Source organism: Neolamprologus brichardi, chromosome 7, assembly GCF_056152115.1.
Source record: "Neolamprologus brichardi isolate AB-2024 chromosome 7, ASM5615211v1, whole genome shotgun sequence".
Lineage (NCBI taxonomy): Eukaryota > Metazoa > Chordata > Actinopteri > Cichliformes > Cichlidae > Neolamprologus > Neolamprologus brichardi.
The window spans coordinates 27,338,124-27,619,079 of record NC_142110.1 but is presented as its reverse complement, the minus strand read 5'-3'; the positions used below and the strand labels follow the sequence as shown (position 1 = coordinate 27,619,079).

At 43.3% G+C, this 280,956-nt stretch overlaps 18 protein-coding genes, 1 long non-coding RNA gene and 1 pseudogene across 41 annotated transcripts in view; 9 read left to right on the top strand and 11 right to left on the bottom strand.

Moving 5' to 3' along the window:
• Positions 1 to 7,268: 7,268 nt before the first annotated feature.
• fgfr1b (fibroblast growth factor receptor 1b) lies at positions 7,269 to 25,728 on the top strand. Of its 2 annotated transcripts, none has more exons than XM_087843410.1 (17): positions 7,269 to 7,450; positions 11,402 to 11,530; positions 13,741 to 13,845; positions 13,924 to 14,096; positions 14,177 to 14,300; positions 14,443 to 14,633; positions 14,780 to 14,924; positions 15,006 to 15,196; positions 16,547 to 16,692; positions 17,022 to 17,143; positions 17,427 to 17,537; positions 17,639 to 17,829; positions 18,346 to 18,468; positions 18,552 to 18,622; positions 24,128 to 24,265; positions 24,677 to 24,782; positions 25,285 to 25,728. In XM_087843410.1, the coding sequence occupies exons 2-17, from the start codon at positions 11,434 to 11,436 to the stop codon at positions 25,378 to 25,380; spliced, it is 2,130 nt and encodes a 709-aa protein (XP_087699536.1). In that variant the 5' UTR covers positions 7,269 to 7,450; positions 11,402 to 11,433; the 3' UTR covers positions 25,381 to 25,728. The 2 variants fall into 2 exon arrangements, with proteins under 2 accessions (XP_087699536.1, XP_087699535.1); XM_087843409.1 differs by having other exon boundaries at positions 15,006 to 15,208.
• Positions 25,729 to 28,686: 2,958 nt separating this feature from the next.
• LOC148102037 (fibroblast growth factor receptor 1-A-like) lies at positions 28,687 to 46,925 on the bottom strand. 2 transcript variants are annotated; one of them, XM_087843408.1, is made up of 10 exons: positions 46,796 to 46,925; positions 46,250 to 46,351; positions 45,575 to 45,699; positions 37,161 to 37,348; positions 35,210 to 35,354; positions 32,516 to 32,652; positions 32,298 to 32,421; positions 31,420 to 31,610; positions 29,807 to 29,954; positions 28,687 to 29,042 (listed from the first exon to the last, which is right to left on the bottom strand). In XM_087843408.1, exons 3-10 carry the CDS (start codon positions 45,654 to 45,656, stop codon positions 28,966 to 28,968), a joined length of 1,092 nt encoding a protein of 363 aa, XP_087699534.1. In that variant the 5' UTR covers positions 45,657 to 45,699; positions 46,250 to 46,351; positions 46,796 to 46,925; the 3' UTR covers positions 28,687 to 28,965. The 2 variants fall into 2 exon arrangements, with proteins under 2 accessions (XP_087699534.1, XP_087699533.1); XM_087843407.1 differs by lacking the exon at positions 46,250 to 46,351.
• Positions 46,926 to 48,517: 1,592 nt separating this feature from the next.
• On the bottom strand, positions 48,518 to 53,146 carry stc1l (stanniocalcin 1, like). The gene is made up of 5 exons (XM_006782197.3): positions 53,009 to 53,146; positions 50,810 to 50,952; positions 50,629 to 50,736; positions 50,156 to 50,259; positions 48,518 to 49,057 (listed from the first exon to the last, which is right to left on the bottom strand). Exons 1-5 carry the CDS (start codon positions 53,121 to 53,123, stop codon positions 48,760 to 48,762), a joined length of 768 nt encoding a protein of 255 aa, XP_006782260.1. The 5' UTR covers positions 53,124 to 53,146; the 3' UTR covers positions 48,518 to 48,759.
• Positions 53,147 to 58,047: 4,901 nt separating this feature from the next.
• LOC102778661 (excitatory amino acid transporter 1-like) lies at positions 58,048 to 69,920 on the top strand. The gene is made up of 11 exons (XM_006782200.2): positions 58,048 to 58,095; positions 58,291 to 58,407; positions 59,962 to 60,104; positions 60,180 to 60,317; positions 61,200 to 61,404; positions 61,486 to 61,528; positions 63,541 to 63,821; positions 63,927 to 64,160; positions 65,503 to 65,697; positions 65,769 to 65,903; positions 68,908 to 69,920. Exons 3-11 carry the CDS (start codon positions 59,966 to 59,968, stop codon positions 69,116 to 69,118), a joined length of 1,581 nt encoding a protein of 526 aa, XP_006782263.1. The 5' UTR covers positions 58,048 to 58,095; positions 58,291 to 58,407; positions 59,962 to 59,965; the 3' UTR covers positions 69,119 to 69,920.
• Positions 69,921 to 71,612: 1,692 nt separating this feature from the next.
• Positions 71,613 to 74,231, top strand: LOC102778181 (sepiapterin reductase-like). 2 transcript variants are annotated; one of them, XM_006782198.3, is made up of 4 exons: positions 71,613 to 71,964; positions 72,617 to 72,907; positions 73,346 to 73,556; positions 73,830 to 74,231. In XM_006782198.3, the coding sequence occupies exons 1-3, from the start codon at positions 71,643 to 71,645 to the stop codon at positions 73,534 to 73,536; spliced, it is 804 nt and encodes a 267-aa protein (XP_006782261.1). In that variant the 5' UTR covers positions 71,613 to 71,642; the 3' UTR covers positions 73,537 to 73,556; positions 73,830 to 74,231. The 2 variants fall into 2 exon arrangements, with proteins under 2 accessions (XP_006782261.1, XP_006782262.1); XM_006782199.3 differs by lacking the exon at positions 73,830 to 74,231 and having other exon boundaries at positions 73,346 to 73,766.
• A 1,368-nt stretch (positions 74,232 to 75,599) lies between these two features.
• LOC148102036 (uncharacterized) lies at positions 75,600 to 81,325 on the bottom strand. The gene is made up of 3 exons (XR_015719346.1): positions 81,253 to 81,325; positions 77,741 to 77,811; positions 75,600 to 75,829 (listed from the first exon to the last, which is right to left on the bottom strand). It is a non-coding gene; the product is annotated as an uncharacterized LOC148102036 (long non-coding RNA).
• A 2,999-nt stretch (positions 81,326 to 84,324) lies between these two features.
• On the bottom strand, positions 84,325 to 92,834 carry slc31a1 (solute carrier family 31 member 1). 4 transcript variants are annotated; one of them, XM_035913557.2, is made up of 7 exons: positions 92,649 to 92,834; positions 89,963 to 90,001; positions 87,147 to 87,271; positions 86,986 to 87,058; positions 86,416 to 86,584; positions 86,234 to 86,299; positions 84,325 to 85,544 (listed from the first exon to the last, which is right to left on the bottom strand). In XM_035913557.2, exons 3-7 carry the CDS (start codon positions 87,264 to 87,266, stop codon positions 85,343 to 85,345), a joined length of 630 nt encoding a protein of 209 aa, XP_035769450.2. In that variant the 5' UTR covers positions 87,267 to 87,271; positions 89,963 to 90,001; positions 92,649 to 92,834; the 3' UTR covers positions 84,325 to 85,342. The 4 variants fall into 4 exon arrangements, with proteins under 4 accessions (XP_035769450.2, XP_035769444.2, XP_035769452.2 ...); XM_035913551.2 differs by lacking the exon at positions 89,963 to 90,001; XM_035913559.2 differs by lacking the exon at positions 89,963 to 90,001 and having other exon boundaries at positions 87,147 to 87,268.
• An 8,730-nt stretch (positions 92,835 to 101,564) lies between these two features.
• Positions 101,565 to 103,605, bottom strand: atp6v1g1 (ATPase H+ transporting V1 subunit G1). The gene is made up of 3 exons (XM_006782204.3): positions 103,406 to 103,605; positions 102,677 to 102,777; positions 101,565 to 101,831 (listed from the first exon to the last, which is right to left on the bottom strand). The coding sequence occupies exons 1-3, from the start codon at positions 103,485 to 103,487 to the stop codon at positions 101,658 to 101,660; spliced, it is 357 nt and encodes a 118-aa protein (XP_006782267.1). The 5' UTR covers positions 103,488 to 103,605; the 3' UTR covers positions 101,565 to 101,657.
• Positions 103,606 to 103,704: 99 nt separating this feature from the next.
• On the bottom strand, positions 103,705 to 114,799 carry epb41l4a (erythrocyte membrane protein band 4.1 like 4A). The gene is made up of 23 exons (XM_035913457.2): positions 114,754 to 114,799; positions 114,499 to 114,598; positions 113,337 to 113,441; positions 113,220 to 113,265; positions 113,051 to 113,129; positions 112,718 to 112,815; positions 112,084 to 112,165; positions 111,790 to 111,877; positions 111,620 to 111,708; positions 111,294 to 111,357; positions 111,085 to 111,176; positions 110,630 to 110,674; positions 110,441 to 110,538; positions 110,288 to 110,354; positions 110,141 to 110,209; positions 109,960 to 110,028; positions 109,672 to 109,722; positions 108,847 to 108,936; positions 108,687 to 108,749; positions 108,580 to 108,615; positions 108,419 to 108,487; positions 106,312 to 106,392; positions 103,705 to 104,630 (listed from the first exon to the last, which is right to left on the bottom strand). The coding sequence occupies exons 2-23, from the start codon at positions 114,592 to 114,594 to the stop codon at positions 104,549 to 104,551; spliced, it is 1,659 nt and encodes a 552-aa protein (XP_035769350.2). The 5' UTR covers positions 114,595 to 114,598; positions 114,754 to 114,799; the 3' UTR covers positions 103,705 to 104,548.
• A 1,766-nt stretch (positions 114,800 to 116,565) lies between these two features.
• Positions 116,566 to 121,909, bottom strand: fsd1l (fibronectin type III and SPRY domain containing 1-like). 3 transcript variants are annotated; one of them, XM_006782206.3, is made up of 13 exons: positions 121,801 to 121,909; positions 120,768 to 120,863; positions 120,534 to 120,665; positions 120,168 to 120,269; positions 120,062 to 120,084; positions 119,660 to 119,781; positions 119,355 to 119,588; positions 119,187 to 119,285; positions 118,967 to 119,096; positions 117,972 to 118,060; positions 117,486 to 117,740; positions 117,285 to 117,373; positions 116,566 to 117,137 (listed from the first exon to the last, which is right to left on the bottom strand). In XM_006782206.3, exons 1-13 carry the CDS (start codon positions 121,813 to 121,815, stop codon positions 117,036 to 117,038), a joined length of 1,488 nt encoding a protein of 495 aa, XP_006782269.2. In that variant the 5' UTR covers positions 121,816 to 121,909; the 3' UTR covers positions 116,566 to 117,035. The 3 variants fall into 3 exon arrangements, with proteins under 3 accessions (XP_006782269.2, XP_087699531.1, XP_087699532.1); XM_087843405.1 differs by having other exon boundaries at positions 120,768 to 120,884; positions 121,801 to 121,896; XM_087843406.1 differs by lacking the exon at positions 121,801 to 121,909 and adding an exon at positions 120,961 to 121,728.
• Positions 121,910 to 123,276: 1,367 nt separating this feature from the next.
• apc (APC regulator of WNT signaling pathway) lies at positions 123,277 to 152,820 on the bottom strand. 6 transcript variants are annotated; one of them, XM_087843401.1, is made up of 18 exons: positions 152,589 to 152,820; positions 134,586 to 134,738; positions 132,197 to 132,284; positions 131,914 to 132,124; positions 131,465 to 131,573; positions 131,269 to 131,382; positions 131,125 to 131,199; positions 130,992 to 131,042; positions 130,823 to 130,909; positions 130,557 to 130,734; positions 130,280 to 130,480; positions 130,083 to 130,178; positions 129,826 to 129,965; positions 129,661 to 129,738; positions 129,442 to 129,558; positions 129,146 to 129,360; positions 126,108 to 129,063; positions 123,277 to 125,877 (listed from the first exon to the last, which is right to left on the bottom strand). In XM_087843401.1, exons 2-18 carry the CDS (start codon positions 134,718 to 134,720, stop codon positions 123,952 to 123,954), a joined length of 6,777 nt encoding a protein of 2,258 aa, XP_087699527.1. In that variant the 5' UTR covers positions 134,721 to 134,738; positions 152,589 to 152,820; the 3' UTR covers positions 123,277 to 123,951. The 6 variants fall into 6 exon arrangements, with proteins under 6 accessions (XP_087699527.1, XP_087699528.1, XP_087699529.1 ...); XM_087843402.1 differs by having other exon boundaries at positions 131,137 to 131,199; XM_087843403.1 differs by having other exon boundaries at positions 131,269 to 131,370.
• LOC148102035 (uncharacterized) lies at positions 146,035 to 149,040 on the top strand (annotated as a pseudogene).
• A 3,725-nt stretch (positions 152,821 to 156,545) lies between the features above and the next one.
• Positions 156,546 to 167,982, top strand: fktn (fukutin). Its single transcript, XM_006782212.2, has 10 exons — positions 156,546 to 156,787; positions 157,640 to 157,714; positions 158,117 to 158,317; positions 158,414 to 158,560; positions 158,637 to 158,767; positions 158,857 to 158,989; positions 159,109 to 159,238; positions 160,931 to 161,064; positions 167,395 to 167,519; positions 167,669 to 167,982. Exons 1-10 carry the CDS (start codon positions 156,686 to 156,688, stop codon positions 167,880 to 167,882), a joined length of 1,392 nt encoding a protein of 463 aa, XP_006782275.2. The 5' UTR covers positions 156,546 to 156,685; the 3' UTR covers positions 167,883 to 167,982.
• A 489-nt stretch (positions 167,983 to 168,471) lies between these two features.
• Positions 168,472 to 169,562, bottom strand: ufc1 (ubiquitin-fold modifier conjugating enzyme 1). Its single transcript, XM_006782213.3, has one exon. The coding sequence runs from the start codon at positions 169,463 to 169,465 to the stop codon at positions 168,950 to 168,952; it is 516 nt and encodes a 171-aa protein (XP_006782276.2). The 5' UTR covers positions 169,466 to 169,562; the 3' UTR covers positions 168,472 to 168,949.
• A 4,115-nt stretch (positions 169,563 to 173,677) lies between these two features.
• On the top strand, positions 173,678 to 184,298 carry ythdc1 (YTH N6-methyladenosine RNA binding protein C1). 2 transcript variants are annotated; one of them, XM_087843400.1, is made up of 16 exons: positions 173,678 to 173,865; positions 175,870 to 175,971; positions 176,182 to 176,471; positions 176,546 to 176,939; positions 177,032 to 177,094; positions 177,193 to 177,287; positions 177,629 to 177,737; positions 177,841 to 177,958; positions 178,754 to 178,838; positions 178,911 to 179,065; positions 181,235 to 181,314; positions 181,445 to 181,481; positions 182,793 to 182,832; positions 183,080 to 183,145; positions 183,336 to 183,527; positions 183,623 to 184,298. In XM_087843400.1, exons 1-16 carry the CDS (start codon positions 173,838 to 173,840, stop codon positions 183,809 to 183,811), a joined length of 2,043 nt encoding a protein of 680 aa, XP_087699526.1. In that variant the 5' UTR covers positions 173,678 to 173,837; the 3' UTR covers positions 183,812 to 184,298. The 2 variants fall into 2 exon arrangements, with proteins under 2 accessions (XP_087699526.1, XP_087699525.1); XM_087843399.1 differs by having other exon boundaries at positions 176,543 to 176,939.
• Positions 184,299 to 185,661: 1,363 nt separating this feature from the next.
• Positions 185,662 to 205,350, bottom strand: LOC102782775 (UDP-glucuronosyltransferase 2A2-like). 2 transcript variants are annotated; one of them, XM_035913448.2, is made up of 8 exons: positions 205,231 to 205,350; positions 204,178 to 204,426; positions 191,116 to 191,605; positions 187,451 to 187,599; positions 187,238 to 187,369; positions 186,979 to 187,066; positions 186,620 to 186,839; positions 185,662 to 186,435 (listed from the first exon to the last, which is right to left on the bottom strand). In XM_035913448.2, the coding sequence occupies exons 2-8, from the start codon at positions 204,304 to 204,306 to the stop codon at positions 186,156 to 186,158; spliced, it is 1,488 nt and encodes a 495-aa protein (XP_035769341.1). In that variant the 5' UTR covers positions 204,307 to 204,426; positions 205,231 to 205,350; the 3' UTR covers positions 185,662 to 186,155. The 2 variants fall into 2 exon arrangements, with proteins under 2 accessions (XP_035769341.1, XP_006782280.2); XM_006782217.3 differs by lacking the exon at positions 205,231 to 205,350 and having other exon boundaries at positions 204,178 to 204,522.
• wu:fi75a02 (uncharacterized) lies at positions 204,932 to 224,177 on the top strand. Of its 5 annotated transcripts, none has more exons than XM_006782215.3 (12): positions 204,932 to 205,085; positions 215,720 to 215,856; positions 216,076 to 217,471; positions 217,603 to 217,986; positions 218,596 to 219,064; positions 219,167 to 219,484; positions 219,577 to 219,600; positions 219,799 to 219,976; positions 222,860 to 222,951; positions 223,034 to 223,105; positions 223,233 to 223,363; positions 223,486 to 224,177. In XM_006782215.3, the coding sequence occupies exons 3-12, from the start codon at positions 217,357 to 217,359 to the stop codon at positions 223,641 to 223,643; spliced, it is 1,941 nt and encodes a 646-aa protein (XP_006782278.1). In that variant the 5' UTR covers positions 204,932 to 205,085; positions 215,720 to 215,856; positions 216,076 to 217,356; the 3' UTR covers positions 223,644 to 224,177. The 5 variants fall into 5 exon arrangements, 4 of the variants coding, with proteins under 4 accessions (XP_006782278.1, XP_035769330.1, XP_006782277.1 ...); XM_035913430.2 differs by lacking the exon at positions 204,932 to 205,085 and adding an exon at positions 211,138 to 215,154; XR_015719270.1 differs by lacking the exon at positions 215,720 to 215,856 and having other exon boundaries at positions 217,349 to 217,471; positions 223,211 to 223,363; positions 223,486 to 223,621.
• A 2,527-nt stretch (positions 224,178 to 226,704) lies between these two features.
• On the top strand, positions 226,705 to 238,697 carry pisd (phosphatidylserine decarboxylase). 3 transcript variants are annotated; one of them, XM_006782219.3, is made up of 10 exons: positions 226,705 to 226,934; positions 227,094 to 227,199; positions 227,534 to 227,568; positions 227,674 to 227,810; positions 233,062 to 233,196; positions 233,283 to 233,384; positions 236,563 to 236,686; positions 237,444 to 237,593; positions 237,672 to 237,832; positions 238,014 to 238,697. In XM_006782219.3, the coding sequence occupies exons 1-10, from the start codon at positions 226,868 to 226,870 to the stop codon at positions 238,251 to 238,253; spliced, it is 1,257 nt and encodes a 418-aa protein (XP_006782282.3). In that variant the 5' UTR covers positions 226,705 to 226,867; the 3' UTR covers positions 238,254 to 238,697. The 3 variants fall into 3 exon arrangements, with proteins under 3 accessions (XP_006782282.3, XP_035769391.1, XP_006782281.1); XM_035913498.2 differs by lacking the exons at positions 226,705 to 226,934; positions 227,094 to 227,199 and adding an exon at positions 232,468 to 232,612 and having other exon boundaries at positions 227,536 to 227,568; XM_006782218.3 differs by lacking the exons at positions 226,705 to 226,934; positions 227,094 to 227,199; positions 227,534 to 227,568; positions 227,674 to 227,810 and adding exons at positions 227,846 to 230,979; positions 232,468 to 232,612.
• A 5,698-nt stretch (positions 238,698 to 244,395) lies between these two features.
• rnf224 (ring finger protein 224) lies at positions 244,396 to 245,402 on the bottom strand. Its single transcript, XM_006782220.2, has 2 exons — positions 245,022 to 245,402; positions 244,396 to 244,719 (listed from the first exon to the last, which is right to left on the bottom strand). Exons 1-2 carry the CDS (start codon positions 245,400 to 245,402, stop codon positions 244,396 to 244,398), a joined length of 705 nt encoding a protein of 234 aa, XP_006782283.2.
• Positions 245,403 to 275,272: 29,870 nt separating this feature from the next.
• Positions 275,273 to 280,956, top strand: part of fer (fer (fps/fes related) tyrosine kinase) — a 9,714-nt gene continuing 4,030 nt past the window's right edge. Inside the window, exons 1-12 of one of the 2 annotated variants that reach the window (XM_035913411.2) lie at positions 275,273 to 275,549; positions 276,329 to 276,457; positions 277,172 to 277,303; positions 277,383 to 277,556; positions 277,820 to 277,919; positions 277,994 to 278,177; positions 278,287 to 278,424; positions 278,499 to 278,618; positions 278,876 to 278,998; positions 279,088 to 279,289; positions 279,452 to 279,550; positions 280,737 to 280,940. In XM_035913411.2, coding sequence (XP_035769304.1) covers positions 276,389 to 276,457; positions 277,172 to 277,303; positions 277,383 to 277,556; positions 277,820 to 277,919; positions 277,994 to 278,177; positions 278,287 to 278,424; positions 278,499 to 278,618; positions 278,876 to 278,998; positions 279,088 to 279,289; positions 279,452 to 279,550; positions 280,737 to 280,940 — 1,545 coding nt within the window. In that variant the 5' untranslated portion in view covers positions 275,273 to 275,549; positions 276,329 to 276,388. Of the gene's footprint in view, positions 275,550 to 276,328; positions 276,458 to 277,171; positions 277,304 to 277,382; positions 277,557 to 277,819; positions 277,920 to 277,993; positions 278,178 to 278,286; positions 278,425 to 278,498; positions 278,619 to 278,875; positions 278,999 to 279,087; positions 279,290 to 279,451; positions 279,551 to 280,733; positions 280,941 to 280,956 lie in introns of both variants that reach the window. The other variant, XM_006782221.3, reaches the window with a different exon arrangement.

Here is a 280,956-nt window from a genome sequence, read left to right as displayed (position 1 = left end):
CACTCTAAATGAGTATGAATTTAACTGCATCAGATTCATTGTAAGGTGTTTACAGTGTTTTTGTTTGAACATTTTTAGCTTCAGTGAAGTTATTCTGTATTATATGGAGGATGCAGAGGGCAGGGCAGATTTAGCAAGTTCAGAACAAATATTTAAATGCAAACAGTCATGCAAACACTAACCGTCAGAAAATCCAAAGAAGCTGTCTTGCTCTGTTTGTTTTTGTTTTTTTGTTTTTCATTTTTATGGGCGCTCTCAGGATTTTATTTTTATTGCATAAATAAACTGAACTCTGAGCTGCTTTGAGTTTAGGGACTGGTTCTTATACAGCGCTTTTCTACTCTGAGCACTCAAAGCAATTTGCACAACTTTGGCCTCTTTCACACATTCAGACTCTGATGGATGCACTGCAAGCAGCTTTGGGTTTTGGTCTTGTCCGAGGATATATGTCATGCAGATGGGAGCAGACGGGGATGGAACCTAAATTTTCTGTTTAATGTTTGCAGTTTTTTACTTCAGCTCTTTTATCCTTGTGTTGTTTCCTGTGATGTGCACTCTGTCTACTTTGTCACTTTGAGGCTGTAAATCTAATAAAAAATTATCTTTGTGTTTTGTTTGCCTGTTTTTAGGTCCTCTAAATCACTGTGGTCGTGCTGTACAGACTATGCATTCATGTACCTGTGTTAAAAATACTAAGTATAGTCTGCTGACTGCTTCAGCATGAAAAGCAGTGATGGATGTTCCAACAAGATCATCTTCTGTGTTTTTGTTCCTCCTGCGAGTCATTTACAATGTTTGGAGGGGAAAATAAAAACTCCCCTTCGGTGTCTTAAAGCTAAAGTAATGAGCCTGGTTGGAAAAATGAGACGAGAGGACATTGAGATGTTTGCGTTTAATGCTGGGACTAAAATAAATACTCGAGTAAATACCAGAAAATACAGCTGAAGTACAGTAATCAGGTAAGTGTACTTTGCTTCCACCTCAGACTGCTTTACTGTAAGTGTGGAAACGTACTGTTTCATAAGGTTTAGTTTTTTGGATCATGAACTTGGGTGTTGCCGAGTTTTCCTGATCATCCACAAACACTTTCCTGCTCAGAAAAGTGTTGCAGACCTGCAGCAGAGTGCACGCTCATCCTGTGCTTAGCTTTGGTGCCTTTTTCGTTTTCCTCTTGGCCTGGTGCGTCCTGGCTCTGGTGTGCTCTGGTTTGGCTCTGGGTTTGGGTGGGTCTGACTGTGTGGTTTGACAGGCTCGGTAGTTAGTGCCGGGCTGGGCCTGGGGCTGCTCTGGCTCCCAAGGCAAAGTCCAGAATAATGACTGGATCTAATTGGCCAGGCTGCGGGACTGACTGCTGACTCAGAGAGGCTGGCAGAGCATTTCAGTGATGTTATCCATGAAAGGAACACAGCTGGGATACATAAACACGACCGGATTGAGTTTAAAGGAGGCATATTTACACATTGTTCTTTAGGGCTCCACTGCAGACTTTCTTTCTTTTTTTAACTCAAGTTGGGCTAAAAGCTCAGTTTATCCAGATTCTTCAGGTAAAAAAACATAAGTAATGCTGAGAAAACAAGTTGGCTCAGGCAAGAAGAGAGTAATGCACAGAGAAAGGATATGAACCTTGCATATTGTGACTGCAGAGCTTTTTATTAACCAGCAGTCAGACATTAATCAGTGCTGTGAAGTCCAAAGTCCGTCCTATGTTTGTAAAGCAGGTGCAGAGAAAGCACTGAGAGCCCCGTGACCACACTTTACCAGGAATCAAACCCACATCCTCCTCAGGATGCCTCAACCCTGCAGGGCATTAATGCCTGGACACCATCCAGGGAAAACTTTCCTCGTCTCCTGTGTGGCTTCTATTATAAATACAGGAATTTTCTCACTGCTGGCTTTGATCCAAGGTCAGCAGCTTTTAGCACTTTCAGAGCTTTTTGTGGTTATTCAGAGGATTTTTCTGAACGAGCACAGCAAAGTTATTCAGTTAGGACAGGAAAAATCAAACATCTGTCTCTCAGTACAGTGCTGACCATACTGTCTCAGCTGACAGGCAGTGGCCATATCACACTTTTAGTGCCTTCACTGAGAGACTAGCACATGCTGTGTTGTAGGTCAGTAAAGCTCTGGTCAGAGATGCTCTTCTTCATTGGTCCACATGTTTAACCTAAATCCTTCTGAAGTGAACTTTATGTCCAAAACGTCTCTGTGTTGATCTGAAAAGACACAACCTTAAGTCAGACTGGAGCTGCAAGGTTGTATGGTTTCCATGGGCCCTGAATGCAACACAACAGAAAATACCGCACAACAACAGCAGGGGGTAACTCCTGTGGTTTGACTGATGTCTGAGCTCAGTAACTGTTTAAAATTACAGTAATTTTAAACATTTACATCTATTACTTTGTTGTTTTGGTGTATTTGACCATGATGGAGGTTACTGTCAGGAGAAAAGCTGTAAAACTTGTGAAAAAAGTTCAAAGACCAAAATTTCTGGCCACCTTCACATTTCTGAAAGCCATACATTGGGACGGACTAAATTCTTTGGCGGGGCGATTCTGGCCCCAGGCCTTATGTTTGTAGCTAAAAGCATGCACGGTTAGCCAATCTGTCTGCAATCAAGTCCGTCCCACATGAAGCACATGTGCGTCCTTTATATACAGTCTGTGGAGAGTACTGAGAGGTGGAGGAGATGCCGTTTCTAACATATAAGGACAGGAATCAGTGAGTGGGACTACAAACAGTGGCTGAAGCACCTGGAAAGCACCTAATATCAGCACCTGTGCTGGCTCCTGCAAATGAACCAAAGATAAGAGAAGCTTTCGTTCTTGTCCAAGATCCTGGAGAGACTAGTTCTCTCCCAGCTCCAGGCATACTTGGACACGAACAATATTGCTGAGAAATTTCAATCTGCCTTTAAGCCATTGCATAGCACTGAAACAGCGTTGGTTAGAGTTCTTAATGATATTCTTGTAATCACTGATACTGGACGCTCTATGGTCCTAGTTTTACTGGACCTCTCTTCGGCCTTTGATATGGTGGACCATAACATTTTATTACTAAGGCTTGAGCACACTGTGGGTATTAGAGGCACTGCCCTCGACTGGTTTAAATCATATCTCGCTGATAGATCCTTGTCAGTTAACTTAGGCACCTTCTCCTCTTCCTCTGCTCCGGTCTGTTGTGGTGTGCCTCAAGGATCAGTTTTAGGCCCTATTCTCTTCTCATTGTATTTGCTCCCTCTAGGCGCAATCTTTGAAAAATACAATATCGCCTTCCACTGTTACGCCGATGACATACAGATCTATTTTGAACTTACTGACGACCTTGTTGTGTCCCTACACTACTTTCAAGAATGCATGCAGGAGGTCAAAGAATCGTTCCTGAGTAATTCTCTTGTTTTAAATGATAAGAAGACTGAGATTGTGGTGTTCAACAGTAAAATCCCTCATGCCCAACTCTGTGCTGCCCTGGGTTCCTTTGCTAGCTTTTCTTGTGACTATGTCAGTAACTTGGGTGTACTGCTGTGTCATGGTCCGTGGTCCTGTGTGTGTGTGTGGAATGTGTGATGCGCGGGTAACCACACCCCCAGGCTGGGCCATCACCGGCACACCTGCTCTCCATCGGGGTGATTACCTGAAGAGCTACTTAACCTGGCACTGACGGATGCTCCACGCCAGTCCGTTAATCACCTCTCTGTGGTTTTGATCCGGCGTTCAGCGTCTGCCACCTGCCTGTCCTCCTGCTCAATTGGCTCACCCGGTGCATCATGTGGCCCATTCACTACCTCCAAGGATTTCCTTCTCACGGACTTCCCTCCCGAGCTCCCACGGTCCCACTCTAATCGTAAGCAAACTAGTCTAACTCAGTTTTGATGTGTTTCCTCCGCTTCCCAGCTCCCTAGTAATCTTCTCCCCTTTCTGTTGCAGCCTCCCACGGTCCCGATTCCGGCATTGTTTCCCCGGGTTTTTTAGTTCCTCGTTTTGCTCCTCTGGTTTTCCCGGGTCACCTTTTGTTGTTATAATAAAGTGTCATTTTCTGCTAGCGCTTGAGTCTGCGTTTGGACCCTTTTGTGCACGCGCGCCGCGGCGCATTGCACTGCTGGATAGCTTGCTCAAACTCGATAAGCAAGTGTCTGCTGTAGTGAGATCTAGCTTCCACCAACTGCGCCTTATCTCTAAGGCTAGGCATTATGTTCCGCATGAGGACCTGGAGAAGCTTAGTCACGCTTTTGTGACCTCCAGGTTGGATTATTGTAACTCCTTGTACTACGGTCTTCCCTCTTCTCTTCTTCTTAGACTGCAAACAGTCCAAAATGCAGCAGCACGCCTCTTGACTGGTACCAGGAAATGCAGCAGCACGCCTCTTGACTGGTACCAGGAAATTTTGCCCTATTACTGTTCTAGCTAGCTTGCATCGGTTGCCCATAAAGTACCGTATTCAATTTAAAATATTACTCCTTACATTCAAAACTATTAATAAATTAGCGCCAAGTTATCTTAGTGAACTTCTCAAATCACATACTCCTGCTAGAACACTCAGATCTGCCACTCAGCTACTTCTGACCCAACCCAGATCTCGGCTGAAGTCCCGGAGTGACCGTGCGCTTGCTCTGGCTGCCCCGGTACTGTGGAATACCCTTCTTCTCGACCTCCGCGCATCTAATTCCATTGCACTGTTCAAATCACATCTAAAAACCCACTTATTCAATCTTGCCTTTCCCTCTAGTTAATATTTCTTTTATGATTTTATATTATGCACTTTTATGCTCATTTAACTTCTTGTTTGCTCTGTACCTGTTGCTTTCCTATGTATCAGTGACAGCTACCTGCTTGCATACTTAGTATTTGCTTTGGTCCTATTTCTATTTCTATTCTATTCTATCTAACTTCTATTCTCTATGTTACTTGTTAAGCACCTTGGCATACCCTTGGTTTTTAAGTGTGCTTTATAAATAAAGTTTATTATTATTATTATTATAAGATAAAAACAACAAGAGGAAATACTCAAGTAGTTTTCCATCTCTGGAGGCAGGCCTGCAGCCCTCAGAGAGGAAAGAATAGATCATTTAAAATATGTAAATATGTAATATATGCTAATGGTAATGTAAGTCTTTATCTTTAACTTTGGGTTGGAGACTTTCTGGTAAAATGCTTATAGCCACACTAGAACAGGAGTACTTTCACAAAGTAGGTTTTATTAACGGCTTTTTATCTAAAAAGACGTAAGTGCATTGTTATGGTGAATACTCTGATTTATGAGCTATTCCCAAATGTTTATGACAGTGGAGCGTCCATCCTGCCCACTCCTCTAATAACTCTGACCTTACTTTGTGTGACTGGATGGACTCACAATACTGCCTCTGTCCCCCCCCTCCCACACACACACACACAGTCAGAGTCATTGTTCACAGCCTGACACTCTCAAACACACATTATACCAATCTGCCAATGAATTCACAATGGAAACCATCTGTGTGAGTGTGTGTAGTGTAGGTGTTTATCAGTGTTATGGGGACAGTCAGTTTGCAGTGACTTTGCAGGGACAAAAAGTAACTATCCACAGTGTTGGGAAGGTTACTTTTAAAACTTATTCAACTACTGATTACAGAATACATGCCCCAAAATGTATTTTGTAACGTATTCCGTTATGTTACTCAATGAGAGTAACGTATTCTGAATACTTTGGATTACTTAATATATTATCATGCTGTTTACAACTACATGAATGTGATTTATTACTGTTACTGAAAGTCCGCGGCTCTGAACCATAGTAAAGGGACCTCTGGCTTATATGTCGGGTTTGTGTCGTTCTCGTAGCCAAAAAATAGCTTTACTTTGTTGTCTGGGTCAAGTTTGCTAGCGAGAGACAGAGAGAGGCGTTGAAAGGCTGCTCCAACTGAACTTATTGTTTCGGAGGAAAACACGAACACGATGTACAGTTGAGTTTTAATAGCTTACTTACAACTGGGCTTGTCAGGCGCTCTTCTTGGCTGCAGTGGTTATTATTATATTTACATGCTTCCAGCTCCCGTTTCTGCTCGATGACAGCCCATAGTTTTCCTTTTTCTCCCTCCTTGCGCTCTAAATACCACCTTTTTAAATGGTAACTGTAACGGAATACAGTTACTCATATTTTGTATTTTAAATACGTAAATGCGGTACATGTATTCCGTTACTCCCCAACACTGCCTATCGAGCAGATAATAAAATCAAAAAGTGAAGACTTGGGTCAACTTTAAGGTAATTTAGGCTTCCAGGAGAGAATTTAAATCAGTGTGAAGGGCTCTGAAGTGACTGAAGCTTGGCTGTGTGAGAGCTTATGGTGATGTAACTGAGGCAAGACTAAACAGCTGATTATGATCACAGGAAAGTGATCCAAAGAGGTAACATGACATAAACATGGATTTAAACTGCACTTGTTTTTTAACACTCACTTCATAAATAACAGTTTAATGCTGTGAGACAGATCTCCTAAATTATGGAATAACTTGCCATTGCACAATAGAGAGCCCCCTTTCAGAACACATCTTAAAACTAGTGCTGTCAGCACTACTTAAAACCCATTTTTATTCCTTGGCTTTTGACTGCAGTGAGACTTAGCTTATCTTTTAATTAAATTATTTATTAACTAATGAATTATTTATTATTATTTTTAATTGGCTTTTATTTATATCTTATGAAATTGTGATTATTTAGTTCTAATGTACAGCATTTTGTGTCATCTGTGGTTGTTTTTAAAGTGCTTTATAAATAAAGATAATGATGATGATGATGATGATGAAGATCTGACACTTTCGTAAAAACATGTCCCCACACTGAAGTCAAAACTGAAGCCACAAAACTTTGCAGAATTTCCAGAAACTGTAAATGGTCATGTAAAACTGTACAGCCCAACCACAACAACACTGACATATCAGTCTTTCAGATGAAGTTTCTTGATCCAATGACGTAAAGGTTTTGTTTTCTTTCTGTGTGTCTAAGAGGGGGCCAAAAGTGTTTGCCCTGGGCCACTTAGAAGATTAGTCTGGCTATGTTTAAACCAAACTTAAACCTAGCTATAAACACACCCAATAGCCCGATGTCCCATGCTGGAAGTTACAAGTGTGGGGACCTTTCTGTCCCCACACGGGTCCCCACAGCACCGGTAAAACCAGCCCTGCCACGGTGCGCTGGGGAGGAGGGTAAGAAACGCCCCCTGTGGGCGGGCCTTCCCGCTGACCGTGCGCCGACAAACACCGTGAGGGACTGTGCTCTGCACGCGCGGCTCTCGGGGCGAAGAGCAATAGGAGTTTGGATCACTCCGCCGGGGCTTTAACGTGAACTAGAGCCGCAGACGGAGTAGCGGGCAGGCTGCTGTTGGTGCCCAGTCCCGGGACTAACTAACGCTTTTTCCTCCGCAGACCCTGGAGCTCCACAGGTACTCTGATCTGAGGTTTACCGGGATCTGTGTGTCTGTAAGTACTGCGAAAAACAGAGGTACTACTGCTCTGAGGAGGGACGGGGCTCACTATTCTGAGGTCAGCTCAGATATGTTTGTACCCGCAGGGCTCTGAAGCTTCACAGCTTCACCTGCTCACAGGTACAGGTGTACTCTCTCTCTCTGACACGCACACCGGACCAGATGCTCCGACCAGGGGTTTACTGTATGTGTGTCTCAGGCTTTATTACATGAAGAAAAATGAACAGTTTAATGTAAAATGATTAGTTTGAAAGCAGGAGGCTGGCACCAGAGTTGTGATGTGTGGGTGGTGTAGGTGGAGTAGATCAGTGTAAAGAAGAAGCCACACACTTTTTCTTGTGCTGAGAGCGGAGCAGAGACTGATGCTGAACTGGGAGAGGTCTGAATTGCAGTACTCTGACTCACAGTACACAGGACTCGAAGTATTTGAGTATCTGCTGCTAGCGTCCTGTGTTAGATACCACAGGGACCCTCACAGGTTGGGCTTTGCTGCAGTGTGAGGACCAAAAGCTTATTAGGCACAGGTGTTCCTAATATTTTGTCTGTGTTAGTGGGTCAGTGACAGCTGCAGGCTGTGTGTGAGTCCTCTGTGCCAGCACACACACGATCATCATCGTCATCAGTGAGGTCAGAACAGAACACCTGAGCCTGTGAAGGTGTAGTTGGAGCTTGTTACAGTTTCCTGTTCCTGTTTGTGTCTGTAAACAGTAAGTCTGTAAATCATCATCATCACTCTGCTTTAATCTTGAAATGTGCGAGCAGTAGGCGTGACTTCAGGTGTCTGATGGGGTTTGAAGCATGTTTTGGCGTTTGTGTCAGAGACTGAAGCGCACTGCTTTGCGACTGGCTGTTTGCTCGCTCTCCTGCTTACTCGAGCGTGTCAGATTCACACGAAGTCTCCTCCACCAACCAGATTAGTCTCAGAAATCCCAGATTGGTAAAAGCCTGGTGCTCAGCGTGGCTCAGTGATGATAAATCGGGTTCCTGGCAGTGCCGGTGCGTCAGCCTCGCTTTGGCCAGGGTCAGATTGACACTCGGGTGGGTTTCTCTGAGGTCATAGCGTTACCGTGACGCCAGGGAGACACGTTAGTCATGCTCAGTCATTGCAGGAAGCCAAAATAGTTTTTCAAGTTAAAACTGGATTCATTGCACAGGACAGGAGCTACACAGGGTGGTTCTGCATCGTGCCAGTAGCTGAAAGCTCCAAATGGTTCCTTCCATCCTCAGATCCCTGCAGGAGAACCGCAGCTTCCTCTCCTGTGAGCAGCTGGAAGTTTCTAGACACACGCCGTATTTTTATTATAGCATGAAGAATATTTCTGAACTAGACTAACCCTAATAGTCATGAGTAACCACGAGCTCAGGCACTGATTCAAGCTTTAAGGTTATTTACCTCCGACCACATTAAAATGATCATTCTGTCTGTGAGTCTGTGATGGTGTGGATGGTGATGCAGGTGGTGTAGGTGTCTGTGAGTCGGTTCCTTCTGTAAACACTCATAAATAAGAATATGTGATGTTCAGACTGTAAAAATGGAGTGGAGAGGGTTAGGGTGGTGTTTGAGCTGAAGCTGTAGATCAGGGTGGTGTTAGGGTGAAGCTGTTTTGGGAGTGGATGTGTCAGATAGACAGGTGTACACAGTCTAGTGCAGGTAAGGTTTCATTCAGAGGGTCTGCTCTGATGTTAGTGACGTGGAGGCAGCTTACAAAATGACTCTTAATGAAAGCATCAGGCTGGTTTAAGAAACCACCCTCATCATCCATCAGCACTGCCCCGACTGAGCTGACCGATCACACCCGAGTTCAAATCACACTTGGGCTGAGGAAAAAGTTATCATCCGGGCTCAGAAATGAGGACAGGAAGTCGTAGAGATTTATCTGGATCCAGTTTTCATGTTTAAAGATTTTTTAGTTAAAGAAAATAAAGAAAGCACCAAAACTGAAGAGAGCTGCACCACAGATATTACAGACAGTCAACAATAATCAATAAAAATCAACAATAATCAGTTCAGCGATACTTTGGATGGAGCTGAGGCTCACACAGGACCACATCTCAGCTCTGAAACTCAGAGAGGATGGGCCATGAAGTCCTCAGTGACAGGATGCTTCACTGTTTGACTTCCAGTGCAACAATGCTGGTGTGAGTGTGTATGTGTGTTGTATGAATGGTGTCTTCACACGGGGGGTCTCATCCCGGTTGGTTGGGGCTGAAACAAATGAGCCTGGAGGCGTCCTGTCAGATGCTGCTTGTCTTGGTCAGTCAGGAGGAGCTGTTCATTCCTGCTGCTTCAGCTTCTTCAGTCTCGTCTACTCACCTCAGGCATGAATGTCAGGGTCATCCTTTGAACTGTTCTTTCTCCAGTGGAATAGCTGTGCAGCATGCATCTTTAACGACTCTAAAGAAAAAGTTTGGGTTTTCTCTGATCCACACAGGTACATACGCTATATTGCCAAGAGTATTCAGTCACCCATCCAGATCATTGGTGTTCCATCACTTCCATGCCCATAGGTGTACAAAATCAAACACCTAGGCATGCAGACTGCTTCTACAAAGATCTGTGGAAGAATGGGTTGCTCTCAGGAGCTCAGTGAACTCCACCATGGTACTGTGATAGGATGTTACCCTTGCAACAAGTCTAGCGTGACGTTTCCTCTACTAAATATTCCATAGTTAGCTGTTAGTGGGATTATAACAGAGTGGAAGTGATTAGGAATGGCAGCAGCTCAGCCACTGAGTGATTGGCCACGTAAACTCACAGAGCGGGGTCAGTGGATGCTGAGGATCAAAGTGCACAAAGGAACTTTCTGTCGAGTTAGTCGCTACAGACCTCCAAACTGTTTGGCACAGGGAATAGTTTGGGGATAGAGCTTCCTGTTTCAGTATGACTGCACATCAGTGCAAAAGCCATAAAGACATGGATGAGCGAGTTCGGTGTGGAAGAACTTGAGTCCTGACCTCAACCCGACAGAACACCTTTGGAATAAATTAGAGTGGACACTGAGAGCCAAGCATTCTCTTCCAACATCAGTGTCTGACCTCACAATGTGCCTTTGGAAGAATGGTCAGAAATTCCCATAAACACTCCTAAACCTGTGGAAACCCTTCAGCTGTTATATTAAACCCTATGGACAGGTGGATGTCACTTAAGCTGTGTGTGTGTGTGTGTGTGTGTGTGTGTGTGTGTGTGTGTGTGTGTGTGTGTGTGTGTGTGTGTGTGTGTGTGTGTGTGTGTGTGTGTGTGTGTGTGTGTGTGTGTGTGTGTGTGTGTGTCTATTCACACTCATTGATATTTGGTTAAATATCTCTTAGCAGCTGCACATCAACCAAACTCTTCTGGTATCCATCAAAAGCTCTGGCTGATATCAGACCGCGCTCCTTGTCAAAATTGGTGAAGTTAATTTTAATTGGTTGGTTTCTTGGCACAGACCCGGAATTTAAACAAAGTTCCTAAATGTTGCGGAGCGTTGAGGTTGGAGCTTTAGAAAGTTTATTCATGACAACAATCATTGTATGCAGTTTGTGCTGCTGGAGTCACCTCGGAGGGGTCAAAGGTCATCAGCAGCCGTAGACAAAACATGAATGATGCTGTAGTGCATGTGAGTGAGCTTCACTCATCTTCTTTTCACATTTCATCACAGCTCGTTTGTTTTATTGACATTTAAACAAACTAAATGATAATAATGATAAAAACTGTGTTAAGTTTAAGTTGAAGCACTGTTTTCTGTATTTTTAAACTTTTATAAGGTAGAAAAAAGCTTTTAAATCTGGAACAAACCCTCCCTGTGGCAGCGTTTTGCACAATCATTCACATCATACAGTACGCATCCTTTTAATTTCAAACTGACAGATATCTGAAGCTGGCAGATTTCCATCCTCGGTGACCTGCACTAGTCTGACTCTCAGAGAAAGCAGGAAGTCTGACATTGTGTGTCTGTTGTCGCTGCAGTGTGTTCGGAGCACGTCGCTGTGTTGGACACGATGTCCTGCCCTCACCGCCTCCTGCTGGTTCTGCTAGTTCTGCTGGTTCACGACCCTCCGGCTCAGTCCAGGCCAGCCACAGAGGACACGCGCACAGGTAAGGAGCATCTGAGGTCTGAGGGTGGACACCATGACTGAAAGACGTATCTAAAGTCACTTTTCAGACTCAGTTTAACCTGAGTTTGCTTCATTTAAACTAGAATTAAAGCCGTGTTTTATGTCCCAAACTCAGACACGTCAGTATAACTGACACCAGCGAGCAGCAGCAAATCCTCACAGTTAGACAGCTGGTCTTTAGCATTTCAGTTTAACTGGATCCAGGATCCCAGCATGGAACGAGACGATGTAGCCTCCTGATGGAGGCTTGAAGCAGTTAGAGCCATTCATACATGTAAACACTGAGGCTGAGCTGTGAGCTGTGACAGCCCTGCTGTAAGACCCTGGTGTTTAAGGAAGATATTACTAAACTAACTAATCCAAACTCCTAAAATTCAGTTGAAGATTTGTCAGAGAAGTGCATCTCTCTTCTTGAAGACTCTGAAGCAGGTGGATATTTGGTTTTTATGCATTTTATTAATTTATGAAACCAAATTGAAGCATGTGCAGGTGAATTTCTGCAGTGAAGTAAAGTGGGGTGTCGTCGGCGTGGCTGCAGCTTCAGACGCTGTTAAATGTGGGAGTTATGATAAACATAAACACTTTTCTGAAAAACTGAAATGAAAACGAAACGCTATAAACTCACAAATATTCCTTAACAGAGAATCTGAGACACAATAACTTGTTTCTTTTAATTGGCTTTTTTTACTGTCACTGGCTTTTATTACTATTTTTAGCCTGAAGCAGAGAGCTGTGGTTATCTGAATAACCACAGTTCATGGTTAAAGCCTGGTGCTCAGCGTGGCGCTGTGATGATAAATCGGGTTCCTGGCAGCGCCGGTACGTTAGCCTCTTTTTAAGTGCTGCAGCGCTTGTTTGGGCCTCGCCCTCCTTTGTTTGAGGCTCGTTCACATCTGATCTTGACTGTGGTCGCGGTGTTTCTGTCTCCACGTTATATAAAAGCTCCTAAAAGTTTCCAGTGAGAGAAGTTCTGTAACAGGAAAGTGACTTCAAGGTTTGGTTGTTTGTGGCTGCAAGGCATCTGAAAACGTTTAGAGTGATTTTTCCTGGTGAGAGTGAGGACAGCGCTCAGACTGGTCCTGTGAGAACACATGAAGCGCTGTGCAGCACAGACACAACAAACACGCTTGCCTCGGGTGGTGTGTGTGTGTGGGTGTGTGTTTGTGTATATGTGGGTGGGTATATGCCGGTCCAACCATCTGGACTCCAGCTGAGTGTTTGAATCTGTAGTTTCTTGTTATGCTCGGCTCAGGTTGAAGCCACGCCTCCTTGTGGCAGACGCAGTAACAGAAAACGATCCTGAGCTGGTTTCTCGTAAACAGCGTCCCTCGAGCCCGGCCCTGTCTCACTGTTCTTCTCTGATGTGTTTACCATGAGCTGTACTTTCAGAGCCACAGAGCCTCTTACACCATCAGACTACAGCAGAAGCCCTTCCAGGCTCCTGATGCTGGTTTGGTTTTCTGTTTGTGACCGCTGGTCAGAGAATATGAAACAGCTGAGGATATTTCTTTGAAGCGTTTAAGCTGAAACTGTTCTGCTCACTTCCTGCTCCAGGTTTCATTCTCAGACTCTCCCAGAGCTGCTCTGCATGATTCACAGTTCATAATAATCCCTCTTTATCTGACCCTGGGCCTCGGTCCTCTGCCTGAAACTAGCTGCTGTAGGTTTGTCTTGTTGAAAACCAACCTCCTGATCTGGAACGAAAGTCTTCTAAAGCTGTTGCCCTGTTTACAGTTAGCAGTTTATTTCAGCCACATGTTAAATGTGCACATTTCACAAGCTGATGTTTCCCATCAGGTCTTACATATTCATTTTGGCATTACACTTCTTCTGGTATGAGCTTTTCCACAGAATCAAAGCATCAAGAGGGCACCTCAGTGTCAACCATATATTTGATTTGTGTAACATGCTGGGATATTTAAAATTAGAATGCTTTTATATAGTATATAGGTTCTGTCTTGGAGCGTTGTGACATCACTGCTTCTGGGATTACTAAAGTTTTTTGATTTCGATTCATGTCTAAAAAGTGCCAGATGTTAGTTTATTCTTCTGAATGTGGAATCAGACCGTCTGATGTCCTCTGAGATGCTCTCAGTCATCTTCCTGTGATACACATCATGTGTGGTCATTGAAGTTAATGCAGAACTGTAAAAGCTGCATGCTTTAAACATACTGCCTTTTATTTTAAAGCAGACACAGTGAAATCCTCCGAAGACGAAGAAGATGACGAGTCTTCGTCAGAGGAAAACAAGCTGTCCGATGAGCTGTCGACGAGCAGCGAGAAGCAGCAGCAGCGTAAGCTTCAAACTGCTCTCTCTCTCTCAGACAGGTGTTTGTAATCAGGATGCTTACGTGGCTGTGTCTCCTCGTTAGCACTGGAGCCGCAGTGGGTGATGCCAGACAAGATGGAGAAGCTGCTTCACGCCGTTCCTGCAAGCACAACGGTGAAGTTTCGATGCCAAGCAATGGGAAACCCGCTTCCCTCCCTGCGCTGGTACAAGAATGGGAACGAGCTGAGGAAGGACCAACGAATCGGAGGCTACAAGGTGAGTTTGTGACATCAGAGCAAGCTTCAGAGTTAGTTTTCCTTTTCATCCTTTTCGTTTACCTGTGTTCTCTCCTTCAGATCAGAGACCACATGTGGAGTCTAATTATGGAGTCAGTAGTTCCTTCTGATAAAGGGAACTACACCTGTGTGGTGGAGAACGAATATGGAAGCCTACGACACACTTACCAGCTGGATGTAGTCGGTAAGAGTGATGGTGAACATTTCAGGCACAGCCGAAGCTCTGTGAAACCCCATATTCCTCCAAACTGAACAAAAACACAGCAAATCATCATTCTTGTCCTCTTATTTTACCTCTGTCTTTATCTCCATCCTACCTGTTTCAGAGCGCTCTCCTCACAGGCCCATCCTGCAGGCCGGGCTGCCGGCCAACCAGACGGCAGTGGTTGGCAGCAACGTGGATTTTGTGTGCCGCGTCTTCAGCGACCCACAGCCTCACATCCAGTGGCTCAAACACATCGTCATCAACGGCAGCAAAGTGGGACCGGACGGACTGCCCTACGCTCGTGTTCTCAAAGTATGGAAAGCTGATATAAATGTAGTCAAACTTGTTCCCTTTACAGCCCGATCACACCTCAGGGGATACCTGCGTGCTGCCTGGATAGCAGCACTTTACATCAACATGAATAATCCCAGGAGCGCCGCTCCCTTTGTGTCTCTTAGACTGCTAACGTGAACACCACAGACAGAGAGATGGAGGTGCTGAATCTGAGGAGTGTAACTCTGGAAGACTCTGGAGAGTACACCTGCCTGGCCGCCAACTCCATTGGGGTGTCGCACCACTCTGCGTGGCTCACTGTGGTCGATGGTATGTGAAGGTTTGCAGGTTTGCCACGCACAGAAATGAACTCAAATCTCTGTTAATGTTCCCGATGTGATCTCTCCTCAGACCCTCCGCCCTCCCCACTGACCTCGCAGGCGTACCTGGAGATCTTCATCTACTGCCTTGGGTTTTTCATCATCGTCGTCCTGACCGCCACAGCAGTCATCTGCAGGCTCTGCTGTGTCCCGAAGAAAAGTGACTTCAGCAACCAGCTGGTCGTGCAGAAATTAGCCAAGAGCGTGCCTCTGAAGAGACAGGTGAGGAGACAGGTGAGGCGCCCTCGCTCTCTCCTTTTTAAGATGTGCTCTCAAACGCGCATCCTAAACCAGATAACTTATTAGCTGGAGAGGAAAATGTGTAACACAAATTTAGAAGATCATCATTTAGCCTGGAGAAATAGTTTGCTGCTCTGCAAAGCCAGAACATTTTACTATTTCATTGATTGAAGAAAATAAGAACAACACTAGGTTTCTCTTCAACACTGTAGCCAGGCTGTCAAAAAAGTCAGAGCTCTGTTGAGCCAACCATCCCTTTAACGTTAACTAGTAATGACTTCATGAACTTACTCACAAATAAAATTTTAACCATTAGAGATAAAATTACTCATAATCATTTCACATTTCACGTTATCTACAACTATTTTCACTACAATTGATATTTGTTTAGTATTGTTCTCCAGTTGATCTTTCTGAGTTAACTTCAGTAATTACTACCTCGAAACCATCAATGTGTCTTCAATGTGTCTTCCATTCTTACTCTGGATGGCATTACCTTGGCAAATAAAAACTGTAATTCATTATTATCAGGATGTCCTAAAAACTCCCTGAAAAGACTACAGTTGATCCCAAATGCTGCAGCAAGAGTACAGACAGGAACTAGAAAGAGAGAGCAGATTTCTCCTATATTTTCTTCTCGTCACTGGCTCCCTGTTAAATCCAGAATTCAAAATCCTGCTCCTCATGCTGTCAGCGTTAATCTCGTTAAAATGATGTTAACGCCATAACTGCATTAACGCAGCAAATCTCTGTTAGCGAGTTAGCCCATGGCTGCACCATGATGCAGCCCCATGCGTGGGGCGATCCGCGCTAACTCGCTAACGGAGATTTGCTGCATTAATGTGGTTATGGCGTTAGCATCATTCTAACGAGATTAACGCTGACAGCACTACTTCAAACTTTCCTTTTTAGTAAGGTGACCGTGAATCCTCCCTTACTTAAGCTGCAATAGGTGTAGGCTGCTGGGAGATTTCCATGATGCTGATGATGTGTTTCTTCACTCACATGTGTTTGTACCTCTCTGCATTGAATCATTAGTTATCATTCATCTTTGGCTCTCTTCTACAGCATGTCTTTGTCCCATCTTCCTCCCCAACTGTCTGCCCCTCCCTTAACCTGGTTCTGCTGGAGGTTTCTTCCTGTTAAAAGGAAGTTTTTCCTTCCCATTGTTGCCAAGCGCTTGCTTACAGGGGGTCATATGGTTGTTGTTTTTTTTTTTTTTTCTTTGTATTATTGTAAAGTCTTTACTTTACAATATAAAGCACCTTGAGGTTACTGTTGTTGTGATTTGGTGCTGTATAAATAGAATAGAATTGAATTCTGGGTCCACAGGTGTCAGTCGAGTCGTCGTCCTCACTGCAATCGGGGATGTGTTTGATGCGTCAGTCTCGTCTCTCCAGCACGGCCACCACCGTCGTGGTGGGCACGTCGCAGTACGAACTTCCCTACGACCCTGCGTGGGAGCTGCCTCGTGACCGGTAACCACGCGTTTTCTGCCCCTCGCCCCTCCCAATCTGCACCTGAGATTGCTGCAGCAATTGACATCAGGGCAAAGACTGCACTGTTATTTCTTCATCTGTTACATTCTAATGTAACCTGCCTGTCTCTGTGACCTTTGACCTATCACTAACACAACCAAACAACCAGCTTACAGACTGAGTTGGAGAGCTCACTGAGCTGCACAGCATGTTTCTGAAATTACGTCAGCCTCGTCTTCTCGGTCTGTCCTTAAGGTTTAAATATAATGAAAGTGAGAGTGAGTTCAGCGTGCTCCTGTATCTGCTGACCGTTTGTTTGTCGTCCTCAGACTGACTCTGGGGAAGCCTCTGGGCGAAGGCTGCTTCGGTCAGGTGGTTCTGGCCGAGGCCATCGGGATAGACAAAAACAAACCGACACGGGTCACCAAAGTCGCCGTGAAGATGCTCAAAGGTGAGAGAACTTGCAGGCAGCAGTTTAGGGTGAAAGATGCCCCCTGCAGCTGCCTCTTTGCAAACCACCTCCACCCTAGCTTCTCCATTCCAGCTTGTGTGTGTGCCCCTAATAAAATAAATGCAAATTACTTTAGAAGGAAGTAAAGTTCTGACTGTCGTGGTGCTCAGTGAAGTCTCAGCAGAGCTCCAAATATAAATGTGGAAACTTGTGCAAGTGTGAGCTGCAGGGGGCATGACATTGAGGTTGTCGCTGAAAGATTACGTGTTGTTGCTGCGTGCAGCCGATGCCACGGAGAAGGATCTGTCTGACCTCATCTCTGAAATGGAAATGATGAAGATGATCGGCAAACACAAGAACATCATTAACCTGGTGGGCGCCTGCACGCAGGACGGTGAGCGCCGCTGCGTCTGAGGTCTTTAAATTCCTGCCGTGTGACTATTTGATATTAACGCGTTTCTTTCATTCTCCTGGGTTCGCCATGACCCGGAGCAGGTCCTCTCTATGTGGTGGTGGAGTACGCTGCGCAGGGTAATCTGAGGGAGTATCTGCGAGCTCGCCGGCCAGTTGGGGCGGAATACTGGAGCGGCTCCAGGCAGGCGCCACTGGGCAGCCTGGAGGTCAGGGAGCTGGTGTCGGCAGCGTACCAGGTGGCCCGAGGGATGGCATACCTCGCATCAAAGAAGGTCAGAGAGACTTTACATCATCAGGGCACAGACTCTGCTCCTTTTCATGCTTGAACGATCTTGTGAACTCTGTGGGCATCGGTTTTCTTTTGCCAGTAAACACAGAGCGTCTGACGAGAAATCTGACACACGCAGTGCAGAAATATACTCACAGCCAATTTATTAGGTACACCCATCTCCATACTTTTATCCCTGGACTCTGCTGCTCAGAAGAATCAGGCTTCAGTTTAATTCCATTTCATTTAAGTTGCACAAAGCACAGTAACAGATGCCTCGAGGTATTTTATATTGTGAGATAAAGACCCTACAATTATAACTGATCATCATTTTTTTGTCTTGTGCTGGGTCTTGGTGCAAACTTACTAAAAATATGGAGCTGAATGAACTGAAGGGGTCTCCAGCCTTTATTCTTTAAGAATAAAAGGGGGACGGGGGTAGCTGTGTTGTGAGTGCATTGGGTTGTCGGTTGAATTCTCGGTGTCATGATGTAAAGGCTGACCCTCCCCTGTGCTTCAGTGCATTCACAGAGACTTGGCGGCCCGGAACGTTCTAGTCACTGAAGACAGCGTAATGAAGATCGCCGACTTCGGTCTGGCTCGAGACATCCACCACATCGACTACTACAAGAAGACCACCAATGTAAGTCGGACAGACTTTTATTTTGGCGGGGTGAAAGCCAAAGGTGACAGGGTGCTGATCTTTGGGTTTGGATGTGTCCGCAGGGTCGGTTGCCAGTGAAGTGGATGGCGCCGGAAGCTTTGTTTGACCGAATCTACACACACCAGAGCGACGTGTGAGTCCTCTGAAGCCTACCGAGCACTTGAACCAATTCAATTCAATTCAATTCAATTTTATTTAAATAGCGCCAAATCACAACAAAAGTCGCCTCGAGGCGCTTCATAGATACAGAGAAAAACCCAACAATCATATGACCCCCTATGAGCAAGCACTTTGGCGACAGTGGGAAGGAAAAACTCCCTTTTAACAGGAAGAAACCTCCGGCAGAACCAGGCTCAGGGAGGGGCGGCCATCTGCTGCGACCGGTTGGGGTGAGAGAAGGAAGACAGGATAAAAGACATGCTGTGGAAGAGAGACAGAGATTAATAACAGATACGATTCAACACAGAGAGGTCTGTTAATACATAGAGAGCGAGAAAGGTGACTGGAAAGGAAAAACTCAATGCATCATGGGAATCCCCCGGCAGCCTACATCTATTGCAGCATAACTAAGGGAGGATTCAGGGTCACCTGGTCCAGCCCTAACTATATGCTTTAGCAAAAAGGAAAGTTTTAAGCCTAATCTTAAAAGTAGAGATAGTGTCTGTCTCCCGAATCCAAACTGGAAGCTGGTTCCACAGAAGAGGGGCCTGAAAACTGAAGGCTCTCCCTCCCATTCTACTTTTAAATACTCTAGGAACAACAAGTAGGCCTGCAGAGCGGGAGCGAAGTGCTCTAATAGGGTGATATGGTACTACAAGGTCATTAAGATAAGATGGGGCCGGATTATTTAAGACCTTGTATGTGAGGAGCAGGATTTTGAATTCAATTCTGGATTTAACAGGAAGCCAATGAAGGGAAGCCAAAACAGGAGAAATATGCTCTCTCAGTCCCTGTCAGTACTCTTGCTGCAGCATTTTGGATTAGCTGAAGGCTTTTCAGTGAGTTTTTTGGACATCCTGATAATAATGAATTGCAGTAGTCCAGCCTGGAAGTAATAAATGCATGAACTAGTTTTTCAGCGTCACTCTGAGACAGGATATTTCTAATTTTAGAGATGTTGCGCAAATGGAAGAACGCAGTCTTACATATTTGTTTAATATGTGCGTTGAAGGACATATCCTGGTCAAAAATGACTCCAAGGTTCCTCACAGTGTTACTGGAGGCCAAGGTAATGCCATGCAGAGTAAGAATCTGGTTAGATACCATATTTCTAAGCTTTTCAGCGCCGAGTACAATGACCTCAGTTTTATCTGAGTTAAGAAGCAGAAAGTTAGTGGCCATCCAAGTCTTTATGTCTTTAAGACATTCCTGCAGTTTAACTAATTGGTGTGTGTTATCTGGCTTTATGGACAGATAGAGCTGGGTGTCATCTGCATAGCAGTGAAAATGTATGCTATGTCTTCTAATGATGCTGCCTAGGGGAAGCATGTATAAATTAAACAGAATTGGTCCTAGCACTGAACCCTGTGGAACTCCATAATTAACCTCAGTGTGTGAAGAGGACTCTCCATTTACATGCACAAATTGGAGTCTATTAGATAGATATGATACAAACCACTGCAGTGCAGTACCTGTAATACCTACAGCATGTTCTAATCGCTCTAATAGGATATTATGGTCAACAGTATCGAATGCTGCACTAAGGTCTAGCAGGACAAGCACAGAGATGAGTCCACTGTCAGAGGCCATAAGAAGATAATTTGTAACCTTCACTAAAGCTGTTTCTGTGCTGTGATGAACTCTGAAACCTGACTGAAACTCTTCAAATAAACCATTCCTCTGCAGATGATCTGTTAGCTGTTTGACAACTACTCTTTCAAGGATTTTTGATATGAAAGGAAGGTTGGAGATTGGCCTATAATTAGCTAAGACTGCTGGGTCTAGAGATGGCTTTTTGAGTATAGGTTTAACTGCAGCCACCTTGAAGGCCTGTGGTACATAGCCGATTATTAGAGATAGGTTGATCATATATAAGATCGAAGAATTAATCAGTGGCAGGACTTCTTTGAGCAGTTTTGTAGGAATGGGGTCTAAAAGACACGTTGATGGTTTGGAGGAAGTAATTATTGAAGATAACTCAGAAAGATCGATTGGAGAAAAAGAGTCTAACTTAACATCAATGGTACTAAGAGTAGCTGTAGATAATATTACATCTGTGGGATGATTATTGGTAATTTTTTCTCTAATGATAAAAATTTTATTTGTGAAGAAGTTCATGAAGTCATCACTAGTTAAGGTTAAAGGGATGGTTGGCTCAAAAGAGCTCTGACTTTTTGTCAGCCTGGCTACAGTGCTGAAGAGAAACCTGGGTTTGTTTTTATTTTCTTCAATCAATGATGAGTAGTAAGCTGTTCTGGCTTTGCGGAGGGCTTTCTTATAAAGCAGCAAACTATTTCTCCAGGCTAAATGATGATCCTCTAAATTTGTGACACGCCATTTCCTCTCCAGATTACAAGTCATCTGCTTTAGGGTACGTGTTTGAGAATTATACCACGGGGTCAGGTACTTCTGATTAGAGACCTTAGTTTTCACTGGAGCTACAGTATCCAGAGTCGTACGTAGTGAGGAGGTGAAATTATTAACAAGATAATCGACCTCTGTTGGGGTAGCGTTCAGATAGCTGCTCTGCTCTATGTTGGTACAGGGCATTGACGATGATAACAGTGGCTGGATTATATTCTTAAACTTAGTTACAGCGCTTTCAGAAAGACATCTACTTTGATAAAGTCCACTCTCCACTGCTGCATAATCAATTATTGTAAATGTAAATGTTATCAAGAAATGATCAGACAGGAGAGGGTTTTCAGGAAACACTGTTAAATATTCAGTTTCTATGCCATATGTTAAAACAAGATCTAGAGTGTGATTAAAGTGGTGGGTGGGTTCTTTTACATTTTGAGAGAAACCAATTGAGTCTAACAACAGATTAAATGCCATGTTGAGGCTGTCATTTTTAGCATCAACATGGATGTTAAAATCACCCACAATAATTATTTTATCTGAGCTCAGAACTAAATTAGATATAAAGTCTGAGAAATCAGACAGAAACTCTGTGTAAGGCCCAGGTGGACGATAGATGATAACAAGTAAGACTGGTTTCTGAGTTTCACAGCTGGGGTGGACAATGTTAAGCATCAGGCTTTCAAATGAATTAAAAGTCTGTCTTGGTCTTTCATTAATTAATAGACTGGTGTGAAAAATTGCTGCCACACCGCCCCCTCGACCTGTGCTTCGAGGTTTCTGATGGTTAGAATGGGGGTGTTGATTCATTTAAACTAACATAATCATCCTGCTGCAACCAGGTTTCTGTAAGGCAGAGTAAATCAATTTGTTGATCAATTATTAAGTCATGTACTAACAGAGACTTGGAGGAGAGAGACCTAATATTTAATAATCCACATTTCACTGTTTTACTCTTTGGTTCAGATGTGGATACTGTATTGTTCTTTCTTTGTAAATGTTTAAGTTGTTTGTTGCTGGTTTTTAGTTTGTTTTTTGTCTTTTTGGAAGCAGACACAGTCTCTATGGAGATGGGTTTTTGGGGGGGTAGCAGGAGGAGAGAAGCTGCAGAGAGGCGTGTAAGACTGCAACTCTGCTTCCTGGTCCCAACTCTGGATAGTCATGTTTTGAGGGGTTTAATAAATTTGTCCATATTTCTAGAAATGAGAGCTGCTCCATCCAAAGTGGGATGGATGCCATCTCTCCTAACAAGACCAGGTTTCCTCCAGAAGGTTTGCCAATTAGACTTCCTCTTCCTGTGATTTTACAGCATTTTACGGCTTCCTGTTTTTTGAGCTCATCACATCATGTTTAATGTGTGTTTTTAAAATAATTTACGCTGGTAGGGAGAAGCAGTCTCAGCAGAGATGCCTAGACCCCGCTCTGTCTTCCTCCTCCTCCCCAGTAGTGCTATGTGATACAAAGTAAATACAGGGCTAATATTACTGATGCCGATATATTTAACTTATAGAGGCAGCTGATGTCGAGAAGTGCGGTGCGTACTGATTTATGACAAACCATCATCAGTTTGAAAAAAGATCATTAAATCACTGTGACTTTTACTTTCAAAATAAGAAGTTAACACAGTAAAACAGACCTTCTGGCTTTTATTTTGAAACTGAGCTGAATGTAGAGGTGTCTATCTCAGCATCTGTAGTTTAATTGTGCTGAAGGCTGGAAACAAAGCAGACAGTCAGCACAGACGTGTTTCATAGCTCATGTTTGGGGTGTATGTATATAATTATTTATAAAATGATTTAACACACTTCAGTGAGCTGAAAATATGCTGCTACAGTAACAGCTACAGTATCTCACAAAAGTGAGTACACCCCTTAAATTTATTGAAATATTTTATTGTATCTTTTCAACATTAAAGATATGACACAATGTAAAGTAGTTATTGTGCAGCTTGTATAACGGTGTAAATTTGCTGTAATCTCAAAATAACTCAACACACAGCCATTAATGTCTAAACCGCTAGTAACAAAAGTGAGTACAGCCCTAGGTGAAAATGTCCAAACTGGGGCCAAAGTGTCAATATTTTGTGTACCTATCATTATTTTCCAACACTGCCTTAACTCTGTTGGTCATGGAGTTCACTAGAGCTTCACAGGGTGCCACTAGTCTGTCTGAAGTACTGTGACCTCTGACCTTTGTGCCGGGTGTGTGTGAGGGGTTTCCTTCCAGCAGCATTGTGTTTGCAGTGTTTTCACGTACAGCTGTGAAGTAGCTCTACACGCACTGCAGCCTGCACAGCTCTGCTCAGTGCTGCTCATGTGACCGCAGGGCGACGAATCACAGCAGAGCAGGGAGGAGCGGGCAGAGAGAAGCGGTGGCTGCAGACACACCTGTTGTCTGATGAATGGGTACAACACTGAACAAACTTAAGCACTGATCTGATGCCAATACCTGTGTTGCCACCGATACTGTCGATACTTGATCAGTCCGCCCGCCCCTACAGCCCGGCGTGTCCTGAGTCTGCACTGGGGTCTCCTCCGATTAGACCTAAAACTCATCATGATGAGGCGTCCTGTTCAGATGCTGAACCTGCCTCCTTTTTATGTGGAGGAGCAAATCTGCTCTGAGCTCCTCCTGAACTCCCGTCCCTGAAGCCCCTCTGGAAGCTCATTCCCACGCTCGTGCTCACGGGTGAGGGCAGGAACGTAGAACGAGCTGTAAATCTGCAACTTCGCCCTCAAAGCCCGACACAAATGTCTGTCAATAACCCGCTCTGCTCTCCTCCGACTCGTGAAACTCATCCCAGCCTGGAGTGGACCTCCACCCTGTTCCTACTCCACCCCAGCAGAAGGTGACGTTAAAGCAGCAAGTAGCTGTTTGACAGCTCCGATCTATGGAGTGTGAAATTAGACGCTGGCGCTAAAGATCATGGGTTAATGTTTACATGTTTGATGGTTCAGATGTTGTCTTCAGCTGAAGCAGAGAGATAGAAATAGTGATATAGAGAAATAGTTAGCTATTTAATATTTCAATTATTAATAAATGAGGATTTTTACGAGTTATTTTCATGTGACAGTTGGAAGCAAATTACAGAGCTGCTCGTTTACCTCTGTGTTCACAGCTGGTCATTCGGGGTCCTGCTGTGGGAGATCTTCACCCTCGGGGGGTCTCCGTACCCCGGCGTCCCTGTCGAGGAGCTCTTCAAGCTGCTGAAGGAGGGACACCGCATGGAGAAACCATCGGCGTGCCCTCAGGAGCTGTGAGTACATCATCACATCAAACGCTTCAGTCTGACACTTAAGCAGAGGAGCCGGTCATTCCTGGAAAACTCAGCAGAAGAGACAGCTTCATTAAATGCCAATATCTGAAAACATGAGACCTGGAGGATGAGCCGACTTTAAAAATCCAACATTTACGACTTTTATGCTCTAAATTCACTTGAAATTAGTCAAACAAGTATCTCCAGACAGCTGCAGCTAACAAACCTTCTGCCAAATCTGAAGGTCGCTTGTGTAGTCGCGCGTGACTGCATGTAAATAAGGAAACGCAAAGTCAGAGACACAGCTGCAAACATCTGTGATCAAAAGAGGATATTTTGTTTTATTTGGTATTGTGTTCATTGATGTGTTGATCCGACCTGCGCAGTAAAGCGTGTGTTGCATGGTCTCAGGTATCTGATGATGCGGGACTGCTGGCATGCCGTCCCGTCCCGCAGGCCGACCTTCCAGCAGCTGGTCGAGGATTTGGATCGAACTGTCTCCATCATGGCCAACCAGGTGACTTGTCGTTTCTTTGTTAAGGAGTAAAACCTGCAAATATCCTCCACTTCAGCTGTTTCTCTTCAGTTGGTCCCTCTCGTTCCTCTTTAAACATTTAACTGATGGGTGGAGCACTCGCTAACCATCAGGAAGACTGAGACAGTTATTTTATTATTTCTGTAAATTTAAAGTTATCTGTGAGCTGCTGTGAAATTTATACCACAGTCTGTGTTGGTTTTCTCTCATCTTAGTTGCAGTTGGCTAACGCAGAGCTGTGTGACTGCCTCAGTGCTGAAGCCTCTGCTGGACGTCAGAGGAACTTCAGCTTTGCTTTGACCTTTCAAAAACGTGGGGTCATGATTGTATTCATTTATTTGAAGCGGCATGGGTCTCTTGGCGAGAGAGCATTGATGTGACGTTGAGCAAAGAAAAGTTAGAAGCGAGTTTTGGTGTCATGTGACAGAGCTAAAGTCTCCAGAGCTTCCAATTCCTGTTCTAACATGTGATTCTGCCTCTGCAGGAGTACCTGGACCTGGCCGTCCCTCTGATCCAGTACACTCCGGTCCAGTACTCCCCGGTCAGCGCCTCTTCAGCTTACTCCTCCATCTCCACATAATCCTCCCGGGAGCCAGTCTCCTTCCTGAATCATCTTCCTCCCATTTCCTGCACAGCAGTAGTGGCGGCAGCCCTGGGACGAGCTGCTTGGCTGCGGCCTGATGTGAAGAACAGCTGGACTGAGCTGAGATCAGGAAACAGCACGGACTGACGAGACGTCCTCAGTGTGAATATTGTACATAAAGTTTGTCTCATCTGAGAAACGGGACATGAAAGGGTCAAGGTGGGAGCGAGAGTCTGTATAAATGTATAAATGTGTAAAACTCAAATCTCCCTGATGCTCCTGAATGCCTCGTTTATGGATTTTCTTTCTTAGATCTGTAAAATAACTGATTAACATATTAAAATACCAGAGTTTTTAATGCTTTGTGGATTAAATGTGAGTTATTCTTTAGAATAACTTCATGAGCAGCTGTTTGTTTCTTCAGAAAGTGAAACGATGAGTCTAAGGAAGCACGGACATTAGAAAATGTCTCTGATGATTGATTTTTTTTCTAGTCTTTGTTTTTCGTCATAATAACTAAGGTCAGCTTTAGTTTGAGCTGTAATAAATTTGATCACATCATCCTGGTGCAGACGAGCGGATCGGTTGCAAGCTCGTTCATAAATGGTTTCTTATAAAGTTCTGTCTAAATATATATTTGAATGATATTGGGTTTGAGATGGTGTGGCGCAGAAGGACGGCCTCAGAAGTGGAGGCCCCATTGATGAGAGAGAGTCTTCATCATGGCTCACACAAACATGGCGTTTTGCTCCCACAGAGAGGAAACATGATGGTGTTTCAGGTGCGTGTCTGTCTGCTTCAGCCTGTCTTTCCTGTTTCCTGCGCTAATACCATCAGTTTCCCCTCAGGCTTCCATGAATGTCTAAATCCTCTCCAGAGGGAGCTCTGCTGGCAAGATGTGATGATTGCAGCACAGGGAACATTTCAGATTTAGTTATTCACATTTGTGCTCAGCTTAGCTTAGCTTAGCATAACTGATCAGCAGGTAAAAAAAGTAAGAGGAAATCTCATTTCAACAGGTCTATTTTATTTTTGTGGGACTAAAGTTATCTGTAATTCATAAACAGTTATTGCAATCTTCTTGCACTTCCTCTGGTGTCCAGCAGAGGCAGCACTGAGTGGTTTCCATACACTCCCATGTTAAACCTTTACAGTACAAATTAACAAGTTTACACATTTACACTTTTACAATACACAAACTGCTTGGTCTCTGTTGATCATTTTTAAATAATTTCCTCTTCATGAGGAGTTTGCATTGTTAGGGGCGTGGCCTTTTTGACTGATGGGTGGATGGTGACACAGCCGGCTGTAGCTGCTAGCTGTCTGCTAACTTCACCTGAACTGGACCACTGGACCGTGTTTGTGCTGTTGGAGCATTTTTAATGACATCATCTGATCGATAATATGGCTGCTGTGAGGTTACTGTACTAACAGACTGTCCAAGAAGGCGGAACTCCAGGTTTGCTGAGTAACATCTGAGGATTTTGATTGGATGTCACACTGATTAGCAGGTATTTATGTGTGTGTGATACACCTGTACAGTCTGTGGATTCAGTTTGTGTATGAAGATGAAAAGAGGTGGTGAACTTATGAAAGTGATCCTTTTCTTTGATCAGATGAGATGGTCATGGTCATGCTTAAAGAGCTTATCTCAGGTGTGTGTAAGTGTGTCAATGATGGTGAGGTTACAAATACTGGGCTAAGATGAAGGTGGTGTAGGGTTTGCTTTAGTAAAGGCAACATTAGATCCTCTAATCATGCCTCAGTTTGTTCTTCATGTTCTGTATCATTGATCTGACCTTGCAACGTTAAATATAACAGAGTAAAACTCTGACCTTAAACTTCATTCACCTCACCTGTTCTCTTGGGGTCTAACCCTCTCGTTTCACTTGTGCAGAGGCAGAAACTTCGGTAGCGCTGTGTTTCTGGTTCCAGGAAAAGCCTGATGGAGGCTAATCATCCAGACTAGTGAGCTGAAGACCCATCGTTACCTTCAGTGACAGATGGCTGAGGGTTGCTCACATTACACCTGCAGGAGTGTGGATGTGACTCTGGGTTACCTGTGAACGAAGGTGCTTTCATGTGGTGTCAGAAAAATCAGGAAAACCAACATTTCACTGGGAAACAGTGATGAAGGACACCATAAACCATAAAGAGCAAAACATTCTCTGTGATTCAGAGTTTAACTGTATCTTCAACAGATGAAGATGTGATCGGCACCAGCCCTGTGGGCTTAGCAGGCCACAAAGTACAGCTTTGATATCCATCTTACTAATTTCAGTTTTTACAGAACAAATCAGCCTGAATGACATGACCACACTGTTCACGCTGTAGAAGGACCGCTTTTGGTGAATGATCACCACAGTAAAGCCCCACACTGAACTGATACCTCAGCCCTGAAAGGCCCAAGCACTCCCAAAAAGGGGACTTCGATCAAAAACAAAATAAAAAAAGTGATTGATAATCCAAATCCATATTACCATTTTATTGAATTTATAACATGAAACTAGGTTGTTCATGTAAACAAGCTCAGTCATTAGAAGTAGTGAAGTGATCATGTTGTTTAAAGGTCCTTACAATAAGCTCTTAATTAATCAGAATCAGAATAGTGTAATAATCCCTAAGGAAATTAATGAAGAAACAACTGCAGACACAACAACATACATTAGGCTGGACACTGCTGTAATACCAATTTAAACCAGAAGGTGTCAATGTAACCTCAATATAACCTATTGAGAGAAGTATTTCTCACTATAAGATTTGACAAAATAAGTATTTAGCATGACATTTTGGGGATTTTACTGGCTTCACAGCTTGTGTTTCCTTGCAGATGTTAAATGTAACATATGAGCTAAATTATAAACTTCACGTAAACAACCACAAAAACACCACAGAATCAAAGGACCTGCCTCCCCACAGGAACAAGCGCACTTACAGTCATGCTTCTCTAAGAAGTCCAACAGAAGCAGCAGGGAATCAATCACTGCAGTGAAGCAGTTTCCTCCAATAATCAATAATATCTGTGATCAGAAGTTGATGAATGTGCTGTTCTTTAGCTACCTATCGGTAGGATCTGCTGCAGATCGATATCAGATCTCTAATGTTCTCTTTACATTTTAAAGAGTCCTGAGAATGAGACTTTGGACGAATGTGGGTTATTAGGTAATTATTGATTATTGATTACTGGTATAAATGCTGTCAGTAAAGTGGTAATCAATGAGAGGATCATTCAGTGTTTATGAGTTTCCTTTAGTAATCTGTGAGGGTGATTTTAAAAAAACACGATGCACAGTAAAAAAAGCATCAAATGAAAGATTTATTCTTATAACACATGTCATTACACATAAAGGAGCCAATGTGAAAGAGGTCAAATGTAGTCAGAGAAGAGCTGCAGAATCCAGATCAGCGAAGCACAAACCTCCATCCATCCACCAGCAGCTACACATGAGACAGCAGGAGGCTTCAACGCTCAGGTGAAGTCTGAAAACTGCAGCAATGACTGCAACTGTCTGAATTTTGGGCTCACATGGATGACTGTGCTGAGATTACTTTTTAACAGAACTTGAGGACCACTGACATAAACTAGGTCCAGTGCTGACATGTGTGGGCTGAAGAGCAGTGGACTGGAGAAGACTCCTGGAGGAACCGCAGCAATGCTTCTGCAGAGTGAAGCGAGGAGAAAAGCATTTAAAACCAGATCTGCTCGCTTCACAGAAATCTCACAGCTGAGGGCTCCCTCCTCTGAGAGATGACGCTCTCTGTGTAAGGTATGATAAGCTCGGTAAAGAGAAATGCCATTTTGGGGGGAATTACCACCTCCATTAAAATGTAACAAAAGGTTCCCAACCATCATGAAACCATAGGGGAAAGCGTCAGCAGTGCTTTTCCCTTATCCTTAACGCAGTGTTTGCTAAACACTGAACAGGTCGGCCCACAGATCAGTGTTTAGAGTCAGGACTGATCCCACCCCAATCCAAACATCAGTTAAACAGAATCGCCCTCTGGGAAATAATCGTTGCACACCCTCTATTATACAGGCATCCACTAGCAATGTTGATGTGATGTAGCTACCAATGATTGGTTATTTCTTTCTAATTGGTAATTAGTTTGGGTAGTCTGTAAAATTAACTCATAATAAACTAACAGTCCTTATTTAATATCTTGTATTTTCTAAAAATTAGGCCTTTGTTTTACGCCATTACCAAATTACAACACAAATAATAAGCATTTAACATCTCCAGGGTTAGCTTCCTGTCTGCCCGTTTATTTTATAATAGACGAACTACAGCATCAAAATGACTTGATTTGGAAGGTAACCAGCATGTGGTTAACATGAAACCCTAACCATAATCCTACCCAGAAGCAGCTCACCAGAGACCAGGTGGACATGAACAGGTGAACAGAGAGAGATGAGGTCACATACCATCGATCACTATGAGCCATACAGTGTGACGAGAGACTCCTTCAGAGTTGCTTGCCAGGCAGGTGTACTCTCCAGCATCAGCCAGAGTTACGTTTCTCAGAGTCAGCAGCAATTCTACCTCATAATCCATCGTATTCAGATCCTCAACCTGTGAGGGAGACGGACATGGATATCACCCAAACATGTTTCACTCAAAAAGTTCCAATCAAAGCTGGTCAATACAGCTCTAAACACTGGGTCAAGAGTCTGAGAGAACTTTAAGAGTGTGACACTAAAGGCCAGTTTATGCCAGTTAGTTTACTTTTCTTTTAGTACGGGACTAGACTCGGTCCATGTGTGGGAAAGGAAAAGTAATCCCATGGTTTAGTGGCATATCGTGGTGATATGCAGGTAAGAGCGCAGTAAACTGTAACACATTATACAAGTCTTAACTTCTGCCCATCCATCGTCTCTGGAACCCTCCTGAGCCGAGACATCCTTCAGAGGGAGTTCTTTTCCACCACATTTGTCTGCACTCTTATGCCTTTGGTCCAATGCCACAGCTCATCATCACAGATCATGGTAAAAATATAGATTAACAAGTAAATCGACGGCTTTACCTTCACCCAGCACAGCAGACATTCCACCAAGCCCTCTATGAATGCCCTACTTCACTTTACTCTGGTTTGGAAGGAAACTAACCAGAGTGGGCAATCCAACATCTTCTAGATAAAAACTGTTTCGTCAAATTTGGAGGTGCTGATTCTCATCCCTGCCTTCCCGATGAATCTGAATTTGAGCAAACAGGTGGAGTCTTTGCCAGTACACCAGCATAGCATCTGACTGCTAATAGGTGATTTGTCACCCTCACCTTCCTCCACAGAAAAGGTGGAGGACACCACAAGGTCAGCAGCTGATCTTTAGATGGTTTGAGAGCGACTAAATGTCCTGCTTCATGGCTTCACCAACATGTGAGTTTTTGTTTTAGTGACACCCAAAGCTATACTCTACCCTCCCATACATGTCAGCTGCCTCCAGAGGCTCGCAAGCTAACTAAAATTTGATAGGACTCCTTCTACTGCATCTCTGGTGTCCACCAGGTGGTTTGAGGGTTGATGTTGCAGCTCCAATAAGACACCTCTTTAATAGAGAGGTTTAAGCCCAAATAGGACAATTTAATAGAAATTGTCCTATTTGGGCTCAGTGTCCCATCCTCGAAATACCATTCTAATTCTGGAAGTTGCAGCTGTTGAACTTCCTGACCGTTGCCTATAAATGGTATTTTTTTTATATGTTTGAATGTGTCAGGCCTGCCCGGTACCCTCCCCAGCCACAAAGCAGAGGACAGCTCAGCTCCAGTCTTCACTCGAGTGGTTGCAGATGTGATGACAGAAAATGTGCATCTTTGAAGCTGGAGCTGCAGTCTGTGACCTTCATTCCCATTCATTTTTTCTCCCTGTTACACTCATGCACAAAAACTACAAGCTTGGGTTTAGGAAAAGATCACGGTTTGATGACGTTAACCCTTACCCCACCATGGACCAGAATAACATTAATCTAGCTTCAAAAAACTTTGGAGACATAAAATAATACTAACATAAGCCTGTAGTGCTGCCTGATTGTGGTGTACGTACTTTGGGAGGACGAAAAAAGGGAAATATGTCTATGTCTTCTTTGCTGCCATTGATCACGATGTTTTTGAACCACCGTATGTAAGGCTGTGGGTCACCGATCACTGCGCACACAAACTCCACATCACTACCAACAACAGCGATCCGGTTACCCTGCAGCCCAGTATGCAGATCTGGCTTTTGAGGAGAACGCTCTGTAACAAAACAAGGTTTAAGGTTAGCATGATGCAAGATCATACAAACGACTAATGTCCACAGAGAGCAGGAGGAGACAGATAGCCATTCTGTTTGCCTGCAACATGAGGATGTTCAGTCTGGATAAAGTCTTTATGAAACTCTGTACGTTTTGTAGTTTACTGACGTTATGTTTGTCCACTTAGTAAGTACTTAGAAAATGCATTAATGTTATTACTAAAGCTCACTGTGCCATAGTTTAGTGATATTGAGTTTTTATGTGGTTATATTTGCAATCTCAGATTTGGAGGGAGTTCTGTGTTTCTTTCACATGGTCACATTTTAATGTTAGGTGTATTTGATATATTGTTGTTGACTTTGTTCAGTGAGCTTTAATGCGGTTTAAACAAAGAATACCCTTGGGACACCCCTACAGCAAATCAGCACTTTATTCACTCCAGCATTTCCACTCTTATACTTCTCAAAGTGCTGTAATTTTATTTTTACTTGTTAAGGCCGAACCGCCTCCATCAGTCATGCAACCTCCTTGTTGCTGTGGGCGGTTGTACAGGACCAGTGAAAAGTTCGGACACACCCACCGAAGGTCAGAGTTATGGTCGACACACACAGTCCAAAGTACTGGAACCATCTGGTTTTTGCAATAACGCATGCTGTATGCCGTGTATACATGCTGCAGATAATCTTACCAATTACATTCAGCTGATAGGTGTGTTGGAGGGTCCCGTGTCTATTCTGCACCACACAGGTGTAGTTCCCTTCATCAGAGGGAGACACTGACTCCTTTATTAGAGTCCATGTGTGGTCTCTGATCTGCAAGATTAAAGAAAGATACAGAAAGGGTGAAGTAAAGCTTTACAAACTGAAGTTGTTTCTAGAGGCCTTTGACTCGTTGGTCCATCCTGACCTCTTTTCCGTTCTTGTACCATCGCAGGGCAGGAAGTGGCTTTCCTGTCGCTTGGCAGTGAAACTTCACCGTCTTCCCGACAGGAACTCTGTAGATGTGTCTCTTGTCCGGCCTCACCCACTGCGGTGGCAGTGAATCTGAGACAACACAAGGAAAACATCATGATTAATACTGCGTATGCACCTTTCCAACACAAAGACTGAAACTAAGAGGATCAGCTTGAGGGTTAGCGTGCAGCTTCTCACTGCCTGTGCAACATTCCCCAGGTTTTTCTGAACAGGGTCGAATTAAATGCCTTTTTCACCACAACCAAAACATTTCATGTTCTCTGATGAAGCAAACACCATGTAATTAAAACCATCTATTTTGAAACTGAAAGACAGGTTTAGCTCATTAGCGGCGTTTTCGAGGATCATAAAAAACTGCCTTCTGTGACACACAACATGCTTAAGGAGCACAAATTTGCACCCCAAAGAAACCATCTTCCAGGTCGAGAACAGGGTCCTAGGCGCCCTAGGCAAGAGCCATCCGGCATTTTGCAGACCCCTCCCTTATATTGTAAGGTAAAGGCCGTACAATAATACAGAAAAACCTCAACCATCAACTGACCTCCTGTGAGCAAGCACTTGGTGATAAGGGGAAGGAAAAACTCCCTTTTAACAGGAAGAAACAGGCTCAGGGAGGGGTGGCCATCTGCTACGACCAGTTGGGGTGAGAAGACAGAACTAAAAATATGCTGTGGAAGAGAGACAGAGATTAATAATAAGTTGTGGCAAACCACCAGGGGATTCCACTCATACCCAGCGAGAAGGGAAGAGGGAGGAGTGATGTTTTGGATTCTAGGAGATGTTTTGCCGCCTTGTGAAGTCACTGGGGTTGAGTGAAGCTGAGATTAAAGTTGATATAAAATGTGATGAGCTCTCGTGTCATCCTTACATGCCTCCACAAAGTAATGATTAAGTGCAGGGAGGTGTATAAGACCTTCCAGCTGCCCTGAATGGTTTGAACTGAGTTTTACATTTTTCACTGTAAATAAATGCACCGGGTTCACTTGGAGCTAACAACTCTCAAAAACCTGAGGTGTTACATTTGGTACAGTGGTAATTCTGATGGGTTTTCCCATTTGCGCCATGGTTCCTGGCTCTTGTCCTTGCTGGGTTTGGTAACGTTTAGGGCTGTTCTTGTTCCCCAGGTGTTTTCACTTCTCCCGGTTGCCCTGCTGTATACTCAGAGGGGTCCTCGGCCCTCAGTCTTTGCCTCAGCTTCTGTTAAGCTATCCTAGTTCCTCCCTGTAAACTCTGAATCCTGTTCTGCACATTGCTTTGTAGATTTTGTATTGTGCAACATTCTGTTTTTAAAAGGTGGGGTTTGAGTTAACTCTGGCCTGTTACTGATTTTGTGTCTGACAAACTCCACCCCTACCCATAAACTTAGGTAGTTTGAGAATGACTTGGTGGATGTTGAGAGGTTAACAGGGAAATGCATATATTTCTATGAAATAGGGTGACACACCATATCAGACTCTATGGCTTAGGTGTCAAACTCTGGCCCGCGGGCCAAATTTGGCCCGCAGACTATTGCATTTGGCCTGCGAAGCCATACCAAATTACTATTAGAGCTGGCCTACTGGTATTATACAGCTAATATATATATTGTTTAGTATTAAGCTTTGCTTGTTCCATATTCAATTTTTCAGCAAAACGTGTTTGAGCCCATAAGAAAAGATTCATTCTTATATCTGGAGGAATAAATATATTTCAATAAATATTAACGTTAGCCCGCAACTTTGTTCCAGTTTTGAATTTTGGCCCACTGTGTATTTGAGTTTGACACCCCTGCTCTATGGCATGGTCCTGGGTCGGTGACCCAGCATTTTGAGTTTATTATTATTTTCTAGTTTCTTCTGATTTTGTGGTAATTCTTATTTTGTATTAGTTCTTAGGGTTTGGTTCTTGTGTTTAGTGTTTTAATGTTCTCCCGTCTGTGCTCTGTTCGTGCCCCTAAGTTAGTGTTGTAGAACAGCTTGTGAATTTCCTGTTTTACTTTGAAGGTCTGTGTCTCGTCGTGTCTAATTAGGTTCAGCTGTGTTCCCCTCTGGTGTGTCATTCCCGCATTACCTTGTGTGTATTTATAGTGGGTGCCTGCCTGTGTTCCTTGTCGGTTCGTCTGTGTTATTCAGTGTTTCTCCGCGTCTCTCTGCCTTGCTTCCTCCGTGTCATCTCCATGTATCGTCCTGTGTCCTTATGTTTTCAGGTTTGTTTATTAATTTTTCCCAGTCTAGGTTTTAGTAGCTCCCTGTTCCTTATTTCCTGTATTTGTACTTCGCTATCACGTTAAATAAACACTCACTCGCACCCCAGCCAGTACCTGCATTTTGGGTCCTTTTCTCGTAACACCACACGACTGCTGCCCCAGCCATGACACTCAATGTTTTTACTGTTTATGAACTAATTGACCTTGTCTCCAAAAACCCATGTAAGCCAGAGCAAACCCGAACAGTGGTCCCATTAACTGGTTAACTACCAGTTTAGATTCTTTGCTTGTCATCTGACAACTTCTAAACATTTTGTGTCCCTCATTCAATACTTTCATTGAATCATAGAACAAATATTTACTCAATATATTAATATTAACAGAGAAGGAGAGATCTGAGATCATATGTCTGTATTCTATCCTGTACAGATCTTCATGTACCTTCATAGACAGTGAGCCATGCAGATCTGTAGGAAAACCCAACAGAGCTTCCAGCCAGACAGGTGTACTCTCCAGCATCATCCAGAGTTATGTTCCTCAGAGTCAACACCTCAATTTCTTTGTCTGTGGTGTTCAAACGATCACTCTGAGAGAGAAACACACAAAAATCTGTGTCATCCTTCATCAGTGTCCCCCAAAGGTCAGAGCTGAGTTAAATTCCTCACCATCAGCAAACTGAAACCAAAAGTCAAACTTAAATCTCTCACAAAGTCAGTGAATTCAGTTCATGGATGCAAACTTTAATTTTACCACTTCAACAGTCTAGTGCAGAAGACTAAGATCACTCTGAAAAATCAGAGTGATCTCAGGGGGGTGGAGAAGTGGGTTCAGAGTGTGGTGTCAGGGGAGGCTTACCCACACAGCTGTTCTTCATCACCTGTCTGAGCTGTGTGGTTTGAAGCCATGCAAGCATGTCAGAAACAGCTGGAAATAAAACACCTGTTAACGTGTCACACTGTGTGTGGGGGTACTTTATACCTGTCACAAATCTGAGAAAATATAAGGATTTAAAAACACAAAATCATAAATTGAAGCATAAAGATTTGGTTCAGCTTTATTTCCAGTTCAGTTAGATTTCCTGTTGCTGAGACTGGACTGATGAATCGGACGTCTAATCAGCAAACTCAGCTTTCGTCCATAATTCAACAGCTTTCCCAGCAGAACATTGTTTCCTGAATGGCAGTAAGCTGTTAGAACAATGATTCAAAAAGTGATGTTCCCATATGTTGTTATTGTAAATGTCTTTTAAAAAAAACCCCAACTTTACCCATTTCTGTTCACACAGTTTTCAGAGGCTGGAAATAATGAGAGGTTGACACACCTGAGTGAAAGTCTTCTTTTTTCTTGATCTGTTCCTTTGGGAGCAGCAGATTATGTGCCTTCATCTCACACTATTTTAGCAACCTCCTCTGTTAGACCAACCTCCTGGATCAGAGTCTTGTGCTGGGAAAGGGATCCCAATGCAGCTCCTTACTGGAGCAGGCGGTTTTAAGAATGCTGCGGACTAAAACTAGTCAGTGGGTGCCAAGCGCCTTTGTATTATGTCATGATGTTTAGCAAATTTAACTGTATTTCTTTGGAATGTATCTCAGGGTTTTCTTCTGTTTTTAAGCTGCTCATATTCATAATGATATATTTTCATATTTGTTTGGTTTTATGTTTGTTTATTGTTTTTTGTTAATAACTGCACAAACATTTGCACATCTGATTGATAGTTTTTGGTCACATGACTGACTCGTTACTCCATCGTGTCAGCCAATAGTGGACAGTTGGTATTACTGCAGGACTGAAGTGTTGTGGGGGGTTTTCACCTGTCTCGAGCCAAGACTACCAGGATAATCTATTCATATAGGAAAAACAAAGATATGAAGACAAATTGCAAATTTTGGGGACTTCTGATGTATATTCTGCCACAGCAGCTTTATTATGACATGCACACGCAATATATCTACCTTCCTTCACGCCATCACATGGGCAGCTCTCTCCCTTTACCAGTCACAGTCCCTCAATTTGAAATGACTTTCCTTCTCCTTCGCCGTCAACAAACATGCCCTCCCCTTCTCCTTTTCCTTTCTGAGGGAAACATGGCCTAATGTGGATCTGAAGTTATGTGCCAGTAGAGAACTCTTATTCCCAGCACTGGGAAAACCACCGGGATACAAAGTGTATTCCTTCTAATTGGGGAGGTGTGTACTACCAAATTCACCCTCATCACTTAGCCAATTAAGCCAAGATCTGCTTATTTCACTAAACATATTCTAAGGGCTCTGACGGAGATCAGATTTATCCTCCTTCATTATAGATGTAAAGAGTGTCACACAGCAAAATAAAGCTAACAAAAGAAAATTACTAAAACTGGTCTAAAGCTGAATTTGGTGGTGTTGGTACGTACTTTAAGAACACGAACATAGGGCAGCCCGTCCGGTCCCACACTGCTGCTGTTGATGATGATGTTTTTGAGCCACTGAATGTGAGTATGTATGTCGCTGAAAACGTGGCACACAAACTCCACGTCGCTGCCAACAGCTGCCGTCTGGTCGGCCGGCAGCCCTTCCTGCAGGATGGGCCTGCTAGGACGCTCTGAAACAGGTGGGTTGGAGATGAAAACAGGGGTAATCTTTACGAATGAGTTAGATATCCACAGAGAGGAGAACAGCATGTCACCAGTAACACCTGGAGGACGTACCTGCGGATTGATTTTCTAACTGTAGTCATCCACGAACCATCGTGTTTTTCCAGAGAATGGCTTTTTACATTTAGCAGTGAAACAGTTTGTGAGCAAAATGTTAATAATGAACTTTTGAGTGTTCTGGTTCTATCGGTCACAGTACCATTCACAATCAGTATGAATGGGTAACAGTATTCATGTCATGGGTGACATGAATACTGTTACCCATTCATGGAAGGACACTGAAGAAAAATAACAAGTAGTTCCCTTTATCTGAGGGAACCAATGACGTCATTATTAGAGTCCCTGTGTGTTCTCTGATCTGAACGATTGAGCACAGGTAAAGACAGAAAATAAAATAAAGCTTAAAATCTGGTCGTGCCTCTAAAATTTCCACTTTACAGCCAGAAACACACCTGAAAGCCTCCGATTCTGTGATCCCTCCTTAACAGTTTCCCGTTCTTGTACCATTCTATTGCGGGAACCGGGTCTCCTGTTGCTTTGCATTGCATTTTTATCGTGTTGGAGACAAACGCAGCATAGAGCTTTTTCATTTCTGGCTGTACCCACTGTGGAGCCATCACTGGTAAGGAGGCACCATGTGGTAAAGCTCATCAGTTTACAGTGAAGAACTCTTTGCCACTAGACACCTTCCATTATTACTGAGACATTCCCAGTGTCCACCTTGTTCAATTCAAACATTTTATTGTGATAGATTTTTGAAGTGTTTGAAGATAAATAAATTTACTGACACTGAAAAATGTTGAAAGATGTATTGATATTGGATAAGTCAGAGCTTTTGAGCCAATACCAATTAAACATCAGGCCTTTCCAGTAGTGTGCCAGACCAGGTGAAAAGTTCTGGGACAGGACACCCACCGAAGGTCAGAGTTATGGTCGACACACACAGTCCAAAGTACTGGAACCATCTGGTTTTTGCAATAACGCATGCTGTATGCCGTGTATACATGCTGCAGATAATCTTACCAAATACATTCAGCTGATAGGTGTGTTGGAGGGTCCCGTGTCTATTCTGCACCACACAGGTGTAGTTCCCTTCATCAGAGGGAGACACTGACTCCTTTATTAGAGTCCATGTGTGGTCTCTGATCTGCAAGATTAAAGAAAGATACAGCAAGGGTGAAGTAAAGCTTTACAAACTGAAGTTGTTTCTAGAGGCCTTTGACTCGTTGGTCCATCCTGACCTCTTTTCCGTTCTTGTACCATCGCAGGGCAGGAAGCGGCTTTCCTGTCGCTCGGCAGTGAAACTTCACCGTCTTCCCGACAGGAACTCTGTAGATGTGTCTCTTGTTCGGCCTCACCCACTGCGGTGGCAGTGAATCTGAGACAACATAAGGAAAACATCATGATTAATACTGCGTATGCACCTTTCCAACACAAAGACTGAAACTAAGAGGATCTGCTTGAGGGTTAGCGTGCAGCTTCTCACTGCCTGTGCAACATTCCCCAGGTTTTTCTGAACAGGGTCGAATTAAATGCCTTTTTCACCACAACCAAAACATTTCATGTTCTCTGATGAAGCAAACACCATGTAATTAAAACCATCTATTTTGAAACTGAAAGACAGGTTTAGCTCATTAGCGGCGTTTTCGAGGATCATAAAAAACTGCCTTCTGTGACACACAACATGCTTAAGGAGCACAAATTTGCACCCCAAAGAAACCATCTTCCAGGTCGAGAACAGGGTCCTAGGCGCCCTAGGCAAGAGCCATCCGGCATTTTGCAGACCCCTCCCTCCTCAAGGTGCTTTATATTGTAAGGTAAAGGCCGTACAATAATACAGAAAAACCTCAACCATCAACTGACCTCCTGTGAGCAAGCACTTGGTGATAAGGGGAAGGAAAAACTCCCTTTTAACAGGAAGAAACAGGCTCAGGGAGGGGTGGCCATCTGCTACGACCAGTTGGGGTGAGAAGACAGAACTAAAAATATGCTGTGGAAGAGAGACAGAGATTAATAATAAGTTGTGGCAAACCACCAGGGGATTCCACTCATACCCAGCGAGAAGGGAAGAGGGAGGAGTGATGTTTTGGATTCTAGGAGATGTTTTGCCGCCTTGTGAAGTCACTGGGGTTGAGTGAAGCTGAGATTAAAGTTGATATAAAATGTGATGAGCTCTCGTGTCATCCTTACATGCCTCCACAAAGTAATGATTAAGTGCAGGGAGGTGTATAAGACCTTCCAGCTGCCCTGACTGGTTTGAACTGAGTTTTACATTTTTCACTGTAAATAAATGCACCGGGTTCACTTGGAGCTAACAACTCTCAAAAACCTGAGGTGTTACATTTGGTACAGTGGTAATTCTGATGGGTTTTCCCATTTGCGCCATGGTTCCTGGCTCTTGTCCTTGCTGGGTTTGGTAACGTTTAGGGCTGTTCTTGTTCCCCAGGTGTTTTCACTTCTCCCGGTTGCCCTGCTGTATACTCAGAGGGGTCCTCGGCCCTCAGTCTTTGCCTCAGCTTCTGTTAAGCTATCCTAGTTCCTCCCTGTAAACTCTGAATCCTGTTCTGCACATTGCTTTGTGGATTTTGTATTGTGCAACATTCTGTTTTTAAAAGGTGGGGTTTGAGTTAACTCTGGCCTGTTACTGATTTTGTGTCTGACAAACTCCACCCCTACCCATAAACTTAGGTAGTTTGAGAATGACTTGGTGGATGTTGAGAGGTTAACAGGGAAATGCATATATTTCTATGAAACAGGGTGACACACCATATCAGACTCTATGGCATAGGTGTCAAACTCTGGCCCGCGGGCCAAATTTGGCCCGCAGACTATTGCATTTGGCCTGCGAAGCCATACCAAATTACTATTAGAGCTGGCCTACTGGTATTATACAGCTAATATATATATTGTTTAGTATTAAGCTTTGCTTGTTCCATATTCAATTTTTCAGCAAAACGTGTTTGAGCCCATAAGAAAAGATTCATTCTTATATCTGGAGGAATAAATATATTTCAATAAATATTAATGTTAGCCCGCAACTTTGTTCCAGTTTTGAATTTTGGCCCACTGTGTATTTGAGTTTGACACCCCTGCTCTATGGCATGGTCCTGGGTCGGTGACCCAGCATTTTGAGTTTATTATTATTTTCTAGTTTCTTCTGATTTTGTGGTAATTCTTATTTTGTATTAGTTCTTAGGGTTTGGTTCTTGTGTTTAGTGTTTTAATGTTCTCCCGTCTGTGCTCTGTTCGTGCCCCTAAGTTAGTGTTGTAGAACAGCTTGTGAATTTCCTGTTTTACTTTGAAGGTCTGTGTCTCGTCGTGTCTAATTAGGTTCAGCTGTGTTCCCCTCTGGTGTGTCATTCCCGCATTACCTTGTGTGTATTTATAGTGGGTGCCTGCCTGTGTTCCTTGTCGGTTCGTCTGTGTTATTCAGTGTTTCTCCGCGTCTCTCTGCCTTGCTTCCTCCGTGTCATCTCCATGTATCGTCCTGTGTCCTTATGTTTTCAGGTTTGTTTATTAGTTTTTCCCAGTCTAGGTTTTAGTAGCTCCCTGTTCCTTATTTCCTGTATTTGTACTTCGCTATCACGTTAAATAAACACTCACTCGCACCCCAGCCAGTACCTGCATTTTGGGTCCTTTTCTCGTAACACCACACGACTGCTGCCCCAGCCATCCGAACAGTGGTCCCATTAACTGGTTAACTACCAGTTTAGATTCTTTGCTTGTCATCTGACAACTTCTAAACATTTTGTGTCCCTCATTCAATACTTTCATTGAATCATAGAACAAATATTTACTCAATATATTAATATTAACAGAGAAGGAGAAGAGAGAACAGAGAAGGACACTGAAAAATGTTGAAAGATGTATTGATATTGGATAAGTCAGAGCTTTTGAGCCAATACTAATTAAACATCAGGCCTTTCCAGTAGTGTGCCAGACCAGGTCCCAGTTCTGGGACAGGACAGTCAAAGAATCAACAAGAGCTGTATTTGAACATTTATCTTCGGAGGATTTCCCATTTTTGACATTCAGTCAAGCTTCGGAGCCCTTTTCTGATCCCCAAGCACTGCCTCAAGTCAAGCAATAAACAATTAACCACAGAACATCTGTTTGCCTCCTCAGTTATCTGGGACCTGGTAAGTTGGTCATTTAATAACATTTGTTTCACACAAAGTTAGTTATGAGAGTTGGCATAATCTTTCAAAACTAGACTAAACCAAAAAGTGAAGGTGCATGTGGATGGGGCTTTGGGCTGGGCAATTTCACCTAAAATCTATATTGCGGTATAATTTGAAGCATGTGCGGTAACAATATGTTTAGCAATATCTTCTTTTCTTCTGTATACCGTATTTTCCGCACTATTAGGCGCACTTAAAATCCTTTAATTTTCTCAAAAATCAACAGTGCATCTTATAATGCACCTTATGTATGAATTCTGGTTGTGCTTACTGACCTCGAACCGATTTTATGTGGTACATGTCACTTAAAAATCTGTTAAAAAATGTTTTAGTACCACTTTGGTAAGCTACAAAGCTGCACCACTTGATGGATTGTCTGAGCATCACGGCTACCATAGTCAGGAGCCTCGCGGAGTGATCTGGGTCCAAAACCATCCGCTTCAGGTCCCAAAGTCAAACGATCATTGTGGCATCACTGAGAGTTAAAAACTGTCTAAATTCTTTCATCTTTGATAAAAATGCTTTACCAGGTGTAACAATTAAGTTTAACATCCAGGCATCCATGAAAACAGAATTTATTAAATTTAACGGAGTTAGAAGTTAGCAGGAAGTTAGCTCGCTAGTTTCCACTTAAACATGATATAGCATGATCTGACTGAGAGATTTTTGAAAAAATTAAAACACACAGCTCTGCTTTCACTCCCGACATAAATGAAGACAGAAAACTAAACAGCAGTGACTTTTTTAGGGTTACTGAAGTTAGACTAGCTGGTATATAATGATGTGCTACGTGATCGCTAGCAATACACCTATGTTAGCATAATATAAACACAGTGAAGCAAACTTTTTCCCACTCAATAAAAGTGGGGGTTCCCAATGGTTAGGGACAAATGCAATCGCATGGCAGGATGCTGTAAACGGACTAAACGTCAGTCAGGAGAACAACTGAGATAATCTATCCACAATACGAGGTTAGTCATTAGTATACTGCAGCAACATAGGAATAGAGCAGCTGTGAGAGAATTCACCATTAATGAATCAAAAGTACGGTTGCGCAGTTTTTGGCTTTACTCGTATTCCAAAACGTGCTTCATCTCTTCACTATTACTGTCGCCTGGCATAATTTGCAGATGATATTGCTTGCAGCCGCTGTGATGCTTTGACCAAAACAGGTGCAGCTTGATGACACCATCAACATGCGCTATTGCGGTAGAGCAGAATAGTCAAAATCTCTACCGTTGGCCAAATTCATATCGTTTCTACCGAATACCGTTTATACCGCCCACCCCTAATGCGGCTGTTAGGGAAAGTGGTAGTTTGCTGAAAAGAGCTGCATGGCCAAGAAAGCAAAAGACTTCCTCAGTTTCTGCCAGACAGCTCCTGGGAATGGGAAGAATAGAGATCGACAGACCAAGTGACTTTCACGCATATCACATTATAACGTGATATAGCGTGAAAAGTATATTGTTCTAACAATTTACCTTTCACGTTTGAACGATATAATAATATCATTATAATATCATAGATATTGGTGAAAAAAAAGCTTTATGTTGTAAAAAACTGTTGTGCCTTAATTTGTTGATGTTTTTACATATATTCCTTTTTAAAATACTAAAATTTGTATATTTATTTATTTTTGTTTGTCTGATAGCATTTATTTAAAAAATAAATTGGACATTTCAAACAGTTACTCACTACTTGAGTAGTCTTTTCACCAAGTACTTTTTTACTCTTACTTGAGTATCTTTTTTAAGACTACTTTTCATTTTTACTTGAGTAATAATATTTTAAAGTAATGCTACTCTTACTTGAGTACAATATACTCGAGCCACCTCTGGTGATCACTGACTGTTTTTAGGAGCTTTTTGAGATTAAATAGAAGAAAATACAAAACATTAAACATGTTAACAACACAAAAGCCATATTAAACGCAGACTACTTTAGACCCGGAAGCAGGATTTGTCACGTCATCACTTAAAGACAGGATTGCCTTCTCAGTAAGGATTCCACTTGACCAGGGTCTATACTGAGTTTTGAAATTGAGCATTAATTAGCATTTAGTTCTATCTGACATTAGTAAATCCACGATTAATCCTTAATTCAAAAGATTTATTTTTGAAGAAAACAATATTATAGAGTCCAGAATGAATGAGTCCTGGGGGGGCGGCCACGTGGCCAGTGGCTGAGACGAATCAGTTCTGGTGGGCTATGGCGTTATTTTTGTGCCACTATTCTGAGCGCATGTAAGAAGAATTGCAGGTGCAAGTGTTGCATTTTGAGGAGAAATTTATTTTGAGCTAAGAAATATTTGAGTGAACAAAATTCATTGCTGCGTGCAAAAAATGTATTTCAGTGTTTGCTATTATCCACACACACACACACAATAGCAGCCCCTGTCGCTCAGTTTTTGCATTTGCGCTCGCTCACAATGTGTTGCTTGCGCTCTCAACATTTCTGCCCATGCCCGCTCAACTCTTTCTGTACACCGTTATATTTGTGCCACAAAACCAGCCAATCACAGACTTGGATGCAAAAAAAATCAGATTTGCTGTTTTGGTCTCCAATCAGCTCGAAATGACGAAATGCAATATCCCAGAATCCATTTCGTCCAAAACTTAAACGAGGCAGTGGCGGAGGAACACAGAGTGGCGGAGTTTGAAATATTATTCTTTCTGGGTCACAAAATAAACTTTTAACATATTTTCAGGCGCGAATGGTCCTGTGTAAACTTCAAATATCTGCTCGATTTATCAACACATCACATATTTGCAAAAGTGCTCTAATGTTTTCGGAGATGCCTGTTACCCACCAGCTGACCGCATAGCTGGACTGGCCTTTGGGCATACCGGGCATTTGCCCGGTGGGCCGATGGTGATTTTTCATTTTTATGTTAGTTTGTTTGTTTGTGTAATGGTATAAACAATAAAAGGTGGTGGATTAGCCAATTGGTCATGAACAACTCTGGGCTGGACCAATTACAATACATCCATATTGAGGGGGAAAGGAATGCGATTCGTCCCATACTTCAGTTAGAATGAAAAAAAAGACACAAAGCTGGAGTTATTCTGTCTTTGCTGCACAGCTGCCTCTTCTTCTCTCATTCTCTGTCCCTCCTTCTTCTGTTGCTACTTCAATCATGAAACTGATCAATGATCAGCTGATTGTCTCTCTTGTTTGTTTATCGCCCACTTTGAGCCAGAAACAGGAAACCAGTGGATGTAGCTAAACAACAGCAGCATGTTTAAGCTTGATCAGCTGTTGTTAGAATTTATTTAATATTACTTTCTAGTATCAGCTGATGTTTGCTGGAGCCACAGCTGTAAAAGCTGCTGGTCATGATATCGGTTTGGATATGTGGTGAGAGGGAAACATGAAGATGAAACCAGGAGATGTCCTTACTGAATCATCAGAGCTGAACAGGTGATGGAGAAACAGGTTTACCTTTTAGGTATGAATGAGATGACATGAATGAGTTGAAGGGAAGTTATGAACTGTTTCTGAGAGACAAATAACACCAGGATCCTTTGTAGCTGACAGCTGGTTACTGTGAAGGGGCGGGTCTGGCAAAGTTTTGCCAGGGGGGCAGGTAGAGCATTAACAGGGAAAGGGGGGCACAAAGAAATACTTTTCTTTCTTATTCTCATTTAAAATGTCTCGCTTTTATTAAATAATTATCTGAATCTTACAACCAAATTTTTTATCTGATGTACAACGTATAGAAATCATACTTAAACCAACAAGACAGTGTACATCACTGTCACAACAGCGTTTGTTTTCATTCAAAGGCTTTATGGCTTTTCCTATAATACCTGGGGGGCCGGTCTCTAGTCAAAATGCCCGGGCCGATTTTTTGTCCCAGTCCAGCCCTGCCTGTGTCAATATGTTTGTGTTTGGGAGTGAACGATGGTAGGTGGCAAACACTGGGCTGATTTTTCTTGAAGAGTGCTTGTCAGCAAAAGCACATTTAGACAGAGCGCCCATGACGCTTCTTACCTTTGTCTGTGCTCTCTGAGTCCAGACCAGACTGAGCCAGAGAGAAGTGAACCAGCAGCAGCAGGGACCAGAAACGCATCATGTCCTAAGCATCAACTTACAGGGACGTCCACACTCTGAGCACTCTGCAGCAACAACAAAACCAAACTCAACCACCATTATGTCACTGAGTCTTCAATTCAATTCAATTCAATTCAATTTTATTTATATAGCGCACAACAGCAGCTGCCTCAAGGCAGTTTATAATGTACAGTATATCCTATAATAATAGAGAAAAACCCAACAATCATATGACCCCCTATGAGCAAGCACTTTGGCAACAGTGGGAAGGAAAAACTCCTGTTTAACAGGAAGAAACCTCCGGCAGAAGCAGGCTCAGGGAGGGTAAGCCATCTGCTGCGACCGGTTGGGGTGAGAGAAGGAAGACAGGATGACTTTAGGTGACTGTAACACATCTGCAGCGTCAATGAAAACAGAGGGCGCTCCACTCACCCTCTGTGCAAACAGCTGTTCAGTCTGTGTTTGTTAACAGGATCAGAGTTTGCTGGCTGTTGAAGGTCAGAGGCCTTTGAATCATCTCCTTTTGTTTAACCTCTCACTGATATGAACTGATCTTTTTGCTTTTACTGTATTTATTTTTATTTTTATTGGACAGTGTTTCATCTGTAAACTTACCGAGAGGCTTCGTGCAGATGTTTGTGTGGCTGGGATCTCCACTGGAGTCTTTGGGTTACTGTTATGTTGTTCTGCACGTCTTAAATCTGACAGACTTACTGTCTGTGATTATAACCAGACAATCAAACAAACTCCATCAGAGCTCAAATAAAAAGGAAACTTGAAGCTAAATAAAATAATAACAATAATAATAATAAATATTAGAACATAATAACCCTGGTTTAATGAAAGCGGAAAGCCACACCTCTGTGTGACATATGTTTAATTCCTTATTGAATATAGGAAACATAACATTATCAGCACAACACAGAAATACATTAATGGCATTTATGGCATGATTTAGAGAAGCTGGACTCACCATGTATTTCTTTATTTGTTTTTAAATTTATTATAGCTTTCACTTTGTTTTCACTTTCATGTACCTTTAGTATTTTATTTTTAGTTAAATGATGGAGCAGAGCAAAAGCAAACAGCCTGACTGAGCACTGGTGGGGTCAAAGGTCACAGCAGTGGTACCTGTAGTCATTCATGCAGCAGATGACTCACCGTCAGTGGAAACAGAGAGGACTGACACGTTAGTTCGTCCTGGGATTTCAGCACCAACCTCGACAGAAGTGTCCCGTAGCACGTCTAAGCCTGAACCAGCGGCTCTAGTAATGGTTAAAACCCTGGTGGTGTGATTACAGATGCCCCCTGAGGGCGGGACGAGGGTCGTCCATTTACTGTAAGAGAAACACGGAGATGAAACGCCTACACAAGGTCATATTTACTCTGGAGTCCCTGTTTACTCAGTGACCACAATCTGCCAGGCGGTCTCTATTAAATACACTCATTATGTGTTTTCACTAATAGGGACAAAACTGTAAATTAATTTTAATGCAAAACCTATGACTGTTACAGTTGCTCCCTCAATAACAGCAGGTGGGGGCAACTATGACACTGTAAAAATACATCATATTAAAGCAGTATTACTCACAGTATTCACAGTACTTTAATAGTACCTAATAATGTAACTTTAAAATGTTTAGCTGGTATTCTTTTACATTTTTGAGCAGGATCAGTATCATCAAAGGGCCATGAACGAAGATATAGCACAACAAAGGTCAAATCCACATGAACAAATCCAGAAACAGACAAAACAAAGTCCAAAATCCAAAGCAAGCGGAGAATACTGGAAATTTCAGGAGTGGACAAGGTAAACACAGAGGGAACACACTGAGCAGGAGCAGGAAGTACACATCGAAGCTTCCTCTAGTGTGTTTTTAGACACTAGCATGTGTCAGTTACCACTATCCTGTGCCCTCATTGGTAGTTGCTTGAATTGTTCGCCCTGAAGTTGAGTTCTTGGGACCCGCCCACTTTGCTTTGGCAGAGTTGTTGTTTTTTTTAATCTGGTATGTGCTTGAATTTGCTGAACGTCACTGACTGTCTGTGATTGCTGGTCTCCACATCTCTGTGAGTCATTTCCTATTTGGGAGCAGCTTCACAGTTTTCTCTGAGCCGTTGTCATTTGATCAGAAAACCCTGATCCCGCTGCCGCTCCCTCCTAATACCAGAGATGTCTTTGGGAGTCTGAAGGAGCACTAAATAAAAGTAAAAATACCACCGCATTTGACCGTATGTTACATATTTTATCTGAATGTGAGCTGTGCTGCTTCCATCCTGCTCTCTGGGCTTGCTCCACTTTCCTATTGGCTGCCCTGCAGCCAATCAGATCCCTCCAGGGCCTTTCTAAGCTGTTTGAAGGTGAATTGCAGGGTCTTACATGAGAATGATCCTATAGACAGTAAATACAGGACCGGTATCACCAATCATTTCAACTTGAATGAATCTGTATAGCTTTAAATGTGAATACTGAATAAACATAAACACTTTTTAATGGCACTGCATGACATGCTTCTGTTGTTTTAAACATTCTGTATAAATAAAAATGGCCGGCTGTTGCGTGTCACGCTTTGTTGCTTTGTGGTTTTGAACGGCGTCATCTTAGATCAATAACGATTCCTCCTGAACTGTCGGGCAGCTGAGGTTCAGGTTTGCAGCTCTGCTTTGTTCTAGTTTATTCAATGGCCTCTGTTTTAAGTTGAGGTTCTATTTTTTTGTTGTGTTGCCCTTCCTGAACTCATTCCAGTGTCAATAAAAGGTTTCAAACTGACCCAGAACGCCTCATGTTTCTTCACGCTTAGCACTGTCACTCTACCGAAGCCCTGCCCACCCAGAGGAAGTCGGATTCATACAAGAACATGACAGGAGCCGAAAGCCATCACATCACATTGTTTATTTCTAACACAGAACCAGAGTCAGCACAGATGAGCAACACGGAGTAAATGAGCTCCACGGCCAGCGTGATAGCATCTCCTCACCTCCGCGGCCTCTTGTCCTCCTGCATAAATTAACTTAATAAAAATAAATATGCATTATAATAATAAGTTGCTTTTATAGTCAGTCGGTGGCTGAACTGATGTATGCGTAGTCAGGGCTGGCTGTGTGTTTATATCAAGCTGCGTCAACTACTCATGGGCTTTAACTCCATCTTCTTCCTCCTGGCTGTCTACGGACCTTCTGGCGAACAGGTGAGTGGGGTCTCGGCCTCTGAAGCCCGGTTGGATGTTGAACACGGGCATGTTCCTCCAGCTGGAGGGGTTGTTGTAGGCGGCTGAGCCGGAGTCTGCGGTGCAGGGTTTGTTCTGGATGAGCTGGAGGAAGATCTCCATGTCGGGGCCCAACCGGGACACGATCCCGGCCCTCACCGCCGCCACCGTCTGCTCGTCGCAGGCCTGCAGCGTCTGGAGCAGGGTGCTGTAGTACCTGCAGGCCAAACAGAGACATGTTCATCTCAGACCTTGGCCTTCTGCTTGACAGGCTCATATTTGCATCAAAATTTTACTGCACAAAATTTGAACATTTATAATAAGTGCTGTAAAAGTTTAGTTTCATACATCAAAAAAAGTTTTTAACGGCTGAAGATTTCTTAAAAATTGTCCGTCGACCCATTTCAGGCCTGTTTTTTCTGCACATTGAGACTGAGGCCATGTTTGAACATGAATATCTCAAAAACTATCAAAGATGAAAGCCTGAAATCGTTACCTAAATAATACTAAAACACAACACAGAATACATCTGAACATTAGATTCTTAGTTTAAAAAAAATCAAATTCAATAACACAATTGAACAAATATCACAAACTGTAAAAATAAAAAGAAAGTTCTGGAATTTCCAGATGAAACTCAAATTATAACTGAGAAATAACTTTAATGTAAAACTAATTCTTTGTTAGTGAGTAATACAGTTCACAAGCACCAGGAGTCGCCCCTCAGCAGGCTTCCGGAAGGTGTCCAATCAGAAGAAAAAGGGCTTTTTTAAGAGTTCTTAAAGAGACAGGAGCTAATGTAATGATTCCTCTTAAACCTGTTCTTAAGATATTTTTACGTTCTTACAACAATATTTTTAATTGCCACCACTATACAAACATCACGTGAAGGTTTTACTCCAGGATCCACTTAACAGTGTCCACAGTAAACTACATAGTAAAAATGTACAGTATGAAAAAACAGAGGCCAGCAACAAATATGTACCATGCAACAGCACGTGAGAGGACAGATGGGACTCTCGAATACCATGTCTGTCATACCGCACACTGAAATTTACTGTATGAGCCCAAAGTTCTTTAAGAACCCCTTTCTAACTGGCCATCCTCCAGAAACTAGCTGAGGGGCAGTAGCATGTACTTTTGAGGTGTAGCTGCAACTTTACTTTAAGGCCAATTTTATAATTATAGATTTATAAAACATGCTAAGAAGCTAAATTAGGTACCATGTATGTTATTGTGCTATTGCTTTAGCAGCTCCACTCTAAAGCAGGTGCGAGCATTGCCTCACCTTTTTGTATGTGTACTGGGTGCTCACCTGTTGGGGAAATGAGTAGGCACCTGCACCACCTCTCCAATGGCGTCAGGGTTAGTCCTAGCCACAGTGCAGATGTCCAGGCTGGTGTAGCACTCTTCTTGAACCTTCGATGAGATGGACAAACACTGACTTAGGATCATAGAAGCACTTTCTCCTCTCCTCTAACCTGCTAACCTGCAGAGGTAACAGGATGCTACCACACTAAAAGGATGAGGTTAAAGCTAACAGTGATACAGGTGTTTTCATATATAAACTGATGGAGACACTGAACAGGTTAGCCTGGTGCTGCTGGAGTTGTCTCCAGTTAAAGGAGAGTTTGTCTTGCCCACCTTCACCAGCTGCTGCTGTGAGACATTCCTTGGGATTTTTAATATCTATATAATACGGAGCTTTAACTTCATGAGCAAAAGCTAAATAAAATAGAACTGAAGTGATTTTTATAAGGCAGCATAGAAGTTTGTGAGCTGGCAAACCTCAGCGATCATCCTCTGGAAGATGTTGCAGCGGCGGATGGACTGGAAGACTTTGCCCGAAATTCCCTGAGACATGCAGTGCAGACTCTTCTTGACGAACGTCTTACCCTGTGGAGAGAACATTGAGGTCAGACAACAGGTGGAGGACAGGTGGAAGAATGGTGGACAGTAAGTCACTAACCTCGGTGTTGAAGCTTGCGGCGGTGTGCAGGAACAGCTCGCAGAGCTCGTGCATCCCGTCGGTGTCGCAGGTGGAGTTTTCCAGACAGGAGAAGAACCCACAGCCGACGGTCACGGCGCCGCTCAAACATCTCGCCACATCAGCTGCAAACACACAAACATGCTTCACACTGGACTCACAGAGCTTTCCAGATGATTGACCCATCAAGCAGTTGCATATGGGACAGATGTGACTTGAATATGATGCAAACAAATGGAAGGAAAATATGATTTGAATAGAAAAAAGTGACGCATAAATTATGTTTTTACAAATAGGGAGGACAGGAAGTTTTCTAAAGTTATCAGTACTGGAACTGAGATGATCACCCCCACCCCTTCAAAAACCAATACATGAGTCCGTTATTAAGAAGACTAATCTCGACCCCAGTGTTCTTTCAAATTATAGACCAATTTCTAAGCTTCCCTTTATGTCAAAGATCCTGGAAAAAGTGGTCTGTAAACAACTTCAGACCTTCCTAGATTCCAATGGTATCTCTGAAAAATTCCAGTCGGGCTTCAAGCCTCGACATAGTACTGAGACAGCTTTGCTAAGAGTTTTTAATGATCTCCTTTTAACCACTGACTCAGGTTGCTCTGTGGTTCTAGTCTTACTGGATCTGACTTCTGCGTTTGACACAGTAGATCATAACATTTTATTATCAAGGTTAGAGCAAGTAGTTGGCCTTAAGGGCACAGCCTTATCATGGTTTAAATCTTATCTTTCAGAGAGGTCGCTCTCTATCACTATGGGGCAATATTCCTCCTCCTCGGCTCCTTTTCTCTGTGGTGTGCCCCAGGGGTCTGTTTTGGGCCCTATGCTATTCTCTCTGTACATGTTGCCCTTGGGATCTATTTTCCAAAGATATAATATTTCTTTCCATTGTTATGCCGATGACATTCAAATTTATTTCCCTTTGAGTTTGAATGTCACAGATCCATTGCATACATTGTTTAATTGTCTTCATGATATGAGAACCTGGCTATCTCAAAACTCTCTAATATTGAATGACAGTAAAACTGAGGTTATTGTCTTTGACAGCCATATTCCATTGAACCGACTAACTGTTACCCTTGGCCCACTTGCTAGCTACCTCTCCAACGTTGTAAGAGACCTTGGGGTACTCCTGGATAGCTCTTTCAAATTAGAGAAACAAGTATCTACTGTGGTTAAATCCGGTTTCTATCAGTTACGTCAAATTTCTAAAGTTAAGCCTTTCCTCTCCCCCAAGGACCTTGAAAAGCTTATTCATGCATTCATTACCTCTAGACTGGACTATTGTAACTCCCTCTATTTAGGCCTCCCCCACTCCTCTCTTCACCGGTTGCAATTAGTACAGAACGCTGCTGCACGTCTTTTATCGGGTGCCAGAATGCATGACCATATGACTCCAGTTTTAGCCAAGTTACACTGGCTCCCTGTGAAATTTCGCATTGATTTTAAAATTCTTTTATTCACTTATAAAATCTTAAATAACACTGCCCCTAGCTATCTAATAGATCTTCTTCATCTGTATAACCCTGTAAAAGCACTAAGATCTTCTAATCAGATGCTCTTAATGCAACCTAAGTCTAGGTTGAAAACCAGAGGCGACCGTGCCTTTGCTATTGCAGCTCCTAGATTGTGGAACAGCCTCCCTATTGTCATTCGCTCTTCTGAAACTGTTCAGTCTTTTAAATCTCGTTTAAAGACCCATCTTTTTACTCTGGCTTTGACGTAAGATAGTTTGATTATCATTTGGTTGGTTTCTATGTTTGTCTCGTCTTGCGTTGTATTTGTCTTATTTTATTTTATTTTTATTTATTTATTCTTTTTCTTTTTTTAGTTGTGAAGCACTTTGATCAAAACTGTTGTTTTTAAATGTGCTATATAAATAAATTTTGATTTGATTTGATTTGATTTGATTAATGGTCGCTGATCAAACTTCAACTTTCTTTTAAAAGACAGTTTTTATGCTAATAATACTTCAACGACAGACGTGAGAGGATGAAGAGTGATGAAGAACACCTGCTGCTGTGTTTAGAAGTTTTAAAGCCAATAACCGATCAAATATCAGCTTATTGATCCGGTAATAATCAGGTACCGACTCCAAACATTAATGCGTTTACTGCAGTACTTGAACTTGTAGCAGAGTACTGTGAGTGCAGTAACACAAGTACTCACTCGGGCTGTTGGCGGAGAAACGGGCCCGGCGGGGAGCCGCCTCCTCCGGCAGAGGCTCGAAGGCGGAGGAGGAGCAGAGGAGGAGGAGGAGGAGCAGAGCGGAGCCGCGGAGCATGGTGCCTTACACTGAGGATAAAGATGAAGCAGCAGGAGGAGGAGGTGCTGTGTGTCTGCTGTCTCCAGCTGAGTCTCCTGCATTTATACACAGTCAGCGGGGCTCGGACCAATCAGAGCGGAAGGTTTCGGTTGGGGGGGCTGTTAATGGTTTATTGAGGAGTAATGAACTTGCGGAGTTAATTGGTTATTTCCACACGCAGAGGAGGAATTTCCGAGCAGCAGTGAACTCAGCGCATAAAGTTTGGACTTCAGGTTTGATTTAATGTGACAGAAACTCTCCTGAGCTCAAGTGTCACCTCAGCACACCTGAACATGAATATGGTGTCAGGTACAGCAAAGCTTTAACATGATAACATGGGGTCAACTGATCGGAGCGAACAGTTGTTCACATTGTGGAAGGTTAAATGAGCCGAACCCTCCACCAGCACTGCTGCATAGTCATAGTTTTAATTCAATGCTGCAAAAATATTAAATAAATATTATTTCAATATTGGAGACGTAAAAGCGCGGACTCAGACGGATTCTCGGCAGGTCAGCGACAGCATGTGCCTGTGATAGTCACCTGAGTGAACCCTGAATCTAAACACCGAAGATCAACATCCGGAAGTTCACCTGTATTTACATGTACACGTGTGCAGCATCAGAATAAAAGCATCAGGATAAACGAGCCTAATGTCTCCTATCAACTCGGGATAAGGTCACATTCACGAGGTCAGCCTCGCTCACTCTAACACTAACGGTGGAATTAAAGCGGAAGGTTTCGCTATGCTGCGGCTGTGACGTGACTGTGATGTGTTATCTTTACCGTGGGAAGTGGATGTGTTTAATTCCAGTCACGTTTCCCAGATTTCCTGTGAGAGAAAACAAACAAGCACGCACTTACACACCGACACACACAAACTAGGATCGAGAACTGGAGTAAAGTAAAAGTACTTAGTACTTGCTCACAGGTCTGTCCAGGTACATTTCGCAGATTTTTGAATGGAGTCTGGTGGTCCCGTCCTGGTCGTCAGTGTGATGCTGAAGCTTAGCCTACTTGCTGTTTTCCCCTTCAGTTTTCAGTTTTAAACAACATGAAAACATTTATGAGCACTTTATTTTTAAAAAAAACATCATTCACCTGACACTTATTAACCTTTATGTTATTTAAACAGATTTTTACTGGTAACTGTGATTATTAATGATGACAGAGGTTTTATTAGAGACAAAGCTAAGCGTTTTGCATTTTGGCATAATTTGTGAAACTTGAAATTGCTTTAGTACTGAATGGTAAAAATTAGGCTTTCTTGGGGGGGGGGGGGGGGTTGACGTGTAGTGTAGTTTTGATCTACTTTTGCTGCTGATTCAGTGAATTTTGATTGAAGAGTGATGAAATCTGGACTTTGGGAATCTGTGAGATGTCCAGTTTCCGTACCGGATCGACATGTCCTGTACGTGGGATCCGTGCTTTGTGTGTGTGTGTGTGATTGCTGTAAAGTAAAAAAGAAAAAGTAAAATTTAATTTATATAGCACCTTTCAAGATAAAAACCACAAAGTGCTTCACAGAAGCTAAAACATATAAATAAATATCAACCAAAAGCAAGTTTAAAAAGATGAGTTTTTAGCTGTTTTTTTAAAATCAACCACTGAGTCCACAGATCTCAGGCTCAAAGGGAGAGAGTTTCACAGTCTGGGGGCCACAGTTACAAAAACTCTGTCGCCTTTTGTTTTCAGCCTCATGTGTTGGACAACCAGCAAGCCCTGATCACATGACCTCAGGGACCTGCTGGGAATGTATGGATGTAAAAGTTCACTGATATATGTTGGTTTTTGTCCATGCAGAGCCCTGAAAGTCAAGGTCAAAACCTTAAAGTGGATTCTGAATTTAATAGGGAGCCACTGCAGCTGGATCAGCAGGGGTGTGACATGGGAGTACTTGGAGGACTTGGTCAGAAGCTTTGCAGCAGCGTTCTTGCAACAACTTGCAGACGCTCCAAAGAGGCTTTACATAAACAAGTAAACAAAGAATTACAATAATCCAGACGAGATGAAACAAATGCATGAATGACAATTCATAATTCTGAGCGTGATACAATGGGACTCAGCTTAGCAATGTTTCTCAAGTGATAAAAACAGGAGCGGACCAGAGATTTAGTCAGAGCTTAGTTACACCAAGGTTCCTGACAGGAGGTTTGGCAAATGTAGCAAGTGGACCCAAGTTTGCGTATCTTTATGGTGATCTGTTGATAATCTAATCAGATTTCAATAAGTAATGTGCTGTTGATGAGAAAATTATATTTAATCAGGTTTTGTGTATAAAATCAATTATGTTATTGTTTTCACCAGCAGCCGGTCGCCGTCCCTCATGAACCTGGTTCTGCTGGAGGTTTCTTCTTGCTTGACTGGAGTTTTTCCTTCCCGCTGTCGCCAAGCTCATGCTCTTGGTTTCTCTGTGTTATTATAGGTCCTTACCTGACAGCACATGTCTCAAACTGAAGGCTGCAGGCCAAATGTGGCTCACCACATTCAGAGCTTCTGCATGATTGTCTTAAAATAAGTTTACTGTTTTCTGCTTAAAAGCGTATGTTAAGTGTAAACTATATCAATGCATTTTAATTGTTTGAACCCCAATGTCCCCGGTATCAGGGCGAGAGGGAGAACATCTGGTTTAACGTGATGTATTGCCAGATCTGTTATTTAAATATAGGTATGTGTGCCATCCACAGAAATGTCAGAATCTCATCTAAAAACTCATGAAACCATTTTAATTTCGTTGATAATTGATGCATCATAATGAGAGTCAGACGTGTTTCACTGAATAATCAATAAGTAAACTTTTATTAAAGACGAGAAAAGCACAAGGAAAAGAAACCTATACACAGCAATCATGAAACATGTCTTTAAAGTGAGAACCAGTGAAAACAAAGACCTTCATTTCATTATTTGATTATCCATAAAAGCAGAAACTGCGAACAGGTGATCAGAGGTCTCTGCTCCTCGTCTTGTTTGTCTGAAGTGCTCGGCTTCTCTTTTTTGGATCTTGTTAAACTCGCTCTTTGTCTCATCATCAGCGTTTTGTGGGTGGTGTGGAAAAATCGACGTGTCTTATCAGCTCCCACGTTTAGATGGAGGCACGCTCGACCAGAGGAACCAGTGAACCTGCACAGCTCTGCTGACTTCATCAGCACGGAGGTCAAAGGTGCTGATAACCATCTGCACCCGTCATGCTTCATCAACTCCCCCAACGGAAAACCTGCTGCCATAAAAACGGCAGCACTTGAGAGCAGCCCCTCACCTGAGCTTGGCCCTGAACACCAGGAGATTTATATTTTATATGGGAGCTTTGGAGAGTTTGGGGGAGTTTTGGAGAGTTCTGCATCAGCAGTGTGATTTCTTTTTTCAGAAAAACTGAAATAAGTTTTTCTGGAAAGTTTTTAAATAGGTACAAAAATGCCTATAGATGTGAAACAGGTGTAAGATTTATATTTAATTTGTCAGGAGGTTCAACAAAAACTCGGGTGCGTGAATTTTCAGGCTTTACTCACTCTTTTCTCACTCTGTTCCCAGGAATCACAGAGCAAGGTCAGAGTGAACTGTCTGCTGTCTGAAGCTTTGTTCTTGTGTTGTACACAGTCTGATGTTCTCATTCAGGGCAGGGATGAAGAGGAGGAGGAGTATAAGATTCTTATGAAGCCGCTCTACCTGAGCCTCACTCACTCACACCAGCAGCTGCTCTGTGTGTAAGCGCTTCCTGTCTGATGAAGTGTGAGCGATGCAGGTGAACCCGGGGTCAGGATCATGTTCAGGGACGAAGCTCCTGCTGAATGCAGAACTCCTCATCTTCATCACAGTATATGATATGAAGCATGAAGCTCGGTATCAAGGAAACATCTTGCAGCCTCATCTGTCCTCTGCACAGGTGTTTGCAGCTCACCTCTTATTTCCGATTACCATCAAAGGGTAAACGTGTCCAACCCCCCACTCTAACATCATCATGCTCAGGTGTTTAACTCACTTCCTGCTAAAAACATTTATCTAACAAGAAACACAGCACACATTTAAAAAGCACAAGAAGAAGTGACGTAAGCTGAAAAACACCAAGTCTAAGGGCAGGGTGGCATACTGGGCAGCCAATCACAGGAATGAAGGGAGGCGTGGTTAACAACTATCAGTATGGTGTGTGCGTGTGCGTGTGTGTGTGTGTGTGTGTGTGTGTGTGTCAAACCTCAAAAAAGATATTTAGTGTGAGTTCCATGGCCAGAGTAGAGGTCAAAGGTCACACATTGTGGGATCCATACGACTCCAGTTTCATTACAACTGGATGAAGAGTTTCTGACAGCGATCTAAAAATGAAACCGATTTTCACAAGATCTTACTGTTTCTGGCTTTAATGAAGAAGTTTCGGTCTGAGAAACAAGAGCAGCATAAAGTAAACCCAGCCTGCAGTCCAAAGCTTCGCCTCCAGCTTCACTAACAACATCATCGTGTCAGAGATCAGAGCAGGTTCTCTGAGATGATCAGCTGATGCTGCTGTTTCTGTCGGTCAGATCCCGCTTTGAGCTCATCCTCAGCCTGTTTTTAGGTATCGAAGGGCAGTATTAAAAATAGTAGCGAGTGTAGTAAAGCTGTCACAGGCCGATGCTCCTGCTTCATTCACTGCTGCGACAGTGACCGGGGAACAGTGTTTGTAGGAGGCTAGGCGACCTGATTTCAGGGGTATTCTTCACTAATTATACTCATCCCCCCGCGGGAACATGTTTCCATACAGTCAGGTCGCTCTTCATCTCAGCTTCACTTTGTTCAGCTAATTGTGGTGCGTCGTTTACTCCGAGGAGTAACCTCAAACTATACCACGTCCCGAGGGAGGCGCGGCTTATTGTTTGATTGGCATCCTTTCACATAAATATGTGGATGCTAACCGAGCATCAAAGTCACACTTCAAGCTGAAGAAGGAGAGGAGTGCAGAAGAGGTGAGGAAGAGCGTTTAGAGGTGAGGAAGAGCTGGAACTTTCAAAGGCAGATAATGTGTCAGTGAAACAATCCTGTGATGTTTCTCAGAAACTTTTTCATCCACCTGGGCTTTACCTGAAAGTGTGTCACAGGGCTAACAGTGTTATTATGGGAGGATCATTATCTCACCCGCCCCCCTCCTCTGGATGCCCCCTCCTGTCTTTTCTGGTTGCAGTCGAGCTCTGGTTCCCACACCGAGGAGCTTCATCGCTCAGACTCTCTGTCCCTCTGCTGCTTTCTCTCCCTGCCGGGTCAACCTCAGCGTCTGAAGGGCCAACGCCACACCCAACAGGTAGGTGAAGAGCAGCATCGATCTCTGATTTGGATTAAAACGCCTGAATCTAAGCCATCACAGATGGTAACCCTACCTTAACCTTTCCTCATGCGATGGTAAACTTTTTCAATTTCAGCTGGAATAATTAATTTGTTTGCTCTCTAATTGCCAAAAATGTAATTAAAAAATGAGATGCATTATTATCTCCCGGGGTTAGGGTTGGGGATGGTCATTACTGATGATAACTTAGACCTCAGAGAGGAAAGAGATAATGAAATACAGAATGGTAATAGAAATACTTCAGAGGGCTAAGTCACCCTAACTTTGGAGCAAAAAAGTACTTGGGTCTAGGAAAAATATGTCTTTTATGTCTGATAGAGTTATTATGTTTTCTGTCATCTGATTTTGAAGCCTTGGGAGAACAGTTAGGGATTCAGATTATCATCCGTGATGAATATTGCCTTGATTACTCTGCGGACATGGCAGCTGGAGTCTCAGTGCCGCTTATCTGATGTTTGATGTCCATTGCCTGGGATGAATTGTACTGTAAATTCTCCAAAGATGAGTATGTGGTCCCAAAGTGGGAGGTCCACACAGACCCTCACACTCACGATCAGATGACAACATTTACGTCACTCGTACCCAAGCAAGATCGCAGATGTATAATTGAGACTTTTGATGTGACGGGTTTCCCCTCTCAGCACCTATCAGGTCATAGGTGTCCCGTCTCAGGTTGGGGCAGTTTGTGTTTCAGCCACATGCCGTGGCACAGGCACAGTTTCAGAAATTAGATCATGTTACCTTTCAGATGAAATCTCACACATTAATTGGGACCTGGCATTTTTTATGTTAAAAGATATTTAGTTGTTTCAAAGTAGGGAAATAATTCTATACAATGGGCTGGATATTAAACAAACCCAAGTACCAAACTCCTCTGGCGTAAAACGACCAACCCAGTGGAGAATCCAACGAACGGCACCGAAGACAACATGGCTAAAACATCAGAGATCGCAGAATAAGTCTCGACGAGACCAGGACAATCGCCAACAATCGCAATGCATGGAAACGAGTTGTGAAGGAAATTTGACAACCACTGGCACCCACAGCAGCGTATGAGCTTAGGAGTTGATCCAGGCCTAACGCCAGCTAGGGATCAGGGAGAGGAAGAAGAAGATGGTTAAATGGTTAATACAACATGGTTAATGTTGTTTTTTTATTGTTGTTTTCTTTTTGTTTTGATTTTAAGATCTTAACTACAGTTTGAACGTAAAGAGGGCCGAGCAGCTTCACAAAGACACTGGTACATCTGGGGTGGGGAGTACTCTGTTCAGGTTTGCTGTCATTTAGTTGAACTAAGTTTTTGGATTTCAGTGTCATCATCAAAAAGAGTGAGACTGAATACTGAGTTTCTGAAAGACAGATCCTGTGGGTAACATGTATAGTGAAAATATAAGAAGGTGGATCCTTGACGGATGCCTCAGTAATGAGCCAGTGCTTCAGTACTGGTGAGTTCTGAAACCATCTGGGTTCACGAACCTAGTGACATCATGCTTCCATTTTTCATATTTTCAGCAGGATGCAGCGCATCAGGGAAAGCATTCACATTCGCACCATGAAGGCCAAGAGAAAAGTGGAGGAGATCTCTAAAGAGGACGTTCAGGCCTTCCTGAAGAAGAACTCCTTTGTGCTCTTCACAGTTGGAGCAGTTATTGTAGGTATGTACACCTGCTGCAAAACAGAGACATCTCTTCAGTTTTGTAGTTGTTAATAGGAACGTGCTCTGACTGCAGGAATCGTTCTCGGATTCGCGCTGCGCCCCTACAAAATGACCTATCGAGAAGTGAAGTACTTCTCCTTCCCTGGTGAGCTGCTGATGAGGATGCTGCAGATGTTGGTCCTGCCTTTGCTGATCTCCAGTCTAATAACAGGTACAGTGCACAGCTCAGTGGTCATCCTCCAAGTTTGGAAAAGAAATGGTGACCAACCAGTCAGAAAAGTGGTTTGTAACTGTGATGGCGACAACTGCTGTCATCAGCTACGTTCACCTTTAACCTCAGTATGATTTGTTATTAAGCTGTTTCCTTAAAACCTCTTAACATCATCGTCCGGACTTTGGCTGAGAAGATGTTACCTCTAAATTAGGCCTAAACTCTTTGTTAGTTTTACTAAGCTCCCTCGGGGTTAGGTGGGGTTAGGATTATGTTAAAATCCTTTTTATAGCATTTTCACCTCAAGAAATCTTTGAGGATTGTGAAAATATCTTTAAATTACAGGTAAGCACTGATGGATGGTGTGCATTACTGTGTGACTTCACAACATAATGACTGTACATGCAGGGCTGTAATAACCTGACAGACACAAAATGTAGTAATTTTCACACCATGAAAAGATCAGCAGTGTCCCAGCTGAGCTGATGGAGGTGGTTCAGAGGGAGGTCGTCCTTACAAACTAATACTCACTGAGAGTCAGCCTTCAGCCCGGTCTGGTGATGAAGAGGTTCCCACTGATTCACTAACAAAAGAGGCAAAATTGAACTTTATTTTCTGCTGTAACCAAGCATCGACCTCCAGGGTTGAAATATGTAGCTGAATTCTAAGTCAGTCATTACCATTAACCATTAATACTAAAATAAGTCATCCCTCTCCTCTCTCACTGAATACCTGTTTTTCTCTGACAGGATTTGTTTTTTAAACCATCAAATGTTCATCCATTAAACTCATATGGTGTTAGACGATTAATTCATAACATTCCTACTATGATCCGGAAAAACTGTGTTAATGATCAAACATATACCGCCCTCTTTCCATCAGGAATGGCAGCTTTGGACAGCAAAGCCTCAGGAAAGATGGGCATGAGAGCCGTAATTTACTACATGACCACAACCATTATCGCAGTGTTCATCGGTATTATCATCGTGCTCATCATCCACCCAGGAAAAGGCTCTAAAGATGAGTTTGGGAAGCAGCAGACCATCGAGCAAGTCAGTCCTGCCGATGCCTTCCTGGACCTGATCAGGTAGCTACATCAGTGATGCTGTCACAGTTTTAACTGAAGTTAGTCCACGCTGTCTCAGAATGACCTGTTTTCTCATTTCAGAAATATGTTCCCACCAAACTTGGTCCAAGCCTGCACGCAACAGGTGAGCTTTATCTTTTATACCTGGTAAACTAGCTCCTGCAGCTTTTATCACTGGAACAGAAATGTTGGCATGTTAATCTCTCCACCTGGATCATAGATCGTTTATTCCAACTACATGTTGGTGTGTACAGAGTGCTTGGAAATTTCAGGTGAACAAAGCTCAGTCTTTAAGCGCTGATGAAACTTGACATGCTACTAGTCTTTTTAACCTGATGTCACCCTGAAGCTCTCACTGGGTCTGAAATTTTCCTTCCTGCCAACTCCAGCTCACTGAACGATTACAGCACCAAGAATCTTTCAGCATGAACCCGAAATGAACCCACAGCTCGCTCCTTTTCACCTCTCTCCTCTCACCTCTTCTTCACCCTCTCATTCACATAGAGATGCAGAAGTTTACCTCTCACTGGTTTCCAGGAGACAACAGAACAGCTCCAAACATCCCAAACTCAGAGCTTCATCTGACAAAATCAGCAGACACAGAAGTGAGACGATGGCTGTGCTGTGATTTCAGCTCCATTCACATGAATGTCTCACTTTACACAGCCTCCCTGACCGTGCCATCAGGCTGAGCTGGTATACACTGCAGTCAGATCCAGCCTGAACATTAAAGTGACGTACACTTTTAAGTGAAGGCACTGAAGATGACTTTACCAGCAGTCCAAAAAACACTTAGCTTTTGTTTAAAAAGTTTCATTTAAATAATTGACATTTACATTCATGAGAAAAGTTAAAGAACTCTTCTTGCTCTTCTTCACCACTTTCACGCTGGCTAATGTCGCCATATGACAAAAGTGGCGTCATATCCACTGATGAAGCTGCTGGTTTACTGTTGTTTCTGCAGGTCGTGCACCCCTCAATTTTTGTAACCTGGCAGGTTTTGCTGCTGCTGAAGCAGCGGGGTTGAAGACACACGTGTACGATCATGTTTTAATGATCCATCAGTGAGAGACTCAGAGATTCATTGATTTTACAGAGAGAGAGACAACAGTTAGGAAAGATGAGACTTTTTCTGGTTGCAAAAAGTTTCTAAATAAAAGTTGTGCAGATGTTGACGGTGGAGAGGTTTTTGTATAAGAGCTGGTCTTGATTATCAGTAGATCAGAACCAAACCATGCTCACTCGGAAGAGGAACCTGATGAGAAATTAATGCTTGACAGGGACACTCAAACTGGAGTCCATTTTTAATCCTGATATGAGATAAAGAAGAAGTCTCTTTAGGGGCAGATTTTTCCCTCTAAAAACTAAAACTCTCTAAACATGGGTGCACATTAACCAAACCCAAACCCCAGAGGGTTTACTGGTGATGGTGAAGAAGGACTTTGAATAGAAATTATAAGTCTTACTGATTTTTTTTTTTTTAAATGATGGTGGACGAGACAACGTCAGAGTAATATTACTGCGCCTATTTTTAAAACAATATAAACACTTTTAAGCCATTTACATCTAAACTCTCTCATTTGTTGCGTGCTGAACTTTTACAGCTAATCTTGATACCCCATGATGTCAGCAGGTCTGTCCCTGTACAACTCTTCCATCTAATGCACAGTACACACTGCAATAGTTACACCCTTTTGTACATGCTCTACAGTAAAATAACAAATGACAAAGTTTCACAGGCTAGAATTAAATGTCAATCATATATATATATATATATATCAGCTCTCTGATATTCTTGATATTTAAATTGAACTATTTGTATCTATATTACAGCTCTTACTAATATTTGTAAACTTTTTAATATATTGTATTATTTCATCAGTTTAGTCTGTTACTGTTATTGTCTTGGAGCAACTATAACCCACATAATTTCCTTAGGGATTATTAAAGTATTCTCATTCTGATTCTGAAGCAAGCCGTGAAGGGTGAGGTCAGGAGTTTGAGTTTGTCCTGATGAACTTTTCTCAATTCATGATGAATCCTTAGGGAACGAAATAAAAACTCCATAAGTGAAGTTTGAGAAGGTCATCTGTTCCGCTCGTCTAACCTTATTCCTTTAATTCTCCCATTCTCCAGTTCAAAACCAAATATGGAAAACGAACAGTTCATGTGACGGTGACTGTGAATGACACCCTCTTTAACTCAACCAACGGCACCCAGGAGACCATGGAGATCACAAGAGAGGAAGTTATCCCGGTGCCAGGTCAAGTGAACGGGGTCAATGCTCTCGGGCTGGTGGTCTTTTCCATGTGCTTTGGTCTAATCATTGGCAACATGAAAGAGCAGGGCCAGCTCCTGCGGGATTTTTTTGACAGCCTGAACGAAGCCATCATGCGCCTGGTCGCCATCATTATGTGGTAAAACATCTGAGATTTCACTGGGAAATGTTTTGAATAAAAAGCAGTTCCCTGTCCACCATGAAAGTTATCTGCAGTAACGCACTACTCTTCACTTCTTCTCAGGTATGCTCCCATTGGCATCTTGTTCCTGATTGCAGGAAAGATTGTGGAGATGGACGATCTGACCCAGATGGGTGGCCAGCTGGGCATGTATACCATCACGGTCATCATCGGCTTGATGATCCATGCTGTTCTTATTCTGCCCACTCTTTATTTTGTCATTACTCGCCAGAACCCCTTCATCTTCATCGCAGGGCTCCTGCAAGCTTTGGTAACGGCTCTGGGGACCTCCTCCAGGTGAGGAACTTCTACCAAACTTCAACAAATGGAAGTTTTGGTGTTTTCTATTGACAGAAACACCAAAACACACCAATTTTCTTTTTGTTCATTAAATATACTTTTGCCAGAGAAGATGAGCCAAGTTACTCAAAAGACAGAAATATTTGACCTTAACTGGTGCATTCTAGTTGCAGTCATTGTTGTAAATAGTTGTAGCTGTAGATGTAATGGTTGATGTAAGTTGCATTGGTTGGTTTCGTTGTCTAATGAGTGAGCCAAATGTGGCTGAAACTTAAAAAACTACAACTAAGATAGTCCAGTTTATATGGACTTCAGGTACATGTAAACTGGATCGTTTGGGTGAAATTTCTGTCAATCAAACATTAATTCATATCTGAGGGCCCTCAAAGATCCAAATAAATGTCTTCCATCTCACCATTTAGTTTTCAGGCTTTAACTTTGTCAAGGTTTGTTCATGTTTGAGGTTACTTACAAAAAACATATACTATACTCATAAATATACACTGATTAGTCCGTAATTAGATTTTCTGACAAAGTGATCTGTTCTCATAAACTTAAGATTCATCTGTTACGTAGGAGCGTTTGTGGAAGCTGTGGAAGGACATCTCCCGTTTTTGTGGATGTGGTTATTAGATATATGATCCTTCCATCTCCAGACAGCTGAAAATGAGCCAGCTAAACATAAACAGCTGCTTCTAACATGATGCTAGCTAATGTTAGGATCAGATGTACTAAAAATGACACTTTGCTTCTAATGTGCTCAGCGTGCAATAAGTTTAAATCTACTGCAAAATCTGTTTCACTAACAGCAGCTAAAAGCAGTTAACAGAAGCTAACAGTCACTAACAGCAGCTGACAGTAGCATACCCAAAGCAACTTATCTCAGTATGGCCGTCATTGTTCAGAGGTGGTTTAGTTGAATAGTTGGTTAACTGGTTGTAGGTGGTTTGTTGCACTTTTCAGTTTAGTTGACATGTTGCTGTAGGGTGTGTTGTTGCTGTTCAGTTGCAGTGGTTTGGGTAATGTCAGCAGTTGTTTTGCTGCTGTAGTTGCAGTAAATGGTTTAGTTCCAGGAGCAGTACGTAGTTGCAGCTGTTGTCGTAGATATATGAGCTGATTATTGTTCTGTGAAAACCTCTTTCTAAAACACAATCTTATTCTTCTTGTTGACATGTTCCGTTATTTTTACCACATTTATTGTTTCAACTAGAGATGTCTGTAAATGAGGCGTAATAAATGAACCCGCTCTCGGTGCTGAGCACTATAATAGTGTGTCTGAAACACTTTTCTCTCCTTCTGTGGATGCTTTAAAACCCTCCTCCTCTCTGCTGTCTTGCAGCTCGGCCACGCTGCCAGTCACCTTTAAATGTCTGGAAGAAAACAACAGAATCGATAAGAGGATCACTCGCTTCGTGCTGCCCGTGGGCGCCACCATCAACATGGACGGAACCGCACTGTATGAAGCATTGGCAGCCATCTTCATTGCTCAGGTCAACAACATGGAGATGAACTTTGGACAGATTATCACCATCAGGTAACTAAAGTCCTAACAGGCGTCTTCAAACTCAAACTCTGTGGATTTATCTCTCTTTCTCCTTCTGAAAGTATCACAGCAACTGCAGCCAGCATTGGTGCTGCCGGCATCCCTCAGGCAGGTCTGGTTACCATGGTGATTGTGCTGACCTCCGTTGGACTTCCCACTGATGACATCACTCTCATCATTGCAGTTGATTGGTTCCTGTAAGTACCTTCTTGTTGGCAATCACTGTTGGCAGACCAGCTCACTCATCATGTAAATGTAGGCAACAAGACCTTCACAAGTGCTGATCTTCATCAGCACTTTGTTGTGTTTGTCTTCATCGCCTGTGGCTTCACTGTTTTAGTGCTTAAAGGACCTCCGTTGTGCTGGTTAGACTCCGATTTATCCCACAGATTCCAGTTTGAACAGAGAGTCTTGGTGTTTCACAGGGCTGTACTCGGACCATTACACATGCTTCACCAAGACCAGGGCCTTTAAACATAAGGCCACTGGATGGCTTTGGAAAATGTGAAGGAAAGCATAGATTTTGGACTTTTAACAGTATTTTCATATGTTTTACAAGTTTCACAGCCTTTCCTACTGATATGGCCATTCATACTACACCAAAGTATCTAAGTAAGAGATAAACATTATCAGAAAACATCTTGTTTTTCACCATCTACGATAGAAATTTCAAATTTATATTTAATTAAATTGTATTCATATCATGCAAAATCACAGCAGTTGCCTCAAAGTGTTTATGATGGGTCCAAGGTAATAAAGACAGAAAGAAAGAAACTACGAAAAACGTTGTATTTGATCACTACAGCTCACTCTGGGCAATGAGCTAGCAGAACCTTCTCTGTTGTTTTACACATTTAGTTCTTACATTTGAAACTGCAAAGGACAGTTGCAGGAATATGCAAGGCATATTTCTTTCATTTTCTACGGCCACTTTTATTTATCATGCAGAAAAGCAGAAAAACTGAGACATCCTGTTAAACTTACACTTCTTTTTCTTATACTAAAATATTTCAGGCATTAAACGCGCAGGTAAACCTCTTCACACTGACAGAAAGGCGAGTTTCACTGGTGTGATCCATTTAAAATCAAAGTGATCCATCAAGTAATATGAGTTAGACATCCTTACAGTAGACGACATTAGAAAACATTGCATACACATACATTCAATAAAGCTACTGTTTAACAAACTGTTTAATGAACAAGATCAGCTTTGTGGGATTTGAGTACCTGGATGATTGGATCCACAGGGAGGTTAGTGTTGATGTTACCTTAACAATAACATTATTTCACCACTCTGTAATCAGTAGCTTTCCAGAACGCTTTCGCTTTTGAAAACATTCTTTTTCAGTGCTAATGTGAAAGGAGTCTTATCAAGTATAAACGCTGTTGTGTAAAGTACTCGTACATGAATTATCTCTCATTTAAAGGTCAAATACAGCTCCATGTCTACAACCACCTAGTGACACATTTTTCCGCTCCCATGAGTCTCGCTCCACATCTTCCCTTTTTGTATTAAATATTTTTGCAGTGAGTTTTAACATAGAAACATAATTAGGTTTCCCAAATTAATCGTTTCAATTAGAATACCCTTCCCTGAAATTACTCAGCTAACTGGGGTAATAAGAAAAAACTCTGCTCTAACTAGGATGCTTCAGAAGGACTTTCCACCTGGAACAGAAGGAAGTGATATGCCAACTCTACTCAGTTATCCTGGTTTATGTCACAAAGTCCGAATATCCATCGCCCATCCATTCATCTGTCCATCCAACCATCTATTCAATTCAATTTAATTCAACTCTGTTCAATTCTGTTTTTTTACAACACCAAATCACAACAGTTCCCTCAAGGCACTTTATATTGCATTATTATTAGTAGTAGTATAATATTTTGCAATAATACAGAGAAAACAGAGAAAACTCCAACAATCATATGACCCCCTATGAGCAAGCACTTTGGTGACATTGGGAAGGAAAAGTTTTAACTTCCAGCAGAACCAGGCTCAGGGAGGGGCAGCAATCTGCCACCACCGTTTAGGGTGAGGGGAGGAAGACAGGACAAGGACATGCTGTGGAAGAGAGCCAGAGAGTAAAAACAAGTATGATTCAATGCAGAGAGGTCTATTAACATGTGATGCGTAAAGAAGAAACACTCAGTGCATCATGGGAATGCCCCAGCAGCCTGGGGAAAGTTTGAAGCCTAATCTTAAAAGTAGAGATAGTGTCTGTCTCCTGAATCCAAACTAGAAGCTGGTTCCACAGAAGAGGGGCCTGAAAACTGAAGGCTCTCCCATTCTACTTTTAAATACTTTAGGAACAACAAGAAAGCCTGCAGTGCGAGAGCGAAGTGCTCTAATGGGGTGATATGGTACTACAAGGTCATTAAGATAAGATGGGGCTTTTCAGGGAAGAGCGAATAACGAATTACAGTAGTCCAGCCTAAAAGTAATAAATGTGATAAATGCATTAAGTAGTTTTTCAGCGTCACTCTGAGACAGGATATTTCTAATTTTAGAGATGTTGCACAAATGGAAGAAAACAGTTCTACATATTTGTTTAATACGTGTATTAAATGACATATCCTGGTCAAAAATGACTCCAAGGTTCCTCACAGTGTTACTGGAGGCCAAGGTAATGCCATCCAGAGTAAGAATCTGGTTAGATACCATATTTCTAAGATTTGTTCAGCTGCTATGTTCAGCTTTTTGGTCTGTGGTTGCTGTTTTTAAAACCTAACCAGAAAACCAACTGGCTCTCAGACCAACTGCTGTTCTCCGTGTTTTGCTGTTTGCAGCTTCAGACACTCATATGTCTGTGTAATGAGAGCGTATGGAAGCCTGCAGGAAGCAGAAAGTTCAGAGAGGTGTGCATGACGTTTGAAAGTAGGCCAATCCTTTCACATGCTCCGCTCTGAAAGCTCAATCACAGACTGTAGACCTGTGATAAAGATTAAATCCACAAAGTTCCAGAAAGCTTAGTGTTTCTGAACAGGAACAACCTCTGCGGCATCCATTTCCACAGAATAAAAACTGTTTATTCTGCTTTCAGCAGGCTTCCAGAACACAATTAGTGTTTAATAAATCTTGAGATTAATGAAGGTGTTTCTGTGGATCTTTTAAAGATTTCTTCCTTTGAATGGACAGTCTGAAAGCACACGTGCTCGCCCTTTGTGTGTCTTTGCCCTCTGACCTCTGGTTTCTTATAGGGATCGTCTGCGCACTACCACCAATGTCCTGGGCGACTCGATTGGCGCTGGCATTGTCGAGTTCCTGTCCCGGCACGAGCTCCGCAGCAAAGATGTGGAGATGGGAAACTCAGTGCTGGAGGAGAAGGAGAGAAAGAAACCTTACAAACTCATCTCCCAGGACAGCGACTTCGAGAATGACAAACGCGGCCACAGCGAATCCAACATGTAGCTCTGAGGTCAGCAGGCGCGCATGTAGGGTTCCCGACTCCCAGAGCGGGGACCGGATCTACTGTCATGACTTCACATCGTGGCTTTGTTAACATTCCTTTACTGGTCCATCCCAGAGGCCAAAACCACATCATCCATCAGTGTGTCACATAGTTAGCTAGTGTCCGACTTGTGTTTGCTGCTCTAATTACAGGCTGGGCGTTGGCCATATAAAAGGACCCCCAATAAAAGGAAGTGGGGACAAAGCTCATCTGTTAAAGTGAAAAATATAATCACACTCTGTGGTTTCAGTCACAGACTGTATAAAAAGATAGACACAGTCATCACTAGTTTGACTCTAGACCTTCATTAATCTCACGATTTATTAAACACGACTCAGTGATAAACGATTCACTGAGGTCAAAGGGGAAGGGAGGAGGAGCATATCAACACATACATCTGTGAAACAAGAGTTGCTCCCTGTTGGTTGTTACCAAGAATGAAGTTCCAATCTTTTACATATAGTCTGTGATTTTGACCTAATTTAAAATCCTAAAAGAGTTTCTTTATCTTCCTGACTTTAGCATACTGATATTGTGATTATTATTATTATTATTATTTTATAGCTTAGTGATACCGCTTCATGCACACACCTAAACCTTTGCACTCTGTGTGTGAGTCAGCAAGACTCACTGGGGTTTTTATAAAGTGCTAATGTACGTTAGACGTGACACATAAACGTGTTAACGTTAATGATTTCATCATAAAGCTGTAAACTGGTGTTTTGTTTATTCTGACTTCAGTGAAATAAACAGAGCAAATCACTTCCTGTCTGTGTCCTTTCATCTGAAATATGGAATATGAAATATTAAAATCTGTGTAACCCGAGCGGGGTTACTTGGCTGTGTTCAGGGAGAGACTAGCCGTGCGCCTGCCCGATAGCGTAACAGTGGTCCTGTCGAAGGCTGACAGAGACCCTCTGGAGGTCGTTTGACTGACTCTTGATTGGAAGTTACAGTAGTTTTTCTGAAAGATGACTTTTTACTACAGATATGTGTGACTTTCATTCAATAAAGCCTTTCATTCATTCATTCATTCATTAAATATTAAAATCTGTGTGGTATGAAATACAAAGGTTGCTTTGTTTGCATGCGTGTCAAATGAAGTGTGTCATGCACATTGAGGGTTTTGGAACAATTTGCAAATTGGAGACACACACTGACGATCATAAGGAAGCTCGTAAGTAATCAGGACGAGCAGCCGGCAGCTATAACAACTATAAAAACATCCCATAAACCTTCATCTGTGGCATATTTTTGGCTTTCTGCTAAATACTTCTTAACTGCTGCTGGGTGTGTTGTAAAGTGTTGTGTGGCCCTCGTTACACCGACTCTCATAATCATTAGAATAAAGCACTGTATGAATAAATATTTAATAAATATTTTAAAAATTTGGCCTGAGGAAGTATATAAACCCTCTCCTCGTTCCTGCTGCTCTCTTACTCTGATTGGTCACTTTCAAAATAAACTTCCTGTTTCCCCCTGCATCAGAGAGGATGCAGGATCTGATTAAACTCCTGGATTAAAGCTCCGTCCATACTTCAGAAGATAAGTCTGCAGTCCTTTGGTCACCGGCTCGAGTCTCGTAATAAATCCAAACTAAGACGGATGTTTCCCACTGGGCTGCTGAGTGTGGGCCTAAAGACTGTATACAGAAGATGAACTGACCTCCCCTGACCTACTCTCCCTAACGTCCAGCAGGAAGCAACTCCTCTGAAATTTATGAGGTAATGAGCATCCTGCTCAGCTAACCTATGACCTCAGTAAGCTGTTTCTGGACTCAGTTGCTGCTTAAAGCCTGAAAAAAACAGGACGTTTCTTTTGAAAGCAGATCCCACCTGTGTCAGAGATGAACAGGAAGTGCGGGTAGGATTTGGGGTGGGGCAACCTGTGACTGACAGGTTTGGTCATAGCCGTTCATATACCTGTTTCCTGTGCTTCAACACACTGCAGCACGTCCACGCACAGAGCCCGGCCACTGCTCTGTCTCTGTTTTATTTACTTAGTCACAAATACAGCAGCTGTTTTGCAGCTGTTTACATTCATCTTGGACTGCAACTAGCCACCATCACAGAGTTTGACAGGGTGTTGCACTGTGAACTCTGGGTCCAAACTCAGTCGTGTGTGTGTGTGTGTGTGTGTGTGTGTGTGTGTGTGTGTGTGTGTGTGTGTGTGTGTGTGTGTGTGCGTGTGTGTGAACCATCGGCAGCTAAAGAATTAAACAAGCCCTCATTTTCTTCTTCTGTTCCTTCATTTCACCCTTTCTTCCTTGTACAGAAGCACGTCAACACAACAGAGAATTAAAACCTGTAAATGTGGGTCATCGTGTGTGTTGGGGGGGGGGGGGGGGGGGGGGGAATCACGCGCCTCAGTGAATGAACTCTTTCAAGGTGCAGACAGATGAAGCCGAGAGGTGGCGCCAGAGTGCCGCCGGACTGAAGCCATATAAGCCCAGGAGAAGAAGAATCATCACTCATAATCACCATAATGTCTTCCGCGGAGTCTGCGAGTCTGGGCCGAGCGCTGTGCATCATCACCGGGGCCTCCAGGGGCTTCGGCCGGGCAGTGGCCCGGGAGCTGTCACGGCTGGTGACGCCGGGCTCCGGACTCGTGCTGGCGGCTCGCTCCGGTGAGGACCTCCATGCTGTGCGGGCAGAGCTGGCCGCCTCAGAGGCGGGCCGAGCCGGTCTCAGGGTGGAGAGCGTAGTGGCTGACGTGGGTCGGACGGAGGGGCTGGAGGCAATTATCAGAGCCGCGAAAGACGCGCTTATCGAGCAGGTGGATCACGTGATGCTGGTCAACAACGCAGGTGAGGACGAACTGCGTGGAGTCACGTGTGTTTAGTGTGTGTTTGGCAGAAAGTCATCATCATCATTATGTGACCCGTTATGTGACTTGGAAGAAAAAAAAAACAGTTTTATGAATTAAATGTTTGTTTTTGGAAGTGAAATTCTTCTTCTGTGGTCTGCGGTTTAGATGACGTGACCGACACGTTTGTATCTGTTTGTAGTTAATATTTCATGAATGCCTTAAATGTGAGGGAATGGAATTCAAACCTCCATGAGGAGCCAAATTCAGGGAGGGGTGTGTGTGTGTGTGTGTGTGTGTGTGTGTGTGTGTGTGTGTGTGTGTGTGTGTGTGTGTGTGTGTGTGTGTGTGTGTGTGTGTTACTGGGCTATGATGGGATGGGGCATAATCAGGAAGTGATGATTACTGGATGCTAAAGGGTGAAATGTTGGGGGGATTCTGTAAGTTTTTGCTTCTTCCTAATTACTTTTTTTGAACATGTCGTTTTTGATTTTGTTTGCTTTTTTTAAATGTATTTTTTTTATTTAAAAAATAAAAAAATAATCCAAATGAATTTTAATGTTTCTGCTTCCTGATGTTTTAATGCATGAACTCTTTAAACCTCTGACTCATGCTGGTTTCACCTCTGACCTTCATTACCTCACCCCCTCCAGCCTCTCTGGGTGACGTGTCACGCTTCGCTGTGAGTTTCAGCGACCTCGCCGAGGTGGACTCGTACCTGTCGCTGAACGTGAGCTCCGCCTGGTGCCTCACCGCCCGGGTGCTGCAGGCATTTCCGCAGCGCCCAGGTCTGAGGCGCACCGTGGTGAACATCACCTCACTCTGCGCCATCAAGCCTGTCCCATCCTGGGCGCTCTACTGCACTGGGAAGGCTGCCCGGGACATGATGTTCCAGGTGCTGGCACTGGAGGAGCCGGACGTCCGGGTGCTCAGCTATTCACCAGGTGAGGCAGGGGACGTGGCCTGCTGAGCTGATTTGGTTTTCCTTGTAAAGACACAAAGCTCACTGAAGGCAAAATACTTCAGATATGAGTATGGAGGGCTGAAAGGGTCAAAATTCAAATCAAACTGAAGGATGTGAGGACACAGATTACAAATGTGGGGTTAATAAAATACTTCCATGGCTTTTAGCTGAATAGTAAAAAAAAATAAAATTAAGACTGTAAACAAAATAAAATAAATTCATTGTGAAAAAGGAAAAAATGAAAAAAAAAATTCTTTTTTTTTTTTTTTTTTTTGGAAAGCGGTTTAGTTTTGACCTCTCTGGCCTGCCATACCAGACCGAGCTGAAGAAATCTGTCATAATGATTCATTAGCCATGCTGAGCAGTAGCAGGCTTCATGCTGTCCATGACATCACTTCTTGTTTTGTGACCGCCCCAGGACCACTGGATACAGCCATGCAGGTGGAGGCTCGCTCCAGGTCAGCTGACCCCGGCATCAGGAAGTTGTTCAGTGACCAGTTCGTCGAAGGCAAGCTGCTGAGCTGTGAGGCGTCCTGCGCCAAGCTGATGAAGCTGCTTCTGGAGGACAGCTACACCTCCGGAGCTCACGTCGATGTCTACGACCTGTAGACTCAGAGCAGGTAGCACAGGTGCGTCCCGCTGCTCGGCTTCACTATAACCTGAGGTCAGGTGGAACATCTAAGTGCGGAGGTCAGAAAGAGCTTCAGTAAAACAGTGAAAAGTTCAAGGAAGAAAATAAACAGGAAGAAGATAAAGCTTCTACAAAATTAAAATGTTGGGCTGAATAAACACTGTCACGTTGCCCACGTGCTGGCTGCGTGTGTGGTTTCTGAGCAAAATGTTCATGTTTTTGTTGTTGTTGTTGTTGTTGTTTTTTTTCCTTCTTGATTTTTTTCTTTTAGCCCACAGTTTCCTGATGACATCGGCGCAGACCCTAACGTAAGCTCGGGTCGACCCATACACATTCCACAGACTGTACAAAAAGATGGCAACAGCATGACCTCAGCAGAGGGCGCTGATATCTCATGCTGGTTCCCTGTGATGATCTCATCACATCTTGATTCCCGTGCTGTGTTGAAGCCGTTTTCAGGTGCCTTAATTGTTAAAGAGCTTTAAGTGGATCCGTTTGGTGTTCGTTGCTTGGTGCATCTGACATGTAACTTCTTTTGTGATGAGGTCACTTTTGTAAACTTGATATTGGTCAAGTTAGAAATAAATCTGAGAGCAGCTGTGTGGTCAGTTTTTTTTGTTTTGTTTTGTTTTGGGGTTTTTTGGTAATTTATGGAAGAAAACAAACAGACTCTTTATTCAGACAGCATCACACAAACAGGAAGTGATCAAATCCTGAGGTTAACAGCGGAGATATAGCCCTTGACCCCACTCACCCACACGCACAACTACAGCAGGTGAGTGCAGGTACTTTTAACACGACCGAGAACAGGAATGGCTGCAGCTCAGGTGTTCTCCACCTCCTCATTGTCATTACAGGACGAATGAGTCGTCTTGAGATGGTAGCAAAGCTGGGCTTAAGTCTGACTTAAGGGTTTTTAGCTGGGAGCACTTCCTGTCACCCGTTCACAACTGTGACTGTACTTTGTCTTCCCAGCAGAGTTGTCCCACTTTGATCACTATATTCTCTGCTCCAAACTAACCTTTGACCTCAGTGTGACTGCAAAGCAAGACTGTCAGCTGACTGATGTCCTGTGTGCGACCCACACACAGTGTGTGCGTTGGTCAAGTCACACAGGACTCTCCATAAAGAAACGAATAATGGAAAATTTCTTTTTAAAATAAAAACACAAAATAAGAATAAATAATTTAAAAATAATGAGCCATGTGGAAGCCTGAAACGATTTATCGAGTAATTCAGTTTTACACAGAAACACTGAGAACACCACAGCGGCAGTGGTGAGGACTCTGGCACAGTTTAACGTGGGGGCAAAGTCTGTTTACACACCAAAGAGCAAAGGGGCGGAGCTCAGGCAGAGTGAAAGAAAACAGCAGCTGTTCCTGTGACCACCATTAAACCCTTTACTGAGCTGCAGGAGCGCCCGACCAACAAACTTTGACACAGTTTGTTTCACACATCTGCTCCAGAAGTTTTATTGAAATCTGGAGATGAGCTGTGAACTTAGTCTGATACATGTTTAAATCATAGAGCCATCATATTTTAAATGGAAGTGAACAAGGGTGAGTCTAAAGGAAGGTGTGGGGTGTACTAGACCAGATTAATTTGAAGGCTTTGTAACATTTTTCAGATTAAAAGTGGAAAAAATATATAATATTGTATTGTTTTGAAAAACCTAAAAAATAAAAGCTTTTTTCACAAGACAATAAAAATTAATGTGAGCCAGTAAAACTGTGAGCTACTGACCGGAAGGATTTTAGGTTAAACACTGAATTATTCATGTCTACACCATCACAACAGAGACTTGCCTCCTATTAACATGAGAAAGCCTTCCAAGAAGAGAAAAGGTACATTTTAATGGCCTAGTTAAGGTTGTATATATATCTTATTATATATTTTGCATTAAAGTCGATGTTTAATAAAATTAAATTTTAATCTGAAACAGATTAAAATTAAAACAATTTTTCATAGATATTATTTACAATTAAACTTTAAAACATTGCCGTTTTTAAAATAGAAAAAAAGAGCAGTTCATTCTGGGGGGTTTTCTCCTTTTAATGTTTATTATTCCTCATTAAGAAGACAAAAGTGTTCCTTATCCAATTACTTCATTACCAAAATAATCGATAGCTGCAGACCTCCAACATCACAAAGTCTCTCTGATGCCTTCTCCGAGGGCAAACCACTGACCAGGCTGCTGCTGAACATCTGCCCAGGTGAACATCTGGATCTCACTGACTCAGTGTGGGTTCTTCCACCTGTTCACCTTCAAACCTACAAACAGACGCAGGATAAAAACCTGATTAAACGTACTCAGCTAATGACGGCTGCTCACTGGCTTCCCCTGCTGTTCTGAGTTAGACTGTAATTCTTCTCAACACGTTTACCCCGAGCAGCAACTTTAACCAACACGCGCGCGCACATACACAGATGCGTTGGTCACGTCATGGTGGGGCTTGGGGGTTTACTGATTATTGATTATTATCTGCAGCAGCAGGACACCTCAATCATCATCAACCAGGTATGACAGTTTCTCCACTGATGGTGCCGATCACCGTCTGCAGGAACCGCCAGACGACCCTCAAAAAACGTTTCCTCTGCCGTTGGAGGAAACGTTATTTGTCATTGGGACAGGAAACAGCTGATTATCCACCGAGCCACAGAAACCTGAATGTAGACGTGACATCATCCCACCTTCCACCCACAGAGTGACCTACAGGGATTAAAGGGTTGGGTACCCTGTGTGGTAGTGATGGGATTTCTGGCTCTTTTTAGAGATCCGACTCTTTCGGCTCGGCTCACTAAAAAGAGCCGGCTCTTTCGGCTCCGAACCGGCTCTTCAGGTTGTTTTGTTGCTTTAATTAATTTATCACAGGGGCGATTCTAGGATCAGAGCTTTGGGGGTGCTGAGCACCCAGAGAGCTGCCCATCCAGGCAAGGTAAACTTTGCTCATCACAATGAGACTTCTTCCCCGTCTCTGTCAGTCCCTGCATCCCTAAATGCCTCCAGTTGTCCCAAGTTCTGTCTGACTGCCTCCTTGGTGCATTTAAACCCCTGTTCCTCCCTGTCCTCATCGTCTGTTGTCTTCATCTCCATTATCAGTCATCATAATTTTACCATCTCTGTGCAAGTCTGCAAATTTCTTTCTTAAATCATAAGTTTCTTAAATTCATCAAGTCTCTCTCTGCCTGGGTCCTCGTCACAAAACATGACATCACTGTTTTGTACATTTTAACACAATTTAATCCCCACATTTTTGAAAGAATAACAAAACACTTTTTTGAAAAGTCTGTAACAAAACCATCAAATCTGATCAAGGTTATTTAAATGCTGCCAAAGAAGAATGGATTGGAATTAAAAAAAAATACATATCCCAACCTTAATTACTGGAGAAAAATGATAAATGATGCTCATAGTGAGTAAAAAGTAAACTGTGTGCATTTTTTGGACAGAGATTCACTTCTAAAGTGTATGTATAATACAATACAGATACATAAAAAATACACTCCAAAAATAGAAGAGTCCTTGAAATATACAAAATATTATTAGAAAATGGAGACACTTGGCCTTTGGTACAATGTATACAATGTATGAAAAGATCTTTACTGCAGATACTACTATGGCTCTGCAGATTTTTTCTTTTCTTTTAACCTATGTCGCCTCACCTTGAGGTTGGTAAATCTGTCTATCACATTTTGGTGGTCAAGTCTCTCACGCATCTCTTTCTCAACTGACATCACAACCAGGTGCTGGAGTCTGCTTTGACCCATGGTCCTTCTCAGCCAGGTATGGAGCTGACTCAAGACACTAAAAGACCTTTTACAGCTACAGCTGCTAACTGGGTTTGTTAGGGCAACCTGAATAACAGTTTTCAGTTTGGGGAAGATCTGATTATCCAGAAGATTGTACAATGTTAACATATCTGGAATGGCACCAGCCTCACTCTTGAGCTTTATAAAGTCTTTGGCAACCGTGACTTCCTCTGACTGAAGCTCAATATGGTAATGCAGTGCCAGGGCTGACAACCCAGTTTGTTTTGCAGATTCTGTATAGCAGCTTTAATATAGGGAGAACACAACTTCCAGATTGTATGAGTTGTTTGTATTAGTTGTTTGTCTTTCTTTTTCTCTGCCAGTTAAACAGTTACTGTTTTGCCTGTTAGTACTCCCTGTCTGTTTTCTTACCTGGTACTTCCTTATCTTGTACTTTGTCCTCATGTTCCCCTCTTTCCTCTCTCCCTCTTTGGACTGACAATCTGTACACACACACACAACAGGAGTTATAAGGTTAATGGGCATCCAGTCAGTTAGCTAGTTAGTACCTTGGGTTCAATATCGACACATGCACATATGGCAAAATAACCAGTTTCTCTCATTACATTTCAAACAGGACAGTGGTAACAACAGCAGGCTACGGACAATGTTAAGTTTTAGATTTTAAATAGGCTGTATACATTTCAATGAGATCAACAGGGCAGTCAAATATCGCAAATTTTACTACAGAGCAAACATCGTCGGAAAACACGTTTTCAACTAGGGCTGCCACAAACGATTATTTTGATAGTCGACTAGTCACCGATTATTTTTGCAATTAGTCGACTAATCAGATCATGCATCCATTGGATGTGTAACGGAGGGAAGGTGATTATTTTTTTCCAGTGTTCGTTTAAAGGAGGGGAAACCTTCCTCCGAAACGGATAGAGCAGTGGAGCCGCCAAGGGAAAGCACACAACTTTAAAACTGTATAATTAAAATATAATTTATTATATTTAAATAGTTAAAAGTGTAAAATGAATTAAAACAACCCTGGCCAGGGAACAACACAATAAAAATCAATAAAACACAACATTAAAATCCGGTGGCGTCCGCCACGATATAAAAGTCACTAAAAAGTTAAAAAATCCAGCAGAGCGGTGCAGGAGGGGAACCCGGCGGCGTCCTCGCCTTCCTTCCCACGTTCTGCGCCCCGGTGCGCCCGGGTGGGCAGAGTTCTCAACTCCGCCCGCCGCTTCTTTATAGCTGTCACTCGGCACCGGCCCGTCTCGTCGCCTCCAATTCTCCACAGCCGCATACTCCGGTCTCGCGTTGCTGTAGCAATCGGCCGCTCGCTCTGCGTCTCTCGATTGCCGGCGCTGTATCCTCCTCTGTCTGCTTGACGCCAAGCTCCACCAGCCTTCCGGCTTGCAGGCACCGCCACCTGACACCACCTGCCTGCCGTCTCTCAGCCTCTTTCTCCCAAAAAGTGTTCCTCAAGCCTTCCCTTTTGTGTGGTCTTCCAGGCCCTCTTATTGGCCTCCGGGACCTTCCAGGTGTGCTCAGGTTGGTAATTAGGTAGGGGCGGAGTCTTTCCAGGACAAGTCATCCAATAATACCGTAAAAAACATGCAATAAAACTCATAAAATATAAACTAATGTACAATATTAAAATATTAAAAATGATAAAACACAGCAAAACATGCATAGTAAAAAAACCCTAAAAACTTGTCCCTTTCCACCCCGTGACAGATGTACAGCGTACAGCTTATTGCACCAGCATGCATCTGCTCTCATATAACTATCATTAGCTTACAGCTCTAAGTGTTTAAGGTATGTGCTAACTAAAAATAAAGACAAGATGATAGTTTATTAAATTTGAATGAAATTTGCAGATTGTTTTGGTGAAGTTTAATAAACTCATTGTTATCTAAAATATAACGGGACACCGGAGTATATTCTCGAGCATCTCACACTTCTGATAATCAGTTGTCTGCTTGACATTTATTCAGCTGTGTAAAAACTATAACTTTAATCTCAGCCTAACCGATTTACTCAGGAACAAATAAAATACTAAAGAAAAGCCAAACAATAACATTTTTAAGTTATCTAAGTGACTTATATATGTTTAACCTGAGTAGCGAAAGACCGCAGTGGGTTTGAAAATGATTTGCCGGAGTCCGGTGTTCTCACGGGCTCTAGTGAGGCTTGCCCCCGGCTAGCTATCGAGCTAGTGGGTAACAGACGTCTCCGAAAATGTCGGAGCGCTTTTGAAAATATGTGGTGTCTTGATAAACTGAGCAGATATTTGAGGTTTACACAGCTCCATTCTCGCCTGAAAATATGCTAAACGTTTATTTTGTGACCCAGAAAGAATAATAAGAGTAATATTAAAACTAACTAGCTGCCGCCATTGTTGGAAACTGAGCTGGGCTGCGCTATGAATTCTGGGACACAGCTCCTTCTTCTTCTTCGGGGTTTAACGGCAGCTGGCATCCTTGTACATGCAGTGCTGCCATCTTCTGTTTCAGTCCGTTATTACACTCTTAAATCCTACTACTTGTTCCTGCGTCTTTTGTGATCTTACAAAGCTTCAAACAACGCGTAGACTATTAAATCAGTAGTCGATGATTTTGATAGTCGACGTAATCGTGACTAGTCGACTAATCGTGGCAGCCCTATTTTCAACACAGCAGGTTACCTGGTGTAATGTTTTTCAGTTAAAAAGAAACATGGTCTGACTCCTACCTAACTATATAAAGAGTAGCTGAAAGTTAAATGCAGCTAATATGTCCTGTTTTAAGCCAGGCACTTCCACCTCTGCTCCACTGCGTCTCAGCCACCATCGCTCTGGCAGCAACGGCGCTAAAGCAAGTAGGAGAGAGCCGAGCTGGAACAAACCATTTTGGGAGGGGGGAGGGGTTATCTATACTTTTGTTGTTAAAATGTTCCATCTCAATTAAGTACTGTATGCTTTTTATACTTTTAGTAGTGTGTCCCACAAACAGCAAATATTTTCAAAAAAAGTAAGACATCTTTGGGGGTGCTTTGATTCATTTTGGGGGTGCTGAAGCACCTCCAAAACTGGGCTAAAATCACCCCTGATTTATCATTAACAATAATATAAAATTATGCAGAAAAGGAATTACTAATGTAAAAAAAGTGGTTTTATTTATATATGTTTATATATGGCCCCTAGAGACAAAGCACGTACAAACTCTAAAGCATATACAAACTCCAAAAAGCACGTACAAACTCCAAAAAGCACGTACAAACTCCAAAAAGCACGTACAAACTCCAAAACACATTTCTAGCATTAACTGAACTTCCAAAACAGAGCTACCCAGATCACTTAAATTACACAATTGAAAGCATGTGTGTATTGTTTGTGTATTTATAGACAAGCACTCATAGTTATTCAAATAATTTTAAAAAAGTTCATTTACCTGTTACTACCACACACCAAATCCGGTTGTTGATACTTGCTGGCTTGTGTAGCCACTAGGTAACAAAAGCTCAACACTGCGCCCTAGCATTCTGGAACACTTCTGTTGTCTTTTGTACGTGATTCTGAGTTTGTACGTGTTTTGGAATTTTTATGTGTTTTGGAGTTCGTACGTGTTTTGGAGTTTGTACGTGCTTTGTCTCTAAGGGCCACCATAAATATACTTTTTTTATTCACTCCACATAAAATGTAATAAATAACTCATATAATACAAAAAACAACTATTTACATTTTAAACTTTTAACTATTTAAATTTTCAGCTTTTTCCTTTCAAACAAATTTAACGTGAAACAACACAAAACACTGCAAACCACAACACAATTAAATATAAATTAAAATATTAAAACAAAAAGAAGATGCACATTCTCTGTCATATGGGCCTGCATGATTTCTGAATCCTTTATCATCTGCAACTGAAAATAGTGGATGATTACTATACCTTTCTAATGTGACGTTGTTGTCCCTCGCTCTCTTTCTCTCTGGCTCTGTTCCTGTGCTACTGCGAGTGTAACTAACGCCCCTCCCCCCTCTTCCCAGCGCAAACTACAGGCCGCACGTGCGGAGTTTAGCGAAATAAGGGCAAGAGAGAGGGTGAGAGAAAGAAAAAAAAACCCTCACGGCTCCCAATAAGGAGCCGGCTCGCGTCGTTCACTTCAAAGAGTCGGCTCTAAGAGCCGTTTTGTTTGCAAACGACACATCACTACTGTGTGGACGTGAACTTCCAGAATACATGTGATGCAGACTTCACAACAGAAGAAGTAGAAAAAGCAATGAAATGTTTATCTTTGGATAAATCATCTGGATTGATTGGTCTCACGAGTAATTTTTTTTTATTATCATTTTTGAAATCAACTCAAGGGTTTGTTTCTCCATCTTGTGGGGTCTGATGCTGCCACAAACATTCCTCCAGCTGATGAAGATGCAGTTGAGAACTGGAGGGGCCTGACTGTTCCGCCCAAAAAAAGGAAGAGGACTTCCTACCTCTGTCCATGTACCAAATGGCTCCATGCAGATGAATCTTTTAGAGCCAAAAGAGTGAAGGTGGGATTATTAAAAAATGGAAACCTTCATCAGCCTATTAGATTAGGGGAATCAACAATCTCTGTGCTCAATACCTGTGCATTTGATGCATTTTTTCAGTGCTTATGTTGTGCCTTCTGTGACAGCTCCACATTTCAAAATGCTGTTCTGAAGGACAGTAAAAACCCAGTCTTACAGCTGGTGAAAGCCATTGCCACAGATGGTGTGACCCAACAAACGTAAAGGAGGAGAGCAGAGCTGCTTAGTGTAATGTTTGAAGCTGTCTCGTTGAGGTGTGGTGCGATCCAAATCGATGCTCAGTGCAATATCTTCGCTGTAATTGCTAAGACAATGAGGAACATATCAAGTGTTTATTTTACAAAACACTGCTCTTCACAGCACTGCTACCTCAGCAAAGGGATGACAAGGGAAGTGCCATTTGTTCCTCCTGCCATCTCTGTAATCAAAGAGTCTGGTATGGCTCATCTTGGCACGGCTGTGGAAGCAGGACTTGGCCTACCTGCGTCTACCTGCCTACACTGCATACTGCAGGAGAGCTCCATGTGTGTGGGAGTTCTATGATGACCTGGGAAATGGAGTGACAGGAACATCTGAAAAGAAAAAAATACAACCCCATGCTGTGTTATACACAGTATAATAAGTGCTGCCTGCATTTTTCTGTTTTATTTGGTTCATTACAGTTACATGTGGTCAATATGGCTAGTGTGTGTTATCAGTAAGTTCAGTTTTGCATATAAAGTTAAAGTTCTAAATTAAAAATCTTTTAACACTCTTTTCTTTGTCAGTCTGATGTATATTTGCTTTACACACCCAGTTACCTTCACCTGTAGCCTTGAAAGTAATCGTTCCATTTTTCTGTCAATAATTTTTCTGTATTTGTTTTGTGTTGACCTCGTGGCTTAAGTCAGGGATCAGCATCCTTTTCAGTTCAAAGGGCCCCTTTTTCCCCTGCTGCTACAAAACGTGTCTAGAGCCTAAAAAAAGAAAGTGCTTATAAATATCTAGAAAATGAGTTGTTGTATCGTGTAAGCTATGGAAATGTAAATAAAAATGTTTATCTTTAGATTTTATAAGAAAATGAATCATATAACAACGGAAAAAAGTATTTGTTGAAAGGAAGCTAAGTGAGTCCTTTCCATAAAAATTGAAAATTAGGAAAGATGGGCAACCAACTTGAAAATTACAGCAAACAGTTTTGAAGCTAAGAAACATTAAATCACTTTTAAAAGCCTTGCACATTCTGTGAATAGTCAATGCAGATATTTCATAAAAAACAAACTGTTAACAAAACCATTTCTTGTTGTCTTTATAATAAAAGATTACTTACTTGGTCTTATAAGAGCCACAGTGGAGGGGCCAGAGACCCACATGTGTCTTTAGAGCCGCAGGTTGAAGACCTCTGGCCTAGGTGCTGTGGAATATTCAATTTTCTACATGTAGGTGGCAACCTATGAAAGCAAACACTTTATTTTTCTAAGACAGCCAAAATATAGAGACAAACTAGGTATGTAAAAAATAATAATAATTTAGGTATACGTGAATCACTTCACATGAAACTCAGTTTTCCACAGGAAAAATAAAAACTTTAGCCTACCTTGTGTACGTTTCTGCACTGGTAACAAAATAAATATTGACCTTTCCGCTGACTAAATTGTGTTACTAGAGTGTAAACTAATAAAACTTAATATGCAGCAAGCCTAAGAAAAGTGGACAGTCTTCTATAAAAGTGCAAAACTCCACAGCTGCTGAAACTCACTGCCACAGACACTGGTGTTATACAGCATAGGCCGTAAGAACCATTTTGGTCTGTTTTGGAGCAGTCTGGGGGGATAGTGACCTTTGAATGACCTGTAAAATAAAGTTTAATCAGAAACCATAGCAGCACAAACGCTAATTTTACCTGCACAAATCTGCACAAACGTAGCACTACCCGCTCCGCCTATTTGCCTTTACGTTTCAAGTGGGTGGGCGGTCAGCTTCACTCTGCTATATTTCCATGGCATGTGTGACATCAATGGGAAACGTTTTTCATGCACTTTCCACCAGTGGAAATCAGCAGATCATCTTCTCCATCTACAACCTCCTTGCTGAGATAACAGTCCATTTCTGTCTGTGCCTTCTCCTCCTGTGTGCAATTTGGCAATTCGTTTGTCCATGTTTGGACTTCTTCTGTGTTCTAAACCCGCAAATCAGTCTGTGCATGATTTCACTGCTCCTCCCATCAAAAAGTTTGCGCAAGCAAAATATCACCTATTGCCGATTATTGGTCTGACGATTGCCGGCTGGAAATTTTTTATTTATTTATTTTTACATATCACCCAACCTAATACAGACACACACACACACACACATAGTACCAGATTATATGACAGCCACAAAAGAGGAAAAAACAAAAACAAAAAAACCCAGAAACTCTTGTGTGAACCTCCTGGAGGGCAACATGCTGCTGCACAAAGACAACAAAGACAAGTTTCTACTTAAACTTTATTCAGTTTTTTACTGATTCCAGCATTTAAAACACGATCACATAAAACAGTTTCCTTCACAGGGTTCACGTCATAAAACACGAGATCACACCAGCTGGTCCCACACAGCCTCAGGCAGTGCACCAGAAGTAAGTGCTCACGCTAAAAAGCCTGTGACAAAAATTATGTCCACATACTTTTTGCTGGAGTTGGACTTTAAATCCAGCAACTGACCTGTTTTATCAATCCCATTGGTCCAGAATATAAACTCCACCCTCCTCAGTGTGAACCATCAAAAATAAAGTAATCACAACAGTAGAGACGTTCTTATGTCATCATCAGCACATGTGGCAAGTGCTAAGATGTCGACTTCAAGTGAAGTGAAACAAGCCGAGGCTCCGCCCCCACCTTCGGTCAGCAGTAAGGCAGCAGGTGGCAGCGGCGTTAAGGCCGACGGTGACTCAACTGGCCAAACAGATCATGATGCTTCAATTTAAAACAAAGTCAGGTGACAGCTTCTGACAAAAACAAAAGCTAAAATTTCATTTGATCAACATCGAGCTCTGACTGGCTGATTCAGATAATAATAACAATAATAATAATAATAATAATTTTCTAAATATCTTAAAATGTAAACAGGAAGTAAAATTTAACTAAAAAAAAAAAACACCTTTTGATTTGCTCTGTACATACAACCAATCAAAAAACAGCTCCTAATCAATCAATTCCTAGTAGTCAAAAAACTGATTACATCGGGCCTTCTGATTGGTGGCCCAGCTAATGAGCTGCTAACGATGCTAAACTAACAAAAAGGGGGAAAAAAGTGAATTGGCCAATCAGAAGACAACTAGCTTGTCGTTTGTTGCCAACTACAGTATGATGTGACGTTACCATTTTTACCAGGTAATGCTGTAATGTGTGTCGTGCTAATTAGCTAACTTGGTGTTTAGTTCTATTAGCACACAGGCCAGCATGCTAATACTGAGTGTTAGCAAGCATTCATAGTGCTAAATAGCATGAATGCTAATGGCAGTGTTCTGTGATGTCAACAACCACCGCCTTTCTCCAACTAAACAGGAAGTAGCCCATGCCAGCACCAGCTGCCACAGCAATACAGAGGTAACCGTTGTAGGTCATGAAGACGAGCATCAGGAAGTAGCTGACGACCACCTGGATGATGTGCAGCAGGGTCTGTAGGAAGTGGGCGGGGCTCAGCATGCGCTGCCTAAGAGGTCAAGAGATAAGACTTAGCATTAGCATCAGCATACTAAATAATATTACCCTTCAATACTTGTAGCCCTGTTAGCATTAGTATTGCTTTTGCTTATAGCACCTAACACATTATAATAAGCTTAGAGTTAGCATGGAACCTGATGACTGAAACATCTTTGGATTGCTAAAAGTATCCTAAGCTAAAATTGTGTACATTACCATGGATTAGTGTTAGCAGTTAGCATCGGCAGTAATAAAGTTAACATGTTTTAAAGTTAACATCATGCACAAATGACAGCGACTAAAGTCTTATGTTGACTTACGGTGTTTAATGTTCAGTTTCACAAAGACAAAACATGTATTTATTTGTAAGAATTAGCCCACCACTAGCTTTAGCCTGTCCAGAATCAGAACTGGAATTATTACAGTTAGCGTCATCAGCTTCCCAGTGTCACAGAGCAAGACACCACATGCAGGCAGGAAGTCCTCCACCACTGTTAACCCTTTAACATCCACCCGCATATGATTAGATTAACATTAGCATTTGAGTCAACTAAACCATTAGCAGGTGTAGGACTTCCTGTATGAGAACCTGCAATTAGAAGCTGCATAGAAGTCTGAACAGCCTGATCAAAGCAGACAGACAGACAGACCCACCTAGGACAAGAACCTGAACCAAAACCAGAACCCAAACCCATTTACCTGGGAAATAATTCCACGAAGCGGGAGTTACTCATGACAGGAGGCACCGCCCCCTCCAAATGTTGGCTGCCAATCAGTTAAAATTTGTGTTTACCATGAGGTAAATGACTAGGAATTCTGAGAGACTGACGCCTCCTACTCCTCCTTCTTCTCCTGTTTAACAGTTACCGTTAGCAACGTACCCAACCGTCTTGTGCGTCTCCATCAGCACTGTCCCATCAGCCCCGGGGAGTGGCATGGAGTTGTAACGGACGTTGACCTGACTGCGACGCAGAAGAACCTCACGGCCAATCTTCAACCCCTCGTACAGGGCGGCCAATAGGAAGACACCAATACATGCCCCCACCATCTCTGATTATGTCAAAGGAAGAGGGGGTGGAGTTAACAAACAGTTAACAGATCCAGTTATAAAAAACACATTCAAAATTCATACTGCAAGCAAAATTTCTAAAAGTCTAAATTTAATCATAATCTACATAAAATGAAAAATCTGAAAAACTAAACGTATTCAATTTAGTACAAAACACATTTTCTATACATAACCCTAAAGCTATACAGATATAACTACAAATGTAAATATAAGAATATTAAAATCATTATAAATTATAAAATAAGAACAAAATAAGAAAACAAAAAGAATTTAAAAAGTCTTCAAGTTTATTAAAACATTTAAAATTGTTATTTACAAACAGCATTAAATCTCAGAGGAAATAAAGGATCTTAGCCACAATTGTGCCTGTGACATCACTCACCTCCAGGTGAGTTGATGACCAGACCGGTGAACAGCAGCGCCACGTTATTGTAGCCGAAGTAAAATGTCATCATCTAGTTAACAACAGCATGACATCACACAGAGACCTTTCACTACATCATCTATAACCTGTTATTAGCAGTGATAAGCCCCACTTCTTACCATCATGTGACCTCCATGGTTTCCTTCCCCTCCTCCTCCTCCAGAGCCGTGGTCGTGCTCTGAGCTGGTGGGCGGGGCCATGGTGCTGTGATTCATGTGGTGATTCATGTGGTGATTCATGGCTGCTGTGAGACGAGACAAGAACCATCACCATCATCATCACGACCACCACCACGCTCTTTGGACTATAGCTCCCACAATGCTTTGGAATCAGTAACATTTAGTGAAAATTTCAAAATTAAAGCATCTGAACTCTGTGTGAGCAGACCAAATCACGACATCAGTCGCCTTTGTTTCATAGGTATGATTGAAACCACTGCAGCGCGGTACCTGTAACTTCTACAGCATACTATGATAAAATATTATGGTCAACGGTATAGAAACAGCTCTTCTGGTCTGAATCATGTCTGATCAGGATATTGATCACTGACCTTATTGGCTTCTGATAATGAAATTATCGGAAAGAAGTGGTGACTGTAAAGCTGAATATACACTGGTCATGTGACTGAGTCACATGCTTGTGGTTACCACAAACTGTATATAAAAGATAGATGTCAATGTGATATCACCCGTCCCCGTTTTAGCTTTTAGGCACTAAGTGAGGGTGCTGCTTGCTCCTCCTACAGCCATCTGTCATTCACCAGTAGCCCCACCCCCAGAATCCTGCCCTGCTGCCTTATTGGAGCGTATTTGAGAGAATATTTGAAAGTCTTTGTTTGGAATTAAACAAATTATGGTTTATTGCTGTGATGCAGTCAAGGTGCGTATGTCGTCTTTGAAATCCTCTCAGGTGTGGCAGTTACGCTGGCTCTCTTGACGAGGCCGCTGCATCTGTAGACCGACCTGCCTTCTGTAGATCTGTTGCAGCCTGTTTTACCGTCGCCTTTGCAAACCTCTGCATAAGAAATGAGCAATGTGTATCTATGGAAACGACCCGCTGCGCCGAGACTGCTTCGTGGGATGTCAGCACTGCAGCTGCCGCCAGTGGGGCATCAGGTTTAAGCCACCCTCACCAGCCTCAGAGCGCGCTGATGATCTTCCTCAATGCCAACTCCTCCTCTCCAGCTGAGCGTCATCGTCACCCTCTGCTGCGACAGGTTAGCATCCATGCACGGCAACACCTGAGCTCACCTGTGCAGTTAAAATAAAGCTAAAGCAGCTGGTCTCCTACCTGTTCTTCCTCAGCGATCCTTGCTCGTCCATGCACAGACACCAACTGACCACTGGTGACATCACCACAGCACATCAGTTCGCCAACAGCTGTAACTGCAGCAACAGCCTGATGTCACAGAACAGGCGCCCTCACTGTAATCCGATTGGCCGTGAGGCCCCGAGGCTAAGGAAAGCAAAACCGGCCAGTCGGAACACTCTGAGCTGGCGTCTGCCATCAGCCAATTAGATTACAGCATCGTTAACATTAAGGGGAAGGTTGGTAATCGCCGTCAGCAACCATTAAACCCCAAGTCATGTTTGGGCAGACCGCCTCCTATCTCTCTATTCAGTGCCTCTGTCTCTCACCCTCTCTCTGACATTAGTTTTGGTTCATTTTAGTTTTTTTCACTCTGTTTGTTTTGTTGTTGTTGTTGTTGTTTTATATTTTATTTATTTTTAAATGATCTTTTATTTTCAGCTGTAGTGGAGGAATTTCAGCTCTGGGATCAATAAACTTTATCTTATGTGACCTTTATCACTGATCAGCTGCAGTTTGGTGTCAATAAAGTTTATCTGATGAGTGAAGAAGCGTGCACCTGTGCACATGTAACAGCTGAACGTAGAGCACGTATGAACAAATCAAACCCAATCTCTGTCACGTTTCTATGGGAACCCAGAATTCTCACTTCCTCTTCTGTTGCTGTTCTTCCCGCTTGAACTCGTCTGGACGCCTCGCATGATTCCCGTGGCGTTCTCTGCACAAACAGGAAGTGGGGCACATTTTCTTGGTTCACGGATGCAAAGTCCCACTGACATACTCCAAAGCTGAGGAAGTCAGATCAGACATGAAACGTGTGTTTGGACACAGCAAAACTCCTGCTTCCTGATGATGTCATCACCTGTGATATCTGTCCAGAATAAACGTCCACAGAAGCACGGTGAGGGCACGGAGGACACTGCGCAGTGTTTCAAGTTCACACAAAAAAGAAACAGGATGGGATGAGGAGACGCCCTTTTCATCTGAGACATTTGCAGAGGAGGCGGAGCTTCTCAGCTTTTCCAACAGCAGACCATCCGTCGGCCAATCATGCCATTCTCTGTTACCTCTGACTGAAAGGCCTGCAGCACCGCATCAATCAGAACTTTTCATGACTTGAACTGATCAATAATGCACAGCAGCGGTCTGAACGTCAGTTTTCACTCTGAACAAAATGGGCACTTCCTGTGACATCAATTCAGTATTAAGTTAATTCATTTAGCGCCAAATCACAGCAAGGTGCTTCATACTGTAAGGTAGAGACCTACAATAACACCCACCAATCAGCAAGCACTTGGCAACAGCGGGAAAGAAAAACTCCTTTTTAACAGGAAGAAATCTTGGGCAGCACCGGGCTCAGCGAGGAGTGGCCATCTGCCGCAAGGGGAGAAAGACTTCGTGCTTCAGTGTGGCGACAGGAAAGGTCAGGTGTCTCACTTCAAACACCAGCAGGTCGACTGCTCTGCGTTCCCCTGTGTGACCATCAGTGCAGGTGCAACCACACAGGATGTTACGCCTTTCACACATTTCAAAATAAAACTAACTCAATTCTTCATCTTTACCTGCTGTTTTCCCTGTGAATCCTGTGCTCTGATTGGCTGATCTCAATTTATTTAAAAATTCTTACCTGCAGGACAAAGTGACTGGTGATCGAGCTCTGAAGAAACTGAAACAGCGAGAGAGGCACAGAGACTTTAACAGCAGATAAAAGCTGATTACACGACAACCTCCAGCCAGTCATAGGCTGGCTCCACCATCAGACAGCCAATCAGCTTTGAGCAGGGTGAACTCTGACTGCTTCATTCTGTCTCTCTCTCTCTCTCTCACACACACACACACACACAGCAGGAACCTTGATGAACCTGGATCCAGGTGAGAGGTGGATCACCTGTTTGAGGGTTCAGGGTGGGGCCTTACAGGATTGAACATCTCTGATTGTATTAATATACATTAAAGAATTCAACCAAACTTAATGAATTTGATTCAAGGGGCACCTTGAATCGAATGTGAATCAATAATCAATGACAAGTGTGACTGCGGCTCAGCAGGATAAGCTCTGAGCTGACTTTACCTCCTCTAAGGCTCTGACAGAAGTTTGGAGCAAGGTGATAGGACATCAGTGTTACCCACACTGTGAAAGCTCTGCTCTGATTAGGTAGTCTCTGCTGGTCCTGTTGCTGCTGACATCACATCCTGTTCCTGCAGATGAGCAAAGTGACTCATCGCTTCTAGCACTCATCCACCAGCTGAACTGAGCTCAGTGAAGCCGGCCCGAGGCGGCATGTACTTGGCCCTTGGGCCATGAATTTTCTCGCTGCTGCAGTAGACCTCCAGTCAATCATTCACACCCTGCTCCGCTTTGACCCCAGCAGTCACGTAACACTTTAATTTCAGTTCACATAGTTCAGGAGGTCCTACAGAAAAAGAACCCGAGCATGGCGGGTTCATGCCAAAAAGGTGTGACTTTATGGAGGTCAAAGGTCACACAGCAAGAATCAGACAGAGGAGGTTAGAATCAGCTGGCAGGTAAAACGACAACAACCTCCAAAACACCTGATCAGAAGAAATCAATCATCATAACCAACACCGCTGACCCACACCTGATGGTACATCTACTGACTCACAGTGTGCGCACAGTCAGCAGTGATCAGACATCAGGACTGCATCAATTCTGCAATCTACTGACAGGCGAGCAGGAGCTGCTGCAATACTTAGGGCAGAGATCAGAGGTTATCCCTGTGTGTGTCTTCTGCTTTGATTCCTGTAGAACACAGGTGTCAAACATAAGGCCCGGGGGCCAGAATCTGTATTTTCAGAAGCTTTACAGCTTTTCTGCTGGTAAAGAGCTCTTCCCACTCACATTCACGCAACACCACAGCAAATACATAACAGAAAAACAACTGAATGACAGAAAAGTCCTTCTGTCAGAGCCACAAGAAAACAACAGTAAAGGAAACTCTTCAGTTATGTAATTACAGGATCTGTGTAATAAGCTACCAGAACCAGAACTTTCTCTGTATTTTACACATTTATTAACTTATCCTGGAAGATTTCATGTCATTATCTTTATCAGCAGCATTGTGTTATTATATTTAAAAATGATACATCCTGTCGAACATGCACTCCTTTTCTCACATTCACTGAGATCAAATGTTGGACTTCTTCACACCAAAGCTTCTCTGGTTTAAGATCAAAGCTGCCAGCATGGAGTCTGACAGGCTACAGAACTTCCCTGACCTCTTGAAACTGCGTGTGTGAGTGTGTGTGTGCGCTGGTGTGTACGTGTGTGTGTATTTCCAGCATAAATCTGAGAAACTGGTTCTACAGTCAGAAACAAAGAGAGAGTGTGTGTATGTTCCCAGCATAACTCTGAGCAACCGGTTCTACAGTCGTGTGTGTGTACATGTTTTGACATCTTTGTGAGGACAGAAAATTGGACAAAATGCCTGTGAAGCTCAAAATGTGGTTTTAGTGTCAAGGTTACAATTGGGTTATGGTTAGGTTCAGGCTGAGGGTTAAGATTAAGCATTCATTTAGATGGTTAGGGAAAGCATTATGTCAATGAGATGTACTCACGAACATATGAAAACGAGTTTGTGTGTGCGCGCGTGCGTGTTCATCACTGTGAAAACACCGTGTTTTCACAGTGATGTTATCTGAGGTCACGCCGTGGTTTGAGGACGTCAGGTTTGTTTCTTCTTCTCTGTCGGATTATGATCCAAGTGTTTTTGTCGCGCGCAGAAGACACACAGAATTCCAAAAGGTTGATTCTGTTCATCTGGACGTGGCGTCACCATTCAGGTGACATCCAGTCTCAGCTGACTGCAGGGTTCGAAAACACACACAGACACTCGGGTGAGTGGGATCCCTGAGGACACCTGGCCACTTACAGCCGCCGTGTCCATGTACACGCGCGTGCATGTGCCAGACTGCACCTGCTGTGCCGCTGCGTGTTGCCTCCGTCAATCACAGTTCGTCACCAAACTCCCTTTGAAATCTCTGGAATTCTGGAAGCAAAGCGGGCGGCCACGACAGCGGATCTGAGGGGTATTCACGTCACACAGCGGGGGGGTTCACAAGGACCTGAACTCTGAGGGGAGGGCTGCACAGAGCCGGAGTAATCACGGAAACCTCCCGTTTCCGACCCGGTTGCTGGTTCCGATCTCGGACCTGCCCGTTTACCGTTAAAGCTCACCTTTCTTAAACTGAAGGGTTTTTTGCAGGGAGTCTCGTATAACCGCCAGTCATGTGCTAGCGCGTTGCAGCAGAGGTCAGTGGCAGAGTTCCTGCGAATCAAACTCAGGTCAGCTCACCTGGAAAAGATCCGGAAGTTCCTCCAGCTCTCTTCCTTCGTCGGCTCCGAAGCAACAAACTCAGAGGTTCCGGGGGAAAAACCCAAAGAAGAAGAACCACGGAAAGAAGAAGGAGGAGGAAAAAAAAGTCGCTCAGCTCAAGTTCTCACCGTCTGCCTCTGCGCCACTACGCCGCCACTTCCGGCAGTGACGTCAAGACGTTTTTACGAAGCTTAGAGGAGGTTGAAGGGAAAAAACCGAATCACCAATCAGAGGGCAACTCCTGATGAGGGGGCAGAGCCTCGGAAGCCACGTCGTAGACTTTTTGTAATGACGAGTCAGCAGGGCAAAAAGTGATGCCATCACGTCACGTCACTTTATTTACTCTATCAGAGTCCAACAATTAAACCATCAAGAACAACAATAAAAGCAACAATAAAAATAATAAAAAATAAAATAATAAACAACAACAGAAACAATAAAATTATGAAAAAAACGCCATAAACAACAAAAACAACAGAAAATATTTAAAAAAAAAAAAAAAACCCATCAAAAACAATAAAAAATGATTTTTATTTTACTCTATTATGTTGGACTTTGTGACTTTCTAATTTGAATATATTTTGGACTACATGTGTGATTCATAGTTCAGATGCTTCTGCTTATGTGGGGCTGTGGTTATGAATACGGTGAATGGGACTCTTAATAGAAGCAGGGGAGCTTTGGGAAATTGGTGTGTGTCGTTTGGGGACAACACTGAACACGGGGAGGTGGGTGGGAGAGACTTATCTATTCTTTTTTTCTTTTGTTGTTTTTTTTTCTTTTTTGTTGTATATTATTTGCTCAGATTATTGTTAACAACAACATTTCAGTGTACACCCATGATAGAATTGGTATTTGCGTTTGGAACCGCCTTTTTCATCATGTACTTATATGGTGATGACTTCTGTTGATGACACTTCAACTGCTGTGAGTAATGGCTGCCATGTTAACTTTATTAGTTGGAAAGTGATGGGATTGAACCACCCAGTGAAACGAAATAAGGTACTCTCTCATCTTCTTTATCTTAAAGTACATGTAGCGTTTCTTCAAGAAACACACCTTAAGAATACAGATCATGCCAGATTAAGACGAAATTGGGTTGGACAATTTTTTCATTCCAAATTCAATGGTAAAGCCAGAGGTGCAGCAATTTTGATTAATAAGAATACTCCATTTATAGTCTCTCACACAATAGCTGACCCAAATGGTCGCTATGTAGTTGTGACAGGGTCGCTGTTCAATACTTCACTTATTTTAGCAAACGTATATGCTCCGAATTGGAATGACTCAACTTTTTTCAATGACTTTCTTAATTCCCTTCCACAGATCAATACACACCAATTGATTCTTGGGGGGGGACACGAATACTGTTATGGATCCAGTACTAGATCGCTCCTCAGATAAAATACTTCCACTCCCTAAATCCTCATTAGTGTTACAGTCATATTTACAAACCTATGGGGCTGTTGATGTGTGGCGATTTCTCTACCCCTCCACTATCCATCCATCCATCCATTCGCTTCCGCTTATCCTTTTCAGGGTCGCGGGGGGCGCTGGAGCCTATCCCAGCTGTCATAGGGCGAGAGGCGGGGTACACCCTGGACAGGTCGCCAGTCTGTCGCAGGGCCAACACACAGGGACAGACAACCATTCGCACTCACATTCACTCGCACATTCACACCTAGTGGCAATTTGGATTATCCAATTAACCTATCCCCACAAGCTGCATGTCTTTGGACGGTGGGAGGAAGCCGGAGTACCCGGAGGGAACCCACGCAAACACGGGGAGAACATGCAAACTCCACACAGAAAGACCCCGGCCTGATGGTGGAATTGAACTCAGGACCTTCTTGCTGTGCGGCAACAGTGCTACCCACCGTGCCACCGTGCTGCCTCCGTGCCACCGTGCTGCCCCCTCCACTAAACAATATTTATTTTTTTCTGCAGTGCATCAAACGTATTCTCGCATAGACTACTTTTTTGTTGACAACAAATTGCTTCCCAATATCAAGACTTGTAAATACAATAGCATAGTAATATCTGATCACAGTCCACTTGTTTTGAAACTCAGCTTCCCGGATGAACCCTTTGTGTACTCCTGGAGACTCAATCCTCTTTCTTTGTCAGATAAGGAGTTTGTGGAATATCTTTCCATATCTTTATAAGAACACGCCTGGCATGGCCTATAGTACGATTTGGGAAAGCTTAAAAGCATTCTTACGGGGCCATATTATATCATACTGTTCATATACTAGAAAACAGAAACAGAAACGTCTTTCTGAATTGATACACCTTATTTCGCAATTGGATGAGCAACGCTCTACAACCCCCTCTCCAGAACTGTATAAACAAAGACTAACGTTACAAACTGAATTTAATTTAATCTCAACCCGGCAGTCAGAGCCTATGATTCTTAAATCTAGAGGAAGATGGTATGAACACGGAGAAAAAGCATCTAAAATTTTAGCACATCAGCTTCGTAAATCAGAAGCAACTCGTGTAATCCCTGAAATTAGGACTAAATCTGGACATGTCACCACTACACCACAAAAAATAAACGAGAGTTTCAGAATATTCTATTCCAGTCTCTATGATTCTGAATCTTTAAACACGCCTGAACTGTTTGAGGCTTTTTTTGATGGAATGACAGTTCCGACTTTAACCTCGGCATTCAGAGACCAATTGGAAGAGCAAATTACAGTGGAAGAAATTAAATTGGCGATTAGCTCAATGCAGAATGGCAAATCCCCGGGTCCGGATGGGTATCCGGTTGAATTTTTCAAGACCTTTAAAGACAGTTTATCACCTTTATTACAAGACATGTTCATTGAGTCATTGGTTTCAAAATGTCTTCCCCTAACACTTCGACAAGCAACCATCTCACTCCTATTGAAGCCAAATAAGGATCCATTAGAGTGTTCATCATATTAACATATATATATCACTCTTAAATGTAGATTTAAAAATGCTGTCAAAAACACTTGCTCTCAGGCTAGAGCAATATCTACCATTGTTAATTTCTCCAGATCAGACAGGTTTTGTGAAGGGTAGGCATGGTTTTTTCAACCTGCGCAGGTTTTTAAACATATTACACACCAAGTCAACTACAACCCCTGAAATTGCCTTATTACTCGATGCTGAGAAGGCATTTAACCGGGTGGAGTGGGATTATCTGTTTTATACTCTACATAAATTTGGATTTGGCCCTAATTTCATTTCATGGATTCGGTTACTTTACTCCTCACCTATGGCACGTGTTAGAACAAATTTGTTATTCTCTTCTTATTTCCCACTTCTCCGTGGTACGAGACAAGGTTGTCCCTTATCCCCTCTTCTTTTTGCATTATCAATTGAACCACTGGCAATTAAACTGCGAGCTGACAGTTACATTAAGGGCATCTTCAGAGGTGACCAGGAGCACAAAATATCCTTATATGCTGATGACCTCATGCTGTATATGTCAGAGCCTTTATGCTCTCTTCCCCGTGCTCTTGCCATTTTTGAATGTTTTGGTAATATTTCAGGTTACAATTTGAACCTATATAAAAGTGAACTTCTCTGTATCAACTCTATAGCCAGGAAGATTTCATTTTCAGATTTTCAATTTAACGTTAAATCAGGATATGTGACCTATCTGGGGGTTAAGGCTACCCACTCATACAAAGGTCTTTATGAAAGAAACTTTGTCCCGCTGCGTAAGAATACTGAGACAGATCTTCAGAGATGGAACAATTTACCACTGTCATTAATTGGCCGCATCAATTCTATCAAAATGAACATACTACCCAAGTTCCTTTATTTATTTCAATGTATCCCATGCTACTTACCCAATAAGTATTTTATAACACTGAATAAGCATATCTCTGCATTTATTTGGAATGGCAAAAGTCCACGAATTCGTAAAGATTTCATGCAGAGGACTAGGCCAATGGGTGGATTAGCCTTGCCAAACTTTCAGTCTTATTATTGGGCAGCAAATATTCGAAATATGCTGTACTGGATGAGTAATTTTACTACAGAGACTCCAGCTTGGCTCCAAATTGAGTCATCCAATTGTGGCAAAATTTGCCTATCAGCTTTGTTGAGTTCAGCTCTCCCATTAGAACTATACACCTATAAACGTAACCCTTTGTTGTATGACTCACTCAGAATCTGGATGCAATGTAGGAAAAGGTTGGGGTTACACTTAATGTCAATTAAAGCACCTATCTGCTCAAATCATATGTTCCCACCCTCCATGATGGATTCTGCCTTTAAAATATGGGAGAGTAATGGCCTTAGAAATACCAAAGACCTTTTTGTAGATGGGATTTTTGCCTCATTCACGCAGCTCCTGAAGCAGTTTAATGTTCCTCGGCAACATTTTTTCCGCTATCTACAAATTCGCCACTTTGTAAAGAGTCGATTTCTTTCATTTCTGGAACTACCTGAGGAAACTTCTTTGGATAAAATTATTAATATAAACATTCATAAGAGAGGGGCGATTAAAGAAATCTATGCTATATTATTAGATCTTCAATCTCCTTCTCTCTCCATCCTTAAAGCACAGTGGGAGAAAGACCTTGGGATGACTATAACAGATGAACTCTGGCAATCTTTTCTCCGGAGGGTACACTCTTCTTCGATATGTGCCAGGCATGGGCTCCTTCAATTCAAGGTCCTACACCGATTACATATCTCCAAGGAAAAGTTAGCCAAGTTCTATCCAGGAGCTGACCCTCTGTGTAACAGATGTAAAGCAGAAACAGGTTCGCTCCTTCATACCTTTTGGACATGTCCAATCTTCATAACTATTGGGTGTCTATATTTAACACTCTGTCAGAGATGTATAACATTAAATATGATCCCTCTGTTCTAACGGCTATCTTTGGGGTGATACCTCAAGACATCACTTTGCCAAAATACTATTCGAATTCTATTGCCTTTGCTTCACTTATCGCAAGGCACCTTATACTTTTAAGATGGAAGCAGGAAGCTCCTCTCACACATGAACAGTGGCTTGCAGAGCTCATGAGGTTTTTACATTTAGAAAAGATGAGATATACACTGGCAGGTTCAACCACCAAATTTCTTAAGGCATGGCAGCCATTCCTGATGTACATGGAAACATTTAAAATGACCACCTCATCATGACCGGATGCCATATCTCTATATCACTTACATTATTATTATTATCACAGTTAACTGTACACTGAATGTCCCTTATACATTTTATTTTTATATTTGTTTGTTGTTGTTTGTTTGTTTTTTGTTGTTTTGTAGGGGTTTCTTTGGTTTGTTTGTTTGTTTTCCTTCTCTATTTCTGTTATCTTTTGGGGTATTGTAAATACTGAACAGCAAACTGCTGTATGTTCAATGTTTTGTTATTAACATGCTGCTGTGACTGAAAATAAAATTTATAAAAAAAACAAACAATAAAAACGACTGAAGCGCATCAGAGGACAAACAGGTGCTGTGACTGTTTGTGGCAGTCAGCAGGCAGATGTGAAGTTCTGCTCTCACAGCTGGAGCAGGAAACTGACCCTGCTGCAGGTATGTGCACCTGTTCACTGAGATGAGCTCCTGTCACTGACAAAGGAGTACACTTGGAGCCTCACAATGTCTCAGGATGATGAATGAGGACTCAACCCTGTGCAGGATGACCTCACAGGCCGGAGCTCACGCACACAGATGGTTTCCATCAGGCTGAAGGGCCTGTTCACTGGTGATGCTTCAGTTGAATCATGTTTGTTTACAGCCAGGGTTAAAAGATCATATGCAGGTAAGAATGTCATCAATTCATTCACCACAAAAAAGCTTCAGAGAGAGAAAACAGGAGGGTGATGACGACTGATGGAGGCAGACACCAAATGCTCCTGGGGCTTACCATTATGCACTACTCCTTCAGGAACGCAGCAAAAGTATGAACATGAACATGTTCATATGCACACACACGCACATGTGTCACAGTTATTTACTGTGTGTGCTTTTTTATGGTGTGTTATCACAGTGCAAAGATTTCTTATGGAGCCCAGGAAGAACTTGATTACAGTACACGTGTGTGTGAGAGAGACGTGTTATGAATGGGCAGAGTTTGACCCTGTACACTAAAGTTTTAACCATTTCAAATGAACGAGTTTATGATTAACTGACGGAAAGGAGTAACTGTTTCTTCTTTTTTATGTTGTTTAAATTACTCAAAATAAATACAACAATGAAATTGTTAAACATTTTTGAACAATAAAAATATAAGTACGGTGTACTAACCAATTGTGCCACTGGAGCTTCTGGACCAATAAAACAATAAAAAGAAAAAACAAAAAACAACATTTGAGCACACACACATTATGTATTTATTCATATATATATATACATATATGTACACACATTTATTTATAAATTCTCCACTCGTCCCTGCGGCAGTCTTTCTTTCAAGCTCGGGTCCTCTACCAGAGGCCTGGGAGCTTGAGGGTCCTGCGCAGTCTCTTAGCTGTTCCTAGCACTGCGCTCTTCTGGACAGAGATCTCTGATGTTGTTCCCGGGATCTGCTGGAGCCACTTGCCTAGCTTGGGAGTCACCGCACCTAATGCTCCGATTACCACTGGGTAATTCTCAAGCTCTTCTCTGAGCCCTTGGTACTTCTCTAGCTTCTTGTGTTCCTTCTTCCTGATGTTGCTGCCATTCAGTATCTCTACATCTATCACTAGAGCTGTCTTCTTCTGCTTGTCTACCACCACTATGTCTGGTCGGTTAGCCACCACCATTTTCTCCATCTGTATCTGGAATAAAGGGGAATTTTTATGTATACATATATATATATATATATAAAATTTTAATAATAAAAGATTCAAAGTTTTGAAAACAATACATGAAAAAGATTATATTAAAGAAGTACTTAAAAATCATTTTTATGTCTCTGACCAAAGTTCAAAAATTTTAAAATTGGTTTGTGTCATGTGGTTTTGGTTGTAGCACCGATGACAGCCTTCTGATTTCAAAGATGCTGGACGCTCCACACAGAGCTTTATATATCAAACAGCCATACTGAGACTTTTGAAACAATCAACGCTCAAAAACAATTTTCCCTGAGTTACAGAGCTACAACCAAGATGGTGTCTCGTATGTTAGTGACCAAGAGTGGAGGAACCTCCGAGCTGCTGTTAGGAACAAAGCTGTTTGAATTTCTGCAGGTTAAACGGGATGAACTCTTATCCTGAGATCTTTACTCTCACTTACAATCTTGTTCTCATTGGGGCACGATCTCCATGTTTTCCACAGTCTCCATCGTTCTCCTCATCCCGGATTATAAAGCTGGACTACATGCAGGGTGCATTCAAATCACTGCTGAAATGACCAATCACAGTGCAAAGAGGTGTCCTCCAGGTTTCAGAAGTTGGGTGATGTTAAAACCCAGCGTCACTGCTCACCTCTGATCTTATCTGTGATCTGATCATATCACCCGTGATAGTATTAGTTTCAATATGGCGGACATGCGGTGTCATGGCGTTAAGCAGAAAGGAGTGTGAGGTTGTTCAAATCCTCAGCACACTATTTTATTTTGTTTTGAATGTTTTCTTACGTCCTTGTGTATTCTACACAATTTTCCTTTAGCTCAATCGGAAGACATTAGGAACAAGGGAACACACCCCAGGTGACTCTCCCTAGTAGGGATGAGTATCGTCACAGATTTCTATAACTGGTTCAATTCTGATTCACAAGGTCCCGATTCGATTCGATTCAATTTTGACTCAGAAATATTATCATTCAGTACATATCCATATTTTTATATTCTTGTTTAAAAACCAAAGGTGAAACTTGTGATGCCTTTGTGTCAAAGTAACTGAGGATAAAACACAGAAAAGCATGAAGGAGATTTACCCGGCCTGGCTTTTTATAGCAGATAACCTTAAAAATATTCTGCAGTAGATCAAAAATTAAAGAACATGAATCAGCAGAACATTACCTGATGCTGCTGAAGAGAAGCAAAGTTACAGATGTTTCATTACAGACACAGCTAAGCATTTTGTAATTTGGCATCATTCTTTAAAGTTTTTTAGAACAGCACAAATGGCCGACAGCACTGAACACAACTACAGACTGGTGCATAATAAGCAAGCAATAATGCAGAAAATAAAGATTTTTGATGGTAAACTGTTCTTGAAGCTCACTGAGAGAAAGAGCTGTGCAGAAAGTGTGATTTTTATGTGTCTTTACGTGTCTGCGTACATGCCGTCAGGTAAAAGATCCACGCTTTGTATTTATCTTTTGTGCAGAATTAACCATTTGGCGGATGTTGAAATAGTTTTGTGAGTTTTAATCTGAGATTCTGGCATTTCTGGCAAAATACATTTATATTTTTAAAAAATCGATTCAGGATTTAATGAATAGATATCACTACGATTAAACTGAATAAACCCACAGCTATCTGTAAGCACCTGTTACCCTATGAACGCGCCTGGAACACCTTCAGCCAATCACAGAGCAGCAGCACACAGACTCAGCCAATCAACATTTTTAATATGTTCATCAACACCATGTCACAGACAACAACAACAACAAGTTACATGGTCACAAACAGGAAACAACAATGTGGAATTGGACAGTAGTTTCATAATAAAAGTCTTTCCACTTTCTCCAGCCAATCAGACAACAGAGCTATGGTGAAACAGCCTTTTAGCAGCTGTCACATCAGTTAGCGACTGCTGGTAAATTTACACCTGATTGGCTGGTGTTCAAAGTGGAAAGAACAGCCTTTTATTTTGCAAGATCCAGAAAACACTTAAAGAAAAACAAATTTAATTTGATATAAATATTTCGTAAACATCACCACAGTAACACCGACATTTAGACCACACCTTCACCCAGCATGGGAAAACAGGAAGAAATGAACTTTAACCTTCAAAATAAAAGCTCTCTGAGCTAATGCTGTTAACAAAACTAATGTCCAGGTCTCCTCTGTTTGCCCCGCCCCCCTCATCTTAACTCCACTTAGATAACATACTCGCCCCCTCAGCCAGCCACACGGTAGTTGGCATGAAACTCTGGCTGGATGTCACAGATGCGCCGCAGCAGCTCGGTTAGCACGGCCTCCCGGTTACTACGGTAACTGGCCTGGATACGATTCATCTTCTCCGCCGTGTCACGATCCACCTCCACGGCGCTATTACCATGGGAACCAAGAGCCTGGAGGGAGGGCGAGTTTGGGCGGAAACAGACAAACATTATATATAACTTTTATTTTGAAATAACTATTATATACACAGAGCACTTAAGTATAAAAACCAGGTTTACATTTATATAAATAAAGATTTAATAATGACTATTACTAATGATTTAATAACAAACAATACAAAAAACGTATTTAAAAAGGAAAAAAAGGAGTAGAAAAGAAGAGCAGAATCAGTTCTCCCAGCCTAAAGGCGTTTTCGAAATGCCAGAGTTAGATTCCCTTCACTCCTCAAACTGCTCCTCACCTGTAATCCCCTCCAGATACCTGCCTTATTAAACATTATCTACCCTAATCTCCTACCCAGCTCCTGGGTGAAGCTAAGCATGAAGTTCTGTCTGAAGGCCACAAGGGGCGACAGCTCCTGTACAGGTCTGTGGAAGCAGCTGTCTGACCTCTATAAAGACTGGATCACATCTGTCTTTTTGGCAGAAATGCTCATTTCAAGGCTTCAAAACGAGACTTCACAACAGCCCGGCCCATGTCTTAACTGTGCTGGCAGTACAGGAATGATATTCAATCACATATATTAAACATTCAGATTTTATTTTTTAATTATGGGCACTCCAATATATATATATATATATATATATATATATATATATATATATATATATATATATACAAATAAAATGTTTCAAAAATTGAAAGTGAAACAAAGAAGAAAATAAAGAAAGAAAGAAAAGTTGTTTCTGTGATTCACGCTAAATTAAAGAAGGAAAATAATAAATCATTCTTCAGCATGTAAACAGAGAGGAAGAGGAGGGAGGAGGAAGAGGAGGAGAAGGACCAGGGTACGTACGGCTGCCTCCTTGGTCTTGAACTCCTTCTCTCTCTGCAGGCGGTACTGTTCGATCTCAGCCTGAGCTTCTTCCTTCGCCTGCTTCAGTCGCCGATTCTTACCTGCACACGTCACAACACGAGAGAGAAACCATTTAAAGACTGGACTCAGATCAGTCCGGAGGTTTACAGGTAACGGGTGGAGGAGGGTGGAAGTTTAATGTCTGCAAATGAATTGACGCGCGGGTTATTGACACTACTGTGACTCTAGGTCACATGACCTCAGTGTTTCACCATCAGGAGACCGGAACCACACTGATCATGTGATAGAAAACTGCACAGAAACAGACACCCGCGCATGAATCATGGGCTGACCGAAAGTGAACACCCTGCAGTAACCGACCGTGTTACGGTTCTGACCCGGTCACGGAGCCGTTACATTGCCGCGAGTTTTCTCCTGACAGCGGAAACAGACCTGCTTCTACCCCGATCTGAGTCGGATCGGGCAAAGCTATAATCCCCTCCCTGACGTGCTCAGGGAGGTGCCAGCAGTCTGACGGAGGACCGATCCGATGATGCTGCACCGAGTCCGGTCCGTGTCTGACGTCAGAAGGACGCGAGCGGCCAGTAAAACTCTGTAAATTCACCGAATTACAGACCGAGTTCTGCCTTACACGGTTTCTGCTCCTTGTCAAAGGTAACAGTGGCCCCGCTGCGGGCTCGGCGCCCAGAAGGCCGGACTGGTACTCACGCTTGCGGGCCTCGGCCACCTTCTCGGCCGCCCTCTTCTCGGCCTGCAGCAGCTGCTGGATGCCCTGAGACTGGCTCGCCATGCTGGGTCACTCTGCGCGGACACACGGAGCAAGGTCGACGGAGAATTTGTGCTGCTTCTACCTCCTCTGTGGCCGCAGTCAGCTGATCTCACGTCACGCTGCAGACGGTCACGTGAGGAGAGTCGGCGTCTTCTTCTGTGCTCAGCATGCTGTGTATCAGCGCCCCCTGCTGGGCTGGAGGAAGGTTCTCACAGTTTCTCTCCACAGCAGCTCCATCATTAATAAACATTATTTACATTTTTAAATACTAATGTAAGTCAGGTTTTTATTGATTGTTCAGATTTTTAAACCACAAAAAAACAAAAGAGAACAAAATGAGACCAACAAACACAGAACAGCTGACAGCAGCTACATGTAACAGCCTTGAGCTCAAAGATCATAAAACAGAGAAGTCCTTTTTCATCACTGCCAGAGAGAGCAAAATAAGGCAGCCATTTATTCACATCAAGAGTCACTAAAAATTAAATGACCATAAATAAAAGAGAGACTCAAAAACTGATCACATACAAGCAGGTAAGACAGGTGTGTTCACAGGTGTGAAGACTCTTCTGTGCTTCCATTAGACTTGTTCCATGAAGGCGGACAAAAGCAGGGTCAGTTCTCCCAGCCTTCAGTCAGAAAGCTTATTGAAGGCGTTTGTGAAATGCCAGAGTTAGATTTCCTTCACTCCCCAAACTGCTCCTCACCTGTAATCGCCTCCAGATACCTGCCTTAGTAAATATTATCTACCCTAATCCTTGACATTTAACCAGCAAGTGACCTGAACTTCACAGGAAGTCAGAACCTCTGGACAGTGGCTATGAATCGACACATCAGCACCATCTGATAAAGCTCCGTCCCTAGTACTGGTAACAGAGGTGATGATGACAAACATAGAGGCAGCTCCTGGGTGAAGCTAAGCATGAAGTTCTGTCCGAAGGCCACAAGGGGTGACAGCTCCTGTACAGGTCTGTGGAAGCAGCTGTCTGACCTCTATAAACACTGGATCACATCTGTCTTTTTGGCAGCAATGCTGATTTCAAGGCTTCAAAACGAGACTTCACAACAGCCCGGCCCATGTCTTAACTGTGCTTGCTCGTGGGAAACCGACAGGAAGTGTCAGCTGCCGTGGTAACAGGAAGAGGAGGAAGCAATTCTGTACAACTAAAACACAAATGAAGCAAAAAAGTAAAAATACACAAAAAAGTTCAAATGCAAAACACGCATGTTATTGTAGCACTGTTATAGTGATACTGATATCACCATTATTAATAAAGAGAGTGCCGATGTCATCAACAGCAGTAATGACATCGGCGTGTCTGTGTGCACGGCTTCAGTTTGATTAAAGCTTTATTGTTTCTGATGTGATCAGTTCTGCGAGGAGACCCTTCCTGATTTCCAGTATAAATAAAATTAAAACAGTTGTCATGGCAACATTTCGGGCTCCTGTATTTTTCAGCTTCTCTAATGCAAAGGGCAATTTCTCAGTTGGCATCACCAGACAGCCTGGACCAGGTTACTGAGCCACACATCAGGATCAGCTGTAAGTTTGTCACGGAGAAAGTACCAGAGCAGGTTTCAGTCAGATCCATCCCAAAAGGTCTTACATCAATATTTAAGTGACTTCATAAACTTTTTTTGTGGGTTAGTTTATTCAGAAGCAGGCAGTGCACCATACTGTGTTTCTTCTAGTTTAAAGAACACTTCTTTCACAATAGCTGTTTAACATAAACTTATTTTTGCTTCTCATGTTCGTTGTGTAATGAATTATTAATCTCTGGCTCTCTTCCACAGCATGTCTTATCCCATCATCCTCCCTTCACCCCAACTGGTCGTGGCAGCTGGCTGCCCCTCCCTGAGCCTGGTTCTGTCGGAGGTTTCTTCTTGTTAAAAGTGAGTTATTCCTTCCCACTGTTGCCAAAGTGCTTGCTCATAGGGGGGCATATGATTGTTGGGTTTTTCTCTGTATGTATTATTGTAGGGTCTACCTTACAATACAAAGCGCCTTGAGGTGACTGTTGTTGTGATTTGGCGCTGTGTAAATAAAATTTAATTTAATTTATGAATTCCTCATACAGCGTGTTTTTCTTTTTTACATGCATTTGGAAGTTTTTGGTTTCTGCTGTGTTGTACTGTTGGACAGTTTTCATCTTATAATGTCATGAATATTCTTAAAAATGTGTCATATGCACCATCAATATGAACATTTTCCCAGTTGTGGATGAACAGGTCATTTTTAAAAGAACTCGTGGTTTCCTCTGGCCTTACATGTCTTAGTTCTTCCTCCGGTTGCTTTCTCTTGTAATAATTAGTGTCATCAACTGCAAACAGTGGCAGCCCCAGTGATGTCATTAACAGTGAGCTGATTATTACTTTTCTCTTTCATTCCTTGTAAAAAAAAAATACAGTTATTATATATGATAAGTTATCAGTCACAGTTCTCATACTGTCCAAAACCATGTCATCTAAATTTACTTCAGATTACACCCCACAGTAATCAGATTACACTCCACAGTAAACCAGATTTTCTGACTGTCTTTTGGCCGGTCAGAGGAGTCGTGACTGTCAGTGGAGGGCCAGTCTGTATTGTTCTGTATTCTTCTGAGTGATTCTTTGTTCTGTAGTGATCATAAAGCGGTTTCTTGTTTCTCTGATTTGTTTTGGCGACAGCACCTGAGACCATTTGTGGAACTAACCTGAGGTTGGATTTGAATTTCACCTACTGTGATTTGGCCTGTTCCTGAAATTGAAGGTTGACCAATGTTTTCAATTTAGACCTTTGCATTCAAATTAGGATTATTTAATGTTTCCAGTATGAAGCGTGAACACAGTGAGCCACACCCACCGGAGGTCTGAGGCTGACACCCACCGCTGATGCCGTCGAGTCCAACGAGAACGACACATTCTGACTGGCTCTCCCAACACCCTGAAAAACACCAATATATTCTTTAGTTCCCTCCTTCCTTCCTTCCTCCCTCCCTCAGTTCCTTGCCTTTGGAGTTTCTTGGGCTTTGGAGCATGATGTCACGGGAGGGCCACGCCCCCTCCCGCCATGACAGTAGGCCAGACAAAGCACACGGAAGCGTCAGCCGTGGTTCGTACGTACTGTGTTGTCGGTTGCAACGGTAGATCACACGATAGGGAAGGCAAGAAGCTGGAAAATGGGCTCTCTTTTCATCGTTTCCCCTCCTGGAGGCAATGGGAGGGATCTCATGTATCCGATAGTACTAAACGAAGACGTCAGGCTTGGATTGCAGCGGTCAGACGAGTGGATATCGAGTTCTCTGCCATCCCCAAACGAGAGCAATTGCCCACCTGAGAATTCATGTTGAGCGAGTAATAGGTAGTTTGCGTAACCAGTTCAAAATGCTACACACTACAATGCCAATCCAATTACTCATATCATGTGAGGGTGAAGACACAACACTGCTTGATAAGATTGTTAAGGTGTGCTGTGTTTTGGTGAATTTGTGCCCCCTGGTCAAACCAGGGCAAATGAAACTTGCTCTTGTTGAATATTCATAAAACTGCTGTGTTGCATGTACAGTTCATTGTAAATAATTGTACTTTCTGTAAAGTGGTTTCAATAAAATAGAAAAAAGTATGTTTTTTGTTTTGTTTTTTTTTATTCAAGATCTGTTCACATGTACTTAGCAAGTACATACACGTGAAATGCAAACTATTTACATGGCAACGCACAGATGGCATCAATCGTGAATCGTTCATCTAGAGCAATTTTTGGGGCAGGTGCTGAGGAGAAGTCAATGTTATGTGCAACCTCTGGCTGTATCTTGGTCATATGGTCAACGTACTCACAACGTGGAGGCTTAAAAACGGCCAAATCTTGTACCCAACCGTTTGTGAATCAGATGTGCGCCTCCAGGGATTTATAATTATGAAAATGATTTCCCCTATGCGCTGACTCCACAGACAAGGTACGCGAAGATATCGGGATAGGACAACGGCGGTAGGTTGTCTGGGTTTCCAGTCCACTGCCTTATTTCATATGGGTCCACATTACCGATGCACGCTATTTTTCCAAGTACCGTCTCTTGGCTTCTGGGTGCAATTGGTTGTGATACAGCCCTTTGTCTTTTGCGCTGATTTTAAGCATGGTTCTGGCAGTCCTGCTTCCAACACAGCGGCTGTATCCCAATTCAGGGTCTGCAGCCTTAAAGTACACAGCCTTAACGGTCCACAAGGGCCGCGTACTCAAAGACCGCTAAGGCCGGAAGTGCGAGGCTTGTGAAATGGGACGGTCTAGCCTCCGTCACGCTGCCCAGGTTGCCTAGCAACCATGATACTAACAGCTGGAACGTTTCATACAGCTTTGTTTGACAGAAATGAAGGAGAAAATCCTTTGTTCATTTGTTTGTTTGTTTCTACATGAGCTTTGATCATTATCTGTAAGATTAAGCTCAGCTATTGAACGGCGTATATTTTAAAGTAAAGGCTTTAAAACCAAGTTAGTACAAACGTCACTAATGTCATATAACTTTGCCGACATGTGGCCAACAGTAATGTTTTAATGTTCTTCGTTATTAAACATTTGGACATAAATAAGTGGCATAATATTCAGTACTTACTTAAAGTTTACTCTTCAGGTGCCCCTCATCCGCCGTTTTTTTCGGCAAAATTATCCACACCCACCACCGTGCTATGCATTCTGGGATATGTTGGGCCACAAAGTCTACACCGCCACAGCCTTAAAATTCAGGGAAATGAAGGACGCATTTGAGGGCCGCATTTCGAGCAGTCTTCGAATTGGGACAGCCTTCGGCGCGCCACTGTGACTTAATCGGCCTTAAAATGAAACCTTTAAGGCTGCAGACCCTGAATTGGGATACAGCCAGTGTGTTTGTTTTGATTTTTTTTGCCTTCTGACATGGCGCCGCGATCCCACAATGCACTGCGGCGTGACGTCAACTCCAAAGCCCTATTCCCTCACTTACCTTACTTCCTTATAAGGTATGTCCTCCATTTGTCTGTCAATCAAACTGGGAGGCTCCACCAACTCCTTCCTGGAGACATGGTAAGGACACACAGTATTCTGAGTGCTGGAAGTAATTGGACTACTGCAAGTAATCAGAGTACTCTGTAATGTGTAACTTACTGGATGTGTTTCCATATTTGGTTGTCAGGACTGTGGCTACAAACACAACAAGTGTTAGCAATAGCCTTTAGCACATGTTAGCATTGTTACCATTGTGTTTTACTTACGATTGGGTGTGGCGGCGGCGATGGTGGCAGGAAGTTGTGTCAGGACCGTGGTCACTGTGGCGACTGTTAAGTACAAATGGGGAATTATGGATACAGTTAGCTCAGTTAGTATCAGTGTTAGCCACACAAAGACGCTAAGCTAACTTTTTTTTTTTTTTACCATTTTGGGGGTCTTCTTCGGCGCCGCTCACTATTACTTGACATCTTTTCTGATTCGCTGCCGCTGCTCGTGTTGCCACGGGAATGAGACCTGCTGGACAGAGAGCCAATTAAATATCTTGAACGGTCAACCTGAGGGTGGGCAGACCATCATGACACACAGAGGACAAACATGAAAAAACTTTTGAATAAAATTCAGAGGGTGCATCCTCCTGAGGCTGCATTTGGAGGCCGATTACGTCACATACATTGTGATGTAGGCTATCCCAATTCAAAGACTCCTTCAAATGCGGCTGACAAATGTGTCCTCCTTTTCCTCAGATTTGAAGGATGGGTCAGGTGTATCCTTTGTGGCCTGCCATATCCCAGAATTCATAGCGCGGCACAGCCAATTCCAGTTTCCTCACTAGAGCTGGCGAGAACAGCGAACTCCCGGCAAATCGTTTTCAACCCCCTGCGGTCTTTGCTACTCAGGTTAAACATGATATATAAGTCACTCAGATAACTTAAAAATGTTTGGCTTTTTCCAGTGTTTTATCTGTTTATGAATAAATCAGTTTGGCTGAGATTAAAGTTATAGTTTTCACATACCTGAATAAACATTAAACAGAAAACTGATTAAACAGAAGTGTGAGATAGTAGAAAATTTACTCCAATGCCCTGTTATATTTTACATAGCAAGGAGCAGACGGCTGACTTTATTAAACTCCACCGAGACAGCGGTGACGCAAATCTGAAGGTCTCGGTCTTGGATGCAGTTTCCGAATTTGGACACAGCTTTTATTAGAAACAAATGAAGGCATTGAAGAAATGACAGTTTCCTTACCTCCTCCTCTGCTCTCTGATTGGTCGATCTCCATCAAGACTTCTGCTCCGCCTTAAACACCAAAAGGAAAATGTGTCATTTTAGTTCCCTCTTTACCTTTCCTTCCTCCCTTCCTAACTTCTTCTTTCCCGTTTTTCTTACTTCCTCCCCATTGTCCTCCCTCCCTTCTTTCCAACTTCCCATTTCTTTAATACCTTTCTTTCCCTATCCCTTCCTTACTTTCTTCCTTTTTTAATTTAAGCCTTCCTTTCATCCTTCCTTCATTTCCTTTCTCCCTTCCTGCCTTACCTTTGTGGTCTTCCTGGGACTTGTTCGTCTTTGTTGGTGTTTGGACAAAACTTTGGGTTGAACAGACCACTGTTTCAAGGAAATTGGAGATTACAGTGGTAATCAGATTACATTCTGCATTAATTAAATTACATGCATCAGTAATCAGATTACACCTTGCAGAAGGTTGTTTTAAACGTACATGTTTGTGTTGTTTTCCCATGGTGCACTGGGCTTAGCATGATCAGGCTTCGCCCTGCCCTCTGACCCTCTGCAAGTTCAGACACATGATATCATCAAAATACATCATCGCATGTCAGCATCACATGACATCAGCACATTCTCTCACCTCTGAACAGCAGGTAGTGCGCTGTGTTTTGTTATTAGTTCGCTACTGAAACTTGGCTTCTGATTGGCTAAAATAGAGAAGTGGGGACATAGCTGTAGTTTATTTTATTACAGGAACAGATAGTAAAACCAAAGCATGTCTTCCTAAACACACCTTGACGCGTTGCCCTCACACACACATCAGCTGATGCCGTTTTGTTGTCAATGCCATTTTTCAACAGACGGAGAGACGGAGTTTTAGAGCAAGTGAAACTGGAAGAAAAGGATGCATCATCAGAAATGTGTGTTTCTGTGTGTGTGTGTGTGTGTGTGTGTGTGTGTGTGTGTGTGTGTGTGTGCTTACCTATTGTGTTTCAGTTTGTGTGTTAAAAGGTTTATCTCTGACATCCTGAAAACAAAAAAAAATTGAGTTCTGCGTGAGTGCGTGTCTGTGTGTTTCTGTGCATGTGTGTCTGTGTGAGTCTGTATGTGTATGGGTGTGTTTGTCTCTTTTTTTCTCCTCATGGATCTGTGTGATGTCACAGAGTGCAGGTATCCTTATTTTTTTCACTATTTCCAGGTTTTCTGACACATGTGAAATGGGTAAAGGCAGGCTCATGGGGTGATTTGAGAAGAGGGAAAGGTGGAGCCTACGAGAACCAGGTTTAGTTTATGGAAGCCAGATGAGGGGCAGCCAATCAGAAGAAACCAGGAGAAGCTGAAACATTTTGTTTCAGAATCCGATACAAAGTGTGCAGAGCTGAATACCTGGAGAAGGTGAGCAGATTAAATATCATCACAGAGGCCAGTGTGCATTACCTGAAGAAGGTGTGATGTTCAACGCAACACTTCCACAAATGTTTGCAGTTGCGGCGATCGGATGTTTGGAAGAAGAACGATGTCTCTGAACCCTGAAAGCCATGCAGTTTCTTTTATAAATAACGTTTTTGCATTTTTAAAAAATATATTTTTTATCTAATGATCACTTTTAGCATTAGCTTAGCATTAGTCACCCAATAGGAACTCACGTTTCTGCCTGACACTCTGAGCTCGAACTTCTCGTCTTTGAAGTGAAGTTTGATGATTCGCTGCCTGCAAAAGACAGCAGGCTGAGGGTCACATGACTGAGGTCATATATTTCTGTTTCCTCTTGTTTTGGCCCCGCCCCCTCCTTGCTGCCCCCCTTAGCTGTTAATCCTCCTGACCATGACTCATTGTCTTCATCTCAGAGATTCCACCAGAAATGTTAACACACATTTAAACTGATCAATACGTATCATTAAATATTAACACTGATATGAACCTTCTGTTTGGGTCATATCTCTGTGATGTCATCCAGGCGTTTTTAACCTACCACAGATATTTTCCCACCAGCTCTTTGTTCTTGAAGATGACCACTCCCACTGGTGTTGGACCCAGGAAGTACTCGGTGTGGTTCTCCCCCTGCACAAAATCATGGTGTCAGCACGGATTAGTGATTGATCGGCTGAATTTCTTGTATTGATCAGTGATCAAAAGGCTTACATAGGCGGCGAACAGAGAGACGCCGTACATCTGCAGAGAGCTGCAGACAGACAGGAAGTGGCGCTGAGCCTCAGAGCGAGGGACGCCACTGCACAACAAGAGAAAGAATCAATCGATCATTCAATCAATCAAAGGGATTTCTTTTGTTAGTGTGCAGCTCCATCTTTTGTCATGTATTGATTATTGATCATTTTTTAACATTTTTGATGGTGGCAGAACAAAATAAAATATGCGATCAGGTCATGTGATTACAGAAACAAGACCTTTAACAGCACAGCATCACTTCCTGTGTACCTGAGCGTTTTGCAGATGAGTTGAACTTCCTGCGTCTCCTCAGCATCTGACGTGTTGTCCTCACTCTGGTTGCCTCGATCCGCTGAAACAAACATGGGAGATCAATAATGAACTTACTGACTGATGAAAAAGCCACGCAGATGAACGGGTGTACAGAATTATTTTGATGTCATAAGTCACACACGAGAAAAAACATATTCTGAGCAAACATTTCATTTTACTCATTTCATTTGCAAAAGTGCTCTGATGTTTTCGGAGACGTGCAGAATCAAAATCAAAGCCTTTTCTTTACACATATGCAGGTGTTAAATTCTCTAATATGTATTATATATGGTTAAAATACATCAAATGCAGTAAGTATACACGTTTCATAAAAAGTCTTTAACTTTCTTATTGGCTTTAGCCCACATAATTAAACATGATCTTGAGTTTCACACTCTTTTTATTAGAAATAATCAAATTGTTACATGCTTAAATTGACACAAAATGTCAGAAATCTTCTCTGTCAGGAACACATTTTCTATATGTATATGCAGCACAAACTTATGCACAAAGAATGTAATGTAATGCCTGTATTATCTTTTTTCGTGTGTGACTTATGATAGAAAAATAATTCCATACATTTTCTTCTCACCCTGCAGCATCAAAGCGCACAGCTGAGCTCTGAGGTGGCCGGAGCATGACAGGCGACCTCGACGTACATCCTGACAAAGTTGGAGGTAAAATTGACGCCTGACACAGGAAACACATGAGTTGCACCAAGGGTATTTAAAAAGCAGGTGAAATTATGGTGGCTTAGTCATGCCAGAGGGCCACATAAGGCCACCCATGTTGGGGAGGGGGGACCTTTAAGGGCACCCGTGGCAGATGGCCATATAAGGCCACCTTTGATGAGGTGGCAGGCTTGTTGAGACCGATATGATGCGTTTAGTGTTTCATGGATTTGTTAGGATGCACTGAAACATACCGGGTTGTTTCCTCGTTCAGCTTCGATGGATCTTCAATGTAAAATTTGACTCCAAAGTAGAAAATGTACGGCGGCCCAGCTGGAACAAAAAATGAGGAATGTGCTGTTTGAGAATCTGAGGATAAATCAATAAGACAGATCATCTGATAAATTTCATGTTGCAGCTCACCGAGCTCTTTGTGCTGTGACAGAGTCTTTGAAGGATCCAACCAGAGCTGAAAGAAAAACAAACAGTAACTGCTGCTCCTGAGCGTGCTCAGTTTGGACTTCTTGTTTGTGTTCTCACCGTCTGCTGCCGGTTGTCACAGAACTTTAAACCGAAGAACTGAACCTCGACCACGCCTAGCTCAACGAACACCAGCTGCAAGACGGAGGCCGCCTTCGATGATCTCTGAGGACAATACACTGCGTCACCTTCAGAGCTTTCATCACTCACAGAGACAGGATGCTGAAGAACTTATCAGATCTATCAAACCTATCAATTCAGTTCAATTCATCCATTCATTCTCTTCCACTTAGCCTTATCGGGTCGTGGGGGGATGGAGCCTATGCAAGCCACTATAAGCAAGAGGTAGGATCAAGGTCAAGTTTATTTATATAGCACCTTTCAAACAGCCGATGCTGCACAAAGTGCTTAACAATATAAAAATGGCATTAAAAAGCAACAATGTAATACAACAATAATAATATAAAACAATAATAGGACAATAAAAGAATTAAAACAATAACCACAATTATTAAAATAAGACCAGAATACTTGGGTCATAGTGTGTTAAAAGCCATGGCATAAAAATGTGTCTTTAGTACTGATTTAAATTGCTCAAGTGTTTGTGCAGATCTAATATTTAGGGGGAGACTATTCCAAAGTCTGGGACCTGCCACGGAGAAGGCTCTATCGCCACGAGATTTGAGATAAGTCCGTGGGATGGACAGCATTATTGCCAGCCTGACACAGTGCTAATTTAACACAGAGAAACAAACAACCATTCACACCTATGGGCAATTTAGATTCACCAGTTAACCTTACCCCACTAACTGCTTTTCTTTGCACTGTAGGAGGAAGCTGTAGAACCTGGAGAGAACATGCAGACTCCACACAGAAAAGCCGGCAAGGCTGAACTCAAGAGCTTCTCGCTGTCAGGCAACAGTTTTAACCATTGTTTTACCGTTCTGCCCAATCAGTTCAATGCAACAATATATAAATAGATAAACCACCACAACAATATATATTGTAAGGTAAAGACCCTACAATAATACACAGCTATCAAACCTGTCAGGTTTTCTATTTTCTACTGCCACTGAAATCAAAGTTCATAACAGGAAGTTCTAAATGATGATCTTTGAAAGTCAGTCCCCTCTAACTGCATAGAGGTTTGATGGAGGCCACAGAGTGGTGACAGTCTTACTCAGAGGAGAGAAGAAACGGCCAACAGGAAGTCAGCACTGACCTTGATGCCCTGTTCGACCGTCAGTGTCAGCTTTCTGTTGTCCAATAGAAGCACTTCTCCGTAAAACTCCTCCTGGTTGCCCCGGAAACAGGTCATTGTCCTGTCATGAGCAGAGTTACAGCCTGATGAAGATAAAGGTGGCAGCTACAGAGTGATGGTGATGATGAGCATGACATCTGAAGCACCTCAGATACAAACCAAAGAATCAAACTGAGCCCTGCATGATGGGAAATAGTCACCAGCTCCTCTGCTCACCTGCTGCTGATCCTCCTCTTCCTCTCCTCCTCTGGTCCTTTGTCAAAGTCTGCTCTCCTTCTTCTCTGGTTTCTCTGGGTTTGTTGCTGTGTTACTATAGAGATAACTCCTCCCCCTCTCCTCTGATTTCCATTTTGCTTTGTGTTTCCCTTTAAAAAAAACTTCAACAAATAATTCCAAAAAGCAGGTGTGTGTACAGAATAATTTGAAACAGAACTTTATATACAATCGACACAAATTTTAAGTTTCACTGATGATCAGTTTTTATGCTCAATTTATCACAAATTTTAAAAATCACTCCAGCCTGTCTGATGCTTCTCACTGAGGCTCAGTCAGCTAATTTCCTCTGTGTGTGTGTGGGTGTGTGTGTGTGTGTGTGTGTGCTGCGTTCACTGCCTCATTAACCTGAGAGCAGGATTAGCAGAGGCTGAGGTGGATCCCTTGAACGCCGCGTCAACACAAAAACGACTTTCAGTGTTTAAAGTCGATCAATAAAAAAAAAGATTAATTTAAAGAACTTCTGCATTGTGATGTTTTATTAAATCAGTTTTAGTTCAATATTACTGAGGAAAGATCATTTAAAACATCATTACTTTTTTTCACCGCTTACCCTTTTCAGGGTCGCAGGGTGCTGGAGCCTATCTCAGCTGTCTTAGGGTGAGAGTCAGGTTACACCCTGGACAGGGCTAACACAGGCTAACACAGACAACCATTTGCAACTATTGTTTCCAATTAACTTTTCCCCACTAACTACATGTCTTTGGACTGTGTCCACACAGAAAGACCCCAGCATGATGGTAGAATTGATCTCAGGACCTTCTTGCTGTGAGGCAACAGTGCTAACCACCATATTTTACTTTTTTATGTTTAAAACTAATACTTAGTGTTCTGTCTCATTATGTACGAAAGTAAATAAAAGTTAATTTAAATACAAAAAGCTATATAGTCATAGAAACATGTATGTTTGAGATTTATTTTACAGTTTTAACCAGTTGTTTGTTTTTACAGTGTAATCAGCTGATGGTGAAATTCTTTACAGTGTGGGATTAAAGTAGCTGTTAAAAACGTGTTGGTTGCGCTGTGTCGCTCAGACCAGCGTTCACACTGAGAGCACGGCACTCTTGTTTTTAATGTGTTTATTTATTTACGTGACTTTTTTCTTCAGTTTGATTTTTAATTCTATTATTTCTATTGATATAAATGTTTTCATATTTTTACCTTTAACTTTTTTTTTTATCCTGTGACTTCACAGGATAAAAGCACACTTCAGGATTTTTTTTTCTGAATCTGAAATTGGGTGTTCTGATTGGCTTGTGACATTTAACAAAAGGACCAATCATGGCAGCTGACTCCAGTCCTCCCGTCTGCGTTCAGATCCTTGCTGTGATCATCCTCCTGTGTTTTGGAGTCTATAGCTTCATCAAGGTAACCGTCAGACTTTTGATTTTGGGTCCAACGTGACCTCCTGCTTACGCAGTCCTCCCCTTCCTCTCTGCAGGGAGCCTCCTCCTCCTCCTTCAGCTGGTGGTCAATCCTGGGAGCTGCCTGTCTGCTCGCCACCGTCTTTGCTGCCTTTCGCCTCTATGAGGTCTGCAGGAGGAAGGCTGAGGAGGCGAAGAAGAGGCAAGACAAAGACGAGCACAGAGGATTGTCTGAGGAGAAGTGATGAAGAGGAGCTTCAGATCAATAATCCTTAATTATTTTCATTTGTCCCAAACTGCTGATGTCACACTTTCTCTCTCCTGATTGGCTGCTGTGAGGTGTTACACTGTAAAAAGATTCTGTAAATTATTCATGTTTTATTTTAGTGGGATCGCCGAGCATTTTCTGTGTGCTTTTATTTTTCAAACTGTGTTCATTGACAGAAAACATTGATTCTGGTCAGATCAATAAATTCACTTTTTAATCAATGATTTCATAAAATCTTATACCCTGGGTCCTTCACAATAAAAGTCAGTCATGTGGTCAGAAGAAGAAGTTTCAAAATAAAGTTTAGTACCAATGTGCAGCACTGTCTCTAGTCCACTCTTTCAGAATAATAGTATCTTACAAGACAAACAGAGAACTTGAAAATAAATTACATCTAGGTGCAGATTTCAAAGGAAAATCCACAGCTACATACTATGGCTTCAGTTCCAGACTTTCACAATAAAAGCCTCACAGTAGAGTAAAAACTGTTGTAAAATTGATGCTCAGTAGCAATAAATCTGATAGAAACTCATTGATTTTAAGAATTACAAACTGCAATGATATGACTTAAAATAAAACCGCTCATCAGTCGATCACGGGGAAAGGCTGCTGAGGCTCCGATTGGTCGTCAGGAAATTTCCCATAAAGCTCGGCACCTGAAGACCTGTCGCTATGGTGATACCACCACACCAAACCTAAGGCACAGTTTTACAGCAGTTAGCACTTACAATACATGCAGAGTATGTCCTGTAATATATTGAGAGTACTGTGATACTGTCAGTGTACCGTTACTTAACCGTGACTGTACACTATTACTGTAGTGTTACTGCTATAGTACTCACGGTGAAGGCGGGGACAAGCGGCTGGCTGAACTTTGTTTTGAAGGCGTGAACAAGACGAAGACGATCTACATCAATAAACAACAAATCACCTGAAACAAACAGGAAGTCAATTCAGAAACAAACAAAAACAAAGAAACAAACAAAACAAACACACTGTCAAAGAGCAACCAGGAAGTTGAAAATACTCTTTGTTTTTCGGACCATTCTCATAGTCACAGTAGATTCCGATTCGGTGAGGTAATGGCCAATCCAGTGTCTTTGCTCGGTTGTTGTGCTTTGCGGCAAGAGAGCTCTGCAGCCATTGGCTGGCGTGGAGACACCACGAACCGGTGCCCTTCCCTAATTGATCAAAGCGTCCCAGGCTGCCCCGATAGGCCACCCCTACACTGAACGATTTCCAGTCAGCCAGGGGGCGGAGCTCCCAGTAGTGACAACCATTAGTCATCTCCTCGTCACCTAGGAGACCAAGAAGGAATTTTTTTTAAATTTTTTAAAATTAGAAATATTTTATTTTAAACTTGTATTATTAAAAATTATTTTAAAAAATGAATAAAATTTCAATGCCAAATCATTCAATCCAAGTTGTTATTAAATCAACTTTTTTTAAAAAAAATTCTCACATCTTAAAGACAATCACTTTAGTGTTACTACAGTATTAGTACTGCAATAAGAGTGCAGTATTACTACCCAGCACTGTGTACGACTCCCCAGCAAATCGATCGCGTCCTCCTCGACTTGCAGCCGTTTTATTGGGTGATGGCGTGGCGCTCCGGCTGCTGAGGTAAACACAAAAAAAACATTAATAAATGTCAACAGCATAGCGGGAATGAAACGGCAAGGTGAAACAGCCAATGAGGTTGTGCCAAAGCATGATGCAGCAGAGAGGAAGATGAGCGAGACAAAAACATTTCATTTGTTTCATGATGGAAGAAAAGTTTATGTTACGACATTATTTCCTTTAAACATGTTAAGCCTTTATTTTGAAATAAAACCAAACATGAACTCTTTAATTAAAACAGGAAATTAAACGCTGATGTGATGTCAGCAGTGATGTGAAAATGGCAAATGGAGAGAGTGATTGGTTGCTAGGAAACCACTCAGCCATGATTGTTTCTACCTGAGCAAGTTGGAGAGGAAGCAGCACGGAGACTGAGGAGGGATAAAAAGGTTAAAGGTTATTTACTGAGGCACGGGTGAACTGGTGAGACAGGTAGGCGCTGCGACCTCATCACGATCTCACCTCTGAACGAGTCAGCTGATCAGTAAATGTGTAATGAGGAGGTGTGGCCTCCTGACTCTATAATTCTCTTGAATCAGCTGACCCATTCCGGCGGGGCCAGCGTGTTTATTTAGGAGCTCAGAGATAAAATGACAAACAGTTAGCGATGATGTACAGCTTGGCGGCGTCCAGTCGCAGATGGACATACAAAAATCAGCAAAAAAAGAGATGGGGCCGAACCAGCTTTTTCAGGGAATTAAGAGCACCTCCTGCTGTCGTTACCTGACCAGCACAGGTGTGTCACTCTACAGGTGAGAAAAGTGCATCTTCCTGTTCTTTCTCTTTCACAATAAAAGCCTGTGCATTTCACAATACTGTGAGCGATGAATTTTATCATGCTTCTAAGATACATTCAGGTGTATAAAAAAACAACAACAGCATCATCACTAACAGCTGTCCTCACCTGCTTTTGTTCTCTTTGCCTCGCAGGCGAGGATCATGACCTTTGACCCCCTGAGGCTCCCAGGTCACCGTGTCACCCTGAACCTTGAGCTCGGCGTGCGCTGTTGAAGCGTCGAAGCTGAAGTTATACGCTGCAGACAAAAACATGGAAAACAAGGCGTCATCATTATCTGAGGCTCCGCCCCTCAAACACAGTTAAATATTCCACGTCGTGTGCTCACCTGTTGTTTCTATGGCGATAGGCTCTGAGAACTCGCCAGCTGCCGCTTTGTTTCTAGCTCGGACTCGAATGGCAATGAAACGTGAATCGAACTTCAAACCTGAAATGCAGAAATTGGTTTAAACTCAATGATGCTGTAGCCATGCAATAATGACCTCTGACCTTTTACCTGAGATGGTGACCTGAGGTTCGATAATGTCACAGACTTTCTCCCAGCATGCCTCTCCTGCCACTCTCAGTGTGCTGTCACGGTCCATTTTTCGGTACTCTAGGTCGTAACGTTCGATTGGTCTGCTGCTGCTATCGCCACCACTGTCTGCCTCACCAGGCGGTCGCCAGGTGACCGTGATGGCATTGTCACGGACTACACAACTGGAGGCATCGATCTGTGGAGCTCTCGGCACTGAGAAACAAGAAAAACATGTGACCTCTGACCTCACAGAACAACCACCTGAACTGTTTGCGTCAACTGACCTGGCAGAAAGTGAAGTCGTTGAAGCCCCGCCCTCTCCGTACTGAAGTCCACGGTAAATTGTGACATGTTGTCTGACGCCGCAGGGCGAGTGGTTAGGCGGAATGCCGGCGCCATTGTTACCCTGGTAACAGTGTTGGGGCGGATCCCAATGGAGTGGGGTGGGTTAGGTGTTAGTATTTAGGGATGGGGTTAGAAAGGTTGGGGCGGAGTTTGTATGCAAATCATTGGAGAGCTTCAGTAAGAAGTTTGTTAGTTTGAAAAGATTCAGAAGAATCAATGATATCAAAAAGAAACATTGTAAACAAACAAACAAAAACAAACATCTGATATCATCAAATGAAATGAAATGACAATGAAAACACACATTACACAGCTCCACACATTAAACAAATCAGACATACCGCTCTTTGATTTGTTTTGCTGCCTGAAAACAAAACAAAAAAGCATTTTTAGTTTTTTTTAAAATGAACTGATGACATCATCTTCCTTGTCTTCATCACGCCTCACCGCGAGAAATTCTTCTTCAGTGTTGATCGTCAGTGTTTGATTTGCAAAGTCAAGAAGCTCCTCACAAGAGACCAGAGCAAACTTGCCCTCCGACAGCTGCTTCTGAAACACCATGCAGAAAACAAACCAGTCAATCAATCAATAGCTTCAAAAATAAAAAATGGAAACAAATAAAGTGCTGCCAGTGAATAGATATAAAATATATTTATGAATGTATATACATTAAATGTAAAATATTATTTGCAAAGTAGAAAAAATCACTTTAAAAACAATGAGTAAATAAATATGTAAAACTAAAACTAAATAATAATTTAAAAAATAAAGTGTTCCAGATAAAAACAATTCATTAAAAAATAAAGTTTCTACCTGAAGCTCCGCCTCCTTCCTTTGCTTCTCTTCTTTGATTATGTAACGGAGCTCCGCCCCCTTCTCCTCCAGGGCAGAGTTTAGCTTCTCCAACTCTGCCTCCAAGTCTGACATCACCTTGCATGACTCCTCCTGATTTAGCAAAGTTTACTTTAGTTATTTTTCCCTTTAATTTCTCTTGTCCCACCCACCTAAGCCCTTCCCTCTGTTAATTCAGCTATTTAATGAGCTGACCTGCAGGCCCGTCAGCGTGTGGTCAACTGCTTCCAGGAAGTTTTGGAGCTCCTCGTTCTTACTGGCCAATGTGCTGATAATCCTGCGCAGAGCTTCCTGTTTACAAACAAACAGCACCTTCCTCCATATTGGTAAAGCATTAAGCAGCACTAAGTAATCACAAAACTGTCAGAGCAGAGACAGCGAGACACACAGAGCTCCTCTTCCTCATCTTCCTCCCTGATTTCACACCTGACAGAGACCAATCAGACGAGAGCATCGGCTCAGAAGGCGGGTTAAACACCTGGACCAGGATCAGCCTCCGTAGACCATAATGGACCAAAGAAGGCTTGGCATCCTAGCTGAGGTGAATACAACCATCACCATCCTGCCAGTCTCTGGCCCGCACACACCTGCCTGCTCCACCTGTTAGAGCTGCAGCTGTCCGACCTTCAGGTGGCGCTCTCATTGGTTAAAGACTCACCGGAAGTCTAGCAGGAAGTCTGGACACACTGAACCAAAATAAAAGGTGAAAGCACCGATCGAAGCTTCACCTGGTAGCCCTGAGATGATGATGGAGATGCTCTAAGAATGAACTGACTGACTATTGATTGAATGATTGACAGGTACATTTTGTTGGCTGTGCACTGATACTGAACTGTAATTTCACGCTTTTGTAACGCGTATGTTTTTAGAAACTCAGTAAAGCACATTTGAACAGGAATGAGGTATTTTACTATGAAAATTACTTCGGATGTACGGGTTTTATTTTGAAACTTGGAGGGTTCATTGTGACCCCAAAGTCTGAACACGCTAAAGGTCATGTAACCCCCACCTGTACTCACCGACTGATCAGTATGTTATAATGCGCAGCTCTTGTTCTCACTGAGGCTCGGTCCACCAGAGAAAGAGAAGCTAACAGCTAACAGCTAGCAGCTAATCCCCCTCCCCTGCTTCCATTTCCTTGCAACCCTCCCTCCGCCACGTCCGACCCCCCTCCCCCTCCTAACTTTCACTCACTGCTCGATTGATCACCGATTGATCACACTCTTACCTTCTGAGCGTCCATCACCTGAGACAGAAACAGCGGTAAGTGGGGACGAAGGTACGGGCCTGAAGTGACGGCATACGTCTGTACATACTCATTTCCTGTGAAGTGTGTCAAAATAAGAGCGCGGAGAAGAGAAAACTGATGGGGATGTATATTAGTTATTGATTCTGATGTTTGCGCAGTAGTGTGCAAAAGTCTTGAGTCAGACCTTCTGGTTATTTTAAAAGTGCCCTTGAGCAAAAGTTCTCCTGCTTTCTGAAAGTTTAAAATTCTTCCTTGGCTTTTTTGGACATGTGTTCAAACCAGTCCTTGTACCTGACCTCTGACCTGTGAGTAAAAGTTCAGAGTGTGGGATCATCCTGACAGAGCACACAACATAAGGCAGAAACATCCAAACAACAGCTTTGAATGCCCTTCAAGAAACTACAGTTGCAGATCCTCACAGAGATGACAGAGAGCTGCTCAGAGAGCTCAGCTAAAGGATGAGGAGCACTCACAACAAATATTGACTTTCTGGTGAAAATCTGGAGGGCCTGCAGCTGGAGGAGATGATCAGGGGCTGAAGCAGTGGCTTCACCGAGTTTCACCTCAGAGATGGGAATGATTTCAGAGAAGCTCCTCTGAACCCAGAGCTGCTCCTGTTGTTTGAGTCCAGGAGGAGACAAATGGAGGAAACATGAACATTAATGAAACACATTAAATGGTAAAAAGAGGCAGCAGTGTTCCAGTCAAACCTTCAGAGCAGACGATTCTCATTGGATGAAACAGTATTTGTTGGATCTGACGTGAAGAATCTTCAATGTTTTTGCTTTGATTTTAAGGACCTACCTAAAGCTTTCTGCAAGATTGCAGAGACGCCATCACCTGCTGCTTTACACATTTGTGTGACTGAGTTTCTTTATTCAGCAGGGTGTTTATGCAGCACAGCAGCTGAATGGCTGTTTAAAGACTCAGTCTAAGCCTCACTCACATTTTCCTTCACTTCTCACATCCTTCCTGTTCATCCACAGATCAGCTCCAAACCGCGACACACATTAAAATCACCAACATGTTTTATCATCATCGATTAAATTATATTTATACAGCGCCCAATCCCACCAGCCGACTCAGCTTGACTTCTACTATCCAGACTACGGGTGTGGGGGGGGGTGTCTCCCTGTAGTTTGGATATTCTGGATAGCATTCAGATGATTTCCTCGCTCTCAGTTCACATCAATTTTTTAGATGTCTTTACAGGTTTTATAAATAAAGTTTGTAATGATCATGAGACCAACTTTCTGCACCTAAGATGTCAAATGTGATTGGCTATAATCGTCTTCATTACCTCCTGTTTAAAGCTGCAACAAAACAGGTCAGCCCCCAAGGTCACACCAGTGTTTCAAACTTTACTGACAGAGCCACAGAGAGCAGCAGATTTATGTTGTCACATTAAATCAGACAGCAGACAGGAAGTGGATCAGTAAAAACAGGAAGCGGGTATCATGTTGCATTCGTTTAATGTTCAGATTTAAAATCAAGAACCAAAAATCTGCTCATTTAAATTATGTGCTTCAGTTCAGTTTACAGCAATAACTTACGGTTTACAGTGTTATCTGTTTCCATGGCGACACACAGAAAGTCTTCTGCCAAGCCTCGTCAACCGTCTCAGGTGGGTCAGGTATTCGAGTCGGCAGCAGACTTCCAAAGAAGAAGAGAGAGGTTCTGACAGAACAGATGACCAACTGAAGGGCGGGTCTCTGACTGACTCAAAGACACAGAATGTGATTGGTCAGAAGCTGAGAGGCGGTTCACTGGGTTTGCCTAGGGGCTCACTGATTGGTTGGATCCAACTGTTCTGTTCAGAACCAATCTCAAAAAACATGAAAAACTATCAAAGGCGCTGAATTATCAACATCATCATCATCAGTGTCCATGGTTACTGTCATGTTAGGGGGGTGGGGCCATGCAGGGTAAGGCAGGGGGCAGAGCTAAGCGCTACACATCTTTAGTGGTATAAAAACATAAAAAGTTCATGTTAGAGTTTCTTTGAGTTGATGGACAGCTGGCAGGAGCCAATCAGGAGAGAGGAGCAGGTGAGGGGGTGGGCACAGCACTTAAATACACTCACTTTCTGTACAGTTCATCTCATAAACACTTCCTGTTGGTCTTGCATATTTACACAGATGTCACGATGTATGAGCCGCGTTCGCCACCGCCCCCACTGCTCCCACCCCCCTCGCCTCCCTTTGGCTCGCGTTTCTTTGTGATTGGGGTAGGGATAAGGGAGGGCCGCGTAGGGGTAGTGGAAGATGATGTGGTGGTAGTGGCTGCTGTGCCTTCGGCACTGCTCTTTCTTGGGCTTGGTGTGTAGTTGAAGGGGCTGACTCGGGCCGCAACGGCACCGCTGCGCTGCTGAGCACGCTGCTGCTGGTGCGGCGGCTGTTGCGGCCGGCTCTCGATCGGTGCTGGCTTTTCGTCAAGGCTCTCGCAGCTGCGGCGCAGGTTAAGGTTAGAGGAGGAAGAGGAGGAGGAAGACGGGATCTTGGAGGGAGTGGGGCTGTCGATGATGGGTGGGGCATTGATGGCAGTAGGCGAGCGGGCAGAGCAGGAGGAGGAGGAGCGGGGGTTGTTGACAGGGCAGTCCTCCAGCCGGACCCACACGTCTTCGGACTTGTCGGCGGAGCCTCGGGTGGTGGATGGGTCGCCGCTGCTCTTTGCCTTTCTCCACGTTCCCTTCAATCTCATGGCACTCTCCTCCTCACTCCGTCCCTTCTCACTGGACTCGGAGGATGCTGACAGCACGGACGATGAGCTTCCCGTTCTTTTCCAGGTGCCGACGCGCGGCAGAGAGGTTGAGTGTTTCCCGCTGCTGGCTCCGCCTCCCCCGCTGCTGTTTTCCCGTTTCCAGGTGCCGGTGCGGCTGAAGCGAGATGATGTCACTTCCTGTGGGCGTGACGGGCTTTCAGAGTGTGAACGGTTGACGTCGTTTCTCCTGGCGGTTGATGGTAGCGGCGTGTCTGGGCTGGATGGCGACTCGAGAGCGGCTGCCACTGCCGTCTCCTCCAGCTTCCTCTTCAGTGTCGGGCTCGGAGCTTCTTTGATAAAGGTTGACTGCCTTACAAGTGCCGGCTTCTCAGGCTCCGCCTTCTGCTTCTTGGCGGCAGTGGAGCCACTGACTCTCGATGTGGACTCGCTTCTCGGGATGCCACCACCACTCTTCGGGGTTGTGGTGGGTTTAGCGGTCCTGGATGCAGAGGATGATGATGCACTTCCTGGAGAAGCCGTGCGTGGCAGCTGCGAGAGCTTCCCTCCTTTCTGACTGGGTGCTGGGGTGGAGCGAGATGGGGTGGAGTCCCGAGAGGACCCGCCCACTCGATCTACATCGCTGCCTCCAGGAGCTTTGGCCACAGCAGCGGCTCGGGGCTTGCTCCGCCCCCTGGCTGCCGGCTCCGCTCTTGGCTTTCCAGTGATCAGACTCCTGTACACCTTCTTCCCGCCCCTCAAAGCCTTCGCTTCCTCCTCCTCCTCCTCCTCCTCCTCGTCTCTCTTCTTCTTGGCCTCCAGCGTGCTGCGCTCACCAGGCTTCAGGATCCTCGCGCCTCGCTTTGTCTTCTCCTCTGGTTCCTCCTCCTCTTCGTTGTTATTAGCTGTTGTAAGGTGGAAGGGCGAGCCGACAGATTTCAACGACAGGACCGAGTCAGAGTCTGATGATGGCTGGCGGGAGAGTGAGGAGGCAGCGGCAGCGGCATTCAAGCTGCTGACGATGGAGTTGGCACCTTCTTGGATGGCCTTCCAATCAAAGGACTCTGAATCTGGAGAGGCAGGGCTCCTTGGTGCATCTGAAGGCTCCTCCTCAGCCAGAATGCCATCTTCAGCTTTGGAGACAGATAGAGGCGGTGGGGCGGGTACAGGGAGGGTGGTGGTTTTCTTTTTCTTCTTGGGCATGGCGGAACTGATGCACTCCTGCAGCAAGTCGTCCTCCGAGTCTATGCTCAGCGAGCTCAGCGAGGAGTTCCTGGAGAAGCACACGGGCGTGTCCTCAACATGAAAGGCTTTAGGTGCGTAGCCAGTGGCCGCAGGGGGGCGAGGCTTTGGCTCCACCTATCAGGAATAGAGGAGCACAGAGGGACATCGGTCACAAGACTGATACATTTCTGTGAAGCAAAACTGTAACTCCAGCAGGAAGTAACAAAGTAACAAGTAAACAAGGTAAACAGTACACGCTACACTAATTACGCCTTACTCTGTGTATTAGTCTGTGTACTCTCTACACTGAGTACTACTCTGTGTGCTCTCTGCTCTAAGTACTTTACTCAAGTATCTAGACACACCTCTGCTGGAGGGGGTGGAGACTTTGCCCCCTCTTTGCCTTTGTCTTGCTGCTCTGGCGGGGGTGGGGCAAACTCCTTGTTGTTGTTCTCCTGGTCGATGTCGCTCAGTGAGCTCAGCGAGGAGTTCCTGGAGAAGCATACGGGCGTGTCCTCAATAGCGAACTTCTGCTTCTCGTCCGTGGCCGTCTGATTGGTTGGTGGTTTTGTGCGTGGAAAAACGGCAGCTGTCTGCTGCTTCTTCTTCCTGCCTTCTTCTTCTTTTGCCTTCTTTTCCTCTTCGTCCTTCTCGCCGCCATCCTCTTCATCAAAGTCCAGCGAGCTCAGTGAGTCATTGCGTGAGAAGCAGCATGGCGTTCCTTCAATCGGCGTGTAGTGGCGCGGCGAGTCAAATGCGAATCCCGGCTTTGCTTTTGCAGCTGCTGTTGTGGTGACGCCATACAGCGCCCGCTGAGGCATCGGCTTCACAGGCGACGTTGGCTTCTTCTGCTGCTGCGGGCCAAGGGGAGACGGGGCCGTTGGAGGGAGAGGAGGCGGTAAAGGTGGGGTTTGCAAGTGCTCGCTGTTTGCCGCTGCTCTGACAGGCTTCCTGGGTTTGGCTTTGGGCATGGCGGCACTAATGCACTCAGCGAGAATGTCATCGCCATTCTCGCCCTCAGGAAACCCTGCCCTTCTCCTAGGGGCAGAGGTGGGTTGAGCTACAGGTACAAGGCCCGCTCCCATCTGCTCATTGGGTGGGGAGTCAATGGTGAGGTCACTAAGAGACGTGGCGGTGGAGAAGTTGAGTGGCGTTCCCTCCACACAGTAAACTCTGGGCACCTCCTCCGGCGGCGGCATGTCCTTCCTGGGCTGCGGTTGGGCACGGCTTTGAGGTGAGAGGATTTTGTAGACAGGAAGCTGGCTTGGTTTCCGTGGTGCTGCTTGCTGCTGCTTCTTTGGTTTCCGTGATGATTTGGGCATGGCCATGTTGATACATGCCTCCAGGATCTCAATGTCGTCGTCATCATCTGATTCATCAAGGATGGGTTTAGGAGGCTCTTCCTTCCTCTCCTCAACCCCACCCTCATCCTCATCTTTCTTCTTTTTCATCTCCGCGGGAATGTAGGGCTCATCCAGACTGAGTGCGCTCAGACTGGAGGCACGGGAGAAGCCATGCGGCGTGCTTTCGGTGGCAAAGTGCAGCAGTACATCGGCACTGCTTTCTTCCTCGTCCTTCTTCTTGGCCTTTTCCTCGTCCTTCGTCTTCTGCGGCGGTGGTGGCGTCTTGGCACGGCTCGGTGGCATGGTCTGACCTGGGCTGTCGGGCAGGTCACTGGGGCTCACCACGCCACTCGGCATGCCGCTGGAGGGCTCGCTGGAACGCACGGAGCTGGCAATGGAGGAGGTGGAAAAGCTCTCGAGCGAGCTGACGGACGTGCAGCGGCTGAACATCAGCGGTGTCTCCTGAGCGTACGGCTGCTCCGGCGGGCTCTTAGGAGTCCTTGCGCCTGATGAACTCACATGGTGGTGGTGGTGATGATGGCTATGGTGGTGGTGGTGGCTACGGCGCCCCCGTGTGGATGGTGCAGCAGTGGTCTGGCTCTCAGCTTCTTTTCGCTGCTGCTGCTCATGTGCGTCCTTCTCACTGACAGGGAGTGTCGGGTAGTCTATACCACCGCCGCTGTCGCTCCCCCCTTTCCTCTTTCTCGTTATGACATCACCGTCTTCCTCCTCTTCAGAGGACAGCGAGGATAGCGAACTGCCTCTGGAAAAGCAGATGGGTGTGTCCTCTACGCAGTATGTCTGTGTCGACTCCTGGTTGCTTTTTGGCGCCCCCCGGGTGCTGGGGGGAGGTGGTGGGCGGCGCTTGCTGGCAGAGTTTGATGGGGGTGGTGGAATAGAGGAGGGGGCGGTCTCCTCTGGTTTGAAGAGCTTTTTACGTGTGGCATCAGTGCCGTACTTTAAGCTGTAGTCGATTGGCTGCTCGGTCGTAGACTCTGTACCATAATTCGATGTTGCTGTGACAACGACATAGCGTGGAGGCGGAACTGCTGCCATGTGCCCGCTACCGGCTGCTGAATCACTGCCGTCGTTCCTCCTCAGTCTGGCGTCCTGCTCACTGTCATCATCGCTCTCAATGGCGCCGCGATGATTCGGGCTCTGGCGCCCAGAGTTCAGCTGTTCGTCAGAGTACTTGAGGCTATAGTTTATGGGCGTGTCCAGCTCTCCACCGTCATCGTCCGCCATGTGGTTGGCGCTGCGTATCTTATGGGCCAGATCAGCTGGGTACTTCCTGTAGACACAACACTTGTTAGCGCTGCTCTCGTCTGACGAGTAGAAGGGTTCAGAGGACGGTTTGGTCTTCCCACGGTTGCCGTAACCATCAGCGCTGGTCACACTGTTAAGGCTGTCGCTGGACGCCCGCACGCTGGGCGGGAACACTGAGCGAGTGTATGCTGCTTCCTCGCTCACCCTCTTTGATCCGTCTCCGTTCTTTGGGCTCGATAGCACCGGCGTGTTGGTATATGAGCGCGTGATGCTGCCTGCTCCTCCTGTGGCGCCATTACAGCCCCGCCCCTTCCTGTGCGCCGCCTTGGGGCTCAGGTTGTCGATGTTGTCGAAGGTCTCCGACAGCTGTTGTGCATCCAGCTCCTCGAATAAAGCTTTCTGTTTACGGGCCTGTAGCGATGGGGCGCCTGCACCAGGAGACACCACGCTGGCATCCTTGTAGCGTGCTGGGCGGTTGGCCATCAGGTTACGCAGCGCAGCAGCACTGCCCATGGCGATCATTTTATGGCGTGAATGGATGAGGTTGCGCAGCATGCCCACGGCGCCCAGCTCCCAGAGGGCCTCCTGGTCTTTGGTGTCGCGGGCAGAGAGGTTCCAGAGCGTGCCACAGGCGTTGGACACAATGGTCAGGCTGTGAGACTTCAGGTGCTGCAGCAGCGTTGGCAGGCAGCCATGTTCCCGTAGGATCTGCCTGCAGGACAAGAACAGGGAGAATAGTCAGAGAGACAGTGCAAGTTCATATCCAACGCTTTGTTTACCCAAGTTTACTTTACCTGTGTGCCTCGTTGGTGGCGATAAGGCTTGAGACGTTTCGCAGGATGCCACCACCACTTTCAATTATGGCGAGTGTGTTGGTGTGGCTGCGATGCGTCAGCGTCCCCACCAAAAACGCCAGAGCACCGTCCACAGCGCAGATATCAGCCTTATTCTCTGTGCAGTGAGCCGACAGGTTCCAGAGCGCACTCAGTACAGACTTCAGCGTCGACTCCTGTAGAAGGACAGGAAGAAGAAATGGTTTCAGAGCATGCTCAGTGTAGAAGCATTAACAGGAGAAGAACAGAACGTTTACCTTCTGCACTTCGAGAGCGCAGCCCATCAGCGCTCGGACACTGCCGACCTCACGTAGCGTCTTCTTACTGTTAACATCAGCACGCCAGGACAGGTTCCTCAGCACGCTAGCTATTACCTGAAACAGCGAATCACAGCAAGGGGTCACTTAACAAATCTTTCTAAAGGACAGGTGGACGCTGTGACATAATGGGTTGGCGGTGGAGCCATGTGTGCTTACCTGCTGCAGGTCTTCACTCTCAGACTTGAGCTGAGCGACCATTGCTCGCATGCAGCCCTTCATAGAGCACAAAGTGGCCTGAAAAAAAAATAAAACACGAGGGTCATCATCTTCCTTTCATCTGATTGGTTAATCAATCAAAAGGGTAAATTAAGTTCCTCTTACCTTATTGGCTACATCTCCAAAGGTGAGATTGGTGAGTGCCATGCCAGCGTATCGCCGCAGAGTGATGCTGTAGTGATCGCTGCTCAGACCGAACATCTCACAGTCCACCTGTAGCAGCTCCGCCACCGCCTGCAGACCGCCTGCAGGGACAGAACACCCCAGTGTGAGCAACAGGAAACAGGAAGCAAGGAGCAGGAAAGACGGTTCAGGAAATGAGAAAGAGCGGGAAACAGGGAGGCAAACCCAGAGAAACCCACCGAGCTCGTTCATGGCGTGCCGATGCTCTTCGTCAAAGGACAGCTTCATGAGGACACAGACGGCTGGACAAATCTGATGCTCCACAGGGGACGGCACTGAGAAGACACACACACACACACACACAGACACACACACACATTACACACATAACACCTGCTGACTGCTCACTGGTGGGCACGTGTGTGACTTCACTCACTGGGGTTGTCCTCCTGGTCAACACCCCTCTCATGATTCTCCTGCCAGGTCCAGCATGCCTCACAGTAATGGCGCACCTGCTCCAACAGGTGGAGCACTCTGATCTCTCGCCGCCCTCTCTTATCGTCCGGCTGACTGTGCACGATGTTGTGGAGCGCCGCTGACGCCCGTGCGCGCGCCTCCTTACTGCCACGGGAGTTACCTAGGCAACACAAGAAAACGAGTGAGGTCACGTGACAACAGGCATATGTATCACTACTGAATGACTTGACCGTTACCTAGCAACAAGGAGTCCTTGTCGTTGCCGTGCAGCAGCTGAATGAGCAGCGGCAGACAGCCAGACTGACGCATAGCAATGCACGAGTCTTGTGAGCTTGACATGGCGAGCAGCGTCCGTGACATGTCGTCCTTATCGTGTGTCCCCAGCATGGACAGCAGGCTGTACACCATCTCCACCTGCCAGGGGTGACACAGGTGTACCCTGCATGTGAGACACTGTTAAACGGTACGCAGGTGAAGCAGTTTTGTTGTCAAGGAGACTTACTTTGGTTCCCAGATGGCTGGTGATTCGTCGAGGCACAGAATAGCTCGTCTCATTGGCTGGCTCGTGATCCAAACGGGTGCCTGCGCTCTGCAGCAGGAGTGACGGTTTAAAAATCAGGTTCAAAGAAGAGGTAAAGATTCTAAGTGATGTTACATGACGAGTTGCTCACCTGCGCCCCGGCCAATCCACTGCTTTCGCTCGCCCCCTGAGCACCTTCGACCTGGAGAGAAAGGAGAGAAAGTGAGGCGCAGGCTGGGTAACAGATGAGCGTGTAAGGTGAGGTGTTTGCATGTGATCCTTACAGGTGAGGTTACCTGCAGCCGGGCCCCGAGCCGCAGGATGTCTTTCTCTATCTGCTGAATCCGAGCCACGCGAGTCTGAAACAGAGTACAGGTGTCAAAACACATTTACAGATACGGGTACAGACGCAGGTGAGCTCCTCCTACCTGAGCTCTCCTCTCCATCTCCTTACAGGAACCCAGCTGCTTCTCCATCGCTGTTCGCAGCTGATGGGCATCATACTCAAGCTGACGGCGATTTAAGTCGGTCTGTAGAGAGAACTGACACGGATGCCCTCATTAACACATTAACATTAACCAGTTTGACTCTAGCCCACTCCCACACCGTTGTAAGAGTTCTTACATTCCCAGTGAGCGGCAGACTGTCGATCCTCTTGGTGAGATCCTGCAGCTGAGCGTAGTACCAGTCCTTCTCCTTCTCCTCCTTATCCAGCTCCGCCAATAGGAGAGACCTGCCAAGGGCAGCAGCCAATCACAGGGCAGGAGAAATAGGCGGGAAAAACAAGTGAAGCAAATAAAACATAGAAACAATTAGAAAACTGAATAGTCTGACCTTCTGCATCAGCTAAAAATAATTTGACCATTTGATATTCTGTGATATATGTAGGTGCTACTACATCAGCAGTATCCTCAGTAATACCTCTAAAGCAGTACTGTGTGCATTTGTAGCTTAGCGTGAACATGCTCATAGTACTCTCAATACTTTCACTACTCCATTGTATTCTCTCTGTGTTCTCAGTATCTACAGTACTCTCAGTACTCTGTAGTGCTCTAACTGCTACGCAGTATTACCTCTCTTTCTCCAGCTCCTCCAGGCAGCGGTCGTGGCCGTCTCTGCCCGCAGATGGCATCCCTCTCCTGGGAAAGGCAGCACTTGTTGAGGGGCCTGGAGCTCCGGAGCCTCCCACTGCTCCTACAGGAGCTCCAGAGGATGAGGAGGTGGAGCCGGGGGCTAGGAGAGGGCGGGATCGGGACTTAAAGCCGGCCGAATCGAGACTCAGCTCTGAGGGTGGGAAACTCAGTGAGCACATGCTGAGCTGCTTCTTCGACCTGCGTCCGGATGTGTCAGACTCACCTTTTAACCGTCCAATGAGCTCCAGCTGAGAGCCACAAGCCTCCCCAGACTCTTCTTCTATGGTGCCCTGAAGCTGCTTCAGTACTTCCTGCTCACAATGAGAAAGAAAACAAAGAGGATAAAATCAGTTCCTGCTCTGACCCTCTAATACTCTCTCTCACACACTCACACGCTGTTTCTGCAGCACACAGAACAAAACGCGTCGCTTTCAGAATAAAGCAGCGATCACTCACCACGATGAGTCGGCAGCGTTCAAACAGAGACATGATGGAAACCAAACTCACTCTGACCGTCTTCACTCATCGACACAAACCAGGAAATGGGAAACAGGAAGTAGGAAGTGAGGGTGTGTTTGGAGACGAAGGACGGGACAATAACGAGAAGAAAAAACATGAACAATAAAGATCCAGCTTCAAGATGACCGACCACGAGAGAAACTCAAACACGCTGAAAACGTGCAGGATGAGCTCCACGGAGCAGGAAAAATATGAAGAATCGAAGTTCAGTAAAATCACAGGGAAGAGAGGAAAAGGACAAAATGCTGCAAACAGGAAGAAGAAAACTGATGGGAAAAGAGTTAAAAGGACAGAGTGCTCACTCTGCCCGTTTCCTCCATATCACACCAAAGATCCTCTGACGCCTCACTCTGACCAACAACAACGAGCTCATTCTCCCGGTCCGCAGCGCGTGATTGGACAAAAACAGCAGTGCAGCTATTCTAGGCCTTAGGGCGAGAGACACCGGTTGCATACGCAGAGAGATAGAGCAAGAGAGAGAGCGTAAAACAAACACACACACACACGCATAAAGTTTTGCTCTTGCAGTCAGCTGACTACTCACTGCAACAGCAGGGGCGTGGCCACACGTATGAACACACATGTGACACCCTGTGATAAGTAGGGATGGGTATCGTTTAGGTTTTATCCGATACCAGTACCAAACCGGTACTTTTGAAACGGTGCCGGTGCTTAAACGGTGCTCAAACCGGTGCTTAAAGAATGAAGAACACAAACTTTGTCCAAAAACCTCTCATGTTCAGCTGTTTTTTTTGTAAAAAGATAACAATGTTAGCCTTTTCTGCAGCTATGGGGCATATATGGTATCACTCTTGGCTGGAAGCAGTGCTTAAACAATGGAAAAAACACAAACTTTGTCCAAAAACCTCTCATGTTTAGCTGTTTTCCACTTTTTCTTTGGTCATTTTAGCCTTTTTGGCCAGGGTGAAGGGAGTATCTGCCATCAAACAAGAAGACAGCCGCATGTAACTACGACGGTGTTTGCTAGTTCACCTTGCATGCATTAATGTAATAACGTGGTTAGCCTACTCAACGTAAATTATACACGAACAACATTAAGCTACTCACCCAGAGAAGAACGGCTGCTGCTGCCATCATCATCCGTCATCATTTCTGCTACACTGGCAGGGCTAGGGGCCAGGACTCTACTCTTCGGGTTTTTGGGGGATGTTGCTAACTCCGGGTCCGATAACAGGCACCACACCCGCAGTAGATGTGCACGGTGTGAGGTCTCGCAGCAAGCTATCAAATACGGCGCATTTCTCGGCTTTTAAAAAAAACGCTATACGTCGCCAGGTGTTTCATCAGATTTGAGGTGTTACCTCCTTTGACAGTATCACAGTATCAGCTTAAAGCACTTGTTGCAGGCTGCTGAGTTTGCATCTTTTGCTGTGAAGTACAGCCAGACTTTGACCGCTTCGCCTTGGGCGTTTTTAATCTGTAGCTCTGCTCTAAAAGAACGTAGGTACCTGGGCCCGCCTACTACGCTTGCAAAGGTAAAATGATTGGCTGGAATCCAAAGTGTATGACATTTCAAGAAAATAAAGCACTGAAATGTGCGCTGCTTTTCAGTCTGGTTACTACCGTTTATGTCAGAACCGGTGCCATGATACCGGTACCCATCCCTAGTGATAAGTTTTTAAAAAAAGAAAAAAAAAAAGCCTTTATTAATTTTAATGGCCATCATTTTAATACAGTCTTTACACTGAGTTGTGGTCACTGCGCCCTCTTATGGCAAACAGAAATTCAGCTTTAGGAGATAATCAACTTCAAGAAGAGAACTGGGATGACCTAAACTGAGGTTCTGACCAAAGTTATCAGTTATTGGCTGAATGAGAACAGATTGATAAAGTTTAAAACAGCTGTGAGTCACAGACTGAAAAAACTTTATTTAAACCTTATCTGTTTGCAGTTTTAACTGGAAGTTTCAGGGAACATTTGAACATCTGATGTTTCTGATGTGAGCGCTGCCACCCACGGAGCCTGACTGATCAATATACTTAAACCATTAGACACACACACGCGCACACACACAGGCACGACACACGCACACACACACACACAGAGCAGCACCTGCTCAGATAAGCACTCACCTTCATGTTGGAGGCCTCTGTCTCCAGCTTGGTCAGGTGGTTGGAGTTGTCCTGCAGCTCCTGTCTCAGGTTTGAGTTCTCCATCTTTAACACCTCGACCTGCCTCAGCAGCTGGTCATACGACGCCGCCGCCATGTTGGACCCGAGTGTGACCTGCAGACAGACAGCAGCCAATCAGAGTGCATGTGGGCAAGGACAGGAGTGTTCACGTGTTTTCAAAGGCGGAGTGGAACTCAACAACAACACCTGAACTTAGATACTAATAAAGTTTTATTAAAGAGACACCAGCAGCCAGTAATCAATAAGCTTACTGATCTGCAGCACAAAACATCTGGGTAAATGAGAGCCACCATTGAGAGAACCACCACTCAAAAGCCCCACCCACACCTGAAGCCCCACCCGTATGGGAACAGCTGGTCTGTTGAAGACAATAATGATGAAGTGCAGCAGTTACTGACACTTCTTGTGTCCCAGAGCAAACCTCTGTACAAAGACTACTATTAATGGACCCTGCAACATGTTACCATGGCAATGGTACAGAGACAGCGTGACCGCAGTATAACACAGAGCGTCACAGGAGATGATGTCACAAAAGATCAGAACCAACTTGTAAAATTAAAATGACGATAAATCATTGAGGAACTTTTCCTCGAAAGAAAAGTGAGACGTGACAAAGTTGACAGACCTTATTCCTCCACGTTTTGAAGGACAGCATGGAAGGCCAATGAGAGAACAACACTGTGTACGCCAATCATGTGGCTGGAACAGAGTGGGTGATCAAAAATGAAATGAAACACTCGAGCGACAGCGTTACAGAACATGGTGTCCCAGCAAATGAGGGTGAAGACGACGACCTCTGAAGCAGCGTCATCCTTCAGAGCACGGTCAGTGACACTTCCTCCCATACCGTGCCTTAGAACACAAATATCTGCAGTGACATCATAAACACATCAGCCTACTTTATTGTCGTTTCCCATGATGCAGTATTATTATTATCCACATTATTCATCTAAACACACCTGTGTGACTAAACTAATATGCTGTTCTCACTCAGGAGGAAACAGGAGGCTCTTTTAGCAGAATTGTTCCTTGCGCTGAACCCTGTGGAACTCCATATTAACCTTAGTGTGAAGAGGACCATTTACATGAACAAGAGTCTGTTAGATAGATATGATTAGAGCAGGGCGATATGACCAAAAATATTTATCACGATATACATTTGAAAATTTGTGATAACAATATAACTGACAATATAATTGACACTAGACAAAATACTTTACAACTCCACAACTTTATTAGTGCAAAAAACCCCATCAATGTATTTTCACTTAAATAAGCAGCTGTTTATTATGTGCATTAAAGTTATATAAAAAAAATTAACAGTGCAAATGCAAATTCCTTGCTGACAGTTTAACCAAAAGGCATTTCCAGTGGAAATTGGCCGACATATCCTCAGCATAACCATGTATACTATCCACAAAACTTGGCCCGCTAGCATGCGCTACCAAAAATAGTGCTTTGTTGTGTATCTGACGGACGAAAGCTAAACCAGTTCCACACCACTGACGTTGCAGCATTTTTACAAACCAATTCTGGTTCATTTCATCCGTTTCATTTAACGATCCACTTTCGCTCTTCTCCTTCTGCGTCGCCGCCATGTGCGTATGTAAACATAGGCACTGCGCATGCGCGTTTTACCCATATTCTTTTGCGATATTTCATTTTCCTATCGTTTCCTATAAATTACACCGGTATTACCGTGAACGGTATGATATAGCCCAGCCCTAGATATGATTCAAATTACTGCAGCACAGTACCTGTAATACCTACATCATGCTCTATTCATTCTAATAGGATATTATGGTCAACAGTATCGAACGCTGCACTGAGGTCTAGCAGGACAAGCACAGAGATGAATTCACTGTCAGAGGCCATAAGAAGATCATTTGTAACCTTCACTAAAGCTGTTTCTGTGCTGTGATGAGCTCTGAAACCTGACTGAAACTCTTCAAATAAACCATTCCTCTGCAGATGATCTGTTAGCTGTTTGACAACTACCCTTTCAATAACTTTTGATATGAAAGGAAAGCTGGAGATTGGCCTGTAATTAGCTAAGACAGCTGGGTCAACAGATGGCTCTTTAAATAACAGTTTAACTACTGCTGGCTTAAAGGCTTGTGGTACAGGACTGCAGTCTTGTAGGAATAAGGTCTAAAAGACATGTTGATGGTTTGATGATGGAGGTTCAAGGAGAAAGTAATTGCTGAAGTTAACTGAGAAAGATTTAGTTTAGGTGGAGTTTATTTTCATTGTGCTAACCTTTTACAGTCAGTTGCAATAACTCGTACTGCATGCTAGCTAGTAGGGATGTGCGGATCAATACTGAAATATTGATTCCTCCGATACCAGTCATTTATGTTCTAGAATCAATTCTCACATTAAAATATCGATATTTTAGTAATTTAGGGTAAATTTGTAGTTTATCGTTAACAAGAACACAGTGGAAAGAAACTATATCATTCGGATTGTCTACATTGGAAGGAACTACTTCCTCTTCCACCTTTCATAGTCATGTGCGAAATACGGCTGTATAAATGTCTCGCAGCCCCTGGCATGCGCACTCACAACAATGGCTGAGCATAATTGGAGTCATGTGCTGACGTATTTTACCTCCACAAACAGCCGAGACGTGGTTTGCAATACATGTGGCAAGAAAGTGAGGTGTTGTGGCAACACCACAAATTTGTCAAACACCTCAGAGTAAATCAAATCACAGAAAATGACGAGCGTATGTTGAGGCAAACTGAAGAGGAGGAGTGGACATGGACAGGTGCTGCTAGGGCGAGACAGACGTCTCTCACGGAGTCCTTTAGTGCTGCAGGCGGGCAAGGTGTTCAAATAGCGCACAACTTCAGGTTTTTTATTTCTATATGATTAATTCTGCATTATTAAGTAAGAACAAGTAATCTGATGTCCTGCAATCATTATGGCACTATAATTTGAGATACAATAAAAGATACAATAAATAAAATACGTTTTTATTTAGTATCGGATCGGATCAGTATCGTCGATACCACCCTGAATTTTACTTGGTATCGTATCGGAAAGGAAATCAGTGGTATTGCACATCACTACTAGCTAGCATGACGGAGTTTCTATACAGCTGGGAGGGTGCTTTGATGTTACTGATATTGAACTTTATTTTATTCACAAGGTTAGTTAGTAGAGTTTCCAACCGTCCCGTAAAAAGACGGAATCGTCCCGCATTCAGAGAAAATGTTACGTGTTTCGTGTTGAGCTGAAAAGGAACACAGTTTGTCCCGGACTTGAATGAAAAAGACACAAAGCTGGATTTATTCTGTCGTTACGCTGCACAGCTGCATCTTCTTCTCTCATTCTCTCCCCTCCCTTTCCTGTTGCTACTTCAATCATGAAACGGATCAATGATCAGCTGAACGGCTTTTCTCTCTTGTTTATTGCCCAGTTTGCTCCAGAAAGAGGAAACCAGCAGATGTCGCGCTAAACAACAGCAGCATGTTTAAGCTTGATCAGCTGTTGTTAGAATTTGTTTAATATTAATTTCTAGTAGCTGATGTTTGCTGGAGCCACAGCTGTAAAAGCTGCTGGTCATGATATCGGTTTGGATATGTGGTGAGAGGGAAACATGAAGATGGAACCAGGAGACGTCCTTACTGAATCATCAGAGCTGAACAGGTGATGGAGAAACAGGTTTACCTTTTAGGTGACAGGAATGAGTTGAAGGGAAGTTATGAACTGTTTATGAGAGACAAATAACACCAGGATCCTTTTCTATGTAGCTTACAGCTGGTAACTGTGCAGGGGCGGGTCTAGCAAAGTTTTGCCAAGGGGCAGGTAGAGCATTAACAGGGAAAGGGGGGCACAAAGAAATACTTTCTTATTCTCATTTAAAATGTCTCGCTTTTATTAAATAATTATCTGAAGCTTACAACCAAAGTTTTTATCTGACATAAAATGTATAGAAATCATACATATAACATCGAAGCAGCTGGAATCCACAGCTGTGCGTGTTCATGGAGCTTGCATTTTCACCTGCTGTGCATCACTACCTGTCAAGTTTAACTGTCTTCAGAACATTACAGAGGCCATATTGACAGGATTTGGCTCTACATGTCTGTGTGAGCAGATTTTCTCTCACATGAGTGTCCTCAGTAGGGATGGGTATCGTTTAGGTTTTATCCGATACCAGTACCAAACCGGTACTTTTGAAACGGTGCCGGTGCTTAAACAGTGCTAGAACCGGTGCTTAAAGAATGAAGAACACAAAATTGGTCCAAAAACCTCTCATGTTCAGCTGTTTTTTGTAAAAAGATAACAATGTTAGCCTTTTCTGCAGCTATGGGGCATATATGGTGTCACTCTTGGCTGGAAGCAGTGCTTAAACAATGGAAAAAACACAAACTTTGTCCAAAAACCTCTCATGTTTAGCTGTTTTCCACTTTTTCTTTGGTCATTTTAGCCTTTTTGGCCAGGATGAAGGGAGTATCTGCCATCAAACAAGAAGACAGCCGCATGTAACTACGACGGTGTTTGCTAGTTCACCTTACATGCATTAATGTACTAACGTGGTTAGCCTACTAAATGTAAATTACACACAAACAACATTAAGCTACTCACCCAGAGAAGAACGGCTGCTGCTGCCATCATCATCCGTCATCATTTCTGCTACACTGGCAGGGCTAGGGGCCAGGACTCTACTCTTCGGGTTTTTGGGGGATGTTGCTAACTCCGGGTCCGATAACAGGCACCACACCCGCAATAGATGTGCACGGTGTGAGGTCTCGCAGCAAGCTATCAAATACGGCGCATTTTTCGGCTTTTAAAAACCGCTATGCGTCGCCAGGTGTTTCATCAGATTCGAGGTGTTACCTCCTTTGACAGTATCACAGTATCAGCTTAAAGCACTTGTTGCAGGCTGGTGAGTTTGCATATTTTGCTGTGAAGTACAGCCAGACTTTGACCGCTTCGCCTTGGGCATTTTTAATCTGTAGCTCTGCTCTAAAAGAACGTACGCACCTGGGCCCGCCTACTATCCTCGGAAACGTAAAATGATTGGCTAGAATCTAAAGTCATCACAGCTCAGGAAAATAAAGCACCGAAATGTGTGCTGCTTTCGGTCTGGTGCCATCATGGCACCGGATACCGGTACCCATCCCTAGTCCTCAGGTAGCCGTCTGAATGCTGGACGCTCGGAGATCTGCGTCTCTGAGTGGGAGACCAGAGATCACATTAACATGTGTGTCTCTGTATTAACAGACATGCAATATTGGCCCAGTTTATTTTTCTTACCATTCTTGTGAGGAGACCATAAATAGCATTTGTATTTTCTGTTGTACAGTTCATTTGCTGTTATGGATAAAAAGTGTCTTTTTTTTGTTTCAAAATAGCTGATAACTATTCACTGATAGCTGCCAACATCTGCGAACAAATATAATTCTATAAAGTGGTTCTATATAGTGTGTAACTGTTCATATAGAGCGTTATTAAATTTATTGCTAATGCAATCATATGGCACACTTACTTTTGAGGAAATTTTAAATGGCACTCGTCATCAGAAAGGTTGCTTACCCCTGCTCTAAATGAATATCAATGGTATTTGAAGTATTATTATACATATATTTTATTTGACCTGAGCATTAAATAAGACGGAAGCTCTGTGTAAGGCCCACGTTGACGATAGATAATAAGAATTAACAGTGGTTTTTCAGCTTTTTAGCTAGGGTGGACAAGGTTAAGCATCATGCTTTAAAATGAATTAAAATGCTGACTGGCTCCAGAAGCTGGAGTGGAAGACTGCTGCCACCCCCTACCCACCCAGAGTAATTTAAATTACTTTCTAGGCTAAATTCTAAATTAGTGATTTAGAATTTCCTCTCCAGCTTACGAGTTATCTTTGAAGGTTAAACCAGGGAGACAAGTACTTCTGATTTAAGGCTCTCTTTTTCACGGGAGCTACAGTATCCATACATAGTGAGGAGGTAAAATTATTAACAAGGTAACCAACCTCTCTTGGAGTAGCGTTCAGGTAGCTGCTCTGCTTTGTGTTGATACAAAGCATTGAAGATGATAACAGCGAGTGAATTACATTCTTAAGTTTAGTTACAGCACTTTCAGAAAGACATCTACTTTGATGACATATACTCCCCACTGCTGTGGAATCCATTATTGTAAAATTAAATGTAATTAGGAAATGATGAGACAAGAGAGGGTTTTCAGGAAACACTGTTAAATGTTTAGTTTCTATGCCATATGTCAGTACAAGACCTGAGCAGAGCAATGTTGTATTTTACTGCAGCACACAGCTCACTAATGACATTTTTGATCTGTAAGAGCACCTGATAATTTGGTCATGTGATCACAGGATCACATGATCAGAGAGTGTAACCCTCAGATCAGCTAAACATATGACATCACTTCCTGTTTTCTTTTTAACCTAAAAATAAATTCAGTACAATGATGACATCAAATCTGGAGGGTCAGCTGATCTTTCATGTCAATAATTGAAATTACAGAGAGCTTAGATTATTGATGATCTTCAGAGCTAAATATAGAAACATCTAAATTGTAATTAAAACGAGCTATTTACCTGCCTGGTGACAGGACGACCAATCAACACAGGAGGTCCTAACGCAGTTACAATGAGGGAGGGCGGAGCCTCTCAGCTCCACCTGCACAAATAGTTTGACCTCTTACTGACCAATCACAGTGCTTTATCTACGCCACAACCACAGAATCCACAGATAACCTAACAAGGTGCCCTTAACGAGATGGGACATACATAATGAGAACCTTTGCACACAGAAGGATTGGTGCCAGCTGGGTATTGAACCAGGAACCTTCCTGCTGTGAGGCGACACACTGACCTCTGCAGCACCAATCCATAAATATCTGATCACACTGATCAGGTTTGAACAATCAGAAGATCAAATTGAACTTGCTGCACCAACAAAGAATCCAGCAGTACTACATACAGTACTAAAATAACAGTGATGATACTGGTAAAGTTATTGATCCAGGTGCTGATTATTGCCGTTGACACAGCAATCAATAACTAGGACAGACAACATCTCTTCTTTCCTGCACCAGCCAGACGCCATTTTCTCTCCCTCCTCTTTCCATCATCTCTGCACCTCCTCCTCTTCATCCCTCCATCATCACCCCCCCCCCCCCCCCCAATCCTCTCAGTCTCTCAACGACCCCCCCCCCCCCCCCCCCCCTCCTTGTCTGCAGCACAAACAGAGGATGAATTAAATCCTCTGGAGAACGACAACAGCACAATGAAAGGAACCCCCCCCCCCAACCCTCCCCCCTCCCTCCGCTCTCCCCCCTCCTCCTCCCTCCTGTCCGCCTCCTCTTCCTTGGCAGATACAAAGGAGGAAAAAGGATGGAGGGATAGAGGATAAAGACAGAAAATGGCAGCTCACCCCATCGCGTTCGCCTCCATCAGCCTTCCTCTCTCTCCGTCTGATAGACAGAGTGCAGTCAGCTGGGCTCTCAGGCAGCCAATCACAGCCCAGAAACACACACAGGCAAAGAAGGGAGGGGCAGCCCCCACTGCTCCCAGCATGCTTTGCAGCAGGCTCTGCAGGCAGACTGACCGGGTTATTGAGACACACACACACACACACATGTAAAAGGTGAACCTTTATTTTACTGATAAAAGCTCAAAGAACCATTTTTAGTGTTTTTAACCAACACACACACAGATGTGGGTTCTGAAGTCAAATGAGACGGTGAGCTCAAAATGTTGCAATGTAAGCTCAACATCTGTGGGTTAAAGGATAACACAGTTTCTGCACTGTGAGGCCATGTCAGAGAGTAAACATCACTGACTCTCCTCCGCCGTTTGCTCTTCATGTCATCAACACACAATGAGTGATGTCATTGGGTCACATCAGCTCCTCGTATCTCCTTCCTTTGTCACCCGGTCAAACTCCACAACATATTTTTGTGTTTTTGCCTCAAGTCAAACAAATTTGCTTCTTCCACCTTCAGCAGGTTTCTTGACTATTTTGCAGAGTACTTTTCGAGGTGGGAAGTAGAGCAGGGCGATATGACCAAAAATATTTATCATGATATACATTTGAAAATTTGCGATAACGATATAGCTGACTATATAATTTCTGTGAGACAAAATACAACTCCACAACTTTACTAGCACAAAAAACACCCATCCACTCATTTTACTTAAACAAGCAGCTGTTTTTTATGTGCATTAAAGCTATATAAAAATTTAACAGTGCAAATGCAAATTCCTTGCTGAAAGTTTAACCAAAAGGCATTTCCAGTAGAAATGGGCTGACATAAGTGCCAAATACATGTGCCAAATAAAAAAGTCAAATACGTATTTCTCGGACCATAAGGTGCACGAGATTATAAGGCACATTAAGCAAAACAAAGCAGTCAGATGAGTCAAACTTTATTCAACTCATTCTTCTTGCTTCCTCCACTTCTGTACCATTGATTCATTAATGCTGTATTCTATCACAGCTGCTCTATTCCCATGTTGTTGCAGTATATTAATGACTAACCTTCTATTGTGGATGGATTATCTCAGTTGTTCTACTGACTGAAGTTTGGTCCGTTTACAGCATCCTGCCATGCGATTGCATTTGTCTCTAACCATCAGGAACCTTCATGTTAAATTTTATCGAGTGGAAAAGTGTTAGCGTTCATCCTCGAGCTTCACTGTTTATGTTATGCTAACACAGCTGTGTCGCTAGCCTCATTATATACCAGCTAGCCCAACTTCAGTAACCCTACAAACGTCACTGCTGTGTAGCTTCCTGTCTTCATTTATGTTGGAAGTGATAGCAGAGCTGTACGTTTGAATTTTTTCAGAAATCTCTCAGTCAGAACATGCTATACCATGTTTAGGTAACTAGCGAAACTAGCGAGCTAGCTTCCGCTAACTTCTGACTCCATTAAATGTAATGAATTCTGTTTTCATGGATGCCTGGATGTTAAACTTCCTAGTTACACCTGGTAAAGCAGCAATGCTGATCGTTTCATTACAGATGAAAGAATTTAGACAGTTTTAAACTCTCAGTGATGTTCGTTTGACTTTGGGACTTTAAAAGACAGAGTTTAGGACCCAGATTACTCCCAGATTTACAAGCACCTTAGTCCGACAAATACGGCAATAACAACGGCCCGCTTGCATGTTCTACGAAAAAAAGTGCTGTGTTGTGTATCTGACGGACAAACACCAAACCAGTTTAGCTGCACCATTTATACAAAACAATTCTGGCTCATCCATTTCACTCAACAATCTACTTTCCCCATTCACATTTTCCGTTACCGTGCATTCTCCGTGCTTTTTCGGCGCATGCGCGTTTTACCCATATTCTATTGCGATATGTCATTTTCTTAACGTTGCCTAGCTTTGTACCGGTATTACAGTGAACGGTATAATATGGCCCAGCCCTAATTGACACTAGACAAAATACTTTACAACTCCACAACTTTATTAGTGCAAAAAAAAACCCATCAATGTATTTTCACTTAAACAAGCAGCTGTTTTTTATGTGCATTAACGTTATATAAAAATTAACAGTGCAAATGCAAATTCCTTGCTGACAGTTTAACCAAAAGACATTTCCAGTGGAATTTGGCCGACATATCCTTAGCATAACCATGTATACTATCCACAAAACCTAAAAAGAGGTTATACACACACAATACGGTAATATTATGTTGAAGCACAGTACGTATCACTCCGCGAGGCTCCTGCCTACGATAGCCGTAATGCTCCGACAATCCATCAAGCGGTGCGGGTTTGTAGCTTAGCAAATTCGTACTAAAACATTTGACAGATTTTTCGAGCGCCGTGTACCACATAAAATCGTTTTGAGCTCAGTAAACACAACCAGAATTCATACATAAGGCACACGGGATTATAAGGGGCACTGTCGATTTTCAGAGAAATCAAAGGATTGATTTTGAGTGTGCCGTATTTTCCAAAAAACACGGTAATAACGACGGCCCGCTAGCATGCTCTACCAAAAATAGTGCTTTGTTGTGTATCTGACGGACAAAAGTCATGTGCGTATGAAAACAAAGGTATTGCGCATGCGCGTTTTACCCATATTCTTTCGCGATATTTCATTTTATTATCGTTGCCCAACATTATACCGGTATTACCGTGAACGGTATGATATGGCCCAGCCCTAGTGGGGATCATTGGACACCCAATAATATATGATTGGGTGTCCGATGATATTGCGATTTTTAACTTTTTGTGACATGCTGAGTATTGCAATAACCTATATTATAATTTCTCACCTTTTTCAACTGCAAATTATGTCCTCAACGTTAGTCCAGCACAGCAACACCCACTGAGACCTGACATAAATGTTGCCATAAGACACAGTCAGTCTGCTATTGGCATGCAGTCTGATTGTGATAATACAGTTAACTGTGATAAATCAGTGAAAAATCACATGTTGTTGTCTACATAGACACAAATTCACATTTTGCTATTATATTTGCATTCCGCAGCTTTCCTGTTCTTTAGAAATATACCTGAATACAACAGTTCTCTTTCAAACATTTGTTTCGGTGTCTCACTATGGGGAACGCTCTCTATAGAGGCTTCTGAGGACAACGCTGAGAGAGCGTTGTCCTCAGAAGCCTCTATATCATTACTCCAGCCAGTATTGGCTGGCAGTTGTGACGCTTGCATCAGGGAGGGGCCATCCTCCTCCCTATAAAAGGGTGTAACGCAGCGTCACCCGTCATTCAATTTCTTCTTCTCGCTTCTTAGAAACCTCATCTCTCCTGACTGTGAACGTGAGTGCTAGGTTAACTGTCCACACGAGCAAGCTAACACCTTGGTCACCGGGCGCTAGCACGGCTCACGTTTCGAGTCGCCTGCTCTTCACCACAGAGCCAGGTCGGAGAGTGTGTTAGCTGCCACGACGCATCTAGCACAACTGTTAGCTGACCAAGTTAACTGTCTTTGCTACACACGCTCACCAAGCCAAGTAGCACAAGCGCTAGCCACCGCACTAGCTAGGTCATACTAGCTCACCATAGCTACCCGACCGAGAGAAGAAAAAAAAAAAAAAAATCAGCGTTAGCCGTCCAGCCATTCCAAGCTAGCTACACCAAGCGGTTGCAAAATCTCAGGTTCAGATACACATGACGCGTGTGATGTGCCTCGGGCTGCAACACGCCCAAGCGGCTATTTCCACACCGGGTTCATGCGAACACTGCGCTCACTTCACCCTAAAAAGCCTTCGCCGAAAGCTAGCCCGCCAGGCTAGCCTGTCGAAGAAGGGCCCAATGCTGTCTCCAATCGGCCCACCAATGGAGCACACTGAGTCCGCCACACCAGGCACCAGCTGGGTCGACGAGATGGATATCGTCCTCCCGCTGGTGGATGATGCCGAGTTTCAGCTGCGAAGCTATGTTGTCTGATTCCCTCGAGGCTAATGACGAGCTACTCAGCGAACCCTCTGAAGTAGCGTTGGAACATCTCGTCTCGGACGAGGATGACGACGTTTTCTTTGCCCCCTCCGGTCGGAATTCTGCGACACAAGGGGCCGATTGTGATAACCCCGGCACACAGTCCCGCGGCATGGAGCTATTTGACGTTGCAAAACGGGCAGCTGAAAAGCTGGCAATCCCATGCCCCGCGGTGACAACAGAGACCTCCACCTCACGATACGAGGGTAAAAGGCTCCCCGTAGCAAAGCGCACTACTAAGCAGGTACTGCCGCTTTTCCCCGAATGCGTGGACGAGGTCACACGCTGCTGGGCAAATCCATTTTCGTCACCCAACCCCGTGCAGGGAGCGGCGGCGTTTGACTGCGCTGGAATGAAGGAGAAGGACATCTACCAAATACCCACAGTGGAGAATCTGGTGGCTTTGCATCTCCACCCAAACCAGAAACTTTCCATGTCATCTGGTCCGTCCCTGCCCTCCAAGGCCGAACGCTTGCAGTCCTCCCTGGCTGACAAGGCATATAAATCGGTTGCCACCACCACGAGGGCATTGAACGCCTCATCGCTCCTGCTAGCCTACTCAGCGGAGCTCCAGGACCAGGCTGCTGCGAACCTGGATGCTAGCGAGCTGTGGGAAGAGCTGGGCGTAGTTATAGACCAGTGTCTCCACCTCACTAGAGCAGCAGTACAAGCGGAGGGCAGAGCCCTCAGCATCATCGTCCTACAGGAGAGGGCAAGATGGCTGAACTTGTCGGGGCTTTCGGACAAAGAAAAACGTGACATTCTGGACGAAAGCATCGACGCCGCTGGCCTTTTCGGGACCGCCGTTGCCACCCAGGAAACATGTCCCGCCTGCTGCCGCTCAGGGTGCCCCACCACCAGCCAAGCAGTCGGACCGCAAGAAGAAGCGGACTGCCTAATATCCCCCACGGGGAGATCGGAGCCAGACCAGCCCGGGCTCCAAGTTCACTCCAGGGCTCAGTTCCAGAGCCCGTTCGGAGAAGTGTGTTCTGCCTCCACCTTTCAGCGCCTGGGACTCGAGTTGGATCCCACAGAGCGCATTTCAGCAAAGAGACGACGAGACACTGTTCAGCTGAATCAAGCATGTCTGTCTCACAAAACACACTGTTTATTTAAAAAAAACTCACCCGTTGCATCCAGGCATGTTGCCAAGGGCACGGGAAAAATTTGTGAAAAACACAGAAAGTATGTTGAAAAACATAATGCCCCCACGCACCCAGACACCACCGGGGTTGATTCCCTCAGTGGTGTCCGGCCCCATAAGCGCTGGCATGCGCAGCCGGGTCTGGTCCGAAGGACAAGTTTCCGCCACAAGAGGGAGCCAGAGCTCCGTCTACTGTGGAGCGCCTGTCTTTGGGGCCGCTGTCAGCAAGAATAGAGAGATGGCGAGCTCTCGCTGCGCCACAATGGGTTGTGAGGACATTAGAGCAAGGCTATTGTTTGCAATTTGCAACCACCCCTCCCAGATTTCAAAGTGATTTTCTCTCTTGCAAAAGGCGAATCAGCCAGGATCCTGCAAGAAGAAATAACTACCTTGCTATCAAAGGGAGCAGTACGAGAAATACCCCAGGAGCAGAGCCAATGCGGCTTTTACTCAAAGTATTTTCTCGTGCCCAAGAAGGGAGGTGGACTGCATCCAATACTGGACCTACGGGCTCTGAATCAGCATCTGAGGTCATACATAGACGATTGACTGCTGCTATCAGAGTCAGAAATAATGGGAAGAGAGCACACCAGGTTGACAGTGGATCATCTTAAACTACCAAAAGAGTGTCCTGCAGCCAGCTCAGGCCATCTCTTTCATAGGAATAGCTCTAAACTCCGCCTCGTACAGAGCATTGTCTCTGTACGAGGCGGACAGAGTAAAAAAAAAAAATAAAAAAAATGCTATCACATGCCGGGATTTTTCAGTTGGGAAGATATCTCCCATTCAGAAAATGCCTGCAGATGCTGGGATTAATGGCGTCTTCACTGGCGGTCAATCCACTAGGCAAACTGCATATGAAGGAATTTCAGCGATGGGTTGCATCACTGAGACTGAATCGAAAGCGCCATACCCACCGCCGTATCAGAGTGACAGCAGACTGCGCTGCAGCACTCCACTGTTGGAGAAATCCCACATTTCTCACTCAGGGGGTGTCACTGGGGGCTGTCACAGCCAGAAAGGTGGTCACCACGGACGCGAGTCTCACGGGCTGGGGTGCCACTCATGAGGGCAGAGCAGTGAGCGGCAGCTGGGACTCACAACAGAGGGGTGCTCACATAAATTGGCTAGAATTGCTAGCAGCATTTCTAGCACTGAGACACTTCCTTCCCCTGTTGAGAAAGCACCATGTTCTGATCAGAACAGACAACACCACTGTTGTGGCGTACATCAACAGACAGGGCGGGTTACGTTCCCGTCCTTTGCACATGCTAGCTCGCAGACTGATCATGTGGAGCAGCATCAATCTGTTGTCACTGAGAGCTACTCACATTCCAGGAGCTCTGAACTTGGGAGCAGACTTAATGTCCAGGGGAAACCCGCAGTATGGGGACTGGACCCTGCACCCACATGTGGTGACCCAAATCTGGACCCACTTTGGCCAGCCACAGGTCAATCTGTTTGCCTCAAGGGAGAACGTTCAGTGTCCACTGTATTTCTCCCTGAGGGACCAGGAGGCTCCGCTAGGGGTAGACGCATTAGCTCACAACTGGCCACATGCTCTGCTTTATGCGTTCCCTCTGCTGGCCTTAATTTCTCCCACTCTAACCAGAGTGAGAGAGAGAGGGCTAACAATGATATAGATCACCCCAAGGTGGATGAGGTCCCATTGGTTAGCGGAGATTATGCCCCTCTTGTGGAGCGAACCTTGGCCTCTCCCTCTCCGACGAGACCAAGTCTCCCAAGCCGGTTCCCCCTCACCCCGAGCGCCTCGCCCTGTGGGCTTGGCCCGTGAGAGGTTGAATCGGAGTACGGCAGGACTCCCCCAGGGTGTTATAGCCACTATTCAGAGTGCTAGAGCCCCCTCCACAAGATCATTGTATGAGAACAAGTGGAGGGTATTTGAGGAATGGTGTGGAAAGTCTCACACTCTCTCCTTTCAGTGCTCTGTGACACAATTCTCTCCTTTCTCCAAGAACTGTTAGATAAAGGAAAGGCCTTTTCCACAATTAAAGTATATCTAGCAGCCATTTCAGCCTGCCATGTGGGCTTCGTGGATGGCCCAGTGAGCCATCACCCGCTAGTCTGCCGTTTCATGAAAGGAGCACGACTGCTCCACCCAGTGTCTAAACCTCTCATTCCCACGTGGGATTTATCCCTGGTGCTGCGGGGCAGTTTCACAGCCACCATTTGAACCACTAAACCAGGTGGAAATAAAAATCCTGTCTTTGAAGACTGCATTGCTTCTGGCTCTCGCATCTGCGAAGCTTGTCAGTGATATTCATGCGCTGTCAATACACAAAGAGTGCACCTGATTCATGCGGGATAACTCTAGAGCAGGGGTCGGCAACCTGCGGCTCCAGAGCCGCATGCGGCTCTTTAGTCCTTATACTGCGGCTCCGCGTGGTTTGGGAAAATAAATTAGTATTTAGCTGAAGTGTATTTTATTTGTGTTTAGTTCTTTTTTTTTTAAACTTGTAGTTCTAAATTGGAAGATTATTGTGATATTGAAATATAAAAATAAAATTATATTCTATTATTTTTTCATCGCTCAAAATAAGCGTCACACTCGCGGAAGCCGGTGTACCCGCCGAAACGCCGTGCATTTATCGAGACTTTCAACCCCAGGTAGGCCAATTATAGATCTTCGGATCCACATTATGTCAGCAGCTATTCTCCACCATGAACTATGTTAAAGACAAACACCGCTCACGCCTGACAGATGACAGCTTACAGTCCTGCGTAAACTGACTTCGTACAGCCCCGATTAGCAGACGCTGTGCGCAGAGGTTCGGGACCATAAGTCTTATTGTAAACATATCACGGCAGACCGACGATGTTTGCATGAACACGCTTTTCAGCATCTCTTTATTGACCACTTTTCACACACGGTTGCTGTACGCATACAGCCGGCTGTAGCTTTTCAGCTCACAGCCCGACATACACCACCAACAACACAACAGCACAGATAGCGCAGACGTAAAGGCAGCGAGGCATGATTGCGGGTGTGGCTCAGGTGCGTCCGCCTCCCCTGCAGCAGCGCTGCAGACCACGCCCCACCGCACGCATTAACCTGGTAAAATACATATTTAGGCAGAATTTTGCAAATATCTACTTTTAATTTTTCAGCAGCATAGTGCTTTTTTATTTTTTAAAAGTCAGGTCAAGGCTCCAACAGCCCAAAGGCGATATAAGGGTGGTGGCTGAGAACAGTTTTTGTTTGCTACATGGATCATTTTAGTTCAGGTTGGTGTCTTTCCTTTTGTTATATTTCTTTAAGAGTTCAAAATGTGTTGATTTCATAAATAAAATGTAATTTTCTCTGTAGCACTTCATGGATTTCATAAGCAACACACCTTAGTTGTTCACACAAAGCATAAAGGTAAAAAACAATATATACAGTGTTATCTTCATTTTAGATGTCAAAAAGTATTTGCGGCTCCGAGTGTTTTCTTTTGCGTGGAAACCGAGTCCAAATGGCTCTTTGGGTGTAAAAGGTTGCAGACCCCTGCTCTAGAGTCACACTCAGGCCAAATCCGGCCTTTGTGCCCAAAAATCCTTATCTCCAATGCACCCCATTGGAGCTGGAAGCTTTTTGCCCTCCTCCTTTCTCCTCCCCTGAACAGGAGCGCCTACATGCTCTCTGTCCAGTTAGGGCTTTATGTACCTATATAGAGAGGCTTTCAGGAGGTCGGATCAGCTGTTTGTTTCCTGGGCTAAACCACATCTTGGCAAGCCCGTTAGCAAACAACGCATTTCCCACTGGATTGTTGAGGCAATCCAATTTGTATTTGTTGTTATATTTTTGTGTTTGCTGTTATAAAATCCAAAATCTAATAAATACTTGAATTCTTTTAAAAAAGGAAATACAAACTTGAAGATTAATTATAACTTTATAATATTGATAATCAAGCGTCTTTTTTAGGTTACATTAATCACATGACTAAGAATACTCTGAGTAGAAACACTTTTGTTATTAGTATTAGTATTTTGTTTGTATATTCTTCTCTGGGGACCACGGGTTTGTAGAAAATGTGGGCAGGATGAAGTAATAGCCGCAAACACACCTCTGACCTGACGTCTGTGGCGTGTGTTACAGTTGTCAGTGACAACTTGTCACACTCAATTTATTAAATTTAGCTTCACGAATAGTATAATTTTCTCTTTACAAAACATTTCTGTCCATACAAAAAACTAAAACTACACTACCACCCCTCACTTGTAAAACCTTACTTTATAAATTGTGCGTAAATAATCACTATTTAATCAAGTTTAGATACATGTATTTGGAAAATTGTTTCACGTGTGGTCAAATTCTTTCGTACGTGTGTGAATGGGAACACGCATTTGTGAGTTCTATTCAATTCACTTAAATTTTATTTTTATAGCGCCAAATCACATCAACAGTCCCCTCAAGGCGCTTTATATTGTACAGTAGCTCGTACAATAATAGATACAGAGAAAAACCCAACAATCAAGTTACACACAAATCACGGCACATATTTGTAAATCTTAGTTTACGCTTGTGGATGTAAGCAAATCTCTCCATAGAAATCAGCTTCAATCTCTGACTTCACGAGGTATATCATAAAACCAGCTGTGCAGTCCCTGAGTGGTGCCGTGGTCTGTGAGGACGATCGGCTCCACTTTCTGGAACCACAGCTGCTCCTCAGAGAAAAATTTAAAAGTATATTTGAGGAGGCACCATGCTCCGTAAAAATCCTCTAATCTAGACGACTGATCGCAATCAGGTGGCACAGGTGCTTTTCACAGGTTATGAATACACACAAAACATCTGAAAACCTCTGCCTGCTCAGTCCTCAACCTCAGTGTGACACAACTACACCCAGAACTGCAGTATGACAGTCAGAGTACACAACGAATACATACAGAACTGCAGTATTACTGCTACAGTACACAGAGCACACACAGCTTCGGTACTGTTGTCAAAGTACACAAAGAACTGCACTACTGTTCTTAGAGTACACACAGAGCTGCATTATGTGTGTACAGTGACAGTCCGAGCTGTCAGCAGTACTGCAGTAGTGCTTCTGGGACTTTTCGGTACTGCACTACTCGCGGTACTGTAATATCTACAGTACTTGCCATTTGTCCTGACAATAGCAGTTAGCCGTTAGCTGACCCGGCTAACTGTGCCCGCTCCTTCACGGATCAGTACCGGAACCAGTCCGGATCAGATGCCCCTCCGCCGGTCACATAAACAGCATTTCTGCCCTGGTGTCCCGATAAACCGGAGACCGGTAGCAACACGTCCTGAGAGTGTCCACAAACAAACAGCCCTGTCCAAACAAACAGTTAGCACGGAGCTAGCACGGCTCGGCCGCTCTTACCGTCCCGGTTTAAAGTCCACTTCAGGAGGCAGTCTCACGCTAACATCCCGGAGACCCGCAGGAGGAAAGACCCGGGCCTTCAGGGGCGGCGGAGGCCGCTCATCGTCCGCGCAGAGCGGGAAAAGCAGAGTTAAACAAAGTGGGCCAAGTTTGAACTTTGAGTCCTTTTTGTTATGGAGGAGCCGCGACCGCTGCCGCCGCCATCTTCTTTCTGTGTGTGTGTGTGTGTGTTACTCTGTCTGTGTGTGTGTGTGTGTGTGTGTGTGTGTGTGTGTGTGTGTGTGTGTGTGTGTGTGTGTGTGTGGGGTGGGGGGGTGGCCCTCCTCCGCTGCACGTGTACTTTCCATCGCCTTCTCACTCAGGTGTTCTAGGATTCCGTGCTGAGGTTTGTATCGAAACGCTGCAGTGACCCCACCAGAGTCCACTAATTTTCACATGTTTTTAGAGTTGTGGTGTGATTTCTTGACAGTTTGGGTCAGGGGCGATTCTAGGATCAGAGCTTTGGGGGTGCTGAGCACCCAGAAAGCTGCCCAGCCAAGCAAGATAAACCTGTCTCTGTCAGTCCCTGCATCCTTAAATGTTGTCCCGAGTTCTCTCTGACTGTCATTTTGGTGCATTTAAACCCCTGTTCCTCCCTGTCCTCATCATCTGTTGTCTTCATCTCCGTTATCAGTCATCATAATTTTACCATCTCTGTGCAAGTCTGCAAATTTCTTTATTAAATCATAAGATTCTTAAATTCATCAAGTCTCTCTGTGCCTGGGTCCTCGTCACAAAACACGACATCACTGTTTTGTACATTTTAACACAATTTAATCCCACATTTGTGAAAGTAAAGCAAAACACTTTTTTGAAAAGTCTGTAACAAAACCATCAAATCTGATTAAGGTTATTTAAATGCTGCCAAAGAAGAATGGATTGGAATAGAAAAAATCCTAACCTTAATTACTGGGCGAGAATAATGAATGATACTCATAGTGAGTAAAAAGTAAACTGAGTGCATTTTTTGGACAGAGATTCACTTCTAATGTGTATGTATAATATAATACAGATACATAAAAATACACTCCCAGAACAGAATAAATTATTAAAAATAAATTATTACAAAATATTAATAAAAACTATAAAAATTGAGGCAACTTTGCCTGTGGTAGAATGTATACAATGTATGAAAAAATCTTTATTGCAGATACTAATTTAATAATACTAATTTTGTGTTGTAAGATTTATGAGTTTCATGCTTTCACAGTGGTACTTAGGAGAGCTCAACATTTTTATCAGGTGGTACACACTGTAAAAGGTTTGAGAAACACTGAGAAGTGTATGTGTGCTTTTGGAAAACATTTAAAGCTGCTGTACAGAATCTTTGAAACAAGCTTAAAACATTTTTAGAATATAAACAGAGCACTCTGCTTCTCTTTACAGCTCCTCACTCCACCAGGGCTGTTTGGCACTTTCTGATAGTGTGCAAATGTGACGTACGTACTGTGGCAGTCATACAGACAACTGGACGGTCCAAAAGTCAGCCTACCTATTACTGGCTGAGGTTTTAGTAGAGTTGTGGCTGAACCACATAAAAATATATCATTACTTTTAATCTCCCCAATCAATTATAATGTTATGTTGGAATGTTGTTAAAGAGGGTCAAAAATGCTTCAACCCAGTTTGTTTTGCAGATTCTGTATAACAGCTTTAATATAGGGAGGACACAACTTCCAGATTGTATGAGTAAAATAAGTTGTTTTTTTTCTTTGCCAGTTTAACAGTTTCTGTTGTGCCTGTCACTGTTCCCTGTCTGTTTTCTTACCTGGTTCTTCCTGACCTTGACCTCATGTCCCCCTCTTTCCTCTCTCCCTCTTTGGACTGACAATCATACACAAATAGATTGTATTCAATTAGATGAAAAATTACATTAATATGAAAAAAATACTATTAAGATCACTAACAAAAAGTCCTCTCTCAGTGTACTTTCAACCAAAAGGAAAATAACCAAACCACATGAACATCTAATAAAAGATATAAACATTGAAACACTGATCCAACATTATTCTTGATTGATGGATCATTTGATTTTACACTTTTACCTGAATGTGGCTACTTTTTTTGAAAAAAACTTCCTTATATCCATTATGAACCTGGCTGTCTCTCTGTACACAAACACACACACACAAACACACACACAACAGGAGTTATAAGGTTAATGGGCATTCAGTCAGTTAGCTAGTTAGTATCCATTTCAAACAGGACGTGGTAACAACAGTAGGCTGCCGACAATTTAAAGTTTTCGATTTTAAATAGGCTGTATACATTTCAATGGGAGCAACAGGACGGTCAGATGTCGCTGAATTTACTACAGAGCAGGACGGATTGTAGGGTAGCAAACATTGTCGCAAAACAGGCTTTCAACACTGCAGGTTACCTGGTGTAATGTTTTTCAGCTAAAAAGAAACATAGTCTTACTCCTACCTAACTATATTAAGAGTAACTGAAGGTTAAATGCAGCTAACATGTCCTGTTTTAAGCCAGGAACTCACACCTCCGCTCTGCTGCGTCTCAGCCACCATCGCTCTGGCAGCAACGGCGCTAGAGCCAGAGTAGGGGAGAGGCGAGCTGGAACAAACCATTTTGGGAGGGGGGGTTATCTATACTTTTGTTGTTAAAATGTTACGTCTCAAACAAGTACAGTACTGTATGCTTTTTATATTTTTAGTAGTGTGTCACACAAACAGCAAATATTGTCAAAAAAAGTAAGAAATCTTTGGGGGTGCTTTGATTCATTTTCGGGGTGCTGAAGCACCCCCAAAAATGGGCTAAAATCGCCCCTGGTTTGGGTTATAATCATGTTGTCAGAAGCACAGCCTGTAAATAAACGATGCCTTTCTGAAGCTCGTTAAAGTTCTTCTTTGTAATTTTTTAGTCCAGTCCTTGTACCTGATCATTTTAACAGGAATGTTTTGGTTTGGTGACCCTCTGAACTCTGACCTCCAAATCATTCAAGCATAAAACGGCTCCTGACTCCAGGATTCCTTGTTGTGTTGACACATAACCAACAACTGAGCAAAGAACCAGTTTTAAGTTTTATCTTTAAGCCCTTTGTTACTACCTGTCTGCCACAAAAACACATAATTTGTTCCCACTTCTTTAGTTGAACCTGTTAAAATTGGGAAACCAAACACAGTTTAACCGAAAAGTGATTAACAAAGAGTAGTTAGCTGAAACTTGGCGTATCTCAGCATAGTGTGCAGTGCGTCCTTAAAAATCTGAGAAAACTGAACAGAAGAAGAAGTGTGAGACCTAAAAACACTACAGGATCTGAAAGTCCTTAAGAAAGAGGGAAAAATCAGCTTCAGAAACCAATGTCAACATTAACCACGCCCCTAGCAATGCAAACTTTAATCCAGGTGAGTTATAAAATCATGCTCTCACTGTACAGTTGTTGTGAATGGGTAAATTATCTCACAATTATTTTCTATAGAGACCAGAGCAGTTTGTGTATCAGGTTGTAAACATGATTATTTTTGCTGTAAACATGATGGTGCTCACAGTGTTTATGAGCTCATCTGCTCAGGCTAGTCGTGATTACAAGTCTGACCAGACTGAAAAAACTAAAAGAACTGATATTTTTCTGTTTTAGTTCACTTGTTTTAGTCTGTATCCTGTACCCCAAGATAATTTTTGGATCAATCTGCTATTTTAGTTTTGACTGAAAGTAGTTTTGGTTTGGAAATCTAACGATTAAAAATCGATGCTGATAAATATTCAGTGTGTTGATGAAGAAAAATCATATTTTCATGCTATGTGGATAAAACAGTTTAAAACACCACAGCTGTCATATTTAATTCTTCATGTTTCCTCCAGGGAATCGACTATTTCAGCTTTTTTTCCTCTGAAAATCACAGCATAAAGTTGCTCGGCGTTGTTAGGTTTTGGGCTTTTACTGTGAAAGGCCGCGCAGGAAGTGAGCCCTTTTAAATATGGCGGCGGCCGCAGACGGCTTTGTGATTTTCGCGGTGCTCTGAGTATTTTCGTGCCGCTCCCTCGTGCCTCGAGCTCGGTTCTGACGTCATGAGAAGCGCGGTGACGGGCCCCGTTTACGGATGCTTCGTGTGAACCGGACGGCCGTGTTAGCGCTGCTCATCGTTAGCAGCTCCGTGTTCTTGCTATTCCAGCTGCACTACTACCGGAAGTACGTCAGCAAGGTGAGCCATAGCCGTGTAAACGCTTTTGTGTGATGTGAGAGGCTCCCAGTGTGACCTAATCTGAAGGTTTGTGATGTCACTAATGAACCAGTAAAGCTCAAAGCCCTCTGCCCTTTCAGAATATAATCCTAATCTGTGCACTAGCTGTTTCAGTTGCATTTGTGAAGTCAGGATTATAGGAACCACACCACGTCTCAAATTATAATTATGAGTTTAATGTTTTTGTGTCTGTGCAGAGCAGACACAGGTAAACACACCTGCACAGGTGACAGGTGAAAGGACAGCTTTTCAGTGGGGGTGGAGTCTACAGCAGGGCACAGTCTTCCTTAGGTAGAGTTTAGATGATGAACGTAAAATGGGTCGTTCCTGAAGCTGCCGTACAGGTTTGTGTTCAGAGGCAGGTAAAGAGAGAAAGAAGCACACCTGAGATCCCTTCACTGCAGTAAGGTTAGCTTTAGTTATAACAGCCTTGTAAATGTTATCAGGTATCTGTACCTGAACGTGAAGTTAAAATATTTTCGGTTAAATTCAGCCAATCAGGAAACATCTTCTGACGAAGATGATCTTCATCATAATCATGCTGCCTATGTGTTCCATCTCACCTGTACGCTGACATTACCTGTGCATGAACATTACTCATGAAGAGATCCTGAATCGTCTGTGTGCTCAAATTACAGTAACCTTGTCACACGTGTGAGTATTTAACCCTCCATCAGGACATGTGACAGTCTTAAGGTTGATCTTTTAGCCACGACACCCCCAAGGTCCAGATAGGCAGCGTGAGCCTCTGAAGGTAAGTCATGCTGGACCATGACCGTTGTGGTGACACTGTTTTCTTCTATTGTCCTGCAGCAGCCTGGCTCTCACATCTTCCGCCCAGCAGGTCACCTGACTCCAGGCCACCTGACCGCTAGCCAAGTCCAATGGGTAAGTCAGATCTGATGCTAGCTGCTGTTAGCTTAGCATCAATTGTTAGCAATTCAGATTTAAACTTTCACTTTGAAATGATCAAAATTACATCGTCACAAGGTAGAAAAACTGCATGCTGCTATGCCTGATGCAGCTCTCTATGTCTTTCCACTTGCACATGACGTTCCTCTCTTAAATAAACGTGAAGAACTTTTCAAATACATTTAAAACAAATCTTCATACATCTCGCTTCTCTTACACAAGATGTAGACGTGAGTCATGAAATTTGTACAATGTGTAAACTTGTATTGTGGCTCCTAAAATTAGCTTGTTTTATACTTAATTGTTAAATGTTTTAACTCCTCCTTCCTGACCTGACCATGGTTTCCACAGTAACAGTTGCTTTGTTCCTCCCTGCAGCAGGTGGTGAAGAAGTTTCTAGCGTTAGTGCAGCACTTCAAGCTGCCACTGTTCCTCACTGACACCGCTGTGCTGGCACTGCTCTCCCAGGATGCTTTGCGGCAGCGTGACCGGCTGGTGCGCGAACCGCACTGCAGCTTTCTGTGCACAGGCCGAGCCGTCACGTCATTTGCTCTGCAGGCCAACCAATGGAAGTATGATGTGAGTGACTTGTTTGTTGTCTTCAGAGCGTGAGAAAATGCAGAACTTGAGTTTAAGTAAAGTTTTTAAAAATGTAATTGTTTGTTTGTCCGTCAGCCCGGCTTCCTATTGGCAGCTGAGCAGAAAGGTTTTGAGGTGATGGAGCTGCGGGGAGTGGACCCTCGACTCGCCAGCCTGGACACCCTATCAGGAGAGGACATTCCCCTGCACTTCTTGTTCCGCCTCCACAATCATGTCATTCAGGTGGATGTGGCCAGATGTGGTGACGCTCTGATTCAGGTGACAAAACAGCTGACGATGTGACCTGTGCTCCTTGCAGGTGGTCTTCCTGTATGAGCGCAGTGGGAACTACCTGTGGCATGGAGCGCTGCGCCTCAAAGGGGACGCAGACCGAAGCTTCGCTGCCTTCAAAGTGCTCGACTATGGGCACTATGCTGGAGCCTATGACAGGTGCTGACATCACATGACTACGTTATGTGTGTAAATGAAACAAAAAAAAATGCACTAATGAACTTCCTGTCATGTGACGTCCTCTGCAGGCCGCAGCTCATCCTGACCGTCCTTGATGGCCTGGACATTCGAGTCCCGCGAAACATTTCCCATTTTCTGGCCCAGCAGAAACACGCCCGCTTCCTAGAGTGCCGTTACCATGATGCTCGCAATTTCCTGCAGGTCAGAATGAACGCTTCTTTTTATTGTAAAAAGAGGGGAGAAAGAGGAAATGAAAAATGTTATAAACAAATCTTTTTTTAAAACTTCCTTTTTCTCGTCATCTGACTACTTCTCTGCAGCTCTACCCTGACGACTTGTCTGCGGCAGCGGTGGATTTCCGGAGAAAAGCAAAGGCGTTGCTTCATTTGACGGCTCGAACGCTCACTCACCTTGACATTCCGTTCTGGCTCAGCAGCGGTACCTGCCTGGGTAACTCTACCTCCTGACTCACTTGTACAGGTTCAGCAAACTTTCATCCATCCATCCATCCATCCATCTTCTTCCGCTTATTCGGGGCCAAGTCGTGGGGACAGCAGCCCAAGCAGAGAAGCCCAGACCTCCCTCTCCCCAGTCACCTCCTCCAGCTTGTCGCTCGTTCTTTCAACCCACAGCTTGTGACCATAGGTGATGGTAGGGATGCAGATCAATCTCATAAATTGAGAGCTTCACTTTTACACTCAGCTCTCTCTTCACCACAACAGACCGGTACAGCGTCCACATCACTGCGGCCGCAGCACCAATCCGTCTGTCGATCTCCCGCTCCCTTCTCCCGTCACTCGGGAAGAAGACCCGAAATACTTAAACTCCTCCACTTGGGGCAGGGTCTCATTCCTGACCCGGAGTGGGCACTTCACCCTTTTCCAGTTGAGGACCGTAGCCTCTGATTTGGAGGTGCTGATTCTCATTCCCACCACTTCACACTCGGCTGTGAACCGTTCCAAGGCGTGCTGGAGGCCATCGCCCGATGAATCCAACAGGACCACATCATCTGCAAAAAGCAGAGATGAGATCCTGAGACCACCCAAGCGAAAGCCTTCCGCCCCTTTGCCATGCCTAGAAATCCTGTTATGAACAGAATCGGTGACAAAGGGCAGCCCTGGCGGAGCCCATCACCCACCAGGAACAAGTCCAACTTCTTGCCGGCTATGCGGACCAGGCTTCTGCAACGGTCGTATAAGGACTGTATGGCCTCTTTCACTTTGAAATGATCAAAATTACATCGTCACAAGGTAGAAATACTGCATGCTGCTATGCCTGATGCAGCTCAGTGGGATTAAGGAGGTCCTCAAAGTATTCCTTTCCACTGCCCAACAATTTTCTCAGTCAAAGTCAGCAGCGCTCCACCCACACTATAGTCAGTGCAGGTACAGCACCGCCTTCCCCTCCTGAGTCGATGGTTTGTCATAATCTCTCTCTGCTTTTTTGTGGTTTTTTGTAAGCAGGCTTTTATTTTGGCACTGGTTGATTTCCTGATTTCCTGTTATCAGTCATATTTGTGTTTGATTCTGGGAAACAAGAATCCCTCGAGGGCTGCATCAGGAAGTGTGTCCACCACAGATTAGACATGCAGCGACCTCGCCATGGTGACCCTGGGTAAACCGCTGAAATCTCTCAAATTCTTTTGGCGTTTTTTATTGTGAAACATACACAGGTGTATGCAGCGCCTGTCGGAGCACTAAGCAAGAGTGAGACTCGCATGACTGGACTAAAATAGAGCAGGTTACCGCCTCGGAGACAGGAAGTGAAACACAGAGGTCACTGTCACTTATAACATTTACAACAGGTGTGTCAGGTATGCTGATGACTTCCTGCTTCCAACATCAGAACCTCTGACTGTAGGTTGTCTACCTGTTCCTGTTAAAACTCCTGTGGAGGAGCATGTAACCAATGACTCACTCAGGTGTGCTACTATAGGGTCACACAGAGGTCAAACTGCTGTATGACATCCATAGTTTATGCTGATATCACCTGTAATCAAGGTCACATGCCTTATTATCTGTGGTTTAAACATCCAGGTAAATCACATCTGAGGAAGTTGCACCTCAGTCAAAAAGACTAATTGATTCAGTGTGTGCAGGTAATCCTGTCCTCACACCTGTCCGTGTGTGTCACCTTCTCCAGGCTGGTTCAGGCAGTGCAGCATCATCTCATACAGCCGTGATGTCGACATTGGCATCTTCATCGCTGACTACAGGCCTGACATCATCGCAGCATTCACAGACGCCGGCCTGACGCTGAAACACAAATTTGGAAAGGTCCAAAATCTCTATTTTTATCTTTTACTGTCTGAGTTTCTTCTTCTTTTTTCTACTTCTAACACCAAAAACTTTTTCATGCTTCATCTTCAATCACCAGCTTCAAACAAAACCTGTCTTTTATTCTTACAACCTGTCTTATTGTGAAGTTTAGGGTGTGTTCCAAGAAGTACCTACTGTCTCCTGTTCCTAATATCTTTTCATCGAGCTCAAGGAAAAGTGGGTAGGAGAATTACTGAGGACTTAGAAAAAGAGAAAAGGGGTGTGCTGAGGATTTGAACGAGCTCACACTCATTTCTTAACGTCATGATGATGCATGTCCGCTATATTGGCAATGTCCAAAAGATGGACTACAAAGCGTGCGTTACTTCTCCACAACGTGTTCTGTTGTTTCACGGAGGTAATGTAAACATGTGAAAATCATTCATTTTTCATTAGAAAGGCTGGAATTTTAAAGAAGGAGGAACAGATTCACTAACTTCTTCATGCTGAGTGTTTAGAGGCGAGCCCACTTATTGCTCCTTGGTAAATGCTTCCATGAAACAGCAGAAATGACCTGAACTTGGCTGCTCTTTCTCAGCAGTGTTCACACAGCGAGCGACTTCTCTCTGCTGAATCTGTAACACATAAAAGTGTTAGTGTGTTAGAGTAATGCCTGAATGTTGCACTATGCTGTTAAAACTACCAAGTGATGCACTTATACATACACCTGTCACAACTGGGACTTCTCATAATATAACGATAAATAATGTTAGTCTTCTGAAATTCTCACCAGATGTCAGTAATAACCCATCCAATCCACACATGAAAACATAGACGTCCATAAATTATGTGTAAAAACGAGAAATGACACAGGGAAAAGTATTGAATACGTGAAGAGAGGGATGTGTAAAAAGGCAGGGAGTGTCAAGACAGCAGCTAAAATCTATCAGTGATTATAAGTCAATCCTGCCACTTAATGCAAATTAATATCAGCTCAATCAGTCCCGAATGATGGCTAATAAAAGGTGCCCAATTATCAAGTTGTCACACAGAAACATCTCATGATGGGTAAAACCAGTGAGGTCTCCCAAGACCATCATAACCTTATTGTTGCAAAAACATACTGATGAATTTCTAAAAATAACGGTTCCATTGAGTCAGGGGCGATTCTAGGATCAGAGCTTTGGGGGTGCTGAGCACCCAGAAAGCTGCCCAGCCAAGCAAGATAAACCTGTCTCTGTCAGTCCCTGCATCCTTAAATGTTGTCCCGAGTTCTCTCTGACTGTCATTTTGGTGCATTTAAACCCCTGTTCCTCCCTGTCCTCATCATCTGTTGTCTTCATCTCCGTTATCAGTCATCATAATTTTACCATCTCTGTGCAAGTCTGCAAATTTCTTTATTAAATCATAAGATTCTTAAATTCATCAAGTCTCTCTGTGCCTGGGTCCTCGTCACAAAACATGACATCACTGTTTTGTACATTTTAACACAATTTAATCCCACATTTGTGAAAGTAAAGCAAAACACTTTTTTGAAAAGTCTGTAACAAAACCATCAAATCTGATTAAGGTTATTTAAATGCTGCCAAAGAAGAATGGATTGGAATAGAAAAAATCCTAACCTTAATTACTGGGTGAGAATAATGAATGATACTCATAGTGAGTAAAAAGTAAACTGAGTGCATTTTTTGGACAGAGATTCACTTTTAATGTGTATGTATAATATAATACAGATACATAAAAATACACTCCCAGAACAGAATAAATTATTAAAAATAAATTATTACAAAATATTAATAAAAACTATAAAAATTGAGGCAACTTTCCCTGTGGTAGAATGTATACAATGTATGAAAAAATCTTTATTGCAGATACTAATTTTACTAATTTAATAATACTAATTTTGTGTTGTAAGATTTATGAGTTTCATGCTTTCACAGTGGTACTTGGGAGAGCTTAACATTTTTATCAGGTGGTACACACTGTAAAAGGGTTGAGAAACACTGATAAGTGTATGTGTGCTTTTGGAAAACATTTAAAGCTGCTGTACAGAATCTTTGAAACAAGCTTAAAACATTTTTAGAATATAAACAGAGCACTCTGCTTCTCTTTACAGCTCCTCACTCCACCAGGGCTGTTTGGCACTTTCTGATAGTGTGCAAATGTGACGTACGTACTGTGGCAGTCATACAGACAACTGGACGGTCCAAAAGTTGGCCTACCTATTACTGGCTGAGGTTTTAGTAGAGTTGTGGCTGAACCACATAAAAATATATCATTACTTTTAATCTCCCCAATCAATTATAATGTTATGTTGGAATGTTGTTAAAGAGGGTCAAAAATGCTTCAACCCAGTTTGTTTTGCAGATTCTGTATAACAGCTTTAATATAGGAAGGACACAACTTCCAGATTGTGTGAGTAAAATAAGTTGTGTTTTTTTTTTTCTTTGCCAGTTTAACAGTTTCTGTTGTGCCTGTCACTGTTCCCTGTCTGTTTTCTTACCTGGTTCTTCCTAACCTTGTACTTTCTCCTCATGTTCCCCTCTTTCCTCTCTCCCTCTTTGGACTGACAATCATACACAAATAGATTGTATTCAATTAGATGAAAAATTACATTAATATGAAAAAAATTCTATTAAGATCACTAACAAAAAGTCCTCTCTCAGTGTACTTTCAACCAAAAGGCAAATAACCAAACCACATGAACATCTAATAAAAGACATAAACATTGAAACACTGATCCAACATTATTCTTGATTGATGGATCATTTGATTTTACACTTTTACCTGAATGTGGCTACTTTTTTTGAAAAAACTTCCTCATATTCATTATGAACCTGGCTGTCTCTCTGTACACAAACACACACACACAAACACACACACAACAGGAGTTATAAGGTTAATGGGCATTCAGTCAGTTAGCTAGTTAGTATCCATTTCAAACAGGATGTGGTAACAACAGTAGGCTGCGACAATTTAAAGTTTTCGATTTTAAATAGGCTGTATACATTTCAATGGGAGCAACACGACGGTCAGATGTCGCTGAATTTACTACAGAGCAGGACGGATTGTAGGTTAGCAAACATTGTCGCAAAACACGCTTTCAACACTGCAGGTTACCTGGTGTAATGTTTTTCAGCTAAAAAGAAACATAGTCTTACTCCTACCTAACTATATTAAGAGTAACTGAAGGTTAAATGCAGCTAACATGTCCTGTTTTAAGCCAGGCACTAACACCTCCGCTCTGCTGCGTCTCAGCCACCAGCGCTCTGGCAGCAACGGCGCTAGAGCCAGAGTAGGGGAGAGGCGAGCTGGAACAAACCATTTTGGGAGGGGGGTTATCTATACTTTTGTTGTTAAAATGTTACGTCTCAAACAAGTACAGTACTGTATGCTTTTTATATTTTTAGTAGTGTGTCACACAAACAGCAAATATTGTCAAAAAAAGTAAGAAATCTTTGGGGGTGCTTTGATTCATTTTCGGGGTGCTGAAGCACCCCAAAAATGGGCTAACATCGCCCCTGCATTGAGTACTGTTGGGCCCAATGTCCGGAAATGGAAAGAACATAATTTCACCATAAACCTGCCGCGACCAGGTGCTCCCTGCAAGATTTCAGACAGGGGAGTGGAAAAAAAAATCAGAATCAGGAGAGTTGTTCAAGAGCCAAGGTGCTCCTGTGGAGAGCTACAGAAAGACCTGAATCAGCAGGTATGATTGTTTCAAAGAAAACGATAAGTAATGCACTAAAACGCTGTGGCGCATATAAACACTCATCATGGAAGACTCCATTGCTGACTCCATCTTGAAGCTTGGTCCAGATGGCATCGGCTCAAGGCTTCTCAAGTCCAATGCAGGATAACTCAATACATCTTTAGCCTGAGCCTGAAGCTTGGTAGAATGCCACAGCTGTGGAAAACATCTTGTGTGGTGTCAGTTTCCAAGAGGCCACAGCCAAAGGACTTCAACAGCTATAGGCCGGTGGCTCTGACATCACATCTGATAAAGATCCTGGAGAGGCTAGTCCTTGCTCATCTTCAGCTGCAAGTGAGCTCACTGCTGGACCCACTCCAGTTCACCTATCGCCCCAACCGGTCAACAGATGATGCCATCGCCACCACCCTACATCTGGCTCTCACTCACCTGGACAATAAGGACATGTATGTACGAATGCTGTTCATAGATTTCACTTCAGCATTCAACACAATCATTCCTCAACACCTGACTGGAAAACAGCCTGCTGGACCTGAACACTTCGTTCTGCAACTGGATCCTGGACTTTCTCATGGAGAGGCCTCAGACAGTCCAGATCGGTAACTGCATCTCCATCACCACCACAATGAGCACTAGAGCCCCTCGGGGCTGTGTGCTCATCCCACTGCTGTTCACTTTGCTGACTCACGACTGTGCAGCAATGCACAGTTCAAACCAAATCGTCAGTTTCGCTGATGACAGGACTGTGGTGGGTCTCATCAGCAAAAGCATTGAGTCAGCATACAGAGAGGAGGTGCAGAAGCTAATGGACTGTTGCAGAGTCAACAACCTGTCTCTGAACGTGGACAAAACAAAAGGGATAATTGTCGACTTCAGGAGAGCATGGTGAGATCACTGTCCTCTTAACATCAATGAATCCTCTCTGGAGGTTGTCAAGAGCACCAAATTCCTTAGTGTTCACCTGGCGGAGACCCTCACCAGCTCCATAACTACCTCCATAACACTCAGTGACTGGACTGACACACACACATACCTTCACACACGTCACTACATTATCTGCACAATGGCATATGCAGACACACCTTCATACATCAATTACATACATAGGTTGTTGCTTTTGCTTTTTTGCACAGTGCTCAGTCTTTTTGCACAACCCGCTGTCTATTGCACTGTCTTGTGTCTGTATCATTCTGTTCTGTCTGGTGTTGCACTGTTTTTTGCAGTTTTTCACACTTGCACTTTATGTAGTCCTGTGTTGATTTTACTCCAAGATCATGTAGCACCATGATCTTGGAGGAACGCTGTCTCGTGTCACTGTGTACTGCACATGCTTGAAATGACAGTAAAGCCACTTGACTTGATTTGACTTGATATTTTTATCTAAATGATCAAAATCTCTTTATTTATTCCTGGCCTGTCTGCTTTTCTGCTGTAACAATGAATTTCCCATCCGTGGGACTAATAAAGTCTATCTTATGTCTGGTCAGATGAGTCCAAAATTAAACTCTTTGGATGCCATAATGCGTTTTAACATCATTGTATGTTTGGAGGTCAAAGGGAACTATATATCACCCCCAGAACACTAATAGAGATGTTTGGAGTTGGGAACATCATGGTGTGGGGCTCCTTTTCAGCATACAGCACTGACAGACGAAAGAAAACTGTCAGCTGGTGTCAGAGATAGGAAATAAAGCTGCTGGAATGGCCCAGCCAATCAGCTGACCTCAACCAACTGAAAAGAACTCAAGGTCAAAGTTCATAGACAGGACCCACAGAACCTTCAGGGTTGGAAGACTGTTTGTGTGGAAGAATGGACCAAAATCACACCCGAGCAATGCTGCGACTAGTTTCTCCATACAGGAGAAGCTGAATATGAAGCTGTGACATTTATCATTGTTACACATATTTATGGACATCTATGGTTTGATTCCTTTGCATGTGTGGATTGGATGGGTTATCACTCACATCTGGTGAGAATTTAATATCAATCGCACCTTCAGAAATATATTTACTTTGAAAATACTTAAATTACTTATTTTACCCTCTGTATATTTACTTTGTTTCCTCCAGCCTGTTAAGGATTTCTGTAAAATTCCCTCCATCGTAACCGATCCCAGCTGACCTGAAGTAAACATGAATCCTAAAGACTGTAATACAACAGTGATCATACAGAACCTTAAACACTCTTTGATCATTTATTATTAATCATAATCTTTAACTCAGTGTTCTATTTCATGCAGCAACAACATCAAATTTATATTCCAGCAGCTTGATGTTCAGAGTTCAGCTGTGAATTTAACAGCTGCTGATAAAAACTATAAATATATCCACAGGTTATGGATAAAATGGAAAATGCAGTTAGAAGGAACATCAAAGTCGATCCCAGCCACTTCGATTATGTCAGTGTTTTCATAAATGGTTAGATGGTTGTTTGCAGTGAATTATAGGACACATTTTCTCCTCTCCTTTCGTAGAGGATGCTAGTGTTTGGAGTCATGTCTCTTAGTGAGGAAACTTTCACAGAAACATGGACTTTTGGAATGCACCCTTAGTTACCTCCTTTATTCTGAAATCATTTTATTGTGAAGTTTAGTTTTCTGTCTTTTATTCTGAAAGCAGGTGTTTTATTGTAAAAGGTGGAGGACAGTCTGGAGCTGTCATTTCTGACTGAAGATGTGAAGCTGGACATTTTTTTCTTCTACGACAACGGTGATATCATGTGGAATGGCGGGACGCAGGCAAAGAGTGGCAGGAAGTTCAAGTAAAATCCTTTCACCTTAAATATTTGTACAGACGGCGTAATCGTCATGCCGTTTATTTCTACGTAGAGTCATTACCATCTGTCAGGTCACTTTGTCAACCCTGCCACAGGTTAAATTTTTTTTGTTTTGTTTTTTTTCTTATCTCCAGGTACATCTTTCCACGCTTCTCGCTGTGCTGGGCGGAGCTTCTTGAGCTGAAAGTGCGTGTTCCATGTGAGACGCTTGACTACGTGACAGCAAACTATGGCACCTCCTGGAACATCCCACTGAGGGTCTGGGACTGGAAATCATCACCAAGCAATGTGCAAGCGAACGGGGTGTGGCCTGTGGCAGAGTGGGCAGAGCTTATCCAGGTGTACTGACTGATATTTTATTATCAGCCATCAGTCAGCTGATCGGGACCACACACACACGATTCTGTTGTTGAAACAAACTAATAAAAGTTTTGTTTTTTTGTTTAAATGGTGTCTCCTTTTGTTTAGAACATGTGACTTATTGTAACAGGATGTGATGAAATCAGTAACATCCCTATTTATATGGCCCATTAAACAAATGTCCTAGTGATTTAAATTTGACATCGTACACAGCTGCAAGCATTTGTATATATTTTAAAAACAATACAACCAGCAGGAAATCTAAATATTATTTATTGTTTAGGGACAGATTGGTAGTCTGGATGTAAACAGTGACACACCAGACTTCATTCATATATTACGTGTTTTTACTCGTGATCAAACTAACAGTCTTCTCCCCATCAGGCTCCATGCAAAGTCCCACCCTTTATACTCTTCGTTGTGATGCAAAAAAAATATTAACATTATTTTATTAGATCAATAATACTTTTGCCTCCAGGCTTTGACAGTTATGTTAAATAATCTAGATCAACTCTCCACGACTTCATTCATCTTCTCACTTTTTACTTCTTTACTGAGCAAAATAAGCCAGAAGCCATTCATTTTAGCACCATTTTTATCATTTCTTGTGGCGCAATAAAAATATCAACATCATAAATTTGTTACGAGGGGCCACCTCTCCACCAGGTTCCATTGATTTTTTTCCCCACTATCTTTCAGTGGGCTGAAGTTATTTTACAGCAAATCTCAATTTATTATATCAACACATTTCTACCTTTTATTATTACCAATCTGTGGGTCATCTCACCACCAGACTCCATTCATATTCTCATGAGCTTTACTCATTTAGCCTTACTACTGAAAAATAATAGCCAGATGCCAGTGCGATCTCCCAATCAGACTCAATTCTCTCTGTGCCCATCTTTACTTGAACTGCGTCAGTTACAGTTTAGTGATGACTAACAGAGTCAACGTCATTTCCAAACCAGACTCCATTCATTTTAACACAATTTTTACTCTCCTAAGTTTCAGTCTTTCAGCGCTGCTTCCGGTCCGGTTCGGCTCTCCGTCCGATGTCACTCCGCCGCCGGTTCGGCCTGTCCCTCCTTGTGGACTACGATGCCCTTGCTGATAAGATCCGGAATCTCCACGGCGAGCCACGGTCCGAGTCCGAGCGCCATGAGGTGCGCGAGCCCGAACCGCGGCGCGTTCCGGGCCCAGAGCGGCGCAAAGTGTTCGGTGAGGCAGATTTTCCCGCCGCGGTACATTTTGGCGGTCTTCCCGTCCAGCTCCGGAACCGCCACCTCCGGCGCGGTGTCCGGGTACGTCACAGGGATATCGAACTCTAGCCGGAACTCGTAGCGCAGCAGCTCGTGGATGTACCAGCACGTGCCAGTCCAGCGCGTGCCGTCAGTGTTGGATTCGAGGCGGAACCAGTCGTTGTCGGCCGCCTTGTTCTGCTCCACGAAGCGGATCAGTGCCTGGTACTCCTCCTTCAGCCGCTGCGGCCACAGCGCGCGGTCTCGCGGCCCCGCGTGCGTCTTCAGCAGCGGGATCTGCGAAACGGCCTTGCGCGTGGCCTCGTCCGCCATGATGCGCAGGAGAGTTAACGGGTATGACTTTAGTACGGTTCGGTCCGGACCCCTCAGGTGTGCTCTGAGGACTGACGTGGACTTCACCGGGAGCGGATCCGGCCAACAACTTCCGCTTCCGGGTTTTCAAAACAAAAGCCTCAGTTTGTTCCCTTTTTTTTTTTACCTTCAAAGTTTATAACAGGCATGTGTCACAGGTATAAATTATTATGAGTTTGTACAGCTTTACACAAAAAGCTGATCTATAATCAATCGATAACTAGTGACGCCAGATGATCGAACTGAAAAATTGATTCCTGTTAATGATTACCATATAGTTTAAAATACAGGCACCTGAGTCATGCAGGTTATTTAAGTTGAACACTGACAGTCCTGCTGTTATACATACAGGTGCCATTAGTTCGAGTAATCCCATCCTCTGGTTGGATGAGAATGTGCCGATGTTTTCCTCCTTCCTTGGGAACCCCCAGGGGGACCAGCCTAAAGCTGAAGAGGAGAAGGATTTCATTTTTAACCTAAACATTAAATCTGCAGCCAGCAAGACCATCTCCATGCCTCCTCAGGCCGGCATCCTTTCCCCCAGGCAGAGAGAGTCGCACTAAGCATGTGCAGAGTTCTCCATCAAGAACCGCAAGTTGAACGGTTATCCATCCATCCATCTATCTTCTTCCGCTTATCTGGGGCAAGGTCACAGGGGCAGCAGTGCAAGCAGAGAAGCCCAGACCTCCCTCTCCTCAGCCACCTCCTCCAACTTCTCCGGGGGGAACACCAAGGCATTCCTCCGAAAGATATAATCTCTCCAGTGTGTCTGCCCCCGGGCCTCCTCCTGGTGGGACATCCCCGGAACACCTCACCCAGGAGGTGCCCAGGAGGCATCCTTGTCAGATGCCTGAACCATCTCAACTATCTCTTGAATGCGGAGGAGCAGCAGCACTACTGTGAGCCCCTCCCGGATCGCTGAACTTCCCACCCTATCTCTAGGGGAGAGGCCAGCCACCCTTCGGAGGAAGCCCATTTCTGCCGCTTGTGTCCGGGATCTCGTTCTTTCGCTAACTACCCACAGCTCGTGACCATAGGTGAGGGTAGGGACGTAGGTCAACTGGTAAACTGAGAGCTTTGTTCTTACGCTCAGCTCTCTCCTCACCACAACAGACCGGGGCAGCGTCCGCATTACTGCAGCTGCAGCACCAATCTGTCTGTCGATCTCCCGCTCCCTTCTCCCATCACTCATGAACAAGACCCTGGGATACTTAAACTCCTCCACTTGGGGCAGGAACTCGTCCCTGACCCGAAGGGGGCACTCCACCCTTTTCCGGCTGAGGACCATGGCCTCAGATTTGGAGGTGCTGATTCTCATTCCCCCCGCTTCACACTCGACTGCGAACCGTTCCAAGGCAAGCTGGAGGCCATCACCCAATGAAGCCAACAGAACCACATCATCCAGAGGTTCAACAATTACTGTTTGTTAATGTTGATAAAGGTTGAAATCAGATATTAAAATGGCTGACCCCAGCGTAAATGATACTACTGGGAATCCTGATGTGCAGCAGCTGGAAAAGGTGTGTGGCCATCACATGCGGAGCAGAGCAGAATCCTGACCCTACCATCTAACTGAGTGCTGCACATTTCACTCTGACATCACTGTTTTTTCTATGATTTGGGGTTGGCATGATTCAGACATGAAGCAGAATGAACAGCTTCAGTGTTCCTCTGATTCACACACACACACACACACACACACACACACACACACACACACACGCACACACTTTGACTGTGGTTGTGTCCAGGTTTGTGCGCTGAAGTTCACTGACACACCTTTACACAGGTAACACTGAGCTGAGGATGGAGATCTACCTGACGAGTTACAGCTGATGTCAGGTGTGTGCAGCTCTGCCCCACACTTGCAGAAAAAATCTGGAATTAAAAACACTGTTTCAAAGATAGCATGCTGAGCAAATGTAAATAAAAACTAAATCCAATGATTTCTCATAAACCCTGCAAAAAACTGCATCTCCACACTGAATCATGTTCCTCGCTGTTGATATCTCATCAACTGACAACATGGCATCACGCCGCATCCTCAGACTGAAGAGGAGAGCGCTCAGGTCAAAGACTCTGTAATGGTTTCTGCAGTCACCATACTCCATAAGACCAGATCAGGATGCTGCACCGCCCTCCCCTCCAGTAGTGGTTTTTGATACGGGCGACACGGGCGGTTGCCCGGTGCGGCATCGTGGTGGGGGCGGCATCACGGGCATGATGCTGCCCCGACGTCAGCCAGCGCATTTTGTGAATGGCATAGGCACCGATCGGCTTTCTATCGCACATTTGCTGGGAGTAAGGACGCCCTCCGTTTGCGAGGTGCGCCTGCTGCTTGCGGCACAGGGAGGAGAGGGCGGGGCGGCGGGGATTCTCTGGCTGGCTGGAGCAGCATTTGATAACCTACCCGCAAAATAAAAACAAACCAACAAACACGAAAACACCAGACATTATGATACAAACTTATAATTTGCACCGATGTTTTTTCGAAATTCTGCATGCGAAAAGTGAGCGCGAGAGCCCTCGGTGCGCCTGCTCGCTGCTGAAGTCAAAGTAAACTTTATTGTCATCTCCGCTACATACAGTCCAGTATATAGAAAGACGAGACGACGAGGCTCCAGTTACAGCAGTGCAAGTAAACAAACAATAAATATAAGAAGAGTAAGAAAATAAATATACACTTTAGGACCAGGGGTAAAGGGATCAATAACAATTTAAAATTTATAATTTTTTTTCAGTTTGATAATTTAAAGTCTCACATACAACCCGTTGAAAGGGGAGGGCTGCTTCCAAATAGAGCACATTTCATTTATAATTTTGTCAATCCAAGCCCATTATGTATTCATGATTTGAATCCTGGGCTGTGCGAAATCCCAGAAATACACCTTAGACAAAGTGAATCTGTAAACTAAGGTGTAGGTGTGTTAGATCATGTTGTGGTGATCCTCGGGTTGGGGGATTTGTGTTCATACTGGAGTGCAAAATTAAAACCAATGGAAGATGGACGAGAAAAGTTCAAAGCCATCAGGTGCTCAGTTTAGAAAAATAGAAAAGAACAGGAGGAGAAATGAGCCAAAGATACAGGTAAGCAGACGTGTCATTGGATAATGGCAGGTCATGTATCAGACTCATAATCAGAATACTTTATTAATCCTTAAGGAAATTATGTGGGTTACAGTTGCTCCAAGAAGAAATGGTAAAAATAGCAACAGTAACAGACTAAACTCCAAACAATCCATTATATTACAGATTTTACACAATTAAGAAATAGCACTAATATATGCAGATCACTCAATTATAAATATCAAGGATTAACAGAGGTGATTATAAATAAATATCAAGAAAATTGACAAGAATATTCCAGAGTAGAAAAGAACGTGTGTAAAAAGGATGCATTGCAGTGTTTACAGTGTGTTAAATGGAGGAGTTGTACTTGGAGATGGCCACAGGGAGGAATGATTTCCTGTGTCGGTAAGTGGTGCATCATGGGTAATCTCAGTCTCTCACTGAACATGCTTCTGTGACTAGTCGGTATGTCATGGAGTGGGTGGGAGGTGTTATCCAACATTGTCTTTATCTTGGACAACATCTACCTCTCAGACACCACCCTAACGGAGTCCAGCTCCATCCCCACAACATTACTGGCCTTGTGGATCTGTTTATGTAGTTCGTTGGCATCTGTGAGCCTCAACCTGCTGCCCCAGCATGCAACAGCATAGAGGATGGCACTGGCCACAACAGAGATACAACAAGATAACATCAATTAGTAGGGATAGTAGTCATGTCTGTTTACGTTTGTTTGATGTAGCTTACTGAATCTTTTGGACTGTGTTCAGCACAATATTAATTAGTCATTGTCAATTGTTGATTTGTCCTATTCTCAATGACGAATTATAATGGCTGTTTGGTAGCTGTTTGCATACTATGCATAGGGGGGACAGAGGGAGTGTTCGCCCGGGGCGCCAAACAAGCTAGGACCGCCACTGCTCCCCTCTCTGACACAGGTGTGTTCTCGGGTGTACATGCGACCTTTATGCTCTGTGATGTGGTTTCTCCCGGTTATCTGTGTGATGTGGTCACGTTCAGGTTTGGAAAATCCTGTTCAGCCCCTCTCTGTGCCCTGTGCAGACTCAGTGCTCCGGCCCGGCAGGTGGCGGTGTTCACCTGTCGGCTGGCAGCAGCAGCAGCAGTAGAAGAAGAAGACGCTGCTGTTAGACAGTCCGCCATTTGCTGACTCTCGGATCCTCCGGTAGCTTCTTCTTCCACACAAATCTGCTATAGCTACACCTTCACCTGAAGCGGTACCTGCGCGCGCGGCACAGCGGCGGTGATGGCGGCCGACCGGCGCGAGGACAAAGGTGAGTGAGGAGGGCCTTTGTTAGCATTAGCATTAGCCACGAGCTGCCTTTGTTTGATGCCGCTCGGAGCGGACAGTTAATCGATAATAACTGTGATGATCGATACTGAGATATTGCCCTGCTGCTGACGGGCGCGTGACCATTTGATGTGTCGGTGCGTTAGCAGCTCGTGTTTGATCCATCACGACGCTGATGAGCGGCTCGCTTTCACTGCATCAGACTCGGATCAGAAAACTGCTGATTTTACGGCTGAGGCCGCTTTAAGCACGCCTGAGAACAGGTGGAACCGGAACCTAGTTCGTTTTGGGCCACAGTAAGCTCTGACGTGTTCGGGGGTGAGGGGTCAATGATTTGGTCGATTTTAACGACACATCTGATCGCATAAAAGCGAACTAGGGGAGACTGTTTACAGGTAAACAGGCTGGTACAGAGCTGCTGCCCTCTGATTGGCTGAGACGTGTGGCTAAATCCAGCAGTGATCAGAGAAGCGTAAACACGACGAGAGCGTTAACGAGTCAGCTTCCTCTGTTTACCTGCTAAAACACCATGGTAATTGATGCTAAATCCCTCATCTGGACAGGGCCAGGTGATGTTCAGTTTCATCTGATGCTTTTATGGGCAGTGGAGATTTTTTTTGAGCAGCTTGTTCCTGGAAGCTGTGAACAAAGCTCCAGATTTATTTCTAATCACGATTTTATCATCATTATCTGATAATAACTACATTTGGAGCAGGGGACACTCACAGGGATTGTTTTGTGTTGATGAAGAGTCATGTAATGTGTGCACATACTCAAAACTTGAAGGAGAGAGTCTGGTTTAACAGAAAATGTTTATAACCACCTTAGTGATAGCTGACGTCTTTGACTGGAGTTTTAGGTGGCTTAATAAAACCTAACTCTAAGAAAACCTGGATCCGCAAAGGGTTAAAAACAATAAATTGCTTCTTCCTATTCAACTCCATTCGCTCCATTTCCCATTCAGGCCAGCTTATCACCAAGTCAGCATTCTACTTGCATATCACGATACTGATGTGATATGCGATACAGATATGTTAGTGTAACATCGATGGGTCTCTCTAACATTCATGTGGAGTTAGTTATGATAAGATAACCTTTATTAGTCCCACACGTGGGAAATTTGTTTTGTCACAGCAGGAAGTGGACAGTGCAAAAGTTATGAAGCAAAAATTAGAATACAATAAAAATAGAATACAAATGCTATATACAACTGAGTAAAAATACAACGATGCCAGAAAAGATTATTGCACATTAGTGTTATTGCACATTTGTGGATGTGTTTGATCAGTTAAAGTCTTTATTGTGGAGTCTGACAGCAGTGGGGAGGAAAGACCTGCGAAATCTCTCCGTCCCACACCGTGGGTGCCGCAGTCTCCCACTGAAGGAGCTGCTCAGTGCTGTCAGAGTCTCCTGCATGGGGTGGGAGATGTTGTCCAACAGGGATGACAGCTTAGCCGCCATTTTCCTGTCACTCACCACCTCCACTGGGTCCAGAGGGCATCCTAGAACACAGCTGGCCCTTCAGATCAGCCTGTTCCGTCTCTTCCTGTCCCCAGCAGAGATACTGCCACCCCAGCAGACCACCCCAGTTATGGGTCCTTTCCGACATGATATGTTTACAAATGTACTTTTATTGGGTCAACAAGTTGTGGACTACTTACTATACATTGTGCCCGGCTGTGCCAAGATGAACTGATTGTTGCTTGTGGGCTCCAACAGGTATGCGGTTTCTCTAGGTTTACTTGTTAACTTTTATTCTTCAGATGTGAGAAATCAAATCTGATGTATCAGCAGGTGTGTCACCCAGGCTTTGGTCTATAAATACCAACACAGACAGACAATAACAGAGTCCTCCTTCCGCCTAATCAGCCAGGTGTGCGTTACCTGTCCTTCTCACACGTGTGTGTGTGTGTGTGTGTGTGTGTGTGTGTGTGTGTGTGTGTGTGTGTGTGTGTGTGTGTGTGTGTGTGTGTGTCTGTGGTTTCAGATGGAGAGCTGAATGTTCTGGAAGATTTACTGACTGAAGCTCCTGATCAAGATGATGAGCTGTACAACCCCGAGACAGAGCGTGACATCAGCGACAAGAAAGGTACAGTCAGTACTAAAGAGAATACTAAAGACAGTTAAAGAAGATAGACAGTATTATAGAGAGTATTCTAAAGGTACTACTGTAGCTGGTACTACAGATGTTATTATAGCCTGTTAAACATACTGACACGACTAGACAGTATCACGAACATTCCTGACCTAAGTTATTAAAAATTGTGCGTGTTATTAAGCCCTCATCGCTGTCTGTCAGGTACGAAGAGGAAGAGCGAGCGTTCTGACAGCCAGGATCTAAAGAGGCTCCGCTCCTCGTCCGGCCACGGTACTTCTAGGTCATCATCCTCCAATAAGAGAGCTCCAGGGCCATCTCTGTCCTCCTCTAAAAAGGCGTCGAGCCCTCGCGGCCGGCACTCCACCACTTACCGTCATGAGTATTATGATGAACGAAAGGGGAGACGTGGGGCCCGAGAGGTGACGAGGAGCCGTGGAGGAGAGGACGCAAGACGGCGAGAGTCCCAGAGAGGCCTGGAGGGTCTGAGTCAGGTACTGCTTACACTAAAAATATACTTTTAACGGTTTCCAGCCATTCGTATTAACTTCCTGTTTGTCTTCAGAAGTTACGCCGTGATGAGCGGCGAGCAAGTCCCTCCCCCCATGAGGAGGAGAACCAATCAGAGGATGAGACAGGAGCAGAATACGGCTCAGAACAAGCATCGGGCAGCTCCTCCCCCGCTGCTTCCCACGTAGAGGAGGAAGAGGAAGATGACCAGGAGGAAGAGGAGGAAGAGGAGGAAGAAGGTATGGAGGAAGAAGAAGAGGAGGAGGAGGAGGAAGAGGAAGGAGAGAAGGAGGAGGAGGATGAGGAGGAAGAAGAAGAGTACGACCGTCGTGGTGGTGAGGGCAATGACTATGACACACGTAGCGAGGCTGGTGATTCACGCTCCGCCTCCTCTGTCAGCTTCTCTGATGATGGCGAATCAGCACACTCAGGCTCCGCCTCTGAGGCCTCAGGTAACCATAGAGATAGTAATGTACATTTTTCTCTTCAAGGAGAAAAAAAAAAGATGACGTAATGTTTGAAATGACTGCTTTTATTTTGAAAGGTTCAGAAAAGAAGCGGGAGAAGCTGTCATCGTCGGTCCGTGCAGTTCGTAAAGGCATGGAGAGTAAGGACAATATTCCATGGTTACTTACTCGTTACTCCATTTATACCTTTACTGAGTTGGAAGTAATCAGATTACAGCTACTTCCTGTGTTATTGTAGATCCAACAAGCAAGCTGCGTTATATCCTGAGAGATGCCCGATTTTTTCTCATTAAGAGCAACAACCATGAGAATGTGTCGCTGGCCAAAGCTAAGGTACACGTTGACCCCCTCGCTGTTCCCCATTGTTCCCCTTTTCAATCCATGTCACCTCCCTCATGGTTCCAACTGTCATTTTCTGTTGTCACCCCGTGTCCTTGTGTTGTTCCCCTCATTGTTCCCTCTCTTTCCCGTGTCTTCCCCAGTGTAGTTTGTGTCATTCCTCGTGTTGTTGCCTGTTCTCCCCTGTGTCATTCCTTGTTGTTCCCCTCGATTTTCCCTCTGTCATTCTCTATCGATCCTCAGGCGTTGTCTGTGTTGTTCCCTGTCACCCCCCTGTGTTGTTCCCCGTTTTGTTCTGATAGCTGAGGATGAATTGGTGTTTCTGGTGTTTACAGGGTGTTTGGTCGACACTGCCGGTGAACGAGAAGAAGCTCAATGCTGCCTTCCGCTCAGCTAGGAGCGTCGTTCTCATCTTCTCTGTGAGGGAAAGTGGAAAATTCCAAGGTATGAGGAAAAGAGGTTTTCAGTATCATATGTCTTTGTCTGTTCACCTTATTCACCTTATCCTCTTCTTAACTCTGATTGGTCTGTTTTGTCTTGTCCTCAGGTTTCGCTCGTTTGGCGTCAGAGTCTCATCATGGTGGCTCTCCGATCCACTGGGTGCTCCCTGCTGGAATGAATGCCAAGATGCTGGGAGGAGTGTTTAAGATTGACTGGCTCTGCAGGTAAACAGCTCCATCCAGTAGGTTTATACTCTGTTTCTATTGGTTTCTATTCACACTGTTTGTCTGTGTCTTAGGTCAGCTCTTTAGCTCAGCGGTCCCCAAACCCTGGGCCACAGTCATTTGGTACCGGGCTGCGAGAGTTGAGGCTCGGGTGTGAAATGTATGGTTTTCAGGGTTTTTATCGGTTTTTAGCGTTATTTTGTTATCGTTTTTATCGTTAACTCGGTTTTCCTGGGTCTTTTCACGTGCGTTATGAATAAATCTTCTTTTTTTCGGTACCGGTACTAGTTTTATCTTGTTGTATTTATCCGCGACACCTTAAAGGCCGGTCCGTGAAAATATTGTCGGACATAAACCGGTCCGTGGCGCAAACAAGGTTGGGGACCGCTGCTTTAGCTTATACTTCCTGCAACCTGAAAGTAAGATGTACTCTAGAGTTGCTCCCCTGGTTTGATGTAGAGTGAAATCAACGTGCACGTTTCTATAAATGTGCGTGCACATCACTTTTAATGCACCCCGCGTCGGCCAGTCGTTTGACTTCTACATAGATTCACTGAGCTATGTTTAGCTCCCCCCTCTTTCACGCCAGGAGTCGCCACAGCAGGCTGCTCTGTGTTTTTGGGTTAGTGGACTTTGGGGCTCTGCCTCATGACGTTTGCTGAAGGTGTGAACCTCTGGAGCCACCTCTGCATAGATGTAGTTCACATGTTGTGTGATGGTTCACCGCTGATGCCCTTGCTTGCTGCTTGCTGGCTACTTCATTCAGTGTTGTCTTCTTTTTTATTTCCTTTTCAGGAGGGAGCTTCCTTTCATTAAGACCGCCCACCTCTCCAACCCCTGGAACGAACACAAGCCGGTGAAAATTGGACGTGACGGCCAGGTCAGCTGACTGTTCTATTACGAATCACGTTTTCCTGTTCTATCACATGATGCAAATCTGTGTCTCTTTCAGGAGATCCAGCCGGACATTGGTGCTCAGCTCTGTGCCCTGTTTCCTTTGGATGAGAGCGTGGACATTCACCAGGTGGCTCGCCGCATTCGTCACAAACGTCGCACACCATCGGAGCCGCGGCCTCGGGGCCGACCACCACAACGTGAACCGGGAAGGTTAGCCAATCATCAAGCTCCTCCTCCCGCTTCCTGTTCTTCTTCTTCTGCTGTGACCACGGCGCCACCTGATGCTGGACGACGGAGACAGCCGCTGCCCTTAGCTGGCGGCTAGCTTTCCCGTGGCTCGCGTTGCTGGCTCTCTGGTTGTTATTTTTCCAGTCTGGAGCTTCCCGGAGCGAAGCCTCACTCTGCATCTTTGGTCGAGGTGTTAAAGTCAGGCAGGAAGTGAAGTCCTCGACAAGCGTTAAACAGCTGACGTCACAGAGGAAGTTTAACCCTTCACTTGAGTTTCATTTCCTTTGAAGTGTGAGCTGAGCAACATCTCTTTGTTTTATTTTGTAATTTTTAGCTGAATTTTGTTTTGTTTTTTTTTTTTAGGTCTGTAGTCTTTACGTAGCTGAGCTGAAGTTTTGTTGTTGTTAAATTTGTCCTTTGAAGCTCTTTGTCTTCGCAGGATTTTGATACTTCAGAGGTTAAAAAGTGAAAATTTTTAGCTGGACTGAAGCTGACCCTTTCAGAATAAAAGCAGAAAGGACAAGCGTCACTGGCTGGACTGACGAAGGAGGGGGTGGGAGGGTGAGCGAGGTAGAACTAAAAAAGGAAGTAAGGGAGCATCTGAGACCCCAATGGACTGTTTCAGGTGTTTGACCAGGTTTTACAGGTTGGTCAGGAGGGGGCGGGGCCTCTGGACTGTATCCACTGAGGTGTGGTGAGTCTAAAGGGGAGGGGCCTCAGGACTGTATCCAGTAAGGTTGTGTGTTGTGGCAAGGCCTCTGGACTGTATCCAAAGAGAAGTGTGGTGTGTTGGGGGCGGGGCTCCCTCTGGTTGTATGAGGTAAAGTTGCAGGTGCCTAAAAGACTGAAAAAAAAAATACCCCTGGACTGAAAAAGTGACCCCTCCCCCACATGAAAGGACAGTCATGTTCCCCTCTTCCTCCCCTCTCCTCCCACTGGCACACACACACAGGATGGCGAGCTGGTTGTCGATGTGTGTGTGTGTGTCGCTCTGATGGACGAATAAAGTGAGCATAAAATTAATCGAATGGACGGAGCGACAGAAAGACGACGCAGTTTGTCATTTCTGTTTAAGGACTGTTGCTGGTCTGGAAGGGGTGGGGCAGGGCTCACGGGGCGGGGCTTTGTGTATGATTGACAGGACTGCACCATCATCATCATCACCCCTCACCTTTTCAAAATAAGAGGGTTTATAAAAGCCTTTAACATGGACTGATGAGGAGAAAAACTGTTTTTTTTTAAAGTGTTGCCCCTCCCTCATACGCAGCAGAAGCGGTATGTTGTCCCTTTCAGAGGTTCTTCTTCATTTGTTCTTTTTTTTTTTAAATTGTGTGTGTGTGTGTGTGTGTGTGTGTGTGTGTGTGTGTGTGTGTGTGTGAGAGAGAGAGAGAGAGACTTGGTCAGACTGCAGATTCTGTTTTCATCCTTCAGAGTGAAACTTTTAAAACAGGAGATTCTGTGTGGACATCAGTTGATTAAAAATAAGCCAAAACAAATTTGGAACAGCACTGGAATAGGCCCAGAGCACAATGAGAATAGGATCGGTATATAGTTGGAACCGGATCAGAACAGGGCCTAAAAAGGACCAGAGTAGGGCAGGAACAGCACCTTAATTCAGCCAGAATGGGAATGGAACATGATCTGAACAGGGCTAGAATAGGACCAGGACAGGATTGAAACATGTTCATAATAGGATCTGGAATAGGATCAGAACAGGATTTGAATAGGGCCGGAACAGGGTCTTTATCAGCGTCTGACTTTCTTGCGTTTAAACATCATGTTACAGACAAAGAAGCTGTTTCCACGCACAAATTGAAGGTGTAAATTTCCAAATCAGTCTGTCTTTATCCTCAAAGCTTTCTGTTACTAGACCTGTGTGATATCTGATTTGTCCAGGTGACGCTTACCTGCTGTAAGCGTCAGGTGAAGTCACAGGTGAACCACACAGAGCGGCTGATTGTGTTGCAGTTCGAGTTTGTGCGTGAAAACGGACTTGGGGGAGGGTGGGGGATTTCTTCTTGTGTTGGAGTCTGATCTGAGGAAGTATCCGGTTTGTATTGGTCTGTCTGTCTGTGTGTGTGTGTGTGTGTGTGTGTGATGGAGTGTACCTGAGTGCATGTGTGTGTCTTACCTGTGGACTTGTTTATGTAGGCGTCGACCTGAAGAGTATGACCTCCACGGCAGGAAGCGACCGCGACCTGACGGTCCACCAGACTTCAGCCAGCGAGCAGGTTAATGTGCAGCTTCCATTTAAACAGCCGACTAAGACCCAGATTTTCAGGTGCAGGTGTTGAACACACCTGTTACCTGAGTGTTTGCTATTCACTGTCACCTCAACCAAACTTTGTGTCGTGCTTTTAGGGTTCATCCAGGACCTGAGGAGCCAGCCAGTGGACAGGTGAGACACACCTGGAATCGGGTTTCTTCTGTATTCCTCTTAGACCCTGAGTTGATGTAATCAGACTGATATTAGAAACTTCATCACATCTTCAAATGTCTTTGACCAGACATCCAGAACAAACGCTGCGCTGTTCCTCCTGAATCTGAGTTTCAGCTGACAGCAGACTCTCCTGTACCCAGTCTTAGACCTTCCAGGTATATCCCCAGCTGTGATCCTTCTAGTTCACCTTATTACAAAGGGGATCATCACCAAAGTGTGTCAGTCCAGAGTTACTGGTGGGTATTTCAACCAAGACTGGCGCATGACATGCAAGAACTGGGGACAAATCCAGGAAGTCTTTTAGCTACTGTGATGGGCAAGTCATGCACCTGATCTCCAGACTCTGCTTCCTCTCTGGAATGGTTTGCAGAGGAATTTAGGAGATCCTCAGAGGTGTTCCTCCACCTCCAACTATACGAGTCTAGCAAGCTCAAAAGGACTCTATTCAGCTTGATAGCTCCTCTGTTGTTCACCATATGGTTAAAGGGTTACCAGACGACGGGTACCAACCTCTTTACAGCCACAACTCCATGCATCATCCTCATCTGATCCAACTCTCCATCAGGTGGTGATCAGTTCACACATCAGCTCCTCTCCTCACCTGAGGCCTTAGATCTGGTGATACAATTACAAAATTATGAACACCCTTAAGTTCAAACATGGTGTTCGTTATAGACGAACCAATAACAAAACACCCCTCAAGTTCAGGACGAGCAGGTCATTCTTCCCAATCGTGCCAGATCGAGGTGACATTGTTGTTGCCCTTGGCAGAATTAAAGTGGAGCTCCTAGATGTTTCTTGGGGTGAGGTGCTGCTCTGTGCTCAGTCAAGGAAACAACTCTTGTCCATGAAGGAACCCCTAAACATCCAGGTGCCGAACTCCAGTTCCAGAAGCTGAGCTGGCTTCTCAGCCTCACGTGCTTGCTCGGGTTCCTTCCATACCACAAGTGTGACGTCCTCCATTCCTGTTGTCGGCATGGGCTGCTGGGACCAGACTGCTGAGGTCTGCCCCTGTGGTTGGCGCCCAACTACCACGGCCACGGCGGGTGGTCTATACCCAACCATCACACCCAGGCAGGTCCTCACAGGCCCACAGGACCGCATCCAGGCTAAACTCGGCCACCTGCAAGTCCCTTTATGTATTGATCAGAAACTCCTCCAACATGATAAAGTGAAGATTTAAAGGATCTAAACTTTCGTCTTGAATTAAAAAAAAATAATAATAAAATTTGAAAGTCTGAATTTCTCATGAATCCGTTCTCTTTCCAGGCGATTTTCTGGCGTAAGACGAGACGTGTTTCTTAATGGGGTGGGTCCAAACGTTTCAATTCATTGATTACTTATCACTTCACTGATTGTTTATTGATTAGTCTGATTAGTATTGATTAGAGATGTGGGTGAACAAATAAAACTGTAAATGATTCAGTCTTTCCATTAAAAACAGCCCGTAATCATCACAAATATCACATGCAGATCATTGCATTTCAGACAGGAAGAGGTTTTCTTGTGTTTAGCTGTGTCCTTACCTGTGTTCACCTTTGTCCTTCTTGTTTCAGTCCTATAACGAGTATATGAGGGATTACCACCACAGTGTCGGCCCCCCGGCGCCCTGGCAGACTCTGGTATGAATAGGTTATTAATCACGTTCTGATCGATTGTTCTTGCCTGTGAGGGATGATGAAAACATGCATTTTACCTGGAAGCAGGAAACTGTTTCTGTGTTTTAAGATGTTGCCTGAGAATTTTCAGATTAAAAGCCTTTATTAAAGTCACTACAGACTGATCTAATGATGATGCCACGTGTGTCATCAGGCGGGCTATCCTGGCGTGGAGCAGCCACCCCCACACCATCCACCCTACTACCACCACAGCCACCCACCGCCTCCCCCTCACCAGGCCTACCACCATCATCACCACCCACCCCTGCCACCACACGAGGCCCCGCCCCCTCGCTTCAGAGATAAGCAACGACCACCGCAGCACCGCGCCTTCACGTCCAGCCCAGTAAGTTCACTCAGTCCAATCAGGCGTATTGATTAGTGATCAGCACAGCCTCTTACTGTTTTTTTTCTTTTTGTTCACCCTCCTCCATCATACAGCACGACTATGACATGCGAGTGGACGACTTCCTGCGGCGGACGCAGGCAGTGGTGAGCAGCCGGCGGGAGCGAGAGCGTCAGCGTGAGCGTGAGCGAGGTGGCCCGCGCCGTGACAGAGAGCGAGAGCGAGTGAGGGATAGAGACAGAGAAAGAGAGAGGGACAAGGAGAGGGGGCGGTACCGCAGGTGATTTGATGACATCACTTCCTGGCAGCCTGCACTGCTTTTTTTTTTTTTTTTTTCTCTCTTTTTTTTTTTTTGGCAGCCCGCACTGTTTTTGACTGGTTTGCTGTTTTTGTTGAAAATTATGAATTAAAAACAAACAAACTGAGTGATGACATCATCAGTTTTATGTGAATAAAGTGAAAACTTGTACAAAGAAATATTTGGTCAAAACTTTTATTTTGGCAGCCTGTGTGTGACTCCTGGTGCAGTGCCAGACTTCCCACAATCCTCTGTGTTCATTTTTTTTTAAATGTTTTGAGAGTCTGGTGATGCCCAACGTGAGGGTGGAAGCAATCTAGACCCAGTACTCAGATCTAAGATGTCATAAGATAATGAAGAGCAAACTTTTATTATGAACATGTTTCTGTAACAATTTCTCATTTTATTCTGAAAAGTAGTGCAGTGTTTCCTGTTAAAGCTTTCAAATTAAATGTTTTTAAGTATGAAACTCATCCCGTTTCCCTGTTTTCTTCACTTCCTGTTTGGGGAGTTAGGACGCACTAAGTGTGGCTCCCTGCACATCCACGTAACGCTTCATATTCCTGCTTCCTCCCAGGAAGAGCTGCACAGTGATGACTGTAGGTGACCCTCATCATCATCATCATCTGGTCCAGTCTGTAGTCTCCATGATAGTAGTTGTGTGCATTTATGCAGTTTTAACAGTAGTTTAGTCTCCAAGTGAAATCTGAGCTGTTAGCCACAATAATTAAAGATGAATTGTTCTTCAGATGAACTAAAGTTTGGTCCGGGTGTATATTCAGGTGAGGATACCTGCCTCAGAGAGTAGTTTTGATACGTCACAGTGGGCGACCAAGGGGCAAGAACTGGAGCACCATTTTCGGGATCACCATTTTAAGATCATCCAAATTGGCTGCAGGACATGCAGCGTGTGGATCAAGCATCAAACTGTGAGACCTTCTTCACCTTGTGGTAGTCAACACAGAACCGTGTAGACTAAGGATGTTCCTGGACTAATGTCTTAGTCGACTAACCATGGAAAATTTTTTTTGACTAATCGACTGGTCTAGCACTAAGAAACACTGAGATATGAAGTTACATTTGAGAACCGTTTAATGGAAGCTGACAACAACAAAGCTGTTTTAAACCATTAATCACATTCTTATATAATGAACCATGATGCTTAACTGAGCAGCATCTTATTGTGCATTAGCAACATTACATGTTATAATCCAGACAGCGAGGCAGAAAAACACTTCAAATAAACTGATGTTAAATATGATATGAAAACATGTCACGACAAAAGTTAACGTGTTATTAAAATATAACAAATGAACATCCGAAAAACTGCAACTGAAGAGTGCGACGTGCATTATGAACGATGAACGCTGTTCACCCACCCACTTCCATAAAGGACTCTCTCTCTCTCTCTCTCTCTCTCTCTCTTCACTTCTATAGGCCTGACCGGAGGAGGAGAGGTGGTTGCCATGGGGATGTGGGAAGAGTCATCTCCTGTTAGAAAGAGATGTCCAATAGGTGCAGGATATGAAATGCGAGCCAGATACTGGACTCAAGCCAGATATGGGGACCCAATTCTAAATCTTTGGTTTTCCCCGACTTTTTAACCAATGACATTAACACACAATGACACACAAAGTGCTTACTGCTTTCGTGTGCCATCCTTTGTCTCTCTGAGCCCTGAAAGGCAGAGGTCCATGGCTCTATGTAAAATAAACTTAAAATACCAACCATTTAACAATTAATTTTGAAAAGTCATAATTTGAGCATATTTTTTTCTCTCAAGAAAATAGAACACGACAATACATCCATCCACACACCAATAAACATAAAATTTAGAAAACAAAATGTGGTACCAGGAATTACTGCTGAGAGCACAATGAATTTGTGATTGGAAGCCAAGGCGTCAGAGGGGTTTGTAACACTACAAATAAAAATATAATTCACATGCCTCCTTTTGTCATTCAGTGTGTGAAGTACACTGAGCGGATTGGCTCAGAAAAACCCTGCAGAAAGTGAACTCATCTTTCATTGTAGCTGTTCACAGTCACACCTTTGACACAGCTTTGTGACCACAGCCACAAATTCATGGCAGATGGCAGACTGAATAAGAGGCATCACTCTACACTGATGAGACAGTTTGTTTTATTAGAAAATATAATAGAGAAGCTGCATTTGAGGACATCTCCTCTGAAGCAGAGAATACAGTGCAGTCATGTGTTCTTAAAATGAAAGAAGAACCAAACCTGTGGAGTATGTCTGCATTTGTTCTTTTGGATGGTTAAAACCTCCAAACCTATTTATATATTACTCCAAAAATGTCAAATCTCTCTTCAGTCCTTCTTCTCTCTTCCTGCTCGCCGTCTGCACTGCCGCAGGATGCAGCGTATCCCCACCCACCACAAAGCAGCGACGGTCATCAAAGCGACCAGCAGGGCAGCACCGGTGTCCAAGCTGTGGTACTGGAACCAGTTCAGGTCGTATGATGCCAACCGCAGATGCCTAGCTCCACCATGTCGCATCACAAACTCCACCCAGAAGACGGCGGTACTCAGTGGCGTTACTGGCTGGTCGCGGTGCACCGCTGACAGACGCTTCATGTTGGTCCTGTAGCTGTGCATGGTAAACAAACAGGAAGTCTTTAACAGTTTCACTGTTAAACAGTAGTGCACTTTTACTGTGAAGGAATCAGGTCAAAGACAGGAAATAAAATGTTATTAAACAGGTCCAAATGTACAAAGACGAAACTATTAACAGGAAATATACAAACACAATTCCACACTACAATCACCTTTACCTTGGCTGGTTTGTGACAACGTGCAGCGCCTCTGCCAGCTCCTCAGCTGTCAGATGGTTGAAGTCCAGGACGATGGCGGTGCCTCTGCGGCTCATACGGGCGAGATTATCAGGCTGATCGCCAAACAGCGGCACGCCCACCAGAGGCACGCCGTGAAACACAGCTTCATACAGACTGTTAGTACCACCGTGTGTCACGAATGCCTTTGTCTTTGGGTGACCTGAGGACAAACAAATGCAGAGCTTTTATTGTGAAAGAACATCAAAATCCACCTGAGGAAGTTAAGGAAGTTAAAAAAACATAAAAGGCCTCATTGGGCTTTTGTTTCAAAATCCCATGACATCATGAATGAGTCATACCCAGCAGGTCGTTCTGAGGGATCCAATCAGAAATCTTCGTGTTTGGCACCAATGCAGTTGGAGGCTCGCCACGGTAACGCCAAATCACCTGAAAGGAAGAAAACACTCCTCAAGTCAAAGATGAAACAAACCATCTGAGCTTCTTCTGCATGCAGGTATTTTTTTGATGATTAATCCAGAAAGTAATCAATGATGTAATCAATATCTGCTGACAGCCCAGTCCGTGATTGTTTGTCTGTGAGTGGGTGAAGCTTCTGACCTTCTGTGGGATCTGACCGAAGGCAGTGGCGATGATGTTAGCGTGCTGCATCGTCAGGTTGGTTACCATGGAGCCGAAGGAAGCCACAATTATGCCGGCATCACCTGAACTCTGCACAAATGCCTCTAGGTCCTGGAAGATGTGACATCATCATTACATCAACACTCACCTATCCCATTTCAGAATAAAAGTGTGTGCAATCAGAGCTCACACCTCTGGCAGCTGATTGGCCGGTTTGCAGTGTAGACCGCCCACGTATTTGAAGTTTGGTGGGGTCGGCCGTGGCGTCTCAATGTCCCAGAATGTCCTGATGAGCCACACGTCGGCCTTCCCCATAGTCTCACACACACTGCTGGGAGTTCCTGTCCATACAGGAAAGAAGGGATATGACTTCAAAATAAAAGCTTGTAGTTGGCTACTTTTATTTCCTAAATTTCACATTTAGCGGTGAGAAAAGGTGCTCAATTCCTGATTACCTTTTTTTTGTACGTTTTTCACATTTATCTTTTTTAGATCTTAAGAAAATTTTTTAATATTAGACAAAGATAACACAAGTAAAGTTAAAATGCAGTCTTTTAGTCTGGAAACGGTTATAAAGCATTTCTAAAGCTATGGAACTCCAGCGAACCACAGTGAGCGCCATTATTCACAAATGGAGAAAACATGGAACAGTGGTGAACCTTTCTAGGACTGGCAGGCTGACCAATATTACCCCAAGAGCACATGAAAGACTCATCCAAGAGGTCACAAAAGACCCCAGAACAACATCCAAAGAACCGCAGGCCTCATTTGTCTCAGTTAAGGTCAGTGTTCATCAGTGTTGGGGAGTAACGGAATACATGTACCGCCGTTACGTATTTAAAATACAAAATATGAGTAACTGTATTCCGTTACAGTTACCATTTAAAAAGGTGGTATTTAGAATACAGTTACTTTGTTGAAATAAATGCGGTATTTTCCTGTTTCATATTGTCGCGGGTCAGGACTGTTTGGGTTTTGTTTGACAGCTATGTTCTGTTGTTCCAGGCGGCAGCGCTACGGTTGCCATGGTTACAGGGCAACGCTCTCTCTCTGTGACTGTGTGTTTCCTGGGTGAGAGAGCACCTTTTTGTTGTTGTTGTTGTTGTTGTGCTAAGCTAATAGGCAGAATGCTACAGGTATAGCTCTAAAGAAAGTAGAGATGGACCGATCCGATATTACGTATCGGTATCGGTCCGATACTGACCCAAATTACTGGATCGGATATCGGCGAGAAATAAAAAATGTAATCCGATCCATTAAATATCAAAAAAGCACCTCACAAAACTTGCTACACAGCATAGCACGTCGCAGCAGTGTGCATCACGTGATAGAGCGGCTGTGTGTATTTGTAGCCTAGCTAGCAAACCAGCATTTCATCTCCGAGGAAGTTTTCCCAGAGAGAAGTAAAGCAAGTGTGTAAGTTCATCTCTGAATGTTTGTAAAGCTTATGGAGCGACTGCCTCTCTCTCTCTCTCTCTCTCTCCTGCTGCTACTTCAATCGTGAAACTGCTTAATGATCAGCTGATCGGCTTTTCTGTCGCGAGTCCGTCTCTCTTCTTAGTTTTTGGCCCACTTCTCACCAGAAAGAGGAAACCAGCGGCTGAACAACAGCAGCACGTTTAAACTTGATAAGCTGTTGTTAGAATTTATTTATTAATACTTTCTACACCAGGATCCTTTTCTACATAGCTGACTGCTGGTAACTGTGCAGGGGCGGATCTAGCAAAGTTTAGCCAGGGGGGCCGATAGGGCATGAACAGGGAAAAGGGGGCACAAAGACATACTTTTCTTTCTTATTCTCATTTAAAATGTCTAGCTTTTAATAAATAATTATCTGACTCTTACACCCAAAGTTTTAATCTGATGTAAAATGTATAGAAGTCCATTACTGTATATAGTAACTGTTAAGTCTAATATACCCTAGTAAGCTATAGTACTTTTTCCTTTGGGAAGATACCATCTGTGCAGTCTGCAATTCTGTTGAAGAAAGATGTTGAATCTATTTAATTATTCTTGAAAAATAATTTATTTCTGTGCATTTTCCCCCTGCATCAAATTAAATTTGATTACATCGATTAAGCATCATGAGGTGGAGGGTGGTTCCCTATTTTTTTTTTGCTGGGAGTTTGCAACCCTATTAGTTAGGTTGCTTAATATTTCTGCTAAGTACTCTTTAAAATACCAGAATAGGGAGGATGGAGCAGGTTTAAGGTTATTAGTTTGATCAGTATTGCTGAACTATGAAATATTTTGGGTGCAGTGTATTTTTTTACATACAGGTATAACAGAATAGCTTTAGTGTTGTTATTTATTTAAACTTGAATATGAACTTATACAAAATGCAGCAAGATATTAAAAAAAACATTTTATTGATTAAAAAACACTATATCGGATTCATATCGGTATCGGCAGATATCCAAATTTATGATATCGGTATCGGTATCGGACATAAAAAAGTGGTATCGTGCCATCTCTAAAAGAAAGTAGCCTCATGGGCAGTGTAGTCCGTGCTGCAGGGAGAATGGACTGCCATACCTGTTATGTGTCTGTGAGCGAGAGGAGGGAGAAAAAGGAGAGTGGAAAAGTACGAGCTGTCACTGAGCAAAAACGGGAGCTGGAAGCATGTAAATATAATAATAACCACTGCAGCCAAGAAGAGTGCCTGACGAGCCCAGTTGTAAGTACGTTATTAAGACTCGACTGTACACTGTGTTCGTGTTTTCCTCCAAAAACAATAAGTTCCGTTGGAGCAGCCTTTCAACACCTCTCTCTGTCTCTCGCAAGCAAAGTTGACCCACACAACAAAGTAAAGCTATTTTTCGGCTACGAGCCCGACACGGAACCCGTATTAGTCAGAGGTCCCTTTACTACGGTTCGGAGCCACGGACCTTCAGTAATAGTAATAAATCACAGCAATAGTACATTCATGTAGTTGTAAACAGCATGATAATATATTAAGTAATCCAAAGTATTCAGAATACGTTACTCTCATTGAGTAACGTAACGGAATACGTTACAGAATACATTTTGGGGCATGTATTCTGTATTCTGTAATGGAATACATTTTAAAAGTAACCTTCCCAACACTGGTGTTCATGACTCCACCATAAAAAAGACTGGGCAAAAATGGCCTGCATGGCAGAGTTCCAAGACGAAAACCACTGCAGTGCAAAAGGAACATAAAGGCTCGTGTCAGTTTTGCCAGAAAATATCTTGATGATCCTCCAGAGTCTGGGACAATACTCTGTGAACTGATGGGACAAAAGTTTAACTTTTTGAAAAGTGTGTGTCCCAGTACATCTGACGTAAAAGTAACATGGCCTGTAAATGGTAAATGGCCTGTATTTGTATAGCGCTTTACTTAGTCCCTAAGGACTTTGGAGTGGTCCAGTCAAGGTCCTGACCTGAATCCGACTGAGATGCTGTGGCATGACCTTACAAAGGTGGTTCATGCTTGAAAACCCTCCAATTTGGTTGAAATACAACAACTCTGGAAAGATGAGTGGACCAAAATTCCTTCACAGCACTGTAATAGATTTATTGCCAGTTACTGCAAATGCAACCTGCTGCCCAAATGCAAAGAGAGCCCCGACCAGTTATTAGGCAATCTGGCAATCACATTTTCACACAGGGACATGTAGGTTTGGATTTTTCCCCCTTAATAGAAAACACCTTCATTTAGAAACGGCATTTTGTGTTTCCTTGTGTTATCTTTGTCTAATATTTCAATTTGTTTGATGATCTGAAACATTTAAGAGTGACACACATACAAAAAAATAGTAAATCAGGAGGGGGACAAACACTTTTTCCCACCACTGTGTACCAGATAATGACATCATTATGATGTGACCTCTGACCTTTGATCTCACTATAGTATTTATTCACAGACAGCTTCCAGGCAAGTTCAGTTAGCATGGATGATGCAACATATGTCACCATGTTGATCAGTCTCTCCGTGAACGTCATGTGGTCGTTGTATGGAAGAGGAGCTAATGGAACATAAGATGGTGGCAATGGGGCGTGGCCACAGTGTCGCTCCATAACACTGCCAAAGCTGAAGCGCAGCGAGAGGACGAGTGGCACGCCGAGCATGTCAGCCAACAGGTCGCCACACATTGCAAAGGGGTCTTGTAGGATAACATCAAAAGCACTGTCCTGCAGAGTCGCCATCAGCTGCTGGTTCTTCAGCACCCCATCACACTGCTGCCTCCCAAAGTCCAGGGTGCGGCCCATGAAATGGTTCATCTTCATGATCTTTTGCAGCGGTGAAGAGGTGTGTGACTCGTACATGGAGAACTGGATGAATTTGTGCAGGGTGCCCACATATTCCTCCCTGCTATATGACACCTGCAAGTGAAAAAACACCTGATCAAGTTTATTGTTTAGTTACCGCCCAGTAATGGTGTGTAAACTGTCAGCCTGGAGATTAAAGACAAGATAAAATAAGTCATGAAACATGGAATAAAAGCCTCATGCAATTGGTGTTTATGTTGATATACTGTGTTTGGCTTTGTGCATTATGAACAAACATCTCCACTTTGACCTTGTCCGTCCAAAGGACCTTAATCCAGCGTCATGGTCTTGGGCCTGTTGCCCAGTGGTCTGTGTATTTTGGGTTTTCAAATTAGGTTCAAACATCTTTAGAATTTTTAAATTCTTAAGTTTACATTTCATGTATTAGTCTACAACTTCTGTTATATCCTTTGTTGGTTGATTTTGGTATTTGTAGTAATCTTTTATTTTGAGTCCTACTAGTTTTTGCTCCTTCCTGATTTGGTTCACCTGTGTCTTGTTCTCCACTTCCCCTAATCACCCACCTGTGTGCATATTGTCTCACTCTCCTTTTGTCAGAGTGTCAGTTCATCTCCCCTTCTTGTCTCTCAGCTCCAGTCGCTCCTAGTCCAAGTATTATTTCCCAGTTTACGGCTTTGAGTTTCATTTTGTGTTTTATATTCTACATTGTATTTTCCCTGCAGCAAAATGGCTCATTGTGAGTTTACCACAGCCTGCCTCACACGTCTGCATTTGGTTCCTCACACACCTCGCACTTTGCAATCTTGAAAGTATACTCTAACCATAAAACAGCCCCCGCAGATGCTATTCCAGAGGAGTTTGGAGAGAAGGAGGAAAGATTATTCAGGATTGCATTCACAAGTCCTTTGATTTAAAGATTCTATCAGTCGGGCTAAGAGGCATTGACGCCATCCTCAGGGACAACCCATGATTACTTCAGTTGCCTAGGATTTATAAACACATTCTTGGTTTCCACAAGAGAATTGATACGAGTCCCCTCACTGGCTCTGCATCGTCACTATTTCGACAGACTGTTTTTTTCCTTACCTGGCCCTGCTTCCTTTTTGGCAAGCCAGTGGTCAAAGGATGAGGAACCTTTCCCAGATCATCCCGCATCTGTGGTCAAGAAAGAACACTGCACTTGCCACACCACTTCCTTTCCACTGTAAGACTGCTCTTCTGCCTTGATGCCACTGCTCAGCTTTCCAAATGCACCACTGAATGACACAGGAAATCATTCCTGCCCGTGGCCATCTCTTCTACAACTCCTTTTTTTTCTGCTCTTGCTCTTGACGAAGGCGGTCACACTTTTCTCCTCTCCCTTAGCTTCCCTGCTTAGCCTCTTATGTCCTTGTCTAGTCTCGTGTTTTTTGCATTACTTTTCCCTGGAACACTCTCTCACAGTGTTCTCTAAAACCTAAAAGAGGAATTATGGATTTGATCAACTTGTCCCTAAATGCAATTGACACCCCTTTCTCAATGAGAAGTCTGGGCTTGGGTGAGCCTGAGTGCTGAAGATATCTACCTATTCGGAACCATGGTAACAGGGTTCTGGCTGATCGGAGCTGGCTTGGCCCTGACTTATCGAAGAATTAAGAAAGCGGAACCGGCTGTTCAAACCCCCACAAGGCTGCCCGCTGGGATTGAAATGATGGGAAGAGGTGTGAGTTTCTCAAAATGGGCTCATTGAGTGCAGCACGGATAAGATCTTGGAGAGGCTATGGCTGCCGTGAATACTCAGAATAAGATCTCTGAGTGCAGACTGGATTACATCTTGGGGAGGCTCACTATGGTCGTGAGTTCTCAGAATCGGCTCTTTGAGCACAAGAATGACAACATCATGGTGAAGCTCGCGGCTCTCCAATGGGAGATTGAGAGACCAGTGTTGGACTGTTAGAACTGCTTTGAAATTCATATGAGCTGTTCGCACTAAAGTAAAAAGTTAAAAGCACCATCACTTCATGTGGATACCCTTTCAGCGCCAGCTGCTGTCGCAAGGCTGGAGCCGAACAAAAACACCCTGATAACGACTGTGTTTAGTCTGTTCCTTCCCATTCCCTACAAGGCCACCTGGGTTGGCTGGAAGACTGTTTACTTAGCCTAGCAGGGCGAAGGACACTGTCTCAGCCTATTTCACTGCAGGGCAACCTGCACGTGGCGAATAAAGCCTTGATTGATTGATTGATTGATCGATCTAATGCACAGTACACACTGCAATAGTTACACCCTTTTGCACATGCTCTACAATAAAATAACAAATGACAAAGTTTCACAGGTTAGAGTTAAATATCAATCATGTATATTTCACCTCTGCAATATTCTTGATATTTAACTTTGCAATATATTGTATTATTTAATCAGTTTAGTCTGTTACTGTTATTGTCTTGTAATTATTATTATTACTATTAAAGTATTCTCATTTTGATTCTGATTGATATGACCCCCTTTGAGCAAGTGGTTTGGCGACAGTGGGAACGAAAAAGCTTCTTTTTAACAGGAAGAAACCTCCAGCAGAACCAGTGAAGGGATGAAGACAGGACAAAAGACATGCTGCGGAAGAGAGCCAATGATTAATAATAAGTAATGATTCAATGCAGAGAGGTCTATAAACACATAGTGAGTGAAAAAGGTGACTGAAGAAGGAATACTCAATGCATCATGGGAATCACGTGTAGCTTCTCTGCTTAGCCAATTTAATTAAAAATTTATAGAAAACTTCTTTCATAGTGTAATTATGGTCTAATTTATAGTCACAGCATTCACTTACTATGTCTTTAGGGCAGTGTTGCCAACTTAGCGACTTTGTCGCTATATTTAGCGAGTTTTCAGACCCCCTAGCGACTTTTTTTCTAAAAAAAGTCGCTAAAAAAGACGTGAAAGACATTAAATTTCTTTTAGGAATTATTGTTTTTTGTAATTTGTAGTTCTAAATAAATTCTAAATGCATTTAGGACGTTTTTTGCTCACTTTATGTCTCGTCCACGATGTTATTTCTCTCTCCAGCAGCATAGGTTACAATTACATTAGCATGACCAATTATGCAAATTAGGTGATGACATCATTTAGCGACTTCTAGCGACTTTTAGGACAACCAATAGCGATTTTCCTTACTGAGGAGTTGGCAACACTGCTTTAGGGATTCACTAACTTAGCTTAGCTCATAGCCGACTTGCTAGCAGCATGGCCTCTTCACCTGTCTCTCCTATACTTTCCTGCTCATTGTGTCAGATGTTTAGTTACTCCTTTGCCTCCTTTAGACAGTAATGATAGTTGTAATAAATGTAGCCTATTTGCAGCTCTGGAGGCCGGGATTACTGAATTGGAGACTCGGCTTCGCACCCTTGAAAAACCCGCTGCTAGCCAGGCCCCTGTAGCTGGTGCAGCTGAAGGTATTGTAGGCCCCCCTAGCTATCCCCTAGCAGAATGTCTTGAGCAGCCGGAGAAACAGGATAACTGGGTGACAGTGAGGAGGAAGTATAGTCTTAAACAGAAGCCCCTGGTACACCACCAACCCATTCATGTGTCTAACTGCTCTTCTCCACTTGGTGACACACCCGCTGGGGATCAAAATCTGTTAATTAGTGATTCTGTTCTGAGATACATGAAGCTAGAAACACCGGCAACCATAGTCAACTGTCTTCCAGGAACCAGAGCAGGCGACATTGAGGGAAATTTAAAACTGCTGGCTAAGGGTAAACGTAAATTCAATAAAAATATAATCACATTGTCAGTAATGGCACCCGGTTACGTCAATTGGAGGTCCCTAAAGTTAATAATGAATCTGTGGGTAACTTTGCCAAAACAATGTTTTCCCTCCCCAATCGGACCAGAAGTGACATGTTTAGCTGCATGTTCTCCTTAAGTTGCTGGCTGTCTCAGTGGTGTCCAAAAAATAATGCGGGCTTTATAGATAATTGGGAAACTTTCTGGCAGTTTTGGGGAGTAATGGAATACATGTACCGGTGTTACGTATTTGAAATACAAAATATGAGTAACTGTATTCCGTTACAGTTTCCGTTTGAATAGGTGGTAATCATAATACAGTTACTTTGTTGAAATAAATAGAATACACGGCGGTCATTTCTGGTTTCATATGGTAGGCTATCCCCTCACAGTCAGGTGCAGGTTTAGCTCAGTTGGATGAGCATGTAGTTATATATTGCATGCCTGAGAGCGGCCGGCCTGGGTTCGAATACGACCGGATAATTTTATCTATTATCAGAATTATCCTGATAATAATTCTTTTTTTTTTTTTTTTTTTTTTTTTTTTTAAACTCAATTCCCATCCGGGATTAATACAGTTTCTCTGATTCTGATTGCTGGAAACCCAAACAAAACATGTAATAAGAGGCTCTAATGTAAGTGTCCTGTTAATGTTGGTGGCGTCAGTTACACAATGGACCTAGAGCCAGCACAGCAGAGCCAGCAGTGCACTGGCAGGAATGCATTTCTTAGTTGGACACCACTTCATAAGAAGAATGGGATGGGCGAAACTTCAGCATCTTCGATATACTATTGTTGTGTGATTTTTATTACTATTAATGAAGGCTAATGACGGCCACCGAGCTAACATTGTTAGCTGGCGTTAGTTGAGGTTAATTCATAGACTGCAGACTGTTAGGCCGTTTCTAAATACTCAAGTACGCAAGTCCGTAATCACGTTTTCGCTAGTCCGGACTTCACAGTTCATACGGGAGTCTGGACTTTCCGAGAACGCAGCGCGATCATTCTACAATTGGAACGGCGGCGTACTTGATGACACCACAGCTCCTGAGTTTTTATTGACATCCCCTCTTAATTTAACTGTGATTAATATTTGCAATATAAATGACACATGGCATTAAAAAAAATACACATGATGTAGTAGATTTCTTTAAGAAAAAAAAACATTTGGCAAAATTCACTTTTATGTATCATCTGTTTCATAATGTCTAATAAGCTTCATACAGTTAAGCACAATCACTTCCACATGATTATTAACAGAGAAAAAGAAAACATATTACTGATACAGAAATAGTTTTCTATACATGATCACTGCAAAAAGTGCAGCCTTACCTAATGTCCACCCTATTGTTACTCATTTTATGTTAAGATTTAAAAGTCTAGTTGGTATTGGTATGGTGAGTAGCCTTCAGTAATAGTAATAAATCACAAAGCAATAGTACATTCATGTAGTTGTAAAAAGCATGACAATATATATTTGTCACGGGCAGTGTTGGGTAAGTTACTTTAAAATAGTAACTTAGTTACATTACTAGTTACTTCTATCAAAAGTAACTCAGTTACTTCAAGTTACTCGTTACTTTCAAAGTAACTAGTTACTAGGGAAAGTAACTTTGGTTTTACTCAGAATTCTCTTGTTAATGTGTTGCTTCCATAACTTTGCCAGTCTTCTAGCTTCCTTACTTGCCACAAGTGCACTGTGCCACCTACCAATAGAAAGGAAAAGATAATGTGCATATTTCCACGAGAGAAATCCCACGCCTGGACCGTCAATGACTGCTGCCATGATTCTAGCCTACGTCACAGCGTCATGTGCACCTTTTACATCCAACACAAAAACTGCAGTCGTGGTGCTTTGATTGTACTCAGAACTTGGAAATTCTGCCTTCTGAATAGGAAGATGTAGGTAACACCAGACTGCAGATGACCTGCATACAGGGCTGGACTGGGACAAAAATCGGCCCGGGCATTTTGACTAGAGACTGGCCCACCATTATAGGAAAAATCATAAAGCCTTTGAATGAAAACAAACGCTGTTGTGACAGTGATGTACACTGTTTTGATGGTATGTATGCATCAATCTATCAATCGTTTGTTGTAAGATTCAGATAATTATTTTCTAAAAGCTAGACATTTTAAATGAGAATAAGAAAGAAAAGTATTTCTTTGTGCCCACCTCTCCGTGTTAATGCCCTACCTGGCCCCCCTGGCAAAACTTTGCAAGATCTGCACCTGCACAGTTACCAGCTGTCAACTACCTAAAAGGGATTCTGGGGTTATCTGTCTCTCAGAAACAGTTCATAACTTCCCTTCAACTCATTTATGTCACCTAAAAGATAAACCTGTTTCTCCATCACCTGTTCAGCTCTGATGATTCAGTAAGGACATCTCCTGGTTTCATCTTCATGTTTCCCTCTCACCAGATAACCAAACCGATATCATGACCAGCAGCTTTTTTGCAGCTGTGGCTCCAGCAAACATCTGCTGATACTAGAAATTAATATTAAATAAATTCTAACAACAGTTGATCAAGCTTAAACGTGCTGCTGTTGTTTAACGCGACATCGGCTGGTTTCCTCTTTCTGGCGCAAAGTGGGCGATAAACAAACAAGAGAGCCGATCAGCTGATCATTGATCAGTTTTCATGATTGAAGTAGAAACGGGAGAGGGAGGGGGAGAGAATGAGAGAAGAAGAGGCAGCTGTGCAGCGTAAAGACAGAATAACTCCAGCTTTGTGCCTTTTTCATTGTAGCTGAATTACAGGACAAACTGTTCCTTTTCACCTCAATAAGAAACGCCTAATATTTTCTCTGAACACCAGACGGGACGGTTGGCAACTCTAATAACTTATGAACAAAATAAAGTTCAACATTAACTTCATAGCACCCACCCAGCTGTATAGAAACTCCGTCATGTTAGCTAGTACGCAGTATGGAAAAAGTCAGAATAACGAAAATAAACTCCACCTAAACTTGGTTTATATCTGACCCAGATAGACTGCAGGTCATAACTTCTTACCTGAAGTTCAGTTCACACTTGGACCGGCGGCCGCCTCGGGTCTCTTTTCCTTCTGCGTCCCCTTTCCCTCATCCACCTGCTGGCCTCCAGCACTTGCCAATGTTACAGAATCTGTGGAAGCTCCGCGATAGCCACCACACGAAGTAACGAGTAACGACCCTATCTAAATCCCAGTAACGACTAACGCGTTCCTGATTTTGGCATAATAACTAGTTACCGTGCTCGTTACCACAATAATAACGTAGTTACTGTAACGCGTTACTTAATAACGCGTTAGTCCCAACACTGGTCACGGGTTGCCGGGGCAAGCCGTGTGTGAATTATTTAGGACCCAAGATGCGACAGCTCTGGTGCAAGTGAGTTTATTTAGCAAAAGTAGATACAAACAAAGATGGTGAGGGTGAGCTTAAAACTAAGAAAACCTAAACTGGGAAAAACTAAGGGAAAAACAAACCTGAAATCTTGAGACAAGAAACCGAGATGCAGGGAGACGAAGAGAACATGGGGGAAAACCACACAGGACGACGTAGGGAGAAACGCAGATGAACCAGCCACGAGGACGAGGGAACACACACTATAAATACCACACACCAGTAATCAGGGGATGTGAAACAGGAGGGAAGCACACCTGGGTGAAATCACAACAGACGAGGCAGGGGAAATGTAAACTGAACATACTCACATAAGACAAGGACCTTCAGAATAAAACAGGAAACTAACAGACACAGAGAACCAGACAAGACACTGAACTGAACAGACAGACTCACAAGCAGTCACAGTGACACCACAGACAGACAGAGGGAACACAGAGAAGTGGGAGCAGGCAGGCACAAAACAAAACCCTAACGAATGGCAAACCAAACCCAAAGACATCACAGAATAAACAAGAACACAGAATATTATAAAGAAACACAACTGAGTCATCAGACTCAGGACCATGACAATATTAAGTAATCCAAAGTATTCCATTATGTTTCTCTCATTGAGTAATGTAACGGAATATGTTACAAATTACATTTTGTGGCATGTATTCTGTAATCTGTAGTGGAATACATTTAAAAGGCTCCTTCCCAACACTGCTTTCTGGAGGAAACCAGGTCTTGTTAGGTGAGACGGCATCCATCCCACTTTGGATGGAGCAGATTTCTAGAAGTCTGGCTACATGGCTATCCAGAGTTGGGACCAGGAAGCAGTCAGTACTATTGCTGCAGCATTTTGGATTAACTGAAGGCTTTTCAGGGAGTTTTTAGGACATCCCGATAATAATGAATTACAGTAGTCCAGCCTGGAAGTAATAAATGCATGAACTAGGTTTTCAGCATCACTCTGACACAGGATATTTCTTATTTTAGAGATATTGCGCAAATGGAAGAAAGCAGTCCTACATATTTATTTAATATGTGCATTGAAGAACATATCCTGGTCAAAAATGACCCCAAGATTCTTCACAGTGTTACTAGAGGCCAAGGTAATGCCATCCACCACTGGGTTTTTGGGGAAAATTGAAGACTAATGAATCTGTAAATAAATAAACTGTTGTGTTGGGTGTATTACAGAAGCAATTTCATTCTCTGTGCTAGCTAATGCAAATGGTCACATAAACCTTTCTGTTTTCAAGCGAGTAATAAATAAATCAGCTATTTCTGACTCAGCTGGTATTAATTGTGTTCTTGTATGTATTAACATTGAGACTAGTGAATTGTATATAGAGGTTACCTTTTGGGTTAAAAAAGCCTTCTGATGTCAGAATTGCGTTGAGTGTTTCACTCTCCAATAACCAATCTACCTCTGCTCATTTAATGTCTGAGCTCTGTTTCTGAGTTAGCAAACATGATAACTGCTTCACCTGAATTAGGTGCTTCAAAGACTGTTTCTGCTAAAGCCAAGGCATTATTGTTTGAGCCTATAGGGGCTAAAACTGTTAACGTTTTTGAGAAATGAATAATAACATACCCGAGTCTCATCAGCAACTGCTCATTGTGTGTCTCAGTCAGCTCATTCTAAGTCCATTGGTGATATACCTATGAAAGCCCTAGCAGAGCACTGCTTATTATGCTCCTGAACCTGGATTCCCAGAGACTGTTTACTGTTTACTGTTCACTGTTCACTGCATGCATTCCTAAGACTGTTAGTAGGGCATATGTGCAGGTCCTTCCAGACAATATTTATGTATCACAACTTGCACTCTTAGAGACTGATGATCTACCCGGGGCCTCCCCTGAGTATGAGAACCCTACACCCATCCTCACTCCCTGAATGGGGGTGGCTTGGGTCCAGCTTGTTCCTGCACCCAATTTTTTTTCCCAGGGTGGGGGCAGATGGTCCCAGCTGCAGCGTCAGCCTCTAAGGAGATCTGCATGTTCTGCGGCGCTGCCATAGCCTCCACAGTCAGCTATGAGTCCAGTCCTAGCCTATGCAACCTTCACTTGCATCGGCTGGGGCTGGTATCAGCTTTTTGCGTCCCCCGAGTCTTCAATATCCCTGGCTCCTCAGCAGAACCTATCGGTCCCATGCCACCTAATGCCACCAGAATTCAATGTCCCATGGCATTTGAGTCACAGAGGGGTCCTCACCGTCACCATCAGTGTCCAGCCAAGCCACCAATAGCGCTCGGTCACCTTCACTGATGGCGGCCTCAGAGCTGTCCTGTTTCCTCCCACATTGATGCTGGCCACAGGCCAAACCACCAGAGGTGGTCCACCTTTGCTAGCCACCTTCTTGCCGATCAGTGAAACTTCATGACTGGTTTCCTGGACAATTCTCTTTTCTCTAAACTCCTCTGGGATAGTGCCTGGGTTAGAGTATACCGTCACAAATTGCAAAGGGTGAGGTGTGTTAAGAACCAAATGCAGACATGTAAGGCAGGCTGTGGTAAGCTCACAACGAGCCATTTGGCTGTAGGGAAAAATACAATGTAGAATATAAAGCACGAAACGAAACTCAAAGCCGTAAAGTGGGAAGTAATACTTGGGCAAGGAGGGACTGGAGCTGAGAGACAAAAAGGGAAGATGAACTGACAGGAGAGTGAGACAATAGCTGTGTCCCAAAACGTCGGCTGCATCCTTCAGAGGCCGCATTTGAAGGCCGATTACGTCACAGCCAGGCGACGAAGGCTGACCCAATTCGTCGACTCCTTCAAATGCGGCTGACAAATGCGTCCTTAATTTCCCCGAATTTGAAGGATGGGTCGGGTGTGTCCGGATGTGGCCCACCATATCCCAGAATTCATAGCGTGGCCCAGCCAATTCCAGTATCCAATAATGGCGGCCGCTACTGCGTTTTAATATTACTCTTATTTCTCTTTCTGGGTCACAAAATAAACTTTTAACATATTTTCAGACGAGAATGTGGGTGTGTAAACTTCAAATATCTGCTCGGTTTATCAAGATATCGCATATTTGCAAAAGTGCTCCGACGTTTTCGGAGACGTCTGTTACCCACCCGCTTGATAGCTAGCCGGGGGGTTCAAAGGTCACTTGACCCGGCGAGAGCAGCGGACTCCCGGCTTCATTGTTTTCAGACCCCCGCTGTCTTTCGCTACTCAGGTTAAATATGATATATAAGTCACTCAGATAACTTAAAAATGAAATTGTTTGGCTTTTGTCTGTGTTTTATTTGTTCTGGAGTAAATCAGTTTGGCTGAGATCAAAGTTATTGTCTTAGATTAGATTAAATAAAACTTTATTAATCCATCGGGTTCCTCCAGGATTTTTACACAGATGAATAAACGTCAAACAGAAAACTGAATAAACAGAAGTGTGAGACGGTCGAGAATTTACGCCAGTGTCCTGTTATATTTTAGATAGCAAGGAGCAGACGGCAGAGTTTATTAAACTCCACCGAGACAGCGGTGACGCAAATCTGAAGGCTAGACCGTCCCATTTTACAGCCTCGCACTTCTGGCTTTCTTGGTCTTCGAAGGACCCGGCCCACGTAGACCGCGAAGGCCGCGTCCTTCAAAGGATGCAGCCTACGTTTTGGGACACAGCTAATACACACACAGGTGGGTGATTAGGGGAAGTGGAGACCGCTGTGGAGAACAAGACACAGGTGAACCAAATCAGAGCAGACTAGACAAAGGAAGCAAAACTAAAAGCAAAGCACAAGGAGCACAAATTCTCTCAAAGTAAAACAGGAAGTAATAATTAAACAGAGAAAACACAATCACCTTAATGAAATTAATACAAGCAACTTGACAGAGGAAGGCAACATACTAAGGGAACACAGAGACTGGCAAAACATTAACTAACCATGGGGAATACAGGGAAGGCAGGACAAACTAAATCAGGAATACAATGCAAGCTACTATAAGCAAGAATGGAGCAAAAACTAGTAGGACTCAAAATAAAAGATTACGACAAATACCAAAATCAACCAACAAAGGATATAACAGAAGTTGTAGACTAATACATGAAATGTAAACTTAAGTAAACAATTTAACAGAACTTTAAAACCCAAAAACACAGAATGCTGGGCAGCAGGTTGCAGACCATGACATCCAGCAGCCTTGTGGTTTGTCCAGATGCAGCTTTGCAACCATAAATCATGCTGCAATGTTCTTTTCAGAGAGAAGATGATTTCTCCTGAAATCCCTTCAGCCATATTTGTTCAGTGTGTTTCAAATTGTGCTGTTGTGATGGCATCAGCCACACATGGGTATATCAGTCCATTTGTTCACTTTATTAGTTTGGTTTGCAGTTTTTTCCATTAATATAATTCATTAATCATTTTATTTAAACCGAACACTGATTTTATGAGGCGCACGCATAATAGCATTGTGTGGTTTTTCTAAAAATGTTTTCTGTTATATTAATTATGTTTCTCTTTCTTTGAGTTACCTGGTTTTGGGCGGTGGCTGTTTCCTGTCTGGGCAAAAGGCCTGGCTGAGGACCCTGAGAACAAAATGCCTGCTCAGCAGGGCCAACTTTGTGCTTATCAGGATCAGGGGTGTTTTAGGTTTACTTATGTTATTCTGTGCTTAGTCAATATTAGTATGTGTTTTTATTTTCCCCTATTGTGTGTAAATGGTTTGGCCAAACCACTATAAAAGCTACCCTCTTGTCTTTGTATCTAGGTCAGTTTGTGAGTTGTGTCCACTTTGTTTGTTTAAGTTTCTGGAAATTACTTTTTGTAGAGTTATATTTAGTTGGCCTCTTTTATGGGCCTGCTAGTTATGTTTTTGAATTTTGTCTTTTGAACTTTTTTGAAGGTTAAAATGAAGAAAACCCTTTTTGAAGACTTTTTTTTCTCCTGTGTCCTCTATGCTTTGGCTGCTTGGTCCCTCACAGCTGTCATGAACTTACACTTTTAATCTGCTTCTCACAGGACTGTAAACACACAGTGGGCTAAAGTTTGAACAAAAAACAGGTACCAGCATACTACAGGAAAAATTCCTACAATTATTAGGAATAATTAAGATTGGGACTTCTGCAATATCACAAATATTCAAAGCCTCTAGGAAAATTGCCATCAGAAAAATAATGAAATCAAAACTTGAACCAAGACTCAAAATATTAACAGACCTCAGCACTGTGACACCCCAGAGTGCAACAGAGAAAAGATAACAATAAATATCTAAAATTGATGCAGAGAGCCTGAGTGCATCAACACATTATTTTCCACTTGAAATTAACCCTGTGATGCTGAGTTAGATACGCAGTTAATAAAATTAATGAATGGATGTTATCTGAGAAAAAACATGATTTCTTCCAGACAAAGAAAGTGAAAGTGTCTGATGATCAAACTTTTCATGGGAGGTACTACAAACCCTTAACTAATGTGTAGCAGTGTTCAAAGGACACTAATATCCATGGAAGTGATTGTCAGTGATTGTCAGGGATCTTCTTTGGGTGACTACAAACACGCTGTATAAACGCCAGTGTTACCTTGAAGACCAGGAAGTTGAACTTGGCAGCGTCGCGGCTGTTGTTGTAGTTGACAGACGGCGATGCATCGGGCACTAAGATGGTGACAGAATGATTCCTCTTCACCAGCTCCTCTATGATGGTCCGCATGTTCAACCAATGGCTGAACTCTCCCGGAAATGCCAGAACATGGCCACCATGTACCGGGGAGACGGGATGAAGGAGCAGGAGGGTGAGGGAAAGAAGAAGAAGAGGAAGAGACGTGGAAACCTGCATCATGTGTGAAACAACAAAAAGATCCTGAGTTTCTGAGCAAATCCAGTCAGACTGAAACTGCATGTCCAGAGTCCAATCTGCTCAAAGGTCAGCTACAGGTGAGAGCTCTGATTGGACAGCATGATTGGCCTGCTTCAAGGCAAACACAGAAACCTGTTTATCCATTGCCTTGCTGGACCTCACTCACAGTTTTTAGAGTCAGCTCAGGTAAAATGACACAGTAACACATATCACAGAATAAAACTTTAACCACAGCCTGAGCAGCTTCATATTCATCTCTCAGTCTGTGAGAATATTACATATCAAGAGTCAGACTGTACAAGAAAACACACTCTTGCAGAAACTCAACACTGCAGCTTTCATGAACACTTTTTCTGATCTGCTTTAAAATGGATGATAAGTAAAGACAATACATCTGAGAGCTCAAAGCGCCATACTGCAGCCGTTTCCTGTTCTTTAAAGAGTTTTTATTTTGAAGTTTCCAGCGGAAGTTCCTCGGTGTAACTGCTGCTAGCTTCCTGTTGACCTGTGTGGTGCAAACAGAGGTTCCGAAAGTGGACAGGGCGGACGGATTCCGCATTTCCCTTTAACCGACTAAAATGGGATCTGAGAGGACTTAACGGAACCTGAAGGATCCGCCGGGCTAAAGCCAGGTAAACACAGCGGTTAAAAATGTCTCGGTTTGTCCCGGGCTGACAACCTCCATCACAGTAAAGCCTGCTAACGCAGCTAGCCGCTGTTAGCTCAAACACTTTACTAATTTCCCCAAATCTCGTTTTTTCCCACTTTGACCCTCACCGTTCCCGCCTCGTGACTTCCCTTGATCTTACGTCACATGAGTTCCGCTCTGACGAAATAGAAAAACGTCAGGGGAGCCGTTAATCAGTTGACTGAAAACGGGTAACAGGAATATTTCTGGGTGTTCTGTAAGTCTCGCGAGAAAACGTGAAGCTGTGACATCTCATTATTTGTATTCCACCTGCCGATTGCTCATCAGACTACCACAAAATAGAACTTTACATTTACAGTTAAGACCTAAGTGTAAGTGCGGTCATTTAATCCTGAAGGGGACATCTTTGTCCCCACGGTAACCTCACAGGTGAGTTCCCTCTGATTACCCAAGCTTCCTGTTTGGCTGTATGAATAAAGTGTAATTCAACTGACAGGTACAGTGAGGTGATTTGTGGAGTGTATGCAGAATGGCAGGTAAAGTATCAGGGGAAGATGGATCAATTGGAGATTATCAGTGAAACCAAGAAGGTCAATCAGATCAATCAGAGGTTGTTTCAAACGGGCGGTGGTCATGTGACCTGTGCTCTCTGATGGAGGGTCAGCCATGCATTCAGGGTACAGCTGGGCAATATGAGGAAAATATAATATGATATATATATGTGTGTGTGTATCGTGATATGTCTTGAGCCACCAGCGCCCTCGGTACCGGGGACAAAGGGGGTGAGCTGCCGTTTAAGCCTCCATGAATTTATTTATTTTTTTAACGTAAATAGCTGCATGTGTGGTATCCACAGAAACCTCGGAATCTCAGCTAGAATACAAACCATTTCTACAACCACCAAACACAGCGAAAATGACAAACAATTAAATGAGCAGTCATGTAATTTCACAAAATGTGCCCAACCACAAACAATGAAGCTACGAACTCACTCGACTTCATGTAACCAAGCAAATGGCACATTGTCTAAAAGCAGAGATCTCGCAGATTCCAAAACTGCAAGTTTTGTCACGCTCCGACCAAAATTCACTGAACCAGCTGCAAAAGAAGACCATAAATATACTTCACGTTCGATAAACAATAACATGGAATCAGGCTTACCGTGCAGTTTTTCTTTGTTTCTCTCGCCGATATGTAGCTCATATAAAAGCTGGCTTATCTAAAGTTTTCTTTGGTGTGAGGGGAGACGTTCATGTGCAGAGTTTAAAACATTCTTAATTTTGCAGTGGATGACTTTCCAGCTGGTGGAATAGATTAGTGGTACTGCTATCTTACGTGGCAATAGTTTAATGGCATGTTTTGCAAATTACCACATTTTGTTTGATATCCTCATAAAATCCAAACGACAGCGAGTCTCATTCTCTCGCTTAAGTGAAATTCCCACTGTCGCCATATTTTTCCCTATCTGGTAGTATATAAACACTAGGGGTGCAACGATACACAAAATTCACGGTTCGGTTCGATACTTTGGTGTCACGGTTCGATATTTTTTCAATACAAAAAAAAATGTTCATGCCTTTTTAATTTGTCATTTATTAAATTTTCACGGCACATTCTGCACCACCTCTCTGTGCGTTCATCATTTGTTTGAAGCCAGCTCACCTCCTGCAACCACTTTTCCGAGAATACGTGCTTCTTTTGTGGTTCAGACTCCTTCTGACATTTCTTTGGAGGTGGAGGAACATCACAGTAATTGCTTAAAGGAGCTTCTTCGACATCTTTAAGAGTTTTAAACAAATGTCTGTCCTCCTCCTGAAAATCTTATGTACGCAAACACGCGTTGCAACTTCTTATCTTGTGCGCGTTTTTTATTTTGACAGCGAATGCGCACCTGCGGACCACTTATGTGCAGCCCTGGTTATTTAACTCGTCATATTGCAGCCACAGAAATTCTTTTGTCCATGAAACCATAAAGCTGCATTTTCTTTTTGCCTTATAGTCTGATTTGTCATAACTTTTCCACTTTGTGGTAAGCTTTTCTTTGGCTGTCATTTCTTCACCCTGACCTGTCTTATTTGGCTCAGCAGAACTAAAATATATATCCTGCTGCTTTTACACACGCACTCACATAATGCTCAGCGATTCTCTGCGCGATCAACCTCTCACATGTTTAAGCTGCAGGAGATTTCACTTGTCATGTTTGCATAGTAAGCTAACGATTGATAAGATGATGTCAGAGGAATTGGTGCGCAAATTATCATCACTCACCAATCGGTGCTGTCGCTCTCTATACACAGTTCACGCGATTGCAAAGTGAAAGCAAAAAACAAGCGCAAATTCAAACGTGATTTCAATATGTCACATATTGACAGTGGCTCACCGATGCCAATGACATAATTACTCAGCTACATTTCCGAAAGAATGCAAAAGCATTGACATATATTTTTCCTTCCTACCCTAGGGCAGGGCTAGCCCGACTGGAAAAATCGCTAGCCCTGGGACGTCGGGCTAGCGATTTTGCGAGCCCTGTATCTGATTGAGGAATCACTCATCTTTGGAAAAGAGAGTTTATTACAGAGAAATGGCTCTTTCCAAAATAAAAGCTATACTATATGCTTCTTCTGGGCTATATTCTCAGCAGCATATTAAACATGTCAGGTCCCCATAAGGAGAATCATGTGCTAACGGCTGTCTAAATGACTCGGGTAAAGTTTGTAGCATGCGTGCTTGTTGTTTTTGTCTGCTTCCACTTGTCTTTGCACTAGGATGATGTCGGAGTAAATGTGCAGTCATATTCGTTGTGTTCCCACTAGTGCTGTCAGCGTAAATCTCGTTGAAATGACGTTAACGCCACAACACGGCACATCTCCGTTAACGAGCTACCGCGGATCGCCCCGTGCGTGGGGCTGGACGGCCAACACGTTAACGAGCTAACTGCGCTAACACACTAGTTCCCACCCATGTAATTGAGCATTGCTGGCACATCCAACATACTGTTTTACTTTAGTCCATGACACGCTTACCTTCAGGGTCATACGTCACATGAAAACCAAAATAGTTCCAAACGCCAGATCTGAATGAGGGTGGGGGAGGTTCAATTTGCCATGTTGCAAGGAGAGCTTAGCTTTTGTCCGAAAAAGCATGGCGGTAACGGAGAATGAGAAGGGAGAAAGCGGATCGTTGAGTGAAAGGGATGAACCAGAATTGATTTGTAAAAATGGTGCCACTTCAGTGATGTGGAACTGGTTTGGTGTTTGTCCGTCAGATACCCCCCAAAGCATTTTGTAGAACATGCAAGCGGGCCGTCGTTATTGCCGAATTTATCAGACGAAGGTGCTCGGAAATCTGGGTCCTAAACTCCGTCCGCTTCAGGTCCCAAAGTCAAACGAACACTGCAGCATCACTGAGAGTTAAAAAAAAACTGTCTAAATTCTTTCATCTTTAATAAAACGATCAGCATTGCTGCTTTACCAGGTGTAAGTATGAAGTTTAACATCCAGGCATCCATGAAAACAGAATTTATTATGTTTAACGGAGTTAGAAGTTAGCTCGCTAGTTTTGGTAGTTATCTAAGCATGATATAGCATGTTCTGACTGAGAGATTTCTGAAAAAATTCAAACGTACAGCTCTGCTATCACTTCCAACATAAATGAAGACAGGAAGCTACACAGCAGTGACGTTTGTAGGGTTACTGAAGTTGGGCTAGCTGGTATTTAATGATGTGCTACGTGATCGCTAGCGACACAGCTGTGTTAGCATAACATAAACAGTGAAGCTGGAGGATGAACGCTAACACTTTTCCACTCGATAAAAGTTAACGTGAAGGTTCCTGATGGTTAGAGACAAAACGGACCAAACTTCAGTCAGGAGAACAACTGAGATAATCCATCCACAATAGAAGGTTAGCCATTAATATACTGCAACAACATGGGAATAGAGCAGCTGTGATAGAATACAGCATTAATGAATCAATGGTACAGAAGTGGAGGAAGCAAGAAGAATGAGTTGAATAAAGTTTGATTTATCTGAATGCTTTGTTTTGCTTAATGTGCCTTATAACCCCGTGCACCTTATGGTCCGAAAAATACGTATTTGACTTTTTTTATTTGGCACACTGCAGTTGAATGTTGCAAAGCACCTCTTTTTAACTTCAGTGGATATTATACATGGTTATGCTCAGGCCCAAAATGCCTTTTGGTTAAACTTTCAGCAAGGAATTTGCATTTGCACTGTTAAAATTTTATATAGCTTTAATGCACATAAAAACAGCTGCTTGTTTAAGTGAGAATAAATGGATGGTTTGTTTTTTTTTTTGCGCTAGTAAAGTTGTGGAGTTGTATTTTGTCTCGCATGAATTATATCGTCAGTTATATCGTTATCGCAAATTTTCAAATATATATCGTGATAAATATTTTTGGCCATATCGCCCTGCTCTACAGTACACAGTCCAATAGTTACACCCTATTGGACATCCTCTACAGTGAAAATAACAAAGTTTTAAAGTTTTCTTATATTTGTAACTTTGTAATATATGGTATTATTTAATTTAGTTCAGTCTGTTACTGTTATTATCTTGGAGCGACTGTAACCACACAATTTCCTCAGGGATTTATAAAATATTCTGAAAAGTATCGAAAACAGTGTGCCAGGAGTCAGGGGTTCTTACTGGTTCTAGTGACTCTCAACTCCCAGTCAGCTGACAGCTGGTGGGGTGACTACATTGCCTGAAAACATCAGAGCACTTTTGCACATAGGTGACGTCTTGATAAATCGAGCAGATATTTGAAGCTTACATGTCTACATTCTCACATGAAAATATCTTAAAAGTTTATTTCGTGTCACAGAACCAGTCATATATTCAGGGGTGCACATAAGTGGTCCGCAGGTGTGCATTCGCTGTCAAAATAAAAGACGCGCACCAGCTAAGAAGTTGCAACGCGCATTTACATACATATAAAAGCACTGTTTTTGTCCGCTAGAGTGGGATTTTCACGGCACATTCTGCACCACATCTCTGTGCGTTCATCATCTGTTTGAAGCCAGCTCACTTCCTGCAACCACTTTTCCGAGAATAAGCGCTTCTTTTGTGGTTCGGACTCCTTCTGACATTTCTTTGGAGGTGGAGGAACATCACAGTAATTGCTTAAAGGAGCTTGCTTCTTCGACATCTTTAAGAGTTCTAAACAAATGTGTGTCCTCCTCCAGAAAATCTTATGTACGCAAACGCGCGTTGCAACTTCTTATCTCGTGCGTGTCTTTTATTTTGACAGCGAATACGCACCTGCGAACCACTTATGTGCACCCCTGAATATATTAAACTTTCCTCACAGATTTAGCCGCTTTCCACCATCATTGCTGCTTTTAATAATAATAATAATAATAACTTTATTTATAAAGTGCTTTCAAACAAAGTGCTGTACAACTATTTGAAACTAAAAAGATGAAAAAAATAAAATAAAAGCGATACATAGCAATACAGGTAAAAGACACAATACAAGTTAAAAACAGTAAAAATTTCAAAACTAAAAGCCATAGAATTAAGACATGTAGGATAGGGTGAACAAATGTGTCTTCAGCTTAGTTTTAAAAACCTCCACAGAGCATGCCTGCCGAATAGCTTGAGGGAGGTTGTTCCACAGAAACGGGGCACGAAAAGAAAAAGCACGCTCTCCAATTGGCTTTTTTCTGGCTCTAGGAACCTTTAGAAGGCCAGAGTCCTGAGATCGTAGAGCACGGGATGGAACGTAAAGATGTAAAAGGTCAGAGAGGTATGAAGGTGCCAGTCCGTTTAAAGCCTTGTAGGTGAGCAGCAGGACCTTAAAATCTGCTCGAACCTGACAAGGTAGCCAATGAAGAGAGTTCAGTACAGGGCTAATGTGCTCAAATTTCCCAGTTCCTGTTAAAATGCGAGCAGCTGCATTTTGCACCATCTGTAGACCTCTAAAACTTTTCTTTGGTAGCCCAGAAAGAAGAGCATTACAATAATCAATACGTGAGGACACAAATGCGACCTCTGCAGTGTCGCTTGACAAAACTTGTCTGATTCTGGCGATGTTCCTCAAATGATAAGAGGCGGTCTTTGTTATCTCTTTTACATGAGATTCAAAGGAGAGCACCATGTTGAACCACACACCCAAGTTTTTTACCTTGTCCCTACAATTTATGACACTGTCATCAATCCTCAAGATGAAATTTTGGGACAAGTGCTGAAATTTGTGTGGCCCAATGACCATCAACTCTGTTTTATCAGTATTTAGGAGCAAGAAATTATCCGATAACCAGCCCTTAATTGCAGATAGACAAGATTCTAGTTTAGAGACTTCAGCACAATTTCCAATGGTTAAAGGAACATAAAGCTGCAGGTCATCAGCGTAACAATGAACGGTTACATTAAAAGAACGTAAAAGAACACCAAGAGCCAGCAGGTACATAGAAAACAGTGGAGTGATTTGGTCTAAAAGCAGACTGAAATGGTTCAAACAGATTGCTTGTTGACAAATGCTCAGTGAGCTGCTTAAAAACCACTTTTTCAAAGACTTTAGATAAAAAAGACAGATGTGAGATGGGTCTGTAGTTTGCGACCATGTCAACATCCAGTCCAGGCTTTTTCAAGATTGGCACTACCACAGCTGATTTAAAACATTCAGGGAAGACTCCAGTCGTCAATGAAGTATTTAAAAGAAACAGAATGTAGGGTCCTAATACTGACCACAGTTCCTTTATAGCCCAGGCTGGTAGAGGATCCAAAGATCAGGTTGTACATCAAGCTGCTTTTACAACCTTAGTTAATCCAAACAGAGAGATAACCTTGAAGTCAGAGAACAGTTTATCAACACCAACAGGCAAAGCAGCCGAGTAGTCTAATGAACAGCTTGAGGAGGGAGTAATATGATTTCTAAGTGTTTCAGCCCTGTCTCTGAAAAACATAAGAAAGTCATGAGCTATCAAATTAGAACAGCAGAGAGTTGACTTACTCTCTGTAAGTTGCGACACTGTGTTGAATAAGAGTTTTGAGTTATGTTTATGACTCATGATGAGATTTGAGAAATAATTTGCTTTTGCTTTCGACATCGCTGATTGAAAAGAAGACAGTGAGTCCTTCCAAGCCTGGAGAAATACTTCTAGTCTGGAAGATCTCCAGTGACGCTCTGCTTTTCTACAATTTCTTCTCAAGTTCAAGAGCTCCTCATTTAGCCAAGGCATAGGGTTCCTTTTTTGACATTTTAACTTCTTTACGGGGGCAACAGAGTCCAGTAGTTCAAGAAGTGTATTATTAAGATTCGCAGTCAAGGTGTCCACACATAACTCCTGGGTAAAAATAGGGTCCGACACATCAGGTAGATGTAATTTAACTCCAAGCAATACTTCAGGGCTAATATAACGAGATGATCTGAGGGGCAGTTTTCCCCTCTCAGAAGCTGGAGATTTAGGGATTAAAATATCAAATAAAATTGCTGAGTGGTCTAAGATAGGTAAAACACAATTTTCAGTCATTGATACATTCAGCCCGTAGCCCAAGACAAGGTCTAGGGTGTGGCCCTTACGTGTTGGCCCAGACACAAATTGTGTGAAGTTTAAGGAATCAATTACATTTAAGAAATCTTTGACCAGGGGTTTATCCTCGCAACACAGATGAATATTAAAGTCTCCCACTATAAGAATTATTTCATAGTGAGCGATAAAACATGTCAAGAAGTCTGAAAATTCCGAAATAAACAAGTCATTATATTTAGGTGGACGATAGATGACTATAATTAGAACCACGAGACAGCTTAAACTCAGGAGTTGGGACTCAAATGAGGTAAAAACACCAGGACTTTGTATCTGGTATTGTATCTTTGTATCTGTTTAAGTTTCATACGAAATGCATTCTGGGATACTCGTTGCACCAAGTCCACACAAGTCATCACTAAGAATGCTTGATAAAATGGGCGGAGCAAAAAAACACATTTAGGCATTTTTAGCGTACTTGACTTGATGCGTACTTTGAATAGAGATTGACAGACCACGTGACTTTCACGCATTGCATGCCGGGAACTCGTGGCAAAACAATCCAAGTACCGCATCAAATGCAAGCATTTGCAGCTCCGCAAAACGTTCATTCTCCGGTTCCAATACCTTCTTGCTTTTTCTTTGCCCCCCCAAAAAAGTTATGTACAAAACGAAGGAGAACAATGCCGGTCCGTACAAAGACAGACTTGATGAAAAGTCAAAGAAAAGATACGAGGAAAAAAATCAAACGAGTGAAAGGTTTATACCCTTACGAGCACACAGAGTGGACAAAAGACGTTAGCGTGCTGCCCAACTTTCACCACGCTCATATTTATAATTATACGGTTCTTGGAGTGAGTGCATACACTCGTGAAGTTTAGTAACTTCAGGTCACTGCAACAAGCCCAGGTACAGTTTACTGACAGATGGGTACAGGACCTTGAAATGCACCGTGTAGAACGATAGACCATCGTACGTATCATAAGTTTACCAGTCTCACAAATCGTCTTCATAAATACACATTCGTTAACCGTTTATTAATAGGACCTTTGAGCTGAACGGTAATTAATTAGTAGTGGAAATCATTTCTGGTACGCATTACAGAAATGTAGCAGTGACAATAATATTGTATGCTGTAATCCTACTGTGCAATTAGTGATACAAAAAACCTGTTTTAATCTGTGAATAAAAGTATACGTTTTTGTCAATGTACCGTGGTAATAACAGAAGCGAAACGCAATATTCTGTCAGGACAATTCACTATTTATGCACAATAAACAAAGGAGCATAGCGCGACAATTTCTGTTCAGCGCCAGACTTGCTTGTAACCTATATTACCAATTATGTTAAGAAAAATGACGTAATAACTACAACAAAAGACTAATCCGATAACAACTGATCTCTTTACCCGTCGGCTTCCCGTGGCTGTCATGCGACCGGCTATTGCAGTTAATAATACAACAGCTTCTTGCCATTTTTTGTGTTTCTTTTTATCGCTGTGTAACTGATTTAAATTGAAAGCCTGTGTGCGCTAGTACCTCTTGCCATGAGTTCCCAGGATCCTTTGCGGTTTTACCCCTGAATGACATCACATTTTCAATCTCTATTGGAAAAATACAACTGATGGCGTTTCACAAGTCCATAGGAACACAAGTACAAATATTGAAAAACAGCCAGTGTTTGTGAATAATGATGAAATGAAATGTTCATGAACTGATCTCAAGTCTGCTGCATCACTGCAACATCAACTGACATTTAAGGTCAAAGGCCAAACCAGGATTCAGTTTCATCTGTTCTAAACGATGAGCACAGACAGATTTATATCAAACTTTATTCAGTCTGTGATGATAACAGTTGATTTCAGTCAGTACTGATGCGTGTCCTCTGAATTTAAACTGAGCCTCTGACGTATGTTTACCTGTTGCCGTGTTGAATTACAGTATCAGAGCTACATTGATGATTGCTTCTTATCATTAATATACTCAGAGCTGATTGGTCCAGCTCTGAGTATAGCTGTTGTTTCTAGATGTGCTGTGATGGATGGAGGACAGACACAGCTGCAAGATCTCTCCTAATACGTCAAGATACGACCTAATAGCTTCCCAAAAATGAAGCATCTCTCTATCGCCCCCTAGTGTCTGGCTGCAGTATAGGTCATAAATCCTGCCTCCTCCATGTTAGTGGATGGGAATGGGGTCAGACTAAAATTAAAAAAGAAATCTCCTCAAATAAACTTTTTCCAAAAATGCTTTCTTCCACTATCAGTAGTTTTCATGACTCTGATTTGTTTTTTAGGGGTCTCCTTACTCATAAGTTTGATTGTAATTACTACCATAATGCTGTTAAATTGGGGTGGAACTTTATCATAACAGCTTTGACTGGCAGCTGCAGTAGCGGAGAAACTTATGTATCTCTTTCGGGAAAGGCAGATAGATCTGAGAGGAGGGCCAGTGTTTACGTTACAAAACTGCACCGACTGTTTCAAACTGACAGCCTGAGGTGTTCTTCAGTAAACTGGACTACCCGACAGAAGGACCCGAGGCCCCGCTGCACTTTTTCGGTAAGTTAAACGTGTTTGTAAGCTAATCTGTAACTAATGTCCGTAACTAGGTCTTGAGACCTAGCTACCTAAGATGAGCACTCGGCTGTTGGGGAAACTTGTTTTGTAAAGTTCGTTTAGCTAATCCGTGCAGGTGAATGAATTTACCCTGACTAAAGAAATCATAAAAGCACCAGGCCGCTCAGTCACCAACTACCGTTACTATTACGATTATTAAATATGTGCAAACAGCAGCATGTTTTCTGTCTCTTGCTACATCTGTAAGGACAGTAACCCCAAATTTAAAAAAAAAATAAAGAAGCTTGGACCCTTAACCCTTCATTAATCATTAACTATGGATGAAAATAGCAAAGCCCTGTACTGAAACCAACTACAGCCATTTGGCAGCTTAAGTTAAAGTTGTTTTTTTTTTTTTACTAGGTTTGTTTCAAATGTTCTGGTTAAAATAACAGTCTGGATGATTTTAAATGAGATATTTTTCACAAAGTTACTTCTGCAGTACTGCTTACAGCTTACATCCTTTGAGGGAAATAATTTAAAGTATTAATATTTGTCCAATACTCAGGCAGCAGCTCAAACACTGCTGATAACACGTCCGTATGTTGGTGACCACGATGCAACAGCAGACTGAACCAGGACTGAAACCTGCTCCATCATCTCATCTTAGCAAATCTCCACTTAAAAAGCACCAGCGACTCAAAGGTAAACATTATATTGGAAAATGTGTTAGTATATAAGGATTTGTCCTTTTTTTAATAAACAGCTCATATGTCAGCTGTCAGCAGAACTTTAGAACTGAAAAAATGTAAGAGAAGAGCTTCAGATCCTGAGTGTGTGGGGCAGAAGGATCAGCTTTATTTCAGATTTGAGAGAAACTTTATATTTCAGTTTGTGATGGTTCTGGTCTCTTTGTGATTACAGGAGCTGCCCTCAGATTCAGACCTCAGCACCACCCAGTGACAGCAGACAGATCACCCTATATCTTCACTCTTTGTAGTAACTGCAAAATTAACTGATGAAAACAGTACAAAGGTTAAGGTACCACATGTGCTGTCAGTGAAAGCTGCTGCTGTTTTATTGATAAAGTTAAAGACAAAAAGACAAAAGGATTAATCACCCATGTAACTGTGTCACTATACATCAGCATTAACAGGACCTCAGTTTGGTGTTTCAGGGAGCTGCTGATCTCAGACCTGCACAGTTTCTGTTTTAAACACTTGATGTACTCAGCTGCATGAAGAGCATATGAGATTTTCTCTGACACAATTAAATAAAACCTGATGAAGGTCAAAGGTCGTCACTTGTATGTTGAGCTAAAAACTTTCCAATGGTGTGTTATTTATCATAAAGTAATCCGGAGTCATTCATACAAGATTAACCAGAGAGGATAATTTATTTTTAAATATATAACTTTCTACAGGACTGAATATAACATCTTTGTGTAAAAGTCTGGAGCCTCTGGGGAGTATTTGAATACTTCTAACATTAGACAAAGCAAGTCTCCATCACAGTGTTCATGAAATGCTGGGTTTATCCATCTTCTGTGGCGGGCCTATGGTGGAGCTCTGACGATTTCCCTGTGAGGGAGCTGCTGGTGAAGATCATGAGTCCTCCTTGATCCCTGCGATAAGCTTTAGTGTTCCTGGTATTTCTTAAATGATGCCTCTCTCAGTGGGTCAGCAGAACTTATGGCACAGGACAGCTGTGATGAAAGAATAGGAAGAAGTTTCTCCAAACCTCTGGACCCAGGAAACCCAGCTTGGTCCTGATGGTCTCCTTTACTAGTTTCTCCCCAGGGTGAATGTAGCTGTTGATGATAATAAGCCATGAAGTACACACCCGACCCATCCTTAAAATTTGGGGAAATGAAGGACGCATTTGTCGGCTGCATTTGGAGGAGTCTTCGAATTGGGACAGCCTTCGTCGCGTTGCTGTGATGTAATTGGCCTACAAATGCAGCCTTCGAAGGTTGCAGCCCCTGAATTGAGACACAGCCTCTGGCTCCAAAAGTGCAACATGGCAGCTCCCACAACTGGGAAATTTTGGCTTCATTTTTCTACAATGGGAGGAAGTGCAGCCATGTTGTCTATCTTTTATATTTTCATTTTTCAGGACAATGACATCATTACAAAGTTTTGATCTGTGTCACATGAAACATAATTTCTGCTTGTATTCATTAGTCTCTCTCTGGCAGTTTTCACCATGCTCTCTCGACCGCTTACACTAATCGAGAGTGACGGCAGGGGCCAAAACCTAGTGGTGATGTCTCCGCCCCATGTTCTCCCATTGGTTGATGAGGATGAGGACACACAATCAGGTGTGCATTTGTTTTTGTGTTTTTATTTCCTGATGATTTACAAAGGCTAACAGCCTGTTTCTCCTCCTCTGTTACTCCTCCCCATCAACATTCTTTTTCTTCTCCTCCTTTCTCTCCACTTCCTCCCTCAGCTCCTACTCCTCCTTCAGTTCCAGTAGCCACTCATCCTCCTCTTCGTCCTTCAACCATGTCTCTTCCGTCTTCATCTCCTCCTTGTTCAGCTCCTCCTTTTCTACATTTAGCTAGCCCCCTTCCTCCTTCAACTCCTCCGCTTCCTCCTCCAGCTTCTTCTTTATCTACTTTAGCTCCTCTCCCTCCTCCTCCCTGTTGCCCCTGCGCCGCTCTCCTGCCTCGACTCCTCTCAAGCCACCGGATGGAGGTACGACGCCTCCTGCGAGGAGCTCTAGCATCTCTTGGCCGTCGTCTGAATTCTCTGGAAAGGAGGAGCAGAAGGACGCAGAGGAAGAAGAAGAACAGCCAGAAACAAAAAGAAGAAGGAGCATCATGTTCGACTGGTGAGTCATTTTTGAGGGTTACTGCAAGTTCTTTGAGGTTTCCTGCAGGTTCTGGCAGGTCTCGGAAGGTTAGTGGGGTTCTAATAAGGTTCCTGCAGGTACCTGTAAGTTCATCTAGTTCTCTGAGATTTCATGCAGGTTCTGGTAGGGCTCTGGGGAATCATGCAAATTCTTTGAGGTTTCCTGCAGGTTCCTAGGTCTCAAGGGTGGGGGTTGTTCCTGTTGGTTCCTGAATGTTCATTCAGGTCTCAGAGGTGTCCTGCAGGTTCCTGGAAGTCTCAAGAGGTTCCTGCAAGTCTTTGGGGGCTCTCTCTGAGGTTTCCTGTAGGTCTCTGGAGGTTCCTGAGGGGTGTTTCTACAGGCTTCTAGGGGTTCCCTTTGTTGGTTCCTGCAGGTCTCTGAGCCTTCTTGTAGGTCTATCACAGTTCCTGCGTTAAGTTAGCTCTCTGAGGTTTCCTGCACATTCTGGCAGTCTCTGACAGTTAATGTAGGTCTTTGAGTGTTCAGATGTCAGAGAGTTTCTGGGGGTTCCTGTTGAGGGTTCCTGCAGGTCTTTAAAGGGTTATAATCTACTTACAAAAAGTAATTCTTGTTTCCTGTTTCTTTCAGGGCCATCTGTCTTTGCGTCCAGCTCCACTTCCTCTTTTTCCTGTAGTACCCCGCCTCTGCCACTTGTAACCATATCCTCTTCATCATCAGTATCATCATCCGATAGTGAGGAGTCGTCCTCGTCTCCTTTTTCTTCCAGTTCCATTCAATCACAAAAGAGAAGGAGGAGGAGAGGAGAAGAAGAGACAGTGAGCAGGAAGAAGAGGAGGAGGAAGAACCACCAAGGAGAGATCAGTGTTTGTCCAGAAAAGAAAGAAGAGAAGGTGAAGGGAGAGGCAGAGGGGCGCTTTGTGGGGCAGATGGCTGTCTGCGTTAGAGGAGGAGGTGAAAAGGGGGAGCCACTCACGCTGTGTAACTTAAGCCAAGGGAAGAACAAAAGACCAGAGACCGAAGGCTCCAGCCAATCAGAGAGGGCAATCAATGTGTTTGTGAGGAAGAACGGTTATAGAGTGCCGCTGATGCAACACAGGTGAGGGGGGTGATGGCCGATGATGTAACAGCCAATCACAGCAGATTTTGGCTTTGCTAATCCATTTTAGCTGATTTAACTGTAATTTTTTTGTACTTGCAGCTTGTCCTCCCAGAATGCCTTGTATATCCTCCAGTCAGCTGAGAGTCTGACCATCAGCCAATCGGAACTATTCATTGTCCCTTCTGGCAAGTGGCGTTTTTCAGGCTTCACACAGCCCCTTGCCCCATCTTCCAATCGCGCTGCTTTCCACCTGAGGGTTTGCTCCGCCTCTTATTCTGTTAGCCCAGCCCCTCTGCTTCCCCTGCCAGCAGCTGCCATGGAAATGATGTTGGATTCAGTGAGGGGTGGAGTTTGTTGTAGTCCGCAGCGGTCCCTGAAGGACTGGACAGCCCCACCCAGCCTGAGCAGCGACCACTGGTTGGTCGAACTTTGTTTTTAAATGAGGCTAATTAACAATCTTTAAACCACAGAATTTACTTAACAGGCGTCTTTCTGTTTCATCTTCACAGTTATGTTCAAACGCTAATATTGAGGTAATGAATCTTAACTTTTCATTTATACAAATAAATCTTTTCTTCAGTGAAACTAAACAGTCTATATTAATATAATTAGTTTAACCAGTGATATATTAATATGTTTAATGTCCTCATCATTATTAACATAAGTAGTTTAACTTGTGTTTCTTAGTTGGATAAAAATCTAAGAAATAAAGTGCTTCTTGTGCGTTTCAGTCCAGCCTTTTCTGCCTGGCGACAGCAGAAGCAGAGGTCCAATCACAGCACTCAGAGCCTCTACCTACCACGGCGACGACCCCGGCCCCTGCCTGCCTGCTCAGCCAATGGATTGCCTGCTTCACTCCCAGCTGACCAATCAGCAGTCAGCTCTGAGTTTCTTAGCACAAATGGAGAGGTGAAGTTGTTTTCTTGTTTTTATTATTTAAAAAATATATATATTTCAAATAGTAAAGGGTGTTTCTCTATCTTATGTTGGCCTTTATTAAATTATAGAATTGCGAAAACAAACTAAACACTAAAGTCACAGGGAGGAGTCCTCAGATCTCTACATAGCATAAATCAAACAACAGTTGTGTCCAAAATCATGGGCTGCATCCTCCTGAGGACCCGGCCACGGTCTACGTGGGCCGGGTCCTCAGGAGGTCGGGTAGGCCGGAAGTAAACGGCTGTGAAATTGGACAGTCTAGCCTTCAGATTTGCGTCACCGCTGTCTCGGTGGAGTTTAATAAACTCAGCTGTCTGCTCCTTGCTATCTAAAATACAACAGGACACTGGCGTAAATTCTCGACCATCTCACACTTTTGTTTAATCAATTTTCTGTTTGACGTTTATTCAGCTGTGTGAAAACAACCCTTGGGATTAATAAAGTTTTATTATATCTAATCTAATCTAATAACTTTAATCTCAGCCAAACCGATTTACTCACGAACAAATAAAACACTGAAAAAAGCCAAACAATAACATTTTTAGATTGTCTAAGTGACTTACATATTACGTTTAACCTGAGTAGCTAAAGGCTGCGGTGATCTGAAAATGATGTGCCGGGAGTTGTGCCGTTCTCGGCGGCTTCAGTGACCCTCGAGCTCTCGGCTAGCTATCGAGCTGGTGGGTAACAGACGTCTCCGAAAACGTCGGAGCGCTTTTGCAAATATGTGATATCTTGATAAACCGAGCAGATATTTGAAGTTTACACACCCACATTCTCGTCTGAAAATATGTTAAAAGTTTATTTTGTGACCCAGAAAGAGAAATAAGAGTAATATTAAAAACTTAGTAGCAGCCGCAATTGTTGAAAACTGGAATTGGCTGAGCCGCGCTATGAATTCTGGGGTATGGTGGGCCGCATCCGGACACACCCGACCCATCCTTCAAATTTGGGGAAAAGGAGGGCGCATTTGTCGACTGCATTTTGGACAGCCTTTGTCGCGTCGCTGTGACGTAATCAGCCTACAAATGCGGCTTCAGGAGGATGCAGCCCATGAATTTGGACACCCCCAACAACAACACAAGAGACCCACCCAATGACTGTAGAAAACATGGAGGATGCGACAGCCCCCCAAAAATGAAGCCAAAATGTCTCTATCGCCCCCTGGTGTCTGGCTGCAGGATAGGTCATAAACCCCACCTCCTCCATGTTAGTGGATGGAACTGGGGTCAGACTAAAATAAATAAATTATCCTCAGATAATTTTTTTCCAAAGATTCTTTCTTGTATTATCAATAGTTCTCATCACGCTGATTTCTGTCCAAGGGGCAGAGGTGGGTCAAGTATTCAAAAATTGTAATCAAGTAAGAGTAGCATTACTTTACAATAACAATAGTGTGTTATTTATCATTAAGTGATTCAGAGTTATTCATACCAGAGTAACCAGGGAGGATAATATATTTTTAAATATAAGTCCAGAGCCTTTGAGGAGTATCCGAGTATTTATAACATTACACAAACCAAAGGTCTCATCACAGTGTTCATGAAATGCTGGATTTATCCATCTTCTGGGGCAGGCCTACGGTGGAGCTCTGAAGATTTCCCTGTGAGGGAGCTGCTGGTGAAGATCATGAGGTCCTCCTTGATCCCTGCCACAAGCTTTAGCCTTTCTTAAATGAAGCCTCTCTGTGGGTCAACAGAACATCTGGCACAGGACAGCTGTGATGAAAGAATAGGAAGAAGTTTCTCCAAACCTCTGGATCCAGGAAACCCAGCTTGGTCCTGATGGTCTCCCTCACTAATTTCTCCCCAGGGTGAATGTAGCTGTTGATATAATATGGACTCTATTATTAAATGAAAAGAACAAATTAGACTACACTACTGAAACCTGCTATTTCTAAAGTTTCCATGTTACCAGGCTGTAGAGTTTTCTGAAGATTTAAACAGGTTTACATGCATTACACTAACAGTCTTATGTTAAAATCTCAAAGGACAGCATCACATTTCTGATATTAACAGTAACTCTGGGCCTCTGTGGAGTGTGCAACTGATCTCATCGCTGTCTAAAAACGGATAACAAAACCTAAACAGTGCTGAATCATTCATAAATACAGACTATTAGAGTAACAGGTGTGTAGCATCACTAACTAGCTAGCAACAAGCCTCCAACACAGTGTGTATGCTAGTGATTGTAGATGTTGTAGAACTATAAGATGACAAGCTGTGTGTCTTTTTTGTAACAGTGACGTGGTTGTATTCACCTTGATTGAACGAGTCGTCAGTCGTGATAAACCCATCAGCAAATGAACTGGAGCAGCCGGTCTACGTAAAAAGTGTAGGGGGGCGTGTTTACGGTCCCATCCAGAGGGTGTGTGGGTGGGAGCGGGACACAGTCGCTCCACTTCCACCTCAAGTCACTAGTTTGTAGACTCTGGCTCCAAAAATGCAAGATGGCAGCCTCCAGAAGCAGGATATTTTGGCTTCATTTTTGCACAATGGGAGGAAGTGCTGTCGTGTCATTTTCTACAGTCATTGGACCCACCTGAACACCTACACCAAAAGGTCAAAGGTTACTCTTTGAAGATGCTAAATTTAATATTTTGGACTAAGAGCACACATAGTTTGAGAGGGGTAAAGGATGCCATCTACGTCCACTATGAACGTCCATCACTGAACAGAGGTGGTGGCCCATGGCACCAGCTGTCAGCCTCCTACAGTGAAGTCTTGGGATCCTATCCAAAGTGTTTCAAGCCCCATGCACACCATAATGTTGAACCTTAATGTGACCTAGACCACTTCCAGGTTAAATATTAAATAACAGGGACTCTATCAGTAATTTTTTTTTTTTTTACAGCAGCATGGTAAACGGGTCTCACAGATCAGAATCCGGCGTGCGCCACCGCGAGAAATGCTGCTTACACCAATGGGACTACCAAAGGTCAAAAGGTCAGGAAAGAAACTAAAAACTTACATGTACAGTAAAAGTGCCAACATTATTTCAAATGTGGACCTACATTTGCTTTCTCAGAATAAAGAAGAAAGAGTTCAGTCTAGAGGAGATTTACACCAACAAGAACTACAGATCCCCTGCTAACAACAGGTAAGACTACAAATCCCTACTAATGACAGGTGATGGGTTTTTTCTGTAAAGACTGTACATGCCCTTTATGTTAATATGCTTCCATATCCAAACTCCATCTCCCAGCATGGTTTGCTTGTTCCTGCAGAAGTCTGGAAACCATCTTTGAGGAGCCTCGGGAAAAGGACGGAGCACTGCTCCTAATTGGCCAGCAGAAGAGGCGCAGGCTCCTCCTCTTTCCTGATTTCACGCAGCCCAGAAAGAGGAAGAGACCACAAGGTACACTGGGAAATGTAGTTTGCATTAGGGAGGTTGTCCCAGGCACACATAGAGTGGTTACTGATTATTGATTAGCTGTTTGTCATCAACTGTGAAATTGAAGAAAAAATCTTTGTGTTTAGGGGCGGGACTTCCTGCTGCTATGGTACCCAGGAAAAGAGCAGCTGCTCGGCGACATTGCCACAGCAATGGTGGCGAGGACACGGACTTGGACGTGATGCTGGTGGAGCGACTGAGCGCGCTTGAAGACTTCCTGACTCGGCAGGGTCTGGATGTATGAGCTCTGATATCACTTCTTATCAGCTAACAAAAGGCCAAAAAACTGAGCTGCTACTATGCCCACTGACTGAGTGTCACCATAGTAACGCCATCAGGTGATGTGGTGGGCGGGCTTTTTTGGATTTTTTTTGTTTTGGGTTACAATGAAGATGTGAAACATGAACCTGCTTTGATCTTTTTATAGTGTGTAAGGCCACGCCCCTGCTGCTGACCATACCCTCTATAGGCTCACCTGAGAAAATATGACAAAACGTCCTTTGAGCCTTTTTAAGAGGGTGGGGCTTATTATAGACACTAAGCTGCTGATTGGATAAGACCTGTGACTCGGACTGTAAAACCTAACTCCTTTTTTTTTTTTTCTAAGTTTTTGTTTTTGCTAATATTAAAGATGTCCCCCTCTCCTCCCCCACCCCCAGTACTCTATGGTACGGGGTAGAGTTATGTGCAGTACTATTTGTACTGCAGGCCTGCAGTGTGTATGTTGTGTGCTGAGTCTATTTTTGAATCAATAAAGTTTTTCTGGTCTCAGAACGTCTTTGGTTTGATTTTTCTGAATTCAGAGGTCATTGAGGAACACTTCCTGTGTATGTGCTTGTTGACTTGCTAACATAATAATGATATTTGATTATCAGTGAAGTTCCCCTTTGTTTCTCTTTAAAGAGACTGATTACCTGGAGGACTCACTTTCTTGCCTGAGCTCGTTAGTGTGCACCTGGATCAGAGGACATTAATGTTTGCTCATAGTGGATCAACACTCCTGAACAACGCTGGATCACAGAGGAGTGTCAGAGTTTGTGGTTCCTGATCAATCAACCGTGGCTGTGAAGGATCAGTTACTGCAATCATTAATTTTTGGACTGATCTGATTGGCTCCTTTAACAGAGAGATGGGAAACGATCTTATGCTGCAGATCGGTGCAGCTCAAAGGCAAACAGAAACTGAACTGATGAAACAGATGGGAGGTCAGACAGTTTGTTACCATGACAAAACAGGAAATCCTAAAATTTACACATCATCTGTCTAATCTGTCAGAGGTCTCTCCGGCATGTCTGGGGTGAGTGTGGGTACGTATCTACCTGTGTGCTCACATGGCACCACGCCTATGCTCTGGTCCCACCTCCATCACTCATGAAAACAACCTGCTTTACTGCCTCCATCTAAAAAAGGCTCAACACCCTTTTCCTGCAGAGTACGTCGGCTTTCACTGAGCTGCAGGTCACCACCTGATGAATCCAGCAAAACTACCTCAGAGACCACAACATCATCAAACCTCCATCCTCCTCCACTCCGGGCTTCTGTCCATAAGAGTCATGATTGGAGTCGCTCTGCAGCTCAGAGACAGCGTAATCCTGAAGCACCCCTGCAGGATCCCTAGGAACGCAGCTGTCCACAAACACACAGACTGAAGATTAATCTTTGTGTCATCAATCTGAGGCTAACTGAAACAAATGACCGTGCTGTGTGTGCAACAGCGCGACAAACATTACCTTCATTTTATTAACTGCACAGGTAGTGCTGGTCATAGCTGCTGGCTACCTGGGTAAGGCTGTCATGGGTCTGTAGCTCTGTCACCGTTTTAGGGAACATATTTAGTTTTAAAGTAACTTTCTGGGCTTTTCCTGCCTTTCTGGGGGGGATTATATTTCACTAAAAAAACGATCTAATATGCATGTCCACATAATTATGCATTATTATAATATTTTAAAAAACACACGCTGTATTTTAAAGAACATACATTAAGAAGCAGATTATATTAGATTTATATTTTAAATAAGACAAAATTTGGATTTTACAGCAGTAAAATTATTGTATCTCTACAGTTTAAACATGTAATAAGCTTTCCCCTGCACAGAGTGGATAGTGAAAGAAATGGAATCATCATAATGACATTATTTCATATTTATTACTTCCCCCTCCTCATTGCTTTATTATTGTAGCTCTAGTAATAAATAATAATGTAAGGATTCTGGATCAGCACCGTGATGCCCATAGTGTATACAGTATTCTGAAGAAGGTCTAAAATGTCACTGTGTGTGCGTGCATTTTTTAAAATTATTACTCATGATATAACAATGTCCAGACATGGCTGGTAAGGACATGAGGAGGGAACAGTAGAGCTGTGTGAGGCTACTAAAGGCAGTGCTATAACATTTAACAGTTATAACATCATTTTATTATAGATTAAGTGCAAGAGTTGTTGGGTGTGGATAATTAAATTATAGTTTATTGCAATAGCAAGTTGTGCCTTGTTCTCAGATAGACAGCAAGTGGAGAGTGATATATGAAATGATGGGATGGAAGGAAGAAGAGAAGCAAAGAGTGATTCACAGGCAGAGCCTAAATTATTTCTCACAGTTTTTTGTTGCCTTATGGTTCCAAGCGCTGTCACCAATCTTTGCATTTTGTTATTATCTCATGATACTTGTTTAATCAGCTACCATCTCTCCTATGGACTTTTTAATGTCTACAGTCTCAGATCAGCACAGCACTGCCCTCCAGCACTATCAGCAGCAGGAGCAGCAGAAACTCCTCAACAGCAACATTGTACCCATCAGGTAAAACATCGGCTACGTTTGCTTTGCCTTGTCGCCACCTCACAACAGTGATATAGTATGATGCGATCCCATATTAGATTATTGATGAATGTGTGTTGTTGTTATTCAGCCTGGTTCAATGTGCCCCTTTTTAACTTTGAGCCCCCGCCCCTTTAAACGTTTCTGCACGGCCCTGCCCAGGCCGTATGTTTGATACCACTGTTTCCTTCTTTGTATCTACTCAGATTTTCACAAACAAGTAATTAAAATTGACAGTTTTCATAAACTCTCAAGGTCTCACACCAAATAATAACCAGATAATCAATAATCCTCAGTCTGTTTACACTGATTATGTTGTTGGCTGGTTGCTAGTTAAGATTTTCACTGATTTCACACCAATAATAAACTACACCTTCACACCACGTGACTCACACCATGTCACTTCGATAAGACACCAGCAGGCTGAGGGTTAACGTCACTGATCCGCCGATTCTCTAAACATTAAAGCCCCTCAGAGGTTTCTGGCTTACTTCCTGTCTATGGATGAACCGCAGCAGTGTGAATCTGAATCCACTGTGGTGCTGCTAGAGTGAGCAGGTGTCGAGCTGTGGGCTCAGTTTGACCTTCTGTGGGCGGTCGGTGAGTACGAGCAGGTGGAGAGGGGGGCGTTTTGAAGGCGGAGCTGTAGTGGATGAAGAGCCCGCTGACATATCTGTCCCAGCTGTTCCAGGTGATCGGGAGACCCGTTTGCTCTTTAGGTGAAGTAGTAGGGTCCAGAGGGGGAGCATGTTTGGCTATCAGGATGTTACGTAATTGAACAATAATTACATCTTAAAATCAATAAATCGTCTATGATCGTTTACGCTTTTTAATCAAGAATAAACCGAAATAATTGTGTTTCCTCACGTGGGACAAAGGGGGAGCGGGGCTTCGTTCCAGTAGTGCTCTTACGCACAACGTCATACGTCACGTCCGGAAACACAAGATGGCGGCGGCTTTTCGGAGGGTATGGAGCAGCGGCAGGTATTTATTTGTTCTTCATCTCAGTTGTTTATAAAGGAAGAGCCGAGGAAGCTTTTTGGACTACGATGACCTGGATGACTGAGAACCTTCACACACATACATTCTTTTTAAGCTTTTCAGTGTCGCTTTCGGTAATGAGTCATTAACCATTGAGCATCTTTGTTTTCTGAAACTCAGAAAGACCAGAATTTTAAGTGTCTCGTTCATTTAAAGCCACTGAACGTGTCAGGTGTCCACTAGGGGCGATACCTGTGCTCTCTGACGCTGAACGTCGCAGGTATTGATCACTGATGTGATCTGATTGATCAGTTTGAGTGTCCTTCCTGTTTTTCAGAGTTTTCTCTCTGAGCTGCAGACGCTTCAGCACAGGTGAGCCCCCCACCCCAAAACTGGAGAAGACAGAGCTCTTCAGCTGTTGTTTGTTTGTGGATGATGTAATCTCTGTAGTCCAATCGGCTCTCGTCGTCTCTTCAGGACGTGGTCTTCTGCCGGGCCCCCGGCCCCTGCCCTTCCTATTGGTGACTGGTGGTGGTTACCTTGGTTACAAGCAGTACCAGAAGTGGGGCCAGGGGGAGGATGGAGCCCCGCCCCCTGTGGCTACACCCACACAGGTAAAGTGAAAACTTTCTCTGATGTCTCCTCACTTGCCTTGTAACACTGAGCACGTGCAGTCAGACTCACAATGAACGCGGCGTTTGTAGCTCTCGTTTCTGTGATTGGTCGGTGGCAGCATTGGAAAAATTGTCTCTGCGAAGTAAAATCGAGACGTTCGGCTGTCAGGTGGAAGATGCTGATTCTCGTCATCAGAAACAAAATGCTTGAAATGTTTCGAGTTTCTCTCCAAATAAATCGACTCAATAAAATCTGTTCGCCTCATTTCAAAGAAAAACTCAGAAACACTCACGTTCAGGACGACCTACTCACGCAACGTTTAAACAACACACAGATATTTAAACATTTCTGTGACAGCGGCGACAGGAAGCATTGGGCTCATATTGATTGAGCTGCTCGATGATTGAAACACTTTTCTTTTTTAAATTTAAATTCACAGAAAAATGAAAATCTTGAACAGGAAACAAACCAAATGTACAGGAAGCACTTTCTTGGGCCTTCGGTTTGTTCCAAACTTTATTTACAGTCAGAGCGTCGGTTCATTGATTATGTTTACAGAAGAAAGAAGCCTTTTATTTTTACAGTAACTGAAGAAGATAAAATTACGTTTTTGATTATTTACGTGATTTTAAACACAAACGTATAGATTCATGGGCCTGAGGGGGGCCCTGTGGGTCCATGGTTTGATTTCCTGCTCTCCTGGTCTGCATGGCAGAGTCCTCAGGTCAAGACTGAGCCCCAAATTTCCCCTACGGTGAATCAGAGTGAACCTGTAAATGGACACATTCTTACACTCTCTCTCTCAGTTTTTATTGCCACTAGTCATTTTAAAGCTCTTAAAAAACCTTACGTTGTAACTACAATGTCTGTGTGTGTGAGACTGTGTTTAGATTGTCTCTCTGTTTAAAATCATATCCAAACGAAGGGGGTTTGTGGAGCCATGACAGAAACGATTAAACACTGAAATGTGTCAGTCAGAAGGCCAGCTGTGTCAGCAGCTGAGGATAGGTCAAAGGTTGCTGTGAGATGAAACGTGGTGTGATGGCGGTCAGCGTTACACAACAGTCAGTTATCAGTTATTACAGGGAATCAATCAGAGGACACAAACAGCCCATAAACCCTTCCTCCTCCTCCCACTCTGAGCTTAAACTGGACTGTCACCTGTTCGACTGACTCCTCCCCCTTTGAACCGCTGACATTATGCCCTCCTCCTCCTATTCATCACTGTAGTTACCGAGTTTAAATAATGAAATACTAGTTTTGATCTCACGCGTCAGTAACACCTCACCTGTGCTTGAAGGCTCAGGGTGATGATGTAATGATGATGCGATTCTGCTGAGTTTCTTTAAAAGTTACTCTGTGATGACAGAAGGCAGACGAGCTATTGATTATTGACAGTTGATCTATAAGTTTGTGCTTTAACTAACCATTGGCTGATAGAACAGGACACCTCACTTCCTGTTAAGATCAGCTAACCCACAGGTGTCGAACTTCAGGCCTCAAAGGCCGCTGTCCTGCAGGTTTTAGTTGTCCTTGATCCATCGCAGCTGATTTAAATGGCTAAATTACCTCCTGTCTTGAAGTTCTCCAAATCCCTGGTAATGAACTAATCATTTGATTCAGGTGTGTTGACCCAGGGTGATATCTAAAACATGCAGGACACCGACCCTTGAGGCCTTTAGTTCGACACCCCTGAGCTAACCTGTCACGCCTGCCTCACCTGGAAGCTGCCACATTCACCTTTTAAAAAACAAAAAACAAAACAACAACCTCAACATATGGTGACATCACAGCAGGTCAGCTGGTTGGTTGGTTATCTGGGTGAAAGGTGATCTTATGTCACACAGCTTGGTCACTCAGGCAGGCCCCGCCCCTCTCCTCACGGTTGTCTTGCTCTGATTGGTTGGCCTGTGACTGGCACAAAAGTCTTTATTTGCAGGTTTAATGATCAGAAGGCTTTTTTCACTTCTGCTTTAAAAAGAAAAACACAATAATTTTAATACTTTTTATCAGAGAATAAAATAATTAAATAATACTGACAAAATACATTTTAATAATAATAATAATAATAATAATAATAATGGATTGCATCTATAAAGCACTTTTCTAGACCCCCAAAGCGCTTTACAATGCCACTATTCATTCACTCTCACATTCACACACTGGTGGAGGCAGCTACAGTTGTAGACTGTCAGAAGTAAGGCTGCCATATCGCACCACTGGTAGGCGGTAGGTGAGGTGTCTTGCAAAGACTACACAAAGACCAAGACAGACAGAGCAGGGGATCGAACCGGTAACCTTCCGGTTACAAGATGAGCTTTTTTAAATTTATTATTTATAAACTCTTCATAAAGTGTTGAAATATAAATTTATTTCAATTATTTTATTTGTTTTGGTGCAGATTTGTAATTTAAAAATAAATAAATAATTGAAATAATAGTTTTAATAATTAAATAATAATTTCATTCTAAACACTCATTTAAAATAATAAAAACTGTCACAATTTGATCAATAATTTAACAATGGCTGTTTCTTTTAAAAAAATATATATTTTTTTAAATCTTTAATTTAAATTTTATCCTCAACAAAAGTATTTTAACCATTTTTTCTGTTTTAATTCCTCAAACAAAAATTACAGGGAGGAGAAATAAAACAAAACAAACTTTTAATTTTTGACTGTTTATAATCTGCATGAGTGTTTTCCAAAATAAAAATGATTTTAATCCTGAGAATAAAAAAGAAAAGCTTTTATTTAAGGTTCAGTGTGATCAGTAATTAATGATTGACAGTTTCTTCCTCCTTCATGCTATTAATAAACAGAGGAGGAGCTGTTCAGCGTTATGCCCTCCTCCTCCTCCTCCTCTTCTATGCGTTCCTCCGTCTCCCTCTCATTTCTCCGTCTGCTCTCCACGGACACTCCTCTTTCTCTCTCTCCTCTTTAACTCTTCGTCATCCTGATGTGTCGTCGGCCGGTTCGCTGTCCTGCGACGGCGTCTTCACCCAACGCTCGTTCATGGTGAGGTTTTTCTCTGGTCGCCGTGGCGACAGGAGGCGTGGTGAGAGTGCCCTGCTGCGGCAGGTGAGGCGGCAGAGGCGAACTCCCAAAGGAGAGAGCGAGAAAGATGGAGGAGGGCAAGGAGTGAGGAGGAGAACGACAGCACGATTCAGGTGGGAGAGGAAGGACAGAAAAACTTTATTTACACAAACAGTGAGTACAGTTTCATTTAGAAGCACATCAGGAAGGGACAGAGGTGGGATGCCGCTCAAAGTTTAAAATTTAACGAATCAGATCCACAGATCAGGAAGTGCAGGTAATACTCTTCACAGGGTCAGAATTAATCCGACGTTGATGTTATTCCAGGACTCGCGAAGCAGAGGTGATCTCTGAATTTTTATGGTTTTCATGGTCAAAATATGAGGCCCAAAGAGACGTTAGTGCAGGTGAGAGAGGCCATCATTGATCTGAAACGCCAAAATATAGCAGTCACAGAGCAGAAACTTTTTTATCAGTGTCCCAATCAATAAACTCGATCACTGTTAAAAAGAATGAATCACTGATCAGCTCAGCAACAGACCTGAGAGAGCAGAGGGCACTGAAGGTGATAACAAAATTATTTGCATGTTCATGTGCAACATCAGAAGTCTCTGTGAGGTGAAAATCTGTGATCAAGAGACGCCGCTTACTAACCTCACTCAGGAAGATCTGACTTTAAAACATCTGAAAAATGATCTTTAGACAGACAAACAAGATGAAGCTGAACCAGAATGATGGGAGAGAAAAGTCCGAGAGCTGATCTCAGGCCAGTGTTTCAGTAATTAAAACTGAAGGCAGAGAGAAGAACCCAGCTGAAGGAGGAGACACAGCAGTCTGTGGGTTCTTCAACAGTCAAACTGTTCTTACATTTAAATGTTGTTGACATGTCCAAATACTTTTGACCCTCTGAAAACAAAGGACTCTCAAGAGTCTCAGGTGTGAAAGAAGTGAGTGTGTGTGTGTGTTAAAGAGGATTTGTGTGTGTGTGTGTGTGTGTGTGTTGCAGCAGGATTAGCATCAGTGGTTATCTCTAACTGGGTTTGCAGGTTAGCACAGGATCAAATGGAAAGAGGCTAACACACTAAGCTAGGCTAAAGCTAAAATAGCTGACCTGCTAAGCAAGCAGTCACCGTAGAAACCCCCCTTCCCAAACGCTCTCACGCACATTCATTGCTTACTTTCTCTCACCCACTCGCTCATTCACTTGCTCTCACTCACACACGTTGTGTCTCTCTCTCTCACTCACTCACTCACACTCACACACACACACACACACACACTCTGTCAGACTCTATCCAGGTGAGCATCTTGAATCTTATTGGCTGAAGAATATAAACATAAATGGCATCACTCCAGCTGCTGAGAGTTTATTTTGGGGGAGTTAATGACATCATGACATCAGACTGTGACATCAGTCTCCATCCCTGTTAGCATTCTTTTAGTGTCCTTATCTTTTAGCGTCTGCTCCTCCTCTGCCTCTCCCCACGCACAAGCCCCACCTTCTCCTCACCTGCCTACGCCCGCCTCTTTACATGACTTGGACTCATCAGCTGTTCTGGTTTATTTTTTTCTTGTATTTGAAAAATATTCATGTTCACGTTAAATCTCGTTATTATAATCAGGCTTCAGGTCCCTCGTTTGGCTCTCCGTCGCCGTCTGAGCGCGCTCAAGGGTGGCGTGAGTCGCCCCGCCGCATGGCGCCACCGGCCAATCTCCTTCCTGTGCTATATCCTGTCTGTGAGCACTCTGCGGCCACTGGCCTGCCGGGTAAGAAGCCTCTGATTGGTTGAAGTGCAAGGCGGGCAGCAGCCATATTCGTACATTCTGCTTCACATCCTTCCCTGTCTCCTCTGATCAATATCTGATCAATCGACCAGTTAATGCAGTGACGCAACATTTCCTGTCTGCATTTTGAAAATGAAAGCGTGAAACAATCAGAAGCAGAAACACAAACAGAACACCTTATTGATCACTGATAACAAACTTATTGATCTGTCCCATCGATTGGATTCAGTTACCCTAAAAATCTGTTGGACATCTAAACTCCTTGTAGTCCCCTACCCCTATTTATCTGTTCTCTTCTTACCCACGACTCCCCCAAAACTCCTCCTTTACTTTCTCTCTTTTTACTCCAGTATATAGAATGACTCTTCATTAGTCATTTTATCCACTCATGTAAATAAATTCAAAGGTGTAGCTGCTGTTTCCCCCTACAGGTGGCATTGTACCGTTCCTTCCCTACTCGACTGCTCTCTCGGGCGTGGGGTCGTCTGAATGGGGTGGAGCTCCCCACCTGGCTTCGCAAACCCATCTACTCCCTGTATATCTGGACCTTTGGCGTGAACATGCAGGTCAGGACATGCTCAGCTTGTTTATTTGGCCATCTTGTTTTCTTTATTACTATTAAATAAAGTTTGTTCCTCTGTTTGTCCACCAGGAGGCAGCGGTGGAGGATTTACATCATTACAGAAATCTAGGAGAATTTTTCAGGCGACGCCTTAAACCTGCAGTCCGACCACTCTGCGCCTCCTCCTGCCTGGTAACCTGCTCCTCCTGCTAAGACAGGGTCTAAACTGGGAGATAAACATGGTTAAACTGAGAGATAACGTTGCTGTGCCTCAGGAAAGTATCAAGAGAGCTTCAGTTGTTGTGCATGTTGTCATGTTACAGCCCTATTCTGAAATTCATTTTACATATATTACCCCAGAATGACGAAGTGAAAACAGTTGGCTTAAAATTATTGCAAATTTATTTAAAAAAAAAAAGTAGCATATACATAAGTATTCAAAGCCTTTTCCACGAGACTCAAAATTGAATTCAGGTGCTTCCTGTTTCCACCGATCATCGGTCACATGTTTCTACAGCTTGACTGGAGTCCACCTGTGGTAAATTCAGTAGAGTGGACATGATTTGGAAAGGCACACACCTGACTATAAGGTACCAGCTGAGTACTGTGAGTACATGTCAGAGCACAATCCAAGCCAGGAAGTCTAAGGAACTGTCTGTAGACCTCTGAGGCAGGATTGCATAGAGACACAGATCTACTGAAGGGTACAGGAAAGGTCTCCATGAGCACACAGGCCTCCATCATCAAGTTTGACACCAACAGGGCTCTTCCTAGAACTGGGCGCCGAGCCAATCTGAGCGATCAGGGTAGAAGGACCTCAGAGGTGACCGAGAGCATTGCTCTGTGGAAAGAGGAGAACGTTCCAGAAAGACAACCATTTCTGCAGCACTCCACCAATCAGGCCTGTATGCTAGAGCAGGCAGACTGAAGCCACTCCTCAGTAAAAAGCACGTGACAGCCTGCATGGAGTTTGCCAAAAGGCACCTGAAGGACTTTCAGACCATGGAATCAAAATTATCTGATCTGATGACACAAAGATGGAACTCTTTGGCCTGAATGTGTCATGTCTGGAGGAAACCAGGCATCGCTCATCACCTGACCAGTACCATCCCTATAGAGAAGCAAGGTGGTGGCAGCATCATGCTGTGGAGATGTTCTTTTGCAGCAGTAACTGGGAGACTAGTCAGGGTAGAGGGCAAGATGAATGCAGCAATGCACAGAGTCAACAACCTGCTCCAGAGTGCTCTGGACCTTGGACTCGGGGGTGGGGGGCAAATCTTCATCTAACACCAACAACCGACAACGACAACGACAACGACCTTCAACACACAGCTGAGATAACAAAGGATAGGCTTCTGCAGGACCATGCTGTGAATGTCCTCAAGAGGCCCAGACAGAGACCAGCCTTGAACCCGATTAAACATCTCTGGAAAAATCTGAAGATTTCTATGCACTGATGTTCCTCATCCAGCCTGATGGAGCTGGAGAGGTTCTGCAAAGAAGAATGGGAGAAACTGCCCAAAAATAGGCATGACAAGCTGGACCCATCCGATATACAGTATCTGTATCGCTGCCATCCTGACCTAAATTACTGGATCGGATATCGGGCTAGAAATAAAAAATGTAATCTGATCCATTAAATATCACAGAAGCACCTCACAAAACTTGCAACATGGCGTAACCCAGGTAGTGACCTTAGCACATCGGAGCAGTATGCGTCATGTGATAGTGTGGCTCTGTTGTGTGCGAGACCTGTCGGCGGTCTGGAGTTCACACTGAAAGCATTTGGAGCCTCGCTACGTGCTGCCAAACCAGGTGTTGTGCCAAGGTAGGTATCCCCGACAAAATTTGTTCCCCCTGTGTCGCGAGCATTCGCTGGGCACGGAGTGCGGATCTAGTTTACTCCACTTTCATTACAGACAATTAGACGTGGAAGTAGTGATGTTTTAGTTTTGTGAAAAAGTGAAAAATGAGTGTCGTGAGATTACTATTTAGTATGAGGGTTATAATATATTTATTATTCTCACGTGGTATCAGACAGGATTATTTTAACAAATGAAGGATATTTTGCCTGATAATTATTTTTATCGTCCTATAACTTTACTGTATAAAGAGCTAAAACCTGCAAAGTTTCAGGAGTCATTATAAGAAGTGTTTGTGAACTAAAAATGAACAATGTGAGATACTGTTTGTTTGTGATTTGGAGAGCCCAGCGTGATGCAGGGGAAACTAATTCTGTCAGAGATACCTACCTTGGCACGACACATGGCTAAACAGTTTTGTGGTTCAGAGAAAAAAAAAACTATGAAAAACACTTTTTTTTCATACTTGTTTTAAGTTTTTTGTAGAATTTGCACAAATTTCAGTCTCAGGTTAAATGTCAGAGAAACAGCTTACACTGACTTGATAAAAGATGAGTGTTGTGAGAGGCCGTGTTTGCATTTTTTTGCACTGCTTTCCACTCTGGATGTCTATTTATTGTTAAGCCCTAAGTATAAAAGGGTCCATTCTACAACCTGAAGTTGTTGAGTATAAACATTATTTTGTGCTGATATTGCACTTCTTTTTTTCAGAAACAAAGAGTTTTTGAAATCTGCATAAAATTGCATTTTAAATTACTTTTTGAATGTTACTTTATATACTTTGATTTAAAAAGATCAGTATTGCTAAACTGAAATATTTTTGGGTGCAGTGTATCTTTTGCAGACAAGTGTAATAGAGTGTTTTGGGTTTTTTTTGTTTTTTTAAATTTTGGTATGAACTTATACAAAATGCAGCACAAAAAGTTTTATTTATTATAAAATAGACTATCGGATTCATATCGGTAGATATCCAAATTTGTGGTATTGGTATCAGACATAAAAAAAGTAGTATTGTGCCATTTCTATATTATTGTAGCGTCTAACTTACAATATGGAGCGCCTTTAGATGACCTTTGTTGTGATTTGGCGCTGTATAAATAAAAGTGAACTGAATTAATAAATAAATGCTGTTGATGCTTGATACTTGTTATATTTGTGTTTTTTACTTTTTAATAATAAAAATAATTTCAGCAAACATTTCCCTTTGTCAATGTGGGCTATTGTGTATAGAATTTTTAGGTGAAAAATTAATTGAATTAATTTTGGGAATAGAGCTGTAACATGACAACATGTGCAACTAGTGAAACTCTGTGAATCATTAAAGATCAATACATTTTGTGATGGAAAATCAATTCTATCGCCCAGTTTAACTAAAGCTAATCTGAAAGATACTGGGAGACGAAGTTAAACTTGGAGCTAGACCAGGGGTTAACCTGTGAGATAACGTTAAACTAGGCAATTAAACTTGTGGGTTAACCTGGTTGTTTGGGGTCTCCGGCCTCTTCCAGACCTCTCCGGCTGATGGAAGGATCCTCCACTTTGGTCGTGTAAAGAACTCAGAGGTGGAGCAGGTGAAGGGGGTCACCTACAGTCTGGAACATTTTCTCGGACCACAAAAGAGGCAGTGCAAAGGTAAGACCAGACCGCCTCCATGTAACGGTGACCATATGTACAACTCACGTAGTGTAGTTTTGTAACACTAACGTCAGATATATTTTATGTCATGTAATATACCCAATAAAACATTGCATCAAAATATATTAATGTGCAAGAATACATGGCAAATGAAAGTACTTTTATTTTCCCCTCCACAAAGTCTAATAAAATGAAAAGAGGGATCATGTGGGACCCTATGAAGGCTCAAAAACTAGTGGAAAAAATAAGGAATCATTAATAAATAATAATAAATAAAATAATGGAACTGGGAACTTCTTCGGCCCACCTGTCCACACAACTCTCCAGGTCCAGGCATCACTGAAAAAAAGGAAGAGCCGTCATTACACAGATGAGCAGCCTAGCCAAAGACCACACCCTGCCACAAAGACCACACCCTGCCACAAAGACCACACCCTGCCACAAAGACCACACCCTGCCACAAAGACCAGCTGACTTTAAAGTTTTTATGATTTCTCTTGGAAATGACATTTGTTTACCATGCAGGTGAAAATCCCCTGAGGTGTTGTAGGTTTGAGAACCTGCTGAGTTTTATATTAAGCAGGTTTGATAGAACTAAGATACAGCGACTCTCTGTGAACTACACCTGATTGCACGTGTGTGACTCCTCGTCTCCTGACTTAGGTTTGACACTTTGCAGTCACACCTGTTGAATCCCTGCGGGCATCTTTGAGGTTTGTTTACCTGTTTAACCCCGGCTTCTCTCTGTCCTCAGACTCCTCGTCGTCCTCCTCCTTCAGGGAAAACCTCCTCTCGTCTCCCGACAGCGACCTTTTCCACGTTGTCATTTACCTGGCTCCAGGTGACTACCACTGCTTCCATTCGCCCACAGACTGGAGGGTGGAGCTTCGGCGTCACTTTCCAGGTGAGAGTGTGTTCACCTGTGCAGCCATGTGGTCTTTGCGTCCCCACCCTGACCCGCCTGTGTGTCCTTCCTCGTTAGGCTCGTTAATGTCGGTGAACCCAGGCGTCGCTCGTTGGATCAAAGAGCTCTTTTGCCTTAATGAGCGTGTGGTTCTCACCGGCCAATGGCAGCAAGGCTTCTTCTCATTAACGGCGGTCGGTGCCACGAACGTCGGTTCAATCAGAATTTACTTTGACCAGGTGACGTTACTTTGTGTTCCTGTTGATTTTCTGAACGTGTGCGAACGAATGTTCTTTTTGTTTTGTCTTTTTTGTTTTGATCAGTTCTTGTTGGTCTTTCTTATTTCGTTCACTCTGTATAGTGAAATATTGATTAACTGATTGATGGTTGGTTTTAACACCTTCTGTTTTAAATGCTCAGGAGCTTCAGACCAACACACCTCGTTACAGTAAAGGCTCCTTTCATGATCACAGCTACATTGCTGACCAGACGGTGAAGTTTGCTGGTGAAGGGGGCGTGGCCTTACAGAAGGGGGAGTCTGTCGGGGAGTTTAACCTGGGCTCCACCATCGTTCTGCTTTTCGAGGCCCCCAAAGACTTCAGCTTCAACCTGCAGCCTGGCCAACGAATCAGAGTGGGAGAAGGCCTCGGCAGCCTCTAATTGGATGATTTACAGGCTCAGGGGGCAGGGCCTGATCAGAGACAGATTTTAAGAGAGGAGTTTTAGGAATTCTGGGTATTTTTCTCTGCGGAGGACTCGAAATGGATGCTTATCACAACAAGCACTCAGACTCCCAGAACGCCTTGTGCCCGTGAGCGGGAAATGCCAAACCCCTCCCACTCTGTCCCTCTCAGAGACTCGACCAGCAGCTGAACACATTTCTGTTTGAATGTTTCAAACTTTATTGCTCACAGGTTTTTGTTAGCATCAGCTAGCTCACATCTGATTGGAGGCCAGTGATTGGTTGAAGGGTTATTATTATTAATTTGTCTCATTAATCTTGTTTTTTTTTTGTGGGATTTAAATGTGACACCTCCTCCATTTTCTCTGCTTTTGTAAAAGATCTAATTATGAATAAAGTTTTTTTTTTTCTTTTTAAATAGACTGCACGCACATTCCTGTTTCTAACCTTCCAGTGGTCGCAGTGGCAGAGTTGTGTGAGAGTGTGGCAGCAATTGGATGGTGTCCCTTCAGTCAGTGGAGAGCCTGCCGAGCTGTGACGGCAAAGTCAAACTAAAAATTTATCTTTATTAAATAAAAATGTACAGAATTTATTTACTCATTTTTTTATTTTCATCTGAAAGGTTAAAAAAAATGAAGGCAGCAGAAATGTTTTGGGAACATTTGTCACACCTTATCTTACAGCTCAGGTAAAACTTGTTCACAGTTGGTCCTAATTCCTGATCAGTGGCAGAAGTCAGCAGCAACAGTGTGGTGTGGTATTAATGGAAGGTGTGTCTGTAATATCAGAGTGATGTTGATGTTAAGAGACAGAAATAAAGAGAGATGATGAGTTTTAGGCTAACATATAAAGGCTAACACATTTATAAAATACAGCGAGGGCCTGAGGTTCCTACCAACTTCTCAGCTGCCCAAACTTTTATTTACTTTGTATTATTAGACTTCTTTTGTGTCTATTATTAGACTCTGAATTACTGTCCAATATTTTGTCACATTCACTTTTTTATTTATTGTTTTTTGGGGGTGGGGGTAGATATGTTTAAAAAAATCACAGTGCACTGGTCAGTTTAGAGATATACAGCTTTTTTAAATACCAATTTTCATACCAGAATCCATTTATTTTCTTTTACTTTGTCATTGTCCAATTGGAAGATGAAGCTTTGCCCCAGTCCAAGGTGCAAAGAACTCTGGAGCAGGTTGTCATCAGGGATGACTCGCTGTATTTATCTTTCCCTCCATCCTGACTAGTCTTCCAGTTCCTGCTGCTGAAAAACATTTCCACAGCATGATGCACCACCGCTTGGTTTGTACTCATAGTGACACTATCAACCATGGGACAATAGTCAAGTCAAGTTGAGTTTTATTGTCAACCCAATAATATACACTCAAACATACAGTGGGATAAAATATCGTCCTCCTTGATCAAAGGTGCAAAGTGTAAAAAATCTGAAAAAATTTGAATATACATACATATACAACTATACAGAAATAAGATAAACTAAGAGTACAACACTATTGTACTTAAATAGAAAAGAACATGAATAAATAAATACAATACACAGAGTCGAATAGTGCAACTACTGGAAGTGAGAAGAGAGTGTTATATAAAGTGTTACGTAGTCCAAGAAGTGTGTGGAGAAGAGAGTCCAGTGTGGAGGAGCCGGAAAGCTATTGGACAATCTCGCCGACCTGCTCCTGATAGTTCAGAGTCCACTTCCGGATGATGATGCTGACCTGCATCAACACACCTGAATCAAATGATTAGCTCATTACCAGGCCTCTGGAGAACTTCAATACATGTTGAGGAGGTAATTTAGCCATTTGAATCAGCTGTGATGGATCAAGGACACATCTAAAACCTGCAGGACACCAGCCCTCGAGGCCTGGAGTTCGACACTTGTGTGCTAGTGGCTTATGAATGCAGCATGAGGTGTACCCCATAGACTGGGTAGAGCGTTGCAGAGACAGGTGTGTGCCTTTCCAAATCATGCCCAGTCAAGTGAACTTACCACAGATGGAGTTAATCAAGGAAACATCTGACAGACGATCAGTGGAAACCTGAGCTCTTTGACATTATGAATAGAATAAGTGAAGGGGTTTATGTATTTTGGGGTCTTGTTCATTAGTGAGGGGAGAGGGAAGGCAGATACATTTAGATTTTGTCTCTCTGACATAAAATTCCATGACTAACAGGCTTTTGAAAGACCAATACAAAGAGAAGTGCAGTAAGTCATGGAGTCCAAGGCTTCATCCATGTCAATAAGAATTAAGAAAGCAGTTACATTACTGTGCAATATCCTAAAACCAGACTGGGAAGGAGATGTAGTATTTTCATCCAGGTAACTCTTAAGCTGATTATATACCAGCCTTTCAAGAACCTCAGCTGAGACACAGTAATGGGAGTACGAAGGCGCAATTCCACATCTCCAGTAATGTATTCGGTTGTATGGAAAATTTAAAAAATAAAAATTTGGCTTAGCTATGATACTTGCAGCCAGGCCCAAGAAGAAAGGAGACAGACTGTCCGGACAGGTTGACTTTTTAGTGTTGAGGTTCTTCAAAGCCTTTTCTTCCATAAAAGGTTTAAAGGAAAAAGTATTAGTTATCAGGGCACTGCTAGCAAAGTTGTATGCAAGAATTTTCCCATCCGATACTGTGCTAAACAAAGAACAAGAAGCAACAAAGTGTTTGTTAAAACAATTGAACATTTCAGTTTTGTCTGACACAGGAGTGGAGTCAATTATGAAGTGAGGAGGTAGCTCAGAGGAATGAGAGCTGGCAGAGACTTTATAGTTTGCCAAAATCTCCGGTCATCAGTGGTTAAGGTCAAAAAGTAGTCACATTTGGCCGTCCCGATGGAGGGAGTAAACCGATTACCCAACTGATGAGTCAGACTTTATCGTCCAGGCCAGGTTTCTCTGGTTCGCTTATCATGTGTCATGTGACCTGAAAGTCAGCTGACACAAGTTGCGTGTGGGTGTTGAAGCGCTTGGGAAGGGATCTCAAAACTGTGTTGTAGGTGGTTGACAGTTGTTGTCGTAAGCCATTCCCTCTGTTCAATATCGGCCATTCACGCCTCATCAATTTATTTTTCTTTCTTTCTTTAATGCTTTGCTCTATCATCCTGCATTTTTACTGATTTGGTTCACACCATGCTTGACAAAAACATGGATGGTGTATTAGTATCTCCATTTAAACACAAGCAGGTGTCTGTCTGAGAAAAACCCCCCACTTTATTAATAAAAGATATGTTGGTGTACAGCTGTCGTGCACTTTCATCATTTTGTAGGACATGTGTTCAATAGCACACTTTCCTGTACAATCAGACTCCCATCAGAATATAGACTACTGTTCAAAAGTTTGGACACACCTTCTCATTCAATGCTTTTTCTTTATTTTACTACTTTCTACATTATAGATACAAACTGAATAAAATCTAATATATGAAGATATATGGGATTATGTAGCAAAGAAAACATTGATAAATAACTCTAAATATGTTTTATATTTTAGATTCCTGAAAGTAGCCACCCCCTGCTTTGTTGACAGCACTACAAACCCTTCCCTTTTCTCAATGAGCTTCATGATGTAGTCACCTGAAATGGTTTTCACAACACAGGTGTCTTGTCAGGGTTCATCTGTGGAATTTCTTGCCTTCTTAATGGGGTTGGGGTCCCAACCCCATTATCCCCGTTGTTGTGCAGAAGTGAGGTTGCTACACAGCTGACAGCCCTATTTGACAACTGTTAGAATTCATATTATGACAAGAACCAATCAGCAAAGTAAAGAGAAATGACAGCCCATCATTACTTGGAGAACTGAAGGTCAGTCAGTCTGGAAAATCGCTAAAACTTTGAATGTGTCCCCAAGTGCAGTCGCAAAAACCATTAAGCTGTATAATGAAACTGGCTCACATGAGGACCGCCCCAGGGAAAGGAAGACCAAGAGTCACCCCTGCTGCTGAGGATAAATTCCTCTGAGTCACTGGCCTCAGAAATCACAAGTTAACAGCACCTCAGATTAGAGCCCAGATAAATCCATATAAATGCCACACAGAGTTCCAGTAGCAGACTCATCTCTACATCAACTGTTCAGAGGAGACTGCAGGAACCACTACTAAGGAAAACCAACAAGCAGAAGAGATTTGTTTGGGTCAAGAAACACAAGGAAAGGACATTAGACCAGTGGAAATCTGTGCTTTGATCTAATGAGTCCAAATTTGAGATCTTTGGTTCCATCCACTGTGTCTTTGTGCGACACAGAAAAGCTGAATGGATGCGCTCTACATGCACGGTTCCCACAATGAAGCATAGAGAAGGTGTGATGGTGCTTTGCTGGTGACAATGTTGTGGATTTATTCAAAACTGAAGGCACATTGAACCAGCAGAATCCTGCAGCGACATACCATCCAGTTTGCCTTTAGTTATACCATCATTTATTTTTCAACACGACAATGAACACAAACACACCTCAGGCACTTCTCACTGAATGCCTTCAGTTAGAATCTACAATGTAAATAGTTGTGAAAATAAAGAAAAAACATTAAATGAGAAGGTGTGTCCAAACTGCAAGTGTACATGAATGTGTAAAATAGATTAAGTAAAGTTTGTGTGTGTCTGTGTGTGTGTGTGGATGCTTTCCTTTCTTGTTTAGGAATACAGTCTCTCAGACATGTGCTCACTTTCACCTCATGAAAGTTTCTTTCTTAGGAGTTGATCAGCTGATAGGTTTGCAGCACCATTACAGCCCCACCCAGTGGAAGAACACAGCCATTACCACCAATCAAAAGACACTTTAAATATGCCTGTGTAGGTTCTCAGTCATCCAGGTCATCGTAGTTTAAGGAACTTGGAAACAAAGCAACTGGACAGGAAGGGAAGGCTCCTTAGAAGACCCTGTGAAACATCGTGGGTCAACTATTAATTATCTGCAGCTGTATATCAGGCAATCCTTACAGATGCATACAATCAGAAATCTTCATTTCTTCAGTGACTTTAAACATGACAAAGTTCTAAACTTTTTTTTAAACCTCAGAAACTCTAACCTTCTCTGGGAAGATCTTTTTACCCCAATCACGGATTATTATCATTAGATGGCAGATGTTAATTTGCTGTTTTACTAAAACGTCTGAGGTTGTTTATAGCTTATCTAACCTTTTTGAAATATGCTGACATCAAATTCTAAAAAACAACATATCTTTTTACGTTTCATGTGTTCTCAGTAAAATAAAAGCATTCGATGATTGGCAGATCATTGCATTCTGCTTTTATTTACATTTTACAGAGCTCCATTCTTTTTAGTAACTACCAGGTCAAACAGCAGAGACAGGTCTATACTTTCATAGTCACTATCCATCCATCAATCCATCATCATCCATCATCCTCTCAGCCATTCTCTATCCATACTTTTACTGCTTGTCTAGTTTGGGGTCCTGGGTAAGCTGGAGTCTAAGCACCCTAATATAAGGGTGAGGGAAGATCACAGGTTAGTGATTTATGCATTTCAATTCAATCCAGTTCAATTCAATGTAACTTTTTTTCAAGGTGCTTTATATTGTAAGGTAAAGAGACTCTACAACACTACAGAGAAAACAAAGAAAAGCCAACAATCATATGACCTGCTATAAGCGATCAGAAACTGTAACAGGTGATTTCCAGCCTTAAACATAAGGTTTAAGGAGCTCTTCATGCACCAACTTGCATCAGTAAACTTTTACATCCATAGGTACCCAGGGTGTCCCTGAGGTCATCTAATCAGGGCCTACTGGCTGTGCATCATAAAAGGCTGAGTCAGAGCTTTTGCAATAATGGCCCCCAGACTCTGGAACGCTCTCCCCCCCGAGGTTCAGATCTGTAGACTAAAAGTCACTTTTAAAACACAGCTAAAAAGTCATTTCTTAGGTTTGTGTTTCTGGTTAACTCTTTTTCATGTTCTGGTATTTTGTTATGAAGCACTTGTTACCTAGTTACCAAGGTAATTAAATTATCTTTAGTTCTTGTTTACCTCTTCACTGGAAATGGTCAAAATATCCTGGTTAAATTGCATTAAGGAGGAACTCAGGGACCAATAAAGACTGAACTAAACTTCCATCATTGATTCCTCCTAGCCCCACCCATTGTTGTTAGCCCCGCCCTGGGCAACAGAACCAGCAGCACAACCAATAGGAAAGTGGTGGACAGCAGTTGCCATAGTGATGGAAGCGGGGCTCAGCCAGCCCTCCGTGCGACCAACCATCATCCACAGCCTCCTTCCCCAGCCACAGCTTCCCGTCCTGGGCTGCGTCTGCTGCTGACAGGCCCTCTCTGCGACCGGAGCTCCAGGAGGAGGAGGAGGAGGAGGTGCAGGCCTTCACTCCCAGGAAGGTGGCCAGGTCCAGGTCCAGAGCTGCGGCGCCTCCTCTGGGTGAAGGCGTGTTCTGTCGGCACTGAGGACACGGGATCCACACCTGTGGAGCACAGGGGAGTGACTACAGACACACAACTTCTGTACCTGACCCCTCAACTTTAGATCTGTCTGATTAACCCCTCATCTGTGATTTGGCAGAGGGGACTGATCACTAATCAAAAAGTTATCAACACTGCCCTACCCTAACTGCTCACCCCTGACCTCTCAAGTGTGTCAGACATCACCTGTGGACACAGCTCATAGTCTTTACTGCTGCTGCTCACATTTGCATGCCTTTTACTCTTAATCCACGTCCTTCACTTTTCACAGACTCAGATAAGTGTCTGTGATGTCATCAGTCACCTGTTCGTTGATGACTGTGTTCAGTCTCTTCAGACACGCCTGGCAGAAGGTGTGGCCACAGTGTAGTCGCCTAGGCAGCCGCTTTGCCAGGTCGTAGCTTCCGAAACACACAATGCACACCAGATCCTGCCTCCTCAGTGACATCATTGTCTCCAAGGCAACAGAGGCTGGAGGAGGGGGAAGAGGCTGACAGGTGACTTCTTCCTCCTCATCTTCTTTTCTGTCATCAGACATTTTGATCTGATTGGACAAGAAGAAAAGACCATCCATATTAAACCAATCACAGAATCCACCTGAGCCTCCAATGTTAGGAAGGTTACTTTTGAAATATATTCCACTACAGATTACAGGATACATGCCCCAAAATGTATTTTGTAACATATTCCGTTACGTTACTCAATAAGTGTAACGTATTCTGAATACTTTGGATTACCTAATATATTATCATGCTTTTTACAACTACATGAATGTGATTTATTACTTTTACTGAAGGTTATTTGCCATACCAATACCAACTAGATTTTTAAATCTTAATATAAATGAGCAACAGTAGGGTGGACATTAGGTAAGGCTGCACTTTTTGCAGCGATCTCGTATAGAAAACTATTCCGCACGAATATAGAACAGGTCCGCGGCTCTGAACCATAAAGGCATAAAACCGTAAAGAGATCTCTGGCTAATACGTTGGGTTCCGTGTCGGGAAAGTTAAAGTTAAAGTTTGAATCACTGTTATGCCCTCTGACCTCTGGTTGTTCCAGGTGTGCAACAACTGAACCGTATTCTGCTTGTGTTTTGTTGTCTGAGAGGTGTCCATTTGGTTCCTATATGATGATGAAGTGTTAGTGTTTAGTTACAATTATCTGTCATGGCCCTAGGTATGGGACCCAGGGTTTATATGTTTTCTGGTTTCTGAATATTCATTTATTTAGCATTGTTCATGGTGTAGTCTTTACATTTCTAGTTTCTTGGCTATTTTCTGTAGTTTCTAGGATTTAAATTTTCTTCGGTACCTCTTCTGGGTTCCACGTGTCATGTCTAGTCCCCCATATCTCTATGTTCATGCATCTCCTGTGTCCAGACAGCATTCTCGTTCTGTCTCCCTAGTCAGTTATGTTCTCATGTCTGTTTCTTCCCCAGTCATAGCGTCAAGTCCGCATCTTAGTGTGTGTCTCATATTTCCTGTTTTATTTTGACAGTTCAGAGTCCTGCATTCAGTTTTGCTTCCTCCCTGTCTGCTTATGTTAGATCTCTACTGCTGTGTTCCCCATGTGGTTCTACTTCCCTCGCTACCCCTCTGTGTATTTAAGCCCTTTGTCTTCCTCTGCTTGTTGTTGTGTTGTCCCACTAGCTGTGTGTTTCTCGGCTCCCTAGTTTATTCCCAGTTGTTTATTTCTGAGTATTTGGTTTAGGGCTGGGCAAAACGATTATTTTCCCAATTGATGAATCTAGCAATTCATTCATTTTCTGACTTTTATAGCAATTTCACATTTACTAATTTATGTATATCAATGAAAAACACAAATTTCTTCATTTGAAGACCTTTTAATAAAAAATAAAACAGTAGAATAGCAGAATGAATAAAGTTGTAGAGGTCGTACAATCAATACACTAGAGATAGCATTTAACAAGAAATGAAATGTGCAAACATATATAAAATTAAGGAAAGGTTAACAAAACATTCCCAATAAATAGCAACAATGGTGTCTAAACAAACAAAATGTAACATTCACTTTGCTCTCTGCAAAAAAAAAAAAGAAAGAAAAAAAAGTGCTCTTCGTAAACAAAATATCCATTTATTTTTTGACTTGTATAGCAATTTCACAGAAAGAGAGATAGATATATATAACAGTAAGAGATTAATGATAATCACCAATGTTGAACATATGATATCAAAAAATGACTGCAAAAAATAGCGTTTAAACAGCCATAGCTGATGGCACCTTGATTGGTGCACTGCTTTCTAGCCATTAGATGGCATAACTTTGACCTATAAGATCAAGCTGGAGAAGCATTACGTATAAAAACAGCGTTCAAATAGGATGAAAGACATTAAACTTGACAAATCAAGAGTTCGTTGTCATTTTGCTTTTCCAAGCACTTTAACAATGTTGTAATAGTGTCCACGACGGCTACGTTTAGCAGGTGGTGCATTATCCTTGTTAACATTTCTCCTGCGGCCAATTCGATGTCTCACATTTTCATCTTTCGCCGATTCTGATAATCAGCCTGCGCGCATTCCAACTCATTTTGCCAGCATGGGCCACAAATTAAAAAACAAACAAAAACAACAACAACAACTAAACAGCAGCTGCTATATGTTACTGCTAAGCAGCTTAAATTAGTTTTGTATTTATGGAGGTTGGGTGTCTATGTGTGAGTGTATGTCTAGGGGAGGGGGGGGGGGGGGGGTCTGGATGAATTAATGGGTAAAAACCAGCGTTAATAAAAAAGTTGAAAACTTACGGTGGTTTGTCCTTTTCAGAAGCTGCTCCTGGATGTCGTCGTTTGAGGTGCTGGTGCATAGCCATCATACTTTTATGATAGGCCATTTCCACCTTACAAAGCCGGCAAACGACTGAATCACTTCCTTTTCGGTTAAAATATCCCCATACTGCAGAACTGCGTGTTCGGGTGGAGTGGTTTAAGTCGACTGCGACTGCCTCACTCATGTTCAGTGGTGCCAACTCCTCAGTAAGGAAAATCGCTATTGGCTGTCCTAAAAGTCGCTAGAAGTCGCTAAATGACGTCATCACCTAATTTGCATAATTGGTCATGCTAATATAATTGTAACCTATGCTGCTGGAGAGAGAAATAACATCGTGGACGAGACATAAAGTGAGCAAAAAACGTCCTAAATGCATTTAGAATTTATTTAGAACTACAAATTAATTTTCTTTTAGCAATTATCGTTTTTGTAATGTCACAATTCCAACCCTGCTCCTTTACCCGGGCTTGGACCGGCAAAAGTGACCCGAAATAGGCACTCTGGTGGAGTTACTTTGTTTGTTTGTGTGTGTGTGTGTGTGTGTGTGTGTGTGTGTGTGTGTGTGTGTGTGTGTGTGTGTGTGTGTGTGTGTGTGTGTGTGTTTATAAGTAGTTTTAAACCTGATCCACAAAACAGCATAAGAGTAAAAGAAGAACTGACTGCGTTACAGCACCCGCTGCTTGTTGAGAGTAAAAGCGATATGCGCTTTCACGTCTTTTTTTAGCAACTTTTTCTAGAAAAAAAAGTCGCTAGGGGGTCTGAAAACTCGCTAAATATAGCGACAAAGTCGCTAAGTTGGCAACACTGCTCATGTTACCGCTACTCGCTGCCGCCATGTATTTTTTTTTAAAAGTAACGACGCATCAACGCAAATTGTTTTACGTCGACGTATTTTACGACGTCGACGTAATCGCGTTGTCCCAGTCCTAATTTGGTTATTAGTGCTTCTATGTTTAAATATCGTTATTTCAGCAATATAGCCGTCTCCCTTAGTTCACTCTTGTTTTTAGTCCCGCGTTTGGGTCCTGACCCTGCCTGCCATGCAGCACTCATGGTGACTTTACCTGTTCTGTTATCAGGTTTCTCTTACTCTCCAGGGTCAGTGAACCAATAAAGATAAAGCAATATAGGAGAAATACGCTCTCTTTCTCGTCCCCGTCAGTACTCTTGCTGCAGCATTTTGGAACAACTGAAGGCTTTTCAGGGAGTTTTTAGGACATCCTGATAATAATGAATTACTGTAGTCCAGCCTAGAAGTAATAAATGCATGAACTATTTTTTCAGTGTCACTCTGAGAAAGAATATTTCTATCTTTAGTGATATTGTGCAAATCAAAGAAAGCAATCCCACATATTTGTTTAATATGAGCATTGAAGGACATATCCTGGTCAAAAACCATGATATATCACAGGTTACTACTGGCAACAGTAATGCCATGCAGAGTAAGTATCTGGTTAGATACTGTATTTCTATTCTATTTAGGACCGAGTACAGTAACCTCAGTTTTATCTGAATTTAGAAGCATAAAATTTGAAGATGATACCATGGTGGTTAGGCTCATCTCTGATGGAGATGAGACAGTGTACAGGGTGGAGGCAGAGAATTTGTCCTGCTGGTGCTCACAATATAACCTGAAGCTGAAAGTCCTTAAAACCAAAGAACTCATAATGGACTTCAGGAGGCACAGACAGGTCCACTCCCCTCTCATTATAAATGGTGAACTGGTGGGATCTGTCCCCTTCTTCAGGTTTCTGGGCACGCACATCTCCACTGTACTCTGCTGGACCCACAACACCATCACCCTGGTGGTGAAGGCCCAGCAGCGGCTGAACATCCTCCATGTCCTGAGGAAGAATAACCTGGACCCGATGCAGCTGCTGGCCTTCTACCGCTCCTCATGTCTGGGTGTTTGGTACGCAGGGGCCACGACTGAGAACAGGAAGGCTGCACAGAGGGTAATTAACACTGCCCAAAAAATAAAAAAATTAAAAATTATAGTCTGCCCTCTGCCACCCCTGGAGGCCATTACCAGATCCTCCTGTCTCAGGAAAACCAGGGCCATCACAGGTGACCCCTAGCACCCCGGCCACAACCACAACAGGCATTAGACACGTTAGATGTTGTGCAGTTTGCAGTAAATTGTGTGCCACAGAGTTTGAAATTCCCATTTGTGACTTATTTAAATTTTGTTGGCTTCTTGGGGGGAAAAACAACAACAACAACAAAAAATGCTCACAACTGTCAGTCAGAAAACTGACACTGTGCCTCTTTGTAACATCATCAGGCTCCTTTTTCCAATCATTGATTCTGCTCTGAATATTTCTTCAGTTTATTGTATTAATAGTTCAGAAACTTGTGAAAGATCAATAAGATAAAAATAGCTTTGATCTATGATGGCCCTGCCTTCACCTGATCTTTCTAAAATATTCACCTGCTCTTCTGTCTTTGATAAGTTTGAGCCTGTGTTTTGATCAAGTGGAGAAACTATGAAAATGGCATGATGATCTTGTCTAAATGATGTTTCAGCTCTTTAAAACACTGAAACTGCACATTTAAAAGTGGTGACTCAGCTGTTCTTTTGCTTTTGGATCTGACAGTTTGATACTGTTGACTACAGCATGCTGCTCTCACGATTGGAGCATTGGGCCATTAAGGGCATTCTACGAGTGGTTCAGGTCATACCTGTCTGACAGGAGTTTTTCTGTGAACTATGGAGATTTTACATCTTCATCATCCCCCCTTATTTGTGGAGTTCCTCAGGGGTCTATAATGGGGCCAATTTTATTATCTGTTTGTATGCTGGCTCTAGGTCTAATTTTCATAAAATATCAAATTTGTTTCAATTCGTACGCCGATGACACTGAGATCTACCTTCAACTGAAGGGAAGGTGTTCTGCTACACTAGAACCCTTACTTCAGTGCCTGGATAGCCTCCAAATTGCTTAATTTTAATGAGAACAAAACTTAAGTGATAATGTTTGAACTAAGTGGCAATTGCACTTCTTATTCTAACCTGCAGTGTCTTGAGCCTTTAAGTTGCACACTCAAGATTTGGATATTACATTTGACAATAATTTTGAAAAACAGATTAGCTCCATTGTACAGCCGTTTTTTTGTTTGTTTTTTTTTAAACTAAGGCTTTTATCTAAGATAAAAATCATTTTTCATCTTTTAAAAACTGACAAGCCATGCATTATTACATCCCAGCTGTACTATTGTAACTCCTTATACGTTGGACTTAGTCGGGCCTGCCATCCAAGACTGCAGTTGGTCCAGAATGCTGCAGCTCGTCTTCTGATGTGAACTAAAAGACATGAACATATTTCCCCAGTATCTGCCTCTCTTCACTGGCTCCCTGTTCACTTCAGAATTGATTTTAAAATGTTATTGACTTACAAAGCTCCGAATGGACAGGCGACTGGGTTTTTGTCTGACCCTCTTGCAGCCTTATGCGCCCTCTAGATCTCTTAGATGAAATGAGCTTTTGCTTTTAGCCATACCAAGGTCTGTTCATTCACAGAGGCAATCGAGCATTTGGGTTTGTAGTGCCTACCCTAAACTGTGGAATAATCTTCCCCTGCACATCAGACAGGCTACTACTGTCAGTCTTTTCAAATCTAATCTAAAAGCATGTTTGTGTTCACTGGCATTTAATACAGCATGAGAGTTATTTCATATTGATACAAGTTATTTTGTACTCCTGTAAAGCACTTTGATCAACGTTCCTGTTGTAAATAAATATCTGTTGTAAAACTTGAACTGAACAGATTCCACAGACATTTCACACTTTACTTTAAAAACCAGCCCCTTAATACTACTTTTAAACCATTTGTGGAAAACCTCCACCCTGCCATTTTCCTCTGAGCTGACTAAAGCAGCATATATATCCAGAGTGTCACAGTTGGGGGAAGCTAACTACATGGAGTGAGGAGGAGGACCCAAGTGCAGACACGCGAAAACAAAATTTAATCTTAACAGAAAGTGAGCTGGTTTTAACAGTACAAAACAAAGGGCAAGGTAAACTAATCCAAAACTAAACATGAACCTTAACTGGGTAAACTAAAGTAGAACATGAAAAACCCTGACATGGACATGAACAAAGCTAGACATGAATACATGAAACAACAGACAGCCTGACAATGAATGCATGACAGCAGACCACATGAGTACACGTGAGGTTGACGAGGGAAAAGGAAACACACAGGGAACACAGCTGACTGGAATAAACATAATGCTGCCACAGGGGAAGTGAAATTAAGCACAATGAACATGGGACACCAGACCTCTTCAAAATAAAACAGGAAACATAACACAGACATGGCAATGCAAGTCTGACGACAGAACACGCAGACATCAGACTTAACATGGACCGACGAGGAACACGCACACTGTAAAAACATACAGAAGGAAAAGGGACTGGAGATGAGACATGGCTGAAACACATGGAGAGCGAGGTAGACTTAAACACAGGAAGTGAAGACACAAGGGGAATCTAATAAACAATGAATTATAACAGGGCAACATAAAAACCCACAGTAATAAAGAAACAGGTTGCAACTGAATACTAAATAAATAAAAAAATCCAAAAAATAAATTGGATGACAGGGATTTGATGAAGTGTTGTGAAGCACAGCGTACATGATATGATAGTGGAGAGTTTGCAGGTTACTGATTTATTTTACTGGAGTCATCTGCTACAAAAACATGCCTCCTATCCCAGAAAACATTGAAAATGTGTATGAACCCAAAGTGAAGAGAGTAACAGACAAATTCCTCAAGCTTGTTGAAAAGTGACTTTTTGCATCTTTTTGACACTTTGAAAAAAGTGTCCTGCAGTCCCAAACAGGAGAGCCGGGTATAGAGCAGCCTGTTGATATGACCTATTCCACAGCCACAGGGGTAATGAGGCCAGAGATAGATTTCAACGTCAAAAAAAGATTCATGTGTGTCATCTTTCAGTAACTTGGACTACTACCTACTAATGTGATAATGATAATGTGCCGTAGTCTGGGCTGTTGTAGTGTTTGGAATCAGTTTTCCTTCTGCCTCCGAGTTTGGATTGGGGTGGGTTCTGCTCTGTCTGCTACTTACCAGTGATAAAGTCCTTCCCTGATCTGACTCATTCGATCTTTTGGTTCCTCTGCGTTAATCCTGTTTTGTCATTCTTTCCAGTTTACTCGGCCGTGGGTTCAGAATTCATGACTTACCTGGTTTCTTCACATTGGTTTCTCGTTGTCTGCAGCTTGTGTCTGGACCTTCCCTTTTGCTCACCACCTACCTGCCCTCCTGGACTCCATGCCGGGAGACTGGAGAGCACTAATACGCAAGTGGATGATGGCTTTGAGAAGAGGAAAAGTTATATATTTGGACTCCGCAAAAAGACTCCACGCCACCGTCTTAGCCAGAACAGTGAAAAATTCAATTCTTTTAGGAAGGGACACATAGCAGTGATGGCTCAAATACTCGTCCCACTGATATGACTGAGACTCCAAAAATATTGAACAAACCTCACCTCAGCAAAAAAAGTCTGTCTGTCTGTCTGGAGGGGGTACCTGGACTAAACTTGCTGATTTTAGGTTTGATGACCTTCGTTATTATCCTGTGCCACCTTGCACTAAAGCTCCACAATATGGGATAGTTGCCTTCTAAAAATGAGTTGGACCATATGAAAGGTCTCTTGTTGCCTTTAACACTCGGATTTGGTGTCAAAAGGAGGGAGGTCCAAATCAGAACAGTTCAGGAGGCTGACCCAGAGGTTGATGGCACAGGAGTGCAGAACAGAGCAAATCAGAAGGCCAACGGCACAATAGTCCATCACAGGGCAGTTCAGAGGGACAACCCGGAGGTTGACAGAACTTAAGTTCAGCACACAGTTCTGGAGGCCCACTGTGAAGCCAGCGACGGCGATGAGACAGTTCAGGGGGCCAGCCGTGTGCAAAGGCGGCAGTAGTGTGGGCAAAGCAAATCCAGTGGCCTGGAGCGCGGAAAAAAGCAGCAGCGGCGAGAAAACAGATCCAGAGGCCGGCCGCTTGAGAAACGGCGGTGGCAACACAGTTCAGGAGGCCACCCCTGACGACGAAGATCCTCAGCCTGGAAAGTGTTTGGTGACGGTGCTGTGCTCGGCGTGGCACCGTCTAGTCCTACGCCATCTGGTCCACATCCAGTACGGCCTGTACTGGATGTGGACCAGATGGCGTAGGACTAGACGGCGTGGGACCAGATGTTGCGGAAACTGATGGACCAGATGAAGCAGGCAGCTCTGGACACTTCTTGGGCTGCAGTGAGACAAAGTTCATTGCAGTCTGGGTGAGCTCGCCTAAGCTCTCTGTGGAGGCTGCTGCAGACAGCTCGCCCGACCTCCAGGGTCGAGAGTCTGCTGAGGTCAGAGACTCAGCCTCTGGGGAAACCCTTGAGAGAGTGACAGTCGCTAGAGATGCCAGTTTTGCAGCTATGTACACTTTTTCTGAATTTCCAGTCTGAGTGGAAATTCCTTTTTATTGTTATATTCCCAGGCTTGGAAGGAGCATGACAAGAGTCTTTTAAGTCTATAGGGCCGGAAAAAATGGCCTCCGGGAAAACAGTCTTTGAATTTACCATTTCTAAATTTACGGACCCCGAGATAACAGACGCTGAGTTTATAGACACTGGGTAAACAGACCCCAGGTTAAAATCAGTCACTGAGTCTGAATAGCTACCCTCAAAGTGACCAGTCCCCACAGAAATAATCCCAAGCTTGGGAGGAGCAAAACGAGTCAGAACTGATGTCCTCAGAATGAACAGTCTTAGTATTTCCCAGCTTGAAAGGAATGAAAAAGGGGTGTATTTACTTGCAGCACAGAATAAACAGTCTCAACATCAAGGGGAACAGAAATAGCGTCTTTGTCACTCACCACAGCTGGCTGCTCTGAAGCCCCGGAATCCGGCTTTGGAGAGGAGGACCGGCAGCGTGGACACAGTTTCCTCCCAGACGAGGGAGCGGAGGAAACTGGTAATTGCGGGGAAATGAAGGCCTGCTCCTCATCCTCCAACCACATTGCTGCCAAGAAGGAGGCAGCCAAACAATGTCCCAACTGATGTGTGGAAGGAGAGGAATTCCACGGCAGCGGCGTGGGAACACTGTCCTGCTATGGCGCCATAGCTGCTGCTGTCCGCTGCTGCTGTGTCAGCATCATATCTCGGGAGCGGGCAAAGTCTGCTAGCTCCTGAGCTTGTATTGCCTCCCTGACTTGATACAGATCGTTTATTAAGTCCATAAATCCTGTGAGCTGGCAAAAATGAGGATTCCCCTCGAGAATTGCCTGATAGTGTTTATCCCAATAGCGTTTGCCCTCGTATCCGAGGTGTGGGATATTTACCTCAAAAGGCTTAGGATGTGGGCCAGATCTCTCTCCCGGGCTGAGCCCACTGGGTCCATGTCGTGGTCGGGACGTTCTGTCATGGTGTGTGCTGTGGCGGGCAGGAGATTGGACCCAAACGCAGGACTCAGAATTATTAACTAAGGAAGGCAGCTTTATTGCTGTAGCAATACAATCCAAACATTAGAGCACTAACCAAAACTCAGAAAATGAGAAACTAGAAACATGGCACTAAACTGGGAAAACTAGAACTAGGACTCTTTAAGGCACACAGAGGAAAACACAGCACGGTGAGGTTTTGGCGCAACAACAAGCAGGGGAAGACTGAGGACTAAAATACACAGGTAGCATCAGGAGAGGATGGGGAACAGGAGGAAACACAGCTGGGACTAATCAGACATAATGAGATGAGGGAAAGCAAAACTAGATACACTGGTGTAGGACAAGGACTATCAAAATTAAACTGTAAACGCACAGACCGAAACTCAGACTCAGGACACCCAAGCTTAACACAGCAAATACATTCACTGCTGATCATTGGAAGCCTGCCATTATGGACACATTGGGCTTAGTTCATGTAAGCTGTTCCCTCACTGTTCAGGAGCAGCTGGAACGCCATGAACTTATGCTTCAGCAGATCACAGGAGAGTTAAGTGCCATAACTCAACACCTGAATGATGTAAAAAGCATGATACACACTCCTTCTACAGTTTCCTCGCCCACCTGCTCCACCTTCTCTTCCCAGCCATCAGGGCTGGACTGGGACCCATAAATAAATCAGCCCGGGCATTTTGACTAGTGACCGGCCCACCATAGACAGAAAGAATGAATTGGGGAACCATTCCCGTACCCTCTGCCTCAAGATGCTTAATTGACAAAACAGATTTTATTTTAATGCACGTATAAAACAAAAGCACAGAAATCTATTATCGGGTTCGATCGTGGCTCAAGAGTTGGGAGTTCGCCTTGTAATCGGAAGGTTGCTGGTTCGAGCCCCGGCTTGGACAGTCTCGGTCGTTGTGTCCTTGGGCAAGACACTTCACCCGTTGCCTACTGGTGGTGGTCAGAGGGCCCGGTGGCGCCAGTGTCCGGCAGCCTCACCTCTGTCAGTGCGCCCCAGGGTGGCTGTGGCTACAATGTAGCTTGCCATCACCAGTGTGTGAATGTGTGTGTGAGAATGGGTGGATGACTGGATATGTAAAGCGCTTTGGGGTCCTTAGGGACTAGTAAGGCGCTATATAAATACAGGCCATTTACCATTTATTATTTGTCTCCAGTAACTAAATAGACTCAACATCTTTCTTCAGCAGAATTGCTGACTGCACAGATGGTACCTTCCCAAAGGAAAGAATACTATAACTTACTAGGGCATATACTAGACTTAATATTTACTAAATACAATAATGGATTTCTATACATTTTACATCAGATGTAAACTTTGGTTGTAAGGTTCAGATAATTATTTCTTAAAAGCGAGACATTTTGAATAAGAATAATAAGAAAAAAAAAAAAAGTATTTCTTTGTGCCCCCTTTCCCTGTTAATGCCCTACCTGGCCCCCTTTGCTAGACCAGAACCTGCACACGTAGCTGTAAGCTATGTTGAAAAAAAAAAAAAAAAAAAAAAAAAAAAAAAAGTAGGATCCTGGTGTTGTCTCTTAGAAACAGTTCATAATTTCCCTTCAACTCATTCATGTCAGCTAAAAGGTAAACCTGTTTCTCCATCACCTGTTCAGCTCTGATGATTCAGTAAGGACATCTCCTGGTCTCATGTTTCCCTCTAACCACATATCCAACCCCATATCATGACCAGCAGCTTTTACAGCTGTGGCTCTAGCAAACATCAGCTGATACTAGAAGGTAATATTAAATAAATTCTAACAACAGCTCATCAGCAGCTAAACGTGCTGCTGTTTAGTGTGACCTCTGCTGGTTTCCTCTCTCTGGCGCAGAGAGAAAAGCCGATCATTGATCAGTTTCGTGATTGAATTAGCAACTTTCTAGCTGAAGTTGTACGGGACAAATCGCGTTCCTTTTCACCTCAACTTTAAAGTTCGACCTCGTCGGCTGTAATTGGTCCAGCCCAGAGTCAATCATGACCAACTGGCCAATCCACCACCATTCATTTATACCGTTTTTTTTTTTTTGTTTTTTTTTTTAAAAAAGGAATTAAACCCCATCTCCCCCCCAAACAAAACAAAACAAAAAAAAAAACCACGAGTGGGCCACCGGGCAAATGCCCGGTATGCCCAAGAGCCAGTCCAGCCCTGCCAGCCATCAAAGTTGAACTTTCTGTACCATCTGTCCAGCATCCTCTGTTATAGCCAAATGGCCAGTGTGTTGTGGAGTGAACCTAAAAGCAGACTTAGAAGGGAAAGAACTGAACTTTAACAAAAAGCGAGCCGTTTATTCAGGCTGGTGGAAAAATACAAAAGCAAATGGCAAAATCGAACAAAGGTGAAAACTAAACTAGAACCTAAACTGGGTGAAACAGGATTTGTCATGAGAAACCATGAACACAAACATGAGAAAAAACAAAACAAAAAACGAGACTTGAGAGCATGAACTCCAGTGACTTTGTCTCAATGACCCATTTGAAATTGACTCAATGGTCAACCCTGTCACTGCTCAATTGAATTTGCAGAGAAATATGAAGATTCAGTGTCCTTAATATCTCCCAGCTAAAGCCGGTCCAGACCAGTCCATTGTGGGTTAATCACACTCTTATCTTGTTCTTCCAGGAGCAGCTGGTTAGCTTTACTGAGAGACCGGGTGTGTGGGACTGAAGAAGCTCAGAGAGGCAAGATTGTGAGAGCATTTAAAAACAAGAATTTTAAAATGAACTCTAAAACACACAGGCAGCCAGTGCAGTCAGGCCACGACAGGAGTTGCGTGCATGCCTGTTAGCAGTCGTACAGCTGCAACTAGTAATGACTTTACAAACACTAACTATTAGAGAAAAATTACTCATAATTATCTAACACATGTTATGTACAGCTACTTTCGGTACCACTGACAATTTATTCTTTTTCTCTAATTGGTCTTTCTCAGTTACCTTCATTAATTACTTCCTCTAGAGACCCAGCTAAGGCCAATCTCCAACCTTCCTTTCATATCAGAAATTCTTGAAAGAGTAGTTGTCAAACAGCTAACAGATCATCTGCAGAGAAATGGCTTATTTGAAGAGTTTCAGTCAGCTTTCAGACCCTATCACAGCGCAGAAACAGCTTTAGTGAAGGTTATGATCTTTTTATGGCCTCTGACAGTGGACTCATCTCTGTGCTTGTCCTGCTAGACCTTAATGCAGCATTCGATACCGTTGACCATAATATTCTATTAGAACGATTAGAGCATGTTGTAGGTTTTACAGGTACTGTGCTGCAGAGGTATGCATCATATCGATCTAATACTCCAATTTGTTCATGTAAATGGAGAGTCTTCTTCTCACGCTGAGGTTAATTATAGAGTTCCACAGGGTTCAGTGGTAGGACCAGTTCTGGTTACATTATACATGCTTCCCTTAGTGTTAACAGAAGGCATAGCATACATTTACTGTATTTTTCAAGCCATAAGGCGCATTAAGCGAAACAAAACAGTCAGATAAGTCAAACTTTACTCAACTCATTCTTCTTGCTTCCTCCGCTTCTGTACCATTGATTCACTAATGTTAGTTCTCTCGCAGCTACTCTATTCCCATGTAGTTTTAGTATATTAATGACTAACCTCATATTGTTGATGGATTATCTCAGTTGTTCTCCTGACTGAAGTTTGGTCCGTTTACAGCATCCTGCCAGGCGATTGCATTTGTCGCGATTCACTAAAGGATTAGGAGCGGTGAACAAGATGGAGGACGGCGGCTCGACGTCACAACAGGTTGTCAGGAAGTGCTACAGATGTGGAGGACTAAATCATGTGGCCAAGGACTGCAGGTTTGTTTCAGAAAAATGCCACAACTGTGGAAAGGTGGGACACAAAAAGGGTCTGCCGAATGAAAATGGAACAAAAAGGAGGGCGTGGCAGACAAGTTAAACAAGCCCCTTTCTTGGAAGAGGAGAATGTGGAGAGTGAGGAAGGAGGAGCTGAAATGCACCACATAAAGGCAAGTGTGACTATGTATAATGTGCATGAGGAGATTAGCATCCCAAGGGAGGAACCAATCAGACAGAAGCTAAAAGTAAATTGACAGAATGTGACATTTGAAGTAGACACCGGCTGTGGCTACACTATCATGTTGAAGGAGTCATTTAAAAAACCTTTTGAAGGCAGTAATGCGCCCAAAGTAAGCAAGTGTGGAATCAAACTTAGAACGTATGGAGGCCACAAGGTGCCCGTGTGGGGAGCAGCCCAAGTGCAGGTGGAATTCAGAGACAGTTAAAAAAAAATAAAATAAAAAAAACTGGATGTGGTGGTGGTTGAAGGGGCTGGAACTAGTTTGATGGGTCGGGGATGGATTAAGGCCCTCCAATTAGACTGGCAACCTGTACATAAGATAGAAGGCAGAGATGATGCCTTACAGCGGATACTGGCCAGACATGAAACAGTGTTTAAGGAAGAGTTGGGAACGCTGAAGGGGTTTGCAGCAAAGATACATGTGGCCAGTGATGCCAAACTGTGCTTCTATAAGCCCCGATCAGTTCCGTTTGCTATGAAAAAGGAAGTGGAGCAGGAACTGGAGAGACTGTTGGAGGAGAAGATCATCCAACCAGTGAAATTCTCAGAGTGGGCCGCACCCATTGTACCCATGCTAATGCCAGACTCGAGCGCCAGAATTTGTGGTTACTACAAACTGACTTTTAACAAGGTGTCGCCTGTAGAACAATACCCCATTCGACGAATGGAGGACCTGATAGCGGGGCTGGCGGGAGGAGAAAAATACACCAAGTTAGATATGAGTCACGCATATCAACAGGTTGTACTGGATGAGGAATCTAGAAAGTATGTCACAGTGAACACACAGGGGTTTGTTTACATACACCAGGTTGCCATTTGGTGTGAGTTTAAGTCCTGCCATTTTTCAGCGCACCATGGAGAGTGTGTTGCAAGGTCTGACTAATGTCGCAGTGTATCTGGATGACATCATCCTGACGGGAAAGAATGACAACGAACATCTTCAAACACTGGATGAAGTGCTGCAGCGCTTGGAGGAGGTGGGCCTGTGCTCAAGGAGCAAATGTCAATTCATGGATAAGTGACATTTTTAGGACATCGGGTGGATAAGACCGGTTTACATCCAGTGCCAGCAAAAGTGAAAGCAGTGCAGGAGGCGCCACCCCCAAAATCAGTGACAGAGCTCAAAGCTTATTTGGGGTTGTTGAACTTCTATAATAAGTTTTTGCCAAACTTGTCCACACTGTTGGCCCCACTGCACAAGCTTCTGAGAAAGGGGGAACCATGGTGTTGGGGACCAGCACAGGCAAAGGTTTTCTGGAAATCAAAGGAACTGTTGCAGTCAAGCAGTGTATTGGTACACTATGATGAGCAAAAAGATTTAAGTCTTTCTTGCGATGCGTCCCCCTATGGAGTGGGAGCAGTACTAGCTCACCGCATGCCAGATGGTCAGGAAAAACCCACTCACAGCTGGATAAAGAAGGATTGGCTGTAATATTTGGTAGTATTTTCATAAGTACCTGTACGGCAGGAAGTTCATGATTATCACAGATCATAAGCCATTGACAAGTTTGTTCCATGAGTTGAAGGCCGTCCCTCAGATGGCGTCACAGAGGATCATGCGATGGGCGGTGTTATTAAGAGCCTATGAGTATGTCATTAAATACAGAGAAGGCAAAAATAACAGTAATGCTGATGGTCTGAGTCGTCTCCCTCTTCCAGAGAACCTCCCTAAAGAGGTAGCAGCTGAGGACCAAGTGTTGATGGTAGATCAGGACCAGGAGGGCGTGATGACATCTGAGCAGCTGCAAAGATGGGCAACCAAAGATCCCATACTCTCCAGAGTGCGTGAGTATGCTTTGAGAGGATGGCCCACTACACAGCATCCTAATTTTCAGCCCTACAGACAGAGACAACAGGAGCTGAGTGTGTGCTGTGGGGGGCGAGGGTGGTGATACCAGAACAAGGTCGACGCCCCCTTTTGGAACAGCTACATCAGTCACACCCAGGAATGAGCCGCATGAAGGGCCTGGCCAGAAGCTACATGTGGTGGCCGCATATGGAGAATGACATTGAAGACAAGGTGAGGTCCTGCAGTACATGTCAAGAACATAGACACAGGCCGCAAGAGGCACCGCTACACCCCTGGGAGTGGCCAGAAAAGCCCTGGAGAAGGATGTATATTGATTATGCTGGCCCGTTTTTGGGTAAAATGTTCTTAGTAATAGTGGACGCCCACTCCAAATGGTTAGATGTGTATCCAGTTCCATCCGCTACAGCAGCTGCAACCATAGGCTGCCTGAGAAACTGTTTTAGCACGCACGGCCTTCCTGAGATGGTGGTCTCAGACAATGCTCAGTGTTTTGTAAGTGCACAAACTAAAGAGTTCATGGCAAAGAACGGAATCACTCATGTCACCTCCGCTCCATATCACCCAGCATCCAATGGGTTAGCAGAAAGAGCAGTGCAAACGTTCAAAGAACTCATGAAAAAGAGTACTGGAGACACACTGGCAACCAAGTTAAACAGGGCTCTGTTTAGTTACAGAATCACACCACAGTCCACAACAGGGAAGTCTCCCGCTGAGTTGAAGATGGGCCGGAAGTTGAGGTGTACTCTTGATCTCATACACCCTGACTTGAAACAGAAAGTGACAGCAAAACAAGATAGCCAGAGACTGTATCATGATAGACATGCCAAGGAGCGCATGTTTGTTATTGGAGACAGTATATACCAGAAACTATGGCAGAGGACCCAAATGGATACCAGGATTTATACAGGAGATGACAGGGCCTGTTTCCTACTTGGTGATGCTGGGCAATGGGACAGTGGTGACGCGTCACGTAGATCAGCTGTTTGCCCGCCTGGAGCCGTGCCTGGCAGCAGGAATGCCTGAAGGCCACCCAAGCGAGCCCCCAAAGGCAGCCCCAAACATCAGCGCCGAGACAGGAGACGAAGATGAGAGACACATGGAGGTGCAAGTTACACCAGTGGTGAAGCCACATATGGAGAGTAGTGATTCACAGGAATCACCTGCCACTGGGTTACGGCGATCGCAAAGAACCAAGAGACCGCCGGAGCACCTGAGAGACTTTGTGCCATGATTACGATAATAAGAAGGAGATTACAGTGAACTGTTATAGGTTAACCTAAGACTGTTGGACTAAAGGTTCATTATTACGGAGTGAAATTTCAATAAAGGCTGGGGACAGGGTTGTTGCATTTTTATAAAGGTGAAGTTTTTGTTTATGGGTATTTTCTGTAGTGATTAAAACTACAGAGTAGTTTCAGTTTAAGGGGGGAGGAATGTTATGTTGTGGCAGGGATTTATCCACCAGGGGGCAACAGTTGTTGGAGAGTTTTCAGTCTGGGGGGCGCATGCCCCGGCCCTCTTAATAAAGTAGTAACTGTGAGTTAAACATGGTCTCCGTGGTTCCTTAGTCCTAGGATATCAGTTTTCATGGATGCCTGGATTTTAAACTTAATTGTTACACCTGGTAAAGCAGCAGCACTGATCATTTTATTAAAGATGAAAGAATTTAGACAGTTTTTAACTCTCAGTGATGCTGCCGTGTTCGTTTGACTTTGGGACTGTTGTTTGACAGATTTGAGCGCCGTGTTTCACATAAAATCGGTTCGAGGTCAGTAAGCACAACCAGAATTCATACATAAGGCGCACTGTCAATTTGAGAAAATTTAAGGATTTTAAGTGTGCCTCATAGTACGGAAAATACGGTACACTGCTTTGCAGATGACATTCAACTTTATCTATTCATGAAGCCAGATATCACACACACACACACACACACACACACACACGACTGCAGGAATGTTTTAAAGACAAAAAGGGGCCTGGGTGACCTCTAACTTTCTACTTCTAAATTCAGATAAAACTGAGGTTATGGTTCTCAGCCCTGAAAATCTTAGAAATATGGCATCTAACCAGATTCTTGCTGGATGGCATTACCTTGGCCTCTAGTAAACTGTGAGGAATCTGAGTTGTTTTTGACCAGGATATGTCCTTTAATTGCACATTTGCAAACTGAAGGACATATTTTTGCATAATATCTCTAAAATTAGAAACATCCTGACTCTGAGTGACTCAGAAACTAGTTCATGCATTTATTACTTCTAGGCTGGACTACTGTAATTCTTTATCAGGATTTCCTAACAACTCACTGAAAAGCCTTCAGTTAATCCAAAATGCTGCAGCAAGAGTACTGACAGGGACTAGAAAGAGAGTATATTACTCCCATACTGGCTTCCCTTCATCTGTTAAATCTAGAATCAAATTTAAAATTCTGCTCTTCAAATAGAGGGCCCCCCCAATCAGGCCCCATCTAATCTTAATGACCTTATAGTACCACATCACCCCAAATCATCTTGCTTTAGACTGCTCAAGTTAAACTCTTTAAATTATATTCCCATCTGCACTGACTGTGTCACAGTCTGGCTGAGGCAGACTGTAAGGAGTGAAGAAGGTGGACCCAAGTGCAGATACGCAAAATAACAAAACTTAATATTAACTGAAAAACGAGCCATTTATTAAAGGCTGGACTTAGTTTTGCCCTTTGCTTTGCATTTCTAAATCATAATCTAAACTGGCTGAGCTAAACATAACAAAACCCTGGAACACAGACATAGACATACAGACCTGGCATGAATGCATAATCATGAGACTAGGTAGAATAACAGATGCTCAAACAAAAATTGAATGAACACACACAGACTAAAAGCACACAGGAGCTGATCATGGGAAGTGGAAACACATGGGAAAACAGCTGACACAAATGAACATAACGATGTCACAGAGGAAGAGTAAAACTAAACACAATGAACATAGAAACACAAAACCTCTTCAAAGTAAAACAGGAAACATGAGACGCAGACATGACAATATAATCTTGACAACCTGAAATCACAGACAAGAAATACATTAGACTAACCAGAAGACGTAAGTGTAACATAACTAGATTCAACTTGACGCAACTAAATAATTAACCTAGAACTTAACATTATCTTCAAAATATAGTAAAAGAGATCAAAACCAAATGAGAGCACTGGGTCACAGACCAGACCCTGACAGACTGTGTGAAAGTTAAACTTCAAGACTGAGTGTATAACTCATACCTCCAGCAAAAGGTCAAAGTTGCAAACCACACCTGAGTACACCTCACGCTCTCTGCATCATCATCACAGTTTTAATTCTAGACATCAGGGTACCAACGCTGGCTACTGCTCCTCTACAGATCTATCACACCGATGCTTTCAGCCACTCACAGAAACCAGGTTCAGTCTTAGACTGCGAATGTTGCTATAAAACTAAAACTGAGCAGACCTGAAAAATACATTTGCATATCCTCTGTACTTACTATAAGGGCTCAAAAATCAAAACCCTATTTTTGGGTTTATTTGCATTTCACTTCCTACGTTCTGATTGGTTGAAACAGAAACCCACCTGGTTTTACCTTTTCCTGATTTTGTCCTTCACATCTTCTCCTTTTCCTCTTTTATTTATTTTTGTCTTTATCTCTTTAATCCTCTTATTTTCTCTCTGGTGTTGTTCTTCAGTTCTTCTGTTGTCTCTTATTGGTTTTTTATCTTCCTCGTGTTGTTTTATTTATTTTTATTCCTGTTTCTTAAGCTTTCTCTTGTTGTTCTCTCTGCTCCTTTATTTGGTCTTTGTGTCAATTTTACTCCTGCCTCAGAGAGAGACTCGTCTTTATCAATAATTCATCCTGTTTGGTGTCGACTCGCAGCTCTCTCAGAGTCAAATAACACACCAATCTTAAAAGCATAAAACATGAAGACTGCACAGCTGTTTAAATCAGTATTCATTAGTTACACAGTGAAAATAAACACATAGGTAATATAACAGGTCAAATCTAAAAACTCATCAGTAAGTACTGACAGTGAAAATAAAAACTAGTTTCAGGAAAGAGACAAACTGAAACTTCTTACATGAAAAAACCCAACAATTTCACCTGTAACCTGATCAGCCAATTGAGAGTACAACTATTTTCTGGTTTCTGTGTCAACCTATCAGGTTACAGCTCAGTATAAACTAAGGTCGCCTAGCAACAGAGAGAGTGAGCAAGAGAGAGAGAGAGTTGGAGATGAGAGGAGGAGCCACATAAGAAGGATGAGCCTGAGGAGGAAGCTGGTGTACAGAGGAGTGTTTATGTTTCACCTGCAGTTTTTTTTCTGATCCACTGTCTGCACACCTTTAGGGCCGCATGAATTTTTCTCTGAGTGAGAAAAACGCTGCACACACACACAGATACTTGTAACTTCAGCCAGACAGAAAAAAACATATGACCAGAGTTCTTTTCAGAGCAACCTGTTTCCTGTGAGCAGGTTTGGAGTGCCCCTTGCAGGTCTCTCTGGGTTTGACCATCTCATCAGTCACATTCTGATGTTACAGGAAACAATACCACTGTCTCAACTCAGCAGCTCATTCAGAGGTTCAGAGAGAAACTGGAACTGTGTGAGTGTGTGAATAAATCTAGTGAAGGTGAGGAGCTCACCTGACTGATCACCGGACTCCTTTCACTGTTTCCTCTTCTTTGTTCATCTCAGACAGAAACTAAAGTGACTTTTCTATATATATCTGATGCTCAGACTTGACTTCCTGTTTTAGCGTTAGCTCTGAGGTGACTCTGAGAGACCTCAGGATCATAGCCCAGAATTTCAGACCCTCACTTGCAGATCGACAGAAAAGATGCGATTCTAACAAGGGATTGTGGCTGCAGGTTTAGAGTGGATTTACCTGGGTGTCACCTGAATGCTGCTTCAAATAAACAAGGCAGGAAACTCCTTACAGACTCTGATTAGGCCTAACTATTTCACGTCAGATTTAGATGAGTTTCATGAATGTTTTAAACTCAGGGTTAGATTCAAACTTAAACTCAGACTGGACCCTCATTGAACTTTGACTCCTTTGGTCCAACTGTCCTTTTTTGTGTGTTTTTCTAACACTTCTACTGTCTTTGGTGAACATATAAAGCTCTGTGAATAGCACATTGTTTTTAATAGGAAAACACCGTACAGGAAAGTGTGACTGCAATACAGAAGAAGAAACAATAGAACATGTTTTAATGCATTGTCAGAAATATGATGCTGAAAAAAGACGATATGAAAAGTGAAACTGGACTTTGTTGATTTATTTCGTAAAAACTCAAGAAGTGAAAGTTATCAGACCATAGTTTGGTTTTTAAGGCAGACTAATTTGTTTGGGAGCAGTTGAATTTCTCGACCATCTCACACTTCCGTTTAATCAGTTTTCTTTTTGACGTTTATTCAGCTGTGTGAAAACTATAACTTTAATCTCAGCCAAACCGATTTACTCAGGATCAAATAAAACACTGAAAAAAGTTAAACAATAACATTTGTAAGTCATCTAAGAGACTTATATATCATGTTTAACCTGAGTAGTGAAAGACCGCGTCGGGTCTGAAAACGATGTGCCGGGAATCCGGTGTTCTCGCCGGCTCTAGTGATCCTTGACCACCCGGTGAACTATCAAGCTGGTGGGTAACAGACGTCTCCGAAAACGTTGGAGCACTTTTGCAAATATGTGATGTCTTGATAGACCGAGAAGATATTTGAAGCTTACACAGCTACATTCTCACCTGAAAATATGTTAAAAGTTTATTTTGTGACCCAGAAAGAGAAATATTTCAAACTCTTTAGCCGTGCTCCTCTGCCATTGCCACGTTTGAAAAGTATTTTGATATTAGTATAAAAATAATATAAATAATAATTTAATTAATAAAGTATTGACAAGACTAATAAGAGTAATATTACAATTAAGTAGTTGCCGCCATTGTTGGAAACTGGAATTGGCTGGGCTGTGCTATGAATTCTGGGATAGGTTGGGCCACGAAGGATACACCCGACCCATCCTTCAAATTCAGGGAAATGAAGGATGCATTTGTCAGCTGCATTTGGAGCAGCCTTTGAATTGGGACAGCCTTCGTCGTGTCGCTGTGACGTAACCGGCCTTCAAATGCGACCTCCGATGGATGCAGCCCCTGAGTTGAGACACAGCCGTAGGCAAAGTGACAGACTTAACTTGGAATACACTAAGGTAAGAAACACAAAGATGAGACTAAGGGAACAGGATGTAAACTAATAATCCTAAAGTCTTTTATGACTAAATTAAAAATCTCAAATAATATAGTAGGGAACTAAAAAGAAATTGAAAGACTTCTAAACACAAGGAAATCAATCGTAATTAAATTAGAATCAATAGAAACAAGCCCACTTCTTCAAATCAAAACAATAATGAATTAACAAGATTCCAAACATGAAACACTGGGTCAGAGACTCAGAATCAGGAAAAAAATTTTTTTTTGAGTTATGGTTTTATTAATTAAACAAGAAAACTATTCAATACCTATGTCTGGCAGGTCTGAAAATAATGAGGAATGGGTGTGGAAGTGAAATCTCGGTTTTCCAAAAAATATGTTTAATTGCCATAAATTTATGATTTATCAAGAGGGGCAATCACTTTTTAGACTGTTCTTTCTCCTTTCTCCCCCTTAATAGCTGAAATCATAATTTAAAAACTGTATTTTGTTTTTACTCAGGACAATCTGAAGGTGAAGCTTCAGTGAAAATAACTGTGGAGAGAATTCAGTGGATAACCTGCCTGCTCCTCTGCAAATGTCACTCTGAAAATTCTGCCTTACAATACTACCTGTTTATCCTCTTTGCCTGCAATAAAACCTAACATTTTATCCCAACCTCCTGTTTGAGTCCAGGTCCAAGTCAGGTGTAACAAATGTCTTCCATTACCTGAAAAGTAACAACAATTATCATTTTTCTTCCTCTTACCCAGGGCTTGGCTGCAGGGGCAGCAGAGGCCCTCCCTCTCCCCAGCCACATCCTCTAGCTTATCTGGGGGAACACTGGGGCATTCTCAGGCCAGTTGAGAGATATAATATCTCCAACGTGTCCTAGGTCTGCCTTGGTCTAGGAATGTCTAGCTCCTTTCAGTGCGGAGGACTCGTGGCTCTACTCTGAGCCCCTTCCGGATGGCTGAGCTCTACACCTTACCACACTGAGGGTCCAAACCACATCATCTGCAAAAAGCAGAAATTAGACTCTGAGGCCACCAAAGTGGAAGCCTTTATCCATCTGGCAGTGCCTAGAAATTCTGTCCACAAAACTATGAACAGAATCTATGACAAAGGGCAGTGCTGACAGAGTCCAACACCCACCAGTAATGAGTCCGACTTACTGCCTGTGATGCGGACTAAGCTCCTGCACTCCTGCACTCCTGCAACAGTTGTACATGGATCGAATGGCCCATAGCATGAGGGCATTCGCCCATACTTTTGAAGCATCCCCCACAGGACACTCCAAGGGACACAGTCGAATGACCCGTTTCCCAACCTGAAGGCATGCTCTCATTCCCTTTCATAGAGAATTCGTTTATTACATCTTCTCCTTGAAATTCATGAAAAGGTCCAAAGGTTCAATTTTCAGCGACACTTTTGAAAAATATAAACTAAATGTTAATCCCTAGCACATTTCATCTCATTTTATTTGATAATTTATTTTTATTATTATGATTTTTTAATATATCTAATTTGATTATTGTCAATATATACTGTTGTATCTCTCTTTCTGCTTTATTTCATCTGCACTTGTCTGCTTGTAACACTGATTATGAATGATGTACTGTACTGTGCCATGTTTTTGTTATTCAATAAATGCATTACAAACCCCCCCAAACTCACTGCACACATGCAGCATAATCCGTGCACATCTGCCAATTCATGCACCCATGCTTGATGATGTAAGTGAACGAAAAGAAAGCCAAGTAATTTTAGAGATTTGTACCAACAGGAAGCTCAAGTCAAATGATTGCTGTTTACTCAGACATTTTATTCAGACATTTTAAAATAATTTACATCTTCAAATAATTTTTTTTATTTGTGTTTATGGTAAATGGTAAATGGCCTGCATTTGTATAGTGTTTTTCTAGTCCCTAAGGACACCAAAGCGCTTCACACTACATTCAGTCATTCACCCATTCACACACAGGCGATGGCAAGCTACATTGTAGTGCCACAGCTGCCCTGGGGCGCACTGACAGAGGCGAGGCTGCCGGACACTGGCGCCACCGGGCCCTCTGACCACCAGTAGGCAAACATGGGGTTAGTATCTTGCCCAAGGATATTTGGCATGCAGCCAGGAGGCAGCCTGGGATCGAACCACCGACCTTCTGATTAGTGGCTGACCTGCTCTGCTATGTTTTGTGTTGGTGCACACATTTGTGACACAAGCCATTGTACAGATTTACACATCTTAGTTTATGCTTGTGAATCAAATCAAAGGTCGCAGATCCAAATTGGGCAGGGTTCTGCCTCCTATCAGCTCCGATCACAATATATGATCAACTACATCATCAATAATTGTTTCATTGTTAACAATAAAACAATTAAATGGTGACTTTATATTTTAACAATAATTAATGATGATTATCATAAAATTTGTAAAAATTCCCATCATAAGAATGATTCTAAAAATCAGAGAAAGGTTTGGCTCGCTGTTACTGAGACTTTAATGTTGTGCGAGCAGCAACAGAGATGAAGTTTTAAATTTAAAATTTTATTCCACATGATGACCTGTGCTCTGATTGCTTCATTTGATTTGCATAGTCACTGTGATGAAAACAAAAAAAAACAAGAATAATGCCAATTATGTGTCAAATATATATATATATAAAAAAAAAACACAAACACAAATGTTCATCATCATCATCAAGAAAAACAAACAGTATAATTTACAGCTGCTTTGTTACAACCTGATAAAAAATATTTTTAGATCAGTTCATTTGGAGTTCGTAATGATCAAGAACTTTTGTAATAATCAATAAAGTTTCAATCATTGAATTGAATGTTTTAAAGATTTTTCAGCTGAATTCTGAATGTCTACAAAATTCAAACATCACTATATAACCATGTAGAACATTGGAGAACAATCCTCTGTCTGGTATTAGATATAATCAGTTATAATCCAACATATTGATTATATCCAGTAACACTATAAAATCATACCTAATGTTGTTTACAGGAAAAACATCAAAACTATAGGTTTCTTAACAAAGGCACAGAAGTGAAACTGCGGTTCAGTGGTGGCCATTTTGTGTCTAAAAATCATCCCCCCAATATTTTTTATATGTATTGATATAAAACTGCCAGTAAAAAAATTAAAATATAATAAAGGGCAAAAAAAAATCCAGGACCCCATGAAGACCCCGAGTCCCAAAAGTCCCTGTGATCCCCAAAGTCCGCAGGGCACCACAAAGACGCCATGACCCCTCAAGTGCTTGTAACCACACAAGTCCCCATGGCCTCTGAAATCCCAGTTCTGGGTAGAGATGGTGGTGAGGGGTGGAGGTTTGAGCTTCACAAACATGTAAGTGAACTATTTGAGACACAAAATGGCCGCAGCGAGAAAACATCCTCCAGTTCATGAAGTTTCCTTCTCTCCGTCCTTCTTTGTTTCCTCATTTCCTTCCATCCTTGTTTCCTCTAGAAGAACAAATAAATAAATCTGAGGCAGTCACAATCCTTCTACTGTTATGACATCACGCTCTGCTGCGATGATGTCACTTCTTTCTCCTGCAACGGTAGCAGCAGGCACGGCAGCTCCCCCCTTCATCATCTCCCCCTCCATCCTCCTTCACCGTGTATGGTGGGGGGGCGGAGCTCGACACTTGGTACGGGTTCTCATTGCTGGTAATAACCATCGGATTGGCTATCACTGTGGAGTCACTGGAAGAGTGGAGCTTAGCCCGTGGAATAGTTACCTGACCGTAGGGGTTCTCCAGAGAGACGTTGATATTTGAGGACATGCTGACACGTCACAAGACGGCGAGGCTAAAATTATGTCCAATCAGGCAGCTGGCCAATCAGTTAATGCAGTGCAGGAAGAGACCTACGTGAAAGGAAACAGATCAATACAGGTGATCAATGAGTACACTTACTGCAGAACTGATGTTCCGATCAGAGTGACTGATCAGATCTGGCCAATAAGAGGAGTGGTTGATTACTCAATGAATGATAAAAGTAACTGAGTACTTTCACTGATTGAGTACATTCACAGAGTAAAACAAAGTTAAGGATCTGAGTACTTTGTCCTCTGCTTTATACTTGTGACCCTTGAAGTATGTGATAGTACTCAATGATGCTGCAAAAGCCCCACGCCCAGACATCTGCCCTTTAAATTTGATTGATTGGATTTGATTAGCTCGTGCAGTAACACTGAAGTTAGATTAATGCACCGAGGCCCAGATTTCCTGCTTTAAGTGAAGGCACCATTTGATGACACTCCTGGACCAACAGGTGAGGCATGTTACCTGGATGAATGTGACTGTGAGGTGTACACACTCTGAGTCATCACATGAAGTCAGCAGTGAAGTACTCAAAACTTTAACTGAAGTAAAAAGTACCACAGGTTACAAGTTAAAGTACTGCAAATCTTAGTATTTAGACACATTCAGAGGTCTGATTCCTTATATGATGGGGTAAAGAGCAGGTAAACACAGTACTGTAGTGTATTTTACTTTGATTTACTGAACTACAGTGCACTGTAGTGTACGGCACAGTGTACTGTACCATAATGTACTATAGTGTAGCACAGAGTACTGCATTATACTGAGGTTTCAGTCACATTTTAAAGTCCTCTCGAGTGAATCAAAGTATTCATAAACTAGAGGTACTGCAGTAACCAAGTACAGAGTTACTTCTACTGCGTCTATAACATGATGTACTCCAGTGTTTAGCTGAAGTAGATGTATTGTAATATTTGTACTACAGAGGATTTAAAGGGGTTTCAGGGACTCACCTGTATGCTCGTCGGTCGCCGCCGCCGTGTTCTTCTTCTTCTCTGAAATGGAAACAAATCTGACTCTGCTCTCTCTCATTCTGGCTCACTATGTGTGTGAAGCTCGCTTGACCGCCTCGCCCAAACCTGTTCTACCGGCCGACACGCCCTCTCTCTCCCTCTGTTCATTTTCTATGTAACTCGACCACTGTCATTGCAAACCCGACACCACCTCCTCGCTGTGGTTTCGGTGCCCCCCCTCTCTCAAACAGAGACCAACAAACGCAAACTATAAGTTGGTCTCTGTTTGAATTTGACTCCGTTTAATTTCATGTTTTGCTGTGCATGTGTTTTGTGTGTGTGTGTTCCTGTCTAGCTGTCTTTGTGAGGACCGAAATCTGCATTCTTTTATACTTGGGAGAACCAACAGTCACTTGTGAGGGCACACAAACCGGTCCTCACAAATTTGACGGCGTTAAGGTCATTTTTAATGTTTAGGGTTAGGGTAAGGGGCTAGGGAAAGCATTATGTCAATGAAGGTCCTCACTAAGATAGCTGAACGGGCTTGTGTGTGTGTCTGTGTGTGAGAGCGAGAGCGCGCGTGCCAGATGATCAATATGTGTGATCACATGCAGGAAGTCGTGCATTTAATTTCTGGTAAACTTTGGTAAAACCAAACAGGAAACTGTGTTTAACAGAAGTCAGTAAACTCAGCAGACGTGTGCGCCTTGACCGGTTGAACAGAAACCACTTCATTCCTTCAGTTTCCTGCTGAAAGCCCCGCCCACACTCTGCTCCTAATGGCTGGATTTTACATTTTTCTCATTCCTCTTATGACGCCCTGTGTTTTCAGTGCTGACGAAGACTCTCAGCTCCTGAGAGACGTTTTAAATGTCTAAACTGTGGCAATTTGTTTGATGCAGTTTAAAATCAAAGAATCAACAAATAATTCAATAAATCAGTGAATGTCCTGTGACCCTCCAAAACCTTATTAGGCATTCAAAGCTGATCATCAATATTACTGAGCCAAAAAATAAGCTGAGGTAATTCATCTTATTTTCATTTATTCCTGATACAGCAGGCAAACAGTGAACACCAGAACATTTACATTTACAGTAATGGATTACACAGCAGTGAGGAATAGATGTCATCACAGTAGATGTTTTTCTGAAAGAGCTGTAACTAAATTTAAGAATATAATCCACTCACTGTTATCTTCTTCAATGACCTATATCAACACAGAGCAGAGCAGATACCTGAACGCTACACCAATAGAGGTCGATTATCTTGTTAATAATGTTACCTCTTCACAACGTATGACTTTGGATACTGTAGCTCCTGTGAAAAAGAGCCTCAAATCAGAAGTGCTTGACTCCCTGGTATAACTTTAAAATGCGCACCATGAAGCAGATAACTTGTAAGCTGGAGAGGAAAAGGCGTATCACTAATTTAGAAGATCATCATGTAGCCTGGAAAAATAGTGTGCTGCTTAATAAGAAAGCCATTACTAAAGCTAGAACATCTTACTATTCATCACTGATTAAAGAAAATAAGATCAACACTAGGTTTCTCTTCAGCACTGTAGCCAGGCTGTTAAACTATTATTTAAAAAGCTATCACTTGATCTCCAACCTTCCTTTCATATCAAAAATCCTTGAAAGAGTAGTTGTCAAACAGCTAACAGATCATCTGCAGAGAAATGGCTTATTGGAAGAGTTTTGGTCAGGTTTCAGAGCTCAGCACAGCACAGAAACAGCTTTAGTGAAGGTTACAAATGATCAGGCATAGCATACATTTTCATAGCATAGCATACATTTTCACTGCTATGCAGATGACACCTAACTTTATCTGTCCATGAAGCCAGATAACACACACCAATTAGTTAAACTGCAGGAATGTCTTAAAGACATAAAGACCTGGATGGCCGCTAACTTTCTGCTTCTAAATTCGGGTAAACTGAGGCTGTACTCAGCCTTGAAAATCTTACAAATAGGTATTTTACCATATACTTACTCTTAATCGCATTATCTTGGCCTCCAGTGACACTCTGAGGAATTCAATTCAATTCAGTTCAATTTTATTTATATAGCGCTAAATCACAACAACAGTCGCCTCAAGGCGCTTTAGGAATCTTGGAGTCTTCTTCCATTTGCACTATATCTCTAAAATTAGATCCTCAGCATCACATCCTGTCTCATAGTGATGTTGAAAAACTCATTTATGTATTTATGAGTACTGTAATTTGTTATTATAACCTCCCTGAAAAGCTTTCAGTTGATCCAAAATACTGCAGCACGAGTACTGACAGGCAGAGACTGATTAGAAAGAGGGAGCATAGTTCTCCTATATTGGCTTATCTTGATTGGCTCCCTGTTAAATCCAGAATTTAAAATCCTGCTCCTCACATATAAGGTCTTAGCTTAATGACCTTATAGTACTTCAGTATCACCCCATGAAAGCTAGAGTATTAAGTAGAATGGGAGGCCGAGCCTTGAGCTTTCAAGGCCCCTCTTCCATGTAACCAGTGTCCAGTTTGGATTCAGGAGACAGACACTATCCCCATTTTTAACATTAGGTTTAAAACTTTCCTTTTGATAAAGTATGTTTTCTATGTATCATTGTAGGGTATTTACCTTATGATATAAAGTGCCTTGAGGCAACTGTTGTTGTAATTTGGTGCTATTTAAAAAAAGGAATTGAACTGAACTAGTATTCCAGTGTAACTGTGAGACAGGGTGTTTCTAATTTTAGAGGTATTGCACAAATTGAGAAAAGCAGTCCTACATATGTTTTTAATCTGGCATTGAGAAGCAACTGGTTAAAAACAACATAAAAACAACTAGTTCGATACAATAGTTCTACGATTTTTAGGGCTTAATAATAATAACCCCAGTTTTACCCGAATTTAGAAGCAGAAAGTTAAAGGCCATCCAGGTCTTTATGTCTTTAAGGCATTCCTGCAGGTTAACTAATCGGTGTGTGTTATCTGGCTTCATGGATAGATAGAGTTGGGTGTCATCTGTATAGCAGTGAAAATGTATGTTATGCCTTCTAATGATAGTCCCCAAGGGATTATAATGTAAACAGAATTGGTTCTAGCATTGGGCCCTATATAACTTTCCCTGCTGCTCTGGATATTTCTGATACTATCAAAACAAGCTGAATGGGTTTTATTGCAAGGTTTAGTTTGGCGGGTCACCAAGATGCTTACCTGGCTCAGATACAGGTGTGCACATTCTCAGGTTTATTTTTATAGTTTCTACCACAGAAGAAACGCGGTAAGAAAGCGGTAAGAAATGATGCCCAGGTGTGTCTAATCCAGGTGTGTGAAATCGGAGTGTTTGATCCAGATGTTCTGTGTCCTACGGCTCCTCTGACCAACGTATGTCCCATGCATGTTACACGTTCACGTCTTCAGCCACACAATAAGACCCCTTCCTCCCCCCTTCCTTCCGTTTCCCACGGAAGCCCCTCCCTGTTAGCCGTTAGCTCGGTAGCCGGACAGCCGCTGGAGAAGCCGGGAAACGGAGCAGAGAATCCAGAAGAACCGGAGGACATGATACCGGCCAAGGACGACAGAGGACCGCGGTGACCGGACAGCGAGCCTCCTGCCGCATTAACCCACTTCCTGGTGTGTTAAAGCGGCAGAAAGCGTCTGAGGAGCGCAGGAAAAACTGGGAACCCCCTGCGAGTATCCCGGCGCTCCTCCGCCGCTCCATCGGAGCTTCGTACCCGGAGAAAAGGTTCGGAGAAGCGGACAGGGGGTCTCTGAGTGCGACTTCTCCGTTCGGCTTCAGTTTTGAAGACTTCTGAACAAAGTTTAACAGCAGCTGTTAGTATGTTAATAAGTCAGTTTTCCTGCAATTCCAAAGGAAGCTGCCGTTATCTTTTTAGCACGCTAGCTTCATTTCCCTTTAATTTAGACGGGAGCAGCGGCTAGTGTTAGCATAGTTTGAAACTTAAAGTGCCACAAACCGTTTTAACTTTTTTAAACATCTTAAAGTGCTTTAAAGCTATGTTTAAACAGTTTCATGTGTTTTAAGGTTTTGGGACGTGATTAGATAGTTTGAAGGAAGTCTGAAAAGTTTTGAAGCGTCCTAGAAGGAAGTAGTGAAGATGTTGGAAATATGCTTGGAACGTGTTTTGGAAAGTCTTGGAAAGTTTTTGAGTTAGCTTTGACAGATTGAAGCTAATGTTTATAGTTTAAATCAGTTTAAAGCCACAGGAGGAAGTGAGTGTTTCACACCTGATGGTTTCATTTCTGTTGTCGGACAGTTTGAGTTTTTCTGTGCTGGAGGTGAAATCACCCTGTTCTGGTTTCTGAGGATTTCAGCGGTTTTTAGAAGGTTGTTAGAGAGTTATAAAATGGGTTATGAGGTTTCAGTGGCTTTAGCAGAGTAAACATATCCTGCTCAATTTGTTCAGAGGTTTAGAAGTGACTGTGGGAGATGTCGAGGTTTGAAGAGTTTGTTTCAGATCATCTATTTGTTATGAACCTGCTGATATTTCTGTCTCTCCATAGACGGCCATGCTATCAGTGCCCGCTAATCCACGCTGTTAAACACAAAGACTGAGATCCAGGATGGGGTTCGGTCGGGATCTAAGGAATTCCCACGAGGGATTATTGAAGCTGCAGGACTGGGAGTTAAAGGTCTGATATAGCCTCAAATACTCAGAGCTCAACATGTTTCCACCTGCGGAGATCACTATCAGAGGGGTGCAGTTCACAGTCTGACCTGTGGTGGGCACTGTTTATACAGACTATAATTAAAGATGGATACAGTTCCTCTCATGTCCAGCAGGGGCAGCAGTGAGTCAGTCCCCACATACTTCCATTTAAAACTTTGCAGCAGAAATAAACATGTCTACAGACTAATACACAAAATTTGGGGTCTCTATAGATAAATTCCTGGTTTAAAACACCTGTACGAGGGCAAATGTTTATATAATGTTTATATAACACTTTTTTAAAGTTTGTATAGTAAAGTTTGTTGGAGCCTTTAGGAGCATTTTTAATTATGTTAATTTATATGGCTGCTGTGAGGTTACTGTACTAACAGGGCTGAGAAGGGTGATCTTCAGTTTTGAGAGTGAAATTTGAAGATTTTGATTTAATATTACACAGCATTAAGTAAATCTGCCTTCTCGGACAAATATGGTCACTTCCTTAATGAAAGAAATAACATAGCACCATCCAAAATGCTAACGTTGAGACTCCAAAAATCAGTGTGTCACAGTGGCCAGGTCCATCTTTTATCTACCTTCTGTGTCAAACACCTGTCTTTTGTGTGATGTCATTATTCTGCGCTTCCTCCTCTCCACTTGTCACTTCTTGTCTGGTTCACTCTTGCTGTCTGCCTTCTAGCTGCTGGAGACAGTGAAGCGCTTCATGACGCTGCGGGTGAAAAGTGATAAAGAGTATGCCTCTCTGCTGCTCAGCATGACGCAGCAGATGGAGAAACAAGAAACTGCCGACTATGTCAGCACCGTGAGTAAGGTGAGTGGCTCAGTTGTCGGTTCAATGGGAGGGGCAAAGCATGTGAACCAGTCTAAGTGTGTGTGTGTTTGTATCCCAGTCGTGGTCGCAGGTGATTCGTCAGACGGAGGCGTTGGGTCGGATAATGAGAAGTCACGCCGACGATCTGAACTCGGGGCCACTGCACCGTCTCGCCACGCTGATCCGGGACAAGCAGCAGGTGAAGAAGAGCTACCAAAGTCTTCATCAGCAGCTGGAGAGCCACATCCACAAGGTGTGCAGGGGGAGGGGCAGCAGACTGAGGCAGAGCCTTAGCTAAAAGTTAGTTTCCTGTTGGTGCATAATATAAGCACGCCAGGGCTTGTACAAGCATGTTGGACTGAGTGAGCTCACCTGAGCACGTCTCTTAGGTTTCATCAGCTTTTAAATAATTTCAATTAGTTAAAAACCAAACATTATGATGTCATCCACCATTTAAATTTATAGGCATGTGGTTAAGATTCATTCATTACTTCTCGGTATGGTTATGGTTGCTAGGTAACCAGGACTGACCTGGATAAGCTGAAGGTGACGTATCGTCAGTTGAGCCGTGATGCCAGCAACGCCAAAGAGAAATACAGAGAGGCTGTAGCCAAAGGTGAGTCCCTGAAATCCTCTTTGTTACACTGTCGTTTTGACTCCTCCCTAACCGTCTCTCACTTCCAATTAAAGGCCGTGAGGTGGAGCGTGCCCGCGACCGTTATGACAAGGCTATGGGGAAGCTCCACAACCTTCACAACCAGTATGTGCTCGCGGTGTGCAGCGCCCGGACGCAGCAGGATGAACACCGCTGCCATGCCGCACCTGCCCTGCTGGACGCTCTGCAGAGGATGCAGGAAGACATGACACTTGCCCTGTGAGTCACATGACCACTGTCACACCATCTCATACCGGTCTATTACTGCAGTAAAAATATTCTGGAAGAGTACTGTCAGCTACTTTTTTTTGTGTGTGTATTGGTGCAGGAAAAGTATTCTTGAGGAGTACTGTGAGATCAGCAGTCTTCTCTCTGAGGAGATCGTGAAGGTCCATCAGGAGATTGCGGCAGCAGTTGAGCAGATCGATCCTCTTGCCGAGTATCAGCACTTCATCGACGCCTACAGGTCAGCTCACACCTGTTGGACAGGACACCTCTTTGTCCGGGTTGCACTGGTAACCACCTGCCTACCTCTCTTAGGTCTCCGGAGACGCCGGAGGCGACTGTGGAGTTTGACGTGTCTCTTTTGGAGGAGACGGACAACCTGCCGGCCAATGAGATTCTGTGGAACACGCTGACAGCTGAAAGCTTGAGAGCCAAGTGTGTTCTTTCAAACTTTCATTTCAGTGTTTGCCGTAACCCACCAAACTAAAAGCTTGTAGAACCTGTTAGTATCTGATTTTGGTGAGCGCAGAGCTCTGTGATTTCTGCCTGGGGTCCTGAACACCACTCTGCCTGCTTTGGCCTGTTTGGCTTTAGGGTCGGTGTGATGGGGGGTGGTGTACTTAGTGGAGTTACACCACTGTCTTTGTGTGTATGTGGGTGTGGCTACTAACCCTTGTTTTAATTGCCTTTAGGTTGTCGTCGGCAACAGAGGAGCTGCAGCTGACTCAGCAGAATCTGCAGGGCAAGGAGGCATTGGCTGACGACCTGGACAACAAAATCCAGACGAGTCAGCAGAGCGCGGAGAGGAAGAGCGAGTGAGTGCGAGGAGGTGGAGTCAGAGCTTTCTCTTTCTCTATCTCTCTCTGTCTCTGTCTCTCTGACAGTCTGTGTCTCTCGCCCTCAGCTGCGTCCTGCTGCTCAGTCAGAAACTCTCTCTCCTCGAGCTTCGGCACGCCGTCCAATCGCTGCGCAGCTCAGAGGCAAGCCTTGCCTCCCAGAAGGCCTTGCTCGACGCCAAGATGGCAGATGCTGCCGCTTCCCCTCCCCCGCCACCACCACCCCCCGCACTGCCATACGAGGACGATACTCGCTCTGTCGGATCAACTGTAAATGTTCAATTATTAGTTTTCATTCATCGATTACAACTGACAGGAAGAGATTCCTTTTCACAAGCGTTTTTCCATATTTAACATTTGAATGTAGCGCTTTGGATTTTGTGTGTGTGTGTGTGTGTGTGTGTGTGTGTGTGTGTGTGTGTGTGTTTTCAGGACAAAGTGAAGGACCGTGGATCTCGGTTCGACACTCTTCGTCACTCTCTGGCCGGGATGATTCGATCTCCCAAAGCAATGCTGGGCTCCTCTACCTCGGTAAGACTTTTCAACACTGAACCCGTTTATATCTCAACAGAATCACTGAACCCACTGTTGACACAAGTCATATAAAACCAGGTCTCTGGTCTGGGAGAGCTTCAGAAAACCTGAGACTGTGTATCCCCTTTTCAGTCAGCTTGACTTGCCTCGACTCGTATTCCATTACAATGGAGTACCACCTAATGTGCACGAGGTTGTTATTAGCAATGTGACCGAGCATCCCGTGATGTATTTTGTATGAACATGAGGTACCAGGTACTATAATGTAATGGAAAAGCCTGAAAACCATGGCAAGCTGTGGCGAGCCAACCCGAGTAGGTACTAATGGACAACAGGCTTATGTAGCTGCACTTGTCATGTTGCCTTTCCCGGACAGCAGAGGTGAAGGAAGCCTCCAGAGGACGGAGGAGTCTTGATTAGCCTGTGGGAGTCCAGATAGATTTGACAGGAAGCGGCCAATCAGAGTGTGACTCTGGCATTAGCCGAAGCTGTAACTGAGGTGTCGAAGGAGTTTGTCCAACTTGTTTACCTGTGCTTTGTGGACTCATTCAGCTACATCTCTTGGGCAGTCCTGTAGAGGTTGCTTTGGAAGTAAGAGCCTTCTAGCTCGTAGTTGCGGGCATTCAGCCCCCGTACGGCCTCAATGAGGACTTGGTGGTGGTGCTGCTGCACTTCACTGGGGCTGCCCTTTGTTACTGATGCTGTTCAAAACTTTTATGGATAGAGACAGGGTAACAAAGGGAGTGCTCGTGGATTTCAGGGACTTGTCTTTGGCACCGCCTCTTTGTATTTCTCATTGGCATTTCTGGCATCACGGGTCAACTGATTCACGTCACCTTGTGAGGCCATGTGAGTGTGAGGCCATGTTCTCACTCTAGGTATTGGAGGGTTAGGGTCCTTGGTGGAGGAGTTTTGGTATCTCAGGGAGAGCAGAGTGGAAGAGTGACTGATGGAGCGGTTGCTGTAGGGATGTGGATGCTGTGCTGATCCTAACTAAGGTGTTTAATCTCCAACTGGGAGAAGATCCAGGACACCTAAGAGATCGTTAGTCTCAGCTGGTTTGGAAACGCCTCGGTTTCCCCCAAATAGAGCTGGATGAGGTGGGGGGAGAGGGAGGTCTGAATCAGAGGTGGAAGGATCAGATTATATTGGAGATTTTTCTTCTTCTGCATCTCTGCAGCAGTTCTTTGATGTGATCCCCACATCGGAACGCCCTCTAGCAGAGCAAGAGTGGTACCACGGCGCCATCCCCCGCATTGAGGCTCAGGAGTTACTACGGCAACAGGGAGACTTCCTCGTTAGGGAGAGCCATGGCAAACCGGGCGAGTATGTCCTGTCTGTGTTTTCTGACGATCAGAGACGTCACTTCATCATCCAGTATGCTGATGTACGTGCGATTACAC

Coding starts and splice junctions, on each gene's coding strand:
- apc (XM_035913391.2), bottom strand. CDS start 134,720: ATGGCGGCGGCGTCGTATGACCAGCTGCTGAGGCAGGTCGAGGTGTTA. Junction 131,574..131,913: donor GAGGAGCTGGAGAAAGAGAG/GTAATACTGCGT, acceptor TGCCCTTGGCAG/GTCTCTCCTATTGGCGGAGC. Junction 130,179..130,279: donor TGACCAGGAGGACAACCCCA/GTGAGTGAAGTC, acceptor GTGTCTTCTCAG/TGCCGTCCCCTGTGGAGCAT.
- fktn (XM_006782212.2), top strand. CDS start 156,686: ATGCTTCGTGTGAACCGGACGGCCGTGTTAGCGCTGCTCATCGTTAGC. Junction 156,788..157,639: donor ACCGGAAGTACGTCAGCAAG/GTGAGCCATAGC, acceptor ATTGTCCTGCAG/CAGCCTGGCTCTCACATCTT. Junction 158,561..158,636: donor TCCACAATCATGTCATTCAG/GTGGATGTGGCC, acceptor TGCTCCTTGCAG/GTGGTCTTCCTGTATGAGCG.
- LOC148102037 (XM_087843408.1), bottom strand. CDS start 45,656: ATGATGCGTTTCTGGTCCCTGCTGCTGCTGGTTCACTTCTCTCTGGCT. Junction 32,653..35,209: donor ATGGCTCACTGTCTATGAAG/GTACATGAAGAT, acceptor GTGTTGTCTCAG/ATTCACTGCCACCGCAGTGG. Junction 29,955..31,419: donor CCTTTTTTCGTCCTCCCAAA/GTACGTACACCA, acceptor TCTCCCTCACAG/GTTGAGGATCTGAATACGAT.
- ufc1 (XM_006782213.3), bottom strand. CDS start 169,465: ATGGCGGACGAGGCCACGCGCAAGGCCGTTTCGCAGATCCCGCTGCTG.
- LOC102778661 (XM_006782200.2), top strand. CDS start 59,966: ATGCAGCGCATCAGGGAAAGCATTCACATTCGCACCATGAAGGCCAAG. Junction 61,405..61,485: donor GCCTTCCTGGACCTGATCAG/GTAGCTACATCA, acceptor TTCTCATTTCAG/AAATATGTTCCCACCAAACT. Junction 64,161..65,502: donor GCTCTGGGGACCTCCTCCAG/GTGAGGAACTTC, acceptor GCTGTCTTGCAG/CTCGGCCACGCTGCCAGTCA.
- wu:fi75a02 (XM_006782214.2), top strand. CDS start 217,357: ATGCTCTCTCGACCGCTTACACTAATCGAGAGTGACGGCAGGGGCCAA. Junction 219,601..219,798: donor GTTCAAACGCTAATATTGAG/GTAATGAATCTT, acceptor TGTGCGTTTCAG/TCCAGCCTTTTCTGCCTGGC. Junction 223,364..223,485: donor AAAGAGGAAGAGACCACAAG/GTACACTGGGAA, acceptor CTTTGTGTTTAG/GGGCGGGACTTCCTGCTGCT.
- fgfr1b (XM_087843409.1), top strand. CDS start 11,434: ATGTCCTGCCCTCACCGCCTCCTGCTGGTTCTGCTAGTTCTGCTGGTT. Junction 14,301..14,442: donor TTACCAGCTGGATGTAGTCG/GTAAGAGTGATG, acceptor TACCTGTTTCAG/AGCGCTCTCCTCACAGGCCC. Junction 16,693..17,021: donor TGGGAGCTGCCTCGTGACCG/GTAACCACGCGT, acceptor TGTCGTCCTCAG/ACTGACTCTGGGGAAGCCTC.
- LOC102782775 (XM_006782217.3), bottom strand. CDS start 204,495: ATGCAGTTTCAGTCTGACTGGATTTGCTCAGAAACTCAGGATCTTTTT. Junction 187,370..187,450: donor CGGCCAATCAGCTGCCAGAG/GTGTGAGCTCTG, acceptor CACATCTTCCAG/GACCTAGAGGCATTTGTGCA. Junction 186,436..186,619: donor GTTGTCACAAACCAGCCAAG/GTAAAGGTGATT, acceptor TACCATGCACAG/CTACAGGACCAACATGAAGC.
- pisd (XM_006782218.3), top strand. CDS start 230,615: ATGCTATTAATAAACAGAGGAGGAGCTGTTCAGCGTTATGCCCTCCTC. Junction 230,980..232,467: donor AGAACGACAGCACGATTCAG/GTGGGAGAGGAA, acceptor TATTATAATCAG/GCTTCAGGTCCCTCGTTTGG. Junction 233,385..236,562: donor TCTGCGCCTCCTCCTGCCTG/GTAACCTGCTCC, acceptor GGCCTCTTCCAG/ACCTCTCCGGCTGATGGAAG.
- slc31a1 (XM_035913557.2), bottom strand. CDS start 87,266: ATGAATCACCACATGAATCACCACATGAATCACAGCACCATGGCCCCG. Junction 86,300..86,415: donor GAGACGCACAAGACGGTTGG/GTACGTTGCTAA, acceptor ACTGATTGGCAG/CCAACATTTGGAGGGGGCGG. Junction 85,545..86,233: donor TTCGTGGAATTATTTCCCAG/GTAAATGGGTTT, acceptor TTGACCTCTTAG/GCAGCGCATGCTGAGCCCCG.
- atp6v1g1 (XM_006782204.3), bottom strand. CDS start 103,487: ATGGCGAGCCAGTCTCAGGGCATCCAGCAGCTGCTGCAGGCCGAGAAG. Junction 102,778..103,405: donor GGTGGCCGAGGCCCGCAAGC/GTGAGTACCAGT, acceptor TGACGTGTGCAG/GTAAGAATCGGCGACTGAAG. Junction 101,832..102,676: donor TCAAGACCAAGGAGGCAGCC/GTACGTACCCTG, acceptor CCCTCCCTCCAG/GCTCTTGGTTCCCATGGTAA.
- rnf224 (XM_006782220.2), bottom strand. CDS start 245,402: ATGTTACAAAATACATTTTGGGGCATGTATCCTGTAATCTGTAGTGGA. Junction 244,720..245,021: donor ACACAGTCATCAACGAACAG/GTGACTGATGAC, acceptor TGTGCTCCACAG/GTGTGGATCCCGTGTCCTCA.
- epb41l4a (XM_035913457.2), bottom strand. CDS start 114,594: ATGACCTGTTTCCGGGGCAACCAGGAGGAGTTTTACGGAGAAGTGCTT. Junction 110,355..110,440: donor TGTGAGGGCAACGCGTCAAG/GTGTGTTTAGGA, acceptor TCTCTATTTTAG/CCAATCAGAAGCCAAGTTTC. Junction 108,488..108,579: donor CAAATATGGAAACACATCCA/GTAAGTTACACA, acceptor CCATGTCTCCAG/GAAGGAGTTGGTGGAGCCTC.
- ythdc1 (XM_087843399.1), top strand. CDS start 173,838: ATGGCGGCCGACCGGCGCGAGGACAAAG. Junction 177,959..178,753: donor AAGATTGACTGGCTCTGCAG/GTAAACAGCTCC, acceptor TTTCCTTTTCAG/GAGGGAGCTTCCTTTCATTA. Junction 181,482..182,792: donor AGGAGCCAGCCAGTGGACAG/GTGAGACACACC, acceptor TTCTCTTTCCAG/GCGATTTTCTGGCGTAAGAC.
- LOC102778181 (XM_006782198.3), top strand. CDS start 71,643: ATGTCTTCCGCGGAGTCTGCGAGTCTGGGCCGAGCGCTGTGCATCATC. Junction 71,965..72,616: donor GATGCTGGTCAACAACGCAG/GTGAGGACGAAC, acceptor CACCCCCTCCAG/CCTCTCTGGGTGACGTGTCA. Junction 72,908..73,345: donor GGTGCTCAGCTATTCACCAG/GTGAGGCAGGGG, acceptor TGACCGCCCCAG/GACCACTGGATACAGCCATG.
- stc1l (XM_006782197.3), bottom strand. CDS start 53,123: ATGCTCCGCGGCTCCGCTCTGCTCCTCCTCCTCCTCCTCTGCTCCTCC. Junction 50,953..53,008: donor TTTCTCCGCCAACAGCCCGA/GTGAGTACTTGT, acceptor GTGTGTTTGCAG/CTGATGTGGCGAGATGTTTG. Junction 50,737..50,809: donor CCGCAAGCTTCAACACCGAG/GTTAGTGACTTA, acceptor TTCTCTCCACAG/GGTAAGACGTTCGTCAAGAA.
- fsd1l (XM_087843406.1), bottom strand. CDS start 121,026: ATGCTCTCGTCTGATTGGTCTCTGTCAGGTGTGAAATCAGGGAGGAAG. Junction 120,666..120,767: donor ACACGCTGACGGGCCTGCAG/GTCAGCTCATTA, acceptor TTGCTAAATCAG/GAGGAGTCATGCAAGGTGAT. Junction 120,270..120,533: donor GGAAGGAGGCGGAGCTTCAG/GTAGAAACTTTA, acceptor ATGGTGTTTCAG/AAGCAGCTGTCGGAGGGCAA.